Below are 284,723 nucleotides of genomic sequence, written 5' to 3'. Positions count from 1 at the left end.
ATCAGCTTCTTACTCTGAGTGATGGGACCAGACACAAACTCGCTATTTTCTGCCAAAGTTAGAATGATTTTGGTTATTTCACATACAAGATTTATGTATTTCTCTTTATTTTTATGTGCCTCTCACTGGTTTGAATTGGGCAGAGCTCAGCTGGAAACAGGTGATGTCACCTACTTGCGTGTACCAGTCAGAGTTTGAATCAGAATCAGATTACAGATGTTTGGTCACTATCAATTAGAGCTGCCCCCTTAAAGTCGAAGATTCAAATCAGCAGAGAGCCTTCAAGATTCTTCAATTTGATCAGTCTTTTTTTTGCAGTTGGCCATTTGTTTATTTCTTGTCATACAGTGTTTGGTGTACTTCTGGGGACGTTGCAGTAAGCAGAAGTAGCTGCACAGTGAGTGCTTCTCAGTGTCATGCTGCTCTCTGGAGTAAAATCATTGTACTAAGTTATCCCTTGATTTCACTGGGCACGGCACATCTGCACTACAGTTTTGATCCGTTCTCCATGCAGCTGCGTGTCACACCAGCTGCATTTCAGAAGCGGAGCGTTTTGCCCACCTGATTATGTTTACTTTCTCAGATTTTGTTGTTGTGGTCCTCCTTCCTTAATTTTTGTGCCAGTTTCTTTTTTTTTTTTTTGTTTTTGAGTGCGAGCCTGCATGGTGTGTTTTCTTTTGAAACTCAGTGGATTCTCTATGCAGTTTCTCCGTCTGACTTACTGCCAGCTCGATCTGCTCTGTGCAGCTTGACACGACATCCATCAAAAATAGACTCAACGCGTATTTGAAATGGAGCAGAGTGGAGAGTCGCTTCTGAGACCCCGCTGCAGGGCAGCTGGTAGAATCACAAGCATTGTGCATAAAGGCCGCGATCAGCTCTAGTAGCCATGGCGCAGCTGTAATGTGACACAGCTGTGCCCAGTGGAATCAAGCCAGACATCTTCACACAGATATACTTACTTACTTTTAACTATGCGTTCACGTACGCATCCATACACGTCATGGCTGCCTCACGTAAGAATATCTCCAGCCTAAGATTCTTCAAGTCAAGGAGTTTGATTTTGCTTTTGTTTTTTGTTACAGTGTGCAGCGTAATTTTGGAGACACCCCAACAGTACAGAGTGCTCCTTGGTTTCATCCTTCCCTCTGGGGTAAAATCATTCTCCCTGCAGTTGTTTTTCTCTTAAACCCTCAAATGTTGTTTTAAATTTTGTTGCTTTTTAGTCATGAATATTCAATATAATATAGTTTGTTTTGTCTTAGTGACATCATTTAACAATAAAGATTTCATCTTGACGGTCGATAAAACTCTTTTTTGAATTTTTCCAAACAGCATTTTCAAGAGGGAGTTTGTTTTTCCAACAATCCACCAAAGAGCAGCCATTGTGGATTGAGCCATTGCAGACCCTCAAATAAGGGGGACAAACACAGGATTTTCACAGGGGTCAAAGGGGCCTTCCTGTGATGGAAACAGCTTCTTTTTCCACAATAGGACCAGGAGGATATGCACTCATAAAGATGTAGGTGTGGGAATGGAATGGCATTTACACATGAATGCACAACAGTCACTTTTTCCTCTTCTCTTTGCAACCACGGAGGGCTGAAAGCACTTCTCGATGTCGCTGTCACTCCACATCAGGTATGCCCGTGTTTACCGTCTGTCCAGGTCTTCAAATAACAGCGAGAGAGGCTGAACGGGTTACAGAGAGAGAAGGAGGGCCATATGTGATTGAGACAGAGAGGCATCTCATCGAGTCTGTGGCAGCAGCAGCATCTTGGCTGCGAGAATATGACAACTGCTGCTGCTGCTGAAACAGAGTCCCAGTGTGAGCAGGAGATGACCCGAAAACTTCCTGCAGACAGTCTCATCAGGGAGAGATGAGAAAGCTGCTCGTTGTCTACTAATATCTGTGGCTCTTTGTTTGAACACTTGATTTTATTTTCTGACACTGGGCAGCAAACAAGCACAAGATGTTGATGTGCTGCAATAAAGGGCTCACTTGTTAATGTAACCCTCTTTTCTTGGTTGGTAGCATTCTCCAGTCCTGCTGGTCTGTGGGTAATATTTTCTCTATGAATACTCCTTTCTTTTACCTTCTTTAATCAGCACCAGCATGATGAGACAGTAAGAGGTCTCTCTCACAATAAAACAGTAACTGAAAGGTGAAGTTTGATGATGTCGTGAGTGAGTTTTTATCACTTTATCACTTTTAATCATCTGCTATAGCTGATAAAAATCTGTTTTGCCATTTTCTTCTGTCACTCCCTGACATGTCCAACACATGCCATGTGTTCCCAGAAGTTACAGTATAGCAACTAGCAGCTAGCAGGAAAATGCATCGTTACCTTGAATAAATTACGTATTTCTCTGGGTTTGAACATGAAATATTTGGTATATATTTTTGAATGATTCTCCAAGTCCATAGTACTGCAGAGTAAACTTTAATTACAGGTCTGTGGCGGGATGCGAATTCCTGGATCTTGTATGAAAGACAAACTTTCTGCACATCCATCAACCACCACAACTTTCACACTAATAACTAAATAAAGGACAAAAATGAATAAAGCAAAGAGTTGTGTGTTACAGTACTACATAACTTGCATACAAGAATGCCTTACCATAATGATTGCATCCTTTGCCATAAAGCTATTTTGTTAAGTTGCTGCTGCTCAACAGTCTCCTTGTGTGGCTTTTGATGATTTGGCAGATATATACTTAGTTTGTGCCATATACTTTCAGCTGCTGTCTGCATTATAACAGCATTCACTGGCTGTATATCATACAGTATCAGCTGGTCAGTCACAAACTTCAAGGTGAAAGAGATTTTTCCCCATTGTGCTGTCAGCAACTTGGCAACCCTAGCGGTTCATTCTTCACTACAATGATAGATAGCTGCTTCTGCTAACATGCATTTCCTGAATTGACGTCATATCAGTCCAGAAGGTGTTTGTGTGCTTGGCAAAGTTAGAAGACAAGACTGTTTATTGTTCAGGGGTTTTATTGCTTTCCCACAGCTGTTACATCTTATTATGTGCACTTACTAGCTATGGCATTAATTGTAAGTTCAGTTGCAGCGGTGACTGTTTAGAGGACCAGAACATTTCAGAGGGAGAAAATCAAGTTGAGTGAGCAGCTGATCCGAGCCAGAAGTCTGGACCATTTTTCATTTCTAGTATGGCCCTGGTAGTAGCTGAGGTCATTTTTCTGTTGGATGTTGTTTGACAGCTGTGTTATGATGCATTGTGATACTTTCATGCAGCCGATTTCTGAAGTGGTGAAATATGAACGCTAATATTTATACGTGTGGGTTGAGTTGATCATGGGTAGCCTATATTTACCCATAGTCCTGGCTAGGGGTCCTGGCTCACTGCTACTTTAACTTTAGTCAAGGCTCATACATATATTGGGAATGTTAGCAGTTACCTATATAAACATGACTGTTGTCTTGCAAACAGGCCATTACCATTATTCTATTGTAATATGACCATCATGTAATGTTTTTGTCAGACTGGATCAGTAAATATTTACTTTTCCTCTACACACTTCCTATTCAGCTGTTCATTCGGAGAGAAATTTAAAGTACAAACATCGTCAATGTGACAGCAATGTAAATGTAAATTACAAATGTTTTTGCTCTCCACATTATTCTGCTGCAACAATACAGTTGCACTCATCACTGACCTTAAGCCCATATCCCCACTGACAGTCAGCTGCTTATTATCAATGCTACATAACATTTCATAAAACGTGACTGCCCCAATATGCATATGCAAATAATTAAATGCTGCAAAGCTGGTGTGTCTCAGCCAAGTTCGGCACATCCGTGAATTGCTGAGTTTAGATTTATCCATCTAAATTCTCTGTTGGAGGTGCCAAGTAGTAAGGGTAGGAATCTTTGGGTCTCACACTTCAATTTGATTCAAATTCTTTGGTGTCTGATTAGAACCAGAATTGATTCTTGATTGAATTAACTGAAAAAAGGGGCACCATTTTCAATCTCTTGATTCAGTATATTGTCTGTCAAGTCATTTACTGGTATCCTTGTTTCATATAATATGAGATGTAACTAGCAATTAAGATAAATGGTCCCAGCCTTTTTATTTGAAAAAGTTAACTGCATGTATGAGAATAACAAAATGACAGGGAGGCCGACTGCTCTGCTGTGTTCTTATTAACATTATGTTCAGTGAAAGCCATCACTGTCCAAGATGCAAAGCGGGTGCAGAGTATAGAATTATTTTCTTCACCACAGAGTTGATTTAAGATGTTTAATGCTGCAGTGTGTGTGTGTTGGCCAGCTGATCATATTTGTTACAGCTGACTGAGCTGAGTGCTCTGTTAACGTTCTGTGTGATAGCATACAGCTAGAGCTGTCCCAATACCAGCATTTTAAACAAAGATACAGTGAAAATTATATACTCAATACCTCTTTCAGTACTATGGCAAAGAGTAAGAAAAATTAAGTTCTAGGCACACAAAATAGGATTTTTGTTTTACATTAACAACCCGCAGAGAGTGTTAGTACAGAAAAAGTCACTGAACACTGTCTGGTTTTGTTATGCTGCAAGCCAAATATCATGCAGAACAACAGACACTGAACTGAGGCCTTGAATGATCACTTAGATCAGTTTTATAATAGCTTTGGTATTTTCATTTCTTTCATAGTAAATTACTAAATGTTAGTATTGTATTGTTTTTAAACAACCGGTGTTGAAAAAGTATTGACACTGTAACAAAATTTGTTTTTAGGGACATAAAATAAACCTGTTTATTCCTTGTAGGAGGCTGAAAAATGACAACCACACCACAGAATACAAAATCATCTTTATTTAATACATCACAACATTAATTCAAGTACAAGTCCTGGGATCAGGCGAGCAACAACAGGGTAGTAAAGGGCATTGGGGATAACACAAACTACTGGCTTCACCTCATCAAATCACAACATGCATACACACTACAACACCACCCAGTGTGCAGCTCTGTGTGTCTGGTGTTCAGCCCACACAGAGAAGACAGGCTTGGTGGAGGTGATGAAGTCAGAGCATATAGACGCTGTGCATACACTATACAGACTCTATTCATACGATGATAAATCTTTTCCATGTGAGTTTGCTCACTGAACTCCCCTTTTTTCACAACTATGCCAATTTATTCATGCCATCCTCACTCTTTTGATCATTTGAAGACATCTGACCACTTCAATGAGTATGTTCTATATAAGACAGGATGCATCAACTTAAAGAAGTTGGCAATTAGATTGGAGCTCATACACATGCAGCATTGTACACACCAGGATGCTCTGGCTACAGCTGATGGGTTGATTAGATTTAGCTAAATTAGGTCTGCTAAGAATTTCAGCTGTGGTTTTGTTGCAGTATCTCAGATGCTTTTTCTCAAGTGGCCATCCTGATTAAAGTGGCTTTAAAATAAATCTCATGATCTTTTTTTCCATATCTCAATCTCTCTATTAACTGAAACATAACACATTTAGGCCTGCAGGTTTACAGGTTAAACGGCATCACCATGTATTGACACAGTTTATCTAACACAGCTTTTAAATGACCATAATGATATCAGTATTCTCCAACTGCTGAGCCTTGCGACAGCACTGGCTGTATATGCAGTCTGTATGATTTATGGGTCAGTCATATGAAGCATGAGCTCATTCCAGCCAGTACAGTATCCATGCTCTGCCAAATGTGGTTGGTGCAACACAAAATTACATTGGATTTGTAATCAATGCTGGCGCTTTGCATGCACCAACATACACATACACTCACAGGCTTCATTCTCCCTCCAGTGGGTACGATAGTCTGCATCCAGTCCACATCTGGTTTACATCATAGCCAGACCACCACCACCCAACCCAGATCTATCATGAAACACACACATACATTTCAATCTTGCTCATTTTAATACCTCATCATGCACAGAGTGAAACACAGAAGCACAATGTTGTCTTCGTCCCCCAGCAGGCAAAGTGACTTCACGTTAATCCTCGGTAACAAAGAGCATCCTGACCCGCTGTTGGAATACATCAGCATATAGAAGTGCGCACACACATGTGAAGAGTGTCTGCATGTGAGCGTGCATGCAAACACTTAGAATTTAATTGCTGGCTTTGTGTTTTATTGTAAATGCTGCAGAGCTGGTGGGGGTCAGCGGCCTGCAGAAAATATGAGGTGTGTTGAGATGAACATGCACTCACAATGAGCCCCTTGTTTCCTCAGCAATGTGTTCTCAGTTGCAAAGCAATTAAAGACTAGTTTACTGGCCAGGACTGCTCCTTTCTGTGCCTGTGACGCAATCCTCCAGGTTTGCCCAGTTGAAGGCTGAGTGATGGGCATGCACACACACTGGTGGCAAGCACAAACACAGGCACATGGGCACGTGCACGCATGGGGGAGACCTAACCACATGTGGACCCATGCGTGTGTGCACAAACATACACACATCATTTAAGCCTAGCCAGAGCTGGCAGAAGGTAAATACTCTGTTACTGCAGCACAAGGCGTGCCCTGTATGAGGCTGCATGAGGCTCGTACTTTACCAACCGTACAATGACGATAAATCCAGATGAGTGACAGAAACTTTGCCGTGAAGTCACAGTCATTAAAGTGTTGACTCAACATACTGCAGATTTATTGAACACAGACCACAGTTTTAACCTCTTGTTTATGCAGCAACATATATAAATGCAAGGGTGGAGTAGTTCATAAAAATGATGTCAACTGCCACCTGTTCAATCTTTTCCATAGATAAAGAAAAAGGAAAGAGAAAAGAATTGCACTTACCAAGTCAAATCTCCCCCATTTCTACCTCTACAATGTTTCCTGAATGAACTCATTGTTCATATTTTTTCTCTTCGTTTTACTCTGCACTGCGAGATGAAAAACTGAGGCCGCATTACAGAAACTTCCTAACTTGCAGATCCTATCTTACACCTCGCCTTAACTGAATGTAGCAATGGGCAAGTGTCTGTGACAAAGTTCATTGTTCTCTGTGTGAATCTACTAACTAGCTGCAGCATTGCATGGCGTGACGTAAGCTCAACTTTTGTCAGATGATCTGTTTATTTCTGCTGTTCGTGTTGGAAGTGCTGTAAAACGGTTAATTTGTGAAGTTAAAATGAAATCTACACACACAGGATCTAAAAACAATACAGTACCTCCTCATTTAAATAGAAAAACCTAAATAAGGTGGCAGCCAGCTAGAGGGAGATCAGGGAGCTCCTGATCATCTTGCAATATCACAATATAAAACATGTTTTCTTTTGAAGAAGTACAAACGTGTGAGCAAGTACTAACCCACCTTTAACTTGAGTGGTTACGTCTCCAGTCTGAGATGGAAAATTAACAAACATCTGAACACCAGCCGCTACAAGCCACTGACAAAGGTTCAAACTCACCATTCATCATCATCATCATTATTTTGTGTCTGAAATCTACCATCTGCTCTCATAGTATTTTACCAGGATCTGGCTGGTGGCTGATCTTAATTTCCCACCCGGATGTGGTTTAGTTACAGGACAAAAGCGTAGTGCTGCTGCCACCACTTTCTTTCTCCAGATCTAATCATCGCTTATGAATATGGCCCTGATCAGAGTGCGGTTTTTGCAGGTGTTTTGATGAGAACAGTGTGACGCAGACTTGCAGTCAAAGCAGTGAGACGGAGATAGAGTGGGAGAGTGCTTACGTGAACTGACAGCTGTGTAATATTCTCAACATGATGAAACTATTAATGAAGTGACATTTGATTGTGTGCTCAGTTATAGCTGACTAATGTATTTAAACTTGCCACTGTAGGAACAGTGGTTAAATGACCTGAAATGAGACACAATTTAAGCGTGTGCACAAATGCATCTGTGCCTCATAAGTGCACTGCAGTACGCAAATAGCCCTACAGAGTGCTATGAGGAAACGGTTTTAACTGTTTAATAACCATGGTAGGACCCAATATAGGACAAAGCTATTACAATTCAACAGGTGAATGTGAATGTTCCTATACTAACTTATTTTACAAATCCATCTTATCTTACTTTGTCCTATTTTATCTCAGGAGAGGAAATCAACACCGCTACTATGGAGACACATTCTGTCAAATCTTTCATCCACTGAGCAAAAACAATAAAAGAGCAGCTGAAAAAGCAAGTTCAAACCAGTGTTAGCTACTGTTAGTCAGCACTGCTGTTGGCTACTGTTAGCAAGTAAGCTACTATTACAAGTGGAAAAGTGAATTTTAGGACAGTTTAATGGTTATCCTAACGTTAGGAGACTTTATGTAAGATTTTGGGAAGTTAGGATGCTTCTCCTATCTTAAAGCTTTGCTTTCTGGGAAAAAATCTTAGACTCCCTCTATCTTAACTTATGACTTAAGATAGCAAGTTTCCATAATATGGGCCTGGCTGTGCTTGTGTTTCTGTATCTTTTGTACAACATAAAAAGATGGAAAGATTGATTTATTATTGATCAAACTTGGCAAGGTACTGTAAAATATGCAAAATTCTACTTCTCTGCTTCTTCTACGTTTATTTAATGTACGCTGATGGATGGTTTTGTGGATATAATTTCAGCAAAGTATTTAATTCATTAGCCACTGGTGATCATTTTTAATCACGATCTTTAAACAAGAAAAGGTTAAGCAGTGCTCACTGTTACAACAAAAGCAAATCTTTGAGCATGTGTATATTGTGAGGCTAAATATTTTTGGTTCTCAGTCAGCCGGTATCCACGGCTCAGACTGGTATGTGCTGCACAGGTTGTGTTATTTCTTAGAAAGCCTGCCACACTAGGCCAATGTGCCTTATGATAGCACTGCAGGGTGTGTGAACAGGCATAATTTTCTCCATGTGTGTAAAACGTCTTTACCTTTTTTTTTTTTCCCTGACTCCCTCTGAAACCTCTCCAGCAGCAAAATAGACACACATGATGAAGACGGATTATTGTTATTTGGACAGACTTGAAACAGGGTTCCACAGTATTTAGCCCACTCAGGGTCAGTGGGTTTAGGATTTTTTCTGTGGCTTAAGTGGGTGATGGGGTGGAAGAAGTCTTGGCCATAACTTTTTTTTCATAGTTTGGTATGCGGAAATTGTTCTGTACTGTACTTTCAAGGCTTTCATATCAATTCAGATTGGGTTAGCCCACTAAAAATGAAATAAATCAACCTAATAAATAGGCTTAAGTTATTTTCGTCTGATAACCGCTCATGTTACCCTTTCCTTATCTGCGGTAGAGCCTGGAGCACACAATAGCAGCCTTGTGTTCTTGTGTTTGTTCTCTTTCCTGTGGCTTGTGGTGAAAACAACAGGAATGAGCTAATCACTCTTACAACCTCATGTGGTGTGTGTGTGTGTGGATGTATGTGTTTGTGTGTGCCCTCATTTGAGGGAGCTGAATTGTATGTGTGTGTGCGCGCGTGCATGTGTTTTTCCCACACACACTGGGGGGTGGTTAATGGTTCACGTGAGGTCAACACTTAAAGGGTCATAAACTCAGAATATAAAGCCATCATTGCCTTTCCTTGCCCATATCCTTGAATATCACTCATCTGTCTGAGGAACTTGTCGGGTCTCATTCCTCAGTCCCTTCTTCTAATATGCGTGGTGTAACACTGACAGTTATCTCTCTGTCCCATCCTTCAGATGCCTGCCGACTCCCCTGCCCCTTCCTCCTTCATCACTCTATCATAATGGAGGAATGTAATTCTTGAGGCCAACCAGTGTAGTTCTCCAGCCGCAGCCTGCTCCCTTTCTAAGCCGATTCTGTAGTGTGTTAACTGCGATTGGTGCCGGTGTCACCACCCTCTGAAACACTCGGACACAGTCCAAAACCACCCTTTACAATGAGACCAGGCACCGGGATCACAATAAGCTTTCCACTTTTGCCACAGCATCAATGACTGGTGCCAACTGGTTTCTCCTGGCCCGGGTGTATAAAAAGACTTAAACAGAAAAGCCCTTTGGAGTGTCAGTCAAGAACAACTCCAAACACCCAGCCGCTTACTCTCAGTCTCCAAAATTAGAAAGAGCTCAAATGGTTAATGGTAAATGGGCAGCGCAGAGAGAAAGAGAAACAAGTTCCAAAATTACTTGAAGGACAGACACAAAAACAGACATAACAGAATGTTGCGTCACTGTATTTCAGTGTTGTAAAAATCTGGGCTACATTACATTTCATTTATTTAGCAGGTACTTTTATCCAAATCAACTTGCAATAAATGCATGCAGCCTGGATACCTATGCAAGTACATCAGTATGAAAGATGCAGTCTGAACAGACAGGGGGCAATCTCCCAGCTTTTGCTGTTAAAACTGTGTGGAAACAGAGAGGTTTGAGCAAAAACCTCCATAGCTGAATCAACTGAAAGTCTTCAGGGCAACCCTTCATATTGGGGTGGTGACATCATATGCTTACAACTAAAGAGAATTAGGGGGAAGCATTGTTTCTGGAGAGTTGTGTCTTTGAAAAAAAATGAAAGGGGCGTAGGTTTGTTAGCATCCATTCACACTGCTGCTCAAGCATCCAGATCAAGATTAAGAAATCCCCTGCTACACAATGCTAACATATTGATGTTTGTCAGGTATAGTAATGTTTATCATGTTGATCATGTCAATTCAGCTTGTTAGCATATTAACATTTGCTAATTAGCACTAAACATAAAGTTCAGCGGAAGCTGATGGGATTGTCATTAGTTTTGCACTTGTCAAGTTTGTGACATGATGGTGGTGGAGGATGAAAAGTCAGCAGTTCAAAAGTCAATATACAGTTCATGAAGATATAGGCCTATACAATGTCATGATCCATCCAATAGTCCTGAGACGTTTCACTCAAAGCCCACAAATGTCAGCCTCATGGTGGCATTAGAGGAAAAGTCAGGGGATCATTGAAGTCAATGGGCTTCATCCTCTGGTGACTATGAATGTCTTTACAAATAAATCATGGAAACCCATCTAGTAGTTGTGTTAGAATCTAGGGTACAGAGTTGAACCCAAAAGCACAACAATGACCGTGGTGTTTTGGACAAAGCTCTCTCTACTGGAAAAAGCAAGTGGAGTCAAAAACCAGGAAATCAGTTTAGGAGGCAAACAAATCCGACAAGGAACAGGCAGGTAATATGGAGTTCAAAATGGGCAGGCAGGGTCTAAAAACAGGTGATATGGGAAAAAGGGGAAAACGCTGGAAAGCTCGGCAAAAGAAAACACAAGACAATCTGGGAAAGAGCAGGAGAAAATGGACTGGTATAAAAACACTGAGGCACTGACGGGAGAATGGGCCACAGGTGTGGAGATGGGCGGGGAAAACCAGGTGCAGGCAATGAACAACTGCATGGGCTGAGAGGGAGGCGTGATCTGAAATGACAGGAGAGTTAATTATGAGACAAGAACATAAAACCAGATGAAAAACAACTAAGAGTTGGAATTCCTGACAGTTGTTGAGAAAAGAAAAAAAAAAAACTGCTGATGTAAAGGTCACCCCAAAGCTGTACAGATCATCATATATGCTGCAACAGAAATTCTGAAACTGTGCTTTTGGCAAACCAGTGTCCTTGATTTAAGCTGTGTTGAGCAAGGTTTATTTGTACAGCCCTTAAAAAGTTGCAGTCTCAAAGGGCTTCAAAACAGCCACATAATGAAACAATAAATAAAACCAAGACCCCTCTAAATGTGGAGCCTAAATCAGAACAAAGGAAAAGAGAATAAAGACCTGATTGAGGAGGAAAATGGAGGGAACCTTGTGAAGACGAGGGTGCCCTTTGAGGACCACCAGGCATAGCCTTCAGTGGTATATTAAATAGTTTAAGTTGTCAGTCATCCAATGGTGTAATCGGCTTTTTTACTGCCAACTCCAGCAACATCAACAGCTAGTATGAAACAGGGTTTTAGGCAGTTTAACGCTGGTTTAAATTTTGGCCGCTGTTTACTTTTATTAAGGTTTAGGATCAGCTTTGATCCTTGTTAAGAATAAGAAACACATCTTACAAACCACGCGTGAGTCAAGAACTAAAAGCAGGTTGTTGGTTGAAGAAAAAGACACGCCATTTCACCATGCTATTTCATGCTAGGGGCTTAGAAGTCTTCCATTTAAGACATTGTGCTTCTTTGGGGAACTTTCAGGAGAGTGAATTTGTTACTTCCACATGCAGGCGCACAGGGAGCACAATGGATATGTGCCCATACAGCGCTGCAGTCCTGCTTCTCCGCCTGTGCGGTGAGTTTATGATTTATAAACACCACTGACGGAGAAGAAGAAGAAAGAAGAAAAGAAGCATTTGGCAGGAGCTGCAGGCCGAGAGGGACGATTTACCATGCTGTGATCTAGGACCTTGATGAAGGCTTTTATCACTCTGGTGGAATTGGTATCACTGCTTGCAATCTGTTTCTCCTTTTTGACCTTCACCACCAGCACAGCACTCCCAGAACACACACATACAAACATTTGCTAGCATTGTTTAACAGAAAATACAGCAGCATGCTGTCAGTGACATTCACAAGTTTCATAAATGACTTTCTGAGCATTCGCAGGAAAAATGGGATTCTGAGAGTGTTTATTTTCTGTACCAGAAGTCATCGTCTCAGTAGACTCCTCATCAAGCAAGTGGAAAATAAGCTCAACACTTCATCACCTGTCTGTTATTTAACTTAAATGGACAACCCAGTCCTCTAAGTACATATACAGTAAACTTCAAATTAAAATGGCCAAATCGTGTGTCTGAGTTTAAGCCTCCCTTTTTTCCTCCCTAATTTCCTGTGAGTGGAGCACAGCAGACATGTAGTAAAGTAAGGCTCATCTGGGCTGCAGTCTGAAGCCGTGGATGCCAAGAACCCCTGGGCTGCATACCGAGGGGAGCTGAGACAGGATAGAGGAGACAAGGGAGAAGCATCAAACACACCGCCCCGCAGTTCAAACGCTACACCAGACTGAGGCTCCTCACCAGCCTCTGAGGTAGACTCAGCAGCGCTGATCTGATCTGTTGCTGTGTATGTGGACAGAGATTATGCGTTTCCTGCTTAGTTCTCTGGACACTAAGAAGCTTAACTTCAGGCTACACTTACAGTAAACTGGAAAATAAAGAGCACAAATGGAAGGATAATAGACACCTGGAGCAATAAAGCTGTCCACTTGTTGGCTGTGACAGTCCAACTTCTGCGCTGAGTTTCAGATAGATGATCCAAAAACAGATCTGGCAAGCACAGTCAAAGGGTTACAGGTGTGTTGTTTTTCCATATGCATGTGCGTGACAAGTTGAGTTGTGATAGCAGGAAAAGCGGAGTTATAACTAATCTAAATCCTACTGACCAACATTACAAAATGCAGTGCAGGGAGAAATCTCTCAAAAATCTGGGGTATAAAACCCAAACTACTATATTTGCTAAGGTAGTTCCTATTGGGGTCAGTTATTTAGTAATCTGGTTGACCGTTCAATGATGTCTTCATCATGTCTCCAAAATCAAAAAAGACTCGATCTGGACTTTAACACCTATGATTTGTGACTTCACTTAGACTTGAGCTTTTCGACTTGAAAACAATTGATACCATACTCCAAGTCCAAAGATGAAAAAGTATGTTATTTTAAGTAAGCAAGTAATTTCCCTTCATTTCCTGAATCAATGAACATTAACGAAAGTCAATCCCAACAAGTCGACACTTAATTGCCCAGATCCACTTTGTTTGAACCACCATGTGCAAAAACTACGAGGTGGTCAACTAAAAACAAATCGCAGTGATGCAACAACTTCCAACTTTCTTTGACATTTGAAGGTGCACAAAGAATCCTAAGTCAAAGCTCTGTTGTTTAAATGGTATTACACTGATGATGAAGAGCACATTATTACTTTTTTTTGGACTTATGACGTGGGACTTGCCCTGAGACTTGCAAAACAATGACTTGGCTGCACCTCTGCTACGTAAGACTGGGGTTCATGCAACTTGTCTTCCAACCATGTCAGAAGGTAAAACTGTTCCTACTGTAGCTGGTTAAAAGATGGGATGACATCAATCTTTCCTTCAAGGCATTTGTGCTGCTGCACTCATTTGTAAATACAAAAGTGGGTGTGATTGTTGGATTGCCAGTTTCTGAAAATTACTGAAATTGTCTGAGTCAATTCTGATGTAAAAAAAAAAAAAGTGTATTTGTGTGTGTGTGTGAGGATATTTGTGTGTGTGTGGGTAGGAGGGGAACATTGTTTCACCATCTGACAAGCACTTTGGTTTATACTTATTTATGCAATGAGCCATACTTTTTTCATTTGTATCCATGGCATATTTTGAGTTAACATGTTCTGATTTTTAAATTTATGGCTTTGTTCCTCCTCTCCTCTTTACTCACACAGATAAATACACAGTCACACAGTCCACTGTGTTGCTCCACACACCTGACTGAATTATTCCAGTATAATTAATGGATCACACGTGCCACAGACTGTATTGGCACTTGGTCCAGTCACTCTCCGCTCTCTGGGGCCAGGTCTAGTAAAAAGGCTTCTATAAATAAGGCCAACTGTTTCACTGGAGCCAATAAATCTTAGAGAGCTGGATTTCTCTCCATTGTGGCATCTGGCGTCATTTGTCACATATGTGGTGAGCAATTAGGTATAAAAGAAAACCAGGAAACCCAGCGGAGGCCGCACTGGCTGGTGCCAGCAGCCATTGCTATGTTAAACTTCACCACAAAAGGACTACGAGCCAGAGACTCCAGTGGGGTGCCAGATAGAGTGAAAAATGGCCAAAAAACCAAAGTATTGGGTCTGGGAAATGACATCACTGTTTTCCAGTGAGTGATGTGGCTTGAGTTACAGCATTCTTGTTTATGTCCACCACAGACTAACAAGCGTTTCAGGCTGAGCATAGATTGCAATCAAAGTCCTTAGCTCTCATAATCTGGGGATGTTAACCTCAGATCTGCACTTTCAAACAAACAGAGAGATGCAGTGTGTAATTACAGGCAGACATACACAAGTACAAATCATACACACATAAAAGATGCACGGTGCCACTGCTGCCACACTGACACCATGAATCATAGACTTTTTAAACTGGTATTAATCAGTAACGTATGGTGAAATCTTTGCCTCGCAGTGACCTATCAATGTGGCACATATTCATGAATGCAGCTATCCAGGTTCATGTTACACATGTATATATAAAATCTAGCCTACATTAGTTAGGCTTTAAAGCAACAAGTATGCATACCACAGGGGTTGGTTTCTTTTTCTTTATAAAACAATGTTGAAGATATTTCGATGTGATAGTGCACATACCTGGGAGGTCCAAGTCAGAGCTGGGAATTATGTCACACTTGAGTTGACTGTGTTCCAGTACAACAAGTTGCAAAAATTTGTTTTTGTGCTTGATAACAACGTGTTCTGTGGTATTTGCCCACAACCAGTATGCGCAAACAGCCATACTGGATTTTGAAGTCAGGGTTGTTGAGTTTTCTCCGACTTTTCAATTCATAAATTTGACTTCAGGGGCCATTCCAGTTGAAATTCCAACTCCCCAGTTCAAATGACATGCACCATATGAAATAACCATGCTTTTTGCCTAGGTTAAGCTAACTGCACGAAGAAGTGCTAGAAGCTATCCAAGAAAGTGAGCCATTTGACTTCAGAGCTATGCGCAACATGGACCAGTTACACTGTCAAAACAAGTTTTAAAAACCGCAGCCAATATAGCATAGCATCAATATTTCCTTTTAACAGACATTACTGGTCTTTAAAAGCTGGTAGCCATCATTATATGACATGCAACAAGCTAGTCTAATTAGTTTGGTCACTCCAGCAGCTGAGCTCGTGGCAGATGGTCAAACGTACTCACGTCTGTAACAGGTGCACTATAGCCGGGCAGGGAAGAGCGCAGCCCGGAGCATGAAGGAGTGGATGTCACATGTTTCATGGTTTTGGGTTTTAATTTTCCTTTTTCCTGTTATATTTTGCCGTTCTTGCCTTTCCTCTTGTTTCTGCTGATTTACTTCCTGTTTTTGGTGTCATGTCTTGTCTGTGATGAGTTTCATCTGCCCCCAACTAGCCTCCCTGTGTCTTTCCCTCCATTCTTTGTCAGTTAATTTTCATCTTGTCACATGTCTTGACCTTTGGGTGCTCCACTGGGACTGTTTGCCTGTTTGCCGGACCAGTCTGTGAGCGTTTTTGTGTTTTTACTTTTGCCGTGAAATGTTTGAACTGCACTATTCACTCAGCCTCTTGTCCGCATTTTAGGTCCATTCTATTTTTCCTGGTTACTCTGCTTGATTAATGTGACAACACATGACACATGACATGGAACATCCACCGACTGTAGGGCTGTAGGCAGGGTAGGGCTCTGCCTCAAATCTAAGAAAATGTTGGCCTTAGTGCAGATAGAGGTAGCCCACAGATAGCAACATTTAGGGACTGTAGTTTTTAGGAACAAGTTGTGGCAAAGGGAGCATACTGTTTTGTTTGAGACAAATAAATAGGATTAATAAATTATGAATTTGAATGAATGATTGACAGATAGGCCTAAATAAATCATGATATCTCAACATGCCTTTTTAACCTTGGTGAGGCCCTGCCAACCGTGCCACACATCACTGTCAACAATCCTGTTGACATTTCTTGAAAGTACAATGCAATTTTAGACACTTGTATGATATAAATGGTTAATGTATGGAGTCATTGTGGAGTCATTTCCTGATTCTGGTTCTTGGAGGTCGATGTATTTCTGTCCTCTTATTCAAACAGTACATTTCAGCACAAACCAAAAACTAAAATAGGGCTTCCTGTGTTGCACCCAATCACTTCCTGGTGCCAGTCGCCATGCTGCAAGAAATCTACCCCGAGATGAGAGGTTTCAGGCTACATTTCAAGATTCATGAGGAACAAAGTCTGTGTACTATAAATACTGGCATTCTGGAAGGAAAATTGAATCTCAGAGACTGTTATGTGATTTTGATTACAGTCCCGCTAACTTGCTACACATTCTGACAGACAGGGGCTTTTTCAAGCAGTTAGGACAGAGATTACCACTCTGGCTCCAAAGACTCTCCAGCTCTTCCTCTACCTAAACCCAAGAGGAGTCTAATTGCTGCATCTGTTTCTCTTCACAATTTAACCGCAATTAGGTGGTTTCACAGTGTGGGGGTCAAACAGCAGAGCTACCGTCCGAACAGAAACACTATTAGACTCACTAATGACTGTAGACAGAACAGGACACAAGTTAGGTCTGCCACACTTGGAGCTGTGAAGGAACTGTTCTCCATAAATGTTAATAGAAATGTCTGCAGCGGTCATACGCTAATGTTTAAATTTTTACTGTTAGTATAACTGATACAAGGCTCAACCTCAATCCACTTGTAGATTCCATCTGGTGTAAGTAAAACATTCACCCTCACCTTTCACTGGTCCTCCACTTCTCTTTCATCAGAACCCCTCCTATTTCTCCTGACTTCCTGATCTGGCATCTTCAAAGTGGTGAACTACGCTGCAGCATGCACCTGTGCCAATAAACATAAAAGCATAACATCAGCACATTTGCCAGCACATATGTATGCGCACTCACACACAGATACAAGCCCACTTCACTGAGCCCCTGTTCAGACCTGGTATTAATATGTGTCCTGAGTGATCCGATCCCAAGAAGACAGCTTTAAGTACAGGTCTGAACGTACTTGGGACGCATTTGAGTTTGGATTGCTCAGACCACAGTCGGAGGTGGTCTGGCCTGCATGTGACCACGTTCTTTTAGTTGTGTGAAGACAAATGTGGCCTGGGTCACATTGAAAGACCTCCTTCTTAATTGAAGTACATAGTTTAGTTAATTGTCAGAGCATTATTCAGCCCATCTTATCATACTATTCCACATGCTTCTTCAACATGTTATCTGTTAGTAACCGGGCCAAACTCAGCCACATAACCAATTCGACTGCCAGGAAAATCTGTCTACCCACACCCAACCTTACAGAACTAAACAATGATGACATCAGACACATTGCAACCACAATGGTACAGGACATTACCCACTCAATCTGACCCTGCTGCCCCCGGGGGCAGGTACAGAGCTCTGAGGTGCAGTAGGGCTCACTATGGGAAAAGTCTGAACCCAACAGCCGTAGCTTCCTTAAATGAAAGGCCTCATTGAGTGTATGCTGCTGTCAGCATATGTTGTTATTGTGTGTTGTTTGTTTGTTGGCCAGTGTGTACAGTGCTGTGGAAATTAATTTCCCCTTGAAAACAATTAAATATAAGTCGTGTGTGTGTAAATTGTGCATTGGCTCTCTTACCTGCAGCAGATGTTTGTGAATACAGTGGTAACCACAGACAACTTTATAAACTGCATGAAATGCTGCCTCTGACAAATGGTATGTCCTTTGTAAATTCCACAAGTGTCTCTAGCATTTATTTCTTTGTGCAAAAACATTGTGTCTCTTTGTCCCAGTGGGCCAAAAAACAATAACGCATTTTGGAAATGTGTTCATTCGCATACAGAGCAGGGAAGTGAAAGGATTACAGCGACCTCTTAAAGACTTGAGCTTTCTCATTAGTTCAGCACCAAATGCAAGTCATTAAGTTGTTTCTGTTTTGCTGAGAAGAACACAGTAGAAAGACTTTTAGTCTCTCTTCAGCCCTCTGTTATTGTCTTTATCATCTGTGATATGAAAACATTAGATTTACAGATGGTCAGAAAAAGAAAAAGTGTGCATGGTCCTGATTGTAGTTCATTCATAAAGTAGCAGCTCACCACGGAGCTCTCTTGTCAGGCTGCTATCAGTGCTGGTTGGCTGGATGGCACAGGTAAAATTCGAAGGTTTTTGTGGGCTGAAATAGGAGTTAAGTGTGGCACTGAATTACAAAAAGGAACAAATAAACGGCCAATGGACAGTAATGGACATTCAGCTTCAAAACAGCCCAAGTGTTTATTGGCATACAGAGCAAGGAAGTGATATCCAATAACAAATGGTCACTCAAGACGCAGCTGGAGATGCATTATAATGCCAGAACTTAATACTCAGAGCTGTCAGCTTGTGACAGGATCACCCATGATGCCTCTTAATACCAGGCCTGAAGAGTGGGCCAAAAGTGTTGGGTGCTTTTTCAGGCTGATAAGCACCTTGTTTCTAAGAGTGCACTAGAAAACAGAGGGACTAACTTTCCATATGGATAAACAAACTGCCTCTGTCTAGACGAGTATCAAAGCCTGAGTGTGTGGGAGCAGTGACAACCCAAATGGGAGCCATTGGAGTCTGATTTGGTAGAGCGAGGGGCTGCAGAAGCAAATTCTTTCAATTACCAGGCTGCCCTTTCCACTCACTATCCCCACAACAAACACAAAATAGCAACAAAATGGTCTCTTAATGGGGCTTTGACCTTCCCAGTGGGAAAGTGCTTCTGAATGCCAGAGTTAGAATAGGCGGACGAGTGTGTATGGACTGAACGTGGACTGGGATCAGTGATGCACGTCGAGCTATCAGACCCAAACCCGTCAACCCCTCAACTGCTCAGTCCCATCGCTCTCCAAAGCCTCACATCCCCTCCCACCTCCATCTCTGTCTATGACATTCTTTCACCTTCCACCCCACTCTTTGCCTCTCTTTCTATACCTCTTTCATTCATGCTTTCCCTTTCTCCTCCTCTCTGGATCATGCTGTAAAGAGAGGGGCCGATTTTAGTTCATTGATAGTGGAATGCCATTCACAGCCTCTTCCTGTAGTTAAAGGCTTGAGTATGGTATATTTTTCATACTAAAACTAGGGTTGTTCATGGTGGGGTTGGACCCTGACAGCTTTTTGTTAGTCAGTGTGCATTACAATAACAGGATAAAACAATTAAGCATGCAAAAATGCACAGGGCAAACAAAGTAATTATAAATAAGAAGAATCCTAAATACATTTTTAAATTAGCTGGTGCACTTATTTAAAAAAAAAATCCTCATCACGGCATGCGTTGATGACAGAAAGTGAAACAAGTTTTTTAGCTGAGTCATAATACACAGAGCAATGCAACAGCATGACGGGCTGTAAATTTACAAACCGAGAGTCTAAATCATAAACCACAAAACTAACAGTGATGAAAGCAAAGAAGAGTGATAGAAATAGAGTGCAGATAACGTGCTGTCAGCATGGAGCGCTCAGGCCAGGTGACAGCGCTACTGCGCTACAGCAGGTGATGATTTTATACCTGAACTATGAGCACGAACACTTTTACTCTCTCTGACTATCTGGAAATCTGATGTTTTCACATCACAGATGATGAAGAAAGGTATTAAAATGTGGGTCTTACTGGTAAAACATACTCATGCAGGCTGATATGGGAGTCTAGTGTAGTGAACTGAACTGAAAAAAAGAAACAATCATTCATAGTTCTTATTCAACCATCAAATCTGATTTGACTGGCAAAATCCTGAGTTGGTTAGAGCCAACTTATTTCCCTGTTGACTGAACGGACATTTTAATTTAGACTAGTCCAAGAATAATAAATTACTCAGAAAACAGTAAAGGTTTTGCACAATTTATAAATCAGTATTTAAATCACTGTCCAAAAATATAATGTGTGTAGTTTAAGAGCCATTTGAAACCTTTAATCACAGTCTTCAATAACCAAGTCATATTTTGAATGCTGCTGTCATTTTTGATGGTTTTGCTCCAATCTGTTTGTGATTATTTTGTGAGCTGCATTGTCTTTTCTGACCAAGTGGGATCACAGTGTTATATTGGTTTGCCAAGTGTTGCTAACATTAGCAGTGCTAGCAACAGTAGCCTTCTTTCCTTGCAGGTCAAAGTCCACATTAAATTCAATTCATTTTAATAATTTATTAGCAGTTCTGAACATGATTACTCATTGCTATGGGCAAGTGGTTATGCTGATTATTTTGACACAGCCTGAAAAGACATCAACTGTCTCATTTTACTGGTTTACAACCATCCATGCATTAGTGTGGGGAGAGGGGGACAGCTGTCTGCAAGGGGCTGCAAGAAATCTTATAATTTCAGCCGCTAGGGGCCTCTCTCACATTAAAACAACAACAAAAATATAGTTTGACGACATTGTGAAGTGGAGTTGGATCATGGGAGCCATTGTTTTTGTAGTTAAACAACCCCCGTTGTCAATCAAATCTGACATGAGTCCTGCAGAAATCATGATCATGGATGAGGTAATATTAAGGTCTTATTCACATAACATTTGCCAACTTCTCTCTTCCCTCTCTCATGTATCTGGTGTATCCTGTGTTTTCCAGGAAGCTATAGCAACTCACAGCTAGTAGGCAACACGCTGTTACCTTGAATAAATTTCAGATGTCTCTGAGTTTGACCATTGTTGGAAACATTTGGGATAATATAAGTTCAGAACTCAACAGTATATAATGCAGGTGTAGCATTTTTACTGTGGGAATGTTACATGCTATAGCTTTAACTGTTGTTGAACATTAACTCTTTCCCTTTCACTGACAAGATATCTTAAAATGAAGAAGAAGATGGTACTATGTAGCATGAAAACATTGGTGCTCAGCTGCAGTTCTGCAGGAGAGAGCACTGCAATCCCAGGCACAGAGTGGGGCTGCTCGCGCTGCAGTCCCTGAAATCCACAACGGCCGGGGCACAGTGAGGCTGCACACATACCAGCCCCTGTGACTCACACTGCAGCTCGGACAGACAGCACCTCAAGCCGGGAACAGTACCCTGGCCCAGAGTGAGGCTGCTCACACTCCAGCCCCCAGGCCTCTCAGACAGTGTGTCGGGTGTGTGTGTGGGGGGGGGTTCCTCAATTTTTTTGTCTGAAAAGTAGATTTCTGGTCGCAACCAACCACCATTCAGGTGTTGATAAAATCTGCTTACCAGATCTGTTCTTTTGATATATTCCATGTTAACATATTAATAGAACTGAATATGTTGTGGGTGTTGAAAAATCAGTGAATTTTGGCAACTTTTCTAAAACTACGCTGGTGAGGAAAGAGTTAATAAAATATTAACAATTAGTTTAACTGACTACTATTTGTGGAGCTCACTTTAGTTGAGAAATCCTACACATCGCTTTGCTATAATTTTGCACAGATTTTTCAGCAGAGGTCAACTCGTTTAACAACTCAAATATGTCCCATGTCTGCAACAACTATCACGGCCAAACCTCTAAGTTCAAATATCCTCTTGTTAAGAGACTTCAGCACTAACCTTTGACCCCTTTCTATTAGACAGAAGCTGTGGCAGCAAGTTCAAAGGGTTACAGGACATACCTGAGGCATTACCACAATATTACTTTTTGTTTGAGTTTGTGAGCCTGTGTGCTTGTGTGTGCACAAAAGCACATGCATGCACACATGCACACTGCCTTCCATGCTGACATTAATGTACTGGCATGTCACTCTGTGTGATGGTAACCATTCAGTAAGCACTGCGAGCCAACACTTGGAGCTCCTGGGTCACAAAAAAGAACATAATGCACCAAAATTAGACAAAGCACAATGCTGCTTCTGTTGTTACAGTGAAACTCGCCCCTCTCTGTCCCCAACACACATCTGCAAAATCATTAACAGATGTCTAAAGAGCCTCCTTCGGCCAGCGTATCGCAAACACTCTCTACCTCGCTATATTATTCCATTTTCTCAGTCACCATGCCTGGCTCCCGTCCTTTGCATTTCCTCAATTCCATCTCCACCGCTCACGTGCTGATGCACTCGGGCCGCAAACACATGCAAACACTCTCAAAGAAAAACACAAAACCTCACTAACTCACACATGCTCACCTCCGTCCTCTGTCCTATCGCTTTCCAACAAAACCATGATCACCAGAAACACACGGCTCTCTCATGTCTTTTGCTGAAGTGGCTTGCTTTCTTGTGGCGTCATTACATGCTGACGTCACCACTTTATAGGATGATTTTGTGTCAGTTATATTTATCTTTTTATTCTTTGTAACAAAATACATAAAGAATGAAGACGCTACTTTTCTCATCTCACCAATCTAAACAACTTTATATCTGTTTTTTTTTTTATCTTTGAAAAATTACGAAATGTGCCAAAACCTACAAAAAATGGAGCAAAAATGACAGGCACTTAACTTCAAGACAGATGAGTTAGGGGTGTCAGTTCTGTAGAGAGATTCAAAGATGTTCTTACTGGGAAAACTTGTTCTTATTGGGACAATGCTAGCTTGGGATTTAAAAAAGAGAGAGTAAACTAAGATAGCAACCACAACTTATCCATTGTATCAGGCATCCACTGTTTAAACATGAAAAAGAGCAGTAATATGTATTAATAAAGTTAGCTGACACTACCATTAGCTACTGTTAGTGAACACTATAGTTAGCTGGTTAGTAAGTTAAACACTAGCTTCTAGGCTTCTGCAGGTAGAAAAGTAAAAATTAGGACAGCTTAAGACTTATCCTAAAATTAGAAGAGTTTATTTCAGTTTTTTGGGAAGTTAGGATGCTTGTGCAGGTATGTTAGCAGTGACTGTGTTGTTTGTCCTCCAAATTAGCTGTCTTCCCACTGTAGAGTTCTCTGTTGTGGATCCCCCTTGTTCTGTAAGTAAGCCACTCGTGGATCGCTGGTGGAAGGTCCTCCTTTTCATTGCACCGTGATGTTATCCTGCTGCAAGTGCAGTAAACAGAGGCAGTATGACCACTGTATGTCTGATCGGTATGTAGGCCACATGATGCCGGTTTTATCTTTTCTAGCTATCATTCTTGTTATTAGCATAAGTTTCTTTTATGTATGACAGGAACTGTGGACCAGGGTCTGCATTCTTTTAAATTTGGGTCATCTTAATTGTGTGAATGCTTGGTCAGTGGGGTTCACCTCATTAAGTTGCTGAATTTTGGGGGGACTGACCGTCCCATGTGGGTGATCTGATTTAATTATTTAATTTCTTCAGCTCTTGATTTGTTGTCTCACACTGTTACGTGACTATTTCTTTCTTTTAATTAACATTACTTTTGCAGTTATTGGTTGTTTATTTCTTGTAATTGGCATTTTGTTTATTTCCTTTTGGTTTCTTTTGTTTAAATATAATTCTTTTAAATAAGTTGCAAGTTGATTTCTATTCCTTTGAATTAGTATTTCCTTTTTTGGTGTTTTTGTTCAGGTGTGGCCCCACTAACTGTTTTCCCCATTGTCCATTCCCCAATGTTTTTTAATAGGTTTTATATGGTTTGAATAATAAAGTAATATTAACCTTTTTAACAGAACAATGTCTCTCGCTTCTTTTGTATAACAAACCCTCTTTGGTGCGATCAAAATTCATATAATTCCTTGGGTGAAATTCCCATGGTGGTGTTGTCTGGCTTTTTGGTTATTTAATGAGGTCATATCTCCACCTAATACCTCCACCTCCGTGCCACATTATGATTTTTATCAGCTTATTAGCTTGTAACACTCAGTGGCTGACACAGCTAATGCTAAACCTCTCAGGTGTACATCGCTTTGTATAAAAGCGTCTGCTATTGATTGGCTTTCATATTTGTTACAGACCAAATATATCTTGCCCAGGGCATGTTCGAGTTTCAGATTTCCCCCATCAGTAGAGCAATGTAACACTTCTCAGGTGACAACCTTTGCACAGATACAAGCCAGTATAGTCAATGCCAGACATTTTAGGGGACATAAACATAAGAAAACACAATTTTGAGCAGAGGAGATCTTTAAATTTTTCATTTTGCATATTTCACATTTTGGAATTATATATGTGGACTCTGCTTGCACTTAATTTTTTCCCCAATGTGCACCGTTTTACATGCCATGTCATATTTTAGTGATGCATACTGTTTTTTTCCTAACCAATTTTATACTTGATGTACCCTATTTTCACTCTAGCATTAGTATTGTTTTGTTTAGTATCTGTTATATATTTGCTGCTATGAGACTGAAATTAAATAAAGAGCTACCTTCATACCTAAAAATTCTATTACTAATAGTGTTGTTGTTGTCTTTATTATCTGTGAAACACATCAAGTCTTTCAGAGCTCATTAAGCCACACACCTTTCGATGGAAATGGACAGCGAGGGAGCCCTGCTTCCTTAACCATAACCAGCACACCCTTCATCAGCTGTACTTAATAATTATCACCTCATAATTAGTGGTCATGGTTTTCACGAGCCAAACAAAAAGTGTAAAAGGTGTGCCAGGGCAAGTGCTTGCCAGGCAGTTAAGTTGAGTGAGGCAGAATTCAGCGGGGTGGAAGAAAAACTGGATGGAGTCCACTGTGAGACACAACGCTCTCAGGAATTTACAGTTGGTCTCATAAAGCCAATGAAAAGCAGAGCTCTAAAACAGCAGGCGTAGCCATCTGAAGGAAAACACTGGGAGGAAGAAAGAGAAGAGCCTGTTAAAAGTTCTGAATGGACAACAACAAGCAGAGAGACGGAGAACCAGAGAAAGACGGAACATCACACAATGTTATTCAGTTACCATTAATAATGATGTATTACTCGCTTAACACCTGTAGATTTGTCTTTGATAATACTTAACTGAAAAGTAATACACGCAAACTGACTGGTACCGCTCTTAAACACACCGCTCCTTGGCTGCAGGATCAGAGCAGCCGAGTTTAATTAAATGCCGTGTGGTTTTCAGAGTAAAGTGATAATATCTATTAGGGCTTACAGGATTAGTCTCTGTTACAGGCGAACACTGGAATATCGAGCGAGTGTGGTTACTCTGGTCGATCAGTGCAAATCCACGAGGAATTAGTCTGTTCACAGACCCAGAGGTTAGTGAACCAGTGTTGCTTGGTCAAGGCTGGAACACAGCAGCCCTGTTTTGGCCAAAACTAATGGAGCCCTGCCACAGACTACCTCATAACCAGGATTTGGCTTGGTTGCACTGGCACTGGATTAGTTGTGTGTGTAGAGAGAGTGAAAGAGAGAGCCAGGATACACTCCTTTAAATAAGGGTTCCAAAAGCAAATGGTTCTGAGGTTCTGCCCAGAACCATTTGCTTCTGAAGAATCCTGTTTTAGAGAAAGGGTTTATCAAGGGTTCTTTGTAAGACTAAGGGTTCCATTAAGAACTCTTTTCATCCAAAGATGAAAGAGTTCTTCAAGGATTGTTGAATTTCTTGAAGAACTCTTTCATCAGTAATATAAAATAATAGAAAAGGGTTATTGGCAGAACCCCATGGGTGGGTTCTAGATAAAATTCTTTTGTGTATAAAAATATTCTCTGTAGAACCCGCTGAGTGTGTTTTACATCCTTTGGAATATAAACCTTTAAACCTTTTGAATACAAAGGTATACAAAGTATATTCTAAATAAAACCCTTGGAATATAAAAAGGTTCTCAGTTGAACCACCAGATTATGTTCTAAATAAAACCCTTGGAATATAAAAAGGTTCTCAGTAGAACCCTGTATGTGTGTTCTAGATAGAACCATCGGAATATCAATGGTTTCTAGGTATAACCCTATGTTGGGTTTGAGGTAAAACTATTTGAAAAGGTTCCAAATGGAGCCTTTATAAAAGGTTGTACCAAGAACCAAAAACGTTCTCTTATGAGGATAAGGTGAAGAACCCTTTGTGGTTCTAGTTAGCACTTTTATTTCTAAGAGTGTAGAAGGCGAAGCCATGGACTATTAACCACCACAGCAGCTGTGCTGGTGCTTGTGGAACCACACATTCATCACTGATTGACTGTGTTTTTGTATATTTGTCTGTGCGTGCGCGTGTATGTATGTGTGTGTGTGTGTGTGTGTGCATGCATGCGTGTGTGTGTGTGTGTATATACACATGTGGGAGTCCTGAGAGGGTATAAATGGGCAAAAAGTAGAGCATAGTGGTTCAAGTCCAAATTGCTCCCAAAGCTCTCAGAAATACAGTAAATGGAGGGTAAAAGGGTGAACAAAATCCAACATGGACAAGAAAATCTAATGGTTTAGAGCCAAATGATCCTGAATGAATATGTAAACAAAGCTGAGGTGGATTTCCATTAGACATCTGAATGAACTCCGGGTTGCTGCTCGTGCAGGCCTCTCACTTCATGTTCCAGTGTTAGATTAGCACACTAACCGCTGAGGCTGTCCAGGGGACACGAGGAGATGGAGTGAAGGGGAAAGACAGAGAAAAAGGAGCTCATTACAGAGATCGTTTAGGAACTCTTCGCTTGTTGTTTGATTGGCATTTGGCTGGTGTTTACCATTAGCGCGTAGGGTCAACATTCAGACCCTGGCTGTCAGGCTTTCTCACAGGGCAGAACTCAACAAAGAAAGGAGTCTGCTAGTCTGCACAGGGAGGCCCCTAGCCATGCCAAACAGGGGCCCGGGGTCACCACATCTACGCTGTATGTCCCCTGCCCATGTATGACCACTGAGGACAAACCAGGGCAAGTATGCAAACCTCATGACTCTGTGATTGACTCATGATTGGATAGTGTGTACAAGATGACTGTGTGTGTTGGTGGAATTAGGGGCATTCAGCAGCAATGACAACATACATGATGGGAACATTCTCTATCTGATGTGTTCATTCAGCTGTGATGGATAAACATGGAGGATTTACTAGACACTCTCAATGAACTGGCTCTTAGAGAAGCCACACTCAACACAAGCCTGTTTCAGACATGCACTTCATGACACAAATGTGCTGTCAATTTCACGTCAGTCGTATGTTTGAGTAAACCCCCCGAGACACTTTTCAGCTGAATTCCCACTGACATCTACGTATTTTCACAATACTTTGAACACAGCTCAAGTCTGAAATGGATGCTTATATAATGGAAAGAGGGCAGTGGTGCCCTAAAGGTTTTAGAAGCAAGCTTGTGACCGTAACATCGTTGGTGCAATCACCCAGATAAATCTCGGTAGGGAAAGTGAAAGGCAGCACTTGCCCCTCAGCATTACCACCGTTGAGGTGCCCATTAGCAAGGCACTTAACCCCAACTGCTCCAGTGGAGCTGCTCAGTGGCTGGCAGATCAGACTAGGCAGCTTTGAGCGAAAGTTCCCTGAATAAAAGAAACAATGAATGAAAAGAAAAGCTACAGCATGCTAAAGGTTCATTCAAACAGAAACATTGCGTAATCTCACCACATGATCCAGGTTGTCATGGAAATGTAGATTGTCAAATTTAATTTTTCTTTGTGGACTTCTCATCCATGTTGGCTTAAAAGTTGAGAATGAAAGTTCTTCCTTGACTTTGGAAACATTAGTTGACAAAACAATCAAACCACCACATTAATCAGAATGAAGAATAGTCAGCTGGGATAGGCTCCAGCCCCCCGTGACCCTTCGGGAATAAGCAGTTACAGAAAATGGATGGATGGATGGATTTTGAAGAATAACATGCTAACAAGGATGCAAAGACTTTCGTATTGATACCATTCTTTTGACTGATCACCCCACAGAGAGCCATAGACAGGGCCTTGACATTGGTGGCAGCGGGATGATGCAAAGCAAGACAGAGAGAAAACAGAAGTAAACAGGTAAGACTGTTTAAAGACCACAAACAAACCCCAGTGAAACTACTAGATCAAAACTGAGAGTTGGAGCCTCAGTATGATCATGAAATAGTCTTTCTTCTTGAGCTTGTGCAACAAGCTTCATTAGTAACATTAAGCAGTAACTACAAAATTGACTCTGTGGTGAGATTCAGTTAAAAAAAAACAACTTTTTTTTCATTGTAGCCTGGGAACCAGACGAATCTGCAAGCTCATCCAAGCACTGCCCCAACTTACATATGTCACTCAGTGCTACATCACACATTTCTTTGCTTTGATTGCTTGTAGGTCCAATTGGCAGAGGTATTTCAAAAATGAACTCAAAGGTTTGAGACTAATCCTAATATTAATATTAATTAATATTTGTGAATTAGTCCGGCAATGGCAGGCTATTTTCATTTGTATTATAATTTTCCATTTCTAAATTTTCAATTTAGAGTATAAATATCCAGCAAAAGATTAACATACAACATGTGAGCCAATGGAAATTCAGTCATGACAATTTTTCCACCATGTTTGAGCACTGTTGGACTGTAGGAAATACATTAGAATTCTATGTTCTATTTGACAATCAGTGACATTTATGAGAAAATATATCTGGGGATTCATTAGTGAGAAGCGGGGATTAGTTTCCCTTATAGCTATGGTAGGCGGTGATTTTGGACTTAATCTGCAAAATATGTTTTGAAATCCATCACTGTTGCACTGTTGGAAGAGAACTGAGAAGTGTCCTATTTCTTCATATCATTACTTTTTAATTACCGCATGACAGACATTACGTAAGCATTGCAGCTCTATCTGTAACAGCACTGTCATATCTGTCATTTACATAACCAGTGTTTGAAAGTCCAAAAGCGATTACTTGAACAGATAGATGAAGCTAACAATGTTTGAAAAGGTCTTTACACACATTTCTAATTCCAAACTTGAATTCAACTGTTTCTTTGCAACACAACTCATACACAGATGGTTACCTAGGGAGTGCTACATCCCAGCTCAAGCCATCAGTGTCGATAGATGACATTTTTTTTCATGCCGCATGCTTCTAAGATTTGGACTGGTGTGTTGCTGCTGAAAGCCTTTTCCTGTTTTTGACTCTCAGATCCACAGCCATGCTGTGATCACACTACACATTGAGGGAACCGAATCCACAGAGGATACATAGTCTGGATGCCAAAACGTGGTCTCAGTCTAAACATCCTCATACTGGATATCACGGAGGACATTTCCTCAACTCTTAATGGCCAGGTATGAGGTTTAACATTCAAATCAGTGATATATCCAAACCACTCACTTACTGGAGGAAGTAGTTAGAGAGAGTCAAGGATTTGAGTGAAGCTCTGTTTTATGTCCAAGTATGAAACAACAATTGGAGTGATGACTGGGAACTTGGAGGGATTTCCATGGGGTCTGAGGTGGAAAACTCCTTGTCTTGATGGGCTGTTGATGATGGTGAGTGGGTTGCTGTAATCCGGGTGGTCAAGGATCCCAGCTGTCCCAGTTGTCTACGCCGTGCCAGCTGGACGCGGCGAGGCCCTGGGAGCCACTGGGACCGCAGGAACACGAGCCAGAGAGACGGGGAACAGATTTCCTGGTATAATTGGTAGAATTGGTAGCAGAAGAGGCAAAGTTCAGAACATCCACAGGATTAGTGACATCTTTGATAGCAGTGACCGGAGACAAAGCCAGCGGTAACCAAAGACTTTGGCTCTGTTTTTATGTGTGGAACAAAAACAAAGGGAGACGATGCACTGAGAGATGAATGAGAAAAGGATATGAAGCTCAGAGGAATCCAAGGAGAATACTGACAGAATTGGCTCAAGAGTGACAGGCTTTATCATACTTCATTGCTCTCAGTTATGGATTCTAACCCAGAGTGCTGCATCAGTATCTCTGGATGCCTCTACAGATTACCTCAATTACAGCAGATTGTCCCATCTGGCGCCTCCAAAGGCCCCCAAAGCCCACTGCTGACTGTCTGTCATTGAATGCATGTGTGTACAGTGAGTGTGTGTTTTTGCATGAGTGTGTATGAGTCGTACTCATGCATACCGCTGTCTGTTTTTCAGGTTTTACATATCTAATGAGAGCTTTCTAGCTGTTTCACGTCTCTCTCTTCCTTCTCTGTTCTCAACATGTGTGACTTTAATAGGCTCATGTGTGCCTCCACAATTGGTAAAAGTGTGTCTATTAGAGTAATTGGAGTATTTTCTCTATTGATGTTGAATTGTCCATTTAAGCCAAGAACAGGAGCTTAAGTCATCAGCCATCATTCTGCCTCAAAGAGGACAAAGCTGGTCCAGGAGACGCCAGATGCCATATCTTCATTTTTTAATTTAGTTTGTTCGTCATTACAGACATCTGGAGGGAGTGAGACGGATTTTCCTAATTAGGGGAATTTAGACGATATATTCAATCGTTGTCTCCTTTTACCATCAAAGGACCAGTGTGTAGGATTTAGTGGCATCTACGCTGTATTTCCACTACATAGTGGTACCCTAGTGATGCTATACCAGCAATTGGGAAACAACACATACACGGGTGGTTTGGTCTACAACACTGTACATTTACTGCCAGATGGAAAACTTCACTGCTCACCTTTTTTCGCCTCTGCTGCATTCACTGGCACTCTCTTTCTTTTTCTCCCTCATTCGCTACACACACACAAAGGAGCTATGCTACTGTTGTTACGGAAGATATGAAGGAATGGTGTCCGTGATAAATTGTGGTTGCTATTCTTGGTAGCTTAGTTGTTTAAGTTGATATCTGTTTTTTTCATACCTTCACACCTTCTTGACATACCCCATCAATGTTGGTGGAATTGATCATCATAGTGATGTAATTCTCACAGTTGGGAAACAACATACACTCAGGAACTTCCCTTTGGTCTTGAGAAGCTACAGCCTTTACTCACTGACAAACTCAAATCTGAACTTTATATTTACTTCTACAGTAATTAGACTACTACACTCTCATGCTTGCTAAAGTTGCACACACAATATGATATACTTCTCTGACCAATCAATAGTCTGTTTCCTAGTTTACCTTTATCATCAGGACTAAACCCAAAATACTCCCAGATAGAGGCAGAAACATTTTTCTTTTTAACTAGTAGTGCTGTAACATTATCGCACAAAAGCCATGTTTCTCAGCTCAGTTGTGCTGCCTTGTCCACCAGTGGAGACACTGACCTCTGGTGGTGTCTGCTGCATACTACAATACATCACCTCAATACTGCATTGCCATGTGATTTTAATAGAAAGAGGAATGCCTGTATTTTTGACAGTAATGAAAAAAAATCATACTGTCAGGATTGCTTAATACTCTGGCATACCATAATACTGTATAATAATACTGCCAAACCTTGCCGGGTTTGTGCAGGATGTCCAGTGTTGCATGACCAATCAGTGATCTGCAGTATTTTCATATCCCCATTAGTATCAACTCAGCTTGCTTGGAACACTGACAGAGATGATACCAAAAAAAGTAAGTGGTACCAGACACTATCCATAATGGAAAGCCAAAAAAAGCAAATAGAATTGAGTTGAGTTGAGACGTACCATCCAGTGGAAATGTGGCTCTAGTGGTGAGCTTGAAGATTGTAAACACCTTGTGTTACTCTCCCCTTCCAAGTGTGTAGGAGAATCTACAGTGCCTGCAAAACTTGCGCAAAACGTGAAAGGCTGCATACAGGCTGCAGGTCTGTTCTGGGCTGCTGTACAAACATGGTGGTGCAACATAGTGGACTCCCTGAACAAGAACCCGTGCCCTCTTTAGATATGAACTGTTCTTTCTGAGGTAATTAAACATCAATTTATTGTCAGGTAATTGAAACATACTTATGTATATTATATTCCATTTCTGTATATTCTGCCAATAAATATCCTTAAAACTGCTACACTGGATCATCCTCTCATTTTCTTGAAACAAAACTTAACATTACCATGATTCTTTACAATACTCATCCAGAGAGGCTACATGGTCTCCAGACAGGCCATTGTGGTCAAACAGGGACACGAAGTCAAGGCAGTCGTTTTGGATTCCAGATATCTGGTCAGTCCTGCCTTTGCTCTCAACATTCTGTCAGGTTGACAGACATCAAGGAAGCTATGCAGATAAATCCCCACCAAAAAATAGACATCTGCACGCCAGAGATACATACTAGCCGACATAGAAAAAATATCAGGGAGAAAGGAAGGGTGACACGTTTACATTTCCTAATGCAATAACAGGGGGACAGACAGAAAGCGAAAGTGAGAACATGTGAAAACTGTATGTGGTGCCTGCAGGGTTTCATTATTGGAATCTTACATCATATACGGGAAATAAACATGGCAAAAAAACAGAGAATTTCAATGAACCATAAATCATCCCATTGCGCAAAGCTCAGAGAATCAACACTGTGGTTGATTAGACACAGACACAGTAGTCAGTTACATTTTCATGTGAAATAACACAATGTAAAGACAAAACTCTCATTGAAGCTGATGACAGAAGGAATGAATATTTTGCTTCTAGCTTATTATCTTTAAATCACACAGACAAATACGCTCAATCTCATGCATTTGTCTTTATTATATCCAATTTGTAACCATGTGAGAGACTGTGTTAGTAAACGAGCCCTACTTGTAACCTCCCACTGGGGCAATGTGTTTGTGTGTGTGTGTGTGTGTGTGTGATCTCCACTGAGGCCTCAATGGTGTGCTGCTGTATCAGTCCATCTCTTGGATGAAAAAGCTTATTTTTCCTCTCGTCAAATTCTCAAGGGGCCTCCCAACTTTATCACTTCCAGGCAGTTAGGCAGTTAGTTAGCTGGCCAACTGGGAGCTCAGGGCGTTGAGTGGTGTGTGTGTGTGTGTGTGTGTGTGTGTGTGTGTGTGTGTGTGTGTGTGTGTATGAGGGTCTATGTGTGCTTGCATACATGCACATTTGTGGGTGTCCAGCATAGAAAAAGACAACAGAGTTTAATGAGAGTAGCAAAGAAACAAAGACATCTGCGATTCCATGACTGAAACATAAGGGTGAGTTGAGTCCTGCACAGTTTGACCTTTTCTTCTCTTAAGCAAACACTCAGTGGAAACTCCTCAACACAGTGGAAATAAAATACAAACACACACATGCATGCACGTGGACTATAGAGTGGAAAGTACTAGTGTTTCCCAGTTTGGGAGAGTTCAGTAATCAAGCCTCAGGATCAGGAGCAGTGGTACAAGTCTGTATCCTCTCTGATAAGCCAGATCCCCTCTCCTGTCACGCTCTGACCTCTTGGCTCACAGAGATATTCAGTGATCCTCAGATTTTGTGAAGCTTTTTTCAGCTTTTCCAAGGAAGTCTTCATAACATTTAACATTTGAAAAAGTCCTGAGTTAGACAGCACATTAAACTGTGTGTCTGGTCAATTATAAAGACACATAGAGAACTGCTATAATGTAATATAACAGATTATAAGTTATGAGCATGAGTTTTAAGGAAAGTGACACTGTATAAGGTTAGCATTAGCACTTGTATGACGTTTATAAGACATTCCAGAAACAGAATTTACAATCTGTTATGAACATACATAAAACAATTCTCTGTGTCCTTATGACTTTCTAAATTTATAGAAATTTGAATGTGCTGTTTAAACCAGGATGCAGATTATTCTTTCAAACATTGTTGTCTCTTTGACACAGAGGTATAAAGCAGTATGAATGTTGACCTTATAATACATTATGTCTGCCACTTATAATATTTTATAAACCTTGTTAACCTTGTTAGCTATTGTCAACATGATTATTAAAAATCATAAAGAATTTTAAAAGCCCTACAAATGTATTATAGGCAAAGACCTCAACTTTAAATCTGAGAAATACTTAGAGGTACTTTTTCATCTCAGTTAGATGTCAGTTGTCATGCATGATTATAAAAATGTATAAAGCCTTATAAATGCATTATAAGCTATCTCAACTCCAAATTTTAAGAAATACCACTGCAGAGGACTGATAGCCTCAGAACATGCTGTGCATGCTCCACCAAGTGAGTCACAGCCCTGTCATACATGATTCTAAACATTTATAAAGTTTTATAAAGCCTTATAAATGTATAAGCTTTAAAAAATGAACAAAGACAAAATATTTACAGGTAAGTTTCCTTCTCAGTTAGCTCAGCATAGTTAATGTCAGCCTTGTAGTAAGTTGTCATGCATGATTCTAAACGTGTAAAGAGTTTTATAAAGCCTTATAAATGCATTATAATATATTATGAAAGTGTTTAGAATGGATTATAGACACAACCTTCAAAGACAGAGTTTTCCAAACACACCAGAAATCATCTCCAAGGAAACAGTTGAAGAGGCTGAACCTGTGCTGGTATGAGTCTGTTTAATTACTGGCTTGTTTGGAGATGGTCCAAAAGCCCCAAGTGTTTTGTCTCAAATATAAATTAATCAAGGTGAAGTAGACGCGTTTCTGAAAACATCCTGAAACATTTCGATTTGAATCATTTAGCTGCGCATAATACCCACTGATTAGGTTTGACATTGCAATACAAACAGATGCTGCACTTGAAAGCATCGGAAGAGACCAAGAATAATGAGATCTGGCTCTTATTAAAATGCCAGAAACTGATACAGACAACAGGTTGAACTGTAGCGCTGATGTGTCAGGTCAGAAAAGGAACAGCACAGCAAAAGCATCAGTCCAAACTATCTTCATCATGAAAATGAATCTCACAGCCTCGAACCATTATTTGAAGGACATCTGTGCTTTATTTGTGTACAAACGAACCCCCATTTATAGTTCTCACACACAGACCAGAACACAAAGAGTCATACAGTCCAGTGCACTGGTATGCAGACACACACATGCACCGACCCACACAGGCACAAACACAAACAGGCACCTAAGTGAAAGTGGACGGCCGTAGCCACTAGAGTGTGTTTGTTTTTGTGCGGATGGCCAATTCCGATGGGCGGACTTTCAAAGCCGTTTCTAATCCATTTGATTAGCTGAACCCAAGAACCTGGTCTGCAGACAAAGAGCTCTTTCACACATGCAGCCGCTGCTTACAGCTACATGTGATCTCAGGAATCTGTACATCACAAAACAGTCTTCTGCATTCCACCTCCCTTCTAGCAGTTTGTGTTTCCCTCTTTTCCCTCAACTGATAAGACCAGTGAAGGGTGTCTGACTGATATGATCTATCAGTGTCAATCATCATGTTTTTCTTTCCTAAATTTCTGCTAAATCATTACCTAGTCCCCCACAGAAACATGACTGCAGGAATTACTTGAAAAACGGGTCCTTAATGAGTTTGGTAATAGGAATGGACAAAATCACAGCAAAAACAAGAACTACAGACCAAACTACAGTGTATTAAATAAATTCCTCTTTCATTAGACCCAAAGGAGGGATTTCTTGCAGAATTAGATATTTAAAAGGGGAGGGGGGCTGTTGCTTTCCACTAATTCAAATGCTTAGTAACGCCCAACAAATTCAGAAAATTAGACAACTGACCATCGCATATCTGTCAGGCTAACATGACTGAACAACAGCCACTGCACAATCACTGAATATCGAACCATGTTTGACTGATGTTGGTATAACTGCAGTGCAGACGTAAAGAGCCATGCAGCGCAAACAATGCTAACACTGCAGTCTCAATAGCCTTGCTCTACCCATGCCCAGAGGGTTAGTTGCTCGACCACAAAATCATTGTGACTAGCTGCTCCACTGGAATCGCAATGATTTGTTGTTGCACACATTTATTTCAAATGTACGATGACTGTGGATCCATTGACAATCTGTGAAAAGTGCTGTCTTAACCTTGTTACACTCAGTCCATCTGGTAAGCAATAGGCTATTTAACCAAACATGTTAAAGTCCACATGAAGTCAAAATCGATATTTTTATCACATATATATCACATATTGCACTACACATCACCTATATGCCAGGATCTGGCCCAACAATGTCAAAAAAGTCATTTTGTAGAAAATCTTTCAGGTATTTTAATGGTTTTTCAGAACATGTCTTTTTCTGGAAAGCGTCCATGCACCACATGGCAGATTGCATTGTTTCTGGGGGTCATTTTCTGTACAAAAGCACAACTTTAGAACTTAATTCACTGATTTGGGTGAAACTGGATCATATTTTATGGAAGAAATATTTTCTGGTCTTCCCTCTGATGTCCTCCAGCTGCTCAACCTCAACTGTCTGCAATTTAATGACAGAGTTTCCTGATGGACAGATAACTTTAGCTTTGTTGCTCAAGTAGCTAACCGTAACTGTTAGCTGCTGTTAGCAGCATCCCAGTAAACACAGCCGGTCATCGGGACAAACAGAGCCTCCGAGGGAATACAGTGCAGAGGTGGTTTGTGAAGTTTGCTGATGGAATGATGACTTTACTTTTTGCTTAAGTAACTTAGCTAACTGTAGCTAACTTTCATGGGAAATTTAATGTTCGCAGCTAAAGTTAGAGCAGACACCACCCTCCTGACTCCTTGTAAACAGAGTTACTTACTAGACCCTCATGTACACCACTTCATATCCAAAATATGACAGATCTCCTGTGCCTGGTTACGATTGCTAAGGTTTGATTGGACAATTGTAAATCAATCATCCTTTATTACTATTGAAAGTGAAATACAGTATGGAAAAAGAATTTAAAAGTTTGGAAAAAGTGAATGATGCATGATGAGCATTTGGTTTCCTATATGTCTCAAGGCCACCAAAGAGTTCCCAAAATGTTGAAGAATGTGGCCATAAACAAATCTGTTTTAGATATGAAATAGGGGCAGCAGAAAAGCATTCCTGCTCATTACTTTTATGTCAACATGTCATTAGCAGCTCCCATGTGTTGCCATCTCTGGTCCTGAGGCTGATTTGGGGAAAGTAATGGAAGGACCATCTGGTTTGACAGGGCCTCTGACATCAAATGTCTTCTGTTAAAAGACCACAAGAGATCCCAGGGAGGACCGACTTGGTCACACTCACGTGAATATCACCACCTAGTCGAAGCCTAAACACATGATTCAATGAGTGAAGTATGCGTTGTTGTAAAACAGTGATGATCGTAAAGCCTCAGAGGAACCTTAAAACCTGTAGTGTGAATAACTGAGTGTTTCTTCTTTTCGGGTTTTCCTAAGCAACTCTTGATCAAAGTTTAACAAGCCCCATAAGTTCACAACTCATCCTTTCTCAGTCCCATCAAATGCTTCAGCTTTTAGATTATAAACAGGAAAAACGTCACAAAGGAGCGAACATCTTGTGTTTTGTTTTCATGACTTCCATCTGGAGCCGATAGGCAAATTTTCGGAACACAAGTTATTCTTCCTCTCCTGTGTGACTATAAAACTGTGAAAGAGAGAATCTGTGAGCAAAAGAAATGGGCAAACACAGATGCTTTTTATGGCCATATTCATTAATTTTGACAACATGTATCCACTTCTCCCACACACACCTACTGTATGCATGAATATGCACGGACATACATGTGCACACAACTGCCTTCTCTGACGGAAATAGTTGTCAGATGAACACTTTCTTATGACTGCTGTAATAAATAAAACAACAGCACGTCAAAACATTTAATAAAATGTGCATTAGGCATCATCCCCAGAAGACCAATTTAAAGGTGTGTTCCACAATTTAATAAATCGTTCCAGATAAAAGCACATGGGACAGAGGCTGAGTGAAAGCCTGCCTGCCTGCCCGCCTGCCTGTGTGAGTGTGTGTTTGTGCAGGTTGTGCAGCATGTGCAGGAGTTTTATGCGACACAGAGGAGAGGCATATCTGGGTTGCGGAGGGAGTGTCTGTGTGACGGGACTCGAGAAGCAGGCGGTCCTCTGTCTCTGGGGTCTGTCTCTGTTCTGCTTGCTGGAGACACTGTGGCAGCAACAGCTAATGAAATGTTTTCCCAAGGACAATGAGAGCAAGCCCTAAAATATTATTACCTTCACTTTCTGTTCAGGCAGAACCTAAACAACACAGAAAAGAAACACATACAAACCGCAGTTACAGGAATGTTTGGGCATTCCATAAGATGTAAAGAATGCAGTTCTTTGCAAAAACCTTTTAACTTTTCAATGAACATAATGCAGGGAGATAATATTTAAAGTTCAAACTGGCAAGACTTTTTTTTTTGGTGATTACACACGCTCCAAAAAACCTTTGGGACAGGGGCACATTTACCACTGTCTTACATCATCTTTTCTTGTAACACTCAGCAAGTGTTTAGGAATTGAGGACACTCATTGTTTAAGTTTTGAAAGTGAAATTCTTTCCCATTCTTGTCTGATATGCAACTTTAGGTGCTAAACAGTCTGGGGTCTGTTGAGCACTGTTGTGCTTCATAATGCACCACACATTTTTAATGGGAGATATGTCTGGACTGCAGGCAGGTCAGTCTGCTGCGCACATCCTTTTACTACCAAGTCAGGTTGTTGTAACACATGCAGAATGTGTCTTGCTGAAATAACCTGGGACATCCCTAAAAAACACATCTGGATGGCAGCATATGTTGCTCCAAAACCTGTATGTATCTTTCTGCATTAGTGGTGACAGTTAGCCATGATGCCATGGGCACTAGCATCCCATACCATCACAGATACTGGCTTTTGAACTTTACGCTGGTAAAACTCCGGATGGTCCTTGTCCTTTTAAGCCCAGAGGACACATTCCATGATTTCCATTTGTAGATGCAGCGACAAACTGCATTTACCACAAACGGGTTTCCAAAGTGTTCCAGAAACCATGTAGTGTAGTGTTCATACAATTATGTAGGTTTTAAACGCAGTGGGTCAAATGTCATAGCATTCAATGTTGGTTTTTGGCCTTCTCTGGATCCTCTGAATTTTTTAATGATATTGCGGATTGTAGATGGTGAAATGATGTTGAAAAATGTTGTTCTTAAACTGTTGGACTATTTGCCCACACAGTTTTTCACAAAGTGGTGAAACTCCCGTCCTTAGTTGTGAACAACTGAGCTTTTCGAGGATGGCTCTTTAATACCCAATCATGACACTGTCACCTGTTACCACTTAACCTGTTTAACTTTTGCATGTTCCAAACAGGTGTTTTGAACACTCCACATCTTTCACAGTCTTCATCACAATTTTGCTTTCAAAACTTCAGTCCTCAGTTTCCAAACGCTTACTAAGTGTTGTTCAAAGAAAAGCTGATGAATCACAGTGGTAAATATGCCCCTGTTCCAACTTTTCAGAACACAGGGAGGGAATTCAGAATGAGTGTATATTTACAAAAACAATACAGTTTATCAGTTTGACATTAAATATCTTGTCTTTGTTCTGCATTCAATTTGAACATAGGTACAAAAGTGTTTGCAATTCACTGCATTCTCTATTTATTTATGTTTAACACACTGTCCCAACTTTTTTTTGGAAATGGGGCTTTGAAAACTGTCTCTGAGGCGAAGGACAATGGTGTGTTTTTTGCTGAGCATATACACACATGTGCCTATCTGTGTGGTTATATCCATGACAGATTGTTATCTCGAAATACACTGTAGTTAAATAAACACAAATGTGCACACTATATTCTTTGTTCATGAAAGATGTTTGGCATTCAGCTGTATACAACAATGACCGCTGCTCATGTGCAATGTTGTGTTTTGTGTTCATTTGTCCTGAGCTGAAACAGATAAACCATAAACTCTACTGTGTGACAGAGCAGTAGAGCTCTCCAGGTTTGGCAGGTACCCTCAGTTCTCTTTCTTTCTTTCCTCTCCCTCTCTCTCAGCCTGTGCTCCAGCCAGCTGTGAGTCTGTCCAGCCAGTCAGTGTGAGACATCTGGGATGCATTGGACCCGTGAGAGAGGAGGAGAAGGGGGGCAGCTGGAACCTATCAGAGCCCAGGAGATCAGCAGATCTGTTCTGTGTGTATAAGACCTGACCTGTCCTGGGCCCTAATCTCATCCACTGACTGACAGTGTGAGAAGGAGAGGTGGTGATGATAGTGCGTTTTGAAACTGATCCACTGTAAACTTGTGTGTTTTGGGTTTCCATGGATTGCACCAGTACAGGTTGAAGACATGTGTTGTATGTTTGGTTGGTACACTACACTGTTTTGTATATTTCTTGTGTTTTTATTACAAATTGATATAAAAATAAAATAAGACATGCATGACCAGAAAATACTTCATGTGCAATTATACCCTATAATGAAAAAAGTGTTTCAGAATTTTCTAGAATCAGTTCATTTTATTTAATACAAGTAAATCTGGGTTTTTGTGTCCTGTCAATCCAGGAAAACAATTTCTAGAAAAGCTCTAATCCAAAGGAAAATGTTGTGCAAACACAAATTATTTCGTCCGGATGACAGACTTGTCCATGCTTTGAGAAAAATAAAGATGAATCTGAGAAGAAACAGATGGGTCTGCAGTATGACGTTTTGTTTGACTTAAAATGAGTCATTCATGATATTTTGGTTATTAACAAGACAAGGATATTAAATACATAATTTTAAAGGCTTGTACCTTAAGTAGCTACAATAAACTTTTAAATTGTGTTTAATAATTAAAATCTCCAACTGCTTCTTCTTAATTGGCTAACGCACCGTTCACTGTAACTTTGCTTGGCAAAATCCCAGTTTGCATCTCGTAGATCCTTTCGTCTGATTTCATGGAGGATTTGACCTGGTGGCAGACATTAAGAATAGCAATACATAAATAACCAATCTTCTCACTGAATGCCTTGTTTGCTTACGTAGGTCATATAGAGGCCACAGTGTTAATTTAAGCAGTTAAAAACTCCTCTCAGTACGTTTAAGTTGGTCAATTGTAATTTGTTTGGATGAGCTACAGTCTAAAGAGCAGCCTCATAACACTTTAATTCCTCCAGACAGTAGCTCAAGGATACTACTGTAAATTATGGAATCAAACATTGGGACTCGGCCAATGAATGAGTCAATCCTACTTTTCACCAGCGTTCCCCTACTCCTTCACCCAAACAGAGTCAACATCTGTGGACAGGTTAAACCAGGTGTGGCCTGTCCTGGGCCCCTGAAGCCCGGGGTTAGATTTGGAGCTTAATGTGGGAGGACAGATGTGTTTATTGGGGGACGCTGATACTAACATGGGCTGACACCTGGAGCCTACGGTGATGATGGGGATATTTAGACAGGCCTGTACCCTATAATCCCTTTCCGCTTGGCCTTTTCAGATGGAAAGTGAAATGAGTACAAAATGTGTCAGAAGATCACCTGACAAGAATTTTAAATCTGTACCCTCTGGTGGCGTTTTGCTATGAAACTACAAACACACCTGCCGCAAGCCACCTGGCACCTGCACCGGCTGAGACATCAGACTGACACCAAATGTTAATGTGGATGGGGTCATTTGGCAAGACATGTCAATGAACATTAAAGTAGTTTCAAATTATGTTAACCGCGGCCATAATAAGGGCCCAAGCACCGACCGATGTGAGGGCCCTATTGTAATGCAAAGGAATTATTATGTATTTTTGAGGGGCTGAATGTGATCAAAAACTCACGAAACTTGAGACATGAAAAATCAGTAGGCACATGTGTCATGCACAGACATACAAAAAGCCTCTTGGAGCCATACCTCAACCCAACAGGAAGTCAGCCATTTTAAATTAAGTGCTATATTCAGCCATAATCATAGCACCACCACCTACCACCTGGTGTTCTCTAGCGCCACATAGTGGAGACACTAAGTGACAGTGGACTCCTTTTTGCAGTGTTCATAACACATCAAACATGACCTATGTCAACTGTTTGGCGTCCAGTAAAGCGGCTGTGGCTGACGTGCACCCCCAAGTGTGCGGAGGTGCGAGGGCCCGATCATCGCTGCTTGCAGCTTTAATTTGATTAGTGTTTTTGGACATGAAGAGAATATCATTTTGCTCTGGCACATGAAAGAAACTCTATGCCAGCATGTCCCACTGTGAAAAGCAGAGGAAAACTGGAGTTCACATGGACACTACTCATCTTTAAGTGTTTGAGTTGTGGGCAGTCAGAGATTGCGGTGTTGGCTTTCACTGTTTTTAAGAGAACAATATTCATCATCCCTGCCAAAAATCAGGATCCACCCAGGGATAATGGAGCAAAACACAATGATTCTCAAGTACGCAGTCTCCTACACAGTCAACCCCTCCCCTTCTACAACATATACAGTACATACACATGCAGAGTTGAACCCAGCCTCATGACATTTGATACATTTTTTACTGGGGTATGAAATCTAATATGTTCTCACAAATCTCAACTGCAAAAATCCTTGCTGGTGCCCAACACTAGAGTCATGTGTGAAATATGACACAGCAATTCCAGGCGAAGGTGTCCAAGTCAACTCTGTGACCTTTCACAACCAACGAACCACGCTCTGGATTTACAGCTAGATTAGTGTTTCAGATTTCGTCCCTCCCATTGTATTTTCTCTCATGTCGGGCCAACAAACCAAAGGCATTTTATTCACATACTGCTCCCATATGCTTGACAAATGCCCTGAGCTATTGGTAACATGGGCTAAAATGAAGACTACATAATGTTTGCACTACAAGCTACTACCTACAGGGCCTACTGTATTTGCAATTTTACGAGAGGAAATTTGTACCATGCAATTTGTTCATGGCTGCAGATGTAGCTGTTTCCTGATTAGTAGCATGTAGTGAGTGAAAGCACAGGCTCATAATCTGTAATGCACCAGCACTTTTTTTCCCCAGAAGACAGAGGGAACAGTCGTGTTTGTTTCTTTTTGGGTGACCCCATGTTGCTCTGTAGCTCTGTGTGATTCCCAGTCTGCTTTGTGCTCCAACCCATCTTCCACTTTTCCCCCGTCACAGTACATTTATGTATTATGTCATCCTCAAATTGCAGTTTTGTTTTAGCATGCGTTCCAAATAATCAAAAATCATTCAGGCAAGATGCTGTCCAACACAGTGACTCATTGTTTTTGAGTGTAAACAGCACACAAGAAGTGTGTATTAATCACTTGTGACAATGACGAAGCTGAGGCAGTGCCTTTGTATGTTTATGGTCCTGCTGAAGGGGGCTTGTGTATGCGTAAGTGTCATAACAAGACCACCCAACCCAACACAATGTCAGCACCACTGAGAAAGCCTGAGTGACTTAACAGACAGAGATCAAATGTTCAGTTTGGATGTCAGAGGGGGACAAAGGCACACGTGCTTTAAGTTGAAGTGAAAATACAGCTAAACTCATTTCTGACAAAAAAAATAAATCTGTAAATTCTTGGTGTTTGTTTAGACTTGTGTACTCATTTGGTTAGAACTGTAATTAAAGGTCCAGCTTGGAAGATTTACTGGCATAATATGTCAGAAGGATTTACAGAGGGCACAGGGTCCTCTTCCATAGAGGGTGACATGTTGCTCCGCCATGTTTTTTTCAACAATAGCCGAGAACACACAATCAAAACCTGACTCTAGAGAGGGCTTTCACAATTTTCATGAGTTCTGCAGCCATCATAGGTTCTCCTACACACTTGTGGGTGGTAGGTGAAGCTAGTTGTATGCAATCAGCAAGCTCACCACGCTGGTTCATTTTTTTTTTTTACCATGACGGCAGCACTACATTAATGTTCTTCAGGGGTCAAGGATGAGAAAGCCTGCAAAAGCTTTCTCTACATTTCTGCAGCTAATAACTTTTCATAGGACTGAGTGTGTAAGATTTACAAGTTTTTTTTTGGCAGATTATTTATAAGTATGTTTTCACCAGCGGATAATCACCTGAAAATAAGAACTGTGTTCATTATCTCAGAATGTGCTGTTTATATCCACAGAGGGCGAGGGTCCTTCTATGGAGTTCGCCATGTTGCACTGCCATGTCCCTACAGAACAGACAAACCAAACGCTGGTTCTGGATACGAACTTTTGCATTTTCCGTGAGTTTCGCAGCCACCGTAGATGGTACATACTTGGACAAAGAGAGTGATGTAAGGTGTTTGCAATCTGCAAGATTACTGCAAGTTGCCACCAAATCCACTGGCTCTTTATCAGAAGAATGCGTCCCCCCAAATGTTGACTGTTGTAAAGACACAGATGACTTAGGGTGGAGTAAACTATTCTGAGGAAAGATAATTGTTTGTTGAGTCTCATTTCCAGGTCATCAACTGCCAATCCAAGGCATCATGATGACCTGGGAATGAGACTCAACAATTAACTATCTTTCACCAGAATTGGCGTACATAACCAACAATGTGTAAAGCTTGTTGAGGTGAAAATATCTTCTATCAACATTCATATGTTATACAAAAATATGATGTGCTCCAGTTGAGAGCAGACCACAGAAATTGGCAGACTCTCCTAACAACACTGGTCCTCAAATGTCAGTCAACTACTGCCTTGGGAAATGCAGATCCCAGTGACTCAAAAGCTTTTTCTACAAATATGTCCTTAGACAGTTTTCTCTTCTTGAAAATGTGTCTGTATGCATCATTATCATTTGTCTCCATAGACAAAAAGTGAGGAGAATCCAAATTTCTGCTTGCATTTGAGGCAATAAGAGTGGGACACAAACTGTGCAAGGAAAACAGCTCAGACACTAGACGTATAGACATAAATCATGTTCCTCCTCCTTTACATTGTTGCACATCCTCTCAGGAAGCTGACATTGCTCCATCCTGTCACTATGAGACGATCTGATTCCTGCAGCTCCGGAGCCACTGTGGGAAGCCTGGGAATCCTGGAATTCCAGAATACCAAATTGGTTCCCAATCCTTCCAGGAAATATCTCCACTTCATTGTTTTTCTACTTACCCTTCCCCCTGTGTCACAGAGGTCAGAAGTCTTTTTGAAACCATCCAGTTCAGCACTGCTTTAATATCAAAGTCACAGGTGGAGACCTGTCCTGCAGTGGGGCTGTTAAACTCACTGTCACACAGCTCACTGACTCACAAACAACTCGTGACCCATGCGGCTTGTTTTTTTCACCTGCCAGACACTCCTTTCGTCATCAATGCAACCGTCCACATGCAAAGTTAATTCTTCTAATTATTCACTAATGCAAATTGACAAGTTCATTTCCCCCACAAACAGAGTTGACCCCTTAAGACACCAGAGCCCCTCAGTCCGCCATTTTGGACCACCAAGGTCCTGTCGCCATGTTGACCTTTGAGCTAATTGTTGACTGTTGGTTTAGCCACAGCTCTGTCTCTTTCTCTCCTCCCCCCTCTGTCCCCAGGGTTTACACATCTCTCTGCATTATGTCCTCACTCTGACTCACTGACTCCAAGGATCTTCTACCCTTTGTTTCCTTTTCACCTGCAGTGTTGCATCACCTTTTTTATTATGCCTTTCCTTTGTCTTTCTTCCTTTGATCTTCATTATACAGCTTTCATCATTTCTCTCTTTTATCCTTTTCCTGTTCATCTCTTGTATGGCCCTTGTAGAGCCAAAGACAAACTTGTGTCCGTATTCTCGGCACAAAGTCAAACACAGTTTCAGTGAGTGTTGGACTCCAGGGCTACCAATTGTCTCTGATCCTGTTTGTGATATTTGTAGAAATGATCTCAAGGTGCAGCCAGACTGAGTAGAGAGTGGAAACCTCTGAATTGTGTCTTTGCTTTTTGCAGATGATGTGATTCTGTTGGCTTCATCTGACTGTGACCTTCAAAGTGCACTGAGGTGCTTTGCAGCCAAGCATGAAGTAGCCGGGACGAGAGTTAGCACCTCCAAGTCTGAGGCCATGGTTCTCTGCTGGAAAATGGTGAATTTCTCCTTTCAGATGGGAACAGAGTTGCTGCCCCAGGCGAAGGAGTGTAACTGATGGTAAAATAGAGCATGTGATCAACAGGTGGATAAATGCCGTCAACAGTAACACAAGCATTGTACAAGAATGTCAGGGTAAAGAGGGAGCTGAGCTGCAAGCCAACGCTCTCAATTTACCATTTGATCTACATTCCAACCCCCACCTATGGTCATGATCTTTTGGTTGTGACAGAAAGAATGAGACTGTGAAAACAAGCCACCAAAATGAGTTTCCTCTGTGAGGTCGCTGGGCTCAGCTCAGAGTAGAACTGCTGGTCCTTTGCGTCAAAAGAAGCCACTGAGGTGGTTTGAGCATTGGAATAGGATGCCTCCTGGATGCCTCCCCTTGAAGGGTTTCCAGGCATGTCCCTGTCTCGAGAACCAGCAGCAGGTTCAGAAGTCACTGAAGGTATTACATATGTCTTCTGGCCTGGGAGCACCTCAGGATCCTTGGTGTGAGGGAATTTATGTAATGTTGAGTTCTGGTGGTGGTGCTGTTTGTAGGTAGGAGCTCTCTGGGCTTTGGTGGGGATTTATTTTGACCTGAACACTTTAGGGGGAGCTAGCTGTGATCGGTAGACTGGGCTCTCTGCTCTGTGGGTGTTTTCTATCTGTCTCCAGACCACTGGGTCCATACAGGGATTTGTTTTAGTTGCAGTGTTTGACAACTCAACCTTATTAGTTAATATAATTTTATTAGTTCACCTTCTCATATGAACTCTTGATGCAGTGAGATACTGAGACAATTCACTAGTTGGAGACACCATGAGGTAGTGAGGGACCAGAGAACTTAGGTGCTGCTGCCAAAAACTACAATAGGACAGGTCTTAGCTGGACTAAATCTTGCATGGACTCTTTTAACCCAGAGACAATGGTATTTTACCCCTAAGAGAGTTGGACGTTTAGCTAGAGTTTTAACCAGCTGACTTCACCTCAGGACTGTCTGCATGCTGTTTTGGGTCAGCACAACTCCCTAGTAGAAATTTTTGAATCTTCCTTTAAAGTCATACTGCAAACGTGCAACAGATTTTGGCGTTGTCAGCGGGGTTTGAACCTGTGCGGGGAGACCCTAAAACAGCGCCACCACTAGGACTTGCCATCACATACATCCCATCACACACACCATCATCCGGTAGAGGATAGCTGTTCATGTCTTTTCAGCATTTTTTTTTTTCAAACGACCCCATCTACTGTAAAAACCTTGTTGACGAACAATTGAGTGCCACTCCTCTGTTGTGTTCTGCACAGCCCATGCAGTTGCTATGGTGTAACAGTGACCGCCTCAGTCAACACAGGTCACTGCCATCTCTTTTTGAGGTCCAAGGTTAAGCCGATCCATCAAGGCGCGGTTACTGAAATGACAAAATAATGATCCAGTATTCTTGCCTCTACATGGCTTCTTGCCAAGTGGAATTGCTAATTATCAAAAGCAGGTATTCCCAAGATCTCAATACGATTAGAAAGAGCTTCAGCGTGTGTGTGTGAGAGGGAAAGAGGCTGTGCATGTGAGTGAATGGAGAGGCTGCAGAGTCACTGGACTAACATAATAGAAGTCTTATGGAGTGCACACACACACACACAGTAAATCTTCTGTCACAAAGGAGGGTGAGAGCACATTGGCAAGGTTATATGAAAAATATTGGCCAAACATCTGGTTAGCCTCTGTATTAAGGTGAGGGGGTGTGTTTCATTGTTATGCTGCGTTTCAGGGCAACAGTGACGTGGATTCAGATAAATGGCAACAAATAACACTTACTGAAGCCTTTAGCCCTGGTTAAGCACCAGTTCATCATTGGTTAATAAGACAGAAATGGCTGACCTCTGTGTGATGAAAGGATCTGTTGTAGTTCTTAAAAGGGTGTTAGGGCAATGTGAACATGGAGTACCTCCTTGTGAGACCCTTATTATGGCAGCCTATGTTTCACAATGTGGCTCTGTCTAGGATGACATCAGAGTCTATTTGTGCTGAGATAGACTCTGAGAACAGATTAGAAAAAACAGTCAGCTTTTATGCAGAAATGCACAACCATCGTTTTGCCATACACATAGAAAAGAAAAAGAAAACAAATACAAATGCAACTTCACACAGCATGAGACGTACGTAATGAAAAAAAATATGATGCCCTATTTGCATAGTACCAGTATTAACCTGGGGGTGATTTAGAAATTACCCCTCCATGTTTTTTGAGTAGATTACACAAGGTGGCCTGAGGAACATTTCATTGGCTTGATTACAGCAGTATGTCGCCATAAGATTCAAGGAAACTGTGTTGTACATTGAGAGAAAATTACCTTCTTTTTCTCATCATGATTTCAGTGTGCACACATCGAACAGATTCAGAGGCAGATGGGTAACACAGAGGCAAAGTATCATGTAAATTAAGTAAAAAAGAAAAAGTAGAACTAGCCTACTGTAGTAAGAACACTATAAGCAGACTACGTCATTACTAGAAGCAAATTAATTTGGCAGCATTTATATAAGAAGGATTCAAACTCACAGTTGTGGTTGATCACTAAAATTGTGATCGCTATAAGCGGTTCTTACTGTAATATAGTTTAAAGTCATTTTGCTCACATTCTCCATTAAATACAAGCATTAATACACATTTACGGCCAACCTTCTCTGTCATCATCATTCATTTTTAACGTCAATATAGCCGATCTCATAGCACAGCTGTTGACTGCTCTTCAACTTATTATGAGCCGCGATCAAATTTCATACTTGTTCAGTTGTCTGACAACAGAAAACAGATGTTCAAAAAATCATGACCCCAAATCACAGAGATGTCAATTTACATTGTGCTAATATTATCACAGGACCTCTGTGTTTGGCAAAATATGGTTGGTAATTTGCGGGGGAATTTTTACTTTGCAGAGGTCCCCAAGTAATACTAGTCCTGTGCAAATAGGGCTTTATGCGATCAATTTATTTTCATGATTCTGACAAACAATATTATCTCTGTGTGAGAGCTGATTTAGTACAGAAACTTTTGGTGTCTGCACAGAGATTATGAGTTCAAATACTGTACTGGTTTATTATCTCTGCCAGGATTTGTGGCTTTAATTGCCACTTATGTGCCAGTTTCTTATTGGTGTTTCTTTGTGTCTAGGACCTTTTATTTTGTTTTTTTTCTTTGCTACAGTTTAAAAGAGGTCTCTATCTCAATGTATTACATGTCATTAAATTACAAAACAATGCTATTTTAATCTATTTAATTTACAGTTGCTGGGAAGAAATACATAATCAAATCAAAATGTTGGTGGTTACAAAATGGGTACATCTGAATATTCTTTTTGGGTTACCTGATGGAGATCTATCTCTACTTTGATTCTTGTTCAAAAACAGCTTTTTCTACTTTAGAATCAAACCAAAACAGAAGAAACTCTCATGTCCAGTACTGAAATTATATACATTAGATTATAAATTAGATGTATTTATTAAGTAAATTTCTACAATATTACATGGTTTGAAACAGTGACAAAAGATGAGCACTTTTACGGTTTAACACAGAATTACAGCTGACCCTTTCACACTACACTGTTTAGGTCAATACGCCATAATAAGGGTGACTAATAGCACATGCATTAAAAGTAGAGTGCACTCAGGAAGTATCAACAGATTACTGGTAAATAAATTTGCAGATGCATTCATCCTGTTTTATTAAAACTTAAGTCTGTCAGCCCAAACTGAAACACTGTTATAAACCGTTTTACCACTGTACTCTTGTACTTTAGTTAGTGTCACTTTAGGTTCACTGCATATCACATTACAATCCAGCAGTTTGGCACACACAAGTCTGAGTGACGCATTGTCAGTGATAGTCAAACATAAAAAGTCACATCTATTGACACAGCTGGCTGTTTATGAGGGCAACAGTGAGGTAAACTGAACAGATAAACAGAGATACTCCAGGAGATACAGACTGGCTCTGTGGCCCCCTGGTCAAACAAAAGCCAGATGCTATCCTGGCTTCCCGGATTACTTCTCATATTATTTATTAACCTCACTCATGGTGCATGCCAAGGATTTCCAGAAATTTTACTTTCCGTAGCATCCAGTTCGTCATAAGCCAGACGCCATCCTTGCCAACCTATCATTTTAGGGTTTTGCACCTCCGGGCTCATCTGATGGAGATGGAAGCCCACTGAAACAAATCCCACCTGTCACTGATGAGTCCAAATGCTCCTAGAAAACAGTCAAGCGCCGTTTAGACTCTACACTGCCCCAGCATGTGCTGTTCAGAGTGACTTCAGTTTTACTTGCAACTCCAAGGACATCGTTGTCCTGTTGCTGCTGATGTAACAGCAGCCGCTGGCCAGGCTGTTACATAAGCTCTGGAGCCACATGAAAAAGCCAAATTGCAAATGAAAATCAGTGAAAATCTCTCTGGTCACTTCAACTGAACCACACAACTCCTCCTAACACAGGCTACTGGCCAAGCACATCATAACAGCTCTGCACTGTTATGATCCTTCTCTCTATTCCCTCTCGCTCAATATGACTGCCATATGGAGGAACAGCGCATCAACAGCTGAGGGGATGTGTGCTTGAGCAAATTGTTAACATATTAATCTGTGCGATATCTGCTGAAAATGTGTGTGTGTGTGTGTGTTTGAGCACCCAAATGCCACATGTTAGACGTTGCGTAGAGCTTTTCAGAATAGGCTTAATATGACTGGTTTGCATCAACATAGATTGATTTAATCTAAGATTAGTTTTGCAAAAATAGGTTTAAAATGTGTATATTAAGATTTAAAAAATAAATTAAAATTAAGCAGAGCTCTGTTACACAATTTAAAATTAATCTCTGTTTAATAAATCCAAGTATAATGAAGTAAACCAAAAATCTAATAGTTTAACCAATGTGGTGATGCTTTCTTACCCAAATATATAAATGAATAATAAATTCTAGTGTTGTTGGGACCTAGCTAGTAACTATTTGCTGGTCTGTATTCCTTAACAAGATGGTTGCATTATTTACTAACTCGCTAAAAAGTAAAAAAGAAGTTATAATGTTTGTTAGCTAGTTTTAGTGCTTGCTAGCTAGCTAGAAAAAAAAACATTACATTGGTTGCTTGCAAGCTGAAAATGAAGAAAAAAATGTTATTGTGTGCTAGCAAACTTAAAAGTTTTCTTTTTTTAAGTTATACTGTTTTCTAGGAGAAAAAGTAAACAAAATGTCACATTTGCTAACTAGCTAAACTATTACATTGTTTGCTAAATAATTGGTTATCTAGTTAGCCAGCTCATGATGGCTCAAAAGCAAATTATATTGCAGAATTCATCTTAAAAACACAGAATCTCAAGATTAAAGTCAAATATTGGATTATATTTTAAATTGGAGTTTAAAGTTTAGTCTCAACAGAGTTACATTCAACCTAGGTTTAGAGTAAAAACTAAAGGGATTAAAAGAGAGGTATAAATGTAATCTTAAAAGTTAGTTGCAACAGAAATTAAAGTAAAATCAGGAGTTGATCAGGGTTAAAAATGTATCCTTGCTGGTGAAATTCAGCTGTGACTCCTTTCAAATGGAAAAAAGACAGAAATCGTTAACACACCATGACACAAACAACACTGAGACCATAAAAGTTGCATTGTTGACATTCTCTCTCAAAACTTGAGCGCTCTCTGATGAAAACAGCAAATTACTCCCAAATTCGAAGCCTGCGCCCCTGTGGGCCAAACTGATGACACATTAACAATAAGTTATAGGATTCTGATCATCACAATGAAAGCCATCTCTCCTGGAGAACAGCCAAGAATTCCAAACATGTTCAATCCAATGAGTCAGAGCACCCAGCGTGGTGCACTCATTCAACCCTCTTTTTCTTCAAACCATAAGAACATCAAGAACTTTAGAATTATCTTTATTTGGATTACAGAGACACTTTAATCAAGGAACCATCATTAATGTGATTAACAACACCTGGTCCTAGGTCTGCACAGGCAGGCACTAAAAACTGTTTAAATATTATTTAAATTACAACAGCCCAACAGGCAGTTAACCAACTAGGACTCCACTGTTGTTTCCTGGAGTTTGGATTTTTTAAGAACTTATCAATAGCCAGTGTATTACATACAGTAAATGATATGAACACACCTGCAGTTTGGAGAAGAAGCAGGAGTGCAGGATCAGCAGCAAAATTTATTTCAGTCACTAAAAAAGTCCCACATAAAAAAATCAACATCACTTTAAGTTTATGCTATATTTAGAACATTTTCACCTCTTTGCTTTGCCGTGAGGGAGCCTCTTCTGACAGGAAAACACTGTTACATAAACCAGATATAACTTTCTCCGAAGCAACCAGACTCCTTTTGCAAAATCAGTAATTTTATCTTGCAGAAAAGGAGAATTGCTGGTCTGATTTGTTAGTTTCCTTAAGTTATGGTGTGACTTTGGTGGTGAGGCAGTGGTAGACCAGCAACTCACATGTTCTATGAAGCAGAAACAAATATTAGCAAGCTAGGCTAACCAGCTACCACTTTTACAGGTAGAAAAAGAACAGAGAGCTTCAATCACAATGGTTTCTTAGTGAAGTTCCACTCTGGTGATGCACCAATTGATATTTTTTTATGCATCAGTCCTCTGCTACTCTCAACATGGATGTAAAGGAAATAAAGAGTCAATAAGAGTATCTCATTTATTGGTTAAATTTCTTTCTCAAATATACACACAGACACACAGAACTGTCAACTTGTGTGTCTGGAAGAATGACAGGGCATAGCTAACTATCACATGATGACTCTAAACACAGTACAATCTAAAAACAACGCTAGGCCTAAACAGATTAGCCAACAACAACATACTCTGAGGAAGTCTGGGGTGTCATGAATTGAGCAACTCTGCATCCTCTGTTTTTGAGCTGCTCGGATGTGCTAGTCCCCTGCTGAATGTTGTTTCAGGTCAGATGGTCCATCCTGGGTGACAGAAAATGCAACAAAAAATTACTAGATGAATCACAAACTCTGCAGTTTGTCTTGCACTCATTCCCACTAACATAAGTAGAGTCCTGTTAGTGGTTAGCGAACAACTTGTAGAAGTGTTGTGTAAGGGGTAAAAACTATATTTGTATAAACTCATGGGTGCAGGCGTAGGTTAAAATGAATAAATTGTGGACAGCGGCCCACATCCTGCCAAACAATAAGGCATCGCTGTTTGATCTGACAGTAATAAAGGCTAGCTGATAGCTAATGCTGATGACATAAAGGCAAAAATAGTCAGTGAAGGAAACCAAATTGTTGACAATATATCGTTGAAGGCATGGGAAGATTCTGGTGCACTCGAAGACTGCGAGAATAACATCAGAGGCTTGCTGCTTGCTTCGCAGTTCTGTGTGGGTGTGGATTTGACCTGGACCAAAATTTGCCGGTATTGCGTTGGTTCTGCAGGCAGAAGCAGATTTCCAAAACTAGACGAGTGCAGGATTCTGAATAGGATTGATCCCCTCGTGTTCCATCACATTCAGACAACCTCTTTTTCTGTGCGCAACTTTAGCTGGAATTATTTGCTGACATTTTTAAAAAAAAATGTACGCCTCAGTCTCCATAACCAGAGATGACGCTGAGTGACAAACAACCTGCCATTCAGGTGTCTCTTCCGCACATTCTGATTTACTATTTCGCGGCTATGTCGTGTGAAACTCTTGGTTTTATTATTTCTTGTGTCATTCAAGGCATGTGAAAACATGGTGCGAGCAGTGGTAGGGTGTGCCTGAAAATACAGGTCTTGTATTGATGCAATAAGGGATGGTGCATTTTATTTTTCAGTATTTCAACCCTACATTACTCCAGCTTTACAGATAAAAAAAAATGTTGTTTGGCACAAGGTCACATTAACTGTTGGAGAAAGTCATAGCTCACATATTGATCAATGTTTGTTAACAAGCAAACTGCTCACTAACTTGGGAGCTTTAACACGCCCACAGTGACATGCGAGAAGTGGCGATGTTGGGCGATGTGTTGTGAAACCCCACTGAAGTCTGTTTCTGTTCAGCTTCGTGATTTACTGAACATGTTGCTTGCTTGTGTCTGTTTCATCACTAAAGCATGCTCAACACAATGCTGCAGCGTTCATTCTCATAGTAAAACCATGACCTCTCTTCGCAGCCAGGGATAGCCTCATTAATATAATCCTGCTCTTATAAACGTGATTTACAAGATAGTTTCCTCTGACCAGAACCAAACTATTGAATGCACTGTGTGAAAGTCAAGCATGGTAAACAACATAATCACCGATGAAATCTCATGCGGTGCTGTTGGATAAGTTTCCCTTCAAAGTGCCAAATGGATGAGAGTCCACTTTCAGTTATGAGCGCGCACACAGATATGCTTACTGTCCTGAATGGTATTTTATAACCCAAAGCATTTCTCTGCAATTTCTCTGATCATAATGAAGCCCATTCAGCATTAAAATAAAAGAATAGTGGAGGGTAGAATATATTTCAGAGCCAAGCACTATAACCACAAACAGATGGGTCCTCTACCACTGAACTTAATTGATGGAGGAATGGAAATAATTTCAGCCTCACCAATCAGAGGTAATAGAGGCTAGTCGTCCCCTGACACCCCTGTTATAATTAAATAGTACTGGTGCTGTACATTACACATAAATCCTTCGTTGGTTGAGACTTTTCGACTTTGACTTGCCACTGCATTGTACCACATGACCTGACCCTGTAATTGTAAAGAGCAGGCTGTAATTGTACATTAAATTATTGCCTGCTTTTTCCACTATGGCACAGTAATCAAGATAAGTTGTTACTTTCTGCATATCAGCAAGATCTCTGTCTCAGATTATGATTTGCATGTCTAAGAAGCTTCTTAGTCCCACTTTCATTCACTTTTTAACCTGTATTTTAATATAAAAGAACAAAAATGTGGACCTGAGGCAGCATGAGTGAATGAGGACAGCATGTGTTCCTGGTGATATGCTCCTGATCCACACAGACAGAGAGCCAGAAGGGCTGGTCAGACTCATTTCCCCAGGAAACAGCCTGCATGCATGGACCAAGTTGGCACACTTTGCCCCTTGACATTCCCCCACTAAAAAGGGGATTAAATCTGCACATTAGGCGGGATGCTTTCTTTTCTTTTGAATGTCTTATTTCCTTTGCTGAGCTTTCTTTGGCTGCAATTACTGATTAGATGAAAACTACTCAGGATATCTTATATAAGTCCTGTTAAGAGGCATTCAGTATTTAGTTCTTTATATGCTAATCTGATACAGTGAAGAAAAGTTGGAAATTCAAAGATTGAGATACAAAACATTTGAAATGAATCAAGTGCATTCCGTTCAGGCAGTCTTTTTGCCTGCGGAGGGGGACTGAAGAGAGAGAGGGAAGGAAGCTTCGGTTTGTTGGATGCTGGTCAGGAGCTGAAGGCAGCAACAAACTGAGTGCTCACCAGAGGCTGGTTTGCAGAAGTCTGGAGTCCACTTGGTTCTGTTAATAACGCTGGAATCAGCTATACAACAGTAAACACTGAGAGAGCTGCAATCAATCAGCACTTCAGGCAGTAAACAGACCAAATTGCCACCGGAGGCTTTGTGGAAGTGATTGCGAGTGCAGTCAACGTGATCGCCTCATCATTTGTGTCTAGGCCACAATAAAAAACGGTGCCATGGAATGGCACGGTGGTGTAAAGCAGAGAACATTAAATTATACAGCATTGTATGACAGTGGCAAAATAAAATGTGGTATAGTTTATTGTGAAAGTGTTTCCAAAAGAGGATCCAGGGGTCTTTGTAGGGATTTGAGGCGGCCTCTTGAAAAAGTTGGAGGACTAGTTGAATAATATTCCATTCACTTGTAGTCTGGCAGTGAGCTTCTCTCTATTGAATAGGAGAAATATTGGGGGCGCCTGGTGGGTGCTGGAGAACAAGAACTTGTCCACCACAGCAGAGACCTGGGTTCAGTTGCGGGTAGTGCTGCTTTTGTTTTGCATGTAATCAAACACAACTGTCTACTGTGCTAGCGAGGCGCCTGTGGGGTGGTGTCAGGATCTGGGGGGCATCATCATCTTTGCATGCTAGGCTCTCCTGCATGCATGCCCTCCTGCTGAAAAGAACAGGGTGGCGTCACCATTTGTCCTGGGGGAGACACACCCTCACCAAGCCAACAGTGGGAGTAATAATGAGGAAGAAAATCTGAAAATCATAAATTTGGAATATGGACTGGATTTGTACCGCGCCTTTCAAGTCCTCCAACCACTGAAAGTGGTTTTACACTACATGTCAGCATTCACCCCCTCACACACTTTCATACACTACTGCTACTACTACTACTGCTACCACTACTACTACTTATAATAATAATGATAATAAACTTTATTTGTATAGCACTTTTCATACAAGAAATGCAGCCCAAAGTGCTGTATATATAAAAGACATAGCGTGAAAATAAAATCAGGAATATAAAGCCATAATTAATGTAAAATGAGATGAAGAATAAAACCCACGTACAAAATAAGATAAGAATACACAGAGTAGAATGCATCTTCACAGGGATAAAACCCACCAGATACAAGTACAAGTAGAAGTAAAGTTAAAGCTTCAAGCAGCACTGAATTGGCCCTTGCACCCTCATGCCCATCAGGACATGTACCGGCAGCGACCTCGTCACTGGACACTTTTTAAATAAAAGATTTAAAATTCTCCGATTTCAGCTTCTTAAATGTGAATATCTTCTGCTTCCTTTACTCCCCTCTCAGACAGATAACTGAATATTTTTGAGTTGTAGACAAAACAAGACATTTGAGGACGTCATCTGGAATTTGATCAACATTTTTCACCATTTTGTGGATTAATTGAAAAAATAATTGACTTATCGATCGTTGATAAAAATAATCGTTAGTTGCAGCCCTAAAAACACTATATTAGGCTGAATAGTTTCACCATATTTTATACTGAGGTAATCCAAAAGTAACAGAAGGTAATCAAGTTACATTAATTTAATATTTTGATACTTGTTTTATGTTACTGACTACATTTTTTAACTGGTAATTAGTAGCTGTATCAGAATAAATTTTCAGATCAGAATGTGTGCATACTTGCCTATAAAAGTACAAGAACTCCAAAATATGTCTTCATTATAGAAATTAGGTCTCACCATTTTATAAAATCACTATGATGTCTTGATTCTCAGCAAAAGATTTCATCATGGTTTGTAGCACATGGCCTGAACTGCTTTTAGTCCTGAGTAACCAATTTTTACCAAAACAAATCAATCTAGAAGAAGTCACTCAGAGTGCAGATCTCTGCCAGACAACCCCAAAAGAAAATGCAATCACCAACATTTTGATTAGTAATTGTAATTTAATTACAGCCATTTCCTTTAACTTTGATGGATTACAATTGCATTTATTTTGTAAATGACTTATGTCATAACTAGTCAAATGTAATTAGTTACTCTCCGGCACTTATAGTATCCTATTAACCTTCATGCACCCTTAACTGTCGTTGGCGTGGAGCCGTAAAAAATGTTTTTTAAGGATTTTCAAAAATTCTGAATCATAGCTGTCCTACAGCATACCTTTGTGAATGTGCACCAAAAAAAACGATCTGATCAGTCCAGTAGTGTTTGAGATTAGCTGCAGACAAGCTTCAGGTCCATTGGTCACTCACACAGGCATGCACGCAAGCAATCGCTTAATCCTGGTGGAGATAATTAGGATCTCCTACAAAGTTTCAGTTGTGTTCAGTTTAGTTTTCCCCCCACAGAGTAACTCACAGTCTCAACAAAGTTAATTGGAGATATCTGGCCAGGTTTCAGTTCTTTTTTCTCCACACAGACAGACACGGCCACAAATATCAAAATGTTTCTGGTCAGGGCGTCCTGGTAGCTCAGTGGGGAGAGCATGTCCCCCATGAAGCCCTATCCTCACATCAGCTGTCCTATCAATTAAAGGTATAAAAGCCTCTGAAAAAATGTAAAAAAAAATATCTTGTTACCAACTACAAATACTTGCTCATCAATTGTATCTAAACAAACTGTGTGAATGTGAAAAATGTAAATACATTCTATATCTCTGATTAGTGGACAACCTGCCCCTGAGCCACAGCCGCCCAATAGAATACACAGTAGAGATATTTAGTATAGACTAAATGAAAACAGCAGGCAAATACTGATATCCAACTCCAGATGAGAAAAGATATATTGGAATTGTCACATACATATTTGCTGCTTCTCTACAAAGTATGGAATCCTAACCTGAACATCCTCCTCTCTCTGACTCCTGGCACTGCTCTCACTGCACACCTGTCCATCATCAGTAATCAGCACACCTGCCTGCCATCAAGCACTCAGCACCTCCTACAAGAACTCTGCACTGGCAGCCAGTTGACGCCGGATAATAAATCTAATATAACTCAGAGTTAGTTCTTGTGCAACCTTTCCAACTCTGAAGCTACAGTAGATAGCCTATCGGTGTAATTATCTCTGCTGGACTTAAGTCTGGAAGGGATCATACGATCACTTGTGTATGTGCGTGTGTGCGCCTGACATGGAGCCTGTCTGCAGCTAATCTTGGATACTACTGAACCCATCAACCTATTTTTTTTTTACATTCATGACTGTATGTTGAAGGGGCTCTGATTCAGAAGTTTGAAAAACCTTGAGAAACTGGTAAAAGCCATGGGCAGAGACATGTTTTATTGTCATCCCATTCCCATCCCATCCCCAGTGTTCACTAGGATTCAAGAATAAACTAATTAGATTTTGTCTGTCCTATTTGTGTGAACACAATATTTCAAAAAGGCCTTTAGGTTATTTTGTCAAATGTCCACTTGGGCTCAGGACTGAGATGATTTGATTTTGGTGGTCACTGTAACCTCACATCCACGCCACATGATATCTCAGGAATGCTTGGAGGGAATTTCCTCAAATTTGGTACAAACATCCCCTTGGACTCAAGAATGAACTGCTTATATTTTGGTGGTCAACAGTCAAGGTTACTGTGACCTCACAAAACATGTTTTAGGCCATTATTCCTGCCTGGCATGCATCAGTTTCCCTGTGTCTACAACTACCTCTCTGCAATATATCTCATTCACACCTCCCCCCAGGTGAAACTCACAAGTCACACAATGGAGGGGTGGGCACATGAGTCACATGCCCCCCTAGGTGCTAACGACCCAATTAGGTTTAAAACCTGAACTCCCAAACCAGTCAGGCAGAACTGAAGAAGCCTCTTGGATGAGAGGCGAAACGTCTTCAAGAACTCTATCAAGTCCAGTTGCCTACTACAAACTTTGATACGAATCTCTGCAATATAATTTATTTTTCTAAACTGTTTGAAATAAATAAATCAAATCAAATCAAACCATCTCATCAAGCCCTCTAGCCAGCACTCATCCCCAAGATTTCTCCGCCAAGCCACCTTCTGGATTCCTGCCCCCCTTCCTTCAACCTGGAATTTCTGCCAGCCATGATCACACCATCTCTGCTGGTATGGTTAAATAAATAGGTGATTTTTCATTAAAGCTGTCTCTCTTCCTATGCCTTTGGGTTCATCTTAAACTCATAACAGATCAACATCCAAACAGTGAATATCTGTCAGGCCTCCACTACTGCTAAAATTGCAAATGCAAGACTGGTCAGCCTAATTTTGGATCAGCATCAGAGAGGAAAATACATTTGAGATTAATTAAAAGTTGGAAATGGTCCACTGGTCTTCTGCATTTGGGCCAGATTCTTTAACAGACTAATGTGATGACAAGGCGCAGTTAAGTAAGTATATAGCAGACATGTGGACTCAACTCACATGACTTGGACTCAAGTCAGACTTAAGTCATGAATCTGACTTTCATCTCAAAACCAAAAAAGACTTCCAACTCACCTTGACTTTGACACTAATTACTCATAACTTCACTGAGACTTTAGGCTTTTGACCTGAAATAACCTGATATCCTCCCTAAGCCAAAAGATTAACATTTCTGTTCTAAAAAAGTGTGCAGAGAATTAAGTCTCTATCTTCCTGATAACAGACATGCTTTTAATTCCAATAGGATATAATCACATTGTGTGAGCAGAATGGGACGGTGTGTTTGGCAGCACAGGCCACCGGACAGATGATACTCTACATTATGTCATTCAGATGTAAAGACTCAGCTGTGGTCGACAAAAAACAGATGACAAAATGCAAAACATTTGGCTCAGAGATAACAGTCTATTATAACTGAGTCACGGGAATAACATAGCAAGGCACATGTGATAATTTTACACTAAAATGTTAGTTCAAAAAATGTTCATGTTTATTTTGTCTCAACTTTGTATATGGACTTTTCAACTTGTTGTCTTTAAAGGTATACTATGCAGGATTTGTTGGTTGCTGTGTGGAAACACACCACTGAAAATCTGGCTTCCCTGCTCCCGGCCTCAGTGAGTGAGACAGACTGAGAGCAGGAGTGGAAATAATAGTGGAATCAGAGAAATAAAACGTCATTTTCTGATTGTTTCACAGCAGTTTGTGTGTGTGTGTGTGTGTGTGTGTGTGTGTGTGTGTGTGTGTGTGTATCTCAGCCCTGCTCTTGGTCAAATCGACATAGACATCTTTGTATATGCATGACATGGACAGAGAGCACAGAACAGAGACAGCGATTTAACCCAATCACTAAGTCCTGACTTATTGGCTGGAGGCTAGAGACCAACGCTTAAAGTTGAACACAGAAACAACCTGAACACAGCAAAATAAGAAAATATAGGCAGGAGACATGGATATAGACACCAGTACACACATATAGTGGGTTATAAGTGATAATTGAGAGGGATTATTTTGTATGAGACAGGGCTCGACATAAACCATGGCCTGATGGGTTCACTGAGCCTACTAAAACTGCTAACACAATCCTTACAAACAAATCAAAAACTCAAAAGGTTGACTATGAAAAGGTGAAAATTTAGGAGGGAACAGAAACAGGAAGGACTAGAATATGACACATCTAAGGGTATAATACTGTGGTGTGTTTTTCACTGGAAATAATCCTTGTGCATCACAATTCATGGAAGAAGAGGACGACACAAATGTCATAGTTAAGGAAGACTGTGTTAAGTTGTGTTAAATTTCCTTTGTTGTATTTTTTAACGTAAGTTTGCATTTAGGCCACCAAATTTGTACTTTAGGTGTTTGGTGGACCATGGGTCCAGTTTTTAAAAATGCTGGCCTCTAACCCTGTGTTTTTCCAGGAAATCCTGCATGGTATACCTTTAACCCTGAAAAGTAAGAGGTAAAAAGTTGGCTATTGCTGACTTTCAAGGATAGGAACATGTCCATTTGAAGGTTAGATCTTTGTACATTTGATTGATCAGAGCAGTTAATCAGATTGTCCTCCAAGTTTATTTTTTACCAACATGGAGCAGCAGTAGCCTTGAACTATTCAAATAAAATGAAAATCTCTTCTCATATGGGGGTCCTACGGTTAAAAATCTTCTCATGAGAATCTTTGGAATAATGCGTTACCCTCTGGGGATTCTTGACATGAAAACACTTACCACTAAAAAAAGAAACAATTCAAAAAAGAGTATTACAATGAAATACATTGAAGGACTACAATGAGCAACATTGATTGTACTGCATCATCTAAAGGAGGAACTGACCTCAAAGAAATGACAAATAAAGGACTTGCAGATGGAGAAGCTCACGCAAACACAATGTGTGCTTAAGAGAAGGCAGACGAGAGAATTTGTAGACTTTGCGACAAGAGAAAGGACTAACATTAATTGATGGAAAATGTTGCTCCTTTTTTTTGTGAATGTCCAGTCAGTGTTGATGGTAAATGTCATCAACCGAAGCAATAAATTCCTCAATGCGTGCTATATTCTCAGACATGGTGTTTGTGACAACACACAACAAGAACTGACCGTGCTGAAATTCATTGCAGCATAATGATTCAGCTTGTGTTGGCACTGGAGGGCAAGTTGAGCAAAGGCCACCACCAGTCACTGTTTGCACTCGGCAGCTCAGGTTCTGGACAGTCCCTTCTGGCCATATCCTCTTGCACGGCTAATGCAGCTGCAGCCTCTGCCTCTCTCCACTGCTTTGCTCGGCCATATATTCTGGCTCAAATAATTTTTGAAATGCAGTTAGCTTGGAATGTAAGTGAAGCGCAGCATGTAGCATGCCTTCTGGCTGCCCATAGGCAGTCACTAGAAATCCAAGCTGAAATAGCCTGTAGTTCTTCTTTGACACCAACTATGTCGCTGTATATATTAAAATGACGATGAAGACGAACAGCAAATTTTGCAGCAGAAGCCCTTAGAAACTGAAGTTACATTCACTTTAATGGTAAGTTTCTTATTAAATTCCTTAAAAGTCTTCACTACATCTCCTATTATTGGTATTTTTGGTGTACTCTTAGCTCCGTGTGATTTCAGTTTCCCTGTGTACCTGCAGAAGGTTATTGCGTTTTCTTCTCTATTGGCTAGACATTTAATCTTGTTTAAATGGAAGGATGTTACGCCACCATCACACAATCAGTGGATCAAAGATGTGATGCAGTATATCAAGCTGGAGAAAATGAGATTCACCCTTAACGGCTCGACCAAAAGGTTCTATGAAATTTGGGACCCATTATTAGTGAACGGCTTCGAACAATGAACTCTGGACTGCCCGATCTAGGCTTAAATGTCCTATGATACATTAGCTTTGTTTTGGTTTTCTGTAGGTTTGTTTGTTTTGTACTTTCTTGTTTGCTTGTTGTTTGTTTTTCTTTTTGTTTGTTTGTTTTGTTCTTCCTTTTAATGTGATTTCCTTTCTTTGGTTGCTGTCAGTTTCTAGTATCCTTTATTTTTTGCACATAATTGCAACTTGAGATAACATATGTCAATGTCTTGAATGTTAAATGGAAAAATCCTTATAAATAAAGCATTAAAAAAAGAGTCTTCACTACATACATTGTATGAATCTGGACAGACATGAATGGAAACTGCAACAAAGAAACTGCTCTATTTTATACAACCATTGACAGCTGACCTCTCACACTTCTGAACTGGTCACTAGGGGCTGCAAGGGATCAACAGCTGCTTCAGTTTGAAATCTTGTTTCAGTTCGGGACAACATATGAGGAGGTTATGTTAACGTTGGCTTTAAATCTTCACCGGTTTGCTTGGCAGTTGTGGTGTCACTGCAGTGAGTGCTTCACCATCTGTTACCTGATGGGGATCTGCACTTTACTGAGTGCACTCTTCTATGTAGCACATGAATTCTAAAGTTATGACCATAAATGTCTTCGGTGAGGTTGCTGTGACCACCAAAATCTGATCATTTCATCCTTGATTGATAGATATTGCCTTCACAAGAATGGGATGACCCAAACACATAATGGCTGTGGCCGTGGCTTTCACCCGCATAGAGCCATAAAAATAGGTTTTTAAGGTTTTTCAAATATTAGGAATTGCAAACGTCCTTCAGCATACAGTCATGAAAAAAAAATAGGTTTATCGGTCCAGTAATATTTGAGATTATCCGTGTACAAGCTGCAGTTCTGCTGATCATGCACACATGAAATGTATCTATTGTCTTTTGTGTTCCTGAATCAACCAACAACCAAAGCAGAGTTAAGAGCTAAAGGCAAAATAGAAATGTTTATTTTTTGATATGGAACTTTTAGACTGTCTTTCAGTATTGATAATGTGTCCCACATTGTCCCATACAAACTCCTTGTCCCAGAGTTGTTTTGCTGGGATGTGTTCACCCTAGGAGTGGATAATGTAAAATCCTGTTTAGTCTTTTTGTATTTAGTCATTCATTTCTGTCCTTTTGTTCCACAAACTTCATACCTCTATCATTATCTATAGCGCATATGGCGATCAAACAGCCAGTGAACTGAGAAGAGAGAGATGCCTTTCATTAAAACATCAAAGACTGTGTATCATTCCCAAACCTGAGCGCTTCACTGAGCCACTTGGAGCATTGCATGCCTTATTAGATTAGTTCAAGCTAATCCAACTGTAACCAATTGTGCGTTATTGTTCACGCTAATTACTCCGTCAGAGGAGGTCGGTCTCTGCTGAGCTCGCCTCAGGTTCACATCAGGGAGTCAGAGGTCGCAGCCGACTAGGGTTGAAACTTCTCGCTCAAATACCCACCTTCACCCCCACCCTGCCTTACCCCATCAGTCTCTGTTCACTCAGCAGCTTAACCTATATTCCCTATACCTTCACAGCCTGGGAAAGATTAATCCGCAATAACGGGAAAGTGGGGTTGTCACTGGAGATTTGAGTTAATACGCATACATCCGCTCCCCGTAGAGGACCTGTGACCTGCACATGTGCCCCCGTCAGTTGAGAGCACAGGTATGCAGGGAATGCCATCACAGCAGACGCTGCAGAGGGCTGCAAGCAAGAGAAGTCGCAGGTTAGGAGGTGAGGACCGCACTTCACGCCAAGGATTAATGTTTGTTCAACCTGGGATCGTTTATAAAAAGGGCCCAAGCTAGACAAGATGGTCATTCCCCCATCATCTCTATCTCTGGCTGGATAAGCTTTTCCCCCTCAGGCTGCAGGATACAAAGAAAGTTATATGTAATGATGTGGAAGAATTTAGTCCAGTATTGTACCCCCCTGCGGTGCAGCGTTAGCCCGCAGCTATCTCTCAGCACCGTCTATCGTGTGTCTTTAACCCTGATTTGTCCTGCCTGGATCAGAAGAAGAAGTGAGAGGGCTCCTCATTTCACACATAATAATCTCATTTCACAGCCTCTGGCACAGGGTCAGAACAGAGGAGACACACGGAGAGTTCTGAAAGCTGGAGGTCCAATCACATGGTGCTGTGTGTGTGTGTGTGTGTGTGTGTGTGTGTGTGTGTGTGTGTGTGTGTGTGTGTGTGTATGTGTGTGTGTTAGGGGCCTCTGCTCTGTTGAGGCACTAGTATATTTGAGTTTTCATGTAATAAAATTTAAGGCAGCATTCAAAACCTGTTAAAAACCTGACTTACTTTATGTGGAGTCCAGTATCAGCAGGTATTACCATATTGCACCCCAATGCCAAGGTTGAGCGAGTGGGAAGTCGTGTGCCCTTTAAATAGTGAGGTGGAAAGCTGATGGACTGGTGTAGAGCATGTCTGTCCTTCATGCAGGAAATTTGAATTTATGTACATTCAAATACCTGCAACTGATGCTCATCTTTTCATTAACCGTAACCACAATCTGGTGATAGGGTTGCTATGTGTGTGTATGTGTGTCTGTGTGTGGTTCACCTTAGGGCATAAGAACTTGAAGATATCACCGAGTTGGCCAGTCTGGACAGGCAAATGTGCACTAAAATATTCCTGAAACACACACACACACACACTTATACACACTATCTATACATCTGGAGGATGCACACACCTGCAGCATAAAGCTCAGCCAAATGAGATGGTGCTCCTGTTAGGTTACATTCATACTCCCAGCTACCGTAGCTGCACCACAGCTGACATGCAACTCAGTGGAATTAACCCACAGTGACTGGTCAGTTTTGGCTGCTTGTGCTGTCTCCTATACGTTTCCAATGCTAGTGGACCTTTTTAATAGTGAAGACATGAGCATGTTAAGCATTTTGAAATGCAATATACGACAGTTAGCCTCTCTAAATGTCAGAAAACAACTTTGCCATTTAAAGCTACAGTGTAAAGTAAAACACAACTCCAAATCCAAAAAAGCTGGGATGTTGTGTAAAATATAAATAAAAAACTACAATTAAATTCAGTACAAAGATGAGATATTTGAGATAATGTTCAAATTGATCAATTTTTTGTTTTATGTAAATAAACACTCATCCTGAATTTGATGTGGAACATGAAGAGGGGCATGTTAACCACTGTGACACATCAGCTTTTCACTCAGTAAGTGTTTGGGAACCAAGGACTGAAATTTTGAAAGTAAAATTCTTTCTCATTCTTGCTTGATATACGATTTCAAGTACTCAGTAGTCCAGGGTCTCAAGTGACATATTTTGCTCTTTATTATGCACCACATATTTTCAATGGGAGACAGGTCTGGACTGCAGACAGTTTAGTTTAATACCCAACATACCCTGCATCCAGGCGACGTGTCTGAAAAAGATGTTGTCTGGATGGCAGCATATGTTGCTCCAAAACCTGTATGTACCTTTTAGAATTAATGGGGGTTTCACAGGCATGACAGTCAGCCATGCCATGGGCACTAACACACCCCCATACCATTCCAGATGCTGGCTTTTGAAGGCAGCTCTGGTAACAATCTGGATGCTCCTTTTCGGAGGTCACAACATCCATGATTTCTGAAAACAATCCGAAATGTGGATGCATGAGACCACAGCACACTTTCCCACTTTGTCCAGTCTTAACTGACAAAGTTACTGATTGACAATGGTTTTCCAAAGTATAGTGCCCTTTATACAATTATGTGGGTTTTTAATGCAGTTTTAATCCAGTACTACCTGAGGGGTCAAAGGTCATGGGCATACAGTGTTGGTTTTTGGCCTTAGCTCTGTTTCATGCAGAGACTTCTATGGATTCTCTGAATCTTTAATGATATTATGGATTGTAGATGGTGAAATCCCTAAATTCCTTGCAGTTTTATTCAGCTGAAGTGAATTGAATACAAGTCAAAAATGACTTTCACATCATAGAATTCTGTTTCTATTTTTTTTTAGAATTGGGGTTGTATTAAAAATACAAAAATACGTTTCTGAAAACATTCGAGGCAAGAAGTCAGCAATGTTTTAACAGAATCTTGATCCATGTTTAATTAATACTGCCTTTTGACAAAATGAACATCATGCTGTAAAGAAGAAGACTTGAAATTAGGAATTGAGACTTTGGCTTCACTTTTTTAGACCCATACCTCTGTTCGCTTATTTTACTTTTTATGGATCAAAACTGTCTAGTTTGTCAGGTTGATCTGAGTTTAAGAAGCCTTCTGTGTTCAGCTGCCGCTTTCTTATTTCTTTTTCCAACTTAATTGAGAAAAGCAAAGCGTGCATTTGTTTTAGTCTGAGATGTTGGTGCAATCAGCAACCCCTGGTGCCAGTGAATGTTGCATACAGCATCTTAAAGGTTGCATAATCCTCCCCTTTTCAGTAACATACATCTAGCAAAACCTTATCCACTGCAGACCTTCTGCTATTTTTACTCCATATGACATAATTAATGAGAGATGATGATGAGCTTTTGTAATCTTTTTATCATCTTTTGTTTTAAAGATTTTTTTAATAGATTCGCCAATTAACCTGATTGTTGTGGTCCTGAAAGTACCACGTACTGGAGCTGGATGCTGTAATGCACAAGTATAATTCATCCAAAACCATATGGTCTCTTTGAGGTTTACAACATTTGGGCAACCACCATATACAGTGAGCTGGCAAATATTATTTATGATCATACAAATGACCTCAAAAGCGATCTGAGAGCCTTCATATCTGCCAGCTTCATAGAACGCATACCAAGCATACAACAGCTGCTATCAGTGCCTCTACTCTACACACTCTACTGTATGTGCACTTTACCATGCACTGGAAAAATTCTAAACATGCCTGTGTGCACATAAATGACTTTCAGAGGAGCCTCCACGTCTCACACTGGGCTTTGACAAAGTGCAAAAGGACTGTTGCCATAATAAAGTCTGGAATGTAATCATGCTTGATAGGTGGATCAGTGTCAATAAATCAATAATGAAGTGTTCAGTTTGAGCATGGGAGCTAGAGCATGTTGGTTTAAAGGAGAGCCACACTACAGGCCCTGGGAGGTTTCAACAGACTCTTTTGTCTGGCAGTGTAATCCTTCATATGACACAGTACTATCCAAACAAATCTCACATTTTAATAAAGACAGGAATTCTTCTCCAGACTGTAATGGGACCAATCCTGGATTGGGTGTGATGCTGAAGGGAATGCATATTGTGAATGTATTGGCTTTAAGTATGAAGGAATAATTGGTAGGTTTGACATGGCTCGCGAGGGTCCATAATTGTTGTTCCCCTACTGTCTGTCCATTTAGTCACACTATGAGTGGAGTAAAGGTGGAGTAAGTGATTCTGGAGAAAGTTACAGTTAACTGTTGTGTTTCCTTCCCAGGCCATCAAATACTGACACTTTGTGACGTGTTGATTGAGTCTCATTGTTTGGTTGAGTGGCTCAGTCTGAGCCACAAACCCAAACCCTTCGTATTTGACAATCTGGGAGTAAGACTTAATGATCTACTGTCTTCCTCCATTTTAATCAAAGGTGCACTCACTTCCTACTAGGGTTGGGAAAAGTCTACCGAATATGCACGATCATGATGTCCACAGTAACACACTGTGATAGATGACATATCGTTGTTTTAAATCACAATGTTATGATTGCAGAGGGTTGAGTTGTTTGTGATTTTCAGTTATTGGGAATGGACCAACCCTACTTCCTACTGAGAATGAGGGAAGCCCAGTCAGCGTGTGCATGGTTTGCTTTGAAAAGGGTAAACTGACAATAGAATAAGTGGACAGAGCCAAAGCGACATCACCCATGAGTTTGTGGACTTTTGAAACATATAGTTTGGCATTACAGGGGAAGTCAAGTACTGACCAGAGTGAAGCGATAGTGGATAATGTCCTGTGACTTAGGTGGTGCTTGATTTTGGCTTGTCCAGTCAGCAGGAAATAACAGCAGTCAGCAGAGTCATTTTCTCATAGGACTCCATAGAATCAGACCTCTTTTTGCAACCATTTGATAATTAGAAAGAATGCATGTTTAAAGCACTTCCACACTGGCTTCACTCATTCTATGGATGGTTAAGACATACACGACAAAAATGTCAGATAGGTCTATGTTGTGCAAATTTTAGATTTTGATCTAACAGAAGTATTTTTTTTAACAGAGGATCTATTGTATAGCAGGGACATCAGTCTTGTTAGGAAGTTTTAAGGTCCAGTGCTTCAGGTTTGCACTTAGCTCATTTAATACACTTCTTTTGACTTGGAGGTACAACTGGAGGCTCCCTGGCAGTAATTGGTTTGCTTCCAAACTAATAAACCTACAGATATTCCTGGAATATTGATTCACCTGTTCAATCCATTTGGAAGGGCCCGATATCTACAGTATGTGATGCCACAGTCTCTTAAAGCATCGTGTAGTTGGAAAATGATCAATAAATGAAAGCTGTGATCTTGCAACCTTGTGTTGTTTAGGGCTGCAACAGGCAGCTATTTTTAGCCCTAAAAACCCACTGTGCACTAACTCTCTGCACCAAACATGCAGACAATATCAGCATTTAAAGAATTAGATACTTTGGTAGAGACCAACAACAGAGCTAAAAGACAGTGAATATTATTTGCCAGCTGGCCTGAAACATGCTGAGTGATAATGTTGCCCCATACTGTAACTACTGGATATGTAATTAGGTAACTATTTGCTCATTAGCTCAACATATTAACTTAAAATATGATGAAACAGTATGTTAATGTTGGGTTCATATATTGGATATGCAACCTCCAGGTGGCTAAAATGACCACATTATGTAACTATATAGCCTAAAAATAGCTGCTTTAAATGTATTTTGGTGGCACACTGACTTGCTTCTATCATTCGCAGTTTATACCCTGAACACTTGTTCTTGCACCACGTTATTTGGTTGCCAATTAGAATCCCATGTGTGACACTTACTATGTCACTGATTTTGGTAAAACTGGATCATATTTTATGTGGACAATGTTTTCTTGTTTTCCCACTGATGTCCTGCAGATGTTCTGCCTCAGCTAGTTCTAAGGAAGCAAACAAGAACAACAGTTTCTACAACAGAAGAAAGTAGGAGTACTGTTGCTAGCTTACTGGTAACTCTGTATTCACAACAGTCATTTTTAATTTAAGGAGAGAGGATTAGAAACTCAAGTCGGCAGATCATCTGTGTTTGTCATTGTATTTGTAGTGAAATACTAATACAGTGCCACGGTTTATACAGAAATCAATACACTGGAGGAATGGAAAACCCTGAGAGGCAGGGAATATTTGCCTGTTAACACCATATCTGTAACACCACAACATGGCCTTTTGCATCACCAACAGTCCATTAAAACAGAGAAACCCCTCAGCAAACTTTCTCGCAGTGTGAATGTGGTAACTCCACGATCTCCAGGACCTTGTCCTTGACCCAAACCCAGATCCCATGACCCAAAGCCCCCCATCTACCGAGTCCATTAATCATACAAAATACCTTCATGCCTATTAAATGGGCTCTCAAGCTCTTCATTAGAGGCATGCAGTACTAATGAACTTCCTTTTCAGTTAATTCCATTTCACTGTTTCTGCGATTTTAGGTTTTAAATTCAAAGCCTGGCAGGTATCGGGGAAAATGTTTTTATGATTAGTGTGCACAAATAAGTTATTCATGTTCTCAAATTAAAAAAATATCTTTCTCTGCTGGTAGTTTGGTTCATTTCTGGTACACACATGTATGTAATGATCAGACAGAGACTGACTGTTTTACTTGAGGGGTTGATCATATCCCTGGTGGCTTTGAGGAGGACTTTGCCTGCCCTGGAGATGATTTTGTTTAATGAAAAAAAAAAAAAAAATCATCAGCCTCCTGCAGCAGTGACAGTATGGATTTAGCCCCTCATCCAGGAATCTCCAAGACTAACAAATCTGTGCTCTTTACTGGACAGGATATGAAGGATGTCTGCCACAGCAATCACAGAACATGTGCCAGTCAAACACGTGTGTGTATGTGTGTGCCTGTGTTTGGGAAACAGAGAGTGCATGCATGCACATGTAAGTACATTTGTGTGGTTTGGATTAAGAAACCCCAATGTGCCGGTCTACAGACTGGCTTGTGTTTTCTCAGGCTATTGGTTATTACGGTAAGAATTTGTGCATTTGTGACCCCAGATATCTGACTGTATCCACTTAGCACCGCAGCAGCACTACTGCTGAAACTGTGGCATGGGCACGACTGAAACAATCCCCAATAGGACCAGTCAGGATTCCAGTTAGCTTAGCCCTCAATCCCCCTAAAGAATGTAGGCGTCAGCAGTCCATCCCAAAGGGAAAGGAGGTTTTGTTGTTTTGTATGGTGTATACATTTGATACATGGCCTCACATATATGACTCCGGAAGCTCCAGTTACAATCCCTTGACTCATAAAAAGTTGGGATCTTTTCTTCTTAACGTTAAAGCCCAAACAAACACATTTACAATACGCCCCCATGTCCTTTCTGGAGACTGAGGTCTCTCCCGGGCGTGTGAAATAATTGTGTGAAAGGCTGGACTCCAAATTGGTTGGGTGTGACGGCCACCGATTTGCCAATCATTCCATCACGTTTATAGGACTGACAGGGTTTGCCAAAAGAATAGTGGAAAACTGCCTTCAAAATTCCAGGAGACAGAAAAAGAAACAAATACTTGCTTACAAAGATAAAAACCCAAGCTTAGAAACCCTGAAAAATAGTTCACTTATTAAGAAAAAAAGAAAAAAGAGCGTCAGCTGTTTTTATAAACCAGTAAATTACCCAGTCTTAATCACTGTGCACAATCTCCAAAACGCTCCAAGTGTAACAGATGTCAAGTGTTGTGTGTCATTGTATTTGTTTCATTTATTCACAATCAAAAGAAAAAAAACATGTTTTACAGAAGCAGAGACATCAGCTGCTGAATCTCCAAAGCTTTTTGTTTGTGTCATATCATGTTATCCCTCATCTTTTAATACGAGCCCGTGCATCATACCTGTAACTATTAGTGTATGTGAGAGGCACACATTTAAACATATGGATAATTCCCCTGTCTGTCCTTTAACATAAGAAGATAACATGTCTTTCCTCAAAACAGTAAGCTGAATAACATACAGAGACACTGCTAGGAGTGGCACAAACATGTTGTTTGTTCATGAAACCCCAGCCTACTGAGAGTTAGGGATCTTCTTTGTCCCTCCTAAAATAATTTTAACTGTAGTTTAAATTGATTTACTGCCTATATTACACTCATTCGCAGGCTCATACTTTAATTTGGGGCGCCACTAGAATAGGGTTATGTGCTTTAAAGATCAAAAATCACATTTTTTCTCTTTCTGTCCATAGCTGCAGTACTTCTATTCACCCTCTGTCTAAAAAAGTTCATTTTAGCTCCTGTATCATTGAGGCTTCCTGTTCTGATTGGTCAGCTGTCACCTGCCAGAGCAGACACCAAGTCTAGCTGCACTTCTACCATGCTGCAAGCTAGCTGGTAGGTGCTAAAACTACTAAACTGGTTGACGATTTTAATTCACTATTACACAGGCCATAACATATTTAGGAACACAGAATTTACTTGTGGAAAATACAGGCCATTGACCATGATTGTTATCAAAAGCAGACCATATACTGCAGCCACCAGCATTTATATAAAACAATATAAAACGGAGGTGCAATAAATTACATGTACTAAAGGCTGTACTAGAATTTTCACACCGTAGGAGATATGGTAATATAATGCACACCTATTACAACTCAAATGTTCAGGGCAAAAACAGCAACATGCTCCTTTAACAGCTGATCAAAGCTTAATGTCACCACTGGTGCCGGCTTGTCTCCACAGCGCTTATGTATGTAAGTACATGAACTACAACACAACCCAGATATGAACATATGGCTATGGACTAAAAACACAGCAAGAGCAAAGTGATGTTTAATGAGTCTCTCTTGCTTGAACGAATAACACAATCCAGAATTTTATGTAGACCTTTTTTGTGTTTTGGGGCTTTTTTGCCTTTATTAGATGGGACAGTTGAAGAGCAGACAAGAAGGGTGTGAAGAGAGAGGAGATGACACGCAGTAAGGGGCAGCTGGTGGGAATCGAACCAGTGGTCGCTGCAGAGGACTAGCTGCTGTGGGGACATTTCCAGCACATTTCCTTCAAAAGGTTAATTCACTGGATCTTGTAGATCTTCAGATGGAGGGAGTAGAAGACATTTTTGTCAGTTCCTGCAGCCAAAAACAGAGAAATGGACGTGCTTTCCTACTTTTCACAACTTTGTGTTATTGGAGTCAGCGTTGGCGAGGAAAGAACAATGACAGACAGTGAGATAGCCTCACAAGGTTTCAGTGGGTGTGACGGTCACTCAGCTGGAGGATGGTGACCTAGCTGGAGCTGGTGCTCAGTTACATAGCAATACAGACAAGAAACAGAAGGAGAAGCTGGATTATAAAGAAAGTGTTTCAGTCACTTCTGGAGCAGTGTTTTCTGTGCAAGAGAATAACTCCCATTGGGCTTTGTAACTTTTTCGATGTTATGCGCACACCAAAATGCTAAAGGAAAGGGAAAAGACCAAAATATGAAATATGGACTTTATAATAATTTATTTGTTTACTGTATGAGGGCTGTTTAACCTTTTTGTTTTCTGCCTTTTTAGCTTCCATAAGCTATTGGTCATTCTTGACCAAATAAGGCTCTATTAATAAAACCCCCTGGGTGTACTGAATGGAGCAAAAGTGTGTTTTATTGCTTATGAATTCAATTTTTCATTTGCAAGAGGAAGAATGTGTTTTTTTTTTTTTTCTTTTAAAATGTACATAGTCTTATTTAGACTGTAATAAAAATATTACCATGATAGTAATTTAGGCATGTCAATAAAAGACTAGTGCCAGTAAATCCCAGGTTGGATGTCTGTGTGCACCCCACAGACTGGGGAGTGACAGCCAGCACCAATCTTCCATATAAAAACAGCCTTTCCTTTCCCCTCTCTGACCATTAAACACGACCAGATCGCCGCATGTGTTTCCGTCTCAGCGCGGGTCTTTGTTTGCCTACCCATGAATCTGGGCAGCCCTTGTGTTGGGGGTGCAGGAAGGGACGCAGACTGGAAGCTGTGAGAGTAGAATATCATTAGCCATAAAGCAGATCTTCACTCAGCATCCCTGTATGTAAACTCAACATATGGCCAGAACCGTCTTTACTGTAGAGGCAGCTGCATGCGCCTGAGCAAACTCCCAGATCAAATGTTTACTTTGGACTGGACGTCTTCCCTTAAGAAACTACAAGAGCAAGACACCCTAATTCTGAACAGAGAGGTGGATACCCCTGTCAGCTTCTGACACCCCACCTGGCAAAACAGAGGAAATGGTTTTAGTGTGTGTCCCGAGCTCACATATATACATGCACACACATACAAAATCACCCCACACACACGCTTACACATTTGTAAAGGCAATATAACACCAACTGTGGACTCCATTGCTTAAAGGTCCAGTGTGCAAGATTTATGGGGATTTATCCACAGAATATGACAGAAATGTAATATAAGTATCATAAGTATGTTTTCATTAGTGTATAATCACCTGAAAATAAGAATCATTGTGTTTTAGTTGTGTTAGAACGGTCCATTTATATCTATAGAGGGTGTGGGTACTCTTCAGTGGAGGAAGCCAAGTTGAACCACCATGTTTCTATATAGTCTTTCATGTTTTTCACCAGTGTGTGACATATAGTGACAACTAGCGGTGACACATCATCTAATTCCCGCCTTCATAGTGTGTAGGAGAACCTTAACACTTATAAATAAGGGCTCCAAAAGGGTTCTTCCTGAAGGGCTGAGGTTCTATCCAGAACTATTTGCTTCTGAAGAACTCTCCTTTGAAGAAAGACTTTAGCAAGGGTTCGTTGTAAGAACACTTTTCATCCAAAGAACGCTATTTAGAAGAAACCTTTACAGATTGTGGCAAAGGTTCTTCCTTACGGGACAAAGGGTTCTTGGTATAAAACCTGTGGCATATGAAAAGCTCTCTGTAGAACCCTCTAAGTGTGTTCTCTCTAAAACCGTTGGAATATAAAAGGTTTTTTGGTAGAGTGCCTTGAGTGTGTTCTAGATGAAACCCTTGTAACCCTGAGTGTGTTCTGGTTAAAACACTTACAATATGAAAGGGTTCTCAGCAGACCCCTTTGGTGGGTTCTTGTTGGTCCCGTTGAAAGAGCAAAAGATTCTGGAATGAACCCCCAGAGAGAGTTCTAGGTGGAGCCATTGCACTATTAAAGGGTTCTCTGTAGAATCTCTCTCAGGGGTTCTAGGTAGAACTCTTTGAAAAGGTTGCAAGTGGAGCCTTTATAAAAGGTTCTACCCATAATCAGGGTAAAAGGGTTTTCCAATGAGGACAAGCTGAGCGAACTCTTTATGGTTCTAGTTAGTATCTTTATTTCTAAGCGGCTGCGTATGGTGGCAGTAAAAGTCCTGGTCTTCTGTATAAACATGGTGTTCTTCATAGAGGAGGACTTGCGTTCTCTGTAGACTCACAGCTCATTCTAAAATCATGAAAACACAATTCTTACTGTCAGCTGATTATACACTAATGGATAAATGCTTATGAATACTATATTCCATTTCTTCCATATTTTCACAATAAATCTCTGTAAATTTTACACAGTGGACCTTTAAAGAGCAGTTCTACATCAGCAGAAGACAAATCAATCAATACAAATCTAATACTAATGTTTTGTCTGTCTAAGTACATTATGTTAGCAAATGGATTAACTAATATACTGTACAAAAAATATTTTGATATTCTGAGTAAAATCATATCCTGATGTTACTGAATTCCATCCGGCCTTAAATGTTTATACTGCGATCTCCAGAATCCCTGGCATGTCCACAGTAGTCCTCTGACACTTCTCAGGACACTCCAGTAGTTTGTGTGCAGACGTTCTGTGGGCAGTCGGGGCCTGACTTTCATTAAGTAGCCGTGGTTCAGCAGTAATGTGGATATGGAGAAGGCCCAGAGCAGAAACATGGAGCTGCTCCAGCACCAGGGCCCGGGCCAATGTCTGTTTACTGGCCAGGCACACACCATGGGTCAGAGAGGTAAACATCACCGGCAGCTCCCGGCAAAGCCACATAACAGAATGAGGGTGATGTAGGGGACAACATAGTGAAAGAATGTTAGTGGAAACATCTGAGTGGCGCTCCTTCTGGGTTTATTGCAGAGAGACTGAGCTGTTTATGGTAGAAAAATGCTCTGTTGCAGCATTGTGGCACATGAGCAGCTTCTGCAAGTTGTTAGTGATTTGGGTTGAGTGATTTAAACCCCTTAATCATCCTTAAGCTGACATACCACAATTATACCACACCTAACATGTTGCTGTGTTGATGTTGAAGCCAGAAGACATTTTTTTTAATCTAGATGATTTAATACTTTCAGTTGTCGCTTTGTTTTGTTTGTAATAATGTTCTCCGTGACCCCAGACTCCTCGAACCTCTCCCATGTCAGCTTCAAGACCCAACCTACTCATCAGAGACCCATTGAATTCTCAGCTCCACTCTGAGAAATAAAGGTTCCAAAAGGGTTCTTTCTGAAGGACTGAGGTTCTACCCAGAACTGTTTGCCTCTGGAAAATACCCTTTTTTGAAGAAAGGGTTTGTCAAGGGTTCTTTGTAAGACTAAGGGTTCTATTAGGAACCTTTTTCATCCAAAGAACCCCTTTTTATGAAAGAATTCTTCAATTATTGTTGAAATACCTGAAAAACTGTTTCATCAAAGATTTGTCAAGGGTTTTTTGTATGATGATAGAAAAGGGTTCTCGGTAGGTGGGTTCTAGTTATAAAAACCTTGTGATATAAAAAAGTTCTCTGTAGAACCCCCTCAATGTGTTCTAGACAAAACCGCTGGAACATGAAAAGGTTCTCAGTAGAGCCCCAGGTTGTGCTCTTTATAAAACCCATGGATCATAAAAGGTTCTCAGTAGAATCCCCTCAGTGGGTTCTAATCAAAACCCTCGGAATATGAAAAGGTTTTCAGTCAAACCATCTTGGTGGGTTCTAGATGAAATCCTTTTCATATGAAAAAGGTTCTTGGTAGAACTCTGTCTGTTCTAGGTAAAAACCCTTGGAATATAAAGGGGTTCTTGGTTCTTGATGAAACACTTGGAATATAGAAAGGATTCTCATTAGAGCCTCCCGAGTGGGTTCTTGTTACCACCCATAGAGGGTGGAAAGGTTCTGGATAGAACTCCCAGACGGGGTTCTGAGTGGAACCATTTCACCATGCAAGGATTTTCTGTAGAATGTCTCATGCTGGGTTCTGGGTGAAACCTTTCACAGATGGCGCTACATATAACCCTTTATGCTGGGTTCTGGGTAGAACTCCCTGAAAAGGTTCCAAGTGGAATCAATCAAACAACAATAAGGGTTCCCCTGTGGGGACGAGCCAAAGAACCCTTTATTGCTCTAGTTATCATTCTTTATTTCTAGGAGTGTAAAGCTCATCTGTGTTTAAGCGTTTGGCCTCATACCTCAGATTCAGGGTTATTATCTCTTTTTCACAGTTCCATTAACATCTTGGAATAAACTCAAACCACTCTGGTCATATCTGCATACAAGCTTTAGCCAGATCTTGAACTTAGTGGCCAATAGTCCCATTCCTGGTAATATCTAATGTCTTCCCATGTATCTGCTGCCAAGTCTTTGGCGTCGTATCAAACCTTACGCTGTGTGCATCACATGGCTGTGTTTATTGCCTGTGGTTTAACATCGATAGAGGAATGGCCTCCTGTGAGCCAAACACGTGGCCACCTGGCTCCAGTGAGCCTGGCCACAACATGGATGAAGACACATTATGCACTCACACACACACACACACACACACACACTGACAGAAGCCTGTCCTATTAGACAGACTTAATTGCAGTGGTGACAGCAACAGGACAGGACAGGAGACAGCTCGGGCACAGATTAGGGACGATCAGCTGAGATGAGTCTGGGATTCTGGCCAGCAACACTGAGAGAGAGTCAGAGCTGCAGAGACGGAGGGAAAGACTTTAAAGAAAATGGTGATTAAATGTTATTTACTTAATATGCCTAATAAACGTACTCTGATGAGAATTTATGTTTCTTATAGGTCTGTGAATGATTAAGAGAAAATCTGGGGGAGCTGAGATTTCAGAGAGTACAGAATAGAGATGGGAATGGCAAACTAGAAAATGCCGACAACAGATCAGAGACGACTCTTCCCGCTCTGCTACTCTGCATGATTGTCCCATAACTCAACTGGAGCCCGGACAGGGAAGAGCAGAGGGATGGAGGAAGTGGAATACGGTAGGAAAGAGTGGGATGGGAAAAAAGTACACAGAGGAGACGGGAAGATGAAGATTTACTGTTGTTTTAAAGAGATGCGAGACTAAAAACAGAGGAGTTGGAGATTTTTCTGCAGCTTTTTAAAGCTCCCTGTGTCACAAAGCAAACCCTGCACCTCTCAGAATGAGCTACAGCATGATTCATGATGAAGAACAATACACACTTGCATTGTCCTCTGAGAGGAATTGTAAAGAAGCAACAAGAAAAACAGGCCATGAAGAAAAAACAAATGCTAGCCCCACCTATCCTGTCTCATAATACCACTTTGTACCTTAAAAGGTGATGGTCTGATAGCATGGCGCTGACCAACCAACTTAGTTTTAGCTGGGAGGTATATGCGAGCGCTGAGTTTGCTACATTATACAAACTCCCTTGGATTTTTTATTCTAATAAATAAACAAAATACTCACAAAATGGCAACAAAGCCAAAGGTATACCTTATGAATTCAAGTTTCTCTCTGCCTTGATAATTCATCATAAAACACACTTGATTCAAGCTCAACAGAAACAAAATAAAACTCATCATAACAAGTTAGATGTTGAACCTCCCTCTCTCTCTTCTGAACTTGCAGCATCTTTATCATCTCCAGAGTCAAGCTGCTGAGTCCAGTTAAGTTACCCGGTCGTCCGGCTCCAGTTCTGGTGCCCATTCTGCCAGCTTCCCCCTCACCCTGGTCCTGAAAACCTCCTTCCCCTTTCAGTCCAAATCTTTGATCGCCCAGTCTGCGCAAAATCAGCTAATTGGATCTTAACTAGCTGCATGGCTAAGTGACCTAACTAGCAGTTACTCAAGTGATTTGATGTCCCCAATTGATTTCGACAGGTGGCCAGAATCATGCAAGACAAGGTTGCACGGTGGCTACATGTCACACTCCATAATCTTAAATAAATAATCTTAAGCAATTCTATTACAGTAACTAGTGTTTTCCAGAGCTTTCAGTCATATCTCTGTCTTTATTGGCAGGTGTAGTGTTAGCACTGAGCGAGTTTGGAGCCAGTAACCTAAAATACCAACAGTCTGCATGACACTGAGCAAACTGAACCTAGAGTCAAGAATATTAATGGTCAACTTTTGTGTTGAATTCCAAATTGTTTGAAGAGAAAAACTGGTTTCATCATGATTTAAATAGAAACATGTCAATGTCTTTCACTCAATATGATCTTGAAATGAATTATTTTTGATGCTACTTTTTTGTTTCCTTCTCAGATAAATGGGCAGTTTTGCCTGTCCAAAAAGAAAGTTATGTGTAATTTTCTTTTTCATTCTTCCAAAAGAAAAACCAGAAATAACGAGCATGAGCCAAGGCAAAGAAGCCATCTAGCCTATTAAACTTTACAGCAGTGGTTCCCAACCTGGGGTTGGTGACAAGGCCAAGAAAGGAAGAAAACATATTTATGCAAGACAAAATAGCTTGGCTTTTTGCTTTTTTGTAATTTCCTGTGTCATTTTACTTCTTTGAGACTGTAAAAGTTATCCTAATAAAACCAGTTGGTTGAACTGGTCACAAGTGGAAGACATGTGCAACCAATGACAAGAGGCCGCAAGTAGACACGCTGCCCATCGACCACTGAAAACCCACCTTTTCAGACTATTTCTCAACATCCCATTCTAGTACTTTCTCCCATCTCATCTCTTTTAAAAAGAGATCATAAAACACTGTGGGTCATTAACACACTTTTAGCTCTTTTTTTGGGAGGGTTTCACTTCTAGTTCCTATGACATCTGGCTCTTGTTCCTTTTGAAATTAAATGCACTTGCTGTCAGTAGCTTTAGACAAAATACTGATCAAAAGTTTTTAATTAATACAATGAAATGTTTATGATAAACGCTGTTTATTGTAATAGTTATCAAGCTGAAAAGATTGGAAACCACTGCTTGACAGGATAGTGAACTTCATATTAAATACAACTCACTCAGTTTTACATTACTTTCATTAGTAAGTTTCACTTTACTTTTCATTATTTTACTATAGGAAAATACCAATGTGCATTAAATCCTTGAATACATTGTGCCATGTTGGAAATGCCTGCTGGCATTAAATATCATACCTGATTGGTTTGGGGAGAGGAAGGAGGCAGATAGAGGAAGAATTTCACAGAGAGAATAGACAAAAAAGATGTTTCTATATTAAGGGGGGAAAAATCAAAGCAGACAAACGCAGTGTGTGTGTGTGCGAGAGAAAAGTCTGAATAATACATCAGAAATCTCTGAATTATTCACAAGGTGGGGGGTGTTAGTGCAGGCAGTAGAGTTAAGAGAAAGCAGAAAATTGATAGAAAGCAGAGAAAGGACGGAAGGAAACGTGAATGACTTTAATACCCAGTAGAAAACAGTGAGTGATGAATGTTTTCATCCTCCTCAGAGCACCATCTGAAAGGTCCGGTCTGCTCAGGGTTCCCCTCCTGCCCTTCCTCTCCACCCTGTAACCATTCAGCGGGTTCTCTCCTGGGGTGTTGGGGCTACCAGGAGGGGTCTGCTTTCACCTCAAAACCCTCACACACAGACAGACACAAAACTGTTCAAGAAAAATAAGGGTAGAAAGAGAAAACGAAAGGTTGTGTGTGTGTGTGTGCATTTGAGGTGCAGCAGCGGTATTCAAATCCTTTCTGCTGGGACAAGGTCTGCCAGAGTTCATGCTCTGAGTGCCACAGCCAAAGACAACACACACACACTAAAAATGGAAGTCAGAGATCAGTCATCTGATGGGCAGGTGGGGGAAAGTGAAAGCTATCTGATGGACTGTGTAGTGGGAATAGGGACCAGGAAAGGAGCTTTACTGTGGTTTGTCTAAACCGTGCTTGATTCAAGATGACTCGTCCAATGTTTAGTTAATCTCTCAAGGATGATATACAGCACAGGCGCAGACACTTTTATGAGCTCTGTGACAACAGTGAGACATGACAGTGGAGGTTACGGCTGTCTCTGTTGTGCTGCTGTGTCTCTCTGTGTGTGCTAATCACAGCATGTCACTGGTGGACCCAAGGAGGAAGGTGCGGGGTGATAAAGTACCTTCTAGAGTGGCCCAATGTCCAGACAATGTGAAAAGGTGCCCTCTAGGGTGCCTTTCATGCAGATAGACAATGTTAAAGTGCCCTCTTGGGTGCCCTTCCAGTGGACAAAATGTTATAAAGTGGCGCACTGGTGCCCCACCACATACAGATGAGGCCCTTTTTATTTTTTCGTTCCTACCTCTCAGACAGCCTGAGTCCACCACTGCAGCATGTACTTGTTTCACCTCTACAACTTTAGCTCGTTAGCCTGGGACATTTATTGTCCATCTGTTGCGTCCTCATGGTGTACATGATCAGACACACAGACACTGACAGACACTTGTCTGCTGACCAGACCTCAAAGGTCTACCGCCTTGTTTTTAGCTCCTGCCTTTAATCACTTCAGCAGATCTCTATAACAGAACATATTGTTCACACACTTGTGTGCGCGCACACACACACACACACACACACACTCTCGCTCTCTCCCCTTGTGTGTATGAAATTTCCAGGAGGGATTTTTAACTTTGTCCATCCCCGCTTTTAGTACCCCACCCCCGTCCATATGTCTGGGCACCAGAGCTCAAAATGTGCACGCGCCCCACACCGCACACTCATATAAACGTCCTGGGAAAATGTACACGTGCCTGCCGCACATTTGGGTCATGCGAGTCAGACATGTGAAGCCCCACTGGTACTGCAGCAGAGACGAGAATACAAAGGAATCACGCCTGCTCATCAACACACACCCTTACAGAGACAGATAACAGAGGAAATGTCCAAGACAGAGGAAAGTGATGAGTGTGGACAGGGATCAGAATCCACACCACAGATTCACAAGTACAAATTTTCATGCCTTCATATTCACTTAATGAGAGCAAGTCATTTAAAGGTGCAGTGTGTAAGATTTACGGGGAACTATGATATGACAGAAATAGAGTATAATATTTACAAAGTGCGTATTCATCACTATATAATCAACTGACAACTAGAGTTGTTATTTTTTCGGTACCTTAGAATGAGCTGTTCATATTTGTATTGGGAGCAGGTCCTCTTCCATGGAGGCTGCTATGTTGCACCGCCATGTTTCTACAGTAGACCTGAAGGGACAAACTCAACACTGGATTTAGAGAAGGCAAGTTTTGCAGCCACTGTATGTTCTCCTACATGCTTGGAAGGGGAGACTGAGGTCAGTTGGTTGTGATCTGAAACCTCAACGCTAGACGCCATTAAAGCCTCTTGTCCATACATGTGTACTGGCTTGGCTTGACTTGATTTGACAGCAGGGATTTACATCTCCATAGCAACAGGGCTACCAACTTGAAGGTGTGTCTTTTAACTGAACACAAGCTTAGCTTGAATCAAGTGTCTGTAAAGCAGCAAATTAACCCTTCATTTCCTATGAATTCTTCACAATAAGAGTCTCAGGTTATCTTGTTATTTAAAAGCTTTTATTATGAAGCAGAAAAATCAAGAAATGTCCAGTGTTCTTCAGCAGTACATTAACACACTCGCAAACAGCTGAAACCAAACATGAAATAGTAAAATAAAGCAGATATTTCAAAGTACAACCGCAACTCGCTTAGAGACGGACCGGGTGTGCTTTGGACCAACTCCAGAGATGGTCCATCCTGGGTGTGACTCGACGTAGCCTGACGTATTATATATGTAGTAATTGAAATGCAAATCAACTCGTCATGGTGTGTTGTGGTGCAGCCAAAAGTGCCAATGGAAAAGTTTTCTGAATCTGAAACCTCACTGCTAGATACCACTAAATCCTACACCGGTCCTTAAATGATTATTCGAAAATGAAAATGTTAACTTTACCACAACCAAACCACCAAATGTTTGTAATTATACATCTGCCTATGCAATCTGCACAAAACAGTAAAAAGAGGTCAGAAAGGTCCACTTCTGTACCTACATCTTTCCACACATGTAAGCTCAGGACACGGGCAATTACCAAAAAGCCCACTTTTTGACAAGCTATTCATTATAATTATGCATCTTGCCATACATCAAAGTGATCATAGAAAGAAACAGACTTCACTGCCATGGCTGAAAGACAGACAGCAGGCATAGAAATGGCAACAATGTGCACGGAAAGAGGCAGAACGCGAGAAATGAAAACCTGTAATTAAAACCTTGACAAAAATATAGTATTTTGAGAGGAGCAGTGACACAGGGTAATGAAAAAAAAGCAGTCAGATGGTACCAAATCTCTCAGCATGTTTCCAGATTTCCACCGTGGTGGATAATAAAATCGATCTAATTTACCCAATTATTGCAGATGCTTGAGTCAATTAATAATTGACTAATTCAATGCACACATGATCAAACGCCTGATTCGTTCAGTCAACAATAATTACTATTAAAACCAGAGTCAGTGCTCGGTCAAGAAGTCACGCACACACATGCACACACACCAACATCCATGCTCCTTGCTGCCGTGAGGGGGGAGGAGAGCGGCTGAGTGACTGGGAAAGAAACAGAGGGGCCTGTGTTTACACTGGCAGGCTGAGCAGCTCGTGAGCCCCATGGAAATGGCCAGCTCACATCAGATGGAGAGAAAGCTCCACCATGACTGACAGGGCCTGCTTGTCTTTGAGGTCCTTCACAATCAGCGCCGTCCGTTTCCCAGCGTGGTTCACTCCCCGGGGCAGCCGCACCAAACGAAACAAATAAGAGACATTCAAAGGAAAATGGTTGCCATACCAGGAACATGGCAGGAGAGCGTGCGGCACAGTAAAAGCCGGACACGTAATGAGTCGTCCTCTTGACTTGCAGTACACTGTAATTCCAGCAATAATGGAGGGGCCGGAATGCCAAGGACGTCCCTACAGTGTAATTCTGAGACTTGTCTTCATTGACAATGTACAGTATTTCATCCCCGGAGAGGAAAATGAATCTACAAATAATTGGCGTACATTTCCTTCCATGTTGCGCTGATATGTTTCCACCATGTGTTCCAAGTCATTTTCTCCGTCTAATTGCATTCAAAGGGAAAGTAACAACCAGCACAGGGCCCCAGTGGTCTCACAGTGGACCACAAACGCTCAACTGATCTTCTTTTAAGATGTGCGTAAATTTTCAAAAGGAGGGGATTTCATCATAAAGCCTAGCATTACCATCCATTTCACAATACCATCTGTCTTCTGGGAAGAGAATGGATTTTTTTTTTGTATTGGCATTTGGATCTCCATCAACAGGCCCAGACTTCATTGATTCACATAATTGTGTTAGATGGCTTTAGTCCTTTTCACAGCAGCTTTATGGTTATAGATGGGTTCATGGAGCCGGGACATGTCAAAGCAGAGACACCCAGCTGGAGAGGAAAAATAAGGTCCAGGAAGGGCAGGGGAGAAATTAACGAGTGAATGGATTGATGGACCAACAGGCTAACACAAAGCCTATCCCATCCATCACTGTCACGCACACAGACACACACACAGAGCTAATAAATTGCATGTAATTTTGTTATCCAGTCGATCCGGTTGCTGTCACTGCACCCTCCACCTGCCATTTCACAAATCATCTTTGTTGAAATCAAGAGGAAACTTGGATTTCCACCCCGACAGTCATGTTGTGCACAGAACCCACTGCCAGTTCCAGCCAGAACTCGGTTCCTCTCAGCACTGAAAACAACAGCTTCTCATTATGTGTATATGTACAATGAAGATCCTGATGAAGGTATACTAAGTTGTAAATCTTCACAAAAAGCCCATGAACGCCATCTAGTGGAGGAGACAGAGATGACAGCTGATAGGTCATGAAAAAATGCATTGGAGGGAAAATTCAGCACTATGAGTATGAATGTCTAATTAGTGTTGGTAAATGTAGTCAGTTTAAGCAATAAAATCCTCAGTGTGTGCTACATATAACCAATTACAATGTTTGTTTACAAGAACTTAATTAACTGAATGGCAGGAACATGTTGAATGTTTTCTTCTTTCATGATGTTATTCCAAAGTGTTGGCTACATCTCATTCATCTAAAATACATGTTTTATGCTTCCAGTAATGTTAGTTTGGAGAGCTAATTTACCTGTTGGGCCATAGGCTAAAAAAAACAGACTGCTTAAGTCTACCTAAAACTAGCAGTTAGTTGAACTGAATTTTCCCTTTATATTTAGATGAATAGCACAGAAAAGCACTGCACAGCTTTTTGTATCAAAACTGTTGTTTTTATTAAAGGGATTAATCAAAGAAAAGTACAATCCTGAAGAAAAGAGCTGAGATGTAGTCTTTATGTTTGTCTTTATGCTTTTTGTCATTTTCTAAACAGTGTGGCAACAAAAAGAAATTATTAAGATAAATAATTATTTTTAATATACAGTATGAGGGTTCCATACCTCATACTGTATATTAAAAATACAAAATTCTATACCTGTTTTCTTCTAGTAAAATCCAATCCAGAATTCTATATTTGGTGATATTAAGGTTACATGTAGTGTCTTCATCTATGCAGTTATTATGTGACAGCTCTGCTGAACATATAAATCATCAGTCACTGATGAAAAACAGCTCTGTGTTTGTCATTGTTTATAACTCTTAGCATTGCCATTAGTAAACTCTCAAAAGGAAGTGAGGTTATAAATACCATGGTGTTGATTTTGGCAATAAATATGTTGCAACTGGGGTTCTAAAACTTGCAAGCAATGCAAGATCATTTGCTTGCTGAACCTAGAGGAAACCACCACCAGAGGGCACCACTGACATTTATTATGGTGCATCTCTGCCATAACTTAACATTTCAGATGACTCAGTAACAAGTTTACTTTCTTCATAACTGGGTACAAATTTTGTACATAAGAAGATGGTGTACGGCCCACATGTACCAAATGTTACAGAACTACTGGTGTTCCTGAAACTAGGAGCGTATGGTCATTTGAAAGATTGTGACACTACAGTGGCCAGGTTGTTAACATTTCCTCGAGCCCTCTGAGAACTTTTGAGTCTGGTGTTATGTACTAGGCTTCACAGTTCTCTTCACTGTCAGATTATTTCAGTCCTGTTCCCTGCTTATAGTAGAGTCTCAGTCCACTGTAACACCTTCAGGAAGCTCCACCACCACAGGGGCACAGTCGTCCAAATCTGCCTCAAAGTCCCACCGAAACTTCTTGGTCAGGTGAGCTTTGAACTTCTCTGCTCTCTTCCGCAGTGTGCCGTCTACACCGGGTCCACTGGCAAACTGGAAGAAGTCCTGTGAGAAAATAAAAACAAATGTACAAAACAATGTAGTGATTTGTAACTTTAAAATGTGAACATTCTTGACAAGAATAATTTAGGTGATGCTTTGACGCTGCTGTTGGCTCCCTGGTATCATGATGTGTTTGTATGTTACTGGCCGAATAGATTCAAACAGAGTTGTGTGGAACTCAATGTTTCAATGTTATAGCTTTAGCTTAGTTTGCAAAAACATTCTTGGAGGAGTTGTCAGGTTATTTTTTTTAATATATTAATTACATATAGACAAATTTTTGTTTTTCAGAACTATTTTCAACAGATAAAATACTCAAAAGAAATCATAAAGTTAATGAGGCAGTGGCAGACAAAGGCAAATTGCAGCTCACCTGAAAGGATAGAGGCAAAATTAAGGTAGTTTTTATATATAAAATGTGATTGTGAGCTTCGCCTTCTGGCTAAGCTCTCTTTTCATCACAACAGTGCAGTAAAGCAAACACAATCCCGCTCCTGCTGTTCCAATTCTCCGACCCATCTCGCGCTCCATTGTCCCCTCACTCGAGAACGAGACCCAGAGATACTTGAACTCCCTCACTTGGGGTAAGGACTCATTCCCTACTCGGAGTAGACAATCCACCGGTTTCCTGCTGAGAACCATGGCCTCAGACTCAGAGGTGCTGATCCTCATCCCAGCTGCTTCACACTCGGATGCAAACTGATCCAGTGAGCGCTGGAGGTCACAGACCTCACAGACACAAAAAGCAGCTTTGCAATTCTCAGGCCACCGACCTGCACACCCTCCCCCCCATAACTGTGCCTCGATATCCTGTCCATGAAAGTCACGAACAGAATTGGTGATAAGGCGCAGCCCTGACAGAGGCCAACCCCCACAGGAAAAGAGTCCTTCTGTATATGAAAAAAAATCTTTTCTTACACCCTTCAAAACAAAGAAGGCCTTGTGCCCTCCCATGAGCCACTGGTGACCCACAGTGCAGGTCCGGACACCCAGGTTGGGAACCAGCAATTCAGACCATTAGAGGCTCAGAGTAATACTGTGTGTGTGTCTTGTGATAAAGCTTCTACTGAGTGACACTACACAATTGTTCCTTTCATTTGCATGTAGTTTGAGACTATGTTTATCACAGCATTTATGAAAATGTATCTGAATTTGTGCATCTACCTGCAGCGTGGAGGTGAGGAAGTTGTCCTGAGACACGATGTCGACGAAGAAGTCAGGCGGGATTTCTCCAAGCTGGTGGTAAAGCACAGCGATGAGCCCCAGGTAGAGCTCCTTACGTTTACGCATCGCCTCCTCTGATCGACACAGCAGCACAAGGAGACGCTTCCAGTGCTCGAATCCCTCATATACATTTCCAATGAGGAAACAGACAAAGGCAAATTGCAGCTCACCTGAGAAGAGAGAGGCAAAATTAAGGTGTTTTTTATGTCTAAAATGTAATCATGTGCTATTTAGATGATCTAATATTAGTATATCTACCACATACCTAGCAGGTTGAGGGGCTGCAGCTCATAGTTCTTCTCCAGCACCGTCTCCAGGGCGTAGCTCAAGTCCAGACTGCACTGGGTGATCTCTGCTGGTGTAGCCCCAGGAGGGTAGGTCTTCTTGGGGATTGCAGAGAAGCGCAGCTCTGTGCCCTCCCTCTGCTTCATCCTGGGGAGCCTGTCGAGTCCCTCCTTCATGCTCTGACAGGCTGTGTCGTTCCTTGGCTGCTCTGCCCTGTCTTTGGTGTGTCTGAACTGGAGCTCGGGGATGACGTCACTGAAGGCACATACTCGCCCTGACAGAGGCTGAAGGTTATTGGCCACCTCCTCGCTCAGATGGTCAGTGAGGGACACCCACTTTCTCATCACCTCGTACGGATAGGGTCCGAGGAAAGGATCCAGGTCTCGCAAGCTGGCCCTGATCCGGTTCACCTCCTCTTCGTTCTGGGAGGCTGAGAAGTCCAGATCTTCTTTTTCGGGGTCCCAGTTGGCCAACAGGATCTCTCTGGGTTTGAGAGTGAGGAAGAGGCCTGTCTTTGGGCCAATCTCTCCTCCACAGCTAGGTGGATTTGCAGAGCAGTAGTGGAGGAAGTGCAGGCCCGGGGGGATCATCTTCACACCCTTGAAGCGGGGACCAACCTGCCAACTCTTGCAGTCAATCCCCAACTCTGTACCTTGAGGAACACCCAGCAACACCAAAAAGGCTCCCTCTTCAAACAACCTCCGAGCAACATCTGGATCCATGTCTACGACATTACTGCTGCTGCTGTTAGCCATGGCTGCTGTTCTGTCAAGACCTACTTGACTTAAACTTTAAAACTAAAACACTGAAGGCAGCACAATAATTAAAATCCGCTTCCAACTGTTAAAGGATAGTTTCTCATGTTCAGAGCATTCAGAAGGATTTACTCAAAACGTCCAACAGCTGACACAGAGAGATGCTGCTTTTTTAACGTCTCGGATGGATGTAGTTTGTCTCTGAAAAATGTTAGCAAGACAAAAAAAAAAATAACGTAGACTAGTTAAACCATTTAAAGGTCTGGTTTTATAAATATATTTGTGTTAAAGGTAAATGGTGAAGGAAATTTACCACAACCATACCTTGCGTAGCAGGTTGTTGATGTTTCATATCGTTGGGAAATCGTTTGGTCGAGGCTGTGCATCAGCTTTTCTGCTCCGGACGGAAACACACTGCTGCATTAGAAGTGTTCCGCGTCTATAGATAAAAGGTTTTTAGCGAGGACAGTTAGTGTCACTGAAATAGCAATAAAGCATTTCTTTGATTAATAAGTAACTGTACATTAAAATAAAAACTAATAAATCTGTTAACCAATTATTTTAGAACTCTATAAACTAAAGTAACAAAATAGATCATAATTTGTTATTTTAATTGCCAATAAAAATGAGGATTTATAAAATGTTTTTACAGAATATAATTTACCAACAAAATAAATACATCAACAAATGATTCAAATCAAAAGGGGAATTATATATAGAAAACAGTCAATGAATAAATCATTTAAAAATACATGAATGAATTAATGAATAAATAATGAAATTTAAAAATCTATTTGAAAGTGCAGTTTTAAAATAGAAATAAATAATAAAGAAAACAGAATACAGATTTCATTCAGGCATTTAAAGGACGATTTTCTTTGCCATTATTTCTAAATTAATTCATTTGTAAACAAATGTGTTATTGCCTATTGTTCAATTATTGTTAATTTAGTATTATTGTACAATTAAGTATTAAATAATTAAATGCTTTATTACTATTTCTGTGACAATTTCAAACATTCTTTCTCTGGAGACCTCCTTGTCCTTCAAGAGGAAGCAGACCACTGACATTTCCAGATCTGCTGACTAGCGAGACTGGACTAACTGTGAATGAACTTGGTGCGGCAACGAGCAGCAGAAACCAGTGGAAGCAACATGTGTCTCAGATCTTGAAGGCACTCGAAGGTTAATGATGATCTCGTTGACACTTGTGATCCCCCATAGAGAAGGTTTAATTTAGATATTGTTTACTTTGAGTGTGGCTGTAACTCCAAAAGATATGATTAGTTTAATTATTACAATAATAAAATAATAATAAAATACCACTACTACTACTACTACTACTACTAGTAACAACAACAAGACATGATGTGAGTACAAATTTACAACCATTTTAAACTGTTTGTTTTATTATATTGCATATACTCCAAAACAGAACATTTCATGTGTATGATAACATATGGTTTAAAAAGACAAACATGGCTATAACAACACGAGAGACCTTGGAAAATGTGCATATTCTGTAAGTATTTGAATGCATTGTGGATATTTTTTTTTTTAGCTTATCTGTGGTTACTATAAAACTATTCCATAAAACAGGGAGCAATGCTGACATACAAAGTCTGGTGTAATTTTAGGACACAAAACACTGAGAACTTGACAACAGTAAACATTCATGACATTGCATTTGAAAACCTAAACACAGAGGATTGTTGATCATGGTAGTATCCGGTTGATGCAGTGAATTTATGGTAAATTCAGCTGATATCTTCATGAGAAAGTAGCACAGCCTTACAGGAACCAGGAAGACACAACATTTCCTACTTTGAGAGCCTATAGACACTCTGAAGTTTCTGCCAACAAGTGATCAATGCCTTGATAACTTTGATTAATCTGATCCTCTTTCTCTTCTTTCCTTTTATTTTCTTGACAGCTGAGCAAGAAGTTTTCCTCCCCTGAAAGAACACAAACAAAAGAAGTATTACTATGCAGCAAAATGTTGGCTTTTTTTTTTTTCCAGAGATTTACTTTAATACTGGTCTTATCAAGGTCACATCAATATCCTTGTACAGATCAGACCATCTGCAAACCATTTCCCTTTTATCATATTGAATGTATGAGAGGGATGGTAGAGCAGTTTTGTTTTGCTTCATTTGTGACCTTATTTGTTGTGGGGAAAATGGAAAATCCATATATTCATGCAGCAAAAATGGAAAAATATATCTCTACAGTCTTTCTCCTCACCAGATAATCAGGGCTGCAGTTGTGAGTGATGAGCTGCTCCATGCTCTCCAGAGGCTTTTCCAGGTCAAGCTGCTGCTTGCCACCTCTCTGACACCGCATCTGCTGTGTCATACCATAGATGGAAATGAGGATGCGACGTGCCTGCCATGGGACAACAGTGCAAAAAGTGAAGAAAATGAAAAAGCCCAAACAGGCTCGTGGGTTGATTGCATTATAAAACAAACGTAAATTACACTTCATGATTCCCTTTGGGGAGATTCTTCTTTTGCTTCTAAATGATAGAAATAAAGCAGCCACACATGCAGATAATGTGACGGGTTCTTGTGAAACCCACTAACCATATGAGGACAAATGAGGACAAACTATTATGATGAGTCATTATTGCCCTGCTGTCCATGGTGCTGAAAGTGCACAGTGACTGTCATGTCATTTACCTTTCCTGACGGACAGGAGTCTCTCTCTTTGGAGGTATTAGATGAGCCAGTCAAGTTCTGCAAAAAAAAAAAAAAAAAAAAAAAATCCCAAAAAACAATAAGCAAATGTGGATTTATTTAAGTTAAAATCAACTGCCATTTAAAAGAATAAATTAGCTTCAATTAGCTTCAACTGACTCCAATAAACTGACACTCCCACTATGTTGTTTAACTAAGAGAATAAACACAAAATTGAAACATGTTTCTCTGAAATTCACAGGTGCACAAGTCTGCAGCAGCGTTGTCATACCAGGTTCTGCAGCTCTACGAAGATGACCTCTCTGTAGGAGCCCAGGATTTCTTTATAGTTACATCTACGTTTACCACAAGAGTTGGCCAACAAGACAACCACCAGGACACTACGGAGTAGAGCTCCGGTCAGACACTACGAAAGAGAGAGGTGTTATAATCTGCAGTGGAGGAAGTATCCTTTACTTAAGTACTAGCACCACAAAGTAAAAATATTCAGTTACAAGTAAAAGGCATGCAATGAAAATGTAACTTAACAAAGTATAATCAGGTGCATGTACTTAAAGTGTGAAATGTAAAAGTACTCATACATTAATTTAACTAATGGTTATATTCATTATGGATTCATCTGCTTATTATTTTGTCCATGAATTGGTTGATTTAGTGAGAAATGCCATCACAGGTTCAGTGATACATTCACAGTGCTTGTTTTCTCCAACCAATGATGCATAATTCTGAATTATTAAAAATAAATAAAATATTAAAAGAAAATCCTCACATTTGTGAAGCTATAACCATAAAATATTTTTGCATGATAAATTACTTCAATGATCAGAATAGTTGCAAATTACCTAATAGATTGATTCAATTCAGTTCAAAAATGATTTGTGTAACACCATGTATCAAAGAAAAGCTGTTCAAAGTGCTTTAGATAAAAGAACATAAAACAGCAAAATGTGCAAATTAACAGGGACACCCATGCCCACACAGAAATACACACACACATGCACACACACACACACACACACACACATACAGGCAGGCAATCTGTATAAATGCAGTATCCATTTAAAAATGCTACCTGTTCCATTCTTTGGGTGCATTAATCAATTAATCGTTTTCAAACGTTGTGAGCTACTTGTACTGTTCGGTAGCTCAAGTTATAAAGACCTCATCATAATTCATGAGGTCCCCGTGTGTTTTGCGTGCAAACACCTCAATTTGTAAAGTAAATATTAACTGCCGCTTTCAAATAATTGTAGCTGAGAATTAGACAGGAAAATGCTCATGTAAGGCACAAATGTCTACTAAAGTAGAGCACTTGAGTAAATGTTCACATATTGTGTAAAGAGTGAATTAACAATGAGAATAAAGACCATGGACTGTACTTCAGTTGGCTCAGGCGCGCAGCAGCAGTGCGCCACAGACTGATGTGCGTTAAAGCATCCATCGGTTTGCAGCTGTTTGCACCGCATCCCTTGTTAACTGCTGTGAAAACACACCAGTTAAAACTACAGCGATGAACTCAGACGTCACCTTCAGCCGGGCAACTTTCAATAATGCTCTTCATCAGCTAATCTCTTACGTAAATACGCACCAGACGTTAAACCACACGTACCATTTATCATGTTCTGCTGCAGGATCCTCAGACGAGCGAAGCCATCTCTTATCAGCAGCAGCAGGGAGATCCAGGGAATTACTCCTCATCCGACCGCGTTCATCGTCTCCAAACCCTCTTTCCCAGTATTGTGACACTTCCTCTGGCGGATAGTTTGATACGGCGGCGGGTGAACTTCCGATGTGGTCTTACGTGGTTTCCAGCATCACAAAAGTCACCGCTGCTCCAGTTTCCTTTCCCGTCATGGACCGCCGACGTTGAGCTTAAGATTTCACCAAACCAGTCCAGTCCGATCAAGTCGAGGAAAACTTGCAATCAATCACTCACCTTCATTCTTTCGGTTTCGGTGGTGGGAAGACGTGATAATGAGGAGGAGTGGTGTGAGGAGCGGGTGTGATTTCCTGGATGTTTTTATTTCAATGGGCCATAAATTTTCAGAGTGGGTGGCTGAAGTTGAGACAGAGCCCCTGAGCTGCTGTGTGAACAACAAAACCAGTGCAATAATGGTTATGATGTTGAAAAAAAAAGTTAATTTAATACTGTGATCTAGACTGATTTTCACCAAAACAAAAAGGTCAAAAGTCATGATTAAATTCTATCCAGAACAGCAAAAATTCAGAGCCTGCATGAGAAGATCAGTGTGGGTACAAATGTTGGACTGAAAAATTGTGGGAAAACACGTCCCACAAAGAAACTCACTGTGCACTCAGAATTAAACTTGACATTGAAACCACAACAAGCCATTTTATAATAGAACTTGTTTGGGAGAAACTGGGAGCAGCGCAGTAAATTGTGGTGTTTGTTTATTCAATGCCTGCAAAGTATTTCGACACATTTCGAGCAAACTAAGTAAAAAAAGGCAGTTAAATTCTGCATCATGAGAAATCATCTAATAGTCCCTGACAAGGAGTTTATATACACTGCTAAACAGACAGAGCCAAATCTGGACCACTTACATATCCATGTGAACAAAACAGAAAAAGAAAATTTCTTGAAAATAAGATGAGGATGGTTTGTTTTTTTTTTAAAATAAACATTAAACATTTTTGACATTAACAACTGATCACTGAATACCAAAGGAGTTCAGTCCAAACAAACTGTAAATGTGGAATCCATCTGTTTTGTATATCCCTCTATTACAGTGCCTATGTAAAGTATACATTTTCAGGTTAACATTTTCACAGCAGCCACAGTAACTGAAATTTGAATTTTGACGTTAATCAGCAGAAAACCAGACTAATGTCAAAGGGAAAACATTCATTCATCCTAGAATAACTGACTGCATCTAAGTTTTAACACCATTTACTATGACAAACACATTACTGCTGCAACCAATTATATATGTACACAAGAACTGACTTATATCTACCTGTGTAGACAGCAGTCACAGTCAAACAAAATAGCACACAGACAAACAGCATGGCAAAACAAAAGACATGCACGCATCAACATGGGTGGTCATAGCTGCTCTAAAGAACAAAAGGTGTTTGTCAACACTTTAAAGGGATAGTACAGATTTTTAAGTGGGGTTGTATGAAGCACTTATCCATAGTCAGTGTATGACCTGCAACAGATAGCTTGAGGAAGCTAACCAGTAAATGCCACCAGGCGTGGCATATCTGCCCCATGGTTCTGATCTGTCCTCCGCACAGCTGCAGCACCTACCAGCAGCGTTTCAGCAGTGGAGCGTTTTGTCCAACTGATTATGTTCACTTGCTCAGACATTGCTGATTAAGTCCTCTTTCCTTGGTCTTTGTGATTCTACCATGGTTAAGCAGGCTATGTGCGCCGAGCTGCTTCTGGGACGTGCCGCGGTGCTTCTATTAGAATCACAAGCACTGTCTAGAATGGCCACGGATCACTCCAACTGTGGCCGTAACGCAGTGCAGCCGTTCCTGGTAGAAATTGCAGTACATTGCTTATCTTCCTCCACTTGCACTCCTGCTGCGTCTCCAAACTAGGGACATGCCTGCTGCCGGTAATGCACTGACTATGGATGAGTACCTCATACAACCCCACTTAAAAACTGTCCAAACTATCCCTTAAAAAGTTGCCAAAAGATTAAATTAAAGCTAATTTGATTTCAGACAGCACTTAATTAGGATAGGTGTGTTTCTCTTTAGTGATTCAGAATTATATAAACATTAACTGTTGCCGAGGTGACTCACCAGGTGCAGCTTTATGGCAGTCTTGCAAGAAGAAACAAATAGTTGAACAAAAAAAAAAAACCTCCTGTAACTGAGCAAATGTTTGCTCAAAGGAACACCAAAAGATAACCAAAATTAAACCTTTTGATCGTCATACCAAACTTTGGGATGCCACATTATCAGAAACACAACATTGCCACGATCAAGCGGTGGGAACAACCTCAATGGTGATGACGATCTTCTTTGTAGCAGGAAGGATTCTGAGGGCAGAGGATATAATGGTTGCAGCAAAATACACTGAAATCCCAGAGGACAACCTGCAGCAACCTGCAGGCAGACCTGGGAGAAGGTTTACTTCCCTGCAGGAAGAATATCTCAAGCGTAAAGCCAAAGCTACACAGCAACAATAACAATATTAATTTCCTGGAGTGGCCAAGTCAAAGTCCATACCTCAATCCATCTGCCCCCAGGCAATCTGCATGTCCTCATACACCTCGCTGATACTTAGACGATAATCAGTGATTTTTAGGTTTATATTGGTACTTTAATTTAAAGAATTGTTTTCACTTTAACATTAAATTCAAATTTTCTGCTGACAAATGCAACTCTAATTAAATTTGTAGATAAACAGTAAAACATGAAAAAGGTAAGGGGTACATGCAAATACTTTGTATCTGCTACAGATGAGTAAGTCCTGGTAGAAAACAATAGTTGAGCATGTCCATAGCTGTTTCCTGATAGACTGGTGACTGCCAGAGTCCTCCAGGTGTTTTCAGTCCAAATTTCCAATCTCAAAACGTGTTCTTGATCTTGCTGGCTACCGATGCTAAGATCTCGCCTGTCTTCTTCTGCCAGTTCAGGACGTGTTTGGACTCGGCGCACCACAGCTCTCCGTGGCGGGGCTCCGCATTCTCACAGCGCTTTCGCACCTCTTCCTGCTGCTCCTGGTGGACGCAGAACAGTGAGGTTAGATACCCACCAAACACTATGCATGCATGAGACCCACACTCACATTTTTTTGGGAGTGACTACCAACTTTATGAATGAATAATAACAATTATGTGTGTGACAACACCATTTATTTACCAGCACATCTTCACACCCACATACAGACTGCCTGAAACCATAGTGATGCTTTTACTTGAGTCAACTGTGCCTGTTAAACTTAACTAGAGTAACGTAACTAGAGGCATCAATTTATCAGTAAATCTGTCAGGCTCTCCCTTTTTACAAACCTGATACTTTGAAAGAAAATGTCAACAACAACCAAAGAAAACAGGCAGGATAGAAAATTTGTTTCTTAAGGTTTAATTATGGATGTACTCTGCCCACATACTAGAACAGCTCTTAATGATAGGGATCCACAAAAATTGGGTTTTTGCAGATATGCAATAGGCTAATTTTGGCAGAGTGCCAATATATACACATTTTTTTTTACCATGTAATTGCAGAGATCAAGTCTCTCCTGTAGTGTAATTAACATATTATATTATTATATTATATATTATTACACATCTTATAGTGATTGGCAGATGCAAACATAAAATACAATACTGGGCAAAAAGTTTTTTCGCTTGTTTTAGTTTTTATTCTTTGTTCTTCACAAATTTGCCATCATGATCACGACGACAGCTTTTAAAATGGGAACTTTATCGGTAGTGTTAAAGAAATACGATTTGGCCCCTCCTGGGATGACAGATGCTGAGCAATCTGTGCGAACAGAAACTTGGCTATTCATTTCTGATACTTCAAAAGACCTCCAAACCTCTTCATATCAGCAAAAAAAGGCTTTTTGATGACATACCAACATTTTTGTGCATCTCTACTTACTAAAGAACTATTTATATAGTGCTAAATGATAAACTGAGAACATATTATTACTATTCTCATGAACTAAACCTATATCCTTACCTCTGTGCCATGCTGCAGCTCGAACTTGTAGAAGAGAGCCCAAGCATCTCCCAGGTCTGGCTCAATCTTTACTGTCCTCAGGAACCACTCTCTGGCTTTGGTGATCTTGCGCTCACTCCAGAAAAGCCTAAAACATGTGCACAAATAGCATTTGAAATTATTACAGATTCAAGTATCAGACCTAAAGGTTTGCCAAATATACTGTACAACCAAAACTATTAAATATTATATGATCAAGAGTTGCATTAAAAGCAGAGCTTATTACTGAGAAGGAGAACAGACAACAGTGAAAAGATTGCTGTCATACTTGGCTACAGCGAGCAGTACATGAGGATCATGTTCACACTTCTTCAAAGCATCAACACTCTTGGTTTTCCTCTGGGGCCTGGCCTCCAAAAACACTGCCTCAGCCCACAGGATACCTAGAAGGAAGGTATTTGGTGGGTGAAGCAGAGTGGTGTGAAAACAAATTAGAAGAAAATCCATAAACCTATTAAGGCCCTTTCAAAATCCATTATCATTAAGGTAAGACAGGCTGTTTTTCTTGATTTCTGAAAAAAGGTTCCTAAAGTCTTACCTGAATTGGGGCACTCCTGCAGGGCTTTGGCCATCAGTGTGTTTGAGATGTTCTTCAGTCCAGCACGGAACTCCAGCCTGACCGACTCTAACCTGGTTAATATGATGACACAAACATCATTTTTGAGACAAGGATTTACAGTTTTATCTCTCTCTCTTTCAAGTGATAGTTGGGCTATTTTTTTTTAAACTAGAATTACCACCTTGCAGGTAAACCAGTAAAGCTGCAGTTTACACCCATGTCTGTCCAGACTAATATAATATGCGTAGTGGAAATTTTGAAGAAAAAGTCAAAATGGAGGTCATCACTATACTGACATGTGTGATTCCGGTGAATATTTTTCAATGAAAAACTTGCTGTCTTCACCTAGAGACAATTTTTCCAGAGAAGGACTGATAGAGAGCTTCAAATTTTTTTTTTGTCTGAACATTACAATGTCACAGCAAAGCTGACCTTTGACCTCATCATTTTATTTTATTAGATATGTGTTTTTGTTATAATTCATGTACAAAGTCTCCAATTATGGCCAAAAATGTGTTTTGTGAGGCCACAGTGACCTTTGACCTCCAAATTCCAAGTTCATCCTTGAGTTCAAGTGGTCATTTGTACCAAATATGAAGAAATTCCCTCAAGTCGTTTTTGAGATACTGCATTCACAGGACTGGGGCAGACGGACAACCCAAGAACATCATGTCACCAGTGCAGAGGCACAGTAAATGTAGTAAAAGCACATGTGATCTGATTTTAAGGGAAATGGGGTCTGGTGACAGAAATATAAAAACTATACTAATTATTATAGAAATAACTTATCTTCTCACTGATAGTCTTGCCTGCTTATGTATATCATACAGAGACATTAGCATTAAACTGTTTTAACCAGTATTTAACTAGTTTAACCAGTTAAAAAAAGCTCTTCCTTAGGCAGCGTCCTGCATTTACATTTTTGCAGGTGTCATTTCCTCTGTTTATCAGTGTATGTTCTCACCATAGCTCAGGGATCTGGGGGTTCTTGAGCCGTGCCTTCTCCAGGATTGCTCTGGCTCTCGTCAGCTGCCCCACTCTCTCTTCAAGACGAGACAGCAGCAACCACAGGGCCACCGAGTGGGGACATTTTTTCAACTACAGCAACAAACAAATCATGGACCACTGTTTAGTGTCATCAGGAAAACACACATTTTCATCATAAATATATATTCCCAAACCTGAACCTGGGTTGCCTTGCTTTTGTAGTTATTATAACACCTCAAAGAGCCCTTGCCCCAAACAATCCCCCCCTCCTCACCCCTTGGTTATAGGCCTCTCTGGCCTTGTCCATGTTTTCACATTGCTCTTCTATCTGGCCTCTCATCATCCAGAGTTTGGGGAAGTCCTCATAGTGTTTCAGGGCCTCTGTGCACAACTCCTGAGCGGCTTCTATGTTCCCCAACACCCACTCCAACTTCACCGATTTCATAAACACCTGTAGAGATTACAAACACAAGCACAAACATGCACTTTTTTAGCCAAAGAAATATGCATAAATAAGACTCATTAATTCCCCTTTCAAATTATCCTTGGCTCATCATATTCTTGGTATATACAGTATTAACAGTGTTGAAAATTTTGAAATATTTGTATTAGTTCATCAATCTCACGCAAATACCTTATCTGCTTTCAAATGTATCAAATACCAGGTTCCTAGAGCATAACTAAAATGCTCAACTGCTTCATTAACGCCACACAGTTGTCTTATCTGACAGGACAATCAGTGGAACCAGCGTTAAAGCAGGATCTCTTAGTCATATCTGTCAGTGAACACAATCCAGATAGCTAAAAGGAATGGAACCAGGTTACCTGACAGAGAGAGTGATAGTTTAAGAGCTCTGCTGACAGCATCTGTCAACCTGAGAGCTGCTGACTGTTTTTTGGTGTAGAAATTTAGCAAGCCTGAACCTGAGAAAGACAGCATGTTTGTAAAATAGACCTCAAGTACAATACACTATTAATTTACTGTTGGACACAGGCTTCAAACTGGAGAAGAATAAAACTTGATAATCTAGCCACCCCTAAAAAAAAAGGGTCAGACCTCTATTAATATCACTACGTTAAGAAAAATAAACTGTCTGTACTGGTACACAGGGTCACAGAAGGGCAGTCAAAGAGTAAAAGGACGAGAGTTAAATACACAAGAAATCTTTCCCTGTACAAATGAGCAGCCAAAAAGTAGAAGACATGTGTTCCATCAGTCTTTTCTGTTAAAATCTCTCTTCCATCTGAATTAAAAATCGAACAAATATCAGATGATGATATCCTGAAGAAGGTTTTGATTGACAAAAAGACAAAATCCAGTATCCAGTAGATATATGCAGACTCTTGTTTTGTATTGCATCCTCATGAGAGTTTGAAATAGGGACACGTTTCTATCTATTTTTAATTTGAAACATACACACTCACCCTGGCTGTTGGGGCACTGCTCCGGGCCTTAGCCAGCAGGCGACGGGCTCTTTCATACTCATTATTCTCGGACTCCAGTTTGACAGCAGCCAACCAGATCTCTTCGCTGTTTGGGTTAGCCTAGAGAAGAGAACGAAAAGATGAGAAACAGATAGAGCACGACGGTGAGAGGGGAAGAAACGAGAGTAGGAGAAAACAGACTCAAGACTGAGTGGGTACTACTGTATGTGAACAAGTCAAAGTTTGTATAAAGTCATCATCACCTGGAAGGCCAGAGCGAGGATACTTCTGGCTGCAGGTACATCCTCAGCCAGCCACTTGGACTTGGCCCCCATCAACCACAGGACCTCTGCCTTGGGACAGTGAGCCACAGCCCTCTGAAGCAGAGCCTCCAACGACTCTCTGAGAGATGCAACGAGCAGTGAAGGAGAGGAGCACAGTGCAAGTTGATAAAGCAAATGAAAGGTAAAGGAGAGAAAAACAGATGTTAAATACACACTCATAATAAAATGATTGTTTACTGTAGTATTGATTGCTGTTTGCAACATTTAGAAACCAAACTGAGTCACCTGGTGCCGTGATTTTTCTCAAAGTATGCAGCTCTGAGCCAGACACTTTTTTTACTGGGGAACACCTGCAAAGCATGCGCATAGATGGCTCTGGCACACTCCAGGGCTCCATGGGCGACACACTGAAACACAGCAGATCAGCATCTCAATGATGTTAAACTCTGACAGCAAATTAGTATGTAAATAACCCCTCTAGGTGTCAAGCCTGTGTATAAAAGATAAGGTATTTGATAATTGGTCATTTTTGTATTTTAAAAAGAAGTTCATATAACCTGTAGATTAAGGGTAAGGAAGACTACGATGTAGGGAGCAAAGATGGGTAATATAATATTCCATATTCCTGACTGAACCAAATCTAGCTGACATCACAATTACAACAAAACCAAACCATTTATTGGCTCTAGACTTGCACCGATTAATCTTTGACCGGTGACCGGCCAGTCAGCGTCACAAATCCGGTTCTGTGCCCGTCATTGTCACACACATGGTGTGGTCACGTCATGCGCGCAGCAGACAAACTGACCGTGACGTCAACACAGCGCTGATAACAGCTACACACTCTGACAGACGTCTGCTTGAAGATGGTGTCAGAGACAGATTCCAAGAACAGGATAAAGAGAAGACAGACAGTCTACAACGAGACAGAGCAGCTGACAATGTCGCAAAACAGCCGTAAACTCTCTCGCACTTCAGGCTAATGCTAGCAAGCTAGCAGCAGACTGCTGTTCAGAGAGGGACAGTTAAAATCTCACTTCCTGTTCTGGCTGAAGAATAAACATCCTGTGTTGATGCGTCTCCTCAAACATTTTCTCATCCAGACTCCTTTAACTTCTGTGTCTGTTTTTCTCACGGCAAAGTTTTACTTCAAACTGTTGCACCGCGTTAGTCTCCGGTTTGTTTACATCCGCTTCCACAAAAGATCACATGAAATCGCGTCCCACGAAATCCTGCGAGATGATCTCGCGAGATCACGTTCACCCAATTCATAATCTTAATATAAAAATATAATAAGGCCTGGTTGTAATCTGGATGATTTTGGAGAAAGTATTAAATGAATATTTAATAGTCAGTGTCTTATTATGAACATATTTACAAGAAAAGTTGCAAAAATGTTTGTGAATGCTGTCAATTACAGTTCTTAGAAACTGAAACTGAAAATCGGAACCGGCCAAAATCGGAATCGGTAGGTCAGACCCCTCAAAAATCGGAAATCGGAATGGGCAGTTGAAATCGGTGCAAGTCTAAATGGCTCATAATTTATCTGTTCCAGCATTTATTGTGCATCCCTAAAAATATCAGTACTCACACTATCGGCATCCTCCATCCAGGTGTGTTTGCGGTCCTCCTCCTCGATGCCAATCCCTATGACAGCCCTTATCACCGCCTGGCACGTAGCCACGCTGCCTGCTTTGTCACACTCCTCTGCATCCTGCAGGACAAGAACAAACATTAAGGAGGAGAGTGTGGGTGGTTCACTGAAGGAGAATGCAGGGCATGAACTACTGACCCCAGTAGTGCAGTAGTGAGTAAATTTCAAAAGAACAGTGGAGCCACTTACATGGAAATAAATGCGCATCTGAAATGTAAGAGAAAAATGTCTTCTACCACCAAGACCCTGAATGAGACTATAGTACAGATAGAAATCCAGTATATAGATAATTAGTCTTTTATAAGAGGTCATTAGAGGTGACTTTTGTAAGGAGAAGAAAGGACTAGCTCTGGGATCCAATTAAATACAAAAGGATTAATTTAGGAACTGCCAAATCCTGTCATTTTTAAGCTCATCTGTTGTTAGTTTTATGATGAGTGTACTGGCAGATGGCCTTTGTAAACCTATCACAATAACCACATACTTTGCCAGAAGTAGAAAAAGCCAGGTAGTCAAGGAAAAGAAAAAAAAAACAACGAGAAAGGGGATTGCGGTGAAGACTTACGATTGCAAAACAACCATGAACTGCACAAAACAAAATGTCAGTCACAGTGCTGACTTGTATAATGTTGCACCCAGATGAAAAAGGAGAGGGCAGCTTTGCCAAAATATGCTGCCTGGCACAGAACCAGAGCTGACAAACTCGTGACGCAGTCTCTGTTCCCTCAACACCAAGGTTGAAAGGTACCATTATAAATTTTTTGACCTTATAATTTACAGGTTTATTCAGATATATAGTGCTTCTGTCCTCTTTTACTCAGAAGATATCATATTTTGCAAGTATTTTAATTTATTATGACCTTAGGGAACTCAATTATTCATTCTGTGTCAAAGTTCCCCTCTTCCATAAACAGCTGCAGTTAACCCCGCGCTCTCTATGAAACCACAAAGCCACAGGAACGCACCTGTATCCACTGCTCTCTGTTGATCTCCACACCATTGGCACGTAGAGAGGTGATGGCTCTGTCGATGATCTTGTCCACCATCTGAGTGTTGCCATTGGCCTCCTCCAACTTAGCAGCTGTGATCCAGATGTGGCGATCGGTTGGGATATTCTCTCGAGCTTTGTTCAGGACACGACGGGCATTCTCGTACGTCTCTAACCGGGCCAGTGCCAGCCACAGCTAAAGAGGACAAACAGAAATTGTTACATATTGTGCAAAGTAGGGTTGGGCAGTCACTTCTATTTTTATATCATCCAATCATTGTTATCCCTGATCCCATTTGCCAATAATTGATTTGAACACCAGGGGGTGGCAGGAGTGTTGGACACTGCTTAGTCACTAATGGTTCATAAAGTTTGCGAGAGGAGAAAAGACAGGAGGAATCGTAAGGGCTCAAGAAGACCGACAAATAGGCTGCCATCCTTATCCAAAAAACGATCAATGTGTGTCGCTCTCCAGAGAAAGACTAGGTTGCAAAATGTAGAATATACATTTATTCTGAACCTTTTAACTGGGCATCCATCCAGCGTTTGGACTTGAGGCATAAAAGAACAACTTAGTTTCACAGTTGCCCATGAGATATAGCTGAGATGAGAGCGTAAAATCAAAGGTTTGTAAATAAGAATTTAAAATTCACTCACTTCTGCTAGTAAGTTCATTATAATCCCCTTAAGATGAGCAAAGGAAAAAACAACTGTCAATCATGCCTTCAATCATCGATATGAGATCCTCTCATCAATCGGTACAAACCTACCACACTGCACGGTGTGGCATCCTGTTAGTCTTGTATGCAATGTTTCATGTTGGGGTGGAAAAAATGAAATGACATGTGCTGAGCGTACCTCCACACTAGTAGGGCAACACTCCACAGCTCTGCTGAGCATGATCCTGGCATCTTCTGGCTCCTCCAGCTCAACAGCCGTCTTCCACAGTCGCACTGACTTGGACACATTCTCCAGGGCTACAGGGGTAACAATTATACAACTGTTTAGTCATTTCAATCACACTTTTCTTCCAAAGCACTTACAGCAGGTAAGGGTGTTGTTCAAGTGCCAGTTCTTAAGAACTGTGACAAATCATGTCCTACCAAAAAAAAACTTTAAAAATTATTATTACCAATTTGAATTTATAATTCAAGAAATATGTCATTTCTGAGATGTTTTGGTTTGCTTTATTTGTTTTTTTTTTATTTATATGTCTAATCTGCCAGGAAACACCTTTGTCACAGATAAGAATCCGCAATTTCAAACCATTAAAAATGTGTTAAAAGCCTTCAAAATCTAAAACTGTGCTGTTTTAATGATCTTTATTTTAATGAAAGTTTTGGCCTTTGAAGTTATGTTCCAGATTTCTGTCAACTCATGTCCTGTTTTAAAATAGGCAGGAATACTGCTCAAGCACTGGTAAGCTTTCTATTTTTCGACCAATTCATGATATGATGTTGCAATCAGGTGTGTCTCAAGCATAACATGTCAACTCCATAGCCCTCCTAAATCAAACCAAAATAAGAAATATTTAATAAGAATGGTTTAAAAATGTGTATTTTGATTAGTATTAAGAGAACTCTTAACAACTTTAAAAAATAAAGAGGCTACTCACTACGACTATACATAAATATCAAATCAGTGGTACGTTGACCCATTACAAGGTTTAATTACCAAGAGTTTGATCTTCTAAAATATATTTTCCAAATTTAATTAAAGAGTAAAAATCAAAACCACCTCAAAAGCTGTTTTTGTCCCAATTCTCAAGAACCCAATGTCACAAAAATCAAATCCTTGGAACCTGCCATTACAGCCTACCTGTTTAACCAAATGGCAATTCCAATGACAAAAAGTTTTAGAACTGAAACTTCACACAGACAAAACTTAAGTAAATTTACATTGGCAGCACTTCATACACAGGGTCAAAAAAGGAAATACAGACACCAGAGACTTCAATAACAGCCAATAAAAATAAACACCAAATGGCATATTCTGCAATAGTAGTAAAGGTCATTAGTGTCTGGGTGGGAAGGCAGAGTGTTGTGTATGTAATGGAGAAAAGTAAAGCAGAGGCAACTGAACATGTAGAGGCAAGGTTAGTTCTTCTACAGAGGAAGCTCCCTATCCATCTCTGTCAGTGGGGTATGCTGCTGGGAAATATTGGTATGTGTCTATGTGCATGCATGTGTGTGTATGTGTGTGTGTTAGGGCATTGACATGATGGTTCAAATGAGGTGCGTGGCCTTGACGTGAAGCCAAACACACAGCTGCCAAATGTAACCCTTACGCAATCTTATGTGTGCAGGGAGTAGTTCTGTGTGGTTGCTTTTATGGGACAATGGACAGACGGAGACTGGTTTTGAATTTTTGCCCAGCAGAAATTAGTGTCTTCCTTTTGGCAGAGAAATCATGACGCATTCATTCACGTATGCACACAAAACTCTTTTCATAATAGCAACTTGTCTTGTCAAAACATCAACTTCCGGCTTCTCACAATCTGACAATATATATAGACACCGCAGTTTAATCCCATGAAAGAGGATTCCCAACCAAACCATTTCACAAGAAATATGATGACAGGAAACTTGGAAAAGCATTAAAACATTTAGAATATAAGGGAATATATTTTGAAAATATTTAGGCCTAGTTTACTTTCACAGAACATATTCAACAGGTGTGTCTGCGTGTCATAGGAACACATTGAACACTTTCATTAACATAGCAGGTGCCATGAATTCAAACACCTCTGAGTTTCCATCGTCACCCTTAAAAACAAGTACACTTCTCAGAATTCCAAGGATTGAAAATGACTAATTTTCAGGAAAAATATTAATCTCTAATACACATACAAAAAAAAAAACACTAAAAGACTTCAAGACAGAGCTGTATTTTTTCATTTACTGTTTTAGTTGATATTATCTGGGAGACTTACCCTTCCTGAGAACTCGTTTCTTGGCTCTGACGTCTGTCTCCAGCTCTGCAGCTCTGATGTAGATGCGGACGGACTGTGGCAGGTGGCGGACAGCCTGGGCTACCACAGCTTTGGCTGTGTCGCCAGGCTGCAGTCTGGCTGCCTCCAACCACACATCCTCACTCTAGATAGGAGAGAAAAATGCTTATATCAACAGGAGGGCAAGAGCCATCTCCTCTACAGAAACTTAGCTGGACACTATTGTGTCATTTAAATAAACAGCTGGCAAAGCAGCCTGAAAGATCAATGATTAATCACTGATATTATAAGTTTAAATTGCTTCCTCCTCGAAACATAAGTGTATAACATCAACAAATAACAAACAAATCAACAAATTTTACCCAAGCTAATGACACATACTTGTGTCCATTATCATTTACCTTAACACACATCTCCGTGCCTTTCATGATCAGGTTCCGGGCTACCTGCAGTTTGCCAGTCACCTCCTCCAGCCTGGCAGAGGCAATCCATGCAGGCGGGTGATGAGGATTAGTCTCCCTCACTGATTTCAGTAGCAGCCGAGCCTTCTTGATGTCACTGGATATGCAGACCAAAATATAAAACATCAGACACAATCCCACAAAAATGTATTCAGCACAAATACATCCTTAGAACTGTTTGTGTTGGCATGGAGTGTTTATACCTGATGTCTCCTCCATGTGTGGGGATCATGGAGTTGAGATCAGTCAGGTAACCCTTGGGATCCACCACCGTCTGTCCGCTCACTGAGTCAGACACCTGAAGACATATAATAAGGCAGACACAGGTAAACAATATAACCTCTGGATCAAGATAACAACAACAGCAGAGTAAGAATGATAGAACAGGGTAAAGGTTTTTCAGCAGTTACCTGGCTGAGCCTCATATCCATCAGTGTGTTCCTGGCCTGACCGATTTTTCTCATGTCCAGCTCTCCTGTCCCCGGTGTCATCAGGCCGGGGGTCATGCTTCCTGGGTAAGGTGTGTTCAGACCTCCCAGCTAGTGAAGAGGAGAAACAATGATAACAGAGAGGAGCATTATAGTCCCTGTAAGAATTTTGTTACAACACGGTGAAAAAGCATGTGAAACACAGGCCTAGATCATATGACACTTTTCTCGCCACTGTAAATGATATCTGTGGAAGTTTCAAGTGCACACGACATTCCTGTGCTGCAGGCCTGAACTACACTAGGTCATCATCATCTCTTTTTGAGAACATTTATATTTATTCTTCTTATTTATATGACTGCATGGGTGAAAAAAAGCATTTTCAAACTGCATTAATCATACAATTGGAATGATTTGCTTGTTTACACTAAGATATCCTGACTCCTGCTGGTATAGGTTGAAACTACATGTGTGTTTTCATATGGATGTCTACAGCCTTGTTCTGAATACCAGCCCAAATCTATTTTTTGCAAATCCAGATTGATTTTAGAAAGGCTGCACAGTTACAAGAAGAAGAAAAAAAAAAAAAAAAGAAATGCAATTTTTGCAAATTTGATCTAAGCAACGTTTGAAGGTGTATTGAAATGCGATTCTAGTCGGATTTCTACAAACGTGTCTCAGTCAGACACATTGGATGCTCAAATCTGATCTGATTGCTTGAAAATTACAGTGTGGACAGTGTCTTAAAGATTCAATCTGAAAAATAAATCTGATTTGCCTCTAGTCTGAACAAAGCCTAAAGTATATGAATGTGTGTTTGTATGTATACTGACCCCTTGCAGAGGGTCAACAGTGGTGTGGTTCTCTCCGGTCTGCAGGTGTTTAGAAAAGAAGCTGTCGGGGACAGGGGTGAGTTTCTCATAGCGGGGATTTCTCTGTCGCTTATTTCTGGCGTCTCCCACCTCAGGGATGCTCAGCCACTCCTCCTCTGACACCTCTGCCAACTTCCTCTGTGAAGAGGTGGAAAAGAGAGAATAAAGAAGAGTAAAAGAGAGATCTTAATTAACTTGGAATACCAGCAATTTTGTAGAATTTTTCTTGATCATAGGACAGCACAGACTGTGCTAAGAAGGGAAGATGTCCCAAAAGAATGTGTAAAATTGTGTGTCAGTGTGCAGCTTGTCCCAGTCCCTTTTTTAATTCAGCAAAGAGATGTGGTTTCTTTTTCAAAAGTTTGGCATACCATATGAAATTTTGTACCTTTAGATCCGAGAACTGCTGCTGGATTTTAGGTCGCTCCATACGATATTTCTCTATTTCTTCCTTTTCTCTCAGCTCCCTGAAAACACAGATATTAAACATGAAGAATACATGATGGGAGGGGCATGCTTGATCTGTAAAATTCAAGTGGGGAATTACTTATTTTTCAGTCACCTTCTTTCTTTGCGTCTTTCATCCATCCTCTTGTCCAATGCTGCATATATAGCATCTGCTTCTTCATCATCCTTCTCATAGGGCCCACTGGAGAACAAGCTACCTGCGTATCCGTTAAACTAAAACAAAAAAGGGACCATAATGTGATTGCAATGACCAAACACTTCATGAAGTCAAGCTGAGTCAACACCTTGTCAACTTTAAATCATCAGTGGATAATGTCCTTGCAAACAGACCTACAACAACAACAACAGCAACAACAATAACCATCAAATAACAGCCAGAAATAGCCCAATCCTAGACACCTCATCATAGTTTGTGTCATTCAGATCTTCATCATCGTCATCCTGGTTCTTTTTCATTTGGTCCCCAACCGTCCTCTTCCCTGGGGGTGCATGTCGGTCATCCACTGGATCATTGGCATCACGAGCAGGACCGATATCAGATCGGGTGGTGAAACCAGTTGCACTAAAGTGGAGCAAATAATTCAAGTGTTACTAGAACTGAGTGATATGGCTTATAAATAAAAAGTCTTGATTGTGTTAGGCAATGCCATGATATACAATATATCTCTTGTAATACACATTGTCACTAAGTTAACAGACTGTAAATTCACAAATGATGCAAACATGTGATGATCTTGTTGATATGATTCATTGCTTTATATTAAACTAGCCAAGAAAAAACTAGCCAGCCTTTAAAACCAGGAAAACAAATCTGCCATTCAATAATATCCAAAATCTAAGACAACATCTAGCCTTGTATCACTGTTATGACAATAATGTCAATATATTAACCAGCCATAGTGTTACACATAGAAACTTTGGTAGACCTGTGCTAAGTATGCACTGGGATGTTCAACTTAATGCATAACTACGTTAGCTGATGATGCTTACATGATATGCTAATGCAGGGTTATTAAAGCGATAGTTCATCCAAAAAAGAATTTTCACTCAATATCTACTCATCCCTGTGCTGATGTGAGGATGGGTGAAGATCTCCAGTTCACAAAACACTCCCGGAGCTTCAGTGGAAAACAGCGTTGCAGCCAAATCCAGTACAATTGACAGACATTTTCTTCTTTGTTGAAAGTTTGCGAAGTCAATTGTTTCCATATAAATTCACTATTGCTGAGTAGATATCTCTCTATTGTCTTAGTCGCTTCCAGGTAGCATGTAAACACAGGTGTCAAGGTATCGCGAGATCTCGTATACCTCTCGCTTGGGCGAGAGCTTGTGTACCCGCTTCAGGTGTATGCACGCGGCTCCTGTCTGAGAGGCTACAGTTGACATTTAGGCTAAAAATATGGTGTGAATGGCGTCTTTTGGGGTCAAATTTTAATGTCGCGGCTTACGGACACTTGGATTACACCACACGAGCAGTATGGAGACATTTTGTGGGGGTTTTTTGTGTTCTTTTTTTTACATTTTAAAACTGGTCAACATTCACTTCAATTGTACTGGATTTGGCTGCAACGCTGTTTTCTGTTGAAGCTCCGGGAGTGTTTTGTGAACTGGAGATCTTCACCCATCCTCACACCAGTACAGGGGTGAGTAGCTATTGAGTGAAAACTTTCATATTTAGGTGAACTATCGCTTTAAACAATTTGTCACAACATACGGTTTCATATTCAGCTCCATTTGCAGCAAACTGTCACCACTGCAGGCCTGGGGTCAATAAAGTGCTTAATAATTGGAATACCTAGTATTTCTATATTTTACATATCTTTTAGTTTATTCCACGTTACGAAAGCGAGGATATCAAATCAGTTCAACTACCGAGAACTTTCTCCTCAGCTCAGCTGCCAGTACAAGCGTTTTACAACGGACAACGGTTTGCTTTATCTGATAGATAAAGATATCTGATAGATAAAGCAAACTAGCTTATTTGCTAACAGTCAACGTTACTGGTGCATAGCACGCTAGCTTGGCAAGTTAGCTTACCCTCTGCCCAGACCGGGAACGTATCCCAACGGAGCGGGCATCCCCAGAAACGGCTTTTTCTTTTTCCCCATCAGCGGGGAGGCGAGGGGCATTATCGGGGGCCCACCGCCGGCCCCCGCCGTCCCCGAGCCTCCCGCAGATGATTTGGAGACAATTTTGGGCGCCTGTTTCCCTGTAGTGCTAGCCATCGTTGCAACGACGAGGAGCCTCAGAGCCGGATAAACAACAGTCGCACTTCCGGTAACCAGTCGTTGTAGAAATGTCCGGTGGCGTTGTAACAGCGCCCCCACAGGACAGGCGGGATCCTGTTTATTTTCACTTCTCTTATTATATTAATTTAGCTCTAAATTGTTCATGTGAATTATGCAGCGTACTCATTTCCATCTCTCTCTGTGTTACTGTGTTATTGAAATTATTTCTTTAGAATATTAATCATTTTTTATATTAATATCAGTTTTCCACAATAGCCACAAGAGGGCGCCACATCCTGAAAAATAATTTAAAGTAGGCCTGTAGGCTTTATATTAGTATCTCTAATGGGATATAGTATTTTTGCATTGAGTTGATGTCATTTTTCATGTTTCTTTGTCTGGAATAACTTTTTTTTCTGATGGGAGTATCTTATTCCCAGAGAGTTCAACTTCAGTTGAACTTTTTTATATTTGGAGATATTTTTCAGTGATATTTGTGCATTATTGTACTTTACTATAACATCCCCTTTCTTAAGGGAATTAATACAAACTTCAAAGGCATATATAATAGGCGTGGTAATTAAATTCAGTTTAGTAGTCAGCACAATGTGCTCTTTGTACATTTTATGAGTGTATTTAATTTCCTCCCTTGAATTAACGAACTTCTGACCCCAATCATGGAATGTATGACACATCTGACATTTGTTTAAATAAACAATCAAGCCCTGCAGGTTGCATATTATGAACATTCCCCATCTTCATAATCTCAGGGATTAAAGAAGGATTAGTATGCACTCGTTTGGCACTTCATTTTTATTGGAGCCAAACTAAAGCATACTCAGTAAGAGTAGTTAATAAAATATTGAAGAAGAATTCAAGACATTTTCTTAGAGAGGATGTTTAGATTTATAGAGCTGATTGAGCCATACATTTTAAGTGATTTTAGAGTAATTCTGGCAGACATGTTAATGTGTTATAGTGATAATTTATCTTACGTTATAAGTGAAAAATATCCATGTTGGAAAGTCTATATTCAAACATGAGACAGGAGACTGCAATAAAGGTAATTACATTCTAACGTGACATTTCTGGGTTTCTTCCCTTGAGATGAAGTGAAGCCATACATCAATTAGTTTCAATCAGGTTTAACTTAACCCACAGTCTGAGCTGCGGCCCAGGCCTTTATATTTTTCTTCATTTACATTGCCTGGAGGGCAGACATTATTTCACTCCTGGGAGAGGAATGTTATGATGAAAGTGGACTGTCAGACACATTAGGAGATATATAGCTCACACAGCTGAGGACCAATTTAAACGTGAAGCACAATTCAAGACTTGATTTCATCTCCAACACAGGACCTCTTTTACTCTCTTCTGATTATCTCAATTATCATTTCATTTTAGTTGAATGACATTTTAATCACACATAGAAACTGGCATAATGTGCAGCTTGAATAAGGAAAAATAAGGAAAAAACGGTAAAGAAAACCACTGACTGCATGTCTGAGTGATGATCATAGTACTGATCCATGGATGAGTGAGCCAGGTCAGTCTCATTAGTGATAAATCAATTGTTCCTCAGATCTCACATGAAATAGTACAATTTAGAAATAAGGGATCCAAAAGGGTTCCTCTAAAGGTTCCTTAAGACCTTCCATTAAGATATGTTTTTATCCAAAGAAACTTTTAAAAGAAGGAGTTCTTCAAGATTTGTTGAAATCCTTGAATATTGCTTTTGTCAAGGGTTCGTCGAGGGTTCTTGTACCATAAGACGTATAAAGCAGTTCTCGGTAGAACCCCCTAGATGAATTGTAGATGAAACCCTTGTAATATAAAAAGGTTCTAAGTAGAACCGCCTTCGTGGGTGGGTTCTTCTTAGCTCCCATAAAATGTGGAAAGCTTCTGGCTAGAAGCCGCAGACAAGGTTCTGGCTGGAACCATTACCCCATAGAAGGATTCGCCCATGGGAGGTTTTGGATGAAACCTTTCATAGATGGTTCTTGATATAACCTTTTACGTTGGGTTCTAGGTAGAATTCTCTTAGAGGCCACATCTGATTTTGTACCATTTTGAGCATTTCCACCCAAAATTAAGGTTGTTTCCTTGCTGGAACCAAAATATCAAGTTTTCCTTTATGGTTCTAGTTGGCAGCTTTATTTCTAAGAATGCTGGGTAAACAGAGGTGTTACCAATGACACTGATTAAGGTTTCATTCCATTCAGATCAAAGAGAGTCAGGGTGCTGCTCTTGTGCATGTTGGATCACTGAAAAGGCTCTGCTACACTAAGTGGAATGGTAACCCCTGTGTTTACTATTTCATGTCCAATGGCTGCTGTGAAAAGTATCTGTGCTGGCCAATATTAACAACACAAAAATCCTTCAAAACCTGGTCCAACCACACATGTAGTCACTTGCTTAATTTGCAACGGGTCTATTTATCCTTGCTGTGACTAATACATGAGCAGTAACCACAATGTAATTTAGGAGTTCATCATTAACTGACAACTTGCATTTCAGTAACAAAAGTGGTTTTAATAAGCATAAACACATTCAGCAGGAATCCTCCGCCACGCACATTAAAATGTACAATTGTGGTGGCAGTGGCAACAGATAATAGTTGATTTCTGCTTGCCGACGGTCGTGAAGGCTGACTGAGTAACTGTGGTCTCGCCAGAGATCGTACTATAATCATTCCCTTTGATGCGCTGCCATAAAACATTTGGCAATGCTTCTTGTAAATGCAGCTGTGAGCTGGAAACAGTGTAGAATGGAGACACTGAATGGAATCACCTGCATAATAGACAGCTTGGTATCATGACATAGAGGACTAACAGGGATTGTTGTCAGTGTCATTGAGTTCTTTATATTGTGTGTTACGTCTGATGTGAACTGAGATGGGTTGAGTTTTTATTGGTTCTTGTTTTTCATTTATTATGGAGGAAGCAATGCATTTGGAAGTAACATCATGGAAGTATTAACAGTGTATAACACATTTCATGTGGGTAATCCACCCTATGAATGTACAAAAAATTCCAATCACATATTGCCATGGAATAAAGTGAAATATAAATAGATAAATAAGTAAATAAATAATACAGAAAAATAATTTATACTCAGGAGAACCCTCAAAAAGCATACCAGTGTGCTCTGTTCTACACTCTTAGAAATAAAAGTGCCAACTAGAATCATAAAGGCTTCTTCAGTTTGTCCCCATAGGAGAACCCTTTTTGGTTCCTGGTAGAATAAAGGTTTCACTTCAAATCCTTTCAGATAGTTCTATCTAGAACCCAAAATAATGTTTTATACCTAGAACATCTGTGAAAGGTTCCACCCAGAATTGAATATGAGAGGTTCTATTCAGACTCTTTTTTTCCTTATAAGAGTACTAACCCTCCAGGGTGTTCTACCAAAAAAACTCTTAAATTTCAAGGGTTTGATCTAGAACCTGCTGCAGTCGCTTCTACAGAGAAGTCTTTTATATTTTCAGGGTTTCATGTAGAACCCACAAGGTGGTTCTACTGAGAACTCTTTAATATTCCAAGGGTTTGGTGTAGAACCTACCACCTGGTTCTACAGAGAACCCTTTTATATTCCAATGTTTCATGTAAAACTCACCCAGGGAGATCTAAAGTTATATTTAAGGATTTTACCTATAAACCTGTTGTCTTTCAAGAGTTCTGTGAAGAACCATATCTTATTTCTACAGATGAGACAGATGATAACAACCGATATTACAATTACATTGCAGTGTAATTAGTTCAAATTGATAAATAGTTTGATAACACAGGAACTGTTTCTTACAAAAAGGGTTCTAAACAGAACCTAAAGGCTTACAAAGAACCCTTGACAAAGCTTTTCTTCAAAAATGGGCCCCTCAGAGGCAAATGGATCTGGGTAGAACCCCAGCCCTTCAGAAAGAACCCTTGAGGAACCCTTATTTCTACAAGTGTGGCTAAAGCTTTTAAACATAATTCAATCACACACAAAAAAAAACCTAACCTCCATATATCCCTCCTATAATTATTACTTTGCCTGCACTCTACACCCACACTCCCTCCCCACCCCTGTGGCCTGAGTTTTTAGATATTTTTTTCAAAATGAATGCAAGGGATCTTAATAGAAATTGGGATTATGATTGACAGTCCATTTCTAGATTTCTATTATGCCGAAAAATAATAATAATTTCCTCGTGTTAGGGTGAACTATTAGCGTGGTTTGTCTTTGTGAGCAAAGCTGAAAGACAATCATTTAATAGCTAAGCCCATTTCTTTTTTAACAAAGACTAATCACTTCATTTGGATAGAATTACATTTTGGATGAGGGAGATTCACAAAACAATATCCCTCATTTTTATGAATAATACTTTAATTTGTGATATGGTGATAAACTGATGTGTGAGGAAAATGTGTAATTGGTGAACTGAAATGTTCTACAAACAAGGCAAATTATAGCTGCTTTACTGTGTATATGACTGTGTGTGTGTGTGTGTGTGTGTGTGTGTGTGTGTGTGTGTGTGTGTGTGTGTGTGTGTGTGTGTGTGTGTGTGTATGACAGTGTGTGTGTGTGTGTGTGTGTGTATTTCCGTGCAAGCGTAGAGCAATCTGCATGTTTCTGCATGTTTATCCATTCATGTGTGTGCCAGTTTGCATGGATGCATGACTCCATTTAATCTGTTTATTCAGTGCATATGACACAAGATAGAGGGGACGACCACTGGACTATCTGTCCTATCTGTCACAGCAGATGTCCGTAGTGTGATGATAAATGTAAGAATGTAGGTGGGGCTCCGCTGATACAGAAGCAGGAGTCTATAGGAGGATACCAAGAATGAAAAGATGAAATATCACAGCAAATGTCCCATTTATAGTCCGCTGACTGAGAGAAAGCTGCTGTTTGCAAGAAAGAAGCACAGGAGGGGATGTGTCGAGATGACAGGTTTATTGATATACTTTCATGCATCACCTACAAACACACACCTACACACACAAAGAAACACAGACCCATCATTCATGCGGCCTGAGCTGCATTGTGAGTTAATTTTAGCTAATTATATTCAACAATACAATGTAGGCGAAGGAAAAAAAAAATTGCAAAATAGGACACGGACATCATCATTTTTCACTATTACACACACATGCTAAACTCAATTACTGTCTCTTAGCTGAAAGCAGTCTACGTGCACAAAGCCTGACTTCGTACACAGAGGAAAGTCCTGGGAGGATTTATTTAGTTTATTTAGTGCTGATTACTAACTGTGTATTATTCTGAAACAAAGAGAAGTGTCCTTGGGAAAGGACAACAGTAAATTGCTATTAGGGCCTTCCTTTAGGAGTGGCCAACAAGAGTCATTTTGGGCAACAGATGCTCAAATGGAATTGCATTGATCCACTGAGCTTAGTGCGACAACAACAAAGCTTTGAATGAGGAGAGTCCAGTAATTAGTCCAGGGTAGGATCTGAGACACTGTACAAAGAAGGAAGAGATGGTTGATTTTGTGTTGTGAATCCTAATGCATTGTGGATCAAATGTACTGGAAATCACAATGAGCTTTATTGGCCAAGTATGTGTGCACATGCAAGGAATTTAGCTCAGTTTTACATTGGTCCCACGTACTTACACAGGAATAGAATAGACATAAATACACAGCTAAGAACAAAAATGTGTAATAGGTATATACATAAGGCACCAGTAACCAAAAACATAAATGAAAAAACTCTATAAATACATATTACATGGATATATATGGGGTGGATGCATATGTATTTATGCATGTATATGCTATATACAGATGTGCAGGATATACATATATATATATATATATATATATATATATATATATATATATATATATATATATATATATATATATATATATATATATATATGTATATATACATATCTATATATATATGTATATATGTATATATATATTATCTTCTTGTGTGTCAGTAACATGGGCCATCAAAGAGGCCGGGGGGGTCTGGCACCGTGTAATTTAACTGCACAATATTACATCAGGATGATGCATAACAGTAAAAATATAATCAGTAAAGATAAAATCTATAATGGATGTAAATGGATATTTTGGTACTGACACGGTATAGCTGATTTAAAGGAACAGTTCATCCCAAAATTCAAAATACGTAGTTTTCTTCTGGCTTGTAGTTCTATTTATGCTTCTAGATTTTTTTGGTGTGAGTTGCCAAGTTTTGGATAGATGTTGGCCATAGAGATGTCTGCCTTCTCTCCAGTATAATTGGACTAGATGGCACTCAGCTTGTGGTGCTCAAAGTGCAAAAAAAAAAAAAAAAACATTTGAAAAGCTCAACACTAATGTCTCTTTCCAGAAATCATGATCCAGTCATCCTGCAGTAGAATCTACTGGAACAACTTTCTTGCTAGAAGGAAAACAGTTTGCACATAAAACTGCTCACAACAACGCCTGTGGATTATCTTGTGTAACCAGGTCATGATTTATGGAAAGAGTCTTTGCTGTTGAGATTTTCAAATGTATTTTGTTTTGGCACATTGAGCACCACAAGCTGTGTTCCATATTTGACAGATCACATATATTTCTACAGTCGATATCTCTAAAAATCTGCAAGTCACACCAAAACAATCTAGATGGATAGATAACACCACAGGTATGAGAGGACAAAATGTGTAATTTTGATTTTGGGGTGAACTGTCCCTTTAATTGTTAAGTTTGAGTGTGAAGTGTGAATAGCATGATGCTACTTCACAAAGTACATTTAAATGTGCATAATTACCTACAGTATATTAATCTAAACATGGATTTGTACATAACAAAGGAAGGGATATGTGGACAAACAATTAATAAACCTAACAACAAACAAAAGACATTATATTAGGATACACAATTTCAACATATCATCATAAGTTAGGAGTAGTGGGCAGCCACTGAGCAGCGGTGCCATATGCCTTGGTCAAGGACACTGACATACATATTTTTGATGGGGGGGGGGGGGACTGGAGCACCGGGAGGAAACCAACACAAACCTGGGGAGAACGTGCAATGCCCTGCTGGCCCCTCTTGCTGTGAGGTGACAGGAGGTGATAATGAGTGTGATAAAGAATGGTTGATTTATTCTCTAGCTCCAAAGCATGTACAGCATCCCCCTGCTGCCAGGTTACATTTCCCCCTGTAAGCATTCAAGTTTTACACAGCATGGGAAAAGACAGAAGAGCAAATGAATGGTTGGTTTTCATATTTTTCACATTAAAAGTCTGACAGCTAGCGTGATCCAAAGTGGAGCTGATTTGTTTCCCTGATGGCTGAGCAGATAGATGAGATTATTGACCGCAGCTGTTCCCTTGACCTGTTGTTTGCGAGCCTGGTATTTAGCTGGGTTATACAGACACAGTGGATCAGACCGTGATGTATTCGCCCAGTTTTCTCTGATCCTCTGACCCCGTCTTTCCTGAGAGGAGAGGAGACTCTTACACTGCGTGAGTCTGGACAGTTATGAGCAGCACAGAATCATAGAGTGAAAGATAGAGAAGAGATGAGTGGCATTTAAAAAGAAGTAGGGGGGGACTGACACAGAGAGAGACTGAGGATCCTGCCATTACCCAGGAGTATGAAGGTTGAATAAACCTGGATTCTCTCCAAACAGAATACATGCAAAGAGGTATTTTTTAAGAATAAAGACGAAGTGAATGTAGTGCTGTCTTCTTGTCTGCCGTTTAATTCCAGAAAATCTGTCTTTTGTCTTAATTCAGCCCAGGCTCAATGTGAAATTTGCTCACATTTTCAGTGCTCTGCATTCAGAGAATCGTTCCCTTGTGAGGAAGATAATACAATGAACTATAGGGCTGAGAAAGTTGATAATTTTAATGTACTCCTCTGAAATCAGCTTCCATCAGAGCCTGTGGATAAAACAGCAGAGTGGATTAAAACAAAAAGTTGTGTTCCAGTTAAACATAAAAAGTATATTTTCTATACTTGGAAAATACTAAAGAAGCAGTAGAACTAGTTGTCTTACATAAATGGATACTGTTTCAATTGTGCTTAGTGTATTAAAGTTGGGTTATTCTTTATTTGACAGTGTTAGACCCTTTTCTAGACCCTCATTAGATATTATTGGGGGGTAATTTTGACGCATTGCAAGAGAACTGTAGTGTAAACTGAAAAGTCTCATAAGGGCCTAACTGTGGGAAACAATTCACTTTAGTTTACAGTACTGTTCCACTGTAATTACCTTCTCTCTAATAAAGGTCTAATAAAGGGTCTAATACTTTGAATAAAGAACATATTTCAATTTTTGCCATATTTTTGCTGTACTGTAAAATAAAGTGCAACCTAAAGATATTCAAATAAGGTATGTTGGAATTCTTTGAAGTTATAAATAGCCTACGTTTACCAATGTATGCAATAAATATATCTATTACATGGCTTTGTTTAATACTCACTTCTGATTCATCAGTTACATCATTCTATCATCTGTTATTTCTGTATAGCAGATGGTTGTTATGTATAACAGACCAGTGCTATGAAAAACAGACAGTTGCTATGGACTCTGATCATAGACTCTGGAGCAGCAATTAAATATTTTTTAATCCATAAAATCATTCTGAAATGAACATTTTGTATCAAATTATATTTTATTAACCATGTAAGAAGCATGATAATATACAGTGAGCAGGTCATTATTTCGAAATAAACTCAGGATGATTCATCATCATGACCTGCTCATTGTTCATTACTTCTTAAGTATATTACTCATTCTAATAATTTTATACATTATTCATGTATTCTTATTATTTTGATGTCTTCTGTTTGTAAAGACATCAAACACAGTTTGTTTGAAATTGTTGTAACAAAGAAAAAACAGGAAGGATAGTGTGAGCTAAAAAGAAAAGTCTCATCTACAGAAACTCAAACTTCATCGAGTGAAAATCCTTGGAAAAAGACACATAAATCACTCATCACTAAGTAAAGCAATCAACCTCAAAAGGAACCATCTCTGGAGAAAGACAAGAATGACCGCTGGAGTGAGTGGCACTGACTTTCAAAGATGAGGCTCGTGATGAGGAGGGATGATGAGCGATGGTGCAAAGCTTGCCTTTCGTTTCTTTCTAACTCGCAGGGTGTCTTATTTTAATTCACTGTGGTTTTTACAGAGTGCCTTTATTTTTAGGTTGGTCTAGTGCTTACTCTTAGCAAGAGCAAGCAATAAGTGCTTCGCCGAAGGGGCTGATAAGTACAAAAATCAGTTTTACCACTTTATCAACTGTTTTTTCTCAGTAAGTGAAGAAGGAAAGAAGTTATTACTGTTTGATTTTAAACCGTGAACTTTTCATCCAGTCCAGCCTTCGACTACATCCAAAGTGACTGAGATAGAGCTCAGTTATAAATTACAGTAAGCTTCACTAAAAGAACAGCCAGTATTTGCTGCCAGAAAATCTTCAGTGCTCCTTAACAGTACAACTCTCTGAACTCTGCTGCAGGCATTTTTATAAAATATATTCCCTCGTTTGGTGTTTTGATGATGGCGATGGGGAGCAATGGTCCAACATCTCCCACAGCTGTTGAATCATGTTGAAAACTACGGGTGCAAAGCCCATTGTGTATGATTAACATAATTTCCATTTTTATCAAAGCATTTCATGATCTCTTGTGCCCTGTAGATGGGGTCATTGTCACCCTGAAAGAGATCACTCTCATCAGCATAGAAATGTTTCATAATAGAATAATCACTTTGAATAAATTTGTGTTGATTTGGAGTGATCTCTCTCTGTCTCTGAGGAGTGAAGTGGATCCAAACCATCCCATGCCAGGTGCTAAACATGTTTGTAGGACCATGACGGGGATGGGAATGCCTTATTTGTATCACATATTACACCTGCTTTGAAGCGTATGCATTTGTTATATTTCTCCATTCATTTATTCAGATTTTTCCATTAATTTGTTCAACTTATTAAGTAAACTTTACCATCTCTGCTTCTCTTACTCTCTGTTTCTGTAATGCACATAAATCCACGTCTAAATCAGAGCATTTTCTGATTAAGACACGTGGGATGTTCCAGTATTATTCAGGTTTTAGACACATAAGCAGTGTCTTATAACCATCTCCAAAATTTGGTCATTGGAGAACAGAGGAAAAAGGGGCAGGATGGGGTTTTTACCACAGTTTGCAAAACATGACTTCTTGCCTTTTTGTGGTTAAACAAGCCAACAGGCTAACAGTTTGCAAGGCTGGGTTAGATATGCACACACCGAAGTGAAGCCCTCACTTCTGGTTGGAAGAAGAGACACACTCACTTTTAAACATTATGAAAAAAGTATGTAGATAGCAACAGGTTTTTAGATATTTGAAAATACTGTAATCTTTTCTAGAAGGTGGTTGAATGAATGGAAGAGGGTGTTTGTCACACAATCAAACAAGTCCACCACCAATGGAAAACTTTGAACATTTACTTTGGAAATACTATTTTGATGCAAAGAAGCAAAATGGCTAAAGCAGCTCCAGCCATTTCAATTTAGCATGAGTAGCCTATGCTGCTTGTAAATTAGTGGAATATTTATTTTTATTAGTCATGTGCAGCTTAGTGGTTTTCAGAATAAGGGCAAAAATCAGAATATTTTGTGCATATAATAGTCAGTGGCATTCAGCCACAGGCTTAGGATGACATTATTCCTTGTTCAGTTAAGACTTTGTTTTACAGAGGAGGAAACAGGCAGTATGTAATGAAAATAGATAGACAAAGATGTGCTTGAGCCAACCTACATAGCGTGCGTGTGTATGAGAATGAGAGCACATGTGTGTTTGTGCCACAGCTCAGCTTCAGACACTGTCTGTTACGCTGTGGTCATTTGCATAACAGTGAGGTCACCATCAGAGAGTGAGTGGAATGAGAATCGCCCTCCTTTCCCATCTTCCCATCCTCCCTCCCTGCATATATGTGCATACATACATAAGAACGCACACACACAAGACGAAGCACAAATTCCCTGCACACAGAGGCACACACATACACACAGGGTGCAGAGCAGGAAGACAAGAGGTGATGATCAGGGAGTGGCAAAGGGAATATATCTCTCAAATAGGTTCTGTCATCTTTTGCTCCACAGCCTGAATAAGTCCAGAGCGGGGACACGGCTTTTTCAAAGGAGACCTCTCTACAATATGCGCACAGAATTATAGAAAAGTCCCCCAGGTCTCTGATTAGGAAAACAGCTCAGGGCCACAACTTAACACTATAAAGTGGATTCCTCTCTATCATCTGCACTCATCTCAGTGGAGCAAATAGCTTCCTGTGGGAATTCATTAGATTGCTTTCACTTCCACCTGAAAAAGAGCCCTCTCTTTCAGATCAGATTAAGTACAGGCAGAAGAGAACGCTTATGTTCTATTGAAATCCAACCTCTTTGAGTCTTTTCTGTTTCTGAGCATTTGGATGCACCCAAGGTTGGTCCAGTCTTTCCTCAACTGCTCTTTTCTCTCTATTTTTCTGTCCTATTTGGCACCATTATTCCTAACTGCCAACTCAGGGACAGCCATTCACCATGGCACCAGCTTTGGCAAGGCTGATGCCACACTCCAGTATCAATAGCCGCTCTATGTCTCTTGAGGGAGTGCTTGAGAGAGGGAGACACAGAGAGAGCTCTTGCACAAGCCCACAGACACTGCTTTTTCATCCTGTTGTCAACCACAATCTGGTTGTTTGCAGAGCAAGCACACTGTTTGCTTTGTGTTACAGCTGTTTTCCAAAATATAAAACAGTTTAAGAAGTGTGGGCTGGGTGTGATACTGAGTATTTCAGTCGATATTGATAATTAGAGATCATTCGAGAGATGATTGAATTACCTATTTCTAATTTAAAAAATAAAGTAGACGAGGGTTGAATTTAACCATATTATTTATAGGGGAGACTGCAGGCATTTTTTTTTTTACATTTTCCTTCAAAACAGTTATTTCTTAAGAAAAATATGTCCAAATTATCTTGTTTCAGTTTCTTAAATGTGAATATTTTCTGGTTTCTTTAGTCCTCTTCTGTCTAAACTGTATATTTTTGGGTTGTGGACAAAAAACATAATGAATTTAATGCAAGTCTGAGTGTTACAATTGTAATTAAGAAAAAAATCACATTAACCTACTGTATCTCAAATAAAAGCACACCTCAAAGTAATCACATTACTGCTGCAGTATCTAATAATGTTACTTATATTTTTGAATATGTCTAATTCTATTTTTGGAGAAGACAGGTGCTTACGTTGGGCGACGTGGCTCGTTGGCAGCTGTAACGCGGACTTATAACTGACCCCAATGTTGCAGCCATGATAAAATCATGTATGGTAGCTTGGAGCACCTTATTAGCATAGTTTGTTCATGTTCATTTTTTAAACCAGTAAACTACAGGTAAAATGTACGTACATTTCAATTCACAGTCATCTGAACTTCTGACAGACGAAAAAACACTGTAACACATCAGAAAAGTTCCTTTCATACCTCAAAATCAGGTTTTTGTTGAAAACCTCTGCCGAGGTGAAGTGATCCTGCTCCTGTTCCACAGACAGAGAGAATCCTACTGTATATATACATATATAGTATATGTGTGTGTGTGTGTGTGTGTGTGTGGGCCAAGATACATTTTTCTATATATGCATATTTCACAGCGAAAGAACAAAGGTCTCTTGGCACTCAGGAGGACAGGCCATATGTGATGGTATATAACACTGACAATAAAAGTTTAATGGCATCATCTGTTGATTATAGGATGTAATGTATAGGCCATATGGAAAGACCGTCACTCCTCCCTTCCACAACTGCTTATCACCAAGATGCTTCAGTGGAAACTCCTGACTACAGAGTAAAAAATGAATCTCTGCAGAGTAAATAATGAATATAAACAATAACATTTTTCCACTCCCTTGAGCTGCTATTCCCTCGTGTTTATCTGAGCTGTGCCACTGTACAAACATTTCTTTCCAACAGGAGCTGCTCATGTTTTTAGCTGCTGCGTCGCTGTCACCTGACACTCAGCGAACCGGTGCTCAGCAAGTCTTACCCCTTGATCCCTGCAGGTCCCGGTTTATTCATTATTCACCGCACTGACCATCCTTTGAATTAAAGATACAAGCTTTGACTGCTCAATTTTTTACAGGACAAAATGTCCTTACAGGCACACAGCAGCACACTTCTAATTTAAGCTCTGTCTCGAAGAGTATGGATGAGCACAAATGTGTGTCTGTGTGTCCGTGTGTGTGTGTGTGTGTGTGTGTGTGTGTGTCTGTGTGTGTGTGTGTGTGTGTGTGTGTCCATAGATGGAAAGGCATAAACATCAGGGGCAGTATTACAGACAGATGCTTCATATAGTTTCCTATAGTCTTAAGATAGGAAGAATTTAAGACAGGATTTTTCCCAATCTGGTATTATAGAAGAAAATCATAATTAACTTAAGTTATCCAGTCTTATCTTACTTCATCCAATTTGATCTCGGGTTAGAAAATCCTAAATACGCAATCAAACATTGCTGATGAACTTTCAGTGATATTTTATTGTTTGTTACCTATCAACCGCCACCAGCCTACTTTTCTCATGTCAACCTTGTAACCACTGTTTTTTTGTTTGTTTGTTTGTTTTTAAATTTACTGAAACATACATTCAAACATACAAAAAGCAGGAGCAAAACGATGAGCACTTCAAGACAGATGAGTTAGAGGTTTTGGTTACGTCTATATAGAAATCCAATGATGTTCTTTTTGGGAAATTTATAGCAATGCTAACTTAGGAGATAAAAGAAAGAGAGTGGGATAAGATAGCAGACACAGTCTCCGCCACATCCAGCAGCCATTGTGTAAAAGCAATAAAAGAGCAGCAATGTGGATTAAACAAATTTTACAATTTTATTTTTCAGTTTTTCGGTTTGGCGGCTTATAAAAACTTAGTTCTGGGCTCTTTATCCTGTTAGTAATGCATCCCATCCCAGAGCTGCTTTTAGACATTTTTTGTCATTGAAAAGTGTCAAGAGTCACCTTCACACAATACAAAGTCAGTGGAGAGAGAGATGAATTGATTTCCCCTCCAGTGGGGGGCAGGGCATAATTGCACTCTGTCTCTATATGCATTTCAAGTTAGTATGGGAACAATGGGCCTCATGCAAGAACATTTTTGTATTCTTCTTCTTCTTCTTCTTATTTCCCCTCCTATTTTTACGGGCTCGTACGAACATGCCACATCGGATTCAGCGAATGCTCATCACTTCCTGTGCCAATTTGAGTGCATGTGCATGAAGCTTGTAAATTAGCATAATTGACACCCCAGTAATACCACATAAGGCTATGCTTCCTACACCATGTGTCAGCAAGTATTCATTCGTGAAAATGGCATCAAAGATTAAAAAGAACTTTATGAGTTCACAGTTTGAGGATCTGCTTTCCAAGAACCATAAATAAAAGAATAAGTTAGGATGTTCCCCTAAACAGAGACTTCATAAACCTATATGTGAAGATATATGGCCAATGCAACTGATAGTAGGTAATAATACATTATTAAATTAATTATGATAGGCTTTCTATTTAAATTTACAATTATATTGTGATTTGAAATGCACTCAAATAGGATAATGTCAAAATAATTATGAAGTGTAATTTATTTTTCAATCTCAAAATGTCTTCAACCAATGAAATATACATTAATTAGTCAAAAACTTTGGTTGGGATAACCGCTGCACAACTCCTATGACAGGTCCGGACCACTCATAAATTGTGGTTGTATCTTTTTCCTAAATCAGGTCCTAACTTTATTTACCATGGTTATGAAACAGTTAACACAAGATCTGCAAGTTAGGAAGCTTCTGAAATATGGAGACGGGTATAAATCTGGGTATGAAAGTGTCTTTGTGTATGTGAGGGTGAGTGTGTGTAGTGCTTTCTCTCTCAGTCTGCATGTGTTCTGGTGAAGCCCCGATGGACCGGCTCGTCCTTTGTTCCTGGTTGTACGCCCTTTGATGATCTAGTGCCTGGGCTTTAGGGAGGGCCCTCATCTTCTAACGCACAGACTGATGATGGACTGTCTTGAAGTCTTTCAGGGACGTAGCTTTTCTCTGTTCAAAAACAAAAAAAAAGCACCAGCACTGAGCCGTCTGCATGCATCTGAATGCCAGCAGAATCAATTAGCTGGGTATGTTGTGAGATTACATTGACAAAGACGTGCTCACAACTTGCTCCCAAATTCTCGGCTTTGAAGTGAAGCTCGGCTGTTTGACGGGCAAATAGCGGCTGACGTGGGTGTCTGCCGGGGGACAGCTGTTTTTAGGCTTTTCTGCAAAGCATCCAGTGGATCTCCTCCTCGTTTCTGTGTCTTGGTTCATGCAAAGACCATGTGTTTGCATAGATGATAGTCCACACATGCTCTTGACTTTTCTACTGATTCAGTGAAACTCCACACTGCTCCACTGAAAAATGTCAGTTTATTCATCGCGAAGAGTACAATTAAGCCTGTAAAAACAGCTGTATAATGTCTTCTACAGGGAATTCTCTAAAGTCTGAGAAAAGCCCAACCTGAGATAACCTTGATGACAGCTTCAGGGTTATCTCAGGTTGAGCTTGAGACTTCAATTTTCTGACAGAGAGCCAGCACTACATACCGAGTGAGTGGAGTTTGAAAGATGAGGTGATAATAATAATTATTACCAGGCAGGAAAGGTCTCATGAAAGACGGCTTTTTGGGATACAAATCACCAAAATTGAAAAAGCCCTCTAGAATGACACATAGTAGTGTTTTCTTATCTGATGCCCCTCTCAGCAGCACTACATCATTTATTTGTCCCCAAAATCGTAAAAAGACACAAAAATAAACCCATTTTGTTGGTTCTCAATTAACTTTATTTTGTCTACCTCTGGGCATGATTTTTCCAAGGAAAATGATGTCTATTATAGACTATCGCTTTTTCTCCTTATCTTTTCTTCTAACATTCTACTCCCCTTCACTCCAACACCAAAACCTGCTGTAGTTAGTTGTTTGTGCAAAACAATGACGTTACTCAAACTGTTATTATTATGCAGTACATTACAACAGCTTATGTCTGCCCCCAAATTCAGTAAAAAAAAAAGGGTTGGTACTTCTTCAGTGAATATGCTTATTTTTCTCCCTTATTCCAAAAGTGGTGTTGATGAATTTTGAAGGAGCTAGGCTCCATCTCTGAGAAAACAGAAAACAATCCAGTGTTGTATCACAGTGTGCTCCTCTGTCAGATACTGCTTCCTGTAATAGTAATTGTGTTGAGGGGTAGGTTATGTTTTCCTTTATACCTGTCATAATTAATACAACTGCAGGTAGGCTTTGTCACTTGAACTTAAATATGTTATTTTGTGACACTTGCTGAAGTGACTGATACTGTAGGTCTCTCTGAAAGGACAGTTTTGAATCACAGGTTCCAGTTTGACTCTACTCAGGACTAAAAGTCAGGATGTCTCAATCTCTGCTGCTTCAATACTGACCATTGTTTCAAAAAAAAAAAAAAAAAGATCTCCTATGAGATCCACAACTTTATCACAGTGTAATACAAAATTCTAGGGGAGAAATGAGAAACTTTTGGGTCAGGGAGTGCAAGTCTCCTTCAGCTTAATAAAAAAAGGGTTAGAAAAAAAACAGAAATCATCTGAGCACTTATCTATGAGTCTGACTGAAAGTAAACACAAAGAGCTGCGTAGCATAGCTGATCCATATTGTCAACTTGCAGGCTGACTTATTTTCTGTATTTGCTGTATTCATGACTGGATGCAGGTTTGTTTATGTTAGTCTGAGATGGGGGCTCACTTCTGATTTAGCTTGTTTGCACAGAGAAATAGTGGTGAATGCAAGACAGTTGTTTGTGTCTGCAAGTTTGCAGCTTGCAGAAATAAAGCGACATGTTACACACTGTGCAGTTTTCATTGCCGCCACTATACAATAAAGGGAGACCTTATTATAAAGACATTCCCAGGGGACTACTTTCTGGGTTTTACTTTCTGTCAGGCTCAAAGGCAAGTACAGTATTTCAGAAGATCTCTGTTAAATTGAAGTTTTCTGGAGAACTAGCAGGCTTGCACTCCTTGCCCTGATTGTTCTTACCACAGCCAGCCAAGTCTAAGACTTTATCAAAACTAATACTCATAGAGGACAAAAACATGAGGATTACAACCAGACTGCCAAATGCAATCATTTCATTTTGATTTTATATTTGCATTAGAATTTCTTTTCCCAATTAAGCACATTTTGATTATTACTATGTAAAAATAGTATATATAGTATAGAAAAATAAAACCATGCATTATCCTTATAACTTAAATTCATTATTTCAATGGACCTAAAATCTTTTTTTTTCTTGACATCTGGCCTTTGTACCCTCAAAGAATTGACAACACAAAAAGCTCTAAATGAATGATATGTACAGTGTTAACTTGACTTGCTCGCTTTAATAACTTTAATAACTCAAATGCAAGTTTGCTAGCAAGGAAACAGCAAGAAATCAAGCTGGTTCTCATGGAAAACTTTTCAGCTAAGATTGATTTTATTCATTCATTTATTTATTTGTTACTTTCTCGCCAGCTTGCCAGGTTAAAATGATATGTTCAGAGTCAAATTCAAAATCAAAACACAACTTTAATGTTGCAAGAAAACCTTGGTAGGTAACATATTTAACAAGCAACACTGTGTGAAATGTTTTGGTTGTGCCGGGAATGTATTGGGGCCACAACAAAATCTTCTTTGGGGCCACCAAAATATTTCACTTAGTTAGGAATCTTCCTTAGAAAAGAAGACTGTTCAAACACAAATGTACAGATTTTTGAAAGGGAGCATCATACACATAAAACTGAAAAAATGTTTAATATCTATGGTGAGCATTTTATGGAGTCACTGTGAAACAGATAATACTAAACCTATTAAAGTACAATAGGCGAGACCAGGGATGGTTGTAACACTTTTCGTTTGAGTGTCAGAACTCAGCTGATGTATAAAATAGCTTTTAACCTGAAAATCAGTTTTTTTGGTCAGAAAATCCACAATATTGCTCACAGTTACAACCAACCCTGGTCTCCCCTATGCTTTTTGTTATGCCTGCACATGAACAGAAAAGGTTGCTCAGTTTTCTTCACTGGTCAGTTGCAGTAATTATCACTTGATAACAAAATTTCCATCCTTGCTGTGTGGGACAAAGTGTATTGTCGGACACCAACTTTAAAATTATGGTTGCTTGTGGCATTTTATCAGCTTTGTGTCACTTCATACAGGCAATCATATTGGGATTTATATCAAAATACTTTTGTGGAATAAAAAAAGGAACTAAATTATATTCCTTGTGTAGCCTATCATTGGCATAAGGATAAACGAGGGCGTGAGTGTGTGCCTATTTGTGCGTGAAAGAGAAAGAGAGGGAGAGAGAGAGCAGTAGTAGTGTGTTTGTGTGTGTGTGTGTGTGTGTGTGTTTGTGTGTGTATCCAGCAGCAGTAACAGCTGGTGTCGGGGCGTAATGACCTTTTGTCTCCCGGCGGTCAGGTACGGAGGAGAGGGGGGCGGAGATTGAGAAGGAGCCGCTTCATATCGGACTGGTCCCGGCGTCCCGGACAACAAATGGCCGTGAACCGACAGAGAGACATCAGAGTGGTGTGAAGCAGCAGCAGCAGCAGCAGCAGCCAGGTCTCTTTCTTTCTTCTTTCTTTCTTCTGTCCTCTGTGCGACTGCACTGAGAGCTGTCTCAATGCTCACATAGCGGGTTGGAGAGGGCAAGAAGCGCTCTTTATCCTCCCACTCAGTACATTTCATCCATCTGGCAGAAGAATGGGAGAGTCCTGTTGACACCACGGAGAGATACACGCTGAGACCGACTATGGCTGTGGACGGTAAGAGCGCTTTACTATTCCTTTGCATTACAACAAGAAACACACTGTATTCATAGAGGAGTTCACAAAGACCTGACAGGACTTTGAGATTTTAGACATCAGCAGAAAAGCCATTTAATATTTGAACAGGGACATCTGCTTATTCTGATATTTAATCATAATGTTTTTTCTTATTTATTACAAAACGCACTGTAATACGGATTATCGTTCATCTATTCTAAAGCGTTACTATAATCCGTTGTAAATATAGCTATATAGAGACTAGACGATGATTATGGATTGACCTGCTGGATCTGTATGACACAAATAAACAAAGTTGCTTCTGACAGGGTTTCAGATGCTGTCAAGACAAACTGTGATTCCACTATTTTCTCGTGAATTTGATATAATCCACTCTGAAATTTATGAATGACCCACGCAGACACGAAGTTGGAGCCGAAAAGCATCTCCAGATGAGCTTTCATTGATGAAACGAAATGTTTTGGAATATTTTAATATTCATTGCGGTTAAGTGGCCCACAGATTCTTTGCTGTGTTAGAAGTTCAGTGTTTCTCATGGTCTATTTGTGCGCGACAGTCTGTATTTGTGGGCCAGCACCTGGCTCACCTGGATAAATTACAGCCAGCTCAGGAATACAACAATGAGGCAGCATTCTTTGTTCTTCACTCTTTTGTTTGACTCATAATGGAGACAAAATGCTGCAACGGATGTCTTTTATCCAGAATTTAATAGGCTATGTTCTTCTGATATGTGTGAAATCAGGGGAGTAGCGCAAAGACTTAACAAGGGAATGTTTTTGTTTTGCTTTGTTTTGTTGTTGTTTTACACTACTGTAAGCAAAACCGTAACTATAATAATAATAATAATAATAATAATAATAATAATAACACCTTAACTGTCATTCAAACTTATAACTAGGGCTCTTACAATAACAGATTTTCATTGCATAATTATCATGGCCAAAAGAATTCACAATAATGATAATATTTATAAAAAATGTTTTAAAAAGATGCTATCTAGAGCTGCAGCAATTAATTGATTAGCTGATTATTAATGAATTATTAAATTAATCACCAACTATTTTGATAATTGATTAATTGGTGTGAGTAATTTTTTAAGAAAAAAAGTCAAAATTCTCTCATTTCAGCTTCTTGAATGTGATTTTTTTACTCCTCTGACAGGAAACTGAATATCTTTCGGTTGTGAATAAAACAAGACACTTGACAACATCGTGTTGGGCTTTGGGAAACACTGGTCGACATTTAAAAAAAAAAAACATTTTCTGACATTTTAAAACAACTAGTAATCAATTAATCATGAAAATAGCTGTCTGATTAATCGACTATGAAAATAATCGTTACTTGCAGCCCCTTTAATAATGTTTATCGTGCATTTTGTCTCTTTTTTGTCAAAAGAATTAAACTCAATATACAAATGTAGGGAGGTGGAGAGAGTCTGGTACAGATTTGCCAACACTGAGACCTCAAAAATAAGGAGGACTTCAAAAAGCAGTTTTTAAGTTTAATGGACTTTGTTTCCTGCATTCAGGTGGCATTTAAAGATTGAAAATAATCAAATGAAACAAAATGGTCCCCTTTTTTCTGTTGCAAACAGATGCTTGCAGATGACCTATAACTGACATTTATTAGCCGTCACAATGGGACCACAGTGTTTAGCCTGGCCTGGTCCAATTTCAAATTTGACTAACACAGAAAATGAAAATTGTCAAAATATTGACTACATGTCAGTTAGGCAGTTCTTAGAAAAAATATGCCCATTTCTTTGAAGAATCTGGTTGTAATAACAAAAAAGGGGGAAAAAATGCGTAGAAATTTGTCATAAATCGATAGAAATACAAGAGAATTGTGACTCTGGGGGCAAACCAGGAGAGAGCAATTAAAAACAGGAGTCCCCTGGGAAAATTGGGAGGGTTGGCAAATATGTTGGCAAGTCTCTAACCATAAGTGTGCAAAAGCATACAAAAAGTGCAATTGCACATAAGAAAGAACAGAAAGAAATGGAAATGATTTAAGAGCATACAGTAAGAGATACTGGATTAGTTACATATTATCCATTATCCATATTATCAATAGTATTACGGTATCGTCAAAACTGGTATATCGCGACACCCCTATCTAAACAAGTTCAACTGAAAAGAAAAAAAATCTGTCATATTCCTGTATTAATACAAGTCCTATTTGAAAAAAGGAGCATCAGTTTTTGTTGTGTAGACTAGGAACATGTATTTTCCTCTTGTGTGTGTTTGAATTATAGAGCTGCAAGTAGCAATTATTTACTGACGAGTGTATTCTCAACTATTTATTCATACTTGGTCTATTAAATGTCAAAAAATGGTGAAAAATGCCAATCACATTTTTCTGAAGCCCAATATTACGCGTTCACATTACTTCACTATTCACCAACAGTCTAAAGCCCAAAGATTTTAAACCTACTATGATATGAAACAGAGAAACGTACCAAATCGTCTCCTCTGAGAGGGTGTAAACAGAAAAATGTTTGGTAGTTTTGCTTGAAAAATTACTGAAACTATGTAGATCAGCTGAATAGTTGCTGATCAGTCTTTTTGTCAACTGATTAATAATTGTGTCGGCACTGGTTTGGATTTCATAGCGAATCCCACATTTCTGAGAGAACATATTGAAACTGAAACATCTTTACTCGATGAGGTCATATTCCTGCAGCCTCAGCTTAAAACAAATGTCTGTTTTTAGGCCTCTGAGAATTCTTGCCCAGTTGCCCAGCTTCAGGGACAAAGCTGATTAGCCATTACTGTGCATAAGTATTTTTGGATTGTTTGTACCGTTGTTGTTGTTGTTGTTGTCCTGCTGCCTCCTCTCTCCTGTGCTCGGCCGGCCGGTGTTTGCTGCGGGCTAACAGACTTAAGTGAAGCCTAATCAGAGCCTCTCTGTGCTCAAGGGCAATAATGCATGTGAGAGCATCAGTGTGCAGCGCCAAGTGTGTTTTCCATCTGTCCTCTGTCTGCTGAGGCAGGTTAGCTCTTCATTAGCATGACTGCAGGTGGGACACTCAGTCAGATATGCATATATGCCTAGTGACACATTGGGCTATCTATAATTAATCCATAGTTTACTTAAGCATCATTAATTTACTCAGCGCCCTGGGCGTTGACGCCACCCCGACAGTGTGCTGTGCCACTTAAACTTTAAAGACTGTTGTTCCAAAAAGAGTGTAGCACTGTTTGAAGATAATAATACACAAGGCCTGATCTAAGAGCAGAGCACAATAAGATTTATTGACTGTCCTCATGCACAGATGCATGTCAGGGAACAGACTCTTATTTGATTTTCAAAATGTTTCATGCTATTAGATTAAGATACAGAACTAGATAATTGTTAAAGGAGCAATTTGTAAGAGCGTAGTGTTCAAAGAACTGAGCACTACAGTCCAAATAGCGAGCTGGAGCCATAGACATTATATTAAATAAAATGAAGCGAGCTGTTTACCCTTGCCCCCTCCCACCCAGACTAGAAGCTCAGGCAGGTTGACTGCAGATTGAGGGGACACTGAACCTACACAAGCACAAGGACAAGTGAGGATGAGTCCTATGCTACAAGTTGATCAGCTGTTTATAACTTAAATTGTCTGTGATGTAAAGCTAAGCCCAAAACACACACTCTGGAGTTGTTGTTCAGCGACTGCCTGTGTTACTGCCTGACTCTGTTATCATTAGAGCTGGGTACTGAATTTTGATACTTTTCTGACACAGACTGCTTTGCTTTAATCCTGTCTAGTATTAAATAACACCTCGTCATTTGGTACCAAATTTCTATACCTACAGGAGACATCTCAAGTGAATCTCTTCTGGTTTTTTTTTGTACCACCAGCTCATCTGCACCAAAGATCTGCTCTGATAACTCAGTGAACTCAATGAAAGTGCCATTTATAAAGTAGCCAGTGCAGCTACCCTGGTAGCCACTCAGATTAAAGTCCCCATTCATCCTTTCCTCACCCATGCAGGGATTGATAACCTGGAGCCAAGGCAGAGAACGTTTCTGAAAATAAGCATGGCGTTGTTTACAGACGTTAGTCGAAGTTGACTGTTAGACCCGGGCCCGGCTGCTAGTCGTCTCACTCCGCCATTACTTTCTAGTACCCCAACCATCACTCACACACTCATTCACTTCTTCATTGGCTCAGACAGGCTACTTTTTGTTATTAATGTTCCTTTTGACAGTTATTTATATTTGTATACAGTTTAATACTGTGCAGGTATTGCATCAGTTTCTTCATTTTAATCCAGTTATCTGGATAAAGTGTACAGAATAAAAACAAAGAGCGTCCTGAACAGTTTCCTCCTTTGAAGTGAGTAATTATATTGCACACCGTAATGTAATTTACTTATTGTTGAAATGGATTTCATAAAATTGGTATTGAGAAAAGTATCGTTAAGGAACCAGTATACCCAGCCCCAGTTATCATATTGCTCAATTTAACTGTTATAAACATCTAGTCCTTCTAAAAGATTATTAATGATTTTTACAGCTCATAAACAGATCAATTCATCATTCTGCATTAATTTTGATTTTTCGATTAATTTTAACTCTAATAAATGGGAAAAGGGCAAGCAAAAACAGACATTTCACACTGGAAGGGAGATTTCAAGGGAGAACATGCTGGTTATGTAGTGTTGTTGTCAGAGAAGACAGTATTTCAGTTTAGCGTGTTTCATTAAGCTGTGATGACATCATGGTCATTTTATTATTTAGTGCAGTAAATATATTGCATATGATCTTAAAAATGAAAAATGGACTTTAAATTCCTTTATTCCATCCTCAAAATGGAGAGACAGCAAAGTCAAACAACTCCACATACTGTGGGACATGGAGTGTAGTATATACAGTATAATAGCTGAGTTGATTGGCAATGTTCGCATTGATTTCCATTTGTCAGGAGGTTATGGTTTCATTGTTAGGTGAGCTGCCAGCCACAGGCCTGTAACACTATCAATTACAAGGGGTGATCTGCATTTTAAATGGTATAATACACATTTTTTGTCTCATCTTCATGTAAATTGCTGAGAAAATTACATTTTCCTTCTTGCTGCTTGCTGCACAGCGACTCACACTATATAATTATATTCCCCTCCATGTTTGACTATTCAGAGTGGATAAAATTCATCAGACATTTGCTTAAATCGCCCAGGACATCTGGCTGTATTGTCATATCTGAGATAAGCAGCCATACAAATGATGCTACTGGGCTATTCTATTGTCCAGTGCACAACATCCAAGAGGAGGAGGAAGAGAGAGGGAGAGAGAACAGCATGGTCCAGCCCCTGCTCACATCAAGAAAAGGCATGAGGGCAACCCAGTGAGTGTGTCCACTCCAAAAAGGAGGCCTGGCTAAGCTCAGCATGCAGGACATCCAAAGATTTGGGCTGATGCAGGGGATGGTAGGGTGGCTTTCATCCATCCGTATACTGCTAGACATATGTGCTCAACATCAACTTGACAGGCAAACAGGGAGACAAGAGCACAGCTGGATCCCGAATCCAAAAAACAACCTATTTATTTATCTCAACCCCCTTGTCTCTCTGAGCATGTGGGTGGATAGACCGCTGTAGGAGGGTCCATGATGCCTGTTCTTTGCCCACATGATGGACATGTGAGTAGGAAGGAGGGTAATAGATGTGGAGAAATGTGTGTAGAGTTCATGTCTCCCAAAAGGGAAGCTTTAATGGGATTTTCTTCCTTTTAAAGGCATAATATGTAATATTTCTGTGTTAAAAGGGACTAGACTTAGGTTATAGGTTTTGTTGAGTTGTGCATTTATCCAAATGTTACCCAAATATTTCCAAAACTAAACCCATAGAAAACTGTAGGAAGATGGGAAAAAAAGAGGTGAATAAAGTTAAAATGTTGAGAATAGAGTTTCAGTTTTAGTGTCAGTCATAAGAAAAAAATATATCAGGGGAGGAAGAGTTTTCTCTTATTTTGCATTTTGAGAATAAAGCTGAAATGTTGGGAATAAAGTTAAAAGGTCAAATTGACTTCTTCTTCTGATTTATTTTAAATCTCGGCACTAACACTGAAAGTTTGCCTTTTTTTGATATTTTAAGTTTATTTTTTGACATTTTGACTCTATTCTCAAAATAATTTTTTTTTCCCTTAACGTGGCCCCAATACTCCATCAGAGTGAGGAAGTAAGGAACAACTCCATGATCACATGCTACTTCACGACATCATTAAACTACATCTTTTATTATTGTTTTGATGCAAGAGACCCCGAGCAACAGAAATGACATATTATGTGTTTGCACTGATATAAGACAAGAATGAAAAACACTGATGTCTCTTCTAAAGTCTCTTCTAGAGCCTTTTTTTAGCGGGAAAGGCTACAGCCTGCAGTCATTCCTGGGTCAGATGACTCTGCAGTAGTCACGGGCATTTATCGGCTTCAGCTTTCATCAGCAGTAATGGAAACATGACAACTGCTAATGTTTTGTCCCTTTTCCACAAAGTCAGTGAAGACTTGTCACCCTTACTTTTCTTGACTCAAGCGGTTATAAAACATTTTCTTTCATATAAATTCTTCACAATAAAAAGTCCCATGGCGTTTGTTATCTAAGAGCTTTTAGCATGAAGAAGCAATTTCATCAGCAGTCATGTAACACTCCTATACAGCTGAAAGTGAACACAAAACAGTAAAATAAAGCAGATCTGAATCTGAAAAATATTAGTGCCATTAGAGGAGAGTATAGGATATATTTCTTCCTTGTAGTCATCTAAAAATCATCTTTGAAAAATACACAACTGTCTGTCCTGTTTTCTTATTTAGAAATAATTACACGTCAACCGAGGATCTTTTTCTCTGTCTAAAGGAACTGTCAACCTTTTAGACTATTGTTAACCCTTTCCTGAAACCCCCCACAGCACACAAACACACCCTTTCTTCTGATCAGGTCACTCAGTTGTGTGCTCAGTCAACTGTGAAATAATTTCCTCTTTCCAGTGCGGCACTCCTGCTATGCCACAGGATTCCTATCTGTTTGTGTGCATGTGAGTTTTTGGTCCATGCGTGTGTTTATGTTTGTGTGTGTGAACATGCAGATGAAGCAGAAGAGGAGCCAGCACCTCAGTGGGTGGGACGATGGGGAGGCGGGGGCGTGTGGATTGTTTGCTTTACACAGACAAATACACCCTTTGTCGTTTTCCTGGCATGTGTTACGTCGCCTGCTGGAGACAGCGTCCATTTGGCGCAATTGGTGTTGGAGCCAAATGTGTTTCTGGCCTCTGTGGTAAAGTAATGCGGTAATAGTGTGTTAACCCTCTCAGTAACAGTGGCACTGTGGGATTATAGAGTGATTTTATGTGTGTGTGTGTGTTTGCGTGTGAGAGAGCGTGCAAGCTGTTAACCTCTTTCCCCCTGTCCATCTTTATCCCCTACCTCCTCACAGCAGGGAGTGTGCCACTTCATATAATGCATGGAGAATCCTCTCAAACACACACATGCACACACACCCTCCTGTCATCCATCATCAACTCTCTGATCCACCGCAGCTCTGCAGCTGCACCTGGCCTGAGCCCGTGGATTTTAGACTGGCAGAAAGAGGAATCAAGACAAAATGGACAGAGGGAAAGAGGAGGCAGGGAGGGATGTGTTTTTATGAACTGGTATAGTGTCTGAAGTTCCCTTAATGTCTTGTCACGGGGCTTGGCATGAAAAATGCTCACAAATTGTTCCCTCGGTTGAGTGATAAGGGGATGTCATTTTTATAACAAGTTCTGCTATAAGAATTTTATGTGCTGGGTTGGAAACAAAGCAAAAGTTTAGTCACATTATCTAAACCACTTTATCAGCAGGTAAAATCAGCACACCGGTGCAATCATTCATTGCAAAGGAAAATTGTTTGCATGCACAAGTAAATTCAGTTGGTCAAGGTTAACCGAGGAAATCAGTCAATAAACTCCAGATAAGTTTTGCTAATTTGGCATTTTGTTTAAAACCTGTGCCACCAATTCAGTATTGAACTCCTTTAATATTACTTCACTCATGATGGATAGTCCAAAACAAATGATAGGTCCTTTTTTTCATTCTACACATTCTTGTGAAAAGAAGTTTGTCTAGATGGTAAACTTGGATTTCTGAAACTCTGCATGTGATTTGCATGTCTGTTTCTACCAGAAAGCCGCTGTTCATGTCCTGTGTGAAACCCTAGCCTCTTGTTTCAGTTTAAGAAGAGGAGCGGGCTACAGCAGTCTGGTGGGCTCACTTCTTTCTAACTCCACACCTCCCAGGTTTCTTTCCTCTTCAATCTGTCGCAAGTGACAGCTCCCTCTGGAGCCACAGAGGGATTTATACAACTTACAACTTATACAAAAATACAAAAGTGTAATGAATATCATAATTTTCCTCCACCCAACAGATTAACAACATATGAGAAAACAAACAAGTAATTTTCTTGCCCCCTCTGACTTGGTTAATGAAACAGACTCTTTCTCAGATCTAAAATTAATTAAATTAGTTAGCACAGTAAGTGCCAAATGGAAATAATGGAAATAAGTGCAAAATTACAATAAACAGTAAATATCCTTAAAGGGATTGATAGATAATAATCTATCTCAGAATGACGGCACTTAGGACTGCTCACTAGTAATGCAATAATCAATTTCATTCAAACGCACACCAACTCTCTCCATTAGAGAGTTGGTGTTGATGGAGAATGAGTTATTGATCTAGTGGATTTGTCAAGTGGTCCTCTCAGACCAGCTGACCTCTGACACAGTGTGGAGAGGTGAGAAGGACAGAGGATGATTAAATAGATAAACATTTGCACTCTGGTCCTACAGGCCTTTCACAGGCTGATGAAGTGGTAAAAGAAGAGAGTCCACTCTGGCAAAATCAGCAGTGGATTAACAGGAGCAGAGTGTGGTGGATTTTGGATTCTGTTCTGAGGCGTTACACTTCAGCCGCCTCATCCACTCTGCCCACACTGCTAACCTTGCCATCCCTTTAATATTTCCAGAAATGACAAGGCTTCACCGTTCTGATCCAGTGCCCTTGTCCCGGGTCCGACTTCTCCCCCCCAACCCCTCTTCCTCCCTCCTTCCTTCCTTGAATTAGAGTGCGCACAGGCCCATATCCAATTTCTCTCCTTTAATTAGCCTTCTGCGCAGGGAGAGGGATCAAGGGAGAAGGTCTGAAAGGGTGCAGGGACGGATGAAAAAGAGAGATGTAATTTTTCCGAAGGATTGCACTAATTAGGTATAATTTCATACAAGGGTTGTATCCCTCATGTACCACACTGTTGTTACTTACTGAATTAATGCACATAAACTCATACTCCCTCTCCTGCTTGCTGTATTTTTACATCCTGCACATGTTCAATCAACTTAATGAATGTGTTTTGGCCTTTCAGGTAAAGAATTTGTGTGTGCATTTACTTTAGGCCATAATTGGCCCTTTGTTAAGCCCAGCCCTTCTTAATCACTGAAGTTTACAGCGATAACAGTGGCGGTGGCATTTACTTTTGAATCACTTGGTCTTCAGAAAATAAAACAAATGAAAGTAGCTTCTCATTTCTAACTTTGTCAGCTAAAATAATGACTCTAGCCAACAGATTTCAAAGGTGTGGCTAGCTCATGTAAGCTAAAGCTAATGTTTAAAATGCTTGAGTCAGCTCAGAAGTCTTTTTCATATCTACACTTCACATATTTTAAGATAAGAACCTTGTAAAAGGGTCTGAAATATCTAAAGTTATTTAACAGCTGCATAAATGATGTAATGTTAATTAGGCTAAAACTATATCCCAGCAAGTAATGGTTGCCAACCTACAACTGGACAGTTGCTGTTCAGAGGAGGGGCTCAGTGAAGGGTCAATCGTGTTTGTGTCCAAAAGCTGTGACTGGCTACTACTGCTGCACTGTGATTGGCTAATACTTGTTGCCTCAAGAAAGTGACTGCCAGAACCCCTTTCCTAAACACTGTGTTTTAACCATGAACCATGATCTTTTCCTAAACACAGCCTAGTAGTTTTTGTTCCTGCACCAACCAGAGTACTTTTTGTCCCTAAACCTAACCAAACTATGATGGATAATTAAAAAAAAATGAAAATAATAGCCAATATTCAAGTCACATGAGTCTAAAAAAAATGTCATTGAGTGGATTGTGCTGAGCCAATTGTGCATGTGCAAAGAGTCTCACAAATCTAGGGTTTCCTTCTAGACACAAATAACAATTGTGCTAGTGGAATCATAATGACTTAATTCACAATTTATGAATACTCTCCATTGCCCCCCCCCCATCATCATAACCATCTGTCCTGAGAAAAAGAGATGGCGCCAAACGTGATGAGGCCGTGTTCCACTAATATCCTTGCGTCCTCCGTCTCATCCTTGGCCAGATGTCTTTCAGCCAGCAGTTTCAAGGAGAGCAGTCAACCTTTCCCCCCGCTCGCCATCCTTCCCATCAGGCTCTGCTAAACAAACAGTCTAATTAAGTGTGGCCCCGTGTGATAGGGTAAGCTTGGAGCTCTTCACTCTTTGTTAATAGGTTGGCCTGCTCCTCCTACAAAGTGCTGGGGGTCAGTGGAGCCTGTGGCTCAGATTGCCCATTAAACCAAATGGCTAATGGCTCCAGCTACACCATAACAAGGCAGACACCCTTGCACACTCTGGAGCACAAGTCACGTTCAGCCACTGCGAAAGCAATTACATTGCCACTTGCAATCTAGTAGCATGATCTGTGTCTATAGTTTATGCATATACAAAAATCCCCAAGTGTGTGTTTGTGTGTGTGTGTGTGTAACTTTGAGACTTTGAAATTGAACATGTTTTAGACTCATTCCACCCATCGGTCATACCTCCCTCCAAAAATAGAAATCAATTTTGCTTTCTGTCTTCCCCTCTTATCAGCCCTTTTAGCTGTTCCCTTTCTCTCTGCTCCTCCTCCTGCTGCTCCAGCCTATATTTCACACTTTTTTAAAACACGTCCTACCTCCATACGGTTCACCTTCTGCTGCATACTGCTTTGTGCACATTGCTGTACTGTCTCTCTCTCCTCTCTTGCTGTGTCCCCTGATGTGAGTTGTAATAGTGTCCTGTGAATATACGGCTCTGACAGGGTCTATGGAGGCTGTCACAGCGCTGCTCAAATGGGCCCTCAATTTACCATGTCAATAGGCAGCCAAGTGTCAGCGTGTCAGTTCCACAGCTAAGGTGGGGAGAGAGAGTTGTTTAAATTCAGCTCAACTCTCTGTGACTCTCTTTAACCTCGGGAACTAACAGTCTCCCGACATTATTACTTTTTCTCACGCATTCGCCGCATTTGTTGTCTGTTTTTCAGGGTTATTCTTCATTCTCACGTCTATCTCTTCCACTCATTTTCCTGCAACATTCAGCTCTCTCAGCTCTCTGCTCTCTCTTGTCATTCCCCTATAGTATATCTCTCTGGAGTGACATTAGAAAAAAAACCCTCCCCAGTCCCACAATCCTTTGCATGTATGCTCATTAAAAATGTGAGTTTTTCACTTCACAAACTTTTCCCTTCTTCCCTCCCCAAACTCACTGAGCCCAAGGGAAGCTCTGGCTCAGCTATATATAACAGCCATATGGCACTATCGAGAAATGCCTCACGCCACGGTGAATATATGTTGCAGAGATTTATAACATGCTCAGGCGACATGGATGAATATGTGAGTAGTTTAATGTGACGTGCAGGTTTCTGTTTGCGTGTACATATAATCTGATTTTCTGCCTTTCAGCCACAAATAAGAACTGACTCTGATTTTCTTGATGTCACGGCCCAGAAAATGTCCTGGAGGCTGAACAGAAGAGATCCCTTTTAGCCTAAATGTAACCCACTACCTCATGTGCACCCTCCTGACAACCTATTAAATGATTCATTCCCAAAAAAGAGATTGGGGCTACGATGCCAGAGTCAGCTTCTTTATACAACGTCTACTGATCATATTTTACAGAAAGAATTTTTTCCCTTTTAATCTGTCTTGATTTAAAAAAGCTGACTCCTAAACCTAAATTTCTTTTTGATATAATTCTCCTCACACAATGTATATCCATTTCATGAGCTGCATGTTTACTTCCTGTCAGTGCTATAGAAACATCATTGCCTAAAAATTCATGATTTTTCATGAAGTTAGTTACTTGAGTTTTCACTGTTAGCTCGGTAAATATGTTTAATTGTGTTAACTGTTTTGTATGTAGTGTTTTTGATTAATATGATAATCAGCTCAGTGTTTCAAATTACCAGTAGCAACGTTTTCTAGCTAGCTTTTGATGTCATCTTCATTCAAAGTTGACAGAAACAAAATAAAACTCAGCAGAAACCTGTTGGCTTGTGTTTTCACTGTTACATTAATCACCAACTCTTTGTTTGGTTAATTAAAGCCTCAGTTCACTGCGTTACATGTGAAAATATTCTGGCTGTGCACCCTGTTTCTTCCCTTTGCCTCTCTGATGTCCAACCTGTCTCGCTCCTCGCCCTACTATTTTTATGTCTAACACGGTGACATGGCCAGCTGCCTAGCTATAGCTAGCAGTGTTATAACATTCCTAATAATAATCTAAGTCACTGAGGTGATTATCAGAATGCTCAAAAACACTACACAAAACAAATGTTAAATACTTTTAACAGTAAGCACAAACTATGAGAAGTGAAGTAACTAACTTAAGGATGAAAAATCACAAGTTTGTGGGCAAAGGTAATGTTACTGTAGTGACAGGATGAGAACAGACATTTAGCTCGTAAAACAGACATACGTCACACTATTTTGTGCAAGTGTCTTCCTTTTCACCCTGATTTTCTTTGGATTTGTAGAGGACCAGTGTGTAGGATTATAGCTGAAAAAATCACTGAATTGCCTATGTAGCTTATGTATATAAAGCGGCATCAATGTTAGCTAATATAAACTCTGATTACACTACATGCTTCTGAAGAAACATGATGGTGCAGCCTGGCAGTGGCACTGTGAAGGACGCAAGCACAGTGAAGTGAAGGACGCAAGCACAGTGATTCTTATTTTGACTAATGAAAACACACTTGTGGATATTATATTCAATTTCTGTGATATTCTGCCCATAAATTCCTGCAAAACGCACACATTGGTCTTTTAAACCTTTGCTTTGGTATTTTGCTACCTTTACATCAAATGGTGGGAAAACATAGTGTGACTCTGCACTCTTTGTGTACAATAATGCTCTTTTGAGTGTCTGCACCCTTTTGACCTGATTTTGCTGAAATCCACTGAGACATGTGGCTGTGATACCTTATCCGTAGATTAGGAGGGATTTGTCCTGTAAAAGTGGGAGATAGAGGCAGCGGGATGTGATTGCCTAAGTGCTGCTTTGGCCACGAAGGCTGTGGGACTAAGAGACAGAAAAAGCTTGTAGTGATCCATGTACAGCCATGTATATTTTGACTGTGCATGCACCGGGGGCTGTGCAAGACTTTTGCAGATCTTGACAGTCGCTTTAAGGAATAAACAGCCATCAGTTTGTCAGCGTCTCAATATATTGCCCTAAAAGCTAAGTTATTTCTCCTCATTCCACTTCATCTGGTTTTGTCTTGTCCTCCAGTCTTGTTAAGATGCTTTTATAGGACCTTGCCCCAGAAATAGTTGTTATATTGAGCTTGGAATGACAGACGTTAAAGTGGTAGCAAGACCGAACTATTGTCGCGGGAGGCAGCCGAGGTTACAGCGCTGTCAGTCAGAGTTAGTGGGGGCGGGCTCTAAGCTGTCATCCCAGCGTTTTGGTCTCGCCCTACATATCAGGTCACTGGTGCTCTGCAGGCTTTGGGTCTTGGCAGGAGCAAACACACACAAGCAGACACTTCTACACACATACATGCATGCAGTCGTGTCTGTGTAAGCACGCGCACGTTTTTGCTCTTGCGGGCTGAGTCACCAACTGTGGCGCCCAGAAAGATTTTCAGCTGGGAATAAAAACCGACACAAGTCACGTATTAAGTTTGCAAGAGTCTCTTTGTCGTCAATGGATAGAAGAAAAGCTTCTCAAAATGGATACCAGAGATAAGATAGATCATCTGAAACTTTTTAAACTGGTTTGGAGGCCTCTGTAATTGGTGACAGCATAGGAAGTGCAGTTAGTGATATCAGGAGGGATTGGACTTGAGTTTCACCTAATTTGGCTGAAAGTGAAATAATTAAGGGTTGGATAATAAAGCTCTTCTCCCTTGTCCTCTCTCATCTAAAGTGAAAATGGTCCACGATCAGCCCAGTGCATTAATATGAGTAGATGTAATGGCTCAGACATGGGTGTGTGTGACATAGAAAGCAAAAAAGCGAGTACACGGGGTTGCTCACGCATGTGCTATTAATGTCTCATTGTTAACATGATGTGTCTGTGGGATAATTGGAGTGTGTTTAAGTTTGTGTGGGTGTGTGTGTGCGGTTGTCTGTGATGTCTGAGTGGCTGGGTGATAATAAGGAAATGGTTCAGTGGAGTGGAAGAGAGAGCGGGGAATGAGAGCTGGTTTGGCGCTGCTATGCTGGAAAAGAACTGCTGAAATCACCGTGACACGCGCCATGAGAAGTGGCGGTGTCAGCATTAACAAGCAAGTGCGCACACAGGTTGACATGGATGCACACACACACACACTGAGGTTGATTAATTGGTGGGTCTGTAAAGACGAGCCCCGAGCAGCCTCTACTTCACTGTGCTGTCTATGAAACATCTGGCGTCATTAGAAAGTCAACATTAGGGGAGTTATCAATAGAGAGCTAATAGTGTTTGAAAACCTGACATTGATGGGGTGCTGTGATGTATTTGCCTCAGTAAATGGGTAAAGGAAGTAGTTTCTAAATCACCCAATTACACTGACTATTACTGTAGTGAGTGCTAAAGAGATTTACTATTGGAGCTGTTGGATGGTTCAGTTACACTAATAAGTCAGATTGTTAGTTGATCGGCTTCACAGAGACACAGAGAGAGATGGTTCTATTTAAAATACAATATGGATATTACCGGTGTTTCTGATGTGATTCGAATTCAATAATTAATTATTTTAATTATCGATTCGACAGTATTGATTTGACATTTTTTTCTAATGAATTAATTAAAGCTGGGGTAGGCAGTATGTTTTTGGCAAACATTCCTTAATTACCTTTAAGCATAATGTAATGTAATTGAAAACTAGACTTCTGCTCCATCTTGGCTCTGTTTTCAGGCTTTAGAAAATGTAGCTCATGACAGGAGACTTTGGCCAATCACTTTTAGTGAGTTAGTTGATTGCTAATTCCTAAAATTAAAGTACTGAAGACCTGGCAATGAGACCCAACAGTCAAGTATCTTCCTCCAAAATACGTTAACTTTTAAGCATTTTAAATTGGAAAAATGACAACCCCACATTTAAATGTTTTGGGGGTTTTCAACAGTTCATACCGCAAATACTATGTATGCAATTACAAAGATGCACCACTGTGAAAAGCGGGAATAGGGGATGCTGGCTCATGAACAGTATCTTGATATTTTTAGGGCTAGTCCGTGATTTAGAATATATGTTGTGATATACACATTTTCTCTAAAATAACATAATAATATAAAATATCATAATAGTCTGATCAAACGCCTAGATAGTTTGACAGTATTGTTGGGTTGACTATTGGTGTTATCACAAAATATTAACATGATGAGTTTTTTGATAAATTATCATCAGTAATGGCTAAGTAGGGAAAAAGACTAATAAAAGAACAGTTAGAACAGTCTGCTAGGTTTAAAAAACTACATCACTTTACTATAATGAAGCCAGGAAAAGACAACACATGCTATATCACAGTATAACAATAAAGATCTAAGATGTCATCTAATCGCATATCACCATATCAATAAAATATTGATAGATTATAGTGAAAAGAAACAAATACTCATATGTGGGAGACTAAAACCAGCTGTTGCTGATTAAATGTATTATATCATTAATATAAAAAACAAAGAACAGGGGAAAGAGCTAGTCTTTCTATGAAGGTCATGTTGATAATGCATGATAAAATTATTAAAATAAATGATAAATTATACTGCATTACAAAACAGTTATAGCATATTGTCAGTGGTTATAAAACATTATTCCATCTCTATTTGCCTTTATAACTGGCCAAAGTGATGGTAGTTATAATGTGCTGTGTAACCCACGGCCCAGATTCTTCTTTCAAACACTGACACTGATTTTATAGGACATCGTGTTTTGTTTGTCCACAAATGTTGTAATACTTCATAACCCTTGTTATAACTTTTTATGCATGATTGTTAACATTTTACATCATTAAACAAGAGTTTTATGAGACCTTAATGTCTTTTAATTTCTTATGACTGAGCTTTTAATACATTTTAGATCCGACCTTCACAGAAAGTGTTACTAAAATTCCCCCTATGGTACAAGCCCCTCTAAAGCTTACTAATTACCACATTATCATAAGCTAAGTTAATCACCTGCTGGCTCTAGAATCATATTTAGTGCACAGGGATAAGAGTGGTGTGAATTTTCTCTTCAGCGTGAAAGAAAGGGAATAAGGGTATATCCCAAAATGTTGAACTGTGCCTTTAAGAGAAAGGGAAGGTAAGAAAACCATGAAGAAATAAGTAGAGAGGTAGTTTAAGAATAAGAGAAGAGATGAAGACAGTGTGCAAGTGTTTAGAGTAAAGGATGAAGAGGGAAAGGGGAGTACAAAGGGTCCCTCGGGATCTCTCGGCCTGGACAAGAAGCTCCTGCTGGGACTTTCTGTGTATTGATGTGTGTATTTTGTCTGCATGTGTGCATAACGGGCTACAAAGAGCTTTGATTCGCCTCTCTGTTTCATCCAAAAACTGCCCGCTTTGTACCAGCTGCTGTCTGCTATGCTACCTGACAGGAGCGGCTTCAGGAAACCATGTGAGTGAGCAGGAACAAGTGTGTGCGCAGAGGAGGGGTAATTGGCATGTCCGTCTCACTGAAAGGCTCGGGCAAAGTGGCAGTGCAGGAGTGGAGCTGATAACATGGCAATTAAGCCGGGAGAGACAGACCCCCAATCAACACAGCATGCCGCAGAGACCTGCAGAGACAGGTAGGACTGCAGGGAGTGGAGACAGAGATGGGGAGAATGGGCGAGTGCCCCCAGGTGTGAGCTAATTTGTCTCACTGTTAGACTGAAAACAAGGCAGCTCCTGAAGGGCCTGAACCAAACATGACTGACTGTATTGTGCACACATACCATTCAGTCTTCACCCGAGGACACCTGCTGCTGCTGCTGCTTCAGATGCAACTGCTGAGAAAATCTTGATTTTGGGGATGTACCCCTTTCAAACTCACACTAAAACTGCACACTTGAGAAGAAAAGGTTTCCCTTAAATTTTCATTCAAGGAAGAAATTAGTTGCATAAAAATGCCTTAAGAGTTTCATCAGAATGTTGTTAGGGGAAACCCTTTAATCCTTAAAGCTGAGTTGCACCGACAAGGATTCATTATTAACCCATATTGAAGCATGTTTTTAGTTTACATTATGTTGCACCAAACTTTCAAACTAGATTAATTAAGATTAAATTTAAACCTCTCTTTAAAACTTTAAAAACTTTAAAACACTTTAGTTTTTGCCCTAAATCTAGATTAAATCTTGCACCAAAATAATAAATAAACTCCAGTATATGTTTTTATTTGTTTCACTCCAGTTGATCAGCCAGCAAGTTTTTCTCAAAGGAGGAGAAATGAAAGCTTCTCTGCTGAGTCATCATGAGTAGGCTAATGAGGCTGAATAACTTTTTCTAACTTTTTAGCTGGCTAGCAAACACCATTGAACAACTGAATAATGCTGGCTAGTAAAAGGCAAAAGACAAAATTAAACTTTTACAGAGAGGTTGAAATTGAATCTTTCTGTTTTAAACTAGTTTAAGTTTTTGTGCATCATACCATGATTTAATTGAATTTTTAAATGAATCCTTATTAGAACAACCCTGCCCACACATCTAAAGAGGCTTTATCCAATACTGCTAAGTGAACCACTTAGTTTTAGGGCCTTTTTGCTGAGGGGACAAACTCAAGTTCGAAACTTAAAGTGGTTTATGCAACCAGGCACGGGTGTACATCTTCTGGTGCTTGTTGAAATGAGGCATAGAGGAAAGAGAGCAGTTATTTCATGTCTCTGTTTGATAGTTTTTGCCAGTGGCAGTGCTGCAATACTCCACTCACCTGCCTCGGTGGTATTGCCTAAGCCTCTCTGTGTGGCCCCCTGCCACAACCTTTGCATCTTCTACCCACCTTTCTTCTTTCTTTCTCTTCTTCCGCTCCCCTCCAGAAAAGATTAGAGGCAAACTCCCGGATCACATCACTCAGGAGCACAACAAATTTAAAAACTTCAAAGCTCTGAGAAATATTTCAGTTGGCTGACAGAAGAACCACCACCACTATCTCCACCAGCACCACCAGCACCACCACCGCTGTTTCTAATCATTCATGCTGCATACGAATCTACAAACTAACTCCCTGTTTGCAATTTTCATTCTCTCCCTGTCTATCTCCGCTTCCAATTCATTGGCACATTTCCCTTCTCTCTCCCCTGCGTGCTTTTCACTCTCTCTCTGTTTACCTCTCAGCTTCTGTGGAGCATTAACTTTTATCTGTTTTTTTTTCCTCCACCAGCTCTCCGCCCATTCTATAAGCCTATTTCCTCCTCTTTTTCATCGCTCTTTATTTTCTTTTATCCCCTCATCCTGGTCTGTTTGTGTGGGTGCAAGGATGGCGTAGAGCAGATTATCAACTAACTCTCGCAACGGTCATTTATTCACTTCATTGTTTGCAAACCCCTCGGTGCTCAATAACCTTTGTGTTTGTTTGTGCAAGTGTGTGTCTCTGTGTGTGTGAGTGTACATTTTGTGCTATCGACTGGTTGTTATTTTTGCCACACTACATTGCTCAGACATTTCTTCTCTAATATGTCACAGAGGTCTATGAGCTCTGATACACATGCGCGAACAAACTGGGGTAGTCGTGTGATAGTCATGGTTTAAGGACACTCAATAAGCTATTGAGTGCTTGAACCACTACCACATCCCATTCTCACACCAGGCCACAGCGTGAGTGCACCACATCGATTTACAGACCACATGTAACAATCACAATGAACTCTAGTCCACTCTCATTACGGCAGTGTGAGTGTGAAGTTGTGCACAGACTCCACTCCATCCATTTGGGCGAGTTTAACCTCTGCAGATGGCGGCAATCCCCTTCAAGACAAACATACAGAGTTAAGGGATCTGATTTCTCTATGATCAGCAGACAGAGTGTGGTGGATCCCTGCCGGACAGCCTTGCAGGCTATCACTGAAGGTATTTGTGTTGCAATCTCAAGAAACTACTAGAGATGCACAACCCACTATTTCAGTTCTGATCTGACTCCACTATTTGAATTTGGTTATCTGCTGATACTGGTGTTGTTGTTTTTATGCAAAAGTTTACATGAGGCTGAAACTTAACTCTGAAACTTGTTGCACATCCATTCAGAGTTTTCAACATATGGAAAGCTTGTTTAGTTTGTGTAATGTAACTTGTGTAATGGCATTCTTAAACCATTGTGGAGCGCTGTAGGATTAACTCATAGCTGAAAGACGGCCCTAATTTGCATAATTTATCATGATGCACTGCAGACTTTAAGTTGCTGTTCTGTGTTCAAAAATTAGGTTTTGCAATGTATTTGTCAAGTATTTGTAATGTGTTTGTGATGTGTATGTTTAGAACATGGTTGTGTATGTTGATAATTGCCTTTTTTGTGCTGCTTTCTCGTTGTAATCATGAATGAGGTGAGGTGCTAATGCAGAGTAGATGTGAAAGGTGCTATTCAGCTCAAAATTCACACTGCTTCACATAGTATTTCCTTGTTGGGGATTTACATGGATCGGTCTGTTACCGGATGAGCGCCTTAAGTCAACATCATATGCTGATACCGATACTGGATCGGGTCAGTCTCATCTGTAGAAGCTATGATGTTTTGCTTGTGTAAATTGCTTCTTTTATTATAGTTTGTTTGTTTTAAATGGCAAAACCTGTTTGTCTGATTGCTTGAATCACTTTAGAGTTCATTAGCAGACCATCTGGCATACAGCTCTGGGTTCCAAATGATCAGCTTAAATTGCACTTGGAATCAAAAGATTAGATTTTGATATTTGAACTAATGCATTGTTTTACCTGCTAAATTACTTACTTCCTGCTGTTAATTCAGAGTGTGTCTTTATCAAGTCTGTGGTTCTAACTTAGGATGGAAACGGAGTGTTTCAGAGCTTTTAATATTTTGTACCCAAACATCCGTTAATCCACTCAGACAGATCATTTTGCCACTCAGGGGAACAGCTGTAAACAAACACTAAATATTTAAAAAGCCAATCTTGTCTAAGCAGAGAAGTTATATGCTTCTGTTCATTTCATTTCCCCCATCATCTTTTGTCTTTCCACTAGAATACAGAGGAGAATGGTCGGCATGACAGACCAACTGTGAAGACATTTTAGATCACAGCATGCACTGAAATTTGAAAGCTGTGGAATAATGTGTTATTTTTATGTGACAGCCGAAATGATGGTAATTCAACATACACAGAAGAACATAATGCCGCCATTCTCTCACTTTGAAACATCTGACATCTTGAATTGTGAATGTGCAAGTCAAAGAGTAAAAATTTTGGACAGATGTTGAGTTTGATTGGTTAACCTGCATTTGACCTTTTACAGAAATTAAATTATTCGACCAATCAGACCAGATACAATTTAGCCTAACCTTTATAACGCTTGCTTGTGTGCTTCCCAGTGCCATGCGAATTTAAAACTGTTTAAACATGCATAAAGTTATGCTCTGCCTGCCTGACCTTTTAATATAATTTTCCACATTTCTTGCTCCATCCCATCTGATGCCTCGATCCATTTGGAAGTCCTAAGCAGGCTAATTTGGATGGATTTCTCAAAGGTTTTCATGAGCTGTGAATGATAACAGCAGAATCGCTGTGTGTGAACAGATTGATCATCTGTTTACCTCACCAGTTAGGCTGGCTTGTCAAATAATAATTCAATATCTCATAAACAAGATCATGCAAATGTGCATGGATGGAATGTGCCCTTGAAGATCCCTGGTACTTAAGCCTCCATTAGAAAAACATCGCTGCTTTTGGTTTCTAGAGCCACTCTGATAATTATACTATGGATTCGTTATGCAAATGCTGCTAACTGGAGCACATCATCAGGGTCAGAGTAGGTGGATTACAACATACAAGTGCACTAATTTATAAATCACAGACCTTCCCAACATTGTAGAGGCAGTTTGGGTTTCAGTGCACGTGGAGAGTTTGTTGTTTTCTCAACCAGCTCCTTAATATATTATTAAGTTTGACATTTCACATGCATCAGTCAGGATTTAGCACCACTACACTTGAATCAAAATGCGAAGACAGTTGTGGGGTTGTTTGCTCATGTTGCCTTGGAGGTCACCGTCAAACAAATCTGATCAAACCACACCTACGCAGTCTTGACAAAGCATATTAGTTGAATTTTTCATTGTTATACTTCATATAAATCATGCCTGGCAATGTTTTTTTTTTTTTCCCTGAACCTTAACTTGGACTGTTGCTTATTTAGTCATGAATATTTCTTGAGTGAGTGAAATACTTGAACCTGCAGCTATTTTTAACATTCACTCTTATTTTAGCTCTATTTTTGGTCTCCTCCAACTCGTGAGAGAGATATCTGGCTCTTTAACTGCTAAGTGCTGTCTGTCTGTTGTTTGGTGTTGAGCAGATGGTGCTCAGTGGGTTTTAAGAAATCTTTGGTTGAAAACAGCTGTCTGTTGTGGTTAAAACTACGCTATGAGAGCAGTGACAACCAAAACAGTGAATTTGTGGACTGGGCAGATAAGCAATGGGGCAAAACTTCCTATAAACTGAAATAAAGCCAAAAGGAGATTGATGATTGATGATTCTTTGTAGGTTTATCACTGGTGATCCTTTGTATCACTATGGGTATGTTTACATGCACATTTTTATCCCAGTTTTGATGCTGGTGCCTTCAGGTGGAACTTGTGAGCTTGTAATTACGGCATGAGAAGTCATGTACATGATATGCCTGATGTATTGTTACCACATTGCTGGATTTAGCTTCTCCATTTCATTTAATTTCAACTAGTAACGGCCATTTCATTGTTAATAATTATATTTTTAATTTTACTGACCAAAAAGTCTGCAGATTGAGTTAGCAATCTGCGCACAAGATTGAGTTAGAGTATTTCAGCTATACAGGTTTCTGAAGACCGGATATGCACAACACATAACCACAAACACTAAAAACTGTAGATAACAGGATTCTAGTTCAGATGTAAATGCACTCAGCGATTTTACCAGTCCCTCAGTTTGATCAAGCCTGATCACACCTCACATCATATTACTGGACATCATCTCTTTCCCCCTTCTCTGTCCTCCTCCTACCTTCCCCTCTGACATTCTCTCTGAATTATCGATTGTCAGTGAGATTTAATCTGTCCTCCCCCTGTCATCATATGAGTTCTTGGCTGTGAAGAGGAGAAAACAACAGACAATCACGTGATCTCATCCACTCATCTTTTCACTCCCTCTTTCTCCTCCTTCATTTCCTGATGCAATTAATATTAATGCTCTGCTCTGATGCTTAATTCAATGTCTATCCTCTCCACTGTGACTTGTCATGTTGCCCGTTTTTCTGTCTCTCTGTTCCTTTACTTACCCCGGGCTTCATTTCTCCGTCCTCTTAAGAGGGCACGACCGTGGCAGACCCTTGTATCCCATCACGTCGTCCGTGTCGTTCTTCCTTTTCCTCCTCTTGTGTGAAACATGCAGTGAGCTCCTTTGAGCAGGAGTGGACATGACAGCCAGCAGCCTTGGGTGGAGAAGTTAGGTGCACTTTGTTTGTGTGCCTGCCTGACCGTGTGTATGTGTTTTATCTAAAGTGATCTGTAATTGTATGTTCTCTGACACAGTGATGGATAATCAATAGTTCTGTCTGTCTCAGTGGAAGTGCAGTGAGGGCAAGAGAGGAGAGTTAGAGAATAAAAGTCATCCCGTCCTCAATGCTGGACCTTTTTTTTCCACACCACTCACTAAACAGAGGAAGCCAAGGTCGGCCTGGCTTTTCTCAAAATATTATCAAAAAGCCTTTGTTGTTCTCAGGATTGAGAGGGTTACTTTAAAAATGTATTCCGATACAATTACCTGTTAAAATGTAGTCAGTAAAGTAATCCAAGTATCAAAATATTAAAGTAACGTAACTCTATTACTTTTTGTTACTTTTGGATTACCTCAGTACCAAATATGGTGAAATTGTTTGTCCAGCTATTTCCTCTCCTCTTAAATCAAGTATATCTCCGACCTAATACATGAAATAAATGAAAAAAGACTCTTAGGCAGCACAAAGGCCCTGAGAATGAATGGGCATCTGAGAGATTAGCTGTGGTTTCATTTGAGACCACAGAGGTGTTGTGAGACTTGTGAGGTGTTAAAATGTGCGCACACTCTTTATTTTAATGTGCATGTTAAAATTGTCACCTCGCTCCTGATCCCCATTTTTACTGAATGTATCAGTGATCTGATTATGTATTTTTTTCTGTGACTGTAATGGAATACGGTTAACTTTTTTGTATCCTAGTTGCATAACTCCTTTACACGTAATCCATCACTTCCCAAGCCTGCATTTCTCATACCAAACTGTTACCAAAATGCCTTTGTTGTGCTGCTTCCAGCGTGCAGTTGGAGCCCTACAGTTTATACGGTAGCAGAGTCATAACAGATGCCAACTCCACCTGTGTTCTGGGCAACACTTTGCATTGTGAGGCCTGCATTTATAAATCCATAATTCAGCCTCCATCCACATGGCTGCATATAGCGACTCACTGTAGCTTTACTCTGATCCACTGGCATAAATGAAAGCAGGCAGGGATTATACAGATGTGTGGATATGTGAGTCCTCATGCTGGCATTGTGAGTAACATTCACGTATGCATGAGCATGCCGGCATTCGTTAACACACACAATCATTCGCACAGATTTAGCTGGCAGTTCCCTCGTTTGTGTCCTGATGAGAGTTGGTGTGTTGTTATCTTCAATCAGACCGTCGTGGATGTCCATTGTTTATTCCCGTTTCCCCTATCTGCGTGCTCCTGTGATGCTGATAGTTTGTGAGAGGTAAACCTCAGCCCCAGCCTCTGCGACAGTGTCTCATGTCAGAGTGGGTAATAGACTGCAATGCATCATGGGAAAAGCCCCTGGGGTTCTGGGTTTTATATTTATTTTTAAAGCTTCAACCAGAATTCTTCTCTTTTACCCCCCCTGCTTTTTCAAAATGGAGTAATTTCATGGCTCATTCTAGGGGTTAAGACCGGGCCTGGTGGAGTGGAAGAGTTGTAAATAGCCCCTCACTTTAACCCCAGCATTATATAGAAGCAACAAATCTGGATCATTGCTAGATGTACTCGACATAGTGGAAGTTGGCAGCATTGGTCTGTTTGATGCTATATTTAGTACTTCAGGTTTAATGTGTTACACAGGCATGAAATCACTGCATGATGAAGTTTCACCCCTTTGCAGATTACAGAGGAATGAGGATGAGGGTGTTTTTTTTCTCTCTCTCTCCTCTTTCATATAAAACTTGGACTGTAAATAGAAATTTTATCTTTTGACTTGAATAAGAGGTGCTCGGCAGGGAGGGAGTTGATGCCAATATCATGCTGCTGAAATGCACCATGGCACCCTCTCTGTGACGCCTGAAATAAAGTGGATTAGCCAGACCACTTCCCTCATCCTTCATGCGAGAGGCAAACACACACACGCGTCCTGAAGTTGACGCCAAGGTTATGCAAAAATCAAACTTCTACAAAAAAGCCCACACAGCAAAATAGTCCACGTGGACTAATTTAGATGCTTGCTTTTGGAGTCAAATGAGTAATGTCCAGTGATGCCATGTTAATCTACTGTGGGATTTGGCTTGGAACGACCTTCCGGGCTGCCGTACCTAACCGCTTAATTACCTTTTCAAAAGGGAATACCTCTGAGATTTAGCAGCCACTCTGCACAGCAGATATGCTGCTCAGTCAAGAGGAGGTGATATGAGGTTACACTTCACTGGGCTGAGTCGTATTGACCTACCTACCCTCTGCGCACATACTAACACACACACAAACACCTGTCTGACACTTTGCCCTTGATTTTGGCACCTCTGCCACCAACAGTTCTCACTCTTTTCCCTCTACCTTATTTTCTCTCTTAGAAATAAATGTTCCAAAGTGGATCTCTCTGAAGGGCTGGGGTTCTACTCAGAAACATTTGCTTTTGAAGAATGCGTCTTTGAAGAAAGGGTTTGTCAGGGGTGGCTGAAGGCACGAGAACCTCACACTCAAATATTTAAATGTTTATCCATCTTTCAAATTGTATTTTTAAATGTATTTTTAATTTTTTTGCCTCATCTGTTGAATACAATATGTTTCTTTATAGAACCCTCAGAGGGTTATAGGTGAAAACCCTCCCGCCCTGGCTGGGTTCTAGATAAACCGATTGGAATATAAAAGTTCTTGATAGAACCCCCTAGATGTGTTGTAGGTGAAAGACCTAGATATCTAATTTTGGTTGAACCCCCTGGGTGGTTTTCAAATGAAACCCTACCTAGTCTGTCTAGTTTTTTGTAGAACCCCCTGGGTGCGTTCTAGATGTAAACCTTGGACTATAAAAGACTTCTTGGTAGAACACCCTGGATGGGTTTTTGACAGAACCCTTGAAATATAAAATGGCACTTAGTAGAACCCCTTGGGTGGGTTCTAGATGATAAACGTGGACTCTAAAAGGGTGCTTGTTAGAACCCTGTGGGTGGGTTCTAGATGAAAATCTTGGAATATAAAATATATTTTCCCCCCTAGATTGGGTTTTGATGAAACCCTAGGAAGACAAAGGGGTTCTCAATAGAACCCCCTGGGTGGATTCTAAATGAAACCCTTAGAAAGTGGAAAGGTTCTGTATAGAATTCCCAGAGAGGGTTCTGTGCTGAACCATTACACTATAGAAGGGTTTTCTGTAGAAACTCTAATCTGGGGTTCTGGATGGAACCTTTCACTGCTCTAAGTAGAACCCCCGAAAGGGTTCCAGGTGCAACCTGTATAAAGAGTTGTACCAAGAACCAAAAATGGTTCTCTTAAGAACTGCATGTGGTTCTAGTCAGCACCTTTATTTGAGACTGTATATGTGAGGCTGAGTTTACAGATTCTTGGGCTTTTAAAATCTCACTACATCATATCTTTTTATTTCCTTTTTGTCCACTGACTGTAACTCAGAAGACACATATCATGCTTTTTGCTTTTCATCCTGCCTCCCTCCATCATCCCTCCGCGTCTTCTCTCCCCTCTCTCGACTGGAGGTGATAAAAGTCACTGGCAAGGGCGGCGAGAGATAATACAACACCAGTTAGTGACAAATAGGACGGAGGAGATTTGGCAGTTGCCCAGGCTGATCAAATGCATGTTGAGACAGACAAGGAAAGGTGACAGATAACCCCTCCTGCTGAGTGGTAAGGATGGTAATCATTTCAGAATGCAAAAATGCATTCATAGACACTGAGCTTAAACGCAGCTAAATCCCCTTACTCTGTCTCTTTTAGAATATATAGCATTTTCTGAAAGCAGATGTATGTGTTTCAATGTCATTTCAAAAGACATGTCAATTTGAAGGTATGGATATTTAATCGCTTTTGGCCAGGAGGTTAAGCCGATCGAGTCCATTGAAGCTTGCCGAATGAGCGCTTTGTCTTCGTTTTATGGCTGCTGGAGGTTTCGTGGTCTGGTGATGTGGCAGAGCCTGGGCTTTCAGTGGAACCTGGGAGTCATGATGCTGCATTTCTTCATCCTCACACTGATGTGTATTAAGTACCAGTGAAGGTGCTAACTAGAACTGTAAAGGATTCTTTGGCTTGTCCCCATAGGAGAATCTTTTCACTTGGCTAGCACAAGGATGCTAGCAAAAACCCACCCATGAGATTCTACCAAAAACCTGTTCATATTCCAAGGGTTTTGTCTGGAACCCATTCAGGGGGTTCTACAGAAAATCTTTTTATATTGCAAGGGTTTTATCTAGAACCCTGGAAGGTTTATTATACTGAGAACCTTTTTATATTCCAAGGGTTTTCTCTAGAACACACTGAAGGGGTTGTACATAGAACCCCTATATACAGTCATCCAAGGCTTTTATCTAAAACCCACCCAGGGGGTTCCACTGAAAACACTTACATTGTGGTACAATGAAGCCTTTACAAACCCTTGACAAAAGAGTTCTTCAAGGATTTCAACAAGCCTTAAAGAACTCTTTCTTCCAAAAACGTTCTTTGGATGTAAAGAGTTCTCAGTGGAACCCTTACTCTTACAAATAAATGCTTGATAATCCCTTTCTTCAAAAAAAGGTTTCTTCAGTGGCATATGCTTCTGGGTAGAACCTCCGCCCTTCAGGAACAGCACTTTCGGAACCCTTATTCTCAGAGTGTAGGGTGGTGTCTGTCTAATAATTGGAAAGCTCTGTCTTTAACAGCTTGTGAAATTAAGTTGTTTCGTGCTCTATTAACGTGCCTCCTTGCTGAGCTCTTCTACCTCACTACAGTTTCATCAGTTTATTGTCAGTTTGCACAGATCTGGTGCTAATTTACGGCTCTGCTCTCACTCCCTCCGTCTTGTCCGTCTTGCTCTCGCTTTCGCGCTTTCTCTTGTCTCATTCCCTGTGAGATTGGCAGGTCTTTAGGGTTGCAAGGCGCTTAGCTTCCCACGTTCCTTCCTCCTGTCTCCTCCCCCTCAGTCTGACTGGCAGTAATTACATCAGGGCCGGGCTCAGTTTGTCCCGACGACCCCGAAGACCTGACAATGAGAAAGACAGAGAGAAACAAGAAAGATACTGCTGCATAAGAGGATACAGACGTAGCAACATATAGAAATGGGCAAAGCGGGAGTGCGGAGAAAGGAAGCGGATTGGAGAGAGGCAGAAAAGGTTACACATCAGTGATTCCTGACAGGTCTTTGTTGTTTATCATCTCCACCCTCTTTTCCATTCCGCCATCATGGCTGTGTGAACTCTGTATTCAGCACTGCTCACTTGAGCTGACTCCTGGTTTGAGAAAAAGTATTTCTTACCCCCCCCCCCCAACACCCCCACTTCTCTCAAACATAACCAGGTGTTTTTCCCACAAGCCAGTCTCAGTGGTCTGAAATACGAATGACTCAAAAAGGCTTGTTTTCCCTTGTTGGTGGAAGAAATGGTATCGTTTTACTTCTGTTTGTTTTTACTTCCATTTTTTTGACAGCATGTATCTAATATCACCACACCCCCTTTTGTTAGTTAGAAGTATGGGAAGATATATGCTTAGAAATAAAAGCAGCTACTGATTATACTCAGAACCACCTGTGAAAAGTTTCACCCAGAACAACCTATGAGAGGTTCTACAGAGAACCCTTCTATGGTGTTATGATGCTACCCAGAACACTCTGTTGGTTCTATCCAGAGCCTTTCCACATTCTAAGGGTGCTAACAAGAATCCACCCAGGGGGTTCTACCAAAAACTTTAAGGGTTTTGTCTAGAACATTGTCAGGGGGTTCTACTGAGGACCTTTAATATTCCAAGGGGTTTATATAGATCCCACCAAGGGGGTTCTAACCTTTTTATATTCCCAGTAGAAGAGTTCTACTATGAACCACTTTAGATAGAGGTTTTACCTTGAATACACTCAGGAGGTTCTACTAGGAACCATTTTATGTTCCAGGGATTTTATCTAGAACCTTGGTTCTAGGTTCTACTAAGAACCCCTTTGTATTCCAAGTGTTGTATCTAGAACACTCTCAGGGAGTTCTACTGGAAACTTTTTTATATTCCAAGGGTTTTCGCTAAAACCCACCCAGACGGTTCTACAGAGAACCCTGGTACAACCCGTAACAAAAGAGTTCTTCAAGCATTTCAACAATCCTTGAAGATCTCTTTCTTTCTGAAAAGGGTCCTTTGGATGAAAAGGGTTCTTAATGGAACCCTTAGTCTTACAAAGTACCCTTGATAAACCCTTTCTTCAAAAAAGGGTTCTTCAGAAACAAATGGTTCTGGATAGAACCTCAACCCTTCAGGAAGAACCTTTTTGAAACCTCTAATTCTAAGAGTGTACAGCAAGACTATCAGGCCAAAAATCATCTGAAGAAAGTGGCATAATGAAGAGACAAATGGATGAACACATTGGAAAAGACCTTATATAACTTAAGATACCACATTCAAATAATTCCAATCCCTCTTTTTTAAAATCTGGTCCCCAAGGATGAGGAGGAAGGAGGAGAAATTAAGAAGTCATTTGTCTGAGATTAAATCAGGCTTTTCTCAGAATGCCCTGACATTCTCCTGTTGTACAGATACTTTTTTTTCATATTTAAAAGTAATGAATGCAACATTTATGAGGTTTTGTGCCACTTTCTGCTTTATCATCAGTAATTCCGTCTCTGTCTCGATGACTGCGTTTACATGCACACACAAAACCAGGGATTTGAGGGAGAAATCCATTTAATGTTGGAAATTGACTTGAGAAAACACTTTCTGTGCACTGCAACCCTAGTGCATGTTAGTATGAGTAATATTTGTATATTAAGTATATTAATGGTGTATGCTGTAACTTAAGTTATGGTTATGGTTAAGTTATGGTTGGACATTCAAATAATCTTAGTTTACACATTTAGTGTGCACTAAATGTAATATTTTTTTCACTGCTTTACTTTGCCATCAGACAGCATTTTCCGACAGACATCCACCATTATGTAAGACAAATATTGCTGACCCTGTTCATAGTTCATTGCTTAGTTTCCATGCTGGTGGCCCACTCTGTTGCTCCTAACTGGAAGCATGCTGATAGGCATCCACTGTAGCTAATACACTGACTATTGATACAGACCTAATTTCATCCCACGTCAAATAATCTGAACTAATCCTTTAAGACTTAATTATTTTGGCTACAATGATGTACCACAAGTAATGATCTTTTCTTCTATCCCTGTTTCAAAACCTAGTTTAATGTTTACATGATGCCAAATATCAGGTTTCTCTGGCCCAAATCTATCTGCATGTTAACCAGGTTTTTCTTAATCCCTAAGTAACAGGATTCTTATTTGCATGATGTTCAGAAAATCTGGTTTCTGCAGAAAGCTGACAATACCCGGGTTACTTGAGTGTCTCTTTCTCTGTTTCTCTTTCATTCAGTGCATTCCCTTGACCTTTTCTGCTTCTCTCCACTGTCTCTTTTCTGTTATGTCTGGCTGCTGTGCAGTCAAATCCTTTTATCATTCACATTACAGATAAATTAGTGCCTAGGTAAGTGGAGCAGCGGCTGAATGTGTCCCCTTTAGAATAAACCCACTGTCACAGATGACCGACCACAGCAACACAGTAGCCCGTTCAACTTGATGTGAACTGTAGAAGATGCCCCGTGGCTCTTACAGAACTGTACTGTGACCCTGCATTGACAACTTGTCTCACAGCTAACACTCGGTCCTGCAACAAAAGGAGGGGGGGACAGACAGACAGAGAGAAAGGGGAAGAAAAAAATCAAATATTCATGATGTAGGATTTAAATAATCAAGGACTAATCTAGCAAGAGAGACACAATTCCAAAAACCATGCACTGCCTCTGTGAATATGCACTCAGCATAATTGGAGATCACAGTGGAGTAGCACTGCTGCCCACCATCACCAACACAGCCATCTGTTTGTAGCTGTATGAGAGTCGGTACACAAAGCATGTAATCTGGAGTGAACGCAGCCTGTTAAGCTCTTAGAGGATTATCAATTATTTATTTTGCTTTTTTTGCTGTTCCTGTTGCTCATTTCATAGACAATGTGTATGCAGATGAACCCCTTTAAACAAAGACAATACAAAGTGAGTGCTTATCAGTGTTCGCTCTTCTCCCTCTACTTGTCTCCCTCTGTCTTCCTCTCCTCTTCTTCTTTCTTTCCTTCTGCTCTCAGCGGCGTCCAGCTTCAGTTTTTGCCGTGCCTCCCTGGAGCACACGGTGTCTGCTGAGGAGCTGAGCTACCAGCTGCCGCGTCGCGCCGGAGGCAGCAACCTGACCTGGCACGACGGCCGTGGCCAGAAGACAGCACACACACGCACCGTCAAACTACTGCAGCAGCCCGGCACAGAGGGCATCCAGGTATAAAGACGTAGTCCACACAAACGCACCAGAGGCAGTGTGGAGGAATGTTTTCACTGCATGTGAATGAGTTTCAAATGGGTTTTTTTGTTCAGGTAACAGGGGACGACTCAGAATTGGGCAGGTTGGACCATAACAAACACGCAAAGAGAAAGAAACTGTCTGAGGCCCAAATCGTATTTGGTTTCACTGCTCTGAAATGCTCTGTGCATAATCTGTCACTGGTTTTTGATTTTTCAAAGGGAATAATTCCAGCCACTGGGCAATCACACCAGCGTAGAAAAAGAAAACATGCTTTATTTTTGCCACAATCTATTTTAAGAATTTCTTCTCTAATCACATTTTGCAGCAGCTTGGGGTCAGTTCAGCCAATTTCACAGTTAGCTAGTGTTTACAGTGGTTTATTGTTGTCATTTTGAGGCATAATTTGCCAGCAGAATGTATATTTTTGGCTATGAACAAAAGAAAATTTGTTTTTATAAAGCTTTTAGCTTTTAGTATTTTTGTGCTTTGCTGTTATTCATAAGAATGTTTAACAAATAATTACCCTCTCGATTTAACAAAAAATTAAATTGAGGCTAGTTGACTTTTCTAAAAGTAAAAAGCACTCAGGGGTGTTAAGCTATGTCATTTGGGTTTGCGGAGAGTTGCTAACATTACCAGTGGTGGCACCATCAGCCTGCTTTCCTTGCAGGTTAATGTCTATATGCCTGTGCTGAATGTGGTTACGTATTGCTCCGAGTTGTGTCACAATATCAGAAAGTCAGAGATCTCGCCACCTACCATTTAGGTATTTTTAAATGCAAGGTAGTTGCTTTGCAAACCTTTGCCCCTTGCATTTTTTCAAGGACACACCTTATCAGAAACGATGCTCCCCCCTTATTCTCCTCAGTAGTAAGCACATGACTTCTGCATCGCTGCCCCAACAATGAAAAAGACTGTCCTTTTCTTAATAGAGACTGACTTCTGAGTCTAATGGGTCAGTGGTAATATGCCAGTTTATTCTGACACAACCTACATGCAACAGCTTCCATCTGGTCTGCCTGAGATGCATACCTGGAAGGACAAGAGGATCACACACACAGCAGTCCTGGAGAGAGTGCAGCTTCCCAGTATGTACTCAGAGGCAGGCTGACTCCCCAAGGACATTCTATACATGGAGCTGTCATCAGGCAAGAGGCAAGCCGGCTGCCCACAGTTCAGATATAAGGATGTCTGCAAGCAAGCCCTCAAATCCTTTAACAACCACCCTGTCACCTGGGAGGACTCTGCACAGGACCGTCTGCAATGGCAGCAGGCACTCCACAGGGGGGCTGCTGATATACGAAACTTCTTTGGCTCAACACCGAGAAGCGAAAAGAATGAAGAGAAGAAACAACAGGGGGACACCACTGCAGCAACAACATCAACCCTGACCAGCCTACACATGCAGCATCTCACAGCCTCAGCAGACGGTGTGCAAAAGCCTAACTCCTCCGCACAGGAAATCTTTGGTCTTCCACCGCATATCTCTGTCCCACCTTCCACCTGGCTGGTATACATCCAGGCATTAGCACCACTAGCAGACACAACAGTTAATTAGTGTTGTACATTAATAAAATATTAAAAATTAGTTTAACTGACTAGTACTTCTGGTGCAGACTAGCAAGTGTAGCGACGTTTAACTGACAAGACTAATCCCTAGTTATTTGTGATCAACTTTGTAGAGCCATTCAAAGAAATCAAAAGGTCTTACAGTCCAGCACATGATGAAGATATGAGGAATACTTTCTGTAGCAAAACAAAGCTAACAAAATGAAGCAAAGAGAAAATTAGTAAAAGCTGTCTGATAATAGTGTCATAAATGAACCATTAAAGGTTCTAACCACATCTATTAAACAGATATGATGAAGTAAAACTGAATCCATTTTTATTTTAAGGTAAAAATCAGCAGGATTTGTCCAAACGCACCAGAAAGATAGTTTATTGTTGAGTCTCATTCCCAGAACATCAAATAACAGCTTTTTGGGTTTGTAAAGCATCCTGAGCACAGCAAAATATTAAAATAAGACAGGCAGAGGTCAGCTGGTCTCTGCAGAAACAGCCACCACACTTTTCTAGTGGGTCATAGGCAATGATTGAGGGGTATTGTGTTTATATAAGTACGCTTTTCATTTTATTTCTGCACATCAAAATCTAACAGAGACTTTTCCTAGGCCATCTCAGGCTAATTATCTTAAGTTGTCCAACACAACTTACTTTATGTTGTACCATAAGTTATAATTAACAGTGTGGTTAACCTGAATGATTTTTTTATTAAAAAAAACATCACAGTGAAATATTTTGATTAAGTACTTTGAACTTTTTTAAGTAGCTTAGTTAAGAAAATATTATTTCCCCTGAGGGGAGCTTTGCTGTAATTTAATATCGTCCGGTGTGAATTAACTGGTAGCTCATAAAAGCTGTATGTATTTTCAAAGCAGTATATGGAGGGAAAGAGTGGTGTAATGAAGCTGTCCTGTCTTGGGTGGGGACGAAGCCAGATAAGGCAGACAATCTGTTACCATCAGAGAGACAAGAGAGAACATTAGTGCATCAGCATCAGTGCTGCATCTCTGGCTGTCAAACCTCAGTGGAAACAGGAGCTCTAATTGTTTTATCTTGTTCGTGATGTTGGCTGGTCTCACCTGAGCCTGTGGAGGATACCACCAGAGAGTAACTGGTTATGTAACAGAGGAGTGGTACGAGAACTGTTACCTCACTCCTGCTGATGTAATGGTGCTTGTATAAAGGAGCACGTATAGAAAATAGACCCTCAGGAATATACTGTTAATACTGCCTGTGATATATATAAATCAAAAAATCTAATTTATTGCACAGATATGTCTATGTCTCAAAAGCTCAGGAACAGATTTAACAGGTCTGACTGGTATAAACACTGGATATTGGTTGGTGTCTCAGGAGTATAATATAAGCATAGCAGCCAGAGCATCATTTACTTCCACACATCGCTCTTGTGCAAAATGGAATCCCATCTGTGCAGCACTAGAGAGGCAAAACAAAGTGGGCAATCATCTATTTTAAGGCATTCTGCCTGTGTTTGACCTAAAACAGCATATGACACAACAGCCTCCTTCCTGGCTCCCACTCCTCACATGAAAGAGAGCAGATAGCCCAGTGGAGGTCATTTGTTTAGTCTCCCTGCTGCCTTTAAGAAAGTTGGCTACCGTGAGGCTGTAAGATGTACATATGCACTGCAAGATTGTTCAATAATTCATAAAAGAGTGCCCCCTCAGCTATAAAAGCTATAAAAGGCTTAATAAAAGACGAGTGGGAAGCTGTTTCCATGTGATTACACAGAGACTGGATAATTAAACCTCCTCTATACCATGAGAAGTAAGGCTTATCATTTCCTTGTGGCAACAAGCCTCTTTATGCATTATTCAACAACTGGGAGAGCAGTCCAGCTCTCCCTCGTGTGTGTGTGTGTCTGTGCATTCAAGAAATTTCTCAGTGGCCATTTGTGCATCTTTAATTTCCAGATTCTGTGTTTATGGGTGTGCATGTGCTTGTGTATGTGCGTGTGTATGCATGGGTTGATGTTTGTGTGTCCGGTTCTCTCAGGAGTGATGATTAGATAATTCTCCATTACACTAGCTCCCTCATTACAGCTGATGTGTGCACAACCAGTTAAGTGAAACACAGCTCACCGTCTGTATATAAGGTGGGACCAGGGGATTCTTCCTTATCTGTTTAACTAGGCTAATATAACACATTCTGCACTCCTATGCAAACTGCTGTGCATACACACACACACACACACACACACACACACACAAATATGTTGATGCAGACCAGACAGTCTGCAGAGACAAGAAACTGTAACAGCAGGGAGGACATAAACCTCACATATAAATATCGGTGTTCATGCATGCACAAACATGGCTGTAATTACCAGAGATGCCCCCTGCGTGTATTTGCAGTATTGACCACGTGTGGGGACATAGAGACATATAAACGGATGCAGATGTACTTATTCCCACAGTGCATTTAAGTTCCCTCAATCATGGGATGTTGATGGGCTGTTCCCTCAACAGCCTATCGGTGATCGCTGATATTTTGTCCCGTGCCTCCATCTCAGCTGGGAGATGTGTCGGAGTGGCAAGTTTGCTATGTAGGTTTGCTGCACCCAGAAAACAAAACAAACTCAAAAAGTGTCAAGAAATTAAACATTTTCCTATTTTCCTTACGAAACAGAAGAACACAATTTATGAATCCATGTTTCTCCCTTTTACCAAACTTAGATGAGCTATAATTGTCTCATTAACTCATCGACAGCTCGACAGGAAGAAGCTAAATGAAACTCACCCAAACCATCTTTGTTAGTCTTTCCCCACTTCCAGCAATGACCAACTCTGTTTTGGTCAAAACAAAAATTAGTAATTCACCATGTTAGATGTGAAAATTTTCTGGCACTACACGCGCTGTTTTCCCCCCACTTGTCCTCCACGTTCAGTGTACGGTCCTCTGGCCCAGTGGGTGTGTATTGTGCAGCTAAGTTTGTCAAATGAGCAGTGACTCTCACTCTGTAAACCATTAAATTAGCAAAATAAAATAACAAATACCAGACAAAAAACAGCCAGTCTAGCCAGTCTAGTACTCGTCTGGAAAAATAATCCCTGAGTGAAGACAGCATGTTTCTTACTGGAAATTATTCACTGGAATCATACATGTCAATATAGTGATAACTTACATTATGCCAAAAACACACTTAATACATTTAAAGTCTTCATTACATAGACTGTCTGGACAGACGTTGACAGACATTCAAATGGCAACTTCACTGGCTGGCAGAGGCATACAACCAAAAGGTGGTAATGCTTGTCTTTCTGTCTTGAAACAAGACAATATAAGGCAGTTTACTGCAGTGGAGAATGTAGAAAATGATGTTTATAACAAGTTAATTTATTCTGTAAACAGGTGCAATGATGTCACCCCACACCGGCAGCTACCGACTCAATAACAGCCGACTAAATGATTTGTTAAAATAGAGGTTATATACTCATTTGTATTGTTAGATTGCTGCAGGTGGACCTGTATGCAGACCTATCCGCTAATAGGATTTTTCCAAATAATGACTCATTGTGTAGTTGGCGCACCCTCTGTGCCATCCTTGAATTGGCTGTTGTTTGGGTAGCCAGATGGGGTGAGGGGAGGGGTTTGTGGGTGGCTCATTTTGCTGTCTGACACACAGCTTGTGGGTGAACCTTTAGATGAGACTGGGGAATAGGTGGAATAACAGAGACACAATTTAGGAAGTAACAGCAGCCACTGTGCCTTCTTTCTCGACATCAGAACCAAGCCTGTTACAGGAAATAAGGCCCTTATTCATTAATTTGCCAGTGTTGGGTGGGCGAATGAGAAAGACCGGTCTGTGATTATTTTTCCCTCCTCATTACAGAACACAGTGGCTGACCTTTTCAGCTGATACTGACACAAAGCAGTGAAGTAACAAAGAGAAAACACACAAACATATAACACAAAACCTTCTAACTTTGACCACACCTTGTAAGAAAATTGATAAGTAAAAGTTGGGTTTTTAGGGTGGTCATCTGCAGTCAAGCCTGTTATTTTAACCTTACTGTTGTAGTGATTGGCATTAAACTAATGTCAGACTCCACCAATAGATCTTTTCAACCAACATGGAACCGATTCTGCTCCAGTTCTAGCACCTAATTTTAAACAGTTTGGAGTATTTAGACCAAAATCAAACTGGTTCTGAACCTGAAATGTTGGTTCCCAGCTGGAACCAAAAAAAGACAAGTTTCCCTTCACCTGAAGTGAGAACTAAAGTGGGCGTGTCGTAGTCTACAGGTCATTGTGCAAAACCCTCCATTGATGGCACATCGATGGTTCCATTCAAAACTGGTTCACTAGATATAGATATGGAAAAACATAAATGTACATTACTGCAGGTACATTAACATCAGTATGCTCCTTTGTATCCCTTTGTATCATTCATTTATCATATTCATAAACATGCATGCGTAATATGTCATGAATATGCATGTTGTGCACAAATGCTGACCTCTAACAAATTAAGCTACTTTTTTCTATAGATGTTGTTCTGTCAGTCAGTTCACTTCTTTGGTCCAGACTAAACTTTATTTCTTAGTTATTTAGTTATTTTGAACAGGGACTATCCACCAGAGCCAAGAGGCTATTTTTAATCTGTAGTCCCTAGACAGATGCTACAAAGTTACCCTTAAAAATAGAATATAAGATTACAAAGTTTTTCCAACGTTTATCATTTCTAAGCATGCAGAACAATAATATATAATTATTATAGGATAGACTGACCTGAAATTTTGCGCAGATGTTTGTGGTCGGCAGATGATGACTCTTACTGACTTTCGTGATTTCCTGGCTTCAGAGCTGCCATAAGGTTGACATTTTTGGTTCCGAGTGAAATGTCTCATCAACTGTTGGAGGGATTGCCCTGAATTTTGTTTAATAAAACCACGACCCCCTCAGGATTGATTCGTAGGACTGGGATGATCCCCTGACATTTCAAGTGCAGTTCACCTAACATCAAGTCAAAAGCCAGTTAGTTCCACATTTTGGTTTGTGAACCTGCAAAACTACCATTCACCCCCTTCTGCCCTCTGTGTTTAGTGCTAATTAGAAAATGTTAGAATGCAACAGTAAATTAAGATAGTGACCATCGTAAACATTGCACTAGCTTAACATCAGCATGTTAGCGTTGTCATTATGATCATGTTAATATGCTGACAAACCACTACTGCACCTCACAGAGCCAGGAGCACAGCTGCAAACTCTGGCCTTTTATTCACCCCTGTAGAGAACCATTTATTTTGTCTGTTTAAGTCAAATCTTAAGGGAATTTTTGGTTTGTTTTATTGATTTCGCAATTGGCCAGTGTGGGCGGTGGAGCAGCTGTCACGGACCAGAAACCAACTGTTTTAACTGACAAGACCTCTTGTCAACTTTGACTGTGTTTGTGCAGGAAGCACCATCAATGTAAAAATACAGAATCTTCCTCGCTTCGTGCAGCCGGCCCTTCTTGTATTTTGCATCCTGTTGGCTTGGAACTGGTCTGACCATCAAGTGCAACAGCTCTGATCTAAAATGTTATGGTGGTGCTGGTCTTAGACGTTAGCCAGGAGCAGTGTTAAGTCCCAGCTGTTGTAGGGCTCTTATCCCCACTCACCTCCTCTCCTCATGCGGTTGTCCCCAGTGGTGCAGCCAGCTGATCTGACTGCATGTTTGAAAGATGCCAGCTTCGTTTATTTATCATCTCAAAGTCTGTTGTTTTTTAATCCAAACCCCACTTTTCCTTTTCCAGTACAGGTATATTTCTGTCATAGGTGATGGATGTTCCAGCAACGAAGCCGAAAAATAACAGATTCAAAGAGCAAAGTAGCAAAATTTGAAAGAGCATCTGGTCTTAGCATTTACAAGAGCAGCTGTTGCCAAATACAGTCATTTTCAAGTATTTTCATTTGTCTGAACTTAACCAAACATTAACTATAAAGGTGAATAATCAGAGAGAACTCATATGAATCTTTTTTTGTGATTGTCATATGTCACTTGCTTTTTGTCACACTGGGGGCCTCAGATCAGAAAATGTTCAAAAGGGATGTTTGCGAAGGCAAGAAGAAAATATTATCAGGAAGACCTTTTGGAAGCATTACCTTGGTGGCTGACTGCTGTTGATCCAAGTTGTTGTGGTGGTGCAGGTCTCTCTGTGTCACCACAACAGTCTCTGGTTTCCTGTTGCTTGCTTCTAATCCGTCTGTTTCATTTTCCTGGCTGGACATTATCCAGGAGCAGCCTCGAGTCCCAGATGTTGCATGGCTGTTATCCCCGCTCACCTCCACTCCTCCTGGGGCACCCGTGGTGGTACATCCAGCTAATCTGACTGCATTTGTTGATTGTCCACTGCTCTTTAATCCAAAACCCCCACTTCCTTTTCCAATTACCATCTACATGTGCAGCTGTTGCCAGCATTAAAGTATTTTCATTTCACTAAACTTCACCAAACTTTAACCATAAAGGTGGCAGATCAGATCTTTTTTGCAACTGTCATATCAAATCAGAAAATGCTCACAAGGGTTGTTTTGGAGGCTATGACGAAAGAGTATCAGGAAGACCTTTTGCAGTACTTCAGCAACTGATGGCTGTGCTAGTGTAGTGATGATGCAGTGGAGAACAGTGGTTTGAAAGATGCAGTAGAGAAAGACAGAAAAATAAGAGAGCTGTGGGCCAGTCATGCAGAAATGCATTAGCCTGTATTGTCCTTGTCCTGCCACTCAGTGATGTGTTGCTCTGTCCGAGACACATGTTTGACTCATGCTAAATCGAGAGCTTTGTGAAAATCCCATCTGGCCCTTTGTCCTCCCACTGAGAGCCACGCTCACACTCACATTCACAAACTCCAAGTCCTGAGGACAAACGAAGGCAGAGTTGTACAAAGCTAACGGAGGCTGACAGTTAACACACACATACTCTTGATCACAGAATCAGAATGACACACTCAAACACACATATGCACAAGGCTAGACTGCGCAGTGGGAGACGCGAGGGTGCTAAATGATGCAACAGAAACTGCCAGGGACAAGGGGGAGGAATTGGTGTTACTGAGAGGAGAGAAGTGAAGGATACGATGAAATGAGAAGTGGGGGAGAGAGGTGGGAAGCAGATATGAAGGATCATGTGTCAGGATCTGTCAGGGTCTTAGGGATGGAGGAGACAGATTGAAGATCTGATTCTATAACGACAGCAGAGCAGGCGATGGATCGGTGCAGTAGATGGGGAGATAGAAGGAGAGAGTTGTTAGGTGAGACAGCAGAGCACACAGAGAAGATCGAGGAGGAGTGTTTAGTGTCCTGTGGAGAAATAAAGTGACAGCAGAAAAAGATGCAGAGCAGAGAGGGAAAGGCAGGTGTGAGCTGCACCCTTAGAAATAAAGGTGCTTACTAGAACCATAAACAGTTCTTTGGCTGGTCCCCATAGGTGAACCATTTTGGTTATCTGTAGAACCTTTTATAAAGGTCTCACTCAGAACCTCGAACCAAATATAATGGGTTGCACCTAGAACCATCTGTGAAAGGTTCAACCTTAGTTCTATTATGAGAGGTTCTACGGAGGACCCTTTGATGGTGTAATGGTTCCAACTGGAACCCTCACAACCTTGGGAGAACTCTTGTGGAGAACCTTTGTATCTAAGGGTTTGACCAAGAACCTATATTCCTTTTCCAGTGCTCTCATCTAAAACCCATTCAGGAGATTATAGTGAGAACCCTTTTATATGCCAAGGGTTTTAAGTAGAACCCACCCAAGGGGTTCTGCCAAGAACCCTTTAGTTCTACCAAGAACCCCTTTATTTCCCATGGGTTTTAGCTAGAACTAACCCAAGGGGTTCTATGGAGTACCCCTTTGTATTCCATGGGTTTTATCTAGAACCCACCAAAGGGTTTTCCGAGAACTCTTTTATATTCTATTATGGTACAAAGAACCCTTGATGAAAGAGTTCTTCAGAGATTTCAACAATCTCTGAAGAACTCTTTCTTCCAAAATGGTTCTTTGGATTAAAATGATTCCTAAAGGAACCCTTGGTCTTCCAAAGAATGCTTTATGATCCCTTTTTTCAAACAAGGGGTCTTTACAAGCAAATGGTTCTGGCAAAATCCTCAGCCCTTCAGGAAGAACCCCTTTTTTAACCTTTATTTCTTTATTTCACCATACAGTACATGGTGTACAGATTATAAAACAGATTCACTCACACTAATACACACACACACACACACACACACACACACACACACACGTTCAGGTTTTTACTGCTAATTGGCGTGGCATCATTGATCAATGTCAGGCAGGACGTGGATGTGCAGAGACAGAGGCAAGCATCGGAAGAGAGGTGTTATCGGTCACAAAGAGTGAGTTTTAAGGATTCCCCACGCTCCCCTGACTTTTGCCTAATCCCCGATTCAGATACACTGAGAGTCAGGGCGCACACACACACGCACACTCACGAACACACACACTCACACAGAGAAACACAGACACTTAAATTGACGAAAAGTAGCTCAGTGCACAGAAGTCAAGGCAGAAGAAAGATCGAAGGGAGGAAACAAGAGAAAGGGAGGACAGGGAGGGAAGAGGGAGGAGGGAGGGAGGGTGAGGATAAAATTTATGAGGAGAAAGTAGAAGGGGGGGTGGGGTTGGGGGTGGGGGGTAAGAGACATGACAGAACAAAGTAAGCAGGGAAGGACAAATAAGCTGTTCGAGGATACAAACAGAATGATCAATAGAGAAGTGCAGAGAAGAAAGTCAGAGTATGTGGAGTAGGAAGGAGGAAGGATGGGAGGAAGCAAGAACACAGAGAAAAAGACAGAACTTGTCTTTTCAAGATATTGCATCAATAAGAAAATGAAATGACAAGACTGATCACCACTCATATATGTACATAAAATATGAAGCTACAGCCAGTTACTTTAAGCATAAAGAACAGGGAACAGCAAGTCTGGTTATGGCCACAAGGTACAATGCATTCCTTTTAATATAAGTTGGTGAAGGGGAGCAGTGGTGGACTTAGGCTGTCTGAGGGGCAGGGGTGAAAAAAAATAAGAAAGGGCACCAGCTGTATGCTGTTGGGCACCTCTACGCTGAACGCTGTGATGCACTTTGTAACTTTTTGTCCACTGGCAGGGCAGCATAGTAGGTATTTTATCATGCTTTGTCCACTGAAAGCAGACTTGCTATAGAGCATACTTTATCACGTTGTCTTGGACACTGGGCCACTTGGGTTGCTTTATACTTTACTGACCACAGGGCATTCAGAAGGGAACATTTTCCAAAACATAGGGGCACAAGGGGGTGCAATCGCCCCACCAGTGAAAAGAAGAGATCAATTTCAGCAACTCTTACCTGGTTTCTTCTTCGCTGTAGTGTTGTCTTCAGTCTGGGGCTCTTCTGAAAGAAACAGGATAAAAATGCATTGATATATTGTTGGTATGTGTTTGTGTTTCTGTGTGAGTTAATTATCATGCAATTCCATGTGTGCATATGTGTGCATGATCAACAGACCTAAAGCTTGTCCATACAACTGGACCGATCAGCTCAATTGTTTTTGTGCACCATCATGACTGTGAACCTCTGTACTTCATAATTATGAAAAACCTTGAAGAACCCTCCTTCATAGCCGTGGCCACAGGCATCATGTTTTCAGGTCATCCCATTCATATTAATGTGATATCTCAAGAGCTCCTTGAGGGAATTTCTTCAGACTTGGTACAAATGTCCACTTTGACTCAAAGATTAACCGATTTTGATTTTGGTGGTCAAAGGTCAAGACTCAAACTCATGAATTCATATGCTAATTACATAAAACAAATAGCACAAATATCTATTAGGATAAAATGATGAGATGATTCTGTAAAAACAGTCTAAGACAGCATGTTTCTCACTGGAAATTATTCACTGGGATCACACATGTATAGTGAGAACTTCCATTTTGCCTTTTATTAAATACCTTCAAAGTTACAGGTCAGTATAGTGGTTAGTTCCATATTAGTCTTCTAAATTATTATATGAGTCTGGACAGACATGGCTGTCAATTGCAGCTTGGTTATAAATTATATTTATGACTGCTCTGACAGCTGACTTCTCACTCTTCTTAACTTGCTGCTAGAAGCTGCAAGTGCTCAACAACTGCTTCAGTTTGAAATTTTATTTGAGCTAGAGACTTCGTATGTGGGGGTCATGTTAATGTTGGTGGAACTTTGCTAATCTGGCAGTTGTGGTGGCATTGCGTAGGTGCTTCGCCATCTGTTGCCTGGTGGGGATCTGCACTCGACTGAGTGCACTCTTCTAGTTTCAGCTGTAAAGTTGGGCATTTTAATATGGGAGTCTATGGGGACTGGCTTACTTTTGGAGCCAGCCTCAAGTGGTGAGGATCTGCAGTTTTTGGCACTTCCGTGTTGGCTTCATTTTTCAGCCCCAGAGGTTGCCATTTGTGTAGAACTGTTTTTCAAAGGTATTTTTTGTGCAACATAATTAAACCTGAAAGAAGCTAAATCAAATATGTAGATGTTAAATCCAGGTTATATAAGGACTAGTTAAATGTGCTTGACTTTGGCTTTCTGTCCCAGCCATTTTGGTGCTGACTACAACATATCACAGCATATCCATTACCTCTCCCCCTTTCTCTCCCTCCTCTCTGTCCTCCACCTCTCATTAGACTTCCGCTCTATATACAGCTTCCACTTTGCCTATGCCTCCCCTTCCCCGCAGCTCCATCCTCCCCCCACCTCTCCTGTATGTAATGAATGAGGGAGCTCCTCCCGCTGGACAGAAGTAGGTCTCAGGAGGAGTGGGGGAGGTAGTAAAGGGTGAACGGGGATGGCATAGAACTGGCCAGAGGAGATACAGTCTGATGGATGGCCAAAGAGCGGTGCAAGAAGAGCGAGGGAGGAAGAAGAGGGAAGGAAGGATGATGGGGAGCTATCATTCCATTTCCTCTCTGTCTGGCTTCTTGATGATGAAGGCCATTACTCACTCAACGAGTAGCCGCTCACTGTCTTCTCTTTCTTTTTGTCATTCTTTTTTTGTCTGTGTTCATCCTCTTTATCAGTCTGTCATCTTTCTTTGTCTTCTATGCAGTTCATTGAGTTTTTTATGATATATGCTACCCAGTCAACAAATGTGACTCATCCAATACACAATAATTAATCATTACAACTTATATGCAAAGATCTGTATCTGTTTGTGCTGCTGGTACTAAATGAGGCCTCAGTGGATATAAAGTACTTTATTTTAGTTCTTTGGGAATGAAGCAATGTCATGTAGCTTAGTTGCTATATAGATAAGTTATTATAGATAGTTGGGTCATCTTCTGGTCGCATGTATAAACTATGAAAATTTATTTTCTTGAATGCATAAATCCCTGGATTATCATGAATCTGCCTGCTTAATCTTTAACTGCACCATCTCTGATATCGTTGATTTATGTTTCAACGTTATGGGTCGTGGAGCAAGCAGGGAAATCCGCTCTTGCTCCCCTACCCATTCGTGAACACAACATACATCATCAGCATCAAGCAGGCAGCTCATGTGTCAATTGACAGCTTAGCACACACCAAACAGATTAGTTATGTTTGTAGCGACTATGATGAAGCTGCTGTTTTTCTGGAGAGTTGAAGAACATCAATATTTCCTGAAGTTTTGACAAGCGCCAGCTCTACATTACATGCATCACACAAGACAACATATGGTGTATGTTGCCTATTACTATGTATAGTAAATCCATTTTAACATAATTTCACCTATCGTCCTTTGGTTATGAAACAAAGTTCACTCCAATTTCATGTCAAACAATTTCACAGTCCCTGCTTCAGACATGACGATGTAGTTGGAATATGTAGTCCAGTCTTCTATGATATGCACATTTGCAAGCCACTATATATGTCTGGATGTATTTCCTATTAAAATTATACCAAATAATAATTGCACGTAACTGAAGCCTCATCACCTCACCTGAATAATTATGTTTCATTGTATGTAAAGTTGTGGCACACCATTCAGTTTAATTACAATAGGTTTGCATGTGCGCAACAAATTAATTCAGTTTGCCCAGAGACCAGTGTTAGGGGGAAAAAAAACATCTTGCAAATGCTAATGAAAGTGAAAAATAATGTGTGTTCCACCCTGTGATTCAGATCCTCTCCTAAATGTAATGGGTTCTTCTTTGGCCTGTGCTCTGCCCTTCCACCAGATGTCATGAAAATCAGGCCAGTAGTCTTTCCATAATCCTGCTGACAACCAGAAAAACAAACCAAATAAGAACATTAACATTCCTGGCAGAGTTAATAATGAGCATCGAGAGGCCAAAATCAAAGTATCCTTAACCTTATTAGCAGCATGCCCATTACCTTGACCCATTCAACATCTATTCCCATCCAAAGAACTTTTATGTAATATTCATGTACCATATTTTAGAGGAATAATGCAACATTTTGGTGATTTTCCAGTATGCAGCCAGTGAGCTTAGCTTAGCAAAAAGCCAGAAAACAATGATAAATGGCTAGCCTAGCCATTGGGAGACTCAAGCTTCTTAGAGGCAAAAATAAGAGGCACCAGCAATATGTGGTGAGAAAGTTGTGATGCATTTATGGTGAAACGTACCAAAGCTGGTTTTATTATGTAACTTAACTCCTACAGCTCTGTAATAAAAACACACAGGGAACTATCAATGCTCAGGCCGCACTGGCTGCATGTACCTGTGTGTGACGTGTAACACTGCCTCACTGAACTGCTGAGGCTTGCATGCCTGTGATCCCACACAGATCATGTTTCTGCTGTGGTGCTGCTACTGCCAGCCCTATCTTTCTACACTGAGTTTGCAGAAGAATTTTGAAGAGAAGGCAAACATTGTAATCAGAAATCAGTGTGATTTTTCCCCTTGCTCAGAGAGAGAGGGAGAGAGAGACAGGGAAGGAGAGAAGAGGGGACAGTGAAAGAGAAAAGACTGAAAGAACAAAAGAGAAAGAAAGAGAGAGAAAGTATTTCTCTTACTGGGGAAGAGGGAAGACTGCTGTAAACTAGCAGCAAAATCAGTTGCAGCCTGCTATGAGCTCCGCAACTCTGTGGAACTCCTGTCCCACAAGGGCAGAAATTAATGTTGTTTGTTAAAGAGGGATTCATTTGTTGTAAGGTCCATCAAGAGATCATGAACCTACAACAACTCTTACTATTCCCTAGCCCCTCTTGTTCTCCATACCCTTTTACTTTTGTGTTGTCATGGTTTATTTTGTTTACTATGTGAAAGATTGTACAGATATGGTTTGGCAACATTGTGTTTTATGCAGTCATGCCAATAAAGCTAATAAATGGAATTGAATTGAAAAAGGGAGTGCACTGGAAAACCTGATTTTTTAGTGTCTGTGACATGTTCTGCAGATACAGACAATGACACTGCAGGGGTGTCATTTTGCTGGTATGATGTCAATATGACTTTCCAACAATCATTTTCTCTGTGTATTTTGCTGAGAACTGTGCTCTAGATGCAGCCACACATGACACACACACATGATTCGACTGTGTGGCTGTTCTAACTTGTTAATATGGGGGGCAATATAAAAACCAACAGATCCAGCGATGCACACGTGCTGTTTATGCAGCCAGTGTGGCGCGGCTGTTAACTATTTATCCATTTAGGGTTGTGTAGAGGCCAACTAATTTTCTACCATGCAGGGCAGCCTATATGACATTGCATAACACTTTCCCCACTTGAAAGGCAACCTATTGGGCACTTTACCACATTTTCTGCATTGGAAGCGCACCCTAGGGCACTTGGGAGTACCGTTGGGAGTACACCCTAGAGGGCACTTTATCACAATGTTTTTGGTCAATGGGTCACCATCAAGGGCACTTTCTCTGCCACAGGGGCATCCAAGAGGGCACTTTTGCAACCTCCCTCCAGTGAGCTTGGTTCTGTCCATGACTAGCCAGTCTAGCTGTTTCCCTGTTTCTAGATGTAGCATCATATTTACTGTACAGACGTGAAATGGTGTTGATCTCCTCATCTAACTCTCAGCAAGAAAGTAAGCATATTCCTCAAAATGTCAAACTACTCCCTTAAGAAACAATATTTGAAAGTGAGGTGGCCTTTAGTTCACTAGCAATCAGTTTTAACTTGCTGTGTGTGCAGCTCAAAATCCTGTAAACTCAGCACCAACATACCAAACACACCTTTGTGTTCGGTCCTGAGTGTGCAAACAGCAGGTTATGTTGCCTTTGACTTGATCTCAAAAATTTACCATACTAAATGATTGTCCAGGCATTTGCACCATCCACTCACTCCAATATTTACTTAACTATGCCAATATGAGGACTGTAGCAACGGTAGGGACTAAATCAGTAGGACTGGAACACACAACCCCAAAGATGAGGGCACATTTTTATCCTCTCTTGTCCGCACTCACTCATCCACAAGAGAGAGCATTTCCACACCTCTCCCAACTCAATCACAATTAATGATGGGGGCGAGCAGTAAATTTGGGTTATTAAAATGGCTTCAGTGGTCCATTGAGTCGGGTTAGAAGTATGTGTGTAATTAGGAAACGAGCAAACACGCTGGAGCGGAGAAATGGAGTTGTTTTCAATTAAGGCCTACAAAGCAGAACGCACTTAGCTGGTGGACCAGCCAGAACTTGATAGGGCTGATTGGTGCTTAAATTGACAGGAGGAGATCTCATTACAGCATCGGGCAAAAGATGTGAATAGTTATAAACCTGTGTCGATCACATATTGAGAGATGTTGAAGGTGTTCTGGGAGCATTTCTTTGTGTCATTAACAAGAAGCGGCAGGGAGAACATTGGATATTAGGCTACAAGAGTGTGTGCAAGTTGCATTTGTGTGTATGACATTTCAGCATACATAATCCCATTAAATGCAGTCAGTTATGGAGTGGAACGTTTGGCAGCAGTTCTGTGTTTTTCTGTTGAAAATCAGCCAAAGCCTTTGTTGTGCTGTTGGCTCAGTCAGAGCATGAATGAATGGATTAGATATGAGAGTAAGTCCCACAAGAGCGAGACAGAGAGCTGAGGGGACGAGAAGTGGCTGCGCTTTCGGCCCATATGAACTGGTTGTGACTTTATTAATGTCCATATTAATTCCCCGCACATGGCCGTGACACACAAAGAAAAGCCGTCAACGTTCGGGGTCAGAGGAAGGTGTGCGAAGAGGGGGAGAAATTGAGTATGAAAGGAATAAAAATGTGTCCTCACACAGTCGAAAAATAAAGATGACAGTATCACACTAATGCGTTGTTGACTGCATAATGAAGGTGCTGCTGTCAGGAAAAATTACTTTACTACCAGCCACAATGCCACACAACCCATGCTGGTAGAAATAATATATGGAATGTAATTACCATATCAAGATGTGTTGTTGACAGAGGGGTGAAGTGCCACAAGTGTGAGGAAATATGGTGATGCAGTGGAAGTAACAGCTTTACATTCGTCTCTTCAAATTAGGGTTGGAAGGTGAAAAACTGAGTGCTCCTTTTAATCAAACGAACAGCATCTGTTTGCCCTTGCATGCCTGCAAGCTTTTAAACCTTATGTTTGCTGTTAATTTGGGTTACATTTGAGCTCATTATGTGAATTTCATTTGTTTCACACAAGAGAAGACTGTAACCTTTTCAACATTTTAAGTGGTTGAAGCTAACCTGTACGTTTTTTCCCTTGTATAAATTAGAGAGCACTGCAGGCTGCACAATACTGTACAGACCCTTAATAAGCTGCTATTACGTGACTTTATTTGCACTCTGCACATTTTCTGCGTATGATTCACTACCAGAAGGGGATTTTGTTGCAAACTGTAGCATTAGAACACATGATCCCAGCTAATTTCACATTAATGAGAAAATCCACCGTGTAGTATATTTAAGTAAGCTACAGCAATTACAGGGTGATTATCTGGAAAAAGCAATAAAAAAGCAATGGTACAACTTGCATCATATAGTACCTCAGGAAATTAAAACACAATAACACTCATATACTCACCCACACTGGCTCTGTCTTGCCAATACTGTGCCTACACCGGAGGTTCTCTTTTTTTTCTCAGTTGGGGACCCATTAAAATATATAAAATATATCAGAGACCCTGTCTACTACACCATGAAAATAACCTTTTGTTTTTATAATTTTAAGTTGACTGCATCTGAAAAGACAAGTTGAGGTTATTTTTTAATGATTCAAGACAAATAAACTTGACAGTATCTGTACATCAGAAAACATGTCACTGAGCTTAAGATGTTATCAGCGAATATGTTGAATATGTTTATTTAAAAACTTGTTTCAATGAGTTGATTGAACTCTGTACAGTACATTGAGTCAACTCATTGTCAAAAGACTTAAAGTTAGAGTAATTTGTGTTCAGGAAATAAATACTAGAACATGTAACTTAAATCAAATTGAATAAATAAGGCTTGTTATTATATTTAAGTTAAGTTGGTTAGAAAAGATTAGTTGATTCCACTAAACTTCTGTACATTGTTTTTCTTTTTTATGTATAATTTGACAATCCCTATTTTTTCTACATTTGAAGTAAAACATATGAAGTCCTTTGCACACAAACAAATAAATAAATAAACATATTATGATAATTTAAAAGAATTATTCTGACCTTTGAGAGTCACTGACCTACAACCACATGCTATTGTGCATCAATTAGTATAAAATCTTCTGCTTCTTGTGTGTTTCAGTTGCGTCCAGGTGAAGCCTTCACTGTATATCACACCAGTCCTACTTTGTCCTGTCTGTCCAAACCCGTGGTGCTGTGGACTCAGCAGGACGTCTGCAAGTGGCTTAAGAAACACTGTCCCCACAACTACCTGACCTATGTAGAGGCCTTCTCCCATCACGCCATCACAGGTACTGTACACAGCACTTGAACATGTATGCACACAAAGATGTTGTAGCGTCTAAGGCTGTACCAAATGTCATTTTTTACACATAAAGCTTCTATTGAGGTTTTAAAATGAAGCTCTGAATGTCTGTCATATTTTATGACATCATCCCCCTTATTAAAAAAAATCAAAAATCCTCAACACAGTCCTCAATTTGAATAAAGGGATTTATTGGATTAAATGAGTAAAGGGTATGTGTTTATGTAGAGTTTTTCTTTGGCAGAAAAGCACTGTCAGGGTGCTGGGGAGTGGTTGTGTGCTGAAAAATTATGCATTTCTATGACAATATTTTGACAATTTCCTACAGTATACTATTAGCCTGTGGTCCTGTAAAACAATAACTGTGCAGATGGTTATATTGCTTTTCTACTTTTCTACTTCTTACTTGAGTTGAGTAACATCTTCATTTCACCTAGTTTACAGTCTGTATGTGTGTGTCGGAGCTTAGCCCCGCCCCCAGTCAAACATGCCATAGAGAGGAGGAGAGAAGTTAGCACAACCATAAATGACAGCAAAACGTTGTGGAGAACTCAGTATAGAATTTTTTTCTTTTTGGTCTCTATTATGCAGTTGGGTATCTGATACGGTGCCAAAACAGTACTGTAAAAACTGTACCAGTGCCTAAACAGTGCCTGAACCAAAACTTGTTAAAAATAAAGAACAAACACAAAATTATGGTGCTGGATTACAACTGTTTTTAACATAGCTACTAGCTAACAGTATGCTAACCTTACTTGCTGCCAGAGCACTTAGCAATGGAACGGGCAGTCATGCTTCTGATGTCTCTTACATTTGCACCAGAGAGCAGCTATGTCAATAAACAGCCCAAGTAGCATCAAAATGAGTCACTGGAATCTGTGTTGCGAGTCGGTCCAGTAGGCACCAACCGTAATGTAACCAAATTCTTTGTGTGCAACTGTGCAGAAATACCAGGGTTAAACAAAATGAATGGACATGCAAAACACTAAACCAACTACACACACCACTCAAATGTTGATTTAGAAATTCACTGTCAGTTATGAACAAAGCTTTAAACTATTCTTAATAGTCCTACTATCATAATGTCTTACTGAAAGCATATGATTTATTTGACGTAATGAGAGCTTTTTTTCATCTTTGCATTTACAAATAATGCAGAAATTAACTCTAGATGTTGTTGCTTGACTGTGATATTCTCAGACCTTGTTCATTGACCTCTGCTCCTTTTAATAAGCAAAGCAGTGAAGCTTCCATAGACTAAGACATTGCCAACCAACGCCATAAAAGGCTTACCAAATGTCACACAAGTTTTATTTTTAGGTTCGTGGTTCCACAGCTTAGCTTTTTCAACTGGAAACAGGTTTACATCCAAATCTCTCCAAAGGAGATTTAAAAGGCATTCATGTGAGGTAACGAAAGGAGTGCAGCCTATTTTTGGAGAAGAAAGGGAAAGCTGCGGAAAAAATGGAAATGGTGGGTTATCGTGTTTCGAGTTCAAACAACACCCCCACCCACGCACACACACACAGATTTATCTGTTAGTAGGCCCACCCAGTTGCATGCAAGTGCATACACACACAAACCACGACGCCAACAGACACACATTAGCAGGTGCACACATTTATTCCCACACATCCCCAGCCTTGACAGACCAGACGGTAGAACAGTTTCTTTTTGTACTGTCTCTCAGAGAACAGATTGCCGTTCTTTGCCGTAGGGTCAGCCACCACTCACTTACATTTGCATGCACACAGACACATGCGTACACACTGGCTTCAGGGTTAACAATGCTGCCGCCGTCATAGTTACAGCAGCTCTGATCAGATCATTTTTATTTATGTATTCCCAAACAGAGAAAGGAGACACAGATAGGCTTGGATCCAATTATCCTTACGTATTCACTTGCTGATGTCCAGCTGGATTCCATTTTGCCTGGGTTATTAGCTCCTATGTTTTCTTGTGCAAATGTTGGCTGAATATGTCTTTTTGTTGTTAATGCATATGGTCAGTATCAAAGAATCACAACAGTGGATTGTTCTACATACAAATTCTGTGTTTTTCATATACGGAAGGATTTTGGATCTCGCCAACAGCCGAGAAAATGGATTCTGTGTCTGTATCATCTCAGCTCAGTGACCCAAAAGTAATTGTATCTCTCTCAGTCTCTCAGCGAGGGCACCATTACGGCGGAAGAAGCTGCCTGCAGAGATCACTGCAGCTTCTCCAGTGTCTATTGCTTTTACATTAAATTCATGCTGTCATCTTATGTCATATTTATATTCATTTTGTCATGACTGTTGTTATTGTGCTGTCTGGTTTCATTCCTAATATTGTTAGTAATCGTAGATAACGTGTGGATGATTCAGGTTTGTGCTGGTCAAAATCAGGAAATAGACTGTCAGACTGTGTGTGCAATGTGGTTATAATTCTATTGTACCTCACAGTATGTTGTATAATGCATGTGGAGCTTGTGATGAATTGAGTCCCTATATCAAACCCGTGATTTCCTTTTCCTCACTGACAAGCAACCCTGATGAAGTGTCATATTATTAGTATGTCAACGGTCAACATGTTCTCACTCCCAGCTCTTCAAATATGGCAGCTTGGTCAGTGGCCATACACTTCAAATTATTACGCTGTTGATAGCCTTCCAGTTCCAGTTGTTTCACTTTTACATGTGAAGGGCTCTTTGGTCAAGTTAGCAAATAATAACAAAATATGCAATGTCTGGGTACACTTTCAAAATAAATGCACAAAAACTACTTGGTTAGGTTCAGGCAACAAAGCTACTTGATTAGGTTTAGGAAAAGATCATGGTTTCAGTTAAAATGAGTGCCTTTTATACACAAGTTAGCATGTTGGGAGTGAGAACAGGGTGCGTATGTGTAGTACTTTATACCTGAAAGGGGGTATTTACAGGATAATCTTAAATGGTAAAATGTAGTGTAAGAGTAGCACAAGTGCCAAAAGCTACATATCCTATAACATTTACAAAATAGATGACATAAGAGCTCCCTGAAAGTGAAGCCAAAACGTCCCAATTGCTCCCTTGTGGCTGGTTGTAGCATAGGTCATAAATGATTGGTCATAAATGTAAACGACTTTGTTGACTAAAAGAGGGACTCCAACAATGACTGCAGACTCTGTTTCCAAATAATGTCACCAGCACAATACGGTAGAGCTGATGTCCAGAATATTTTGCATTTATGTTTTCTAGCCCATCAACTATTCAATCTGCTTTTTACAACTATTAACCACATTCACCCAGTCAATCTCACAATCACACACTGATGGGACAACCAGCAGGGGCAATTTGAGGTTCTTGCCCAAGGACATTCAAACATGCAGACTGGAGGAACCATGGATCGAACCGCCAGTCTTCCAATTAGTGGAGGACCCGCTCTCCCTCCTGAGCCACAGCCGCCCACAGATGTATAAGAAAACCTTGAGCTGACGTTGCCATTCAGCATTATTTCCAATTTTGTCCTGTGTCCACTCGCAGTATTGCAGTGAAAGATTCCCCTGCGTTTTCCCTGTAAGCCACGTTTATAAAAGAGATGTCTCTCAGACTATTGACAGGACACCTCAAACTGCTAACAAGGTCAGTTATGACTCTATTATTAATTTTGATCCATGGTATTTGTTTTGTAAAACTTTCCTCAAGTCAAGGAAAGTGATTTAAAAATCTGTGACGTCAGAATATTGTACCCTGAAGCTAGAAAACTTTTTAGACATTTACACGCGTCAGGTGAGCAAACTTCACTAGACTCAATAAACACACCTTTGTGTCCAATATCTTGTGTTTAATACATCCTTGATTACCAGACCGAGTAAGGCTGTAGAAGCAAAGTGTATTCAACTGAGTAAAGGTGTTTTATTACTTGTGAGTGCAACTTTTCACTTGTGAAAGAATGAATGACCTGTTTCTTCATTCAGAAGTTACTTATTGTCACAACCTCCACCACTCCTGTTGAGTGTAAGTATATATCAGATTACATTCAACATTGACAGATTGTAAAAAATTCATCCTTGGCAGTGAAAATGGTAGGACTATGTGTGTGTGTGAGTGTATCTGTGTGTGATTTAGTGACAGAGTTCTCAGAATAATGGTCATGCACCTTGCATTCACTCCAGGTGTTTTATTCCAGATGCATTTTGCTGTTGTCTACATTCAGTCCCCACAGTGATAAGAAACTGCAGACATGCTGTAGGTCAGCAGGTTTGAAGACGTCAGCTGTCAGACAGTCAATAGATTGTCACGGGCTGTCCTTAGCTCATGGTCCAGACACTCTCTCATGTGTGCAGACGCTCTAGATTGCATTTACAGGTTTAGATCTGGTCCAGATGTGGTCTTGCTGACTGGATTGCATTCCAGCTGCTGAGCCATGAATTCACACCTTGCAGTCCTTATCAAGGGAATACATCCAGATGCAGGCCGCACTTCTAAACCAGGTGTGAATTGCAGATGAGGATGGAAGCACGGAAAGGACATAAAGTATATAGAGTTTATGCTGAAAGTGAAATAAAGTTATGGGACTGCAGGGTTCCATACTTACCTTATTGTTTCTGTGTATACAAGCTGAAAGAAATGTAATACAGTACAGGCCCCCCGGGACAGCATGGACTGAATTGGTGTCCTATCAAAGGTTTAATCTAAAGGTTGTTCTTTCATAAGGAAGTCTTTACCTTCCTCCCTCTCGGATAGCTTTTCAGACAGCTTTAAGCATCATTATTGTCCTCGCTGAGGCAGAGCTGCTTCCCATTTGCCCACAGACATTGTTAATAAGCAATTTATTTTGAAGCCAAATTGAGAAAAGCGATCTCTATTGAAACAGCTTTTGTTTTTGTGTCTCTTTTCTCCCGTTGACAGCACTACTTTCCCTATCTGCAGGCAATTATTAGGAGCTGTATTAAGTCTGTCTGAGGGGAATTGATTTGAGCTCCATTCATCTGCTTTGTCTCATTTGTGTACACACTCATACACATGCACACACGGACCAAGGGCAGTGGTTTTTCTAGGACGTACTGGTCGTGCTGTTGGCAAGCACACATGAGAGGGGTGTGGGGGGGGAGATGGAGTGAAGAGGCTGATGAGTGTGTGTGGTGGTGTGTGCATGAGCATGTGTGTGTGTGTAAAAAGATTATTGAAACTGAGCACAAAATAAATGGAAAATTATTGTTGTGTATCCCCAAGACAGTTGTGCTCACACAGAATGGGTTGTTCCACTCTGTGTGCTAGAAACAGAGAGCACCTGGACTCTGAGGAAAAGTAAATAATGTGCTTTTAAACCACATGTACACACACGTGCACATATCCATTAAACCACGATGAAAGCTAACTGGTTTGTCATGGTTTTGTCTCCCAGGGAGTGGAGACTTGCTCACAGTAGAGGTAGCTATTGTCTGTATTGTTCCAGCCCATCTGGTCGTAAGGCAAGGATTGGCTGACAGTTCTGTCCTCATTTGGCTTGCTCCAGTGAGAGCTCCATATCATATCTCAAAGAGTCGCAATGTGGGGAAAAAAAACATAATTATTGCTGCTTCTTCATATAATGATCAGTAGACTGTCATTCACTTAACTTCTAGAAAGCCTTGTGAAGGAAAAAAGTTTCCTCAATCTTGTGTCTAGACAGTGGTTGAAGTACAAATCGGTGCCGTCACGACGACCGAAATTTGACTTCTGCTACAGTGCCGCTCTGAGAGATTGAATTCAATACCGAATTTTCTAAATGTTCAATAGTTTTATCAAATGCTTTTTTCAAGTTGAAATCCTATTTCAGTTTACCTCCTGAGGTACATACATCTATATACACAGTGGAGTGGCAACACAAAAGAAGAAAATGAAGATTGGAATATAGCTGCAGTTTGATTTGTGAGAGTGCAGCGGTCAGCAGATGAGTCAAGTGAGTCATACATTTGGAAACATGGGAAGACTGTCAAGATGTCCAGCCACATAAAGTGATGGGGAAAAAATGGTTCCATGGGAGAAATATGAACGTGTTAAGGGGCCAGTATACATCAACCGAAGAGTCTGACGGATGGTCAAAGAGCTTCAGAAATCCCCCCACACACATACAACTTTATGATGTCTGGCGGGGCTGTGTCCGACTTTCCAAAAACTATCAATCCAACTTTTACACCCACTTTATGCAGCATTTAGCAGAGATGGTGCCAAGTCATTGTTTTAAAAGTCACAAGCAAGTATCTGGTCTCGAGTTAAGTCCAGAAATTTCAGTTTCCAGTCCTATACAAGTCATAATGACATTTTAACAACAGAGACTTGATTTACCATTCTTTGTAATTTTCAGCCCACACATTTTTCCAACTTGAGCTCAGTAACATAATGTTCTCTCCTGCAACTTTTGATGCTGTTGGATTGGTTTAAATAAAGTGCATCTGGGGAATGAATGGTGTGTTCCAGTTGAACTGGGAAGTCAGAATTTCTGAGTTCCCAGTTGGAAATTTCAACCACACCAGCACCTGAAGCTGGCTTTCCAACTCAGAGTTAGAGGAACCTGACCAACCCCGAGCTCAAAATCCAAGATGGCTGCTTCGTGCAACAACAGCAGTAAAGCTTTTTATTAGCACTGCTGTCTTTTGTGTCTCACTTTATCCAATGTACTGTCCAAGTTCTTGTTCAGATTAGTTTAGTCTATAAATTTAGTTGTGAGGGACACGTACAGAAAACATTAACAGTTGCATTAGCAGTGTCCAGTGTATTGCACATGCATTTATAGCCGAAGTTTGTCTTTTGTTGAACACTGATAGTCCATGTTGCTATGGTGTTTGTATACGTAACATACCACAGTATACACTGTACTGGAATGTGGTCAAGTCGGATGTGACACCATTACTAGCTCTGATGTCTGACCTCTGTGTAAGTGTGGGCTTGCTGAATGGGATGAATAGTGTTAACATGAGTTGAATCAGTAAATAAAGTGAAATTTATTGTTTTGTGTCAAACCCTTCAAATAACATACTTTTTAATCTTTAGGCTTGGAAAAGGGTCTCAATTTTCAAGTCAAAAGGCTCAAGTCCAAGGGAAGTCATGAGTCATTGGTGTTTAAGTCCAAGTCAAGTTGCAAGTCTGTTGTCAAGTGGAGTCTAAAGTCATCAGATTTGTTACTTGCTGTACATCCACAACTCTGGCAAATAGTCAGCTGTGTAAAGGTTAGAAAGTTGGCAATGCTTGAACTTCTTCCTTTTTGCCCTTTTTCATTCTTCACACAATTATTTCTGTCAATTTTCTTGTGTACAACGAAGTACTCTGCATTCCCTGCAGAATGTCTGAAAATATGTGCCATTATCCCTGTATTTAAAAGATTATCTTGCTTCTCTCTATGATGGCTCTATGATTTTCACTCTGCTTTCAAGTGTGGCTGCTCAGAACAGCTATAAACACTTTTGCCTCCCTGTGTGGTCGGACGACCTGTGTTTTATTCGTATCAGCAGGGGGACATGGCTATGGCTTGGGGCATGTTACATTAGTTGGTTTTTAGAGGCACTTAGCCCAGACCTGAGTCCACAGAGGGTCACAACAGACCTACCTCAGTCTATCACACAAATCTGTTCTCCACCCTACGGCTTCTTTTATGAAATATGACTGCTGACTCTCTATTAAGGATATTTATATTTCATGGGCTCAAAAAAGGGACAAAGGACACGCTGTAGGACTCTGATTCTCCTTTCATTTACTAATTTTCTCTTTTGTTCTGTTCCGTTCTCTTCTTTCTTCTCTTCTTCTGCACTCTTCCGACAGACATGCTTATTAGCTGCTGTAAATAGACGAGCAACAAACATGGTTTAATGATTGTGTCCCATTATCTACAATTGAGTCTGTGTGTATGTGTGTGTGTAAGAGACAGAAGGAGAAACTGGGAGAAATATACAAACTGTACTTACATGCCTACAATTTGGGGGGACTTTTCCTCTGCAGTACATCCATAATGCACAGATACTGTACAGAAACACACAGATATATAGAGATACAGAGGATGCACTGATGTCCACTGAAATGAAATGGGAATGAATGGAATGAAATGGAGAGTGAGCTGCATGAGTAATGAGTCTAATTATGATTTGGGCATCGTACAGAGCTGCTGCAGGTATGATGGATTCCTCTTCTGTCTGCACTGCTGAAGGACATAGCTCCCCTACCCATAGTAATCTGTGTGTGTGCCTGCCTGTATTACAGTACCACACATGCATCTTTAAGTTTTTTATATTGCCTTTGTGTTTGTGTGAGTGCAACTTGGTTGTAAAAGCTGTTTACTGTGGGTAATGGTATGTTAAATGTGTATGTCCCCGGGGTTAACTGCCAAATTCTGTAGTAAAACTCAGCCACGGGAAACAGTCAGTCTGAGAAATCCTCCCCATGCCAGCCTCTTTACTGCTACTGACTGAAGGCTGCAGCACTAACCAGGAAATAAACACCTCGCTCCTGGAAATTAGATAGTGAATATACAACATAAATGCACCAATGAATATTTGCACAGAAAAAGACACACACTCTCAACACATGGAATAGATACTGTAGGCCCTGACATTCATACAGTGAGGCCATTTAATGTCGATATGAAATGTATGCGTTTGAAGTATGGGTGTTTGAAGTATTTTTGGGTGGTGCACACAGCCCTTATATACAGACTCAGTAACTCTCATCCTACCAAGAAACAACCATCACTGCAAATTGTTAAACTATTCCTTCTAGGGATGAGGTGATGGTTGACAGCCATCAGCCACTGCACACTCTACTATCATAACATTGTGATTTAAAAGTCTTCTGTATTTGAGATCATTTGTCCCCTCAGAGTTGCCCTAAGCAGGAGTTGTTGGAAAAGTTTTGGTTTTAGTCAATGCACTATATCTCTGTTTATTATTTTCTTTTCAAACGTGCCCAGCAAGGTTAACCCAGCATGCTCAGTTACATTGGTGATAACAGTTTTTCTCTTTTGCTTAGCTTCATCAGTCTAGCTAGCCAGTTAACTTTAGATACAGATACCAGGAAAACAAAGAAACCTTCCTGATTAAACACACAGAACCTGTTTCGCTCTTACATTATACCAGATTTGTGTCCAGGCTTCTTCTCCCAAACACCTGCAGGGTATGCTAGCTAATATTTTCCAAGTCTGACCACAAATAACCAACACAACATTTAGTGAGCACAAAATTGATGCAGCCATAACAGCATCTGCCACTGCCATCAATGAATATCTTCTTATTTGCAGGGAGGTCAGTTGCAGTCAAAACGAGGCAAATATCAGCAAATACTAATGTTGGGCTGATAAATCAGTGCATCCCTAAAAATAAAGCTCATTATTTTAGGAAAGTTGCAGTTAATTTTCGTGTTGTGCAAAATGAAAATTTATTTGGGTCGTTGAAAGAGCACATGAGGAAATCCCTGAGGTCTTCTGCATCTGTGTCTGTCTCCATCAAAACGAGTGACTGAATGACCCTAAACCCCCATGTTGAACCCATGTCAAACATGAACTTGAAAATAAAATAAAATAAAATAAAATAAATATATAGTTCCCTCTTTTAAAACTACATAGGTGGAATTGGGTGCCTTTGACTGGAGTCCTTCAGGAGCTTAATATGTTGGTATTTTTTAAAAAGCACTAATTAAAACAGAAAATAGGGACATGAAATTATTAGGAACAAATTGATTGACAAAATTGTGAAAAACTGGAATGATAGAATAAATCACCTGTAAGACATGACAAAATGCGAACCTCTGGGTTGGAAGGATAAAGTTAAGAAGGGATGTCTGGTGCTGATAAGAAATAATTTTCTAATAACACCAGGGAGTTAAATCTATCTGGAATGCAAATATATCTGTATTTTAGCTTAATGCCTTGAGGTAAATTTCCTGCTGTATCTGGTGTATGGAGCAAATTGAGGAGAGTTTGCCTGCTGCTGTTTCACAGTGGGCTGCTCATGGAACTCTTTAGGAAATTATTTCACCATCTGGTTGACTGAAATGACAAATATACACAAGCTGAATGAAATTAATCAGGTCTATTTGTAATAATAAGTGTGTGGAAAAGATGTTGTAAATTAGCAGAGAAACTTAATCCATTTACCCCCTCTCCCCTCTCCCTGCAGGACGGGCGTTGCTGCGTTTGAACGGGGAGAAGCTGGAGAGGATGGGAATCGTCCAGGAGACACTGAGGCAGGAGGTCCTCCAACAAGTCCTCCAGCTGCAGGTCAGAGAAGAGGTCCGCAACCTGCAGCTCCTTAGTAGAAGTAAGTAGCAAGATGGTGGGGAGTGTGAGTGAGCAACCATGTTTCTGTGTGTTTATGTGAGTAATTGTGTTTTTGTGAGAGAGGAAGATAAAGAAACTGACAGGCAGAGAGCAGCTGGGTTTGTCTAAATTTGAAGGAGGCAGTCTCAGACCATGCGTGCCTGCTGTGACATACGTGGAGTTGGACATCGAAGCGCAATTGTTTGTGACTGTGTGTGGCGTTATTGACGGCAGCTCTTGATTTGCTGCCCTGCCTCTGAATGATGGCTTCGGTAAACACTTTTATTATCCCGCCATCAATAAACGGCCTCAGTCAATCACTGCCGACCTGAATTCAGCAGTCTGCTGTAGTTTGCTTGCCTGTCTGTTTTGGCTGTTGTAGTGATTGTTGTAGGTGGTTGTTTTCTCTGTGCACTGATGACTACAAGTCCACTATATGCCCACGCAATTTCCTTCCTCTACAAATGGATTTCAAATGTTCCTTTACAGTTTTGCAACAAAATGTTTCCTGTAGGTACCTGGATAAATACTGCATAGCATATGATTGGCAGAAAACAACATTTGACATTTCATACCTTTTTCAGAAACCTGCTAAAAACTCTTCTCGCACTTCTGCCACTTTGTGTCCTCAAATCAAGAACTGACCTTTACTGAGTCACATGCCTTTTCACTCTGTGCCCCCAAAACAATTGAGGTATACCTCTGTCAACTCTCTCCTTTTGTGTTTTCCGTACTTAGATGATGGATGTATTATAATGAACTGGATACAGTATGCAGAAGTGTTTCCCCCTTTGCCCCTGCCTGGAAGTTCCCGCTCGGCTCATAGACTTTACATTGTGATGATGTCAAAGATTTTTAAATCAATTTTCTCTGTTCCAGAAAGTTTTTACAAAGAAAAAACATACATGTGTCTCTTTTATAATAGTGGCTTGTGGGGGAAAAGGCTTTTTGGCAGTGGAGGAATTTTTTGCTGCAATACCGCACATGACCACTGGGAAAAACTGGCAGCATGGCTGAGTGGCAATGCACTATCTAGGTTTACATGTTACTTTATATTATCTATGACTTAAATATGCCAAGTGCTAAGCTTATCTGTGTGGACAAGAAAACCAAATTTTGAAGATGTTGGGCCTGTAAAAGCAACATATATTCACATCTCTTGTTTTCCACTTCGCTTTTTACCCCTACAAAAGGCACATTTGATGTTTTGATAGATGATAAGTTTTTCCTTTTTCATGATTTTGTATTCAGAGCCACCTAACACCTTCCAGCTATTTTACTCCCTAGTTTTCCTTTGGGCACCATAATCTTCAAGATCATGACCTACATTCAGCTGCAGCAGCATCCTGGCTGAGCTCATGTCTCAAATGAGGGGGGATCTGCAGCACTTAGGGGGAATTGCAACATGATTGTAGCTTGTAGCTGTTTCCAATGTGCTGCCTAGTCATTCAGTATTCAAACAAGGGGCGAAAAATTCGAAAGGCTTTGAGCTGTTCTCTTCTTACTCATGTAGCACCCTGAAGAGCAGGGCATTTTCTGCAAAAATAAAATCTAAAAAACAACATAATAAATAACTGCATAACCATTTGCTCTAAATGATCCAACCTCCTCTGAGAGAGGTATGTCCAAAAAAGGAAAAAAAAGAATATTATGTTCGTGAAGTTGTTTATGCCATCAACTGATCATTATGAGCTGATGTTGTAAGGGCTCTTACAATCACCATCTACATTCAAGCAAGTAAATGAAGTGGTCTTTGCAATCTGACAAGCTCACTCTCACTTTCTGATCATTAACGCTGCTGTTGTTACTGCGTTTTTTCTCCATTTTTCTTGTCACTACAGTCTGCTTCGAGGTAGGTGTGTGACAGAAGTGCTATAAATAACTCTGGGTTTGATGCCCATTTTAATCTTTCCTTTGACCCACCTTTGGGACCTGAAAGTTTGTTTGTAGATACAACATCAACTGCATATCTGAGCCACAGATTTCGTGAGAGCTTCACAATCCCACAGCTATATGAAAAGTATGTGTGAGACAGAGAGAGGCAGGAAGAGGGAGATGTGATGTAAACGATAAGAAGATTGCAGCCCTGGGATCTGTAGAGACTAAGCAAGTCACATGAATGGGCTCCTGACTATGATGTGGCGTTTGAAAATATGATCAATTTGTCTGATGTCATTGAGTAGCATAAATCAAATAGTTTAAACCACAACTATTCAGGAAAATAACAAACTCACCAATCTGATGATGATACAAAAGATCACCACCGCTAAGCAACAAGTAAACTGAACATCTCAGCTTTTAAGGACCAATGTGTAGGAATGAGTGGCATCTCACGTTCAGCTTGCAGATTGCAAAACTGTCCTCTCACTCTCACTCTTTGTACGTTCTAGGTTGCTGTATGTATAAATACTGCAGTGCAATGGACTCTCAACGGACCCTTGCCCTCTGTAGATATAAACAGCTCATTATAAGCTAACAAAAATACACAATTCTTATTTTCAGGCGATGATACAGTAATTGTTATTCTCCCCAATATGGTACAGGGGATGAGGGGAGTAACAATGATAAAAACCTGGGGGAAAGAAGGAAGGAAACTAAAGTATGTGCTCAAACAATCTGCAGTCAATTTATTTGCAAATTAAAGTCAAAGTAAACACAACACAGGGCAAATGAATATAAACTGAAATACTGTGGGACACACTAGTAAAGATCCTTCCACCAAAAGGAAGAAGGTTGCCTCTTCCAAAGCAGCCAGAAACACACAGTAAAACACACAGAATGCCACAAGAGTAAAATAGCCAAACCCAGACCACACTAGCATAACACACATAACTGCCGACTGGACCACTGGCCCTGGCTGAAGCTCTTTCCAGGCTTTTTAAACTCAAGGCCATGAGCTTCGGAGTACTGACCGATCAAAGCTCCTGCCAATCACTCAAGGAGATGAGGTGCCTTTAGAGACACAGAACAGCACAGGAAGAAACACTAATAATGTTTTTCCTTACACATGTGCTGGCCTGGCTTGATTCCATTTCATTCAGAAGGTCAGCCCAGCACAACGAGGATTTGCATCTCCATTTCAACAGGGCTACCTGCTTGAAGGCCTGTCTCGAAACTGAAGATGAGCTTGACAAAGCTCAAGCCGAGCGGCTGTAAAACAGTGGATAAACACTTAAATTACACTGTAATAAACATCTTTCTTGCTTATCTCCTGCACACACGAGTTCAGTCTCACAACACTTGCTTGTTTGAGGAGGAGAAAGGGAGGCTGTCAGGGGTTGACCGTGGTCAGCGAGGCTGCAGCTCACTTTAAGGCAGGTCTTGCGTGCTTTGGTCCCGCTCCAGAGAAGATCCATCTTCGGCATGACTCAGCGTAGTTTGGTGTATTAAAAGTGGAAATAGAAATGCAAATCAGCATGTCACGGTTTGACTCGGCAAGGCCAAAAGTTCCACTAGAACGTGAAACACTAATGAAAACATTCTTACGAATGTTATATTCCATTTATGCCATATTCTGGCAATAAATCCCTGTAAATCTTACACACTGGACCTATAAAGGGCAACTCCACCTGTGTTCTTTTCTGGATTTTTCAAAAGGAAATTCCCACTCAGCGATTAGCAAAAAGCAGTTATGTAGGTGAGAGCACTGATGCCCTCCCTTCCCATCCTTCAACCTATTAATTCATATGTAGCAGTGTCATCATGTAGAAGACAATGCCAGGTCAAATGAGAAAACAAAACACAAGGAACAATGCTGGCAAGCTGCAGAATTCTATAAGAACCTAAAATAAATAAATAAATAACAGACCTGTCCCATTTTAGCTTTAGAGAAATTCCACAAGAGGGGGACAGGAACCATAGTGTGGGAGAAATGGGGATGGTATGCAGCAAAGGTCCATCGCCAGACTCAAACTACGGCTGTCACAGTATCACCAGGACACAACCTCACTCTTTTGTGTGTATGCTAATTTATTGTTTCCTCCCTTATCATTTTAGCTCATTCCTCTTAGACACTCGGTGGAAATTATTATTTTTATGACATACATGCCAATCAAGCATGTTGAATTGAATTAAACTGAATTAAATTGAAAAATGGAAAGCAATCGACTGGTAAGGAGAAATAATTAAATTGCTGTTGGACACTTCTATTAATAGAGCAATGCAAATGTAATTTGCCAGTTCAGCAGGCTCTGACTCTTGGCTATAAGGGCAGGCTGATTTGGTGGCCTCACAAAGCACCTGAGGTTCACGAGGTTGGAGGGTATTCAGAGGTGAGAAAGGTAGGACGGGGTGGGAAGCGTCTGAAGGGGTGATAATGGGGGTTGTTTCAGTGCTGTAAATGAAATGAGAAGTGTGATGAGGTGGTGTTAAGGTGGTAGATGGGGGCAGAGGTGATTAAGGTCTGAGTGTGGACTGGAACATAAAAAAAAAAACTGTTGACCATAAAATGTCAGTCCTGTCATTATCTATACCATGACAACCAACACTTTAGCAGAGTTCACGCACCCAGCAGGTGAACCCATGTCTATGTGTCTCAACCTGTGCTTTCAGACAACATTAATTATTAGCATCAAATTTCTCTTCTGCTCTCTGCAAGTCTCTGCAAGTGACTTCAGCCAAGCTAGAAGCAACTACCACTTTGGTTCAGACTGAAATATCTTGATACCTCCTGGATAGATTCCCATGAAATTATGTACCAACGTTCATGGACACCGGAGGATGAATCCTCCTGACTGTGGTGGTCCTTTGATTTCTCCTCTAGCGTCACCATGAAGTTGATGTTTGAGGTTTTGAGTGAAGTATCTCAACAACTGTTGGATGGGTTGCCATCAAATTTGGTATCAGAGGACAAACCCTGAGACTTTGGTGATCCTCCGTCTGTTCACCAAGCACCATCAGCAGGTCAAAACGCTCATTTTTACAGTGACGTATGGTAGAATTTTTAAATTTAGAGCCATCCTGAACACCATTTTTGGGCCTTTGAAGCATGAGAATATCATTGGCCTCAGTCTAGTCCTTAAATCATTTATAATTATGAATAAAGCATGCCATTGTGCTTTAATTAAAAAAAAACCTTTCCAACATTCTAACTTAAGAAGATCATCCTAACATCAGGAGGCCAGTTCATTGGTTGTCTGTTCTTAAACACAGAGACTTATTATTTTAAAAAGATTTAACTCAGGCTGTCTAAACAGAGGGAACTTAGCAGAGTCAAACTGAATGAAAAAAGATGTTAAATGCAACATTCTGTTTATTAAAACACCAGGCTACTTCTAATCTAGGATTACAAAGGTGCTTTGTTTTTTTTACTTACTTACTTACTACTTACTTACTTTATTACTTGCTTGTACTTTAGTACATAATGCTTTTGTTTCTTTTCCAAGTGTGAAAATTAATAAAGTAGATAAAACATAGGCTAAAAGGTGCATTGATTTACACATTTAACTTTAAAGGTCAGACATACGAAATGTCCTACCCCATGGCAGTCTCAGTTTCTCTTCTCTGAAAGAGGAATCCAGTTGGTCTGCTGTAGATTCTTGCACTCACACAGTGATATGAGGAGGAGTGAAAAAGTTCCTGATTTTTCGACCGGCAAATGGTAGGTGATGTGTGAAGAGGCATAGTGATGGAGGAGTGGAAGGATGATGGCCGGCGCTGAGAAAGAAAGATTTGGACCTGTCACAGAGCAGCTAATGCACCTGCTGGATTTGCTCTCAAGCTCGTCTTTAAGCAGCAGAGCTCGCAGGCTGTTTGGGTTCACACTGTACTCCACTCAGCCTAACACACCCGACCAGCTATTCTCCCTGAGTGATTCTCCCAATACATTTACAATGCTGGTGTGATTTAGTGAAGCCTCGTGTCACAGCGCCTGTCAGGTCTGATTCATCTACAATGGATTTACCAAAAATTAAATATTGATCTCACAATAACTGTTGAAAAGAGGATGAAAATAGGAATAAGCTTGAATGTGATGTGGGTTTGTCTCTGATCTGAGCCATGATAGCGCAATTTAACACGACCCTTACAAGGCTCTCTCGTATTATTCACATCACCAGCGTTGTAAAACGTTCTCCTCTGTGATTTCTTAAACCTTTACAGGCAATAAGTGCTCTCTCTGTGTCCCTCCAAATCCTTTTGAAAATAAAATAAAATGAGATACAAAATTAAAAGGACAAGTGATAGGAAAGGCGGCAGAAACACCTGCGGGATAAGATTTGAAGAAAGACGAATAGCAAGTAATAAAAAAAAAGAGGACACGGAGCTGCAATTGAAGGTGAGATGTTTAACAGATAGAGAAAAATGCAGGGGATGAAATAGACAGATCGCAGAGATAAAGAAACGAGATGGGTAAAGAGGTTAATGAAGGAACATGGACGGTGAAAGAAAGCTCGGCCTGATAGCTCTTTCTCTCCCTCGCTGTGGGGCCCTACTTTCTGCTCCGTGCTAATCTGTCTGGAGCAGCAGGCTCACTCACTCACGGCACTGTAATAGCATTTCACACTCAACATGGAATCACATTACTTCTGTTGCAAATGATTGTTGAAAATGTTGTTCTCCACACAATAACCAAAGAACAAATTCGAGTGTGAATTCAAAAAGAGCATGTGTCTGTGACCGAAAGAGATAGTGATATTTTTCTTCTTTCATGGAGTCCAGAGAAAATGTGGAAAGGTGAATTTGTAGCTGTTCTCCTTCTGTTACTGATGTTTTAAGTAGTAAATGGAATGATTTCAGGAGAATTAAAGTTGTATTAAAGTGGCACTCCAGTGATTTTACACATAAAGGTCAGCTTACTCATCACGTTGAGCGCTACTCAACCTGTCAAAACAGTTGTATAATGTCTTACATGACTCAGGAAGCAGCTTTCTAATGTCTGACAAAATAACCCTGATGATATCCTCAGGGTTTTCTTGAATTAAGCTTGAGACTTAAAGTATTTGACATAAAACCTGCATTAATTGAGGTGCACTAATGCAAACATGCAACCTGGTATCACCCCAAAGCGTGCAATTGACCTGCTGGTCCAACATGACGGTATCATGTTTTGCCTCTCCTAGGCATGAAAAGTATAGATGTTCTTATTCAGTGGTTAGCAAAAACATGTCCAGTTATAATTTCAAAACAAAGTTTGGTGAGGAAGATTTCAGGTGACGTCACAATTTAGTTAGGGTTAGGTCACCAAAACTACTTAAATGAGGACATACAAGAAAATGAGGTAAAAAATAATTGTTATTTTTATGCAGATGATGAAACTGAAGAAGCTGATCAATCTGTGAATCTTATTATTATAATTATAATTATTTAAAAAGACAGCAGTAAAATTAGGCTGACAATAAAGGTGTGTCATTGTCATCTTCTCTTTTTATATTTTTGCCAAAACACAGCAGAATACCTGTCGTGAAGTTTGGATATACACATTATCAATAATGGGATGCATCTTAACTGACAAACTTTTGGAATCTGTTCAATCTCCAACCAACTTTACACTTTTTACATTCACTTTTCAATTTCTGCGGTTATGAACCTCAAATTATCAAGTTTTCTGTTAGTGTCTCTGAATAAAATTCGTCCTAAAGTGGCACTCCACCTATAAAGGTCAGCTTACTCATCATAAGGACTACTCAGCCTGTCAAAACAGTTGGATAAATTCTTACATGACTCTGGAGGTCTGACAAAATATCCCTGATGATGTCCTCTGGGTTTTCTTGAATTATGCTTGAGACTTAAAATATTTGACATAAAACCTGCATTATAAACTGGAGGTGGAGCTTGACGCACGCAACTGACCCTTCCTACGTCCCGTCCCTTTTTGCTGTGTGCTCCAAAAATAGCTGAGCAGCCTCGGTCGACTTTCTCCTTTCTGGTTTCCTTTACTTAGATATGCTTGTCTATGTTGAAAAGAACAAAAAACTTTGATGATGATTAAAAGATGTTGCTGCAGGACTTCTAAAAGCAACATACTCAAATTTGAAGTTAGCTTATGATCGCAAAACGTTGGTGAATATGTGGCTAGCCAGTTAACAATTAATTTAAATTTGCTAGCCATTTAGCGACTGGTTTTCTAACATGAACTAGCATATCTAAGTACAGAAGACAAGGAAAGGAGAAGGTCAACCAAGGTTCCACCTACCAAGCTTGGTAGCATAAAGTGAAAAGTGGTGGGACTTAGGAAGGGTCAGTTGCACCAACTTCTTTTTTCAATCTGTCCCTCTCAAGTCCCCCAAAAGTATGAATATGCAATACTAAAAACATGGACTGCCCCTTTAAGATGAACTCAAGGGTGTTTTTCTCTGTGACAGTAGTTTATTGACACTTTTCTTTCCTTCCACAGTGAACAGAAACCGTTTGTACATACAGCCTTCTTTATCAGATCACTGGATATTTCTCCACGCCCACCGTAAAATACATGAATGGATTTTTTGCATGTTTTACACAACACACAGCACAGCATCTGACGCTTTCAGACGCTTTGTGCGTTTGAAGAATGGCAGACAGCAGATAGCAACGAATAAATAGCGTACAGCAAACATTTTATGAAATGAGAACAAGCTGGTTATTTGTTGTACACTCTAGGGAAATTAATTTCTTTCACAGCCGAAGAATAACGAGACAAATTGGACATGACATTTTTACATGTTTGTCATATGAAATAGTACGTGAAGAGAAAAGTGTAGGCTAATAATAAACTAATTTGCCTAATAAAGAACTAATTTGATTAAGAAAAGGTTTCAGTCATGCTGCACTCCAAATATTATGAATGTCAAACAGTCGTCCCCCTTTTCACTGAGTATACTGACCTTCATATTACACCTGCAGTGAAGTTTTAATACATACACATTATAGACTTTTGGAATATATTCATACTCCAACAAACTACAGTTTAAACTTTTAAAGTTTTTTCCAGCCTACAGAGGCTGTGAACCTCAAAACATGTATTTATGTGCTAGTATCACTTTAAAGTTCAGGCAGAGTTTCAGGTCATGGTTAAATAACAAAACTTATTTGAATTTTAAAGTCGCTAACAGTTGAAAGATAATGTAGTGTGGAAATTCAAAGCAGAGCATCAAAGCTGAATGCAAATGCACATATATGGGCCCATCTACCACTTCAACCTTCACTGCTATAGTTTGCATTACATTATTCCACAGTATGTTGTTCAAGTCTCCTCTTGTGCATAACCCTTTCATGGTCGAGAAAGCTGTTCCCCTTTGTGCATGAATCATGTATTTGTGTTTTTTAGGGACTTACATTATTTTCATGTATTTTCAGCAGGCAGGGCTGTGTTGTATGAGTCAGTGAGTGAAAGGTAAGAATGATGTCTTCCTCAGCCCAGAGCCACAGCTCTCGCAGGGTACTGTGAACCATACAGGGGTTGCTGTAACATCTGGAAAGCTTTGGGAGGGAGGATTCAGATCAGAGCCCAGTGGGGGATCTGCCCTCCTTCTTCTTCTCCTCCTTCTTCTTCTTCTTCTTCTTCTCAGCCTCTGGTTATTGGTATATCTTTATAATAAACTGTCAGTCCCTCCTTTCTTCTCAGCACATCAAATTTTCATCAAAGTCGGTCTATGCCTTTGTGTGTAGCCATCTGCCATGTTTCATTCTCTTATACTTGTAATTAGCTGAAACAAGACAAGGCTGTGAATAACCCCAATGCAAACCTTGACCCCCTACCCCACCTCAAAAGATATGTTGTCAGCAGCACCTCGGTTGCTGTGGGAGACTGTCTCGCTAACCTTGTTCCTCTGAAACGCTCCTGTGATGTTGCCCATCCTTGCAGAGCTTTACTCCAAGCTCCGTGTGGCATCTGCCAGCTGAACTGTAGCTCTGCATTAGAATATGAATGAAACTCAGAGCGTGACAGACAGTGAAAAAGGAGGAACATGTCAGCTCTCCTCAGCACAAATTTTTGCCCAGTTGCTTTTCACACCCTCCTCTTCCCCACCTCCTCTCCTCCTCTGCTGCACCTAGTCTCTGACGACTCCATTAGGAGCTCATTTAAAAGGATTTCTTTCAGAGAAGCGGTTTTCTCTGTGTCTGTACAAGCCTCAAGTCATATCAGTGCCTCTTGGTCCTTCTGTCTATCTCTATCGTTTCCTGGTTCGGGTTCACTCCAGTGCCATGTTACATCTGTCTGTGTCTAGAGACAGGTGGCGCGTCTTCCTCGGCTATCAGGAGAGGGGGGCTTAGAGCCGAAATGCCAACAGTCTGGGAGAGGAGAGTCCGCCTTCCCGCTGACACTTGGTGTCATTTCAGGATGGAATGAACTGGCTGGTTGTCAGGGAAACCACCTGGTCGCATCTGTTGTTTTGAGAGAGAGATAAAGAGATAATGACATAGAAAAAAAGGCTTTTTTTTTTTATGACCTGCTGATTAGCTTAATGTCATAATTTTGTGCCTGCAGTGATGATAACAATAGTTTATTTGACAAAAGTTCAAATATTGTCATAAAAAGAAATACCTGTCAGGAATAAGATAAAAATCCAGGACGTATTTCCATCATGGCCCCTGATGTTCCACCAAACTGTCCTACATTGTTTGCTAACTAGCTAAAAGGTTGGGGGTTTTTTTAAGTTATATCGTTCGATGGCCGGCTAAAATAAAACAATATGATACATTTTTTTCTAGCTAGCTAGAAAATTAACTAAACTGTATGCATCTCTTCCTTTGAGGAAAACTTGATGACCAAATTACCAACTGGAGTGACAGAAACCAGAGACTCAACGTTACATTCAGTTGGGTGTAACTCTAGGATTTGCATGTGTTCAATCTTGCTGTACACCTCTCCTGTGACCTTAGACTAGTATCTCTGCATTTGATTGTTAAACACCCCTATTTTTTATGATGTTTTTTTTCCTTTGTATTCATGTATAAATCTCTGCCTGCATCTGCAACTACCTCCATCCACTACTATTATTCTCTCACTTATTCAGTCAGCCAGTGTTTCATACTAAATTATTGGTTGTTATTGAGGTTGTTGCTCTGTGATTGAGTGCAGCGAGTTACATGAAGAGAGGCCAGCCACACAGGTTAGTTGATAATTCAGTAGAGTCTGGGGGAGTAAGGTGTCACATACAGATTCAGGAGGGTTATGAGCCCAATACTCATGCTTTAAAAAGGTTCTTAAATGAGACTGACATGTTTCCAAGGCAAGAGAACTTTAGCATGTGGGGAAAAAAAATGTTATTATTGGGCTCCGACTAACAGCTAAACAGTTTTATGATTTAACGGTCTGCAACTAACAATTGTTTTCATTATAGTTTAATCCGTTGATCCTTTTCTTGATTAATTTGGTCTATGAAATGTCAGAAAATTGTGAAAGGTTGATCATGTTTGCCAATGCTGACCCATATTAGAAGATACCAGTGAAAGATTACTGTTTATATATTTTTTTCACAAGTGATTGACACGTCTGATGGATTATTGTAAAAAAAAAATATGTGTTATTTGCTGTTATATCGATATACTTTCCAGCCTACCCAGTTTTTCATTGCTGTCTCTTGCTTTCCTTCAGGGGTAAAAATTCACCTGTATTTCTCCCAATTTGTGACAAATTTTCACACTTTTTTTTCCTTGTTGTTATTACAACCTGAAAAATCAATCAACCATTTCCACTCGTACAACAATAACTTAATACAGAAGAGAGCAGCTCACTCCTTGTCCTCAGGAAATGGAGACTACTAGGAGAGAGAGACATTCAAGCAAATTTCAGACATCTTTGGAAAAAGCATTCCCACTTTTTGCAGAAAGTTTTAAAGGATTTCATAAAGTCTGCCAAATTATTCTGTGAATGATGATGTTGCAGTGTATTTTGTTATTTTCATTCTTTTAAAGTTATCAGAATGCAGGAAACAAAGTTTCTGAGACTCTAAGGGAGCAGGGAGGACCTGCAGGCACCTCACTTTAGTTTTGAAATTCTCTGTATTTTTGAGGTCTCAAAGTTGGCAACTATGCATATTGGTATCTGAATTTTTTTTACTCCCTAAACTCAGCTTTGGCCCCAAATATCCAGTATCAGTTAGGCCATAGAAAAGTGTTGGAGATTAATTAAATAGTTGACAACTAATCGCCTTATCGTTGCAGCTTGTGCATTATGAAACTGAGACTTACTGCAGAACATGATGTGAGAACATATTATTTCTGCTCTTTGACCTCTGCTTTTTTATCTCTGTGAATCCTAATTATTCATCCCCCTTCTCCCTTCTCTCTTCTCTCTTTCTCTGTAGCCTCCTTTGGAAACTTCTCTTAGCTCATCCCTGGATACATTTGGCAGCCCTTTTCCCTCATCCCCTTTCACAATACATCTCCAGCAGCCATGAAGGAGCTGCTGTCTTCAGATATGTGAGCGGGGAATCAACCAGTGAAAGGCGAGAGGAGGACGAGCCTATAGACCACATGCCAGCCAGTCTGCAGGATTCTCATTCAACATGGCCAATCTGGTTTGCAGACACTGAGACAGAGACAAAGCTCCGCTCAAGGCAGGGGTACCCACTGTAACATAGTGATAAGATGTAAGATTCACAACACTAGTGATGATATAGGCCCGTCAGTGGTATATGCTTGATCACAGCAAATCTCCTTGTGGTTTCCTGCCTCATTCGGATCGGACTGATTGGGCAATTTGGGCAGAAAATGAGGTTTATTTTTGTCATATGCTTTTCATGTGCACAAACAGTTTCTTGTCTCATAGTTTCTCCTCTCTTGTTCGGTGAAGGTCATTACATGAAAAGCTCTTTCACATCACCTTAACCATTGAACCCAGTAATGCTGTGGTGTAAACCTAGATTTACATGCAGCGCCACCTTCTGGCCACTGGATTTAAAGTGAGGGAAACCTCTCCATCTCTATCTCCCTTTGAAGAACAACACCAAGCCTGGTCACCAGGAATTAGAGCTGTGTTCGACTACAATTCTTAATCAATTCCTCACCCACAAGTCCCACTGCATTTTTCTCTCAGGACTTTTATTTTTGAGTTGTAGGTTTGGAGCATCAACAATAACACTTAAAGGGATAGTTGGGATTTTTGGAAGTGGGGTTGTATGAGGTACTTATGCATAGTCAGTGTATCATCTACAGTCAGTGGACTCTACTTTAGCGAAACAGCAGGAGTACTGGTACAAGAAACTAAGCAACGTACTGCTGTGGACATTTCAGACACCTAAAAAAGGTCCACCTAAAGATATCAATATCATTTTAAGTGTATGTTACATTTTGAATATTTTCACTGCCTCACCTTGCTGTCGGACAGTCTTTTCTTATAAATATCACTCTCTCCAAAGCCACCAGACTCCAGTGGCAAAAAACATTTTACACTGCAGAACACAGGGGTTTCTGGTTTACCGCTGCTTCAATCTTTTAGTTTGTTTAAGTTATTGTGTGAGTTTGGTGTTTTAAAGGGTTAGTTCGGGTTGATTGGGGCAGCGGTGGAGCAGCAACTCCCACGTTCTGCAAGGTAAAATTTCTCGTTTCGCCTATGGACTTTTGGTTGTTTTGCGGAAAGTAATATTTGGCTTATATAATGTCAGATTCCTGTCAGGAAAGAATGTCTGACGGCAAAGTAAAATGATGAAAATATTCTAAATATATTGTGCGCTTAAGACGATGTTGATTTTCTTAGGTGGGACTTTTTTTTAGGTGGCTAAATCCCATCCTGACTGCCATCAACTGTAGGTAATACACTGACTCATACAATCTTACTTGAAAAAATCTGAACCATCTCTTTAAAGCCGAATGTCATTCCAACAGTCAGTCTTTTTGTATCGTGACTGATCTGCAGTATTTCAGCAAGAAATTAGAAATATAAATAGACAGTATGATGAGCATTGTAGAATAACTGTAAATCTGCGTATACTGTAACAGTAGTCTTTTATTAATGGAGTGGATCCAGAGGACATAGAGTTAATGTGATAATCACTGACTGTCTATGCTTTATAAAGCAATAATTTAAATCATAAAAGGTGGAGTGGAGTAGCACTGGATGGGATAAATGTTGAGTAATGTTTTTAACGAGCTGAGATGCAAGTATGAGTGTCTGCTGAGGGAAATATACATTTTGTTGGTTTAGTTCTTCTGTCCTTTGTGTGTGCTACTACTGTATACTGTGTGTCATCTCTCACACACAGATACTAAGAAAAAGGACAAGCCTCTGTTGTGTCCTACCCACTCTCTGTCCCTGGTGTGACACTGTGATTTCAGATCAACATACTATGACAGCTTACCCAGATGCAAGATTCCCAGCGTGACGGAAGTGAGCATCTTTGATGTCACCCGAGACGGCAGCGGCAGACAGCTATGTATGGTGACGGCGTTTAAGTCATATAAATAAATGAACAAATAACATAAATAAATAACTTCCAACAAACAGAACCATCCTTCCACCCGTCCTTTGACAAGGAGTCTTGGGGTAACGTAAATAATTGACTGTTAAAAGGGAGAAAACACACTGTATTATTTTTGGATTACCTGATGTACTGTAAATATTGACACTTTTGGTTTACTTTGTCAGATGACTGATGAACTGTTTGAAATGCAAAGAAGGAAAAATGAAAGATATTTATCTGCTTTACAGATATAAAGACATGTTGTATGGAACGTGATGAAAGCTGTCTTTTTAGAATAAACTAATTGAGATTGTTGGTCCTGATTTTCACATTGTATCACTGTAATGTTTTGTTTTTAGCCTTGACTTTTTAATGTGTTTATTGTATAAATAATTTTGCAAGAACAGCGCACAATTAATAGCATGTAGTTAGGCAACACAAATATGTAGTCAGGTAACACAGGGACACTTTTTTTGCATTCAACCTTTATTCCTACATGCCATCATATAGACATGAACGTGATACATAAGTCACATAACATTTTATTCAGCTTCTGTTCATAGAGGTATCACAAACATAGGCACTCGATTGCCCCGCCCCCAAGGTCATGCCCCCTCCTGAGGGAAATTCATGATTTCATATAATGGCACAGAGAGGAAAATGCCAAAAAAAGCTGCTGTGTTGCAGGTTGTAAATCAAATAAACATACATATGCATCACAATCTCTGGTTTCACATCCTTCCTGGTTTGGAAAGGATCCCAAAAAGAGAGCAGGAGGAATGTCTGAGCCTCCAGAGAACAGTAAATGTTACTACTGATAAAGAGCCAACATTAGCTTGAGAGCGAGGCTGCTGGAGTTCAGTCACAACGTGACAGTACAGCAGCATCATACTCTCCTCTCTGACTAAAACTCAGCCTAGCTGAGATCAACCATTGTCTGCTGACAGGTTTTGTTATTTAGAGACATTAAGCCTAATGATACCTGATAATTCAATATACACAGTGTATGGCCTCTGTGTCAGCTCATCGAACCACGTGGAAGGGAGAAGACTGAAGTAGCATGACAGCTGACTGATTAACTTTAATTGGATTTCATTTATTTTAAGGTATTGTAAACGCTTAGGTTCAGGCAAGGACGCAGAATAATTCTTAGATATGTCTAGAAAACAAAGGTTTCTTTAACTCAACATGAATTAATACAAACTTGTCAAAATTATAATTGAAAATCATGTAAAATGGCATTGTTGTCCATGTGATCCTGTCTTCTATTCCCCAAAAGGGGGCGCGGCCTGACATTTTGGCAAAGTATCTGTATCTGGGGTATCGATTAAAGGTGGGGAAAGCGATTCTAGAGAAATAGTGTTTATATTTGAACTCAACGGCCAAACAAATCCTCCTTCAGTGCTCCTTCAGAAGACTTACCTTCCCTTTCACTCCCCACCCACTACCTCTTGTCCTGTGCACAGGCACATTCGCAGCCTGTTGCTGATCGGCAGGAATAATGTTGTGTGGCTCGGTCTGAGCCACTTTCGTTCCCCATTTCCCAGAGCCAGGCTTGTGCCAGGCGGAGAGAGAAACATCTGATTTTTTTTGAGCGCACACACACAGAATGGGGAGCTTGAAGATGGCTGTGAGATATTTGCTGAATTTGAGAAAAAGTGTATTGGATTAGAATTATGTTTAATCACACACTTCTTCACATGCCTTCTGGGAAACTGGGAATTAAAGGATGTCACTGTATCAACACAATGCATGCATTTATACCCAGTCACAGTTACATTTGTATACAGGACACCGATCAAACACCTTCTCTCTACTAAGATTATGGAGAAGTTGTGGCCGCCATCACAATAAGTCTGGTTTTTGGAGGTCACTCTGGAGTCTTCCCCAGTATAAAGACTGCTGGCACTAGAGGAAGGTCTTCCCCAAGTCAGCTACAGGGACACAGTTGATACAAAAGTTCTGTTGAAGCAACAAAACACCTTCATCAGAAATAAATAAGGAAGATTTTTTAAAGGAGAAGAAAAAAACAAATGAGGAAGAATTTTCCCATATGGACATTTTGTTTTTGTTTTTTTTTTTCTTGAGATGTATGAATCACTTCCAGTCTCTGAGAATCAGTTTTTGACTGGTAGTTTCCAGTCATCAAAGCTGATTGTATATGAGAGAGAAATGATAGAGCATCTGCTGAAAATAGCCAAGTCTCTCTGGGGAAAGATAGTTGGTTTATATGCAGTACATTGGAAATTCAAAAACAGACCAAAATAAATCTTGCATTGGACAGTCCCCAAAATAAATGTGACAGGGTTCCTTCTTTAACTTTGCATCAGTACAACTCACTCATTTACACACTGAAGGATGTGTGTGACAAAACTTTGAATAATGGAACCATGTATAAATGGGCACAACATCATTCACTTATTTTTCCCATTCACTTATTTTTCCCATTCTCCTCTGACACAAGAAAAAAAACAATTCACAAATGTAGAAAAAAAAACATTTTACTAAAATGTATTTACTGAGCATCACAGGATCGCTGTTTGCCTGTGTCATTTTATGCATATATGAAAACTTTGTTGTCTATAAAGGAAAAAACAAAAGACAGGCCATAAAAATACAATACATACAACATTACACATCTCAGCAAATACAATCCTAAAAAAACACAGCTCACAAAATGACAATACCTACATCATTTCAGCACACACATTCATGAAAATGCAACTCACATCACACAAGTCTATAGTACACACAATATGACATTAACCTACTGCAGCACAACCAGGAGCACCACCCCGTATCCTCATCTACTGGATCCTAATTTCATTTATTATTTTGACAGCACTTGGGACAAATGATTTCTTATAGATACTTCTATTGCTATTAGTAATCTATAGCGTCTCCCCGAGGGTAAAAGTTCAGATTCGCCATACAGAGGATGAGAGGGATCATTAATAATTCTGTCAGCTTTACTTCCTACGAGCTCATCATACATGCTACTTAGCTGCTTCAGTGGTTTCCTTAAGATTCACAATTTTCTCCAGCCTGTTTCTCCTCTTGAAGTACAGATTACTGAACGTTCGTGCTAATGTTTTATTTCTCTTTTTCGCACATATGCTCACATGCACACAAATAGAAATCTAGCTGCATCCAGTCCTAAGTGTCCTGAGGTATCCTTCTCAGGCCACAACCAAGAAATACTGCACAGCTCTTATGAATACTTGTTTCTCTTTCTCAACCTTATTCTCATCCTTCATTCTGCTGTTTGCCCTCCTCACTCATATTCATATCCTCATATTCTTGCTTTTTCTCTTCCTTTAACTTATTAACTCATCCATAAATTCATTTATTTATTCATCAGTTACTCCATTAAAAGTCCAGTGTGTACAATTTGGGGGATCTGTTGGCAGAAAATGGCAGAAATTGAATATAATATTCATAAGTATGTTTTTATTAGTGTATACTCACCTAAAATAAGAAGCTACGGTTTTCATCACAGACTCTGTGGTCCTTGACAAAAGAATAGACAAAATGAAATGCTCAGATTGCCATATTTATCAGGGGTATTCATGACCAGTTGGAAATGGCAGAAGAGTTGCTGAGTTTGTGTCCAATGCACAGATCACAAATGTATATAAGACTGTACAGAAACCTCTGTTTGCATCTTTAAAGTACAATTTTAGAAATAATGCTCTTTTTTTTCCAGTACTTGAACGTTGAAGTGCTCTCCCCTGTGAGCTAATAATACCACCAGTGGCCTCAGGCTAATTTGAGTTCGAGATGCCTGTACTATACGCTTAGAAGTGGAGGGTGAGGCAAGTTGTTTGCAATTTGCAAACTCATCACAAGATGGCACTAATTTCTACACACTAGTCCTTTCAATTGTGCATTTTAATGACATGTTCTTACCATAGAATGATGTCCATTTAAAAAATAATCAGTAAGAGAAAGTATAAAAATCTGAATGACAAGGACTGCACATTATATGAGCTACAAAGTGAGTATGTTTCAAAGGTGCACCTGCTCTCTGACCTGTCACTTAGCGTCCACGAGTTACGAGTCGCACAACTCTGAATGCAAATCAGTGCTGCCTGTCTGAAGAGACACACATACTTTGTCTCAGTCTTCAGCTCACACACACACTGGGATCCAATTACTGAGAGACATGAAGCATCTCACCAGTTGATAACAAGGCACATGTATGATAAACAGATTCAGTGAACAGTGGCCTTCTCAACCTTGAATAAATCTGCGGAGCAGATGGTTGGATGGTGCAGTTAATTGGTTAGTGTTTATTATTAAGTGTCTTTTCTTTTTCTGAAAGCTTGTCTTTCGTCATTATTCTCTAAAACACCCAAACGCTCAGACTCTCCATTCAGCTTGTTTATCGTTATCTGCTCGTGGCTTTGATCAGCCGGATCTCAGTCCTCTGACAGCACTGAAATAGAATGAGAAACACTCTGTCCTCACTCATCAGCCTGTGCTGAGGAGCCCTTAAGCAGCTGCTCCACTGGAGTCGCTCAGTGACATAAACAGCTGAAGACTGTAATTTTTCTGGCCAGTGCCCAAGTGTTAATATTCAATGTACCACTACAAAGCAAGTCAGTATGGAAAAAGTGTGTGTCTGTGTGCTCACTCAACTTTCACTGTAAAGGTCAACAGATAAATAACACAATCAGCCGCTGGATGGACTCGTCAAGAGCCTTTTAGGGCACAGACCACTCCACCTGGCCAGTTTTAAAAACCATTTAAGTAGCCCTTTGCTCACTCAGCAGAGGAGGAGTGGGAACATAAATCACCACCACGGTAAATGGATTAATCACGGGTCAAACAAGGCCCCGCGTGAACTATTCATCAGCAGCCATTAAAGAGAGCAGGAGGAAGCTTTAACTTTATCAGTAGGACAAACACACGGGGCAGGAGAGTGGCAGATGTCACTCAGTCAAAGAGTGAAACCCGCCTCCGGCAGTGAACCAGCTGGTCATCCCGTAAAGTACGCTGAGGTCAAAGTAGACGAACCAGCACACGTCACAATGTCATGAAAATCAGCTACATATTCTAAAGTGTCAAAGATGCTACAGGGGGCCAGAGTTTCCTTATTGTTTAAGAGGTGCTATTAATCACAGAGCAGCGCTGCCCCCTAGTGGAAGATTAATGAAGAGCAAACCTTGGCCAGAGTCATTTGTGTTTTTTAATTAGTTTTTATTCTATTTCATCGCTAATTTTTGTTTTAACTCAGTTAAATTTCAGTTACTTTCCAGAGTGGGTTTAAATTAAATTAAATTTCATTCATTTTAGTTTTTATTAGTTCCAATGTAAGTTAACATATGCACCAATTTCTTCTCATGCTTATGTTGACAAATTTGACCAAATTAAGAACAACTAAAGGCACTTGTATTTTTTTCTTTTCTTTAACTTATATTTGTTCGCAGTATTGTTTCACTTAGTTTTTCTTATCTGAAGTCTAGTTTGTTTCTGTTTATTTAAGTTTATTTGTTTTTTTTTTTTTACACCTAGTTTAGTTTCAGTTAACTAGAATAACTTTGAACTTGACTTGAAATTAAAAATCTGGATATAATGTAATAATAATAAAGTTATATTAACTTGTTAATATAGTCTAATATTGTTATTTAATAAGACAAGTCAAGTTATTATTGATCCCACACTGGAAAAATGCACTTATTACAGCAGCTCAAGAATCAAAAGTATTCAATGTTAGGGATTTAAAAAGTTGTGATATCGATATATTGGCCAATATTCTTTATTTATCTGTATAAAGCCCAAATTTAAAACAAGTCACTGAAAAACTCAACTTTCACAGGTATTTTGTAAACAATTATAAACAACTATGATTAAAAAACACACAAACAAAAAAACTTGAGTAAAGAAAATTGATTAAATACACATAAAATGTTGTCTATGAAACTAAAATAAATAAATAAATAAAAACAATCAACATTATTTTCAATAATAACAATAATATTGGTGACCAATAAATCTGTCTGGCATTGATATACACCTTTCATTTATACAGTGTGGATAATTACACAGGACAATCACATAATTGTGCACATGTTGTAATACACGCAGTGTCATTTCGCTATGAAAAAAGAAATCAGCATGATATATTTTTCTTAGCATAGCAGTCGTGGAATTATATACTGTTTATGTTCTTAGAGAGCTTTTTCCACAGCAGCCATTTTGACATGAAATAGTGGGGTACACAGAGGTGTGACCAATGATACCATAATTAAGGTCCTGTTCCATTCAGGTCAAACAGAGTCTGGGTGCTGCTATTGCACATGTTGGCACACTGGAAATACTCTGCTACACTAAATGTAATGCAACCTTAATTGGTATCATTGGAAAAGGTCTATTATCGATGTTTTGACCTCGTTGAATTAGAAGTGATATTCTTCCAAAAAAAGAAAACACATTTTCAGTAATTTAAACACATGCGATACAGTGGGCCTGACAGATCACACCACAAAAAATGAGGTTCTCCTGCCCTCCTCTGGCTACACTGAAAACAGTTTTTTACACACACATTACATCATGGTTCCAGATTATTTCCACTAATAGGAAATATTAGGTCATGCTGACTGGCACCAATCAAAAACTCAGAGAGAACCCTCTGTTGTTTTACTGAAACCCAGTGAGGTGGCGATGACACCATGAATGATTCATTTAGTGGGCTGAGGACGTGGCTTCACACCATATGTTATACATTTATTATAAGCAGACTTAAAGGGGAGAGAAAATGCCAGGAGCGTGTACACATTGTCTGTAACCAACTTGTACTTGCAACAATTAAAAATATATATATTTTATTGGCTATAGCTATTAACATGAATAAGATTAATAGCCTTAATACTGACCTTGATTTTTTGGGACTGTGGGACAGATGATTATAATATAAAGGTTTTATTTGAGTAAGTCATTAGGCCACATACATACTGTAGATGCTGTGTGGAGCAAATCTGAAGCATTTTTGTTATTCCAGTGGTTTTTGGAGAGAGCTGGCTGACTAAAGCACTGGCCTATAGTAATGCAATGACAAAGAATAGCCTACCATGCACTGCCTGGACTATAATCATTTTCCCTGTGTGATTTGGTAAAGCTGCTATGGGCTGCAGGACGCACGGGGGAGATCATTTAGCAGCAGCTAGATTAAAATACTTGGCGAAGGTTGATTTAAGGAATTTAAGCCCTGACCCTTTTTTTTCGTCAGGAACGAGCGCCGTTACGTCGGAAGAGCAGCACGACTATTGCCGGGGTATTGCAGCGAGTTTATTAGACAGAACCCCCCCCCAATATTAATCTGCTCGATATCGATAATAATAACGCGAGAGTTTGCAAGTTGCTTCAAGACTGTAGTTGCAACTGTCAAAGGTGGAGTGGATACGCGCATGACCTAACACACATTACTGTAATACTGTACACGGCCGCCGCCGAGATAATATCCGTATAAAAAACCGAAATAATCCAGAGGTAAGGAGCCGAGGAGTGTACCAAAACCGACCGAGATTTAGCGTTTCTGCTCATTTTCCTTCGCTTCGTTTCTTTTTACTCTAACCAACTGTCTCGCAGCCGTCGAAATTACTGCACTAAACATATTTTTGTGCCTCCCTTCAGCTCCCAGCCAGCGCAAGGATTTTTTTTTTTTACTCCTCCTTCGTAATAAAGTCGCCATTTTGCTTCACTGCCTATATAAACCATCCCGTATTCTAATATTTTTCCTCAAGGAGTCGCGGACCTACCTATCTTTCCTGGCTATTTCTGATATTTCTGGAGTGTTTAACGAGAAGGTTGAAGAAGAAGTGCCTCGTGGTGTACATATTAATGCAGGAAAGGAGAGGAGGGGGGCAAGGCAATTGGAAACTGGGAATATTAAGGTGAAAGTATCCGGGATTTCTTTTCATGCACAGACGAGATTGTAATTTCTCCCCTTTTTTTTTGTTCCACCTCGTCGTCTTCGTCTGCAGAGTGGTGGTGGTGGTGGGGGGGGAACCGGACGACGGTGACGACTGTCCGCTTCCTTTCAGGCCCCCCAACCTAACGAGCCCAGTCTGACCGGTCCTTGACGCACAGCAGGTGTGATTGCCATGTAACATAACATTGGTGGAAAAACGCCCACTTTAGGTGCCTGTCTCCTCCTGACCCCCTCCTCCCCTCACGTGGGTGACCCGGGGCCACCCGGCCCCTGGTGCTGGGTGACTGCCCGACAGTTCAGGTAGGTGTGGCCGAAAGTGTAGCACTCTCTTTTTTTTTTCTTCTTCTTCTTCTTAACCACATAAATAAGCTACTCTGTAACCTTGTTGTAGTTGACACACACACACACACACACACACCGCATGGCAGTGTGCCACGTGTGGAGCTAAAATACTTATTTCCAGGTTGGTTTGTCAGCAGATTGTGTGAGGAGATGTGTGTGGGTGTCACCACCACCAGGTTTTGTTGTGTCTAGCTAAATGTATGGTAATGTAGGGCTTGTCATTTACTTGTAGAATTAATCTTGTATGAAAACACCAGCTGCAATGTTGTTTTTTATTTTTTTTTAAACTGTATAAATGCCAGAACAAAGCTTAAAAAGTGTTACATCCTAAAGAATATTACAGGAATGCCCATTCAATAACACAGGAAATAAAAGTGCCTCGTGTACAAAAAGTATAGAGGTCACTGTTGAAACTCAGCATTAAATATTACAAGCACGCGCTTTCTTTAAAGGAGATTAGAGTGACTTTAAAGTGACTTCACTCCAAAATCAAAAATACATATTTTTCCTCTTACCTGTAGTGCTTTTTATCCATCTAGATTGTTTTGGTGTGAGTTATTAAGTTTTTGAGATACCCTTCTCTATAGGGCTGAGATGCTGCCATAATACTTGGGTGCCGATGCAACATCTGTTGCGATTCTTAAGTCTTGTGAATCTACAAGTCTTGTATTTTGATGTTACAATTTATTGTGATTGTTTTGCTTGCTTTTTCAACACTAGACCATGGGAAAAAGTTGAATTGTATGCTTCTAGAGACATTGTGCCATGAGTCCTCTTTTCAAAAACGATCCACATAAAATGTCACTCAGTCTTTGAAATTTATTTCAGCAGTATAGTTTCCATACCACATGTAAAATACTTTTTTGAAGTAAACTGTGATATTTAGCTGCACCTGCTAATCAAGCTAGTACTATAACACAAAATAAGAATAATGAATTATATACCTAGTTTGATAATATATTTACTTAGTACCTAGAAGTAAACCCATTGAGAATTTTGAGTTTTGACCTTTTGAGGTTGCTGTACCTGGTCAGTGTTGAATGTTGAAGCCAGAGTAGTAGATCGAGTTATTAGATAGCGATGAGTTTGTTTTCACAGGCCATAGGAAACATGAGCCTCCAAGTGTGAACACCCATGTTGTTTTATGTTAAGCATGTGAAGTGAAAGGGATCTATTGTTAAGATAATATTACTGGAATCACGAGGGTGACCAGATGTCCTGAAAAAGTCAGGACAGTCCTGAATTACAATCAATTGTCCCGAATCTTAATAGAGACTATGAACAACACGTAAATCTGAGATAATGCCATGATCAAATCGCTTATGTAGGCTTAAATTCCTGCTTTTAGTTATTTATAATGTCCTGTTTTTTGTAAAATATTTAAGAGTATTACTGATGGGTTTTCACTTGCCCATTGCAGCAGTTAGGCTCATCATAAATAATAGATTCTTGATGTCATTCAACCTGTTTTAAACAAGATGATGGAGCATGTAGCCGCCTTTGTGGGAGGAATTTGTGATAAAAAATCCCCCAAAAATGTGTCTGTAAAATCCTACAGCTTAATGACAATCTTACCTGCTGGAAAGACATTTAACATGTGCCTGTGCATAACAGTTCAAGCATCTTGTAAACACAGCCAGGTCACTTTGTATCCTCAGAATCTTCTGATCTTCATAATACTAATAAAAACTTATCAGACTCACAGTGTGATGTTACTCTAAATTATTCTGTAGATTTAAATTTTTTAGACATAACACACTCACCGGACTCCTGTCCTGAATTTCACCCATTCTCACCTGGTCACCTTAGCGATCACACTGCTAATTTCTCTACAGCAGTGTCTCTTTTCAGAAATCATAACCCAGTTTCTCAAGATAACCTACAGATTGTGTTGTGCGCATTTTCATGTGGGAACTATTTTCTTTCCACCGAACATCACACTCCAACCAAAGCTAGCTAGCTGGCTCGGTGGTGCTAATGTTAAGCTACTGTCTCTAGGCTGTCACGAACTCCTCCTTCAGTAGATGCACGCTTTTTTCTCCATGGTGATACTGTTGGTGAGTGTAGGAGGGGTTTGAATCTCTTGGAACCTCACGTTTGATTCGATTCTGATTCAGAGTGCCATGATGTGATTTTAAAATAATTATTGATGCATCAATTTTTTTATTTCTCTATATGTTTTATTTTTTATTTTTTGCGTGACTGCTTGCTACTTTTGAAACACAACCAAATAAGTTTAGTTAGACACAACTTACATACAGTGTGGTCTCTTTTCCCTTCAACGTCACTGACACCAAAATGCTTCCTTATGCTAGCTTTTAAGCCAGTTGGCTTGTAATTATCTGCAGGTGCTCATCTTCAGCTATCCTTATGAAAACTAAAGAAGTAGCCTAGCTTGGAACGTAAACACGACACACATGTTATGTTCATTATGTTTCAGTTGTGAGGAACATGCAGCATGGTCTTAGAAAACTGTTGGAGGTTATCATTATGTTGAGAATTGGAGTCAGAATCAGAAATATCTTTATTGTCATTATACTCAGGTACAATGACAGTACGAATGGCTTCTCTCAGTGCATTAGCAAAATATGAACATAAAAATATAAAAAAAAATACATAAAACATAAAGCAGAGACAAGTAATAGCAGCTCTTCTGCATCGATCCCTAATCTTTCAAGAGAGAATTGCTACGCATCTACAAATCGATTTCTTTCTTCCATCCCAAGGTGAAGTTTGGTAGAAAGAAAATAGTTCCAACATGAAACTTTTAACAAAAAGGTATGTGAATTATTTTGAGTAACCAGGTCATGACTCCTGAAAAGAGACATTGCTGTTGAGTTGTTCAAATGTATTTTTATGTCATCCAGTTCCATTATATTTGGGAGAAGGCAGACATCTCTACAGCTGACATCTCAAAAAATTGACAACCCACAGCAAAACAAACTAGATGGTTAAATAGCACTGCAAGTAAGAAGAAAACTATGTATTTTTGATTTTGGAGTGGACTGTCAGTTTTTTTAGCACTGATAATTCAGCAGTCTGTCTCACTGTCTTAATCTCTCTAACCACATCTGTTTATTTTAAGTAGTTAATGCTGGTCTGTAGTTCTCTTCACACATCAGACAGGAACAGGAAGGTGCCTAGTGTCAGTGTGTGCAATATTTCTGCAGCGTGCACCGTGCAGTGAGCTCACTGTGCCTTTTAAAGTCAAATTTATTAACTACTTATAACAAACTGTGAGCACATTATCCCTGTGATGGATGAGCCATCAACGCCCAATGTAAAGTGAATAGCATGGCGTGTAAACAGACACTGAGTGACCCCCACTGGGTGACCCTTTGTGTGCTGTTGTAATTCATTAGAAGAGTGACATGAATGTGTACTAAGAGAAAGCATGTTGGATCGTAATCAGTCCCACTTAACATAATTAGCGATTGTCAGCCTTCATCCATTAGGCTGTCCCATGCTGGGGACCGAGGGTTCAGCACACAGAGGCCCAAAACTGATATTTAGGCTTACTATTGATGATGATGGTGGCATGACATTTATAATAGATTGGTGGACTGTGCTGTAAAATCTATATAGTAGTCAACAAATGAGGATTAGCCTGCATGTAAAGGGTGATCTTTATCACCACCAAAATTAGCACACATATGCAGGTTTTTTAAACAACAACCCACTATAGCTAGGCACTATAGCTCCTTTCCTGTTGCCAGTCTGTTTTTTTTTTTTTTCTGATAGAGAAAGGCACTTTTATGTTGGCTCTTAGTACTTTCGTAGCTTCTAACTGAATCTCTGAATCTGAAGTTTAGTTTCTGTCCTGCGTTTTTGTTTGTACTTTCAGGTATCTGCTTTATTTTGCTGTTTCCTTTTTTCTTGACATGACTAATAGGGGAAACAATTTTTTAAAGTGGTCTAGTATTGATGAAGAGCACTGCAGCCGGCAGAAGCCAAACTAAGTAATCCTTATAGTGCTTGCTTTTGCCACTGACAGGCTCAGGATGTCTGAAATGTCTGTCTTTTTATACATTACACTTTTTTTCCCCCAAAAACGGTAATTTTATCATCATCATTATCTCCATTCAGATGTGACACTAAAACTATCTTGATTCATCTTTCCACTGTTCTAATAACCACCAACCCTGGTTTGGTCGTAATAAACCTTCAACTGACCATGTTAGATGTGAAAATATCAGGAGAGCAGTGACAGAGAAGCTTTACCAACCGAAACGTCTGTATTTGACGTCTTGGCTATGAGAGTCAACAATCAACTGTCTTTCTGGTGCATTTTCAAAGAGCTTGGTCAAATACTACCGATTCTACTTTTGAACAGAAAAGTTCTTACTTTTCAACAGAACAATCTATCTCTGTACTCTGTTGGGATTCTTCCCATAATGTTGCCAGACAGTTATAGTAGCAATCTGAGCCTGTAAGTGACAAAACAAGCACTTTTAGTGGACATACTTTGATAGTAACCTGACACGCCAGATGGTTTGTTACCCAGAACCATCTGGGAAGTCGTCCTTAGAAAGTGTTTGGAAAAGGGCAAAAAACACTCGGCAGGTGACTGGATGAACCATCTGTCTATCACGTCCAAAATAGGCTAACTTCAACCAATCAGATCAAACTCCTGTCAGAGCTGGTGAGGAGAGGAGCGAAAACATCTTTTCCATCAAGAAAAGCCTTCAGTGCTGTTCTTTGCTCTTCTTTCAACGAAGAAATACTCTTTGGTTCTGATATAACTGATGCTATCGCAATGTCTACACCAAACTCTTCAGGAGATGCCATTGTTTGTTAGAGACATGTCACTTCTGTGATTCTGACTGTCGTCTCACCTAAAGTCATGTCCATAGCTGCCAGTAGTCCCACCTAGAACTCTGACTCTGGCTGCAGAACTTTTGGTGCGGACACAGATGGGTAACTTAAAGCCTGGCAAGAGGGATTTTTATGTGATCTTGTGATGTCATAAATCCAGCTGGCTTGCAAGGTAATGTTGATGGTGCACAGTCACCCATAAGGATTACTTTGTAGCTTAGTCGTCTTTCTGCTAGCCGCAGCGCTCTCTCTTAAAACTGGACCAGTTTCAAAAATCGTGTCCTCCATTAGTCATTTAGACACAGAAACATGGGAAAATAGGGTCCAGATTGAAAAACACTGAAGTTAAAACAAAAAAAGAAACAAAAAACACCTTGCTGCTCACGTGCTTTGATGAAGAATGCATGACTTATTTTCAAAGTGAAGAAATAAAGCAGGACTGCTCAGGAAAAGTAGCTTTAGGTCCCCCGTCTCTCTGTTTGACTCACCTTTTGTTTAATGGGCAGAGCATGGAGTTAGTGTGTAAGTGAGAGTATTGATTTTGAAATGAAACATGGAAGGTCACACCCTCATTACCGCCACAGATGATGAGTGTGCCTCAACTCAGATAACCTTCAGTTCAATAGCACAAATGAAGAAAGTGCACTGTAGAACAAAGAGACGGCATCATCACAAGCTATTGATGCAGTGGACATTGCTAATAATGTTTTGACAAGCAATGGAACAGGATTAATGAGCGCCAGTCATAAAGCATCCAAATATTGCCTCTAGCTACATCTATATCTCCTGTGTGTTTATACCCCCTCCTTCTACCACTACAGGCATGGAGAGCCCAAGTGGCCCCAGGCTCGGGAAGCTGTCCTCGTCAGGGCTGCCAAGGGGTCGGACCCCCAAGCATGGACATCCCCAGGAGCCTGTCAGAACCACACCAGGCCCTGAAAACAACAACAAACACAGTGAGTGACGAGTTGCTACACTTGGTTCAACAGAAACAGTGTGTAACTTTAGATCTATGCAGTGTTAATTTCACAGTTTGTTTAAAATGTGGGAGCGAGAAGAGGTTTTGTTTGTGTGATCGAGGTTTGCTCCTGGACTGGTTCCAGTGTGAATTATACATATGTGGTGATGCAGTGTAAAGAATTTCGTTTGCATACCAAATTACATGCTAACATATGTGATGAATTGAATTGACCCTTTCTAAGTCCCGGGCCTGTGCTTCAATAACAGAACCTCGGCCGACTTTCTCCTGTCCTCTTTCCTTAGATATGCTATGTATTGTATATGTTGAAAAGAAAACCAAAGAAGATGGCTACAAGATTTTACCAGGGTACCTGTAAAAGCGACATATATATAGTTTTAATTTAGGTAATGTTTTACTTCACTTTTAGACTCAATTTTTAACTTTATTTAGGTATGCAAGTTATTCCTACTGGAAACTCAATAATACAATACACAATCATCAGAAAACACGGAGGTAAAAGCATAATAGCATAATAAACAATAAATAAATAATAATACATAAAAACATAATTATTCTATTGTGACACACGTTCAATCAATGTACATGGATGTTAGCATTGGCCTAAAATGGAGCCATTTCAAAGCTTACCTTGATTCCATGGTTGATGTTTCCATGTATTCAATAAAAGGCTGGCTAAAGTAGCTAATAATCACAAAATGCTAGCTAGCCAGCTAGCAAGCAAACGATATATAGTAGATCAGCTAGCTAGTTAGTTATCATTTTGATAACAGCAGCTGTCAGACGTAATGTTAATTTAAGATGTGGCAATATGGAACTAAACAGTAACAGCCCACTTTTTCAGTGACTCTGGTTTTGGAAGTGAATTGCCCTTTCATTCACTCAGTTGCTGTTTGAGAAAATTCTCATACAGTAAAGAGTTTTAAGCCTGGAACCAAGCCAACCAACTGCAAGATGAATCGTGACCATAAAACTATTGATTTTGAGCAACAAAAAGATTGGAAAACAGAAATAGAGGCAAACATACATCACTAAAACTAACACTAGTAACTAAAACTATTAATCATCCCATAAACCATTGCAAACTTCTTCTTAAATTTAACTTTTGCCATTACAGTGTTTATATTCTCAGTAACAGTGTTGTAATATGTTGTAGTTTGTTGTGTGTATATATAAATAAATATTCTCTGCAGCATAATAGGCTTGGGCAGTATAAAGATATTACGGTTTAGTAGTAGTAGTAGTTTAGTGTGCAGCTTTCATCATCAGCCAGACAAACATGGCTCCCATGAGAAGAAGAAACATGGTGTCCTGGTAATAAAGTCAGTACTAAAGTTACAGGACTAACCAGTTAAAAAGAAGAAAAATGCCTCTGCCTCTATTGTGGATTATTTGGATGCAGTCCAGATGATGATGGTAAGCTAACAAACATACAGCTGCTGGTGGAAGTGCCCATTCAGGGTGCAGTAACCAATTTTATGGTAACAGCGAGCTCTACCAATTAGGGACATCGCGATGACACAAGATTGATATCATACAGACAATATACAGACTACATCATTTGACAGTCTCTTAGCTCATGATAAGTCTACCTTGGATGGTTATGATCTCACTAATAGTCTAAATCCCATATTCAGAACATATTTTTTTTGTTCTCTTTTTAACATAACATTAAATGAGCCGTGCACAATGCTTATCTAAGTACAGGACCCAGAAAGGAAGAAGGTCGACCAAGGTTCCAGGAGGGGCGGGACGGGGAAAGGGTCAATAGTATTTTTGCACATTTGTTAATTCGACTGACTTTCCATTGGCTGGGCTTTTGGAATTCCAGGCTAGCTGCTCAGAACTTCAGTGTCGTTTCTCAATGATTTGATCAACATAAAACACATAAAACTGTCCCTGCTGCCTTTTTTTGAATGGGTGATATTTTTTACTTAAGAATCAATGGTCCCCCAGCCTCAATGTAATCCTACCCCTGCATCTCACCACAGAAGGGCCTGGAAACTACAACATTTTTCCTCTGACTGCCTTACAGTGAGAAAACCAAACAAACAAGTTGTGCCAAGCATTGACATGAGTGAAACCCCAAGCCATCTGGATGGAGATGGAAGATTTGGAAAGAGAGAGCCGGACTGGGGAATTATGTTTCAATCCAATAACCAGCAGATCATCATGACTTTGTTAATGGAGTCAGGCAGACTTGGAAATCTGGGGCTGTTCTAATATGACCCAGTTGTTTTGGTTGCTACAAAATAGCCTCTCATTCCCAGACACACACAGTACCCACACTAGACTAGGTGCTTCAATTTGTTTTCTTTCCGTGTTAATATTCAGCCCTGTAGGCTGGATTTGCATGCCTGTGTGGGTGCGTGCATGAGGCCGTTTGTGTGTGTGTCGCCGTGAACAGTAATACAGAGTTCATTTTGCAAGACAGAACAGAGAGTGCAGGACAGAATGGGACAGTTTATTCTCACAAAGTGGTAAAGCCATTTACTAAATTGTTTTAATTTTACGTCTTTATCTGCTTGTTCTTCTGATAGTTAGCAGTATAGCGCAAACTCACGGTCTGTTCTCCAGCTCCTCATTGTAAACAGGCGGGCGGCTGATGTGCTGTTGTTGCCCTTTAAGAATTTATTGTAGCAGAACACAGTGTGTTTGAATGACAGGTTTTTGTCTGCAGCCTCTCAGAGTTTTATGTTTTATAGATTTTTTTACTTTATCACTCAATAAACAAGATGTGTTCATAAATCAATCCACGCAAAGTCGGTAGTGAGTGAGTTTTGAGACTGAAAGCTATAATTGAGGGAAACACTTGGCTTAGGATCACTAATGAGTACCGTCGATGATTTTTGTGTGGGTGTGTGTTTAGATAATGCTATCACAGGTGGTGGCCAGGTCCTGGCCTATACGGGACTTTTTCTGGTAACTTTAGACTGCCTCTGCTTGCTTATTTCATTTTCTTTTTGCACAGTTGATCTGCTTTGACTCTCATTAAAGTAAAGCTTCTCAAAAACACTGGTACAGTAATTATATCAGTGCTTTTGATACTGTGAGTCTGTGCTAAGGAGTGTTTTTGTTAAGTCTGTTCTAAGGATGGCTTCCAGCACAATTTGATTGCACAAGATAAAAATCTACATTCCACTATGTTGTAGTTGAAAAATTGTGCTGTTTGGCTGGAAAGTTGCTCTTATCTGGACCATTACCAGGGGTTTCCCTAGCCTTTAGAGAGGCTTAGTTGGTAACATTGCCAGTGGACTGAATTTTGTGTGATTATGAGGTTTGAAGATTCTCTAAGAACATCCAGCAACCTTAAGGGGAAACACGAGACTACTGGAAAACACACAGAACCCTGTGCAGCAGTAGGAATTGATTTAGACACAAAGCAAGGCATAAGAAATGCATGAGGAATTTTACATTTTCATTTCAAAAAAGCACTCGATTACAGTGGCATTTGTTTTCCCTAACCACCGCACCGTAACTGGTATGTGTTATGATTCACTCAGATGTAGTTTAGGCAAAAGCTTGAAGGTATTCACGGGCTGTGATTGGACTTTCTGTAGTTCCTTCAGCAAAACACCAACAGCATCTACATCAAAATGCTTTACCTTTGCACACAACAGGCCCTCTCCTCAAATCTGGCCTCCTTAGGTTATTACTCATCAGTGACTGGCTTTAGCACGCTAAGGCTAATGATGAGGAGAAATGCTACAGTGCTAATCATAATGAGCCTCCTGCTCGCTTGTCTATCCCAGGGGAGCTGTGATCCTCAGTTTGGGGAAACAAAGGCATCAATATCTAAGGCTCCCTGTGGAGTTTTTTCAGTGCTCAGTCTATGCCCATTGTACACAGTGTACCCTTCACATAACCAGGTACCACAATATCTGCCCTCGTCCCGCTGGTCTTTTTTCATTTTTCATTCCAAGTCCATGGAAAGTTTGGACCGTTACGATGTAGAAGGTACAAAGCAGAATTATTTACTATAATACAACACAGCATTGTATAGCGAGATTAAGTTGTAGTTCCCTTTTCACTTCTCACAAAAAAACAAAATTAAGTACATACAGTAGGAAAAAAGACCTATTACACAGTATGTAGGTAAACTGGTAATCTTTGGAACCTGACACCCCTATAGTTTCAGAGTGCAATTCACTTTTACATCACTGTCATGAATTCAGGTTGTGCTGCGACCCCCCCTTACCCTCTCACGGACAGCTGTATACAAGCATTTGTTGACAAGCTGAAAGATTTGGATCTTGTAAAGATGACATCAATCTATGTGGTATCATTCACCTTAGCTGTATTTTGCAGTTGTGTTCAAGGATTTGTGTCCTTTGTGTTGAATGATAGTATAGATTTGATGGGAAGGATGGCGCTCATTTTGCATTATTTGGAATAGTATTTATAACTCATAAAAACATAAGACTAAGAAATGTGAATTGTGACACCATTCATTTCAGTCTTGACATAGTCTGATATCTGATGAGCGAATCACATCAGCATCGGACTCGGATTGGATCGGTCTGAACACTGTAAAACAGTTGCACAATGTTGCTTTAAACCTCTTTGTATTATCAGTTCTCATGTTGGCTGCAGCTCTTACATTGGTCGTCCTTGTCGGAAACTTTGCATGATGTAACAATGAAGAAATCCCGTCTGTCTGGGCTGTTTTTTTTAACTTGCGGTTTTCTGAAATCCCTCTATGCTTTTATACATGGAAACAAAGACTGCAAATTGGGTTTGTGTGCTTTCCTAGAGTGGTGTGGTTGAGCTGTCACCTTGCCACACCAGACAACTTGCAGGAAAGGATGTGGTCCTTGAGGGTGACTTGCTCTCTCTCTTTGTCTCTCTTCTTTTTCTCACTCTCACATTTTTTCTTATTAACATCTTATTAGGGCAATTTTTTTTCTCCCTCAGTGGTCTGAGCTGTTAAACAACCTACAGTGAAAGTATTTGGACAGAACTGACACTATTCTGCCAAATGCTTTAGGCAAGCCCTTTCTGCAAACATTAATGCAAGCATAAATGAGTCTAGGTGTGTGTGTGTGTGTGTGTGTGTGTGTGTGTGTGTGTGTGTGTGTGTGTGTGTGTGTGTGTGTGCATGCATGTGTGTGCATGGGACCATCCTCTGTCTTTGATGGAGAGTGGTGCAGTACCCTACCTGATCCCTGAACACAGTCTTACCACTGGGCACATTGTGTGCAAGGTGCGGTCTCTATCGGTATGTTAGTGAGCGATCAATTAAAGGAGACACTAGTTCTATCAACATATCAATCAGGCTTAGACTTCAGAACTCGCCTTAGGTGTGATGGTCTATGTTCTGCTATCATATACATCTACAAGGTTAAACCACAGGGCTCTGTATGAGGTCCACTTTTATTCACTACAAGCTGGGTCAAAACATGTCATATTCTAATTTCCGTTTTTAGTGCCGCTAACACTGTTATGTATTGCTGTGCACCGTTTAATACTTGCAAAATGCTTTTTTACACAACTTCAGCTGAAACTCATTTTGAATGCAGATAAGACGAAGCGTATGTTGTTTAGCAACTCCAGGAACAGGTCACAAGATATCTCTTTTGGTAGTCACTCTTGATAGAAAGTAGATAGAGGTTATCAAACACCTGAATATTTTGATTGATTACCGCCTCACTTTTAAAACACATTTGGTGCACCATGTGTTTAGGCTGAAACTGGGTTTTTAGTTTTGAAACAAGTTGTGTTTTACTTTTAAGGTAAAAGGCATCTTTTCTTTGCAACTTTTTTTTTTTTTTACCTGTGTTGAACTATGGTTGATCCTTTGTATATCCATGCCTCTGCTTGATGTTTCATATGGTTGATACAACTTACCATGCATCCTTGAGGTTCACTGCAAATTGAAAAGCTTTGACTCACCACTGGGACTTATATTCTAGGGTAAGATGGCCTGCTCTGGCTGCCCATAGGCCCTACATTGGTACAGCTTTATATATAAGGGCATTCTTTATCTGTTCCAAAACTACATATGTGTCCTTATCATGCAAAAAGTGCTGGACAATTTTCTTTGTGTTCTAAGGACCTCTTTATCCTCTCTGTCCCAAATGCCCAAAAAGAAATTGGAAAAAGGGCTTTTGGGTATTATGCACCCTTGGCCTGGAATACATTACAAAATAACTTGAATCTCAAAGAAGTAATCTTGCTAAATGCTTTATATCCAAAAAGAAAGAATTAGAAGCAAATTCCGCAGGATGTCAATGTTTTTAGCTTACCTGGTTGTGTAGCTGAATCTTAATGGAACTCCAGTAAAGGTTAAATAAAATGGGGAAGGTCTGCATAGATTTGTATGATTGTGGACGTGTGAATGTTAGATTAGCTAGTCTCTGTTTTTTTTTGTGTGTGTTTACATGCCTGTATCGTGTGTGTGTGCACAGGCATGTGTGTTCTCAGATGACAGTCCAGTCTGACTGCGGGACCTTCATTTCAGGCCCACAGACGCCATCTGCTGACCCTGCATATTTGCCTCAGCAGCAATCTCTCGCTCTTCCTCTCTTTCCACTGCTTTCTCACACTTCCTCTCGCTTGTTTGTTGTCCCATTCTCCACACATAACTGTCGCTCCTTTCTATTTTATCCTCCCTCAAACTCCTCATCTCTCCCTTGTCTCACTTATTAGGCAGTATTATCAGCCGCAGTGACTCACCAGGCGTCCAGCTTCGCTATCCCTGGTACCTTCCATTCCACCCTCTTCACCCTACTCCCACCCACTATCCCCATCCTCACCCTCCTCATGCCTCATATTGCTTATATTTTGTAGTTTCTCTTGCCTGCTGATGCTTTTGAGTCTCCCAATACCAAAAAAATGAGATCGATAAAGAGCTATAGATCGGAGAATGTTTGTTTTGGGATGAAATTGAATTCTGGTGCTTTTCTCAGCCTGATGCTGCATCTCGTTTCGAGGAGAGTCCTTTGTCATCTTTGTCACACCTTTATTTGGCACGCTTGAGGATGGCAGATGAGAGGGAGTACAGGGAAATGGGAGAGGAGAGAGAATGAGTTGGTGAGTCACTGTCCATAAGGAGGCCACTGCAAACAGTCTGGAGCAGGCATTGTCTGTCTGGCTCACATATAATGTATGTGCTGTTGCATAAACACATGCCATGTTTCTTGGCTGGTGGTAAATGCACTGTGGGTATACCACAACATAAATGACGAATTCCACCATGATATACAGTATATTTGTTCTGATTTTCTGTCCAGTCAGACTTTCATTTAAAGTGTGTTATTTTCACCTGTGAGCATCATCCCCCAGGAATTCACTGGTCACATACAGTATGTGACCAGTCATCCGTAGCTGTTGTGATTGGATGTCACTAAACACGCTATTGGCCATGGGCCAAATGGGCATCAGGCAATAGATTAGGTTTCCAATAATATGAAGCATGCAGCTGATGTGGAAGGCTGTAAAATCGATGCAGGTCTGAAAAGGCTGCCGAGGTACTGTGAGTCACCAGATTATGTAGCAGGAATCTCAAGCCTGAGCTCTTTTTTCTTTGATTTGGCTGCTGTAAGTGTGGTTTAGTGGTGCTGCTAAACTGACAGCCTACCGCAGGTCTGTGTGGTGATTCCTGGCCTCCACACAAAGTGATTCCCTGTATAGTAGTTCAGACCACTGAGGGCAGTGAAAACTGTTTCCGCTCAGCACACACACTCCTCTTAGTCTGGGCACCAATTACCAGTTATTTAGCAAGAAGATCTCCCTCTTCAAGTCTGTCTATTAGTCATAGAGTTGTAAATAAATTATGTCCTGAACAAACAGATCTGTTAAAGCCACTATATGTAGAATTTTAAATTTTCGTATCATATAGTAGTATTAAAAATACATGTCACAATCCATTCTGGTTTTATTCTTCATATTTGTTGTAATGTATCTATAATTTTTAGGCATGTCCCGATCACATTTTTTTTGCCCCCAAGTCCGAGTCATTTATTTTGGAGTATCTGCCGATACCGAGTCCCGATCCAATACTTCAGCAATGCATTAATAAGAAGAAGAAAAAAAGAGAACACAGCCACATTTCCACCACGCAAAATGCCCAATTTGCACACTGTCTTCACTGTCCAGTTTAAAATACCTCCAAACTGCAGACATTTTTCGCTGTCCCGAGGTGACACGTTTGCCCTGCGTTAGCCTACTAACTACCAGCTCACTACTATTATGTTGTCTGAATTCCCTGCCTGCCGGAAACTGTAAATTTTTGGAAAACAAAGTCTTTGATTCCACAGAGAAGTAAACAAAAGCAGCTCTCCCATTTCCAGCTTTTGTTGGCTAAAATGATGACTGTCACTAGGAAATTTCATAAGTGTAGCTAGCTGATGTGAGCTAATGGTAATGCTTAAACTCTTTGAGACTAAAATTCCTTGGTTTCTTCTATTTTTTCCCCGCTAAATTGCATTTTGGGGCAGTTTTTCTTTATCAGAAACAAGGCTCTAAGGATGGAGGGTGTTGAAAGTACAGATTCTAAAACCCCATGACGAAAAATTTGTTATATGTGATATTGGGCTATATAAATGACATAGACTTGATTTGATACTTTCCAGTCCAATCTTTCCAGTTTAATGTCTGCTACAGTATGCATATCTGCTCTGTAAATCACTTGTCGCTGTCGTCTATTTTAAAGAAACCAAAAGAGTAGTAGTATAAAAGTAGTATAAAAGGTATTTTATTTGCATTGTTGACAGGATTTCAGAACAGATGAGGGCCGGGTATGAAAGGATCATAGAGGTCAAGGGGAAGGACGAAGGGGGTCTGTTGTGTGGGGACTAATTGTGGCTGGCTTGGTTCGTGGTTTGGATGCAGCAGCAAGTAACCTGGGTGTCAAGACATCTCAGTGAGCTTCAGTGGTTCATCTTTCTTTGGTTCCTATAACATAAGGAAGAAAGAAGCATTATTTAGATGGAGGTATTAACCATAACATGCATGTCTTTGATGGTTGAGGAAACTGACGCACGAACAGGCAAAGACAGGGAGAACGTGCAAACTCCCCACAGAAGGAACCTGGGAAGGTTGAGGTTGTATCTGGCACACACCGTGCTGCCCACTGAGAAGGGAGAGAGGAGAAGAACAGAGTTTGGGGGGTTAGTCATGAGAATTGAGATAAACTGAGGAGAAGGATAGGCATGCTTATGTACATACACTATGAACAGGTGATTGGATTAGAGAGGCACAGGTGGTTAAATCAGCAAGACTGAAATGAATGGTGTCGACCTGTTCCTGCACCTTCATTATAATAACTTTATTTAGGCATCCATCTGCGTAGACGGAGAACCTTACTTCGATGCAGCCAAAATCAAATCTAGGGTAAATTAGTAACTTTAGTGTTCTATCATAGGCAGAGCAGTGGGTCACACTGACCCAGACAGCAGCCTGCTTCACAACACAAGAGCCACAGACTTTGAACAAAGTCTCCTCCAAATCAAAACTTACAAACCTGAACACACATCTTGACCTACACCTTTGTTCAGACTAGAAAGCTAATTAGCTGATCAGATGCAGCACATTAAACAGCGTTTAAACATACCTGCAAAGGTCTGATTAGATGCTGATGTCGTCTTTACTCTTCAGTGCCACTAACAACACGCTGTTTGCTCATGACATGAAGGCTACGGCGCAAATTTCTTTACTTTGTCTCTTGTTCCCGACAGAGTAACACCAGCACTCAGACTGCCAGCTGCTCAAACACAGACACTGACATGCCAACTGAGCTGAGACATAAAGGAGCATCCCTGATATTTTCAGAGTCAGAAATGCTTCACAAACAGAGACATACATATAAGCATAGAGAAATTATAAGGTAGTAATAGAATTAAGAATTATGCAAAAACATACAGCTAATAAATAGAAGTATGTACTGTACTGTACTGTACTGTTGTACAGTTGTTACATTATTATCATTATTATTATTGCAATTGCTATTTTTTATTATTATCTTTATTATTATTATAAGTAATAGTAGTTAGTCTGCTATCATACACTTTTCTTTCAGTTCAATTCAGGGGCCTACAATCAATTTCAGACAATTTCATATGTCCATTGTCACACATTCAGATACATTTATGGAAACTATCAAAAAGCCAGCATGATTAGAATATTTTATGACTGAACTCTTCCAGATTATTGTGACAGAGATATGCCCTGGGAATTTCAAAGTAAAGGTGGATCTCAAAGACGATGATATAGATTGATATATTCACTTTGCATCAATCATTTTGGATCATTGAATATTGAATTGATATATCAGTCCAGCTCGATGTATCGTTACACCCTTACGGAAAGAAAACATATTTTTATCCACTTTTTGTAACCTATGCAGAGCAGAGAGCAGCTCACTCTGCTCTGGTTTGTAAGTGTCTTGAACTTCTTCTGCAGTGTTTATTTGTGAAAAAGCTGCACTTTTACTGCCACTAGACAACTTCACTGCTAAACGTTAATCCCTCGACTCTGAGCGCAGCCACCGGCACCCTTCTTTTTGCTTTCTCTCTTTTACGTTCTTTCTCTCTTTTCTCAGACTGCCGTGCTCATGCCACAATCATATGTATCGTGTTGATCGAAAAATAAACCAGGAATATTCACACATATCGAGAGAAAACTGGTCACTGCACATTAATTTTGGCTCCTCATTTGCTGCTGACACTTTGAAATGTAAAACAGATAATACATGGATGATTCAGTGTGGCGTGAATGCTGTCATCACGGGAGCATGACAGCTGAGGTTTGCAGTCTAGAAAGTAACATGATGCAAGTAGTTCAATTTTTCTTTTTCGCAATGAGAAACCTGTAGATTATGATTATGATTGCCTTTGGTTTTTGCTCATAACCTCTTACTTGGGCCCCCCCCCATAACACATACGGAGTCATTTCATTTTCAGATTCGTGGAAGTGAAATGGCAGAAAATATTTTGTACTTGTATGTGTTTGTGTGTGTGTCTGTGTGTGTGTGTCAGCAAGTGCATTTATGTAAGACATTAGCACATAGACAGTTATAAAGAGAGAGAGAGAGAGAGAGAGAGAGAGGGAAGGCAGGAAGAGAGAGAGAGAGAAAGGAAAAAACAAAGAGAGTGAGAGCCAGACTCACTGAGAGAGAGAGTCTGCTTTTCTTACACTTAGTTGGTGTCTGGGTAGCAAGACTGTTCTGGTGCTTCTGTACCTCTTCTTCTTTTGCTGCTCCTTCTTCTTCTTCTTCTTACTCACTGTCTGGAATCAGGCCTGACTGGGAGGGACGTATGGGGACGTCTCCAAAGAGAGGTGCGTATATGATGGGAGGATTTGTACTCTGTGTGTGTGTGTGTGTGTGTGTGTGTGTGTGTGTGTGTGTGTGTGTGTGTGTGTGTGGAGAGACACAGAGAGGGGAGGAAATTAGAGTACAGGTTGAAAAAAAAAACATGTAGGAAAATAGGAAGTAGTAGGAGGTGTGTGTGTGTGGCAAAGTGCTGACGTGCTGCTAAACACAGAATGTGCAAGAGAGAGATAGAGAAGGGAAAGTTGTGAAGAAGTAAAAGTAAAAACACAAAGTAGAAACGGAGATGACAGTAAGGTCAAGTTGCATTTACTGTAAACCAGGATAGTTTACACATGAAGGGGATGGTGTGTTAACTCTGCAGTGTGTCCAGGTGTATCAATATCACCATCTATTGTCCGTTTAGATTGAGGAAGTAGTGATACTGATTCTCCTGTCCATGCAGTTGTGTCAGTGGTTACTGGTGTTTGTATTTGTGTGTGTTGTCTTTCTAAACTACAGTATGCCTAAACCCCACTGTGCAGACACAGACAAAGGCTCCTGTGTGAGTGTTTGTCGAGGAAAACAAATGACTGTTCTGTGCGTGTGCCTCTGTGTGTGTTTGCGGGTAATGTGTGCACCCTTGCACTCAGGGGGAGCGGTTGCAGGCGTAGCTAGGAGAACTCAGAGGTTATTTGAGATCATTAGGCAGCTGCCTGCACTCTTGGGTCCTGACTCTTGTCTTCTTCTCTTCTCCTCTTGTCTTCTCGCCTCTCCTCTGTCAGGATTAACCAGTGTGCGGAGCAACAGTTGCAGACAGCTGGGAGCAAATCATACTCAGACATTAGTTGAACAGCTGTTTTATCCCCGTGGCCGGTGCCTGAGAACCGGGGGTTTAGATTTGACACAATGGGCCTGCTTTGTTTCATACCAAGACAATAGTTGTGATTGCTGGAATGTCTGAGCAAGCAAAACAAAGTCAAAGATACTGAACACTAGAACCAGACTGATACTGAATATTTGAGGCCGATGCTGATAAAAATATTATGGTTTAGGAGGAAAATATCAATATATCAGCTAATAATCTTTCTATAGTATGTGGATACCTAACAAATATGCTGTAAATATATATTTTTTGTAATTTAGATATAAAATAGATATATTTAAGTAGTGTAAAATCCAATATTTGAAAAAATATTATATTGAACATTTTCACTGAACTACGCCATAAAAACAGAAAAGTTGAGAAAATAGTAAATTCCTAGTCAACTTACTTCAGATTACTTCAGCCCAGTTCACACTCTTATGTTATGAAAAGATATTAGATAAGATTTAATATTTTATTTTTACTTCTTCATTTAGATAAAGTTGAAGCTTTGAGATACACGCAAACATTTGTATTTTAGTAAACTGATTGAAGTGCAAGTCTCAACAAAAGAATATAGGTCGTCCGAACGTAAGAGTCTAGTGAATCTAGTGAAGGCAGTTGAAATTATGAGTTATCTCAACTTCTCAACCACTCATGTGGTGTGACATTAACAAGTCTTAAATATATTTTGTTACTTAACAACAACATATTGTGCCATGTAACAACACTTATAACACTTTTTCTGGTTGCACTTTCCAAACTGTTAAAAATGCATGTGTAAATATCAAATATATATATAGTTTTTAATCAATGCATATCCTAAAATATATACGTATTGAATAGGTTTCAGTTATTAAAGTTTTAGGTATTCATGTAGATAATCATTTATCATTTACTCCTTTTAGATAGGAAGACTCCAAAAGACACAGAAAAAAGCAGTGAGAATTATTTTGAGGTGTGCTTAGACACCCCAGTGACTCAATTGCATAGTACTCTAGGGTGGTTGACTGTGAATGACACCGTTAACAAAAGCCTTTTGAGTTTATGCGATAATGTACATCATAAAAAGGAAACCAAGAGCTATTCATGATCGGCTCCACTCGGTGAGAGATAGACACTCAATCAATATGAGAACTTTTACAGGTACAAATTATGTCTTGCCAAAGCCATAATTAGAGCTTGGTAAAAGAGCATTCTCTTATCAGGCTTGTCAAAGGTGGAATAAACTACCTGAGACTACTAGGCAGATGTCTGTGAATAGTTTTAAAAAGTGTCTCAAGTTAATATATGCGAGACAACAGGGACATGTAGTTAATGATGATATATTTCCTCGTGTGTAGAGTGGGTTTCCTGCTGAGTGCAGGATTTTAATTGTTGGACTCTGTTCTTTTAAAGTTTTTTTTTTTGTGTGTGTGTGTGTGTATTGGAGTTAATTGTGGGTTTTAAGTGTTCTACTTGTCCAAATGTTTTTTTCTTCTTCTTTTTGTATCTATTAGAGTAATATTTTTTATGTCTAGGACTCTTGAAGGATTAGCCCAGTTTCGCTAAAAGAGATCCTAATAAAAATTAGATATATTAACCAGGAAACAGACTCATTGAGATTAAAAATCTCTGTTTCAAGAGTGACCTGGCTAAGAGGGCAGCATACAACACTGTTGCAAGTTACAAAAATACAAAGAGACATATGCAACTGTCACACACAACGAATGAGTGAAACCACGTTATCCATTTAGTAAGAAACACAAGTTCAAGGGTGAAAAGAATTATGATGCAGGTACAATTTCTGAAATGAATTCTGTTCAAATCAGTTCGGCCGATTTCAGATCCTTGCTGTGATAGGCCAATATCGGCTGATAATATCGGCCAACCAATACATAGGTCTGACTCTACTGAACGCGTTTTATTGTGTTTGCATATTTCACCCCAGGAAATCTAATTCTGCTGTAGTATATTTAATCTTTACAGTATGTTTGCACCTGCGCTGTCTTGGCCTGTGTGTGTACAAGACTATTTGCATTGTAGCCCTCCATATGAGGTCCTAATTGTTCTGCTTTCTGGAAAGAGGGCTCTGATAGTGGTAACTAAGACAAGTGGATCTTATTCCCATAGCAACAAGAACATATCTTTCCCAAGAGCAGAATTCATTAATTATGCCTTTCTTTTACAAGACCTTTATTTTCTAAGACAGGAATTAGAATGCATGCTCAATTTCCTCCTCAACACAAGAGCTGCACCACCGACTGCATCACCTCTCCAGCTGCTACCCAGACAGCTAATAGAGAAATGCTCTGTCGCCTGGAGAATATTAATACACTCATATCTATGCACACACATCACACTCTCACACACGGTGGTAATGGTTTTGTGTACTTGTTTGTGTGTATCAGTGTGCGCTTTTTTATGTGTGTGTTTACACCTTGTGTCATGAACTATTCCCAAACACAGCCACCAATGCTGTGCTACTTCTCATTCAATCTTATTCAGCCTCACCGTATTTTCTTTTCTACCTTATTATTGAGAGTCTGAAGTAAAAGATTACATATAATCCGTCAGCCTATGTTTGTGTCTGTGCTTGAGCAAGAAACAAAAACAAGACAAATGAGGTAAAAAGGGAAAGTTGATGCTGTGTAATAAAACACAGAGGGAATAGAGAAGAGGAGGTCATGGTAGGTTAGGCCTGGCATGCATTTTGATACACATTAACACCACTAACACAGAGAGATGTTTGCTGAGATGAAGGCTATCCTCTTGCCAACATGACCTGTTTTTGTGCGAGCAACGATGGCAGTGAGTCAATTCATTTATTTGATGAAAAATCCTCCAACCATTTCTATAATCCTGGTCGGCACACAGAGTGCTCTGATCCAGTTTGGGAACTATGGCTGAACGATACGCAGAAAAAATTATACTGTGAGTATTTTTGCCAGATACTGCAATTGTGATATGAGTCATGATTTTAAAGGGAATAATAAATTTTCTGAAAAAAAAAAACAAAAAAAAAAACAGAAAAAAACAAAAATGGGGTCTGTGCCAAACATGTTCCCTTAGGCCTGGAGAAGATGATTTGTAGATTGTAGCATCAAAGTGCTTCATTTATAATAGTTTATTGTGACACATTTTACCATCCTGCGATTTGGATATTGGACTTATTCATATTGGTCCATATTATTTTGACAATGTTTATGTTAAAGGGATAATGCGGATTATTTGTGATGTATGACTTGTGTTGTCCTGTGACTTTGGTGAATCTAAACCATCCCACCAAAGTCATACAATAACACAAACAAACTAACCAACTGACTCAGCAATAGATTGGCAACCTGCTCTGTGAGGAAAAATGACTGATTTCCCCTACGGAGCTGGGTTGGTTTGGAGAGAGTGATATTTGGCTTCTATAACAGCAGTTTCAGGTCAGAAAAGGTTGTCTGATGGCAAGTTGTAAGTCAGTGAAAATACTGGAAATGTAGCGTACACTTTTAGGTTTTTATGACCCTTTTTTAAATGGCTGAAATATACTTTGTTGTTGCCCCTGTCCAGAAAAGCAAATTGCTTAGCTTCGATGCTGGTACTCCTCCTCCTGCTTTGCCAAACTGATGGGGTGTGTCAGCCAGCATCTACTGTAGCTAACACACTGACTATCAATAAGTACCTCATACAACCCCGCTTCAGATAGTCTGAACTGTCACTTTACAGTTTTCAGCCCTATAGGGAACTGAGACAAATGTGCGCATCCTGTCGCTGCTTGTCAATACGTTTTGCAGTAGGAGAAAGCAGTCGGCAAATGTAATGTCATGTTCCTCAGCATGTGGAAGTGAAACACATTCAAAATAAAGTCTGTGTAAGACCACTGCTGCATTCCACTTCACAACAAAGGACTATCATCTCCACTTCAAGTAGTTTCCCTTTGACATTTCCTAGATCTGATATGACTGAATTGGCTCTAGCAGCGCCGCTGCCTCCTGCCTGCCTTGTTTCTGCTGCCGCTATCTGGCCTTGCCAGATCAATGCAGGGGAAGTTGAGAGCACATGTAAAGATATATCATTGTGAAGAGCAGAGTACAGCCTCAGCTCCTACCTGCAGCTCTGTCATTCAGTATTCTGCTTGGTCAGAGGAAGAAGTCATCTGCCTCTGCAATTCTCTCCTCTCTCCTACAGCATCCCCTGCCCTCCTCTCTTCTCTTTGTCGCCCCCCTCCTCCTCCTCCTCCTCCTCTTCTCCTCTTCTTCCACATGCATACACTCATCCTCAGCTCTCCTCCCTCTCTCAAGTAGCACTGTATGGAGGAAATAGAGTGCAGGGCTGATAGTGCAGAGGTCTAATTGTAGCAGAGAAGAGAGCAGTAATTAGCCAGCGCACTGCCTGAAGTTCACATGGAGAAATATGGGGATGGGTGTGTGAGAGGGAAAAGGAAGGGAAAGTGAGAAAGCTACACACGGGGTGAGAAAAGAGGCAAGTGGCAGTATGAGAGATGGAGGGAGGGAGCAATAGAGAGCGAAGAGAGAGCTGAGGCAGTCGGTCTGCTGTGTGCTGTGTCAGAGGTTCACACAGGCGCTAGCAATTTATAGCTGATCTGTTTGGCTCAACAGAAGGCTTTCTCTGCCCTCTCTCTCTCTCACACACTCATGCACCCGCTGTCTCCCGCTGTTTCTCTGACTGTCATACCTAACATTTTAAACCACTTCTGAAAACCCACTTTATAGACTTTCCTTTATGCAATGTTGTCTATTTAATCTTTTTATTTATTTTATTCTTTTTATTTATTTTTATCTGTATTGACACATTTCTTTCATTTTTACTGTTCTTATCTCTTTCATTGTTTTGTCTTTTTCTATGATATTATTGTGTTTAATTTTACCTCACTTTTAGTTTACCTTTGTCCTGCTTTTATTTGGCCTCACCATTTGGCTTTCTTGTAGTTGTGTTGCTTCCTGGGCTACTTTTGCTTTGTCTGTCAAAGCATTTTGTAAACTCTGTTTGCTATATAAATAAAGTTATCATTATAATTATTTTTTTTTATTAACAGTTACAAAAGATAGAATATGCATGCCTTTTTCTCAGACATTAGTTATGTGAAACATTAAATCATGAAACGCAAATAATTTAAATAAACAGAATAATAAAACAATAAGGCTCTCTCACTCCAAGTGAGTGCTAATGTCTGCCTGACAACCTGTGAGTGAGCTCCAGAGAAATAATACACAAAACATACATAATCAGTTAATAAAGTGTTAATTGGTTTAATATTTAACAGCAGTTAATCAATTAATTATTAACCATTAAACATTCCTAATCTTAACACTTCTCACTGTTCAAAGCCTCCACCATAGCCGCATTTCTTAATTTAAATCTGATGTGCACAGCATTTTTTGTTTGTATAAAATTTTGCTTTTTATTTAAAGTAAAATTAATAAAATAAGATGAAAGTAGTGGCCTGCATGTGCAAAAGATTGGCACGAATTGTCTTTGGGAATAAATGCTTGTATATTGTTGTAATATGTACAGTTTCAGAACACAATGAAGTAGTCAATAGCAGTCGTTTTATGAAATAAAATTAAGATAATAAATTAAGATAATTAACCATGTAATACCACCATAATTATTGTCAGAGTCTGGTATGGGAACTTTTCTCTTTAAGATATTGTAGTATTAGATATATTGTTACATCTCTAGTTTTTGTTTTATGTGTTCATGTCCATATTTAGTTTGAATATGTGAGCGGATTGAGGGATTATGGAGGTTTTAAAAAGTATTTTACTAAAATTGGATATTTGTAGAGCTTTGTGAATTATCATGAACATATCAGGAAGGGTTAAGTGAAAAGCAAATTTGTCATGTTTTAGATGAAGAACATGGCAAGCTCTGAAATCATATAGTTTTCTGGATTATAATTTTACCTTGTTGTCTTGTTTATTAAAATGTTCTGTCCCATGCATGTGAAGCACTGGCAGCACTCTCTGCTCAGTAAGAAATGGTTTTCTCTCTCATTTTACCAGGTCCGGTGTGTGATGAGCCAGCAGAGGGGAAGAGGAAAGGTCGTCCTAAAGCAGAAGTGCAGGAACTGAGAAGCATCCCTGTGAGTATCTCTCTTTGAACTGAGTGGGTGTTTGAAGTGGGCTTCATTTTCCTCCCTGCAAAGAGTAGGCAGCTCCCCATGAATATGCACAATATTCCGTACAGTATAGCGATAATCCTTGCTTGTATTGAACTCTGTCTTCCTCACCCCCCGAGCAGGCCCATATGATAGTACAATGGAAGGAAGAGTTTAAGCGCCGCTCCAGGGTTAAGTGTCCATGTTCAGGCTGCTGGTTAGAGTTTCCCAGCATCTATGGCGTCAAGTACCACTATCAACGCTGCCAGGGGGTGAGTCACTAACCTCTGTTCTTTCCTGCTATGCGGCTGTTTCTACCCCATGCTTCAGAGTAGACTTTAACAGCGGATCACAGTAAAGATAGAGAAAAGAAAGGACCATAGCAGAGAGTGATAAATTACCTGTAAAGTTGGGTAACTTGCGTGTTTTTCAACCTGGACCCTATTTTCCCATGTCTTTGTATCTAAGTGACTAAGTTACAACATAATCCCTCTGGGCAGCTGTACACCATCAAATTATGTCTACTAAACGTGCTTGGTTTGCCCATGACAGGTGCAGGTTGTTATTATAAGTGTCTGATATCATTACCAAACAAAGTCCTGCAGAGATAAACCTTTTTCAAATATGTTTTATATGTATATATGTTTTGTTCAACCAGGAACAGCTGTTTTATTGCTGTTACCAAACTCACCAGACTCCCTTTGTAGAAACAGTACTCTTATCATCATCGTATTCATTCAAACTCAACAGAAACAAAATAAAACTCACCAAAAATATTTCCACTGCTCCAACAATTACCAGCTCTTGGTTGAAATAAACCCTTTATTCACCTTGTTAGATGTGAAAATATTGTGAGAGGAGCGAGAGGGAGGTTGGATAAAAAATGACAAAGGGTAAGGGGTAAAGGATCTTACACTTTAATCATCTCCATAATGTTTTCAGACACTTACTATAACAATCTGAGCCTGTCAGGGCTGTGGCTGGGGCAAAATCAACATCATCAGTTATGAAAATATGTTGATTTGCATAAAATACGTTGGAAAGAAGGCTGGGCCTGGCCAGAGCATGGATCCACCAGGAATAAGTGTGGGAGTATTTTAGACAGAGATGCATCAGTATGGCTCTCTATAAGCTTGGCAAATTGGACATGGCTTATCACAGCAGTACAACTGTTCTGCATGAGCACTAGAAGTGAAAGCACCGGATCACTCTGCCAGCAGCTGCAGCGAGATGGCAGCGTCCTGTTTACTGTCTATCTGCACCGAAGCCCGATACATCAGGACTATCAACACGTGGAACATGCTTCCGTTAGTATTAGTCACTTAAAATTCATTTTCGTAATGTTTCTTCGTCATCCCCATGTTAGAAGTAGTTTCTCTACCACTGCTGCTAAAGTTAAACCATGGATCATCTTCAGCCATTTTATATTTTCTGTGTAAATTAACTGCCATGTATGGGAGACACTATTGTTAGTCTGTTTTTTTCTTTGCCTGACACTGATGCAAAAATACATTTGCCGGTGAGTATCTTAATTGCATATAACTCCAGTCTGGAAATAAGTCTGTATCATTGTCATTTTAAGTTTTAAGCAAAGTACTTTAAGTAAAAATCCTGATTGTCCAGTTCAGAGAAAAGGTTGGCCCAGTGATTAAATTAATGTGTATAACAGCAATCATTTTGAATTTGAGGTCCCAAGTATCTCTTATTAATTATCTGACAAATAGGGTCTATGAGATAGGGTTGAAAATAACTAATTTTAAAATATGCCACTATTATCATAATTCTAATGTGCTTTATGTGGCTATTTTTATTTTATGTGTCATGATTGAATAAATATTGAAATATTAATGACAAGTTTATGATATTTATTTGGTGTAAATTTATTGTTATATTAATCAAGTAAATAAAAAATAAACAGTAATCAACAAATTAGTCATTAGATGAGTGGACTAATTGAATAAAAGCGAGATTAATTGTTTAAAAAATAATTCTTAGGTGCAAAAACCAGCACTTTTAATGGATTTGCTTTGATGATGCGTAGTTGCCCATAAGGATTACATTGTAGCTCAGTTTTACTTCTGACGGCAGTGGTCTACCTTGATGCTAGACCATTTTTAGAAACCAATTTCAAAAGTCACTTACACACAAAAACATCAGAATTTAGGCTCTTCATTTAAAAATACCGAAAGTGCCTCTTAAATCAGAGTTTAAACTGCCAGAGAATTTATAATGCTCACACCCCAAATATTTAGTGATTATAACATGAGCTGTTTCAAGAACCGGTGTTTAGCCAACTGAAGGCTTCCAGTAACAGCTACCCACTGTCATTTTGTTTTGCGTAGGGAGGAAGCTCAGTCTAAATCCCCTCTCCTCATGTCTGTGTTTGTATCAGGCCACCGTAGCCGAGAAGCTGAGTCACGGCTGTCCCTACTGTGAGGCAGTGTTTGCCACAAAGGTGCGCCTGCAGAAGCACAAGCTGTGGAATCACCCAGACAGGGTTAGTATGGAGCCCAAGGACGAGCAGCCTAAACTTCAAAAGACCCCTGTCAAGTCCAACACCAACAAAAGGTGACCGGGATTTAGAGCTCAAATTCCCACCCACACTGAGCCACATAATGGTGTTAGTAACGTCATAATGCTGACTGCCCGAAATTGTCCTCCCCTCGGTCTGTGAATTCAGGCCCATGGAGAACAGTCCCCCCTCTCCGGTGTTCTTCAAAGTGAAAAAGACCCACGAGGTGTCCACGCCCTCTCAGAACGGGGAGTTGGCCCACCAGAAGAGAGAGGAGAGGAAACAGCACAGCCACAGCCAGCCTTCACAGCAGATTCACCAGTCGCAGCCGGTCCAGCCTCAGTCCCAGCAGTCGCAGTCCCAAAGCACGTCGTCTGATGCAGGCGGCAGTGAGAGTGAAGGAGGCAGCCTTCCCCCTCCTTTCCCCGACGAAGACCCAGAGCGGATGAGGCACAGTAAGATTACAGCATTTCTTTCTTTTTGCGACGGGCCACATATTGTCGTGGTAAGCTTGCACTGTGTGTGTTTGACCGTTCCTTGCACTGTTTTTTTCTCTTGAGCCAGGACGGAAGCAGAAAACGCCTAAGAAATTCACTGGAGAGCAGCCTTCTATATCTGGAACATTTGGACTGAAAGGTAAACACAAAAGAAAAGGTTCTCTCACTTACACCAAGCGGCAACCTCCGTGGCTAAAGAATGAGGCCAACGCGGCAGTGCCAAAAACCTCGAATGGCTACACGAGGCTGGCTACAAAAGCAAGTCAATCCGCATATTAAAATACCCAACTTTGCAGCAGAACTGAACATGTTTACAGCCTGGAAAAACAATGCTTTCAGTCTCTAATAGCTAATTTCCCTTTTCATGACAAGTGTGGGGAGGTGGATTTATTTACAACTCACCTGTTAAGGTTTAAAGCATAAATATGTAAGATATTTACTGTACTAAATCATAGAATGACCACGACATGTCATCAGAGATTTAAGAAAATGCTAAAACACCTAAAATAACTCTCAGGGTTTCAGCAAGTTAAATTTAAGAATATTTAAGACCTTGTGAATGCAATTTAAGACCAAGTTCACTTTCATACTGACAAAAAACACATGCACAGTTTGCGTTTTTGTTTACTGGCTCAATGTTGGTTTGGTTTTGTAATTGTTACAGCATAATCAATACATTTTGTCTCAAAAACACATTTAAAAGCAAGATGGAAGTTAAAATACAACTTAATAAATGGAGCGTTAACTTCATAATTTCAATTTTTAAGACCGGTCAAAATTGTGTTTCCACCTCTTAGCCCATTTTCGGATAAGCCGAGAGTTAGGTGGAGTCATGCACCGCTAATATGGCAATGTCCAGAGCCACCACACCAAGTGCTTCACAAAGTGGCTCTTCAGAGACCTATGGATGGCATCAACGAGTCTATGTTCATTTTTATACAGCCTGTAGTTGAGAGTAGTGCCACGTCTTGTAGTGAACTATTTGATAACAATCAAACGTAGTGTGTAGTAATCTCCTGTGGGTGTGATGATAAGCAGTGAATAAATGAAGTTGTGCAGGCTGATTCATCATTGATTACTGACAATACAGCAGGCCACAGGTTCCCTGTGATGATTCACTGATTAATGGAAACCATGGAAGGACTTGCTGTATGTACCACTGATTGAAGATGCTTGTGGGTGGCGGGCTTGTTCAAAAAAGCTCAACTACATTGTGTGATTGGCTGCGTGAATGATTGTGAACGCTCCCTGCTGCTGCTGATCAATGGTACTGGTCTGTTAACAGTGCGAATGTGGCAACTGTAGAGGTGTTTCATATCCGGCAAAATGAATCGGTGACTCACACACCAAGCACACATCTCACACACACACACTTTCTCCAGTGTCTCTTCCTCTTTCTGTCTCATTCATATGCTGAAAATGTTCAGTGACTCATGCGGCACACACAGGGCTGTAAACTACTTATCATCACTCATCAAACAATTCATCCGCAGATTGCAGGACTCACTGCTCTCTCCTGCTCTCTTTCAGTCCGCCTGTCACTGATTCAGTAGAACTCAAAACAACCTCCTCATTTTCTTTCTCTCTTTTGAACAGTTCTTTCTTTTTTTTACATCCAGTATCAACTTTCCTTTTTTTTATTATTTCTCTTGTTCAGCATTGTCCTCCATCTGCCCCTCGTATATCTCTGTATATCTCACTTTACCTTGAATAACTTCAATGGGAATATTAATTACTACAATGACCGTTGCTCTATGTGTGTGTTTTGTAGGTATGACTAAAGTGGAGGAGAAGCTGAAGGCGGGCCGTGCGAAGAGATCAGAGGGGAGTGGGTACAGTGAGGAGCCCCAGAGAAGACCTACTCCAAGTCCGTCCTCAAAGAAAGACCCAGCCACAACCAGCTCTGGTGAACACCTACATCAATTTTTCTTTTTAATTAATCAGTTTGCCCATGAAAATGTAAGGCCCTATGGCTTGGTATCATCCAGAAATATTACAAGTGATACAAGTGCTAATATGATATGTGTCTATATCATACCTGTAAATCTAAAAAACCTGATTTTTAAGCCCAAATGTAATGTTGCCGTCTACAAACGTTTCTTTGGTTCAAAGAAGACACATAATAAACATCATAAAATAGCAATATTGGCCTACAACTAATGATTATTTTCATTATTGACTAATGTTTCAGTTAGTTTGCAAATTAATCAATCATTTAGTACAGAGGTGTTCAGCCCATGGGGGCTCCAGACAGTTTCAGGGGAAGCTCAGTGAAAGGAAGGGAAAAATATTACTTCTTCTTGGCAAGTGTTGACTGTCTGTGGGATCAGATAAAATACACATGATGCAATGGACATTCAAGAATTCAGAAAAACTAAGCAAGTAAAACAAAGGCCCACAGTCAAACTTTGAAAATCCCTGCTTTAGCAGGGTTGTAAAACAGAGAACAGCAACAAATGCTCACATTATAGGATTAAAACCAATTAATGTTTCTTAGTTTAAATAATCCAGATTATTCTTTGGCCATAAAAATTGTTGTAAATCTGTTTTCTGTCAATCAGCTAATCGGTTAATTGACTAATTGTTACAGCACTAACATGATATCTGTCAGGGATTATTTTACACTCAGTATACATGAACACTTGCTAAGTATCAAATTAGACTGTAAGACAAGAAAACGGGAATGCTAAGTACACAAAGGGAAATGTTATACCCTTACATACACAACACCAGTCATATTTGATTGGCTAACTGACGGAGTAACACTGCTTCCACATGTTTCTAAGGTGCTGTTCCTGACACCCAATGGCAGCGAGCAATCTCAGAGCGAGGTGAAGTGGTGTGTCCCACCTGCTCCATCGTCACCAGAAAAACAATCCACGGTCTCAAGAAACACATGGAGATTTGCCAGAAGGTCAGTAGGCCATACAGTCAGACTGGGAGCAGCGTGAATGTACTCTGAAACAAAAATAATTGTTTTCCTATCAGACTGTCATTCTGTGTGTCAAGCAAGTTACTTTGAAAAAAGGAATATATTCCATATTACTAGTGTTTAACTTTTCTGTTTTACTTTCACCAAAATAATTGAAAAAGTGTGACTAGACATAAAATGGAAGGTTGTCTCATACAAGTATCCCCACAAATGCTCCTATATTGCAGCAGTTACGGTAAAAAAAAAAAAAAAAAAACATGCAGGTGTCACAGGCATAACTGTCACCTGAAGCATTTATTTGACTTTGAAGTCTATAGGTTGATGCCCAATAAAAAGACTCTCAATAAATATATTTATCTAGATTTTGTAGCCTAGGTAGAGCAGAGTCTCTACTCTGGTTTGTAAAAGCACATATTTTCTGCATTGAATGAAGATCATTTAAAAAAACAAATGCTGTGCAGTACTGAGTAGTTTGTGAAGTTTGCTGTTTTATGCAGGGTTAAATGTTAATGTTCTCATTCAGTCATTTTCAAACAACAACAAAGATTTAAGTTGAGTGTTATGTTAAATCTAGGACTGCAAAATCTATAAAATGTCAGGAAATTGTGAAAAAGTAAGTTTTCAAAAGTAAGTAAGTTCAAGTAGTTGTCTTGTTTTGTTGGTCCAAAACCCAAAGATATACAATTTAATATGATAGTAGATGAAGAAAAGCTGTAAATGTCTTAATTTGAGAGACTGAAATCAGCATACCATTTTATTTATCCATCATTAATCTAAATAGTTTAATAGTTTAATTCTTTTTGCAAATGTTACTATTTGTTTGTTTGTGTGTCTGATCAGAACATGGTGGACTATGTTGGTAACTGTCTGTTTTTTTATATAGTTTTAACCATTAGTGAGGTGGCTGTATTTTTCTACAGTTTCACATACTTGGCACCTCTTTCAAGAGTTAATCTGGTGCTCTTGATAATGCTTTACTTCTTCTCTATTAGAGTAACCGATGCTGTCCATGTCGCCTCAGTCTAAACTCTCACTGCTTTTGCTTCTTGAAGAAGCTTCTTGCTGTAAAATTCACACGGATGTCCCCAATATTAAGCCATAATTTCATTATACCAGTTTACATACTGACAAAATTCAAGTGAACCAAATGTTATCAAACTTTCCTTTTTGTCTGATTATGAAATAAAGTTCAACCCAGAGCTGTAATTTCCACATTGGATTATAACATGACTACAATGTTAATAGATACCTCTCCCTAAGGATCCCTTTGTGCAGAGTCAAGGGAGCCTTTACGGTAATGATATTGATTAGAAGAGTAGAAATAACATCAGACAGTATCACAATCCAGTAATGTCAACCACTTTTTTTTTTTCATGTCTTTTACTCATCTGCTCAGTTGACATGAATCAAGGGGATGGACACGTAAACGTCTGTGGTTTGTTTTGCATTGCACTCAATTGTGGTCAACAGTAATAAATGAGATGGGGTGAAGCACAGAAGAAGTTAATCCCACTACTTCATGTAGAGCTTTTTCTCAGAACAGACTGGATTGGTGCAGTAGCCTCCAGGCCCTCAGAGAGACGTGTTCCTACAGCCTTTTTAATGGCTCTTTGGCCCAGTGGCCCGTGTGACTCTATTAAAGTGACAGCCTGCCGTTAAGCAATGACAGAATCACCACATTACCACTGGGTCACTCACCATCAAAACACCTCCGTCTCCAAATCAATACTAAGGCACAAAGAGAAATCTACAGAAAGGAACACTATGTGTTAAATTGGCTTTTCTGGTTCGACCTTTGTCCTTCATGTTGACCACTAATAACAATCTGTATTAGATTACAGATGAAATGTTGCTACATCAATAGACCCAATTAAGACTATAGCCTGCAAAAGTGGGTCACCTGTTAGTTTCCTTTCACAGAAATCTTATTTGATCCTCCGTTTGGCCTTTAACCCCTGCAGCTCCAGGATGCCCTGAAGTGCCAGCAGTGCCACAAACAGTTCAGGTCCAAGGCCGGCCTCAACTACCACACCATGGCTGAACACACCACCAAGGTACGTCCCCAGGGTCACACTCATGAGCTTGCAATTCCTAAAGATCGCTTTTAAACAATTATTCTCTCTGACTTTTTTTATTTTCATGGTTGCTACAGGTTCCTAAAAAGTATTAAAATATCTTAAATTCTCTTTCAGACAGTCTTAAATATTTGTTTTTATTATAATATAAATTATTAAATGCTGTAAGTTAGGGGTGTAAAACACAAGTTTGTTATCAGATGATATCATGCGTACATTTAACACACATTTATCTAAATTATGATTTAATTTTATAACTGAACTCTTCCAGACATTTGTGACACGGACATGGGAAGGGAATTTCAAAATGGCACATCTTAAAGATGATGTTATAGATCGATATTGTCTCTTTGCATCGATCGTTGTTGAAAATTCAGTGGCTTTATCAATCCTGATCAAATAACATATTTGGAAACAGATGACAGTTTATACCAGGTGTAAATGGGGTGCATGTTATCCTGTAAAAGTCTTTTAGGTTTTTACTCTGTGAAATTTGTCTGTCTGGTGAACACCATGGAGTCTCTCTGAATGGCAAGGACGCTAGTTGGAAGTATGAAGCTAGTTAGATAATCTACAAACACTCACTTTACTGTCTATCTAATTTTAACCCTTTGTTCCAGTGCCTCCATTTAACTCTTGATCTCCAGTATATCGAAGTCTCGTTCATGTTGTTGCGCTCATCAGCTTGAACTGGTAATTAGCATTGTGTGGTCCTTTGCATATTGCCTATTCAGAATGTAAATAAGCAGATTCATATTGGCTAAATAACGTGTAGGAAACACAGCAGGGTAAATAAATGTCAAACTCCACCAATATTTGGGCAAAAGATGAGCAGTAAAAAATGGAGTAATCAATCCATTTTACACAAAGAAACTGACTAGATTCATTATGACAACAGACTGTCTGTAGGCTAAATAAGACATGATGGTATTTAGTTATTTATTAAAAATCCTTGTATAAGCTGTAAAACAGAATCATAATAATAATAGGGGAGGCAAAATGACTTTCAGCACAGAAATTTGGAATTCTATCATTTCAGACTCTTGTTGTAAAATAATTGTTGTGATTAATGTCATTAAGGACGAATATATTTTTAACGCTAATAAACATATTTTGGATACATAATTTTGAACTGACAATATTTACTCAGTAGAGTCTGCCTCCATTTTCACATTTGATGTTTAGTTTAAATTTCATGAAACGGTGGCATTGAAGTCTTACATTTAACTTGCTGACACGACCTTTGCTGCTAATCCATCGCTCAACAGTCCACATGAGGATGCTTTGAGGAGTTAATGTTTCACCGCTGACACGCTGACCCACTGAACAGGCTAGTTAGTTACTGGACACCACACCAAAGCACTACATTCAGTCAGGAGGTCAGATTTGAACTTGTGACTGTATGTATGGACATCCACTGTACGCCACTGCTAGTGTCAGCTTTCACTGTGTGTGGTGTGTGTGTGGTGAGGGATGTCTTGAATGTACATAGCCACACATATAGATAAACACAAAAATAAAAAAAATACATTTCCCATGAGCATACATTTTTTCTGTTGCATATTCATCGTCAGCTGCTATGCCCTTACTCTCTAAAAATTTGATCTTGCTGTTGGTAAATGATCATACATTTGAACTGGCGATTGGTATTCTTGTCCTTGAAGTGCTCACATTTCTTCCTGCAGCTGTCTTAACTCTGACAGCAGAGAGCTTCATTAAGATATTATCATGACACTCCTACATTAGAGCAATGCTACTGCTATGAAGTTTACTGAATAATTCAACACTGCCTGTTTCAAAAAGTATCATGAAACATTAATGAACGTGCAGCACCAAACCTTGCAGCATGCCTGTTTGCGTTTGTTTTTTGCTTTCTAATAGTATATGATGGCGGATACATACAGAGCTTTGGGTGTGTTTATGTTTGTCGGTTTTATAGTGATGATAGATGACTGTGCCATCTGTCTCAGCCAAGTTAAACTGTTTGATACCGTCATTTGTCTTCAGTCTGGACCTGTTGTACCCTGACCTTATTGGCTGCATTCCAGTCCAGCAGAGCAAAACAACAACTATGTGCACGTCTGTTAAAACTTAAAACTGAGATGCTCAAAGGTTTCACCACATCGTTTTCTACTAAACTCTCCTGCAACACATTTTTCAGATAATTAAAACTTTTGTGAAAGGCTGAAAGCAATCATTGTGTTAATTCGGTGTTGGCATCTGTGATTTTGCTCCAGACTGAAGTCCCTGCTGATCAAAGGAGGTCTAGGTACGACTTATGTCATATTCTTTTTTTCTCTTTTCTGTCTTCATGGAAACTTTAAACAGTCGCAAATTTGAAAATAAAATTACCAGAAGGAGATGGCACATTACTCACATATGTCAGCCCCATAGTCATGTGCTTTTTCTACTATAATGCCAGTATATCTAGTTAGGTTTGTACCAGTTGTGTTATTTATTTTTCATGTTATGTATTGCAAGTAGGGCAGTGAGAAAAATGTATATGTATTCATTAAGTATATATTATCAACACAGTCATTCAAATTCATGAAGAGGACAGTTCTTTTGTGTGTCTTGTGTGTCTGCTTGGTGTCTTTTGAGGCATATTTACACTCAGACTCGTATTTTTAAATTCACTGAGATATTATATTTTCCAAAATTCTAATATAGTAACTTTACATAGGTATAGAAATGTGTTTATATACTTCTTTTCCTCTACTTGTTATTACTTTTAAATTCAAATTCAAATGGGTTTTCTCGGTATGGGAAACAGATGTTTACCTTGCCAAAGCAAGTGTGATATAAAAGTTAAAGAAAAAGGCACAAACAGGAGATACTGATGAAAAACTTAAAATAGAAAAAACAAAAAAATTGTAGATGCATGGTAAGAAAAAAAATAGCACAAATATGATGAGAATTATATAAGCATTTCAATATATTGATATGGTGATAGGAGAGTAGATATCAACTTAGACTTCTGGAAACTGTGTATCGAGATAAGGCAGAAGTGTTGTCTTTAGTGGTTTTAAAGGCTAGAATGAACACTAAAAGAAGGAGGTCTTGGTAAAACAATCAGTGCAACTTCCATTATATAAGCACGGTTCAGGTTTAAAAATTCAGACAGGTAAAAATCAATATCATAATATTCATAATCAAAATTTTGTCAGATGACAATGGTTACAAGCGGAGGCAATACTTGATAAACTCGAGAAAAGGTTTTATATATTTTTTCTGTTTATTATTCCAGTTTTGCAGTTAATGATTTTAAAATACCTCAGTCATGTATGTGAAATATGTCCTAGTAATACAATTATGAGTACAGAAATAGCTGCCATGCAGTTGCCATACCAGTGTTTTAACCCTGCAGATGCATTTATATTTAATTTTTAAGAAAAGCTAAATTGGAATGAATATACCATGACATAGAAAGCACTCTTCTCTTGAGAGCAGAGATATGAACTTTGATTGGAGTTTTTTATATGATTTGACTTGGCATTCACACCAACCCCTGGACCAGTGTGTTGTCAGTGCGGTCACGTGGCACAGCCCTGGTGCAGTGTGGGGGAAACACAGAGGGCTGACAGAAGGACAGGGGTCACCCACTGAGTTTGACCTTGATGTTGCTGTTGCTACTGTGATCCTGCCGTCTATTCTCTCACTGTCTTTCGCCTGTGCTTGCTCTTTTGCTCTCTTTCTGTCTCTGATAGAGGAATTAAGAATACATGCTGATGTTGTTTCAGCCCCCCCAGTGTAAATCCGTTGCTGAGCTGGTATCTGTGCTCTTGCCTGCAGGCTTGAGAATGATTTACTTGAAGGAGTGAATTTTTCTGGCAGTATCTCATCTCTTTCATACCTTTTCAGAAAGTTGCACTCATAGAAATAAGGGTGCCTTAAGGTTCTTCTTGAAGGGCTGAGGTTCTACCCAGAACCATTTGCTTATGAAGAACGTTTTTTGAAGAAAGGGTTTATCAACAACCCTTTAGAAGACTAAGGGTTCCATTAAGAGCCCTTTTTCATTCAAATAACCCTTTTTGGAAGAAATAGCACTGCAAGGATTGTTGAAATCTTTGAAGAACTCACAGTGGGTTCTAGATAAAACCACTGGAATATAAAAAAGTTCTCAATAGAACCCCCACAGTGAGTTCTTGTTAGCATCCTTTGAAGGTGGAACGGCTCTGGATGGAGCCCTCAAACAGGGCTTTTCCACCAACAAGGAACCGGCCCAGTTGCAGTTTGCACACCTAATTTAGACCCGTTCCGAGCATTTTCCATCAAAGTCTAAGTTCAAAACCTGAAACGTTGGTATCCAGCTGAAACCAAAAAACAGCAGGTTTTCTTTGGAAACCAAAGTGGGCATGAGCAACTACAGATTGTTCACACCCTCTATTGTTGGCATCCTTGATTACAGTGGTTCCACTCTGAACTGGTGGAAATACGGGCTGGTTTACTAGATAGCACCAAGGTCCAAGGTCCAAGAATCTTGAATGGAACAGGTTTTAAGAACTAGAGCTAATTTGGTGGAAAAAGGCCCAGAGTGGCCCTGATCCAGTTCAAGGACCTAATTTTAAACTATTTGGAGCATTTCCACCAAAAATAAACTAGTTAAAAAACCAGAAAGTTGATTCCCAGCCAGAACTAAAAAATACTTAGGTTTTCCTTAGGAACCCAAGTGGATGTGTCATATTCTACAAGTTGCTATGCATTATGCAACACCCTCTATTGATGGCATCCTTGATTACAATGGTTCTACATAAAACTGGGGGAAACACCATCTGGTTCACTAGATAGCACCAAGGTTCCAAGAATCTTGAATGGAACCAGTTCAAGAGCCACAGCTATTTGGGTAGAAAAGGGCCCCGGGCGGAACCATTACACCACAGAAGGGTTCTCTGTAGAATCTGTCATAGGGGTTTCTGGGTGAAACCTTTTGCAGATGGTTCTACATATAACCTTTTTATTTCGGTTTCTTGGTAGAGCTGTCTGAAGAAATGATTCTACCAGGAAAGGGCTCTCCTATGGTAACAAGCCAGAAAACCCTTTATAGTTCTAGTTAACACCTTTATTTATAAGAGCGTAGGCTTGTGTCTGAGCCATCTCAGCTATTTCTCTGTGTTTTAACACATGAGGAAACACATGAAGCTCACTCCGCTGGGATTCCTCAGTAAGTCCAGACTCTCCAGTCTCCTCTTCTTTCTCCTCCCTGGCAGCCCTGCCATCTGTTGTTCTGGTCTTGGCTGGGGTTTGGCACCAGCCCACACTGGAGTGAAAACATGAGTTTGACAGTTGTCATAAACATGCCTTGAGTAACAGCCTCACCATGAAACCATTTAATGATCCTGGCACAGTGTGAACACCCGAGATGGAAAACACATTTTCATCACCGTAGTTTTTTAAAGTCAGGAGGGAGGGGAAGGTGTTGTGGTGAGACCCGTTTATGCGACGTTGTGTTTGTTTCCCCTCAGCCCTCGGGGAGCGAAGGCCAGACCGGCGACAAGCACAAGGAGAGAGAAAGGCTGCGCCGAGTGCTCAAACAGATGGGACGAATCAAGTGTCCTAGTGAGGTATGCGCTCCCTCTTTCTTCCTGAGTCCCTTTCTCTTTTCCTTTCTCTCATTCTTTACTACTCTGGCTTTCTGGTGTCCTTCATTTCCATTTCTCCGACTTCTCTGTCTTTCACGTCACATTTTCCTCTCTCCTCATCTGCCAGCTTCGATTTTGTTTCTCCCTTTTCCTCAGGCTCCTCTTTTTGTGTCTGCCTCCTTTTACCTCGCTCCCTCCTTTTTCCTTTATGCCTTGTTCTTGACATGTTGCCCAAAACCACATCAACACTCTGCTTCCCATTACTCACACTAGAGTGCAAAAGGCAGAGAGAGGAAGAGAAAGAGCTGCAGAAAATAGACTCTCGACTGTGACATGTCCTCACACTGAAAAATGAGCTGTTTCCTCTTGTTTGCTCTGTCTTTTTAGAAGTAGCTGCAAAATATTGACCAATTGCCGTAATATTCTTCCATTAAACCTGCCCTTTTTAATTTCCTGCTTAATGTGTCTCATTTCTGTCACCTGCCTCACACGATCACACAAACACTGCACACACATACAGGGCTGTTCAGCTCACTTCTCCAGTCTGATGGGCTACCAGTACCACCAGAAGCGCTGTGGAAGAGAGTTCTCTGATGATGAGCAGCCTGTCTTTCTGTGCCAGCACTGTGGAAAAACCTACCGCTCCAAGGCTGGCAGAGACTACCATGTGCGTACCGAACATTCCCCGACTATCACCACCACCATGACAGCAGCCACCACCAACAACAACAAGGACAATATCACTGACACCAACAACAACACCGGCAAAGAGAGGGTAAGATCTTGGAAGACAATAGGTATTACAGCAGACAGGCCTCTTTCTGTTTTACTAGATTTTACTGTAAAATCACACTGCTGTGTCAAACTGCTCCTCCAGGTGGTCTCTGAGGAATCTCCATCAGTAGGCAAGAAGGAGCAAAGCCAGCCTGAGAAGAAGGATTGGCAGGAGAAAACACCATCCGTCCAGCTGAAGGAGAAGGAGAGAGAAGCCAGGGAAAAGGAAAAGGAGAGGGAGCGAGACAAAGAAAAAGCGGCACAGAACGAGAGCCAGGGGGACGATTTTGAACGGACCCCCAGCGGCAGGGTCAGGCGCCGGTCAGCCCAGGTGGCGGTGTTCCACCTGCAGGAGATAGCAGAAGATGAGCTGGCCAAAGACTGGGGCACCAAGCGCCGCATCAAGGATGACTTGGTGCCTGATAGCAAGCGGGTGAGGAGAGAGAGCGGAAGCCCTGAGCACATATGATTCACATTCCTAGCAGACATGCAGAGACCGTTCATACATGCGTCTTAAGTGATCCAATCACAACTGGACAGTTCTGAGTGTACATGGGTATATGCTGCTCTATATGTAAATAAACACCAGAGCTAATTTGTCAGCTGAATACCCATTATTGTCCATTTGGTCATTCAGTACAAAGATTTGACTGTTGTTCCTTTATTTATTTTTAGTTCATTTAGTTAGATGAAGAAGGGTATTAATGACAGAGTCACAGAAAGTAAAATTGTGCATCCCAGCACACCACTGAGCATCGTCTTTCCTGCCAGGTCTTCTGAACAGCACAGTGTTTTTTACAAGGAAAAAAAAACTTAATGTATTGCATATATTGCTGAAGTTAGAAGAAGGCACAAGAAATTAAGAATTTACTTTCGTTGTTTCATTTCCACACTCTGTATGCAAATAAACATGTTTGTGAAATGCATAGTTTTTAACTGGCGGCCCAGCAGTAGTAGCCAACACACTGGCAAACAGACACAATGTTAAGGGAGTCTTGGGATAATATGTTAACTAGCGTGTTCGCAAACATCCGCTGCTTATCTTGGCAGGTAAGAGAGCAGTAATTTGCATTACGGTGAACCAAATGATGTACTTAGAGGACATCAGCTGAGTAGGTGGTCCCTCAATGTGGTCCAGAACACATTGTATACACACCGCTGAAAGAATGCTATCACATGCGGCTCAGACCCCCTCCAAATGTGGTCTGAATGATTAGATCTTAATGGGTCCTCAATGCCTTCTGGTTGCATTCACACCTGTACTTAGAGCTGTCCACTTGTGATCAGATAATCCCGGACGCATGTTAAAACCGGGTGTAAACACACTCGTAGACATGTAGGTATAAACACACACGTACTCACCTCACATACAGACACCGATGTGGACATACAGCGGCATTATACTCTACAAATAGACATTTAAAAACGTAACAGTGCAAGGAATACTTATATAAATGTTCTCTTTTGTATAGTTAAACTACACACGTCCCGGTCTCCCCAACTTTAGTCCAGAGCTACTAGAAACCTGGAAGAACCAAGTCAAGGAGAAGGGCTTCATCTGCTGCACCAATGAAGTAAGAACAGTGACTGGTTTAGTGTGTCACCATATGTAGAAAATTACTTTTCCATATTTGAACTAAACAAAACATCGATTCAGAGATTTTTTTTTGTATCGAGCACTGAGTTTATAATAATAAGGCTGTTGATTTCATCAGAATATTGACTTACAGTTTATTTCTCTTTTGTCTCAGAACTGTGAAGCTGTCTATTCCAGTGTGTCGGGATTAAAAGCTCACCTCGCCAACTGCAGCCAGGTACAAACACTCACCTACAGCAAAGCAGCCGACCTGATTACATTTCTCTCTGCAGACGCTATAGTAACACACACACACCTGGAATTCCCAAAGAATTTTAACCCAGATTTGTACTTCAGTTCACAAACAGGTCAGGATTGTTCTCATAACTTCTATTTTTGTTTCCGTCTTTTGTGCGTGTACTTTGACTCTGCAACCTGCTTTTATCACTGAAAAAAAAAACCAATGCAATACAATGCAACACAACAATGAATATAAACAGCAAAAATTAGATTTAAAAGAAAACTGAGTAAACTGAAATTTTGAGGTAGAATGCAATCACAACCATATAAGAAATGGAAGAATTACAACACTTGCATCTTCTAAAAATTGTTTGGAAGTCATAAAGGATGTTACACACTTTACCAAAGTAATTTGAAAAACACATCATAAAAAAAATGATACCAATGCAACCTTAAGGTATGAGAATACATATAATGAATGCATATATTCATTTCTAACCCGTGGTGTTGACTGACACCTACAGACTGTAATCAGGTGTGTAGCAGGTGACATGCTGTGGTGTTAATGATAATGGCTGCAGATTCACTAAAGATGCATTGCTATAGATTGTTATGAGCTGAATAATATATATATACATGTGTGTGTTTGTGTGTTTATGTGCTGCAGGGTGGTGGAGAACTGGGGAAGTACACTTGTCTGATCTGTCAGAAAGAGTTCAGCTCAGAGAGCGGTGTTAAGTACCACATCAGCAAGACACATTCACAGGTGGGTCAGTCTCAGTGTGAAACTTCACAAACCTGTATATTATTTAGTTTAGTTAAAGGTAGAATATGAAGGATGTGTTGTTGCTCTTTGTAAATGCACCATTGAAATTTGGAGCAGCAGTAAAGCAGTGAATCAGATAAAGCGTTATTTTCTGATTGTGTCACAGCGCAAAGCACAAATGAACTGACACACATCTCTGCACAATGCCAGATTTTGTGTGAATACAGCCAAAGCGAACCTTCATCCATGTGTGTATGTCTCTCTCTGCAGCTCTCACAGACAGAGAGCTGAGGAGAGAGATGGAGACAGTGCACACTGCAATGGCTACACACTGCCAAACAGACGGAAGCCCAGAAATTTCCCAAACACAGCAAAATAGGAGGAAAATAACAAAATACAGGCAGAGGACAACATCTGTGCAGACAACCCACCACACACTTCAAGTGGGTCATAAGTGATGATTCAGAGGGATTATTTTTATGAGTCTTTACATTGTTTTAGGAAAATCCTGCATAGTATGCATTTACATTAGCCTCTCTTAAGCAGCACTTCTATTTCTGTTAATATGCAGTAAAAACCTGCTGAACATCGTAGATTGTTCTTGCAACAACAAGGTGTTAACTTCTGAGGAAAGAGGATGGCAATGTTGTGTAAACAAGTGCTTAACTTGTGGGAACAAGTAAAGCACAGTAAACTTTCTCCCACATTATAATATCTTGCTCCCACAAGGTTAACATCTTAAATAATTATCATCTTATGGGACTTCAGTGGCTTCATAATACTGCATTAGACATGTTTTTAGCCCTAGTAATTACTAGGAGTGTCACAATTTTAATTCTAAATCAAATATTGATCAAAATGTGCTTTCAGTTTCAATAATCGAAATGAAAAGCCGGATCAACAATTCAACAACAGTATTTTCTTCTCTCATCCCCGTTATACTAGTGCATGATTTTTTGTAATTCTTTAACTTACCCTTACTGACTACTGCTGCTACGGTTATAGCAGGTAGTTCAGGTTTCTGGTTGTAACATTGTTTTCTGCTGTGTAGAATGCAAGAAGACACTGTAGTAACATCACATGAGCAGGTACTTTTTATTTTTGTGACAGCGAACACAATACACAGCCCTTTAGTAATTCCTACGCTTATCTAGTCATGTTGTGATGGACTAAAGTAACTTAACTACCCCTTATAGCATGCACTCTTCTGTGGAAACATGCTGGCACTGGGAGAGACTCATATCCCACAACAAACCTGCTAGTCTATGTCAGATATTACAGTTCAGGTTACCCACAAGGCCACCTTCCCTTGGTGAGAACTCAGTAGCCCAACAATAGCATGTCAAGCAATACTTGAAACAATGTCGAACTTAAAAAACTTTAATGGAATAATGACTTGAAAGTCAAATCGAATCATGGCTTTGGATAATTGTGACACCCCTACTAATTACAGAAGAAAAGTTCTCCAGTTATGTACAGTACACACTCCTGTTCCTTACTAACTATACTGTGTTTCATTGTCTTAGAACTGGTTTCGTGCAGCAGCCAGTCAAGTGGTCTCCAGTAGCAAGGGAAAAGTGCTGGAGAACAATGGGATCAAAGCTGAGGTGAGGAACGGTGCCACCACTGGTAAGAAGAGGGGCCGCAAGCCCAAAGAGCGCCCACCCGCGGTCGCGCCTCTCCAAACAAAAACTGAAGCACCTACCACTACTCAAAACTCAACCCCTGCCGCAAGCCCTTCCTCCGGCCTGACACAGTCCCCCTCCCTGATCCCCGACCCAACGGACAGTGCTAATTCAGGCCAAAACAGACAGCCCATCCACACCGCCGCCAGACGAAGCAAACCCAAGAGGCTGTCGTTGTCAGAGTAGCTCTGCTTTTGTCGACCCAGGAGCCAGAGAGGATGCTTACTGTAAATGTTACACCAGGAAGCTAAAAGACCTTTCTAACTCAACACAAGGATGTGGCACTGAGAGGAAAGTGAAATCAACCATTAGGAAGTAAAACATTTAGTACAGACTTCAAATCTTGGTTTTGAAACCCCAGAGTTAACGTGTCTACTGTTCTAAACAATACTCATGTAACAGTAGTGTTTTATTTCTCCATTCCACTTTTGTCTCCTTTTCAAGGCACACGTTTCAGTTTGTGTACTCACAGCAGGGGTGTCAGTAGTAATCAAAGATAAAATCCAGATAGCATTTTCTAAACAGAGGTAGTATTCCAAACAGATGCAGAGTGATTCTCTCTACAAGATTCATGTTGTGTTTGAGAGGTTTTAAAAAGGATATTCTATTAGCATGGTGAAGTCATTTAATGATAGCTAGTGTTTTCACATTTTTTTTCACAGATATACTGTACTGTGTACATAAACAATATCTATATCTATATATCTATATACTCAAAGCAATGATGCCATCTGTCATTTTCAAGCCTGACACGTCCAATTGGATCATGAGCAATCAGAATTTTTGCAGTGTGTGCTGTAGTGCAATGTTGGTTTGAACTTGATTTTTTAATTTCTTTCTGGTTTTACTTATGTTGTTTTTTTACTTTTCATGTTTCAAGTAAGCAAATGTCATATAATTATAAGCTAAACTGTTGGTCAGTCGTTAATCATATTCCACTCTGTTTTTCCTACAGCTATGTGGCTATCACTTCAGTGACATTTGTCTTTATTTTATCTGCATCACATGACGATGGAAGGTATCTGCTTTGACAACCATGATTAAGTGTCAAAAGATTATTTACGTTGTTCTTTTACACTGAAGTTAATAGGCAGAATACCCAAAAAAGTAATTGTTTGAGATTTCCATCTGTAAGGTATAAGTTACACTTGATATGGCATTGTTTAATTGATTTTAAACAAAAAAAAACTTGAAGCATTCTGCCTAAAATAGGACTGGCAAAGCTAAATGTTGGACAGAAGGATGAATTTTGCGTGAAGCTTGTTGCACCGTTGCAGCACAATCAAATGATGTGACACCATTTTAAAGGAGGCCATGTTTTGGCTACTGCTTTAGCTTGAATCAAAGCTGAGGAGAGAATAAAAAATACTATCTTTTATAGAGAGGTTGAGGAAAATAATCTTTTATTAAAACAGAAAAATTACAAATGAAGATTCACATATAGTGATGTATATGAATTAATTCCTGGATGCTCAAAGTTATTGCCTTGCACTTTAACCCTTAACCCCCTTCTCGCTCCCCTCTTGTATTTTTTGCACTCCAGGGGGTATTCAACCTAACCTTGTGGCTGTCAGGCAACAGGAGTGGGAATATTTTACTCTGATGAGAAATAAAACTAGAGAAAAACTAAATTTGTCTTGAGCAGCATGGTTAACTCTTTATAGATAGTATCTGTAATCCAACACGACCGTGTAACATAAAGCCATAACTGGTCTTGTTGAATTTTAAGGCTGCTCTAATGTTAGTTTAGCTTCAGATGAAAATTAATCCAATATTATTAAATTACTTTTCAAATCTAAAATGTGTGCAATCAGAGAATATTTTCACTTTAACGTGTTTAAAGTAGATACTTGAATCCACAGTTATATTAACGATTTGAGCAAATGAAAACTCCATAAATATTTGATTTATATTTGCAGTCTATGTCCATAAAAATTATGACTAGCTTGCTTAAAAAAAGACAGATCATAAATCTATTTTATATTCTCTTGTGTGTATTATTACCTAGATAGCAATCTGATAGCTTTGGATAAAGTTGTGATGTGAGGAGGATATTCTGGTGAGATAATAAGGGTGCTTTATTCTTGCCACTCTACCTTAATACGGACCTGATACATCAGGAAGTCCACAAATTCATCCTGCCATTTTTTCTCCTTACTGGCAAATCCTCTGAATTTTTGCACCAACAAAATGTCAATGTCATCATTTAAATCAAGCACTGATGTCAGCAGAACATTTTCGAGAAATCTGAAATTTATGTGTCCCAGGTGGTCGTCATCCCTACGCCATGACCTTTTATATTGTAAAGCAAAGATTTGAGCTGAATTTCTCCGTCATTAATCAACTGATGGGAGTTTATTCAGGTGGGGATGATTATGCATGTGTCTGTCTCTGTTAGCAGGATGGACCTTTATCTTCTATCCAGGTTAAAAACTGACGGAGAGGATAAGTTAGAACAAGCACTGATCGGTCGCCGGACCTTTTCAATGATATGAGCTGTCCGGACCTTGTGTGTGTGTGTGTGTATAAAAACAGTTAGCACCTTTGTAATGACTGGATGTCAGAAATGGTTGACACTTTTCGTTGAGTGTTATGCTGTGGCACAGAATCAGTTCATCAGCTGCTTGTTACTCGTTTCATTAATAACGTCACATTGACTGTGTTTACCTGACAAGCTTTGGTGTTGCAATATGATAGTTAGGCACTGCTTTTAACAGTGGGTATTTTATATTTTATCACACCCTTTACTATCTGTCTTCCTATGATGTGGAGAACACATATCTATCCCGCAGTGTGAGCTAACTGCAACATGTTTAGAGAGTACAGCAATACACCATATTTAGCTGGTTTTGTTGGCTTGCTGATATTTTGATATTGATGTGTCTTCTCAAAATTGTATGGCTTTTTTCACTTCCCCTACTTTTATTTGTTTGCTTTGAAAATGCTTTTTACATATTATGAAATCTAAAAACAAAAAAAAAGGTTGAAAAAATTTGTAGACCACAAAGAACATTGTAGGCCTATGTGTCGGCATACACTGTTATTTTATCCATTTTGATGATGCACATAAATTGAGCTTTTTTCAGTACACGATGACAAACACATTGAGAGAGTCCTTTATTATTACCTACTCAATATGGGACAAAAAGGCATATGTATGTGTGTTTGTTTCTGTATTTAGTGCACTTACTATACCATGAAATAGGCTTGAAATAGGAGTGTTGTTGGAGCTTTCTAGTTACCCTGACTGTGTGTGGTGTGACTTTTGTACCTGGGGAAACAGGCAGGCTCAAGTGTCTTCCCTTTGTCAGCAATGTTATTTCCAAAACCAAGGTTAATCCTTAGAAATCCCCCTTAGACAGCCTGAGAATTTTACCCTTTTATTTGGACAACAGTGGTTCGTTTTGTATGCTACCTACTACTTCAAAAGCAGGAAATGGCATCCGCCTCTGTTGCCAGGGCCATTGTGATGAAGCTGTTGAGAGTTTTAAGAGATGATGTTGTAGCTCATAACTGGTTATGATATATAGGTAACAGGTGAAATGAGACTAATGATGTATTAAAGATTTCCATATCTGAAATTAAGCTGTATAGAACCTAACATAGGAGGCATCAACACCTCCTTTGAGTCTGAACTGTTACAATTTTTCTCCCAAACTTGTTGTATTACCTGTGCATTAGTATCCCTCAACTAATTAATAAAAGTTTGTTGACTAAACCTGTGTGTGTGTCAGTTTTAAGTAAGTTTTAATAGCTGTTATCTATAGTATAAGTCACAAAGGATGTAATAGACCTTTCTGGCCGTATTTATGAAATAGTAGGGTAAACACAGGCGTAACACTTGTGCAACTGGGGCATCTTGTCACATTTTTTGCTTTAACTTCAATTTGTCAATCACTCATTTCCCATATCAAATTCAATAATATATTCTTGTGCACAAATACATAATCTTATATCTATATTTGTCACTTATAGTTTGAAATCGTAAAGTACAGAATGTGCATTTGTGACAAGTTACCCCATTACAGTCTAATTTAACAGTTAAAAGTCTAATTTATTTAGACAGATATTTTGAATATTGTTAATATTTTACAGCTTTTCCTGCACCTGATGCTGTGCCACTGTTGGTCTTTCATTCATAATTTGAACCATTTTTATGATTTTCTTTCCTCCTTTATTTTTCTGCTTCTATTTGCATATTTTATCATTATATATTTTTTCTAAGTAAATGCACCTCTAAGTATGCACCTTCCTGTGTATTTTGACCATTCTGTGGCCACGTCATTTATAAGAATTTAATTAATGTGTGAAGCAGTATATCAACCCATGCACTGTTGTTAACATGTTGCCACCATATCATCAGTAGCTAGCAAATTTGGCTTCTGCAGGGCTGCAGCTGGATAAAGTATACTGCTCAAATGGTCATATGTGATGATTTACTATGAAGCACTGAGACAGCTTGTCCCATAGTGACATGTGCGCTATTGTTATCGCAAGCTAGCTCTAGTACAGAACTTTGGTTTTGATATTAAAATACAACTTTTCTTTCCGCTATTCTATGCAAAAAATGTTTAATTAGCATACTCACTTATCAAAGTTTGATTACATAAATAGGGCAGTTTAGTTGTTTTTACTTTTATAGAAAAATAAGAAATGTAATAGAAATGTTCTCACCTGACATTACAGTGTGATATACTGCATGTAAAGAGCAGACTTACTTAAGAACCGTGAGTTGCACGTGCAGCTGTTACATTTTTAGACAGCGCCCTCCGGTGTTGGAGACATAACCAGTGTGATGACTTACCCCCGTGACAAGATACCCTGATCCCCCCCACCAATCAAGGATCTGTTCCCTTTAGTGTCATAGAGCCTGTCCAGTTAGCCAGTAATACAGCATCCTGGCTCTGTTTCACCTGAATGGAATGGACCCTTAGTCTCATTGGTAAAAGCTGTGTTAATCTTACTGATTCATGTCAAAATGGCCGCTGTGAGAAAGGTCTATAGGTTACAATGGTTGTTATTGCTGGAATTTTTTTTTCTCTCAGTGGAAATTTTGACTCATCAAACACAGGTGCACCTAATAAGATTAACAATGGCAGTGCTTGTTTGTGCCAGCTTTAAGGATTCTGTTTTGTGCATGCTGGCATACTCACATACCTAAATGGAAGGGAGCCACCATTAATTAAATAACACCTGCCTGTGAATTTCCTGCTCTGACATGCCAAAATCTCAAATGTGAAAAATTCTAAAAATGTGATTATATAAATTAATAATTTGGCTTTCAGGCTTCAGAAGTCTCTCTCTGAGTGTTAAGAGAGTGTGATGTAGCCTATTTCACATTTTCATGCTGGCTTTTATCATTCTAACATAGGATTTATTCACATTTAGTCATGCAGATGCAATTTGTAACAGCAGTAAGTTATTCTGTCTGTACATGTCCTACTTTAGCTCTAACTGAATTTTCGTTAGTGTATTGAGATATTAATTAGGTTGTAAACAAGTAATAAATCATTAATTAACAATTATAAACAAGTTATCACATAGTTTTCATTCATCAGTGTTGGCTGACCATTTGACTAGATCCAGTTACTGCTTACTACTAGTTCATCTCTGTTATAATTGGAAAAGGGAAGACATTTATTGATGAGTAAGATTGGGTGATCAGTACAAGAAGAAAGGGAAGATTATCAACTGCGTCACACCTGAAATTTGGTCCTGAAGAAGACACCAACCATTTGGTACTTTTTTTATTATTAAGATGTACTGATAGTGATTAAATTCTAGTAACTTATTAGCCATATGTGATGAAGCTGACAGGTGTAGATGCTGGCTGATGGAGAAGACAAAGCAAGAATGAGATCTGAGGCTTAATGGTACAAATATAGACTCACTATCTGGCAAGCAACAGTGTGGCTGCTTTTTAAATCTATGTATATGTAACAGCTTCTTAATGAATTATAAAGTTTTGATCTGATAATCTGATAAATAACCTAATTGTAAACAATTTCTAAATAATTTATAAGGGTAGCCTAATTGGATAGAATTATATAAATTGAAGTAAAAAATGTCACACGTGGCTGGTGGCCTGTTGAACCTCGCCCACTGCCAGCTTTGGGGAAGGCCCAGTATGATTGTGATACTGTCCATGCTGCTGGCTGGGGCTGTAGATCGAAAGAACGGAACAGATGTATTCTGGGGCTTGACGTTCATTTAGGAGCCGACGCCGCTTTTAGCATTTGTACGGTGACGTGCTATACGCCTACAAGCCCCATGATGCCTCAGCGCCAACTGTGCTCTCAACACCTGATTGTCAACATAGTAATGTCTGCCGTTAGCAGAGAAGAAAGGCTCGAAAAGATGGAGAACGAAGAGAAAACTTCGTCTGTATCTAACAGGTAACATTTGGGGTGCTTTTCGGAAACCGTTGGAGTCACAAATGTATTTCATGGGCGACTTTTTTTTAAACATTTTCTCTTGCAGTCGGGCTTAGCATCTTTACGGAAACACGACCTGTCACACAGTGTGCCTTAATGAGTACAGTCACTGTATCGTTACTGTACCTCATGTAAGAGTATTATGTCGTTATAATGGCAGCCATTAATTTACAGTGTAATCATAGGTTTATTAAAGATGTCATACAAACCTGACCCACTTCAGTTTTGTCGTTCATGTGGTAGTCATTTTACACGAGGTGCCCTCCTAACATAACTTCACTGTTGTCCTCTCAAACCAGGAAAACACAATAACAGCTATTAGTGTATAAATAAAGGGCCAATATTTAATACCTAGCTAACGTAACGTGTATCGGGTCTAGTTAGAGAGTTACTGATAGCCTGAGTACAGCAGTAAGGGACAGCTTTGGAGCAGCATGGCATGGCGTTTTTCTGCTAGCACTGCAACATGAGCCAACTGCTCATTTCTGACAAACAAATGTCCTCGTCTGAGGGGAAAACTGTTTGTCAAACATTTGCTTAAGGTGACTAATACTGTAACTGATTATACATACAGATGTCATACTGTCATTATGACCCAGATAGTCTGGTCACTGTAACCACCCACATTGCTGTAAAACCAGTCCATAACTTGGTACCCTCCTTAGCCACAAGAGGGTGTAACTGCACTGAGGGTGTGTTCATGTTTAGTGGACTCACTAAACCTGTATCAAAAGCTTTTAAGTCATACTCACATAGTAACATTTAACATGGCAAAACTTTGTTGACGTTAATATATGCAAAACTCATTTCATTTTCTGTTGTGTGTGTAGGGGAAGATATGGAGCTTTTTTAAAATATGGGTACGTTTTATTAAATATTTGAAAGTCTCTTACCAGGATGTTTGCTGGGTACTTGAAAATTAGAATATTGTAATGCAAAATAAACACCGGAAAGAGATAATTTATTAAGGAGGTGTGACGCACAAGCGTGTAAGTATTTCATGATGATGTGCACCAGGGCTGCAACTAATGATGTTTGACTAATCTGCTGATTATTTGCACATATCATTTTTATAAAATGTAAAAAATAAACATTAAAATAAGGAAAGTTAAAATGCTCATCGCAGTTTCTGAGAGAAGTGATGTCTTCAGATTGCGTCATTTGTCCAACCAGCAGTCTAAAAGCCAAAGACTCTTCACTTACTATCATAAATGGCAAAGAAAAGCAGCAAATCCTTATATTTAATAAACTGGAACCAGCTAATTTTTTGACATTTTTGCTTGAAAAATGATGGAAAGATTAAATCAAAATTGTTGGCATTTGACTTTCTTTCAATCAACTAATAGATTAATGGACTTTGTTTGTGAACACAACTTACAGGTGAATATAATAAAGGCTTAACCAACACAAAAGTATCACAAACAATGGCTTCAATATGAACACCTTCCTGACAGACTCAGAACAGACATTAGACAGTATAAGATTTGAAAAGATTTTATTTAGCTGTAAGTTATTGAAATGAATTACAATTTATTGAACAAGTGTTTCAGTTAATTTGTCCACCCTATGTATATATAGCTACTTACATAACTAGCTCTGTCCTAGTTTCTAAAATAGATGAGAATAAGCACTTGGAATTTGGGTCATTTAAGACATTCAGTTTCTTTAATGATCAAATAATAAGTTTAAAAGAGTCATAAGAGACAAAAGTATAAACCTTATAATAATCATTAATAAAATGGTAAATTGGTAGTTAATTAAAATTAGTTAATTGTTATTGTACTGTTAAACAATAAAATTATAAAAATAATGTTTACTAATGCTATCATCTATGTTATTTTATCAAAATTATGTTTACATTACGTTATGTTTATGTTTTACATTCTGATTACATTAATTAACAATTTGATGTTGCACACATAACAAAAAATAATCAGTTATAGCATTATTAATAGTTAATGTTATCTCTTCAGTGAAATTATAAGTCAAATTAAGTTAAAATTAACTGTTAAGTTTAATATAAATATCAATTTACCATTTATTAATGATGATTATTATTATTATTATTACAATTATGAAGTCTTATCCAAATTGATTTGTTCCACATTATATAGCCTACTGTGTTTGATAAATAGTCTAACATTTCTCTCACTGTACTTACAATATTACTAAGTTTTGCTTCAGCTCAGGCTTGTAACTCTTCTGTGCGTCTCTGTAGCCATAGAGAGATGTTAGCTGAATGTTTGGCATAGCAACGAGTTCAGGCTTCTTGTTTCCATGTGGCTTTCTTGCTTTGCAGCTGTCTTCTGACTGCAGTTTAAAGCAACAGCGACAGTCCCAAAACTGCACTGAAGATTAGAGAAAAACACTGAGCTCCCTCGCGTCTCTCCCCTGTGGTTTTAACAAGGAAGTAAACAGAAATGAAGTCTTGTCAAGTCCAAACTCCAAATATTTTGAAAATGCTTTAAATGTTGGTTTAAATCATATCTGGTAGCTTCTCTAAGCAGTGTGGTTGTGAAGCTGTGGCCTGCTCAGTTAAATTGGGTTTGTTTTTGTTGCGCTGGGAAACAATTAGCCTGTCTCCTCTGATCTCTGAGAATAACGATTTGTTTGTCTGTATAAGATGTGGCCTGGGAGGAGGAGTGTCAGTGTGTGCATCATGTGTGTTTATGTATGCGTTGTTTGTGTGCATTCAATACTAAGGGCTGTTCCTCAGACTGTCAGCTGACAGAGCAGTGGAGGTAGTGTTGGGTTTCATCATGCTGTTTATTCCCCACTCATCACTGTGAGTGAAGTTAGGGAGGGAACATTGCCATGGGTGTGTGCGTGTTTGTGTGTTTGCTGTCGTGCTGACGTCTCCAGACTCTGGTGTTAGGCACATAGAGACATGGCCGGTCCCTGCAGGGGAAAAAGCACATTGCCTCCTCTCTGCCCTTCCCCTCTGTTGTTTTCTCTCAGTTTCTCCTTCTCTTCACCTCCCCAACACAGCCTGAAGCGTCTCTGTTGTAAAAATTCGGTCAACTGCGTCAACATCAGAGAATAATAGCTCGCTATTTGTCTTCTCTTTTTTTAAACTTTTTTTTTCCTCCAGACTTTGTTTCTTGGTTTCTCTGTCACTCTCTTCTGGTGCCTCTTTCACCTCCAGTCATATATTGCAACACTGACTGTCAAAGACAGATGACCCCAAGCTTGGCATGTGTGTGTGTTTTGTGTGTGTGTGTGTGTGCCAGGAGTGGGAAGGTCTGGCTCTAACCTGATGCTATTAATATCACCTAATGAACATAATCTGGAGGGTAGGTTATCCTCTTACATTTGTTGGCTGGACGACTGAGGGGAGGAGTAGAGAGCAAGTGAAAGAGGAGGGAAAAGCTGTGCTGTAGTTTTCACCACACTGAGTGCGTTCTCTCTACACCAAGCTGCAGTGCCTTCTCTCTCCCTCTGTAGCTCCACTGAATGGAAGAAACAGAAACCTAAACAGATGTTTAAAGTTTCGATTCTCATCTAAGCTGATACCCCTCTATACTGGCCAACCTCTATATCTCTCTCGATGTCCCAGAGAGCACTGCTGTTTAGTGCTTTATTGTGCTTGAGTGTATAGTTATATAAAGGAGTATCCCTGCTGGCAGTAATATAGGTTTTAAACAGAACTTGTGGAACACACACATCATATTTTTCTCCAGTTATGAGCTCTCTACCGACATACTCAGGAGCTAGAATATCTGGCTGTTGGACTCTAAGATCTGATGGCAGGTAAGTGCATTATATTCATTTATATTCTTCAGTTATTTTTGTTTGATTGTTTGCTTTTTGCTGTGCTGAACAAGGGTTTTTGCTCAAAAACCCTGTGAAAGAATGAAATTCTCCTCCAAATGTGGATAAACAGGATAGACCACTCCAGCCTTTAGATGTCAGTCTGTGTAGATCTGTGGAGTGCAGCCCATCCTTTAGGTTTTTGTTGTCATGCTTTAAGAAAGTTTGCATTTGTCACTTGTTGCATAAATTTGGTGTGAGTGACTTTTTTTGCACTGATATCACAAGTTTCGGTGTAATATTGTGATATGAACATATCATTGGAACTGGAACTGGTTGCTTAAGGTGACTGATGTTTTTTTTTTTTTTTCAATGCAATAGCAATACTACTCATTTAGATGAAAAATTAAAGTATTTGATATTTATTTATTTATTTATTCAGAAATATGGCATTTATCACATAAATGTGTATCAATATTGGAAAGTATTATATTGATTTCAACTGTATCTAGGGCCGCAACTAGCAATTATTTTTAATATTGATAATCTGCCGGTTATTTTTTGACTAATCAATTACTTGTTCGGATTATAAATAAATATGAATATATATAATGTATATGAATAATAACTATGTAAGACAGTGGTGAAAAATATTGACCAGTGTTTCCCAGACCTCAAGATGACATCCTTGAATGTCTTGTTTTGTCCCCATCCCAAAGATATGCAGTTTAATGTCATAGAGAAGTACAGAAAGAAAAGAATATTCACATTTAAGAAGCTGGAATCCAAGAATTGAAACTTTTTTCTTAAAAAATGACTGATAGTTAGCGATTGATTGAATAATTGATTTATAAAAGATTAATTGGTTAGTAGGTTCATCTAGAAAATGTCAAAATTAAAAAGATTCTTCTTTACTATCAGAAATGGCAAATAAAATCACCAAATCATCACATTTAAGAAGTTAAGAATAATTTTAATTTTAATTTTCTTTTCATCGACTAAGCGATTAATTGACTAATCTGTACAGCTTGATATGGGAATATATTCTTAATAATACATGTTTATTGATTTCAATGGTGTACTCCACTCCTAATGCAAATTGAACTGCAAAGTTGTAGTCATGCTCTGTTGATTAATTTCGTTGTGCTTTTGTGTTGTCTTTAATTTTATGTTTGTAAGATTCTCCACAAAGCCAAGAGTCATGAGGTTTCTGCGGAGGGCAGAAAGAAACAACATGTACTGTAAAATGTGACCCTTTGTCTTATTTACTGCCACTGTTATCGCTGATTCCTGCAGTTTGCAGGGGTTCAGATGGTTCCCATGTCTGCTAAGACAATCCTCTCTCAGGTACCCTGCAGTGTGATCTCTCGACAACCTTTTCTTTTTACAAAGATGCATTCATAGTTGAGCTTATGTAATGTTTAGCAGCACTAATTACTGTGACTGTTACCACCGAACAAGGGTATGATTCAGCAAAGTCAGCTAGGCTAATCTTTTATGGCACCCTGGTTTGGTTTTAACTGATAACCCAGCTGGAGTGTGCATTGCCCCATGCAGTGTTCTCGCAGTCTTAACCCACTCCCTGGCTCCATCCAGGCTCAGGTGACCCTGCTGCGATAAGATAAATCTTTACTCTCTGTTGTTTGCTTCACCTCTGACTTTTGACACTCCACCTGGGGAGGTGGTTGGCCTATATAAAGATGCGGAAGTCAAGAGCTGACTGTAAAACAGAGAAATAGACAGAGGAAGATCTAGGATGGTTATCTCATGCAGCCTACTATAATTATGGCATCTGGATTTTTACAGTCCACCCTGGGTGAGGTGTGGATGGCTCGAATACTACAGTAAGTGGTGCTAGCAACTGTTACCTGGTTAGACTCGTCAGACACAAAAGAAAAATGTGTAACTAAGGTTGCATTTGTTTTGGTTATGCTTCTTGGTGATGTTTCATGTGATATTTATTATATATGACATCAGTGACTTAAAAGTTATTGCTTCACTAATGATGCCAAAGTAATTTTCTTCTTCAGACTACAACATTGTGTGTAGACTAGAAAATGTAGCACAGATGCTTCAGACTTTGCCTGACAAAACTTTTGTAAGAGAAGCAAAGCCAGTGTTGCTCAGCAATGGGTTAGACCAGTTCTTTGTACTGTTGTTCTCTGCTTTGAATCTTAATTAGAGGCTACCACTAACTGAATGGTAATGCTCATTCTTCCTCACTTTCTTCTTGTATTGTGACCCTTGTAAACATATTTTTCTTTAGGTGGAGCAATTAGTAACAAAAGTATATCGCCAGATGCCGTGCCGGAAATTAGTTGCAATTGCTTGGTTTTGTGATACAAGATACTTGCACCAGGTGTTACATAAATTTCTCTTACTGGAACTTTAGTCATCAGTATTGTAATTGTGTTGTGCAATAACAACAGGTTTAGTTAGTTTGACTAGTCTATGCAAATTCACTCTGTACCTGGTTCCCACAGGAGTCTCATGCCTGTTTTGAATGGCATTTCCATTTGTTTGTGAGGACCCTTTTTTTTTTTTGTACCATACTTACTTAAATCCTGCCATGATACAGAGACATCCTGGCCTACACATCATATCTTGCAGACATGAGAAAACATCTTTGTTTGGTATAGATCCCTGTCTGCATCACACTACAGTCTTTTTAACATGTTCTTCAGTGGAAATTAAGGTAATTATATAAAAATAATCGTTCCCTCTAATGTTGCAATTGCAATATCAGTCAAAATAATGGCAATAAAATACTTCATTCAGCCCTATCATGTATTAGAGTCAACATTTTTTGACCTAATTAACACGTACTGTACAGTATTGCTGTACTGTATGTTGAACTTTGGTACCTGCAGCAGTTATACTGTAGATGGACAAAGCTCACCTGTTGAAGAAGTAAAAACTAAACGTTAACTCATGACAGGAGGTAACACAACACTAGCTCAGCCTTGTTTACTGTCAGATAACTGGGCCACTGTTCTTTTAGGTCCATCCCACAGTTACACACCCACAAACGTCTGTCTGTGTGTGTCTGTTAAGAACTCATCGTCCCACGCTGGGGAGACAATGAAGGAGTTTTTTTTTTCAGTTTAAGATGGTTAGGACTGTAGCTAATGATTATTTTCAATACTGATTAATCTGTTGATCGTTTTCTCAGCTAATTGATTAATTGTTTGATATAATGTCAGAAAATGGTGAAAAATCTTTGTCACATGGGCCGCACTGGTGCAGCCTAGAGCCACTGCAAACACAGAAAAATGTGAAGTGAAACTAAGTTGAATGAGTTTATTAATGAGTTTGCTGATGCTATCGTGCTGATCTTAACTTTACGAAAATTCAGCTTGGATCCTTTATTATTTCTCGCTTCCCCTATCCTTGTTAATGATTGATTACAACATTGTGGGGTGTGACCCAGAAAAATTTAGAGAACTACTAATAGTAGTTATAGGTAACAGAAATAGTAGTTCATTAATTTGAATGAAAAACCCTGTCGTGCAGTGATCAAAAGCCATTTAATTATGTATTCAAGTAAAAACAAGAAATTGCTCCTTTTAAGGTGTACAGAGTTGTATGTAAGACAAGTAATTTGTCCAGTTCTATAAATATACACCAACAAGAGGCACCGCAAACAGTGATGGCGTACTCTGTTGTGCGTTTGTTGCTTTGCAGTGGAGGTGGTGAGGAATCACTGGACAGACTCCTCCCCTCAGTAAGCACAGGCCTCTCACCCAGGAAAAGGACCAGGACCACCAGCCAGTGCAAGTCTGAGCCTCCCCTCCTACGCACCTCTAAACGAACCATCTACACCGCTGGCCGCCCACCCTGGTACAACGAACATGGAACACAGTCCAAAGACGCCTTCGTCATTGGTAGGACATTTACTCCGATGCATGCCTCATTTAACAGCAAGGATGTGTTCTTTCCTTCTTCTGTATATCTTTGTTTAATTTGGAGTTCATTCTCCCATAAATTTGCAGTGTCATGATTCAGAATACACAAAAACTCAGTACTCTTTTTAAGATGATTACACACTCAAGACTGAAGAAAAAGCAGCCCTCAGCTAGATAAAAAACTGAGAATGAAATCTAAATCTAAAGAACTGGGTACCTTACTATTGCACTTTTGAATTTGTAGGTGTGTTAGACACAGTATTTATGTATATATGTGTTGGAAACAGAGTTAGCTGATACTCTGTACTTAAGCAGATAAGGAGTGTCTTTTGCAGAAATAAGCAATCACCGTATTTGCTGCTAATGGGTATTGACAAGCTCATTCAGCGTCATTATTGACATTTTAACAGACCTAGAGGTGGCTCTGCTCTGCCACAGAGAAATATTGTAGCTTTCGTGTGTGTTTTGCGTGCAATGGGATAGGAATTTCTGAACATGCCTTCATCTGTTAATGGGGATGTTTACGTTTAAGAAAGCCCTGGTGTCTGTTTCTGCCTGTCTCTCTGAAATGGAAATGATAGCCTAAAGCAAACTTGGCATGCAGGTGGTTGTGTCAGGCCAGCACTATACATTCCCACCAAGGTATTGATAATTACATGTGCGCATTGGAACATGTATGCAAATGTTACATAATGTTTTCATGTCAATATTCTATCACAGGTCTGTGTGGCGGGAGTGCTTCAGGAAAGACAACCGTGGCCCGGAAGATAATTGAAGCACTAGATGTTCCATGGGTTGTTCTACTCTCAATGGACTCTTTTTACAAGGTGAGCATGTGTGAACAGTGTGTGTTATGTATTGAGGGCGTCTATGTGCATGCAGCCATGCACCTGTTTATAAATATTGACATTTAAAATTATCCAACTTTATAATAATTATCATTAATAAATGGGAAATTGATGTGTTAATTGAACATTAGTTTATAGTTATTTTAATGTTAACGAACATTCATATAATGTTTAGATATGCTTTGTAAACCATTTTAAAGCAGTTTTAAAGTTTTATTATAATCAGTTGCAACTTTATTATACCCATCCAAATAATAACACATTCTCACTCCCGACTCATCAAATACAGCAGCTTGGTCTGTGGCCCTATGCTTCAAACTATTACGCTGTAGATACTCCTGTATCATCAGTTTTGCACATGCAGGGGTCTGCGTTAGCAATAATGAGTATGTGATGTCAACTTTGCGACTTTCCAAGTAAAGGCACAAAAACTAGTTGGCTAGATTTAGGCTAGAAAACTATTTGGGTAGGTTTAGGAAAAGATTATGATTTGAGTTAAGAATGTTACTCATTAGGGTTGGGCAGTGTCAACCAAATGGCATGTAATGATGTCAGCTGAGAAACATTGTGGTGAACGATGATATTACTGCTGGGTCTAAAATGGTCCTCATCTTATCATGTCAGTAACTTTAAAAAGAAAATAATAAGCATGACGTAGAGACACAGTGCAGTGAACAGCAGCAACATCTTCTTTTTATTTCTTTCCCACATGTCAAAACAGAACTTAATTTATAACTCTATGGCAACCCCGAGGAGACATGTTATGATGGTAGAGGGCTCAGTGATAATCTATGTAAGTGACATACCTAAGTACATACGCTAATGTAAATAATAATTTACAACTTTGTAATACCCATCCAAATTAGATCCACATCTCTGTATATCGGTTCATTAAAGGTTTTCAAATAATTTAGTAGTTGCTAAAAATATTTAAAGCTTTCACAGTTGTTGACTTTGGAGGCCCTTGTGGAGAAAGGTGGTAATGATTTCCCCCAAAATATAACTTCAAAAATACAATTATCTAAATAAATATCTCCCCCTGCTTATTTTTAACGGGCTAACATCCAACCCACTTTAACTTTTCCTTGAAAAAATTTAAACACAGGCTTGTTTCATCTGATTTCAAGAAGATTCTGACTTGGTGGCATCATTAAGAATAACTCTATACAGGTCTCCAGTCTTCTTGTGGATGATCTTGTGAACTTGTGTAGGTCATAGAGAGACATCAATAATAAATAGAGAATTAAAAATTCCTTGTAGTAGTTTAAACATTGTTAACAGTGAAATAATTATTAACTAAAGCTTGATTATCTATCATCTTATCATTTATGAATAATGGTTATTCTAAAATATTTCTCATATACTTTTACAAATACAAATCTTGACATCAGATGAGTCCAACAATGCACTTTGTCTTTTTATTATTACTTCATCTCTGTCTTGTATGGTTGCTAAGCCCTTGGTGGCCTGAAGGAAATGTCGGAAAGAGTGAAACTGAGTGCAGCAGACAGAGTGAAAGAGAGAAAATAGGATTGTCTTTTGGATCCCAAGGGGGAAATGAGGATAAGAGTAGTGACTGGAGAGAAAGGAGACGGAAAGGATAAAATATTAGAAGGCGGATGAGTCAAAAAAAGAAGCACAGCGGTGAGCGAATTGGGGAGAGAAAAAGAGTGGTGGAGAGCAATCAAGCAAGAGCCATCATTCTTGCCCCCCTATACCTCCACCCACTCTCTGGTTATGTAATCCCATCACAATCTGACAGCAGCGGTTCAGACTGTGCAGAGTAGGAGGGATTTACCACTGGCCAGTGGGACTGTCGCCCGCACCATGCTGCAGTACCAGAGGTCGGCATCCAAAACATTTCATCTTGTATTTGTGTCTTTTTTTAAATTCATATCTCCCGTTCTTCTATTGGAGTTTGCTCATGTTTGCCTCCAGTCTCCAGAGAGTCTTTAGCTCCGGTTTATCATATTAAGTGTGTAATCAGTTCACTTGAGAAGGGGGTGTCGCTGTTCTGAAACTGCCAAATACCAGATCTGGGGTTTTAATGCTCAACCACCCTAAGGGCACACACACAGACACACACACACCACCTGGTACACACGTCACAGTGGCGCATGATGTTCTCCTAAATTTAGGCTCCCCAACTTCAACAGCTCTTGAACACGGATCTGTGTCCAAGTGTTTTAGCACAAGCGTATGTAAATCATGTGCCAAACCAAATATTTAAGCATGTGTGCTTGTTCTATTTGAATGCCTTGATGTAAAATTGTTTTATTAGACTTTTTTATTGTCAATATGCAAATGTTAATGTGTGTGTCTGAGTAAAAAACAGAAATGAGAGGCAGAGAAGGTATTTTTCTCAGGAAATCATTTTTCATTGTGCTTGGGAAACATCATTATTGCGGCAAGTTTGCTTGTTAAGTAACTCCCACATTGTTGCAATTCTCAGGTCCTGTCCTCAGAAGAGCAGACTCTGGCTGCCAGTAACGACTATAACTTTGACCACCCTGATGCCTTTGACTTTGATTTGCTGACACACACTCTGCACAAGCTCAAACAGGGCAAGAGCGTGAAAATCCCAGTGTATGACTTTACTACTCATGGGAGACAGAAGGAGTGGGTAAGGATGAACGCACTCAGCCAAACACATGTCAGTGTACTCTGTAAGTTAATGAGTAGCATGTCAGAGTTACTGAATATAATCTCAGTTTCTCGATTACCTAAGAGGGCTTTAATCTGCCTCGCTGGAGGTTCAGACTCACATTGCAAATCTGCTACACCAGATGGTCACTGACAAACCATTATTGTGATTTCTGCCCACTTGTTTTTATACTTCAATCTCCATTAGCTACAGTTAATTTCTCACATTAGTGGGCAAACTCTGATTGATCATGATGATTGTTCCAATAACTTAGGTGTGTGCTGTCTGTATGTATATCTGCTATGTATCTACATTGTACTGTAACACTACATGCATGTGTGTCCACCACAGAAAACCGTATATGGAGCCAGTGTTATCATCTTTGAGGGGATCATGGCCTTCGCAGATAAAAAGCTCTTGCAGGTAGGGCGAGGTTATTGTCCTTCAACATGTTAATGGTGAGCAGAAGGTGCCAGTGCCAGGATTATTTTTATCTGTGCATGTGGTCGAACAAGTTTTTCTTTGTATATGTGCACATGTGAGTTTTGTTTTGTTGAAATGTGACTTATTTAATAGATTTGTCGTTTATCATTTACACTTATCCTTACTGTACTTTCATTGACATGTTGATTGATTGACAGGTATTGGTATTGATACACAGAATCATACAACAAAGTTATTGTTTTCAGAAATATTGATATTAGCGGTATTTACTTAAATATTGAAAAGAAATGTTTTCAATAATTATGAATAGAAAAACACAAAATTCATATCCAGTCCAGTTATTCAATGACATATTGTACTTGAATGAATGTGAATGAAGCTGCAATTTATATGCTTAAAATCACCTTTTAATCTTGCTTTCACAACAGGCATCGGTTAGACATATACCTGATGTAATGAGGTGCTAGGTGACAAAAATTAACAGAATAAATTATAAAGTTGTAATTAACCCCGTCTTGACTGCAAGTCAGTCAGATACGTTTTTAACTTGTATGTCTCACACAGCAGAAAATACTGTCATTTTGATCTGTGCTGTGTGCACCAGTTTCATGCATGCTTGCATCTCAGCTGCATCTCACTGACATAAACACAAAACAAAGCTTTTATTTATGCTTCAAGTCTATTTTTTCGACAAAATGCACATGAACACAAAGTTGATGCCCACCAAAAAGGGACCGATTATATGTATTTAGCTACATTTTGCAATATAGGCAGAGCAGAATGTGCTCCAAAGCCACTGTTTGCTGGACTGCTAAAGCACAAACTCTCTCTTCACATTACCTGGCAGCACACACGACACAGAAACTTGTTGAACTGCTACTGCAGTGTTCATGGATGAACTGTAACCTTCACTGTACATTTACTGCTAGTAGACAACTGCTTTGATCACCAACACCTGTCTGTCTGCTCTGAGTACAGCCAGCGACACTCTGTCTGTTTTGATGATGCACACAGACACACTGCTGTGCTTATGTCACAATCATATACGTTGTGTTGATGGAAAGATAAATCTGGAGTATACACATATATATCCAAGGATAACTGCACACTACACAGAAAGTTAATTTGCTGCTGATGCTTTAAAATGCACAGACAAGATGGAACCTGTATAGGCAGGTGCTTGGCAGTGTCACCACACAGTTGCAGCTCCAATGTGATAATTTATTTTACAAGAAAACAGTGTTTCACCAGCTAAATTGTCCTTATTGTGGTTGATTTCTGCATTCATTCATATCAAACTCATTTCAAAACACATTTTATTTTTATTTCACACTGGTTGTCAAGAAAAATAATTATCAGTTTCAAGCACAGTAAACCTAATCTTTAAAAGAAATGTCTTGACATACTTTATGTATCATGACACAACTTTGAGCTTTCACCTATGTGTGAATGTGTGTCATAAAACCTCATGTTCAGCCTAACATTGTCTCTCTGTTTCCTATTCTCCTGTCAGTTGTTGGACATGAAGATTTTTGTGGACACGGACTCTGACATCCGGCTGGTGCGTCGGCTTAGGAGGGATATTACAGAGAGGGGGAGAGACATTGAAGGTGTCATCAAGCAGTACAACAAGTTTGTCAAGCCAGCGTTTGAGCAGTACATTGAACCCACCATGCGTCTGGCAGATATTGTGGTGCCACGTGGTGCGTGCATATACCATACACCCATATTTACATATATACAGTTTCAGTATTACATAACAGCTTCTATACTAGTAATAAAAAAAGGGATTAACTCAGTGAACATTACAACAGTACAATAACTGATTATCTTGCATTTTACTGCTAAACAAGTCCTGTATGTTTTCAAATGCACATGAGCCCAAATTAACTTCGTGCCACTTTGTCGTCCTGTCAGGTGGTGGCAACATGGTGGCCATTGATCTGATCGTGCAGCATGTCCACAGTCAACTGGAGGAGGTAAGAGGGGTCACAGACCTACATTTACATACACGCTCACACACAGAGAATGTGCCATGCCATTTCATATAACAAGTACATGTTAATGCTCATAAGGGAATTCATTCATCCTGCCTGGTGTTTTTTATTTTGTTTGGTTTCTGACTAAGTGCATCTGTCAGAGCTGAGAGGATATTTAGTGTACGGTAGGGATGATTTGCAGTGTGTAGTAGCAACCAGCCCTAACAAGCTCCATCACTCCCTCTAGTGGATAGAAAATGTACTGCATGTATTTTAATAGAGGGTGAATGTGCATGATTACTCCATGCTTGTTCAGGAAGGTAGAACAAAAATAAAGAGATAGAAACAGATTAATTTGCTTGGTAAGTATTGTGATAACACTTATTAAATAATATTCAATTGTAATTAGGGCTGCACAATATCAATGTTATCAAAATCATAATATTGCCATTTACGGTGTTCGAATGGTAGAACCAGAACAAAATGGCAATTTTTTTGAAAAATTAAAAAGTAATTGCAATATGACTTTTTTACCTGATCATGCAGCCCTAATTGTAATTTTGTTTGTTTCAGGAAGAAATAGTGCAGTTAAGGCCACAACAATAATAGTAATGATAACATAAAATAATGTTGTTGTTTTTTTTACTTATTTGGTACATAGTAACAACAACTATTAGGTTGTCACTCTTGCTCTTTGTGTCTTATTGAGGTCTAGCATATGCAAATTATTACTTTAATACCGCTGAGCATGGCTATAGCCCTTAGGGTAATTAGACACAGAATAAATACTCGATAGTTGCCATCAGATAAGAGTCTAAATCCAAAGCATTGAATTTTCACTCCCAGGACAATAAAATATGTTTGTTGTTAAGATGTCCCCCATGTCCAGCTGGTATGAATGTGAATATAGCCCATTAAATATGCATTCAGATCAGAGTTAGGTGAATAGTATTATACCTACTGTGACAACTGGTGGAAAAATATCAACGGAAAAACTTACTAAGATTAAAGAGAGGAGATTTGCCTGGTTATGAAAGACTCTCAATTTAAAACTGATGCCACTATATGACCTACATAAGCAAACAAGACCATCAGGCAAGAAGATTGGCTATGTAGTTATTTACGCAGACCCGAAGAGCTTATGTTTAAATTTCCCCAGGCAATTCACTACAGTGGGTAATATGTTAGTTAAAAAGAAGCTGGAGAAGATTTTCTTTAGATAATTTTATTTTGGACATTATATTTTATGGCTATGGCAGTGGAAACACTAATGCTTTTGTCCACAGGGGCCTCTAAAATCAACCCAATATGAAAGTTCCTTGTAGCCGCTCTAATTAAGAGTCTCCAGACGTTTGCAGCTCCAATTTGACCATTTATTTTTTTTTTAAAAAGCAATATTATCTCCTGGTTTATATGTATCCATAGCAAACTTTTGAAGGGAACTGAGCAGACAAAATTTATTATTGGGGAACAGTTAAATCCTTATACCTATTTATGTGCCATTAATTGCACAGCCATAACAGAAATCCTATCCTCACAGTTCATTCTACTTCCTCCTCAGCATAATCCCTTCAATACTGAACCAGAGTGTGCTGTTTTGACTTTTGGTTTTGTTGTGCAACATGCACTAAATGTCACTAAAGGCACATTTCGGTTGTGGGGAGCACTTTGTGCCACAATTGCAGTTTGCTGTGTGCCCTCCCCACTATACACACATCATTAACACACATGCTGCTGATGGATTGCTCTCTCACTCTCTCTCCCCCACCCAACTTCCTCTCCTCCCCAAATCCCTCCATGGCTCACAGCGCGAGCTCAGCGTCAGGTAGAGTGGCCTTTATCCTGTCTATCGTTCTCTCCTCACCATCTGTCCAGTTCCCCAACTGCTCCAGCTTCTTACTGGGAGAGAGAGAGAGGAAAAGAGGCCAACAAAACCAACCTCTATCTTCACTGATCTGCTGGCTGCCGTGGCACATCACCAGGCGGCACTGTTGCACCTGTAGATCAAAAATACCTAATTACTGATCAGAAATAAGAGTGAGAGACTGTGCCAAAATATTGTAAAGACTTACTCCACACCACTATAGAATGCATAGAAAATCATTAATAGTCTAGGCATTTTACCCAAAGGTGTGGGTCACCCTCACACAAATTGCAACATAAACAAACTCACTGAATTTTGTGTCATTAATTTACGAAGGGAAAGTATTGAAAATAACCTAAATATGATCCAACTAAATGTGTTAGGCATTTTGTGCAGGAAAAAAAACCCTGTAAATCTCACACGAATGACAACAGAAAATCTCACAAATGTTTATTATCCATAAAAGGTTTCTCAATAACATATAAAAAGTTCTGTGAGCTCAAAGTGGTGGTTCAAAGGTGTTTCTTAACTATGCACTATTACTACTTTTGTTTCCAAAAATAATTAACATCACCATATTACTGCACTTGTATGCTAACATAAATTGGCAGTACAGCACTTTTATATTACTTTCAAAATATTTGTGACTACCAAATTAATTATAACAGCTTTATTCCTATAGTGCTTTACATTCATATGTATAAAAAGGGAAATAGTTGCAGTTAATAAGATATAATGAAAGATAATAAAACTCAGTTAAATCAGTAAAACAACCTTAAAATTAATAAAAATTAAGTCTAAAATGTCGAATTTTTCAAAGTGACTTGAATGAAGATAAAGTGTCTTTCCTCCTCCTCCACCACAACTGAGAGACCTGAACAGCAACGACCTGGCCGTCTTTACTTTGAAGCTTAAAACTACTTTTACTAATCAACATAAATGTTGGCAAAAATTAACATAAACGTTAGCTTTTAAAGTAAAACTTTTAATTACAAAGATATTTCAAGAAAACAAACCCACCAGGTCATTTTGACCCACTTATATATCTGAGGGTTAAGAGTTTCCTGTTGTACATGCACTCTTCTGCACCAAACTCCATGTCATGTAAAACACAATTTCTAATTGATTGTGGACAGCACTGAACCCTATATCAGAGAAACATAAATCAAATTTTTAACATGGGCTGCAATGGGAAATAGTGGCATCGCCAATTTCAGTATTTTTCAATACTTTCCCACAATTAAATTTTTAAATTTATAAACATGTATGTAACTAGAATGGCTAAGAGAGTTTCTGTTGCACTTTGTTTGTCATATAATGCCTGTACAAGAAAGCTTCTTTCAACATTTGGATGACTAAGATCAAAAGTTTGGATTTGGTGTGGTGCAGCCAGCATTTACGCAAAGATGTTGGTTCTCCTACTCTCTATATTCTAGAGAAATGACAACTCACACTCTTCCTGCCTTCTGTGTCTAAAAATACAGCAATGAGTCAAGTCACTGACCCCTCCTTTCAGCAGCAACAAGAATAAGAGAGTGAATATAACAGAAAGCACGAGAGAGGAAGCTCTTGCTACAGCTATTGTTGACTATCATCTACCTCAGCCACAGAGAAAGTTTCCAATACCCTACTACAAAGCGCTGAGTTTTTCCATTGAATGTCGGCCACAGTATCTGAGACAGAGAGTGAGAGGAAGTGAGCTTGGTGTCTGTCTTTAGACACAGGATGTGCTGGGGCCTGTGAGCTGAAATACCAACCTTTACTGTTCGACATGGTGAAAGAGTGACAGCCGCACGATAGCTTGTGCACCTCCCACGCGAACACGCAGTGGATGCACACGTATAGATGTCAAAATCTGTTCACAATTGTTCTCTCCTTTACTCAACAATCTCTAAAAGATCTTTTAAAGCATGACCAGTCACTTCATTTTTTCTCTGAATCATGATACATACACTCATTAATAACACATGAAATGTTATTTTACATGCAATGGCTCTTAGCCTCGGTGGTTACCGAATTTCCCAGACATTTGACATTTTCAAGACTGTGCTGTCACACTTTTCACTGTGCATGATAACCTCCTCATCATCCCTTCATCCACCTGATGTTGTGTATCTTCTCATTTTTTCCTCCTCTTATTTGTTGTTTTTCGTCTTTCTGTGTCTCCCTCTGTTGTGTGTGTTGTTGTCTCGTGAAAAAAACTCTCCCCATAGAGGAAACTTCGCTGGGATATGTGAGCAGATTTGCTATGATTTCTCTTTTTCTTTGCATTTGGCTAGTGTGTATCTCAGTGACATGGTGGATACTGTAGTGTCAACATGACTGCATCACTTAGAGTTTGCAACAGTGTGTCTGTTCCTCTATAGAGCCCAGGGTAGACCTCGGCCAACTAGATATTCAGACCTAAGGTTTATGTGTGGAGTTTTAGGGAATTATTACAAGTAGTAGAGACCTATTATGGAAAATAGCCATCGTGCATTTATTTTGTATAATACAGGAACATTTTCTTCTGTTAATTTTTAACATTTTAATTCTTAACCTTTCCAACAAACTGTCTGACTTCTTTTCCATCATTACGGTCTCTTTGCTGTTGTAATTTTCCACTGAAACATTCGACACTGGCACTGTGTGCTTTGCAGTTTTGTTCTTTTCCCAAATAATCCTATTACAGTTGTTACACACGATCATTATCAACTTTGCTCTAAATACTAGTGAAAAATTATTTGTGGTGGTTTTGTTTTGTGCATGTACTCACTCAGTCCATGTGTGTGTGTTTGTTTTCTGAATGTGCACTAGGGATGTAACAATACCAAAAACTCACAGAACGATAATGCCACAATGAAAGATATATTTGTAATGATATTAAAACCAGAAAAAAGTCATCTTGAAAAAATGTCCTAATAATAAAAAAAAGCTAAGTAATTTTTTCAACTAAAAATGGCAGAAAATACTGTTTTCAGCCCTTTTGAATATGGAGACTTCTTGCTTATCATATTAAACTGAATATTCTGAATTGACATTTACAGACTAGACTTTGGACTTTGACAAAGTGGGATGGACATTTTTTCATATTTTCTGACATTTCATAGATGTTGCAGCCCTAAGTTAAACATGGCAATTAACTTAAGCCTTTATCGGTATCTGATAACCATAAATAAATAAAACAGTGTGGTTTGGGCAAAAGATTCCTGACCCACTTGCCGTTGAGAATTTTTTTATTGGAATGTCCGATATATTGTTTCATTCCTAATGTGCTCACATTGCTTATACTGTACACATGCGTGTCAGCTGCACTTTACCTGTACATTTACGTGTGTTTCTATTCATGTGTCTGTCCATCTTCCCTCTTCCCGCTCCTTTCACCCTGCACCACCCCCGCTTTATTATTTGTTGCCGTGGTTACAGGGCAGCCCTGGCCTCTGCACATCAGGCCCAGCCCCTCCCCCAGACCCTTAGTGTTCTGGAGAGCACACCCCAGGTCAGGGGCATGCACACTATCATCAGGTAAGAGCTGTGACATCTGATTTGTTACAGTTGTTAAAGAACTGTTTCCATAAAGAAAAAAAAAAAAAAAAAAAAAACAGCAGCCAACACCTTCATAAACCTTTTGTCATTTTTTTCTTAATCACCATCTTTAGAAACAAGGAAACCAGCCGCGATGAGTTCATCTTCTACTCCAAGAGGCTGATGCGTCTGTTGATCGAGCGAGCTCTCTCCTTCCTCCCCTCACAGGTGCCAAACACCGGTGTACACTGTTAATTAATTTATAGTACTGCATGGAGGTTCTGTAATCCTTTGTATTAAGTAGGACATTGAATCTGAACCATTCGATATCCGTAGATACAGTAGATGGAGACGTGTAGGAGACAAAAAAAACTTGAAAAAACCAGCTGATAGACAGAAGTCGATAAGGCACAACCACAGAGTGAGAGACATTAAATCATATGACCTTGAAATGTGGAAATAGTAATAAAAGATGAAGATTAATGGAAAAAACACTAAGTGCTTTTATTTGCTAAAAAGAGGTCATACAGACGTACACATGGAAACTTATCAAGTCACCACAGTGGAAAGTTTCCATACCTTAACCATAAGACACAGGTTAGCATTACACAAACAAACTTAAGTTTGAAATTCACTGCAGCTGCTGGTCACAAACTATTTTCCTGACTTCTATAGTAATCTGCATTGCTCTAACATTGTTATGATTTTTAATATTAATCTCAGGTCCACATAGTCCAGACCCCCCAGGGAGAGGATTATGAAGGCAGGACTTTCCACGGGAAGAGGGTGAGTGAACTCCATTTACATCCTGCCATCTTCTCTCTTCTATTTTTTTTATTTTAAAGACCATTCAGAAGAGTTTTGACTCTACCTAAACTGATGCAATTAACCCCTGTTTCATTTTTTTTCTTCGTCTGCTTTTTGTTTTTCTTCAGATCACAGGCGTGTCCATCCTGCGAGCCGGGGAGACCATGGAGCCAGCTCTGAGGGCCGTCTGCAAAGACGTCCGCATCGGCAAGATCCTCATCCAGACCAACCAGGACACAGGAGAACCAGAGGTACAATATTGAGTTGTTAAATTTGTTAAAAACCTTTTATCTTAATTGTCTGGCAAACTGATTGTTTGCATATTTTCACAAGATACTTATTTATAGTCAGTGTATTACCTACGGTAGTTGACAGTCAGGACAGCCCCCACGTTGGAGAAGCAGCAGCAGTACTAGCTCAGAAGCTATGCAATGTACTGCTGTGTGCAGCAAAAAAAGCCCCATTGAAAAAAACATTTTAGGTGTCGACTATATTTAGAATTTTGTCACTTCTTTACCTTGCTGTCAGACTGCCCTTTCCAGCAGGAAACCGGTGTTGTGTACACCATATATTGTCTCAAAAGCAACCAGACTCTTTTAGCAAAAACAGTCATTTTAACCTTGCAGAACACAGGAGCTGCTGGTATACTGCTGCTTCAATCTGCTAGTTTTTTTGTGTTATTGTGTGATTTCAATGAATGAGAAATAACCCTCTAAAGCACCTAAGTCACAATAATGCAAGCAAACAAATAGATTAAGGCAGTGATAGATGAGCAGCTCTGTGAGGTCTTTTACTCATTTCTCCAAAGGTGCCTGGTTGAGTGAGAGAGTGCAGTATTTGGTTTAGATAACGGTGCCAAAGTAAAGTAGTAAATATCAAAGTATAGTGTACACTAAAAGTGATTGATTACTTGACCATCTACTGTAGGTAATACACTGACTGTGGATAAGTACTTAATACAACTCAACTTCAAAAAATCCAAACTATCCCTTTAATGTCTTAAATGTGGCAACTTCCAAACAAATCTGTGCTTATTCACATATTAACACATTCTTTAATGAAATCTAACAATGAGTTTCTTGTAGTTTTGAATGTTCTTGTTGCTTCATCATAATTTTTGCTCATTTACTTGTCCTTCCTAGAAATTTCTCGGGTTGGGGGTATTTCTGCATAATGCCGCCCATGATCTAGCTACAGGATGGTACTGGTCATGTTTGTTATGCATTGGTGTTAACCCACATCCTGTGTGCGTCTGAACATTTTCAGCTTCATTACCTGCGTTTACCAAAAGACATCAGTGAAGATCATGTGATTCTGATGGACTGCACTGTGTCTACTGGAGCTGCTGCCATGATGGCTGTTCGAGTCTTACTGGTGGGTGTGTTTGATGGTTCACAGGTCAACCTTGTTTGCAATAAATTGTTTTCGCCATGCAGCCTATTTTCTGTTAGAGCTCTACAATCACAAAATGTCTCCCGAATAGTGAATAGTAATAATGAACAGTCTCCCGACTATTCCAAAAATAAATAAATCATCATTAGGTGGCAGGACTTTCTTTGTTGAATCGTCTTCCTATCCAGATTTGAGAGGCTAGCTCAGGTGACTCATTCAAAAATAAACTCAAAAACATCTGTACACATCAGCCTTCAACCTCATTTAGTCTGCTCCAAATACTAAACTATGATTATCCAGCTAGTATTCAGTTTTGTATGTCTGCATGGTTATGTATATGTACTACATGTTACATATTTTTGTATACTGTATACGTTTTCTTATTTGCATTCAGGTATAAATATACACTTTAATGTACATATTGTGTAGTTTACATGTTACAATATTTAACATTTTATGTTAGAGTGTTTTATATGAAGTTTATCCTGCTGTTGTACATGTTTTTATATTTGGCTAATCTTCCTTCTTGTTTTGTTTATGTACAGCCCTTTGAGACGGGATCTGTAATGTTGAGCTATGATAAACTTTGACTTGATGTTTAACTCATGAGCATGTTTTCATTTTCAGGACCATGACGTTCAGGAGGACAAGATCCTGATGGTGTCTCTGCTAATGGCGGAAATGGGAGTCCATTCAGTGGCCTATGCATTCCCACAGGTCAAAATCATCACCACAGCCGTCGACAAGAAGGTCAACGATCTCTTCCACATCATACCTGGCATAGGTGAGGCATGGAAATTAGAGTAAATTTGATCATATTGAATTATACTTACATTTGAATTTACATTTTTTTCCCACATGATGTGCTTAATCTATACATGACATCAACTATGACTTTTCAGTTTTAACTGATGTTGCCAAATGTTTTTTGTTGTTGTAGGAAACTTTGGAGATCGATATTTTGGAACAGACGCACCCCCTGACTGGAGCGACGAAGAGATGGACGAGCCCAGTTACTGATTAAATTATTGTTTTAAAGTTATTTTTTTAATGGAGTGCACTGACCATGTGGGTGATTCAGGGCTGCGCCCCTCAGAGGACGATGTGAGGACATTTTCTTTGCCTCTGTTGGGCCGTAATGTCAAGAAACAAATAATGTGTCCTGAAAAATAAACTGAGATCAGGACAAAACATTGCTAATATACTGTCACCTTGTTGAAATTTTTTAACTTATATTGTTTTATCTTGTGTTAATGTTGAAGGTTGTGTTATAAAGTCTGAAATATTTTTATATGTATAGTATATTATTACTGTAAGTCCAAATGTTTTTATTTTCTTGTTTAAATTGTGACAATCTCTTTATTGAAATTTGCAGGCATGTTTTGAGAAGATATATCTAGCCTTAAGCCGTGAACTGTGGATGACACAACTGAATGTGGATTTGCATGTGCCGTAAAAGAAAAAAAAAACCCAGTTATTTCTGCCACATACCTTCCTCACAACTTTCACAAAAGTTAAATCAGAACATGAACTCGTGTTGCTCAACTTCTATCGCCACGAGCACTTTCTGAAGGACCATTCAATCGGAAAATGTGTAGGTGTATGTCTTTTTTTTTTTTTAGCTCTCTGGTTCACCCTTTTCCTTCGCTGTGGATGCTGACCTAACCAGTTGAAACGGGTGTTGAGAACCATTTTTCATTATACAGCTAAAAGTATGCACTTGTGGTGTATATTTATGCAGCATGTCCTTCATTTACATATTTGGATATGGATAGACCTGACCAGTCAGCAGGCAAGTCGTACATCTTTTTGCTGCTATGAAAATGGGTCATCTGCATTTAACACACACAGATTAAGTGTTTATTTCAGGCTCACACACCCTGATTTATGCATCTGTTTTTCATGCAGGAGACAGGATTGTTTGTTTTGTTTTTAAAAAAAAGGGCTGTTGAGTTGAGGATGCGAAGTCCTGTCAGTGCCTGATCTTTTAACTTGGTATCGAAATGAAATGAAATCTGCCTGTTGAAGTCTGTGCCTATTTAATATTGCCTTGTTCTGTGTCGAAACACGTTGACATTTTGCCAGATTTGAGGTCGCACTCCACAAAATTCATTCATATTGATGCATTGAATGTTGCATAAAAAGTTCATTTTGAAGTCATTGTCTCTTGAGTGAGATTAATATGATGTTTTCTTCTGCAAGTTCACAATTAACTCTCAGATATTAATGGATGGATAATTTGTCAGAAACTACATTCATTTTCACTTCATCTACAACATTATGGGAGAAAAAACATGAAATGAGATGTGTAGTATGAGTACTGTTACTACTTTTAGCTCACCATTACTCTCATTCAGTCACCTGCTGCTGTACAGTAAGTGCTTACTGCTGAATACAACTGTTAGTGAGTCATTCTGTACTGAAAATCCATCGATTGTGTGCACAGCCTCAGTGTTCTACTGTGTGCTGTTTTGTGTTTACCACTTCTGCTGCATGTTTTTTTTTTATATATATTTAATAAAAGTGCAATAGAGCTTTTAAATTGCTTACTTTGCATTATTTCATTCACGTCAAATGTGTTCAGAAAGCTCATTCAACTGACACTATTCTTAAGTCAGGGTTATTAAAACACAAAGTAAACTCGCAGTGTTTTCATCACCTGCAGATTTTTTTTAACAAAGGCATTAGTTCAGCGCACTTTGAACATGAACAGGAAGGATATTGTGGTTGTCCTCTTCTCATGGAAAGGAACCTTGATATCTTCCATCACTTTCCATAATTATCACTCTGACAGCTGTCAAGACGCCAGCCACGCTAAAGCATGATTGACACTCATTTGATGAGGCTGATGGACAATTACGAACCAGCAGCCTATTAGGCAGATATTGACCCACAAGAGGCATCTTTCT

The 284,723-nt window shown here is 39.9% G+C and overlaps 6 protein-coding genes across 19 annotated transcripts; 3 read left to right on the top strand and 3 right to left on the bottom strand.

The window, feature by feature from the left end:
• Positions 1 to 85,820: 85,820 nt before the first annotated feature.
• aar2 (AAR2 splicing factor) lies at positions 85,821 to 88,996 on the bottom strand. 2 transcript variants are annotated; one of them, XM_084720937.1, is made up of 4 exons: positions 88,905 to 88,996; positions 87,806 to 88,781; positions 87,481 to 87,710; positions 85,821 to 86,319 (listed from the first exon to the last, which is right to left on the bottom strand). In XM_084720937.1, exons 2-4 carry the CDS (start codon positions 88,578 to 88,580, stop codon positions 86,152 to 86,154), a joined length of 1,173 nt encoding a protein of 390 aa, XP_084577063.1. In that variant the 5' UTR covers positions 88,581 to 88,781; positions 88,905 to 88,996; the 3' UTR covers positions 85,821 to 86,151. The 2 variants fall into 2 exon arrangements, with proteins under 2 accessions (XP_084577063.1, XP_084577065.1); XM_084720939.1 differs by having other exon boundaries at positions 87,806 to 88,956.
• Positions 88,997 to 89,961: 965 nt separating this feature from the next.
• LOC146325112 (uncharacterized) lies at positions 89,962 to 95,578 on the bottom strand. Its single transcript, XM_084720936.1, has 5 exons — positions 92,886 to 95,578; positions 91,548 to 91,682; positions 91,259 to 91,315; positions 90,825 to 90,965; positions 89,962 to 90,535 (listed from the first exon to the last, which is right to left on the bottom strand). The coding sequence occupies exons 1-5, from the start codon at positions 92,886 to 92,888 to the stop codon at positions 90,401 to 90,403; spliced, it is 471 nt and encodes a 156-aa protein (XP_084577062.1). The 5' UTR covers positions 92,889 to 95,578; the 3' UTR covers positions 89,962 to 90,400.
• A 7-nt stretch (positions 95,579 to 95,585) lies between these two features.
• On the bottom strand, positions 95,586 to 110,324 carry prpf6 (PRP6 pre-mRNA processing factor 6 homolog (S. cerevisiae)). The gene is made up of 21 exons (XM_084720932.1): positions 110,096 to 110,324; positions 108,458 to 108,620; positions 108,153 to 108,271; positions 107,979 to 108,057; positions 107,552 to 107,728; positions 106,701 to 106,829; positions 106,494 to 106,588; positions 106,231 to 106,387; positions 105,812 to 105,974; positions 103,738 to 103,856; positions 102,857 to 103,075; positions 101,829 to 101,951; positions 100,523 to 100,644; positions 100,217 to 100,355; positions 99,954 to 100,073; positions 98,803 to 98,979; positions 98,506 to 98,639; positions 97,521 to 97,612; positions 97,251 to 97,365; positions 96,944 to 97,070; positions 95,586 to 95,976 (listed from the first exon to the last, which is right to left on the bottom strand). The coding sequence occupies exons 1-21, from the start codon at positions 110,281 to 110,283 to the stop codon at positions 95,824 to 95,826; spliced, it is 2,910 nt and encodes a 969-aa protein (XP_084577058.1). The 5' UTR covers positions 110,284 to 110,324; the 3' UTR covers positions 95,586 to 95,823.
• On the top strand, positions 109,409 to 202,091 carry samd10b (sterile alpha motif domain containing 10b). Of its 3 annotated transcripts, XM_084720933.1 has the most exons (7): positions 109,409 to 109,701; positions 128,790 to 129,133; positions 145,999 to 146,190; positions 160,133 to 160,317; positions 178,590 to 178,758; positions 188,877 to 189,017; positions 201,241 to 202,091. In XM_084720933.1, the coding sequence occupies exons 2-7, from the start codon at positions 129,121 to 129,123 to the stop codon at positions 201,261 to 201,263; spliced, it is 723 nt and encodes a 240-aa protein (XP_084577059.1). In that variant the 5' UTR covers positions 109,409 to 109,701; positions 128,790 to 129,120; the 3' UTR covers positions 201,264 to 202,091. The 3 variants fall into 3 exon arrangements, with proteins under 3 accessions (XP_084577059.1, XP_084577061.1, XP_084577060.1); XM_084720935.1 differs by lacking the exon at positions 145,999 to 146,190 and having other exon boundaries at positions 109,416 to 109,701; XM_084720934.1 differs by lacking the exon at positions 109,409 to 109,701 and having other exon boundaries at positions 128,711 to 129,133.
• Positions 202,092 to 210,472: 8,381 nt separating this feature from the next.
• On the top strand, positions 210,473 to 257,961 carry znf512b (zinc finger protein 512B). Of its 7 annotated transcripts, XR_014770702.1 has the most exons (18): positions 210,473 to 211,567; positions 217,246 to 217,380; positions 235,513 to 235,592; positions 235,751 to 235,879; positions 238,000 to 238,175; positions 238,288 to 238,574; positions 238,684 to 238,755; positions 240,388 to 240,522; positions 241,403 to 241,530; positions 243,510 to 243,602; positions 249,086 to 249,184; positions 249,723 to 249,977; positions 250,080 to 250,409; positions 251,449 to 251,550; positions 251,728 to 251,790; positions 252,460 to 252,558; positions 252,829 to 253,001; positions 254,085 to 254,223. XR_014770702.1 is itself a non-coding variant. In XM_084720927.1 (17 exons), exons 2-17 carry the CDS (start codon positions 217,248 to 217,250, stop codon positions 254,427 to 254,429), a joined length of 2,424 nt encoding a protein of 807 aa, XP_084577053.1. In that variant the 5' UTR covers positions 210,479 to 211,567; positions 217,246 to 217,247; the 3' UTR covers positions 254,430 to 257,961. The 7 variants fall into 7 exon arrangements, 6 of the variants coding, with proteins under 6 accessions (XP_084577053.1, XP_084577052.1, XP_084577055.1 ...); XM_084720927.1 differs by lacking the exon at positions 252,829 to 253,001 and having other exon boundaries at positions 210,479 to 211,567; positions 249,825 to 249,977; positions 254,085 to 257,961; XM_084720926.1 differs by lacking the exon at positions 252,829 to 253,001 and having other exon boundaries at positions 210,480 to 211,567; positions 254,085 to 257,961.
• A 2,555-nt stretch (positions 257,962 to 260,516) lies between these two features.
• Positions 260,517 to 284,356, top strand: uckl1b (uridine-cytidine kinase 1-like 1b). 5 transcript variants are annotated; one of them, XM_084720920.1, is made up of 15 exons: positions 260,517 to 260,638; positions 268,112 to 268,311; positions 269,053 to 269,159; positions 271,633 to 271,803; positions 272,176 to 272,247; positions 273,782 to 273,971; positions 274,186 to 274,247; positions 278,325 to 278,344; positions 279,517 to 279,615; positions 279,750 to 279,843; positions 280,339 to 280,401; positions 280,551 to 280,673; positions 281,689 to 281,796; positions 282,442 to 282,598; positions 282,755 to 284,356. In XM_084720920.1, exons 1-15 carry the CDS (start codon positions 260,517 to 260,519, stop codon positions 282,832 to 282,834), a joined length of 1,668 nt encoding a protein of 555 aa, XP_084577046.1. In that variant the 3' UTR covers positions 282,835 to 284,356. The 5 variants fall into 5 exon arrangements, with proteins under 5 accessions (XP_084577046.1, XP_084577047.1, XP_084577050.1 ...); XM_084720921.1 differs by lacking the exon at positions 278,325 to 278,344 and adding an exon at positions 276,056 to 276,072; XM_084720924.1 differs by lacking the exons at positions 260,517 to 260,638; positions 278,325 to 278,344 and adding exons at positions 263,998 to 264,427; positions 276,056 to 276,072.
• Positions 284,357 to 284,723: the final 367 nt, after the last annotated feature.

This window comes from Lutjanus erythropterus, chromosome 6, assembly GCF_056507025.1.
Source record: "Lutjanus erythropterus isolate fLutEry1 chromosome 6, fLutEry1.hap2, whole genome shotgun sequence".
Taxonomy (NCBI): domain Eukaryota; kingdom Metazoa; phylum Chordata; class Actinopteri; order Lutjaniformes; family Lutjanidae; genus Lutjanus; species Lutjanus erythropterus.
This window is presented reverse-complemented; position numbering and strand designations above follow the sequence as displayed.

Bases quoted from the DNA above. Each gene is read 5' to 3' on its own strand.
- samd10b (XM_084720933.1), top strand. The intron at 160,318-178,589 runs GTATAAAGACGT...TGTGTGTTTCAG, and splicing joins CCGGCACAGAGGGCATCCAG to TTGCGTCCAGGTGAAGCCTT. The intron at 189,018-201,240 runs GTAAGTAGCAAG...CTTTCTCTGTAG, and splicing joins CCTGCAGCTCCTTAGTAGAA to CCTCCTTTGGAAACTTCTCT.
- LOC146325112 (XM_084720936.1), bottom strand. The intron at 91,316-91,547 runs GTATGACAACGC...TTTTTTTTGCAG, and splicing joins TCGTAGAGCTGCAGAACCTG to AACTTGACTGGCTCATCTAA. The intron at 90,966-91,258 runs GTAAATGACATG...GTCCCATGGCAG, and splicing joins ACTCCTGTCCGTCAGGAAAG to GCACGTCGCATCCTCATTTC.
- znf512b (XM_084720926.1), top strand. From the start codon at position 217,248: ATGGAGAGCCCAAGTGGCCCCAGGCTCGGGAAGCTGTCCTCGTCAGGG. The intron at 249,978-250,079 runs GTAAGATCTTGG...CTGCTCCTCCAG, and splicing joins ACAACACCGGCAAAGAGAGG to GTGGTCTCTGAGGAATCTCC. The intron at 252,559-254,084 runs GTGGGTCAGTCT...TCATTGTCTTAG, and splicing joins TCAGCAAGACACATTCACAG to AACTGGTTTCGTGCAGCAGC.
- prpf6 (XM_084720932.1), bottom strand. From the start codon at position 110,283: ATGGCTAGCACTACAGGGAAACAGGCGCCCAAAATTGTCTCCAAATCA. The intron at 108,621-110,095 runs GTAAGCTAACTT...GCTCCACTTTAG, and splicing joins GTTCCCGGTCTGGGCAGAGG to TGCAACTGGTTTCACCACCC. The intron at 105,975-106,230 runs GTAAATGATAAT...TCTCCTATCTAG, and splicing joins GCACGGAGATGTGTGTTAAG to AGTGAGGATGTGTGGTTGGA.
- uckl1b (XM_084720920.1), top strand. From the start codon at position 260,517: ATGCCTCAGCGCCAACTGTGCTCTCAACACCTGATTGTCAACATAGTA. The intron at 271,804-272,175 runs GTAAGGATGAAC...TGTCCACCACAG, and splicing joins ATGGGAGACAGAAGGAGTGG to AAAACCGTATATGGAGCCAG. The intron at 280,402-280,550 runs GTGAGTGAACTC...GTTTTTCTTCAG, and splicing joins GGACTTTCCACGGGAAGAGG to ATCACAGGCGTGTCCATCCT.
- aar2 (XM_084720937.1), bottom strand. From the start codon at position 88,580: ATGGCTAACAGCAGCAGCAGTAATGTCGTAGACATGGATCCAGATGTT. The intron at 87,711-87,805 runs GTATGTGGTAGA...CTCTCTTCTCAG, and splicing joins GCAGCCCCTCAACCTGCTAG to GTGAGCTGCAATTTGCCTTT. The intron at 86,320-87,480 runs GTAGATGCACAA...ATTTTCTCACAG, and splicing joins TCCTCACCTCCACGCTGCAG to GACTTCTTCCAGTTTGCCAG.